Genomic DNA, 288,358 nt, shown 5'->3' with positions numbered 1-288,358 from the left:
TTAATGATAAACTTACAGAACTGAAGTTCCAGCGTAGTACAGGAGGTAAGAAGGAAAAAGGGGCCGAGCCGCCTCCCCGCGTGCCCATTTATTGGCAGGCATTCACCCGAGGCAAACCCCGCCCCCTAAAGGGGCTGTCTTAACCCTACATGTGTGTTTATCAAACAAGCAAGAAGAGGGATGGAAAACATAGCTGTCAAATTTAAAGATCTTTGGTGCAAGTTTGGATTTGGTAATTGAATCAATTAAAGAACTGGAAGCACAGGTCTAACTTAACCCAAAGTATCTTCACTATGGTAATTCTTGCATTACAAAAGAGTCTCAAGGGAAATAGAAATGCTTTTATTTTGGAGATTTAAAAATAGACTGCATTTGTAAGAGAAAAGAAAGAATATGTCCATACAAAGACATGGGCATGGATGCTCAAAGAAGCTTTACTTGTAATTGTCCCAAACTTGCAAGAGTCTCCATGACTACCAATGACTAAGCAAACCAAAAATTGAAGTATATCTATATATTAGAATACTATTCATTAAGAAAAAGGAAATGGGCTCTTACTGCATGCTATCAGGATCAGGTGGATAGATCAATAACCATGCTGAGTACAAAAAAAAAATGGCAAGATTTAAAATGATTTACATGTTCTGGTTCTATTTATTTGAAAAGCCTAAAAAGTGGTTAGCACTGTCAAGTCAAAGGAGAATTACAAAGGAACATCATAAAACTTGGGAATTGATGCAATTTGTTCATTGTGCATCTATGATGATGAATTCATGGCATATATTGATGCGGGCAAACATGGTAGACTGTACAATTTAAGTGTATAGTTTATTTTATGCCAATCACACTTCAGTAAATTTGTTTGAAAATCAAATGAACAAACATTTTTTTAAAAAAGAGATTATGGAATATTATAGAGGGTAAGGATGTATGACATTGTCCCAACAACCAAAAGGACAGAGTAACATCTTTCCCGAAGATCTACCTCATTAATTCTCTTAGTTAAGAGCTTCTCTTTCAGTAGGCCCCTCTTCCTATGTCCTCAGCCTATTTAGTAAGCCACCACCTGAAGCAAAGAATGAAAAAAAAAATCCTCACAATGCCACCACACAGAGACCATAACACATTCCATTTGAAAGTGTTTCCTTCCAGGGCTTGGCTCCCAGGATTTCACTCTCTGTCCTTGAACTAGTTTTAAGATTAGATTCATATCATTTGAATCCTTTCTTGTTGACATTTTCATCTTTGAACTTTCAAAGCACACAAAGGTTGCCAGCGTGTTACACACTTTCTTAGTTATCCATTGATTATAGTTTTCTGCTTAAATTAAAAAGGAAAACATTCTAGGTGAGGTCCTAATCTTCATTATGCCCATTTCCACTTTTCCCAGAAGTAAACTAACTACAGGAATTGAGCAGCTATTCTGGGTTATACTATGTATATGCTCTGGGTTTTAAAAGTCCCATAACTTCTGTCATGGGCAATGCATGCTGCAGCTTGCCTTTTCCATTCATATGTCTTTGAGATTTGCTCATGCTAATACATATAAATACATTTTGTTTCACAAGGTTGCCTTGAATAAGTTTATCGGTCCTGGTTCACCTAAAATTCTACCATGGTTGTGTTGGTAGCTTTCCCTACCTAGAAGGCGCTTCCTTCACAGAACTTTCAAACAGGCTGGCCCTGTTTCTTTCCCTCAGGTCACTTCACTCTCCTGTCCTGTCTTCCTGGCCCCTTCCCTTCCCACCTTCTTCTCTCTGTCTGTTCTCATAGCACTTACTTTTCTCTGTGTCCATATGTTTATCAATTTCCAAGACATTTTGGGCAGAGGCTTTTTCTTCTATGATGACTTCTCTACATCTTCCTGTGACCTTGAACCCTCAGTCCGGTCTCTGAAATTTCTCTACATATTACCATTTCAAACAAAACCCCAAACACTGTTCTCTAAGTTTGGTTACCAGAACACATGCTTCAGTTTTCAGTATTGAAAAGTATTTAGTGAAACCATAGAAACCATGGTTAGTTTCAAGACTTTCTATATGACTTATATAAGACATACATAAGTGGCTGTTCAAATTTCTAAATAGCTTCTAAAGTCTTAGGAATTTGAAAAAAATTCTAAACCTAAACATGGTTGTAGCTATTTTTAAACTTTATAGAGATAGCACTTGAATATCATAAAGATAACTGGGATGTTTAGATAAAGCCAGAAGGCCCAGGACAAAGGGTCCTAATTCATGTCTAATTGAAGTACTGCAGATAACGTATATGGCAGAATATTAATTTCTCTGAGAACACAGCAGATAAATACCATTTCTCAAAAAAAAACTTGTACTATTATTTCTATTTTATGTACAAAACAAAAATACTTGGAAGAGTTAATCAGTGTAGAACTAAAAACAAGTTCTAAGCTTATGCAACCTTAGCCATGGCACAGTATTGGAAGTCAAATACAGTATAAATTAGAAAATAATAGTCAACCCTGTCTCTAAAAAACAAAAAAAGAGAAAAGAGAATAATAGCTACCCTTCAACTCACCACCCAGATATCATATTTATATTTAAACTTATTTTCTACCATAGCAACATAGGATTATGTTCTAATACCTTTTGTTTGTCTTTTCCTTAATCTCTTTTCTATCCTGTAACCTGCCTTTGAGGACTGAGAATTCCTTAGTCTTTATGAAACAACTCTTCAACCCTTCACACTCCTGAAACTATATGGACCCCAGTTCTAATTCCTCCATGAGAATGAACTAGCTAGAGCATCTCTCTTAATAATGCCATGCTCTAAACTGCATGTTTAAATGAGAAAAGCATAATACATACATGGAAACCTGGGAAGTGTGAATAACAATAGAAAAATGATAATCTCAGCTTTTACTCAACTACTCTTTAACTTAAAATTTCTTAAATAATGATAATATAATGAACATGCTGACTAACAATTTTATGAACTCTTCCCTAGCAGAGCCCTCAGTACATGTCTTCTAACAACGAGGACTCTGTGGCAGAAATGCAGTTCTGTGGATGATTTTCATATAATGGAATAAAGCATTGGTAACACATAGCAAAGACACCACCGCAGTGAAATGCCTACTGAAAATACAGACTGACCTGCACGTTGCAGAATGTCATTGCCCTGATGCATTAGACTGTCTCCAAGTCCTAAGATTATCCATGCCACACCGACCTCAGCTTCATAACTGTAACTTGATCCAAACTGATGATGGGGCAAGAACAGATTTACAAAGCCATTCAGCAAGGCAACAAAGCACTGGAATCATGATGAGCTAAGAAAGGGTGGTGATGAAGTTATGCCACACATATGGCTGATGCGTTCCCCTCCTCTCCTTAAGTGAGACTGTATAGCGGAGGTTTCACCTGTGTTTAAAAGTATTCTTTGTACTGGGGATATTTTTAAAAGGCAAATCTTATTTTGCAGATATGATATTCTGTCTTACATATGTCATAATATCCCTAAATATGCCCATATTAAAATGAAAATATCCATATATTTACTCTTCGATTCAAGGATTGTGAAATGCCAAAATGTGCATGTTTGTGTGCACGTGTGTGTGTGTGAGTGTGTGTGTGTGTGTGTGTGTGTGTGTGTGTGTGTGTTGGAGGATTGTGTTCATGAAAGCCAGAACAGGTTTTGGATCCTCTGGGACTGAAGTTATAGGCAGTTGTGAGCCCCCAGTATGGGTGGTAGGAAACAAATTCTAGTCCTTTGAAAGATCATAATTGCTATGCCACCTCCCCATCCCTCAAATGTAACCTTTCCTGAACAAACTCATCAGCAACAATTAGTACACAGCACATCTAATCATCAGTCAGTCGCGTGGTTTTTGGTTGAAATAGGCACTCCCATTTCTTCTCACACCAGAGCCGCCTAATAGGGAAGAGGTTTTGATTTCTCCGGGAGACAGTTTTATTTAATGAGGAAAGTGGAAGAGATTAGTTTGGAAACTTTTATATCCTATTTTTAAAACTCCCTCTACTCAGGACAACTGTTTATGATTATCATGACAATTTGGATTTAATTATTTCTCGATCTTACAAAGTAACGTCTTTAGAGACTGTTTAATGTGTGGAACTGTCAGCTTATTACAGTATTTTCATTGAAATGCTTTTATAATTCTTTAACATCTGATTCTCATCGTCATTCTGAATACCACTATTTTGACAAATAAATATAAATCTGTTTGATATTATCTTTCTCCTATACCTATTTTTGAAATTGGTAACAAGCATATAAATATCCTTTGCTTTTAGAATCTAATTTCCATGGTAAGCAAAGCCATAATGAGCTAGTTAACATAATCTGTAAAATGGCATATCCTAGGGGTTGCAACCCCACGAGTGACAAGTGCCTCTACGGGAGTGAGATGTTTGGTGCGAAGCTAACTTTCCTGTCACTAGCAATTCCCTCTTGCTTAACCTTCTAATTGACGTGCTATTTCTATTCCATTAGGAGAGAATTCACTCTCATCCTGACTAAACAAATTTGATTTGGCTTTTGGAAAATGTCCTTTGCAGGATCCAACACCAGCACTCCATTATTGTAATGAAAAAGCAATGCAACCAAGATTTTATAATTACTGAAATAAATGCCTCTTATTTACCGCAAAGGTTGCCCAACTCCTCATTTATCCCCAATTTGCTTTAGACGCAAAGTGTTGCTGCTTAATCTAGAACATATTTGATGCCATTTCTCGGCGTTCACTTACGTGAACATTCAATGCCCTGAATTTCAAGAGAATTCTGTTTCAGGCACAGCAACATTCTTCTGGGCCACTTATGGACCAGTGGCAGTTTTTGATTAAAGTAATCTAACTTTGTTATATAATTATATTCTGTAAACTTTAAGAAGAAATGGTCAAAGCTTCACCTCTGTCAACTACTCCCATAGTGTTCACCTGAGTCCTATTGTAGCACTAAGGAGAGCTTGTCCTGCTGGAGTCAAATTCGGGAATCTAGTAGGTTCCTGAATCTAGCGGAATCCACAAGATTCTCCCTCAACACTGAAGACCAATGCTTTCTTTTTGAAGTAGATCATTCCAATGGGAAATGGGAAACAGTGGAGTGAGAGACTCTGACCAAAGATAAGCATCTTTGTACTTGTTTACAGAGAACTCACACAGAGAGATTTACTTAAGGGGAAAAGGCTGGCAGTACAGCCTTTGGAAATGGCAACTATTAATGATTTCTATGCCAGACTCCTGTTTACAAAAGCAGAAAACACTCTTGGGTAAGTGTCGAGTTAAAGATTGTTCGGCTGAAGTCCCAGGGCAGGGTGAAGTTTCCCCATGATACTTGTCTTGTTTGCTCCCCATGTGTGACTTCTGCAGATGTGTCCTGTGAATCTAGGTCTCTCCTTATCTGATTATGCCCACTGGCAAATATTAAATGAGTTGCATTTTATGCATAGTAACCGGAGACAATGTCAATATCATGTTAAAGAAATTCTTTGTTACTAAGCAGGTTTAAAGTGTACACTGGTTACCCAGTTGGTGGCTTTCTTTACTACTGACCTATATCCAGATGCTCTCTAGATAGCAAAACACAATCTCTTTCCCTACTCAATTTATCCTTGCCAATTAAGCCAAACAAAATGTCAGGGATCCCAAGAAAGAATTGTTGATCGCAGTGTTTTTTACCCTGACAACTGACAAATGTACTAGATCCATAGTTTTTTCAAGAACACGCTATTCTTTTTATAGCTTGTATCCAGTATAGGAAACACTGAGCCACAACAGTGTTGTCCAGCTTCTAGTTCCCCCTTGGTACTCTGTGGAATAAGATTACTTTATGGTAACTAGATGCTTCTTCCTGGAACATGCCCTTGGGAGGTTAAGATTGCATGCCAGGCATTGGTGTTCAGAACAAGCAGAATCCAAGTGTCAGCTACTCCAGAGAGGCACCCTGACAAATGACTCGGTGCCTGAGAGTTAGCAGGAGAGCCAGTGATCTTGACCTTCCTTGACAGAGGTGACTGGGGAGGTTTCTGGGGAAGCTCTGCTTCAAGGTTCTTTATCCAACAGGGACGGAATTTAAAACTGAAGGACTTGGTTAACGCTATTTGCATGGGATAATTACATTTATCGGAATTTGTTATCTTAATATCTGTATCCTTGGGACATCAGATGCTACCTACTACCTAGAAGGAATAGGATCAATATTAAATGAATCTTTCCAAAATCTGATTTCTCAGTAAAAACAGACTCTTCCTTATCTGCATAAGCAAAAAATCTATTACTTGAAGATTGAGCAAAGTTACCCCCTTAGAGCTTTCATCTAATCAAAGTATTTGGAAACAATTTTTACTGCACAATTTAAGAAAACATGAACAATACTTTTTTAAGGAAAAGACCAAAGTGTCACAACTTAAATGGCATTCAGTGATGAGGGTCTAAGGAAAAGCCAACAGCACCTGCTCTCAGCTGCCAATCTCTTACAGTTCATTTTCTCATCTAAAGGTGAAGACAACAGTTTAGAATGTAATATGAAAATATGTAAGGCCTCCTAGCCAATCAATATCTCCATCACCCTATAGCCATCCATCGCCAACTCTGATCAAGTCAATATAAATACAGAAAATGTTTTATGTTAGATATCTAAAATGATTCTTGCTTCCAAAAGAAAAATGTACAAGTTTGATTCTAATTCTCTCTTTTTTTGAGAATTTAATATTTCTAGTTGTTGAACCAATTATTACATAATCTGTTTTTTTATTCTGAGTTTCATAAAAAGAATACATCAGTGTGTTGCTTGAACACCAACTCCCATAAAAAGTGCATTCTCCTGACGTACAGCTAGATGTGAACATCTTATATCAGTATTCATAAACAGTTGGTGTTTTCCCATTATACAACTGTCAGGTTTTTTTTTTACTGAAATTAATGAAATGCCTAAATCATAAAACGGATTTCGAAGCTTTCAGTCGTGTTGTATACTCTGAAACTTTGAGAATGCTTGTTCATGTATGTATCACAGCATGAGTTAAATTTCTTTGAAAATGTTGAATGCTCGTGTGTATTGTTTGGCAGATTGTTGCTAGGTTTCTAATTGTATGGTAATAGGGTAACAGAGATTCTGCTCTTTCCTAGAGTCAGAGTTGAATTAGCTTTGAATATTCTTTTAATTTTTCTACAGTTAATTTCTCCTAGCGTTTCTCATATGGTGTTTTTGCATTATTTTGACCTTTTTAACTGAAAACACAGATTTGAATGCAGTTATTAATATTACTCTTTCTTCTCAAGCAATGAATCTTCCTTTCTAAACTTCCTATCACATTTTGATAAGTATATTTTCTTACCATTATGCTATTATCTTGGGTCGTTTGTATATTTCATTTAATTTTTTTACTATTCATCATCCTTGTATTTAAAGACATGAATATTTACCTAATCATAAAACTCAAAGCATTTGACCCGTATTCAGTGACTCTAAGACGTATTTTCATTAACATGCTTCTCTGGGTATTGGATAATTGAGATTATTTATTGAGATATTTTATTGGCCTGAGATATTAAGATAAAGTTTTCTATTCTTTATTCGCTTCTTTCATTAGCACCAGCCCCACTTTTTCTAGTTTTTTGTTTCATTGCATGTACTAGTTACATGTTCACGAATTTCTCAGATTTTTTTCTCTATTTGGGTTCATAGTTGGTTCTCATTATTATCACCGAGTCCCATGAAATAGTAATTTTGAGTCCATGTATTTGTCTCTGCATATGCTCCAGTGGGCTGTTCCAGATTCTGAAACGCTGACTAAAATCTCCCTCTGCAAGTCTTTTTCTGCTATTCTTATGCTTCGTACAGAAGAAACTACATGGTATCGTGTCACACAGGGAGCACTGGTGTTATACTGCTCATAAATACTCTGACTTGTACATTTAAAGGTTTAAATATCTCTGTAGTTGTTTCAGAGCATGGATTCAATTTTCCAGTTCATACACTAAGTGCAATCTCTGCTCTCTTATTTGCACTGGCCTGGTGTGTGTTTATACACTTTTTTTTTTATCTCTTGTCTTCGTGACTCATTTGTTTTAGGTGCGGCTCTGTGTACAGCGGCTCTATGTGATTCAGTCTAAGAAACTTTTCTTTCTTTTTCTTTCTTTTTTGTACTAGGGCCTGAACTCAAGTTCAGGTTTGTTAAACGTAAATTCTAGCACTGAATGACAACTCCAGCTCCAGACTTCTTTTGTCTTCAATAAGTGAGTTAAACCCTCTATTAACAGGATAATATTTTTCGTTATAGGGACCTCCAAATAAGAAATAAAATATACTTGAGGTTTTAAGAGCTTTTTGGTCCTTCATGAATTCATTCATCAGCTCTGCATTTACATTGCAGTTATATAAAATGAGAACTAATTCATTCAAACTTATTCAGACTAACTTATTAGCACACTTTTACTAACGGCACATGGATTACCAAAGGTCTACTGTAACAATGCTTCCAGAAAAGCACGTGACTGCAAGCAGAAGCAGAAATTTACCATGTTAACATCTCTTAGGGAAAACACATTCCTCAGATTTTCTTCTAAAGTCTGTGGAAAGCCTCTTGTTTTCTCTGCCTGGTAGCACTGCCTCAAACAGCTCAGGTATTTAAATAATTACCAATGGCCTAGGATAAAAGTCCCTGGAGACAGGATTTCTTTACTGAGGAAACTTTGAGTTGAGTTGAGTCAACTAAAGTAAGCTCTAGGGGCATGCCTCTGGCCAGTCAGCAATAGGTCTCCTGGGCAGAGCCGTGTGGATTTTGCCTTGCTCTGCCCTCTTCCCGCAGCAGTTACATTGCTATTCTTTCCGTTCCTCTCCTGTGCTTTCCAGGTGCCTAGTTTTTAAAACTACCATGGAACTAGGAAGAGGAGGGTTGGAAGAGTGAACATCAAAATTTCATAAAAACACTGGGATCTTATCGAAGTTCAATTCTTGTTCATAAACACATCTCAGAGCACTGAAGGTATCTGACTAATTTTGAGAATGAGTTCCAATTTCTTTATGACAGTGAAGAGTAGGATTCTTCCCTGCCAGAAGGGGTCATTCACTCTTCTTGGATGTCACTACTGACTGGATTTGCTGAGCTCTGCTTCTCATTCTGCCTTGTCTGTTGGATTATCCCATAAACCAAGGGCAGATCCTGATTTTAACTTGCTATATTCACTCCAAAGGCTCTCCTTGCTTTTATAACTTAAAATACACAAGGAAATAAAAGGAATTTTGAAATTATGTTCAAGGGCTCTGAAAACACTATTCATAAGTACACAGACAGCTTTAACCTGAAATCTAATGAGTTTGTGGAATAATTTATACTCCACCCTCCATTAAGTTAGCCCATGGTTGAAGGAAAGGCGGGGTCTGTAGAGGCAAAAGGATTCAGGTATCTCATGTGATAGTCTTTTCTATACGCACCCACAATGGTCATATTTAAACACCACATGTACAGTTCTCTACAATGCAAACCTTCCGCAGAGTGTAGGATTGCCACATTCTATTGTTCTATTTTTGTTTTTCATAAGAACATCTAAAATAGTCTTTCTTAATAACACAGATATGCAGTAATGACTGTATTTATCCTGGGAAAGGCACTGTTCTATTTCATCTAAATTTTAAGAAGGTTTCCCTTAGACAGTGAAAGCAATGGTAATCAAGCCTCACATGAGCTGTCCTAACTAATTAACCTGTGAACCCTGATAAAGCTGTTTCCTGGTAGATAACGTTAGAATTTAATTTAATCGTTGGGTACCCAGTTGATGTCCACTGAAGGGCTGGTTCGTGGTGAGAAGGAATTCAAAGACTTTGGGTGACCGGAAGGTGATATATTCTATATTCAGCAAAAAATGAAATTGTCTATTTTCTCTCTTCTATCCTAGTGTATCAACATCGATCGACTAACCTGAAAAATCGCTCTCTGTTCAATTATTTAAGTCAAAGAAGTCCCAAACATCTATATTGATTATGCCTATGCTTTTACTTCTGTTGTTAACTAGAGAGGGCAAACTTTGGAAGTCAAAATGCAAACATTGGAAGGCAAAATGTAAATGCAAAATGATGAGGAGGAATTTGTTTGTTGATTGATTTCCAGATAAAATAAGAAGTCATTAGCTTCTATCAATACACATACTTGAAAGACAAGCAAGAATAGGCACATTCCTGGCTAGTAAATTTTTTTCTTTGACTTTTTTGCTCGTACAATAAATTTATAAGACCAGATTGATTGTGGAAATCATAGTAAATGCCTTTGCTGTAGTTTTAAATGGTCAAGATAGTCTCTTAATTTGTACTATTTTCATCACATCTATTCCGATCCATCACGTCAAATCAACATTAAACAAAACTTAATTGTGCACACATGTCTTTGTGCTGAAACCTTAGCCTGTCCTTAGGTTGACTCTCCTATCTTGAATAATTCCTGATTTGTCTGCTTACCAGACTGTATCAGTTTTCTACATAGACATGAACGGGAGACACCCACGATCTAATCTACAAGCTCAATCTCCTCTTATCATACACTTTATTCAAAGACATTTTATTTTGATAAAAATCTTCGATTCCCCTTCCATGGAACTAGTATGCGACTCATCACAAATCCCATCCTTAAACAGTAAGAAGAGTCCATTTCCTCTTTGGAAATTTGATCCTATTCCTTGGGTCCTCATGCTTTATAGACCACAGAGAAACAGTTAGTGGTCATCGGTGGAATCTAATGGGCACGTTGTTTGTGTTACTCATGATGTAATAGATGTGACAAATAACTCCCACAGAGCATTTTGTTATTTAAAAACTTAAGGAATTTGAAAACATTATTACAAATATTTAGGACCATTTTACTAGTTCATAGCATAAACAATAGGAACGTTCAAAAACATTACATTTGCCCCTAAGCCAATTTTATATCAGTAGATTGGCAATAACAGAAATAAAATATATATTTGTAAGAGAAATAACATGTATATCTAAAAATCTGTATTTGTGACTACAATTATATCCCTGAAATCTTACATGTCCTATTTAATATTTTTCACATTGAAAAAATCTCAGATGCATTTTTTTTCTTGGAGATATAAGAGTTCAGTTAAATATGCTCATTCTTTCAGAAACAAAGCCTGACTCGTCCAGCCATGAAAGCCGGGTTCTTCTTTGGCTCCCCATATCTACAAGTGAATTAAATCACTGTATTGAGAGATAAGTCACCAAAATGTTTATAATTATGCATGCATCTATTAGAGCACACTCGAGATTCTAAGTCAGAATTGGGGCCACAATAATCGGTCTACAATTCCAGAAAATTAGCCATATATTTTCTGTTTTCCTCATGACTCAAAATTAATGAACAGAAAAGAAAACTTGATATCCTGGTCAAGAAAAGATTTGCATCCCAGCATATCTGCATTGGCTCAGAGTCAGTTGTTGCTTCCATTCCTGTGAGATAACACGCTGTCTCTGAGCACATTTCTGAGATAAAAAGAACTTTTCTTATTTTCTTTTAATTATAAAAATCATTGAGATAAGGTGTGACAATTTGATGAATACACGTGGTGTGTGTTGATCAAATCAATCATCGGGTAAGATTTGCGACTCCCTTAAACAGTTTCTTTTAACTGCAATAATGTGATAATTATACACACAAGGTACAGTATAATATTTCAATACGTGTGTGTGTGTGTATTTGAATCAGATTAATGTCTTCATTACCTTGTTATCTCAAAGTTGAAGCCTTTAGGTGCTTCTTCTATTTGTGATTATATACACCATTGTGCTGTAGTACAACAGGGGTCTGGTTTCTATCTAATTGTGCTTTGGTAACTGATAGCCAACCTTCCTCTTCATCCAGGCTTTGGTGATCACTACAACCAATTCTCAGATATAGAAAATAAATGAACTGAGGAGCTATTTCCTCCTGATTGAATCATAACTTTCTAGAGAGAGGACTCCTCAGAAGAATCAAGAACCTACTGAAACTTGTCAGCTTCGCAAAGTTCTGTAACTTACAGTTCTCACCAGGTCCCTCTCCTATCTCATGCGAGCAGTGGAAAGAGAGGAGAATTCCATGGATCTGCCAGGAAGCTGGGTAGGGATGAAGCTTTCATCACTCATCGATTACTCTTTCCGGAGTGGGCTTCTTGGTGATATAGCTGCTTTGGGGTCATCCAAGGTTCTGTAAGTAACCCCAAACCCTGCCATGATCTTTGAAGCATACAACTCCATAAGTGCTCGTTATATGCCTTCCTTTCTCCCAGCCTCCCTTTCCATCAGCTGTCCCACTCAGAAATCAGGTAATTGTCATGTTCTCCTCCTGGTATACCAATGCAAAGGTTCGGTTACATCATTACGGATGAGTCAGCTTGTCCTTGTTATGCCTTACAAAACAAAAAAGAAACTTCTGTGCAGACTCTGTGGTGATTCAAAGAGATCCTGGGCTTGAGATTCAGAGGCTCATTCACCTTCTAGATCCAAATTTGCTCTTCTGAAAAATGGTTTCAGCAGCCTGCTGGTGTCTGTGATTGACAAGCTCCTCAAATGCAGGGTCTAATCACTTGGCTTTCGTACTGATGCAGCTAGAATGAAATGTAAGATTTCCCCTGTGTCTCTAGCAAAGATGGATAAAGAGAAAGAACATCACACAGCACTCAATGTGAACTCGTGTGGGTTTGGCAATCCACACACAAGATGCATTTTACATGACTTTCCCTACAAAGAAACTACTAGGGAAATGTCTTCTCTTCTCTTGGGGAATTGTGATCATCTCAGTCCTGTTCTGCATACTGCTTGAGTATAGCATTATCTAGCACATCCAGGATCAATGTCACTTGGTAATCTTCTAAGTTATCCAAGACATGTACTTCCAGTAGCCAAACCATACCTCTCAACTCATGCTAAATCTCTCAACTCAGAGGGTCACACATCAATGATGCAATATTTCCCACTTCTTAATTCAACAGCATTGATATTATAAATGATAACAAACACTGTGATACTCCCCGTCATGCATCAATGCTTGACCAATGTCAGAGAAACGCTCTCCACCTGCAAAGGCATAACCCAGCTTACAGAGCATGTAAGCTGGGTTATGTCTTTGCTCTGGTGTCCTACTGGGTTTGCCTAATGGAAGAGCCTACCAGAGCAAAAGAGGAACATTCAAGAATGTTTATTCTCCATGATCCTATGAACTGAGCTGCATATTAATGGAGATTGAATTCCTAGTCAGAGCTGCAGCCTCTCTGGTATTACTAGAAAAAAATTATCATCAATATTATTATTAATGTGAGGAATAATTACTACTCTATATCAGCAATTCCTGGGTGCTTCACTATCAGGATAGCACCCACAATCCTGATTATTTTTTCTCCATACTCCTCACAAATACCACTTTTGTATATCTTTATTTTTCCAATAAGGCATTGTCTAGTATACTGCCCTTGAGAAAGAGTCTCATAGAAAGCCATATATAGATGTAAATGATATTTTATATCCAATGTTGAAATTATATACACAAAATCATAATGAATCTATAAAAATATAGTGTGTGCATGTGTGCTTACATATTCATTTGAATGTGTTGAAGTACACTTGTGTGTGAAAATGCTTATGTATGTGTCTTCAGATGCATGAGTGGACCTGAAAACAGCCTTGGGTACCATAAACCATCTCCCCAGCCTATCAGTAGATAGTCCTAGTGATGGAGTCAAAAGCCATTTTCATTTTAACCCTGAATTACAAAATCTCCAATCTTTTCAGATTAATGTTATGTTGTGTAGGTTGTATGACTGGTATATCTGACCCATGGGGTTGTTTTATAGGCTCTTTGCTTGTAGATCTGACCTTGAAAGGTAGAAGTTATGCATGATGGTGGATGGGTATAATTCTTCTTTTTATAGGAAAGAGAAAAAGGAACGTGGAAAGAAAAATAAAGACAGGAAAAGCTAGATTTTAAAGCATATTCCCTACTCTATCGAAGATTTCAGCTTCATTCTGCTAAGGCCTGTGCTAATTTTATGGCTTTTAGCTGCACATGACACATCGCCTAGTAATCATAGGTTATGCATATGGACATTAAGTTGTACATACTCCACATGCAGAAGTTTATAGCCATTCGGAGACTCCCCGATGGTATCAGTTAATAATCATTTATGTCCAATTCCACTTTGACTCTTTCAGCTTTGCACCACAGAAGCATCCTGGCATTTATGGTCTAGAAATAATGCCTAATAGATAAGAAAATAACCTAAGCAGCTCTCTTCTCACTCTTGTTTTATTTATTTACTTTTATTAGGGAGGTAGACCTTTTCTAAAAAGCTTCCACTAAACAACTCCACAAATTTCATTCAAAAAGCTAAGCACATTCCCTTGCTAGTCAGCTTTACAGTACCAATAGACACCAACTCAGGGAGAGAAGTTTTATTTTTGGCTCACAGTTTCACAGACTTCAGCATGAGCCTGGCTGGCTCCATTGTTTTGAATCTTTGTAGAGAGAACATCACGGTGGTGGAACACATAATAAAGGAGGCTGATCACCTCAGACACAATTAGAGAAAGATCAAAGGGCTGGGACAAAGTTTATTCTTTAGAAATACATCCTAAGTGGCATGCTACCTCCCAGAATCCACTCTCGTGTAGCTCATTCAGCTATAGACGCCTCAATGGTTTGGTCCATTGATAAGATTTGCTACCTTATGATTCAATCACCTTTCATTGGCCTGGAGACCACGCCTTTAACACAAGAGCCTGTGTACTATTCCAGATCCCAGTGACAAATTCCTCCTAATCTGGTGTTTGGTAAATGAGTAGAAAAGGATGTTCATGTTTTTTTGGGCTTGTCTTACCTTTCTGTCTATCTTCTCAGTGAGATAACTTCAACTGAGCTCGGGGTGACCTGGAATAAATGTTATGTTTCTCAACTCCATTTGTAATAAATTTTGATCCCATCACTGTTTAGGTTCTAGCCAATGGCTTCTACCACACAAACAAATGGTGCATTCTGGAAACCTCTCTGAATATCTAATGAGGATGCTCCTCTATCTTTCTTTATATCTTTTCCCTTGCCTGTTGGCTTGAAGGAAAACTAGATAACCACATCTTGACCTAATACTAATTGCCACAGATGGCTTTAAGAATGAGAACTTTTAGATCTAGTTATGTGGCAGAAAGGACTTGGATTCCTGAGAACTCTGTAAACCAAGACCTGTGGTACTCCAAACTCTCAACTTTTGGATGTAGTTACAAAAAGAAATAACATTCCACTACATTCAAGTTACTATTACTTTGATTCTATCTTATTTGAAAACAAATATAACATTACCAACTTAAATTGTTGATGATTTATTTTCCTGCTCAAGGGTTGCATCCCTTATAAGCATGCTTATAAGCATGTTTATAGCTGACAATACTTCAATAGAAAAAAATATCACCTCATCAAATTAGGACAGATATCTGTCAGTGATGCTACCAGTGGTGTTTGATAAAAGCAGACAACAATTATGTTGCAGGAAAGATGGAGTGCTGTAATGTTACCCAGGCAGGTCTGTAAGAACAGAAGCCAGGAAGAACAAACAGAGCCAAGAATAGCCTAGGACAAAGTCAACAGAAAGAGAAAGATGGGAATAGGCATGAGCTACTGAATGAATGGCTGTGGGATTAGAGATAAGTTAAAGAGGAGAGTAAGACTAAAATTACAAGAAAGGCAGGTTTAAAATACTGCCTACTTATTAAAGATTTCTGCCTCCTCCCCGCCACCGCCTCGCATTTCCCTCTCCCTCCCCCGATCAAGTCCCCCTCCCTTGTCAGCCCAAAGAGCAATCAGGGTTCCCTGCTCTGTGGGAAGTCCAAGGACCACCCACCTCCATCCAGGTCTAGTAAGGTGAGCATCCAAACTGCCTAGGCTTCCACAAAGCCAGTATGTGCAGTAGGATCAAAAACCCATTGCCATTGTTCTTGAGTTCTCAGTAGTCCTCATTGTCTGCTATGTTCAGCGAGTCCGGTTTTATCCCATGATTTTTCAGACCCAGGCCAGCTGGCCTTGGTGAGTTCCCAATAGAACATCCCCATTGTCTCAGTGTGTGGGTGCACCCCTCGCGGTCCTGAGTTCCTTGCTCGTGCTCTCTCTCTATCTGCTCCTGATTTGGATCTTGAGATTTCAGTCTGGTGCTCCAATGTGGGTCTGTCTCTGTCTCCTTTCACTGCCTGATGAAGGTTAATATTTAGGAGGATGCCTATATGTTTTTCTTTGGGTTCACCTTCTTATTTAGCTTCTTTAGGATCACAAATTATAGGCTCAATGTCCTTTATTTATGGTTAGAAACCAAATATGAGTGAGTACATCCCATGTTCCTCTTTTTGGGTAAGTACCATATACCAAAGCTAAACCAAGACCAGGTGAACGATCTAAATAGACCTGTTAGTGGCAAAGAATTAGAAACTGTTATCAAAAATCTCCCTTCCAAAAAAAACCCCAGGACCAGATGGTTTCAATGCAGAATTCTACCAGAACTTCGAAGAAGAACTAATACCTATACTCCTAAATGTATTTTTGTATTATTTTAATTATTAAGCCTAATCTATTGCAAGACAATCAATTTTCAGTGCTTCTCTTTACCACAAATGATAGTTTAATGAAATAGAAATAAATTTCTTATCCCACAAAATTCTGAAGACTAATTCTGCTTCATTAAATTCTCAAAAACCAGGCTCCTTCAAGCATGCTGTTCTATTATCCTTAAGATACAGATACAGCCCTTTCTTCTTTGTGTAGTAGACCATCTGCAGCTTAGCCAGCACATCTGCATTCCAGACAGCAAGATGATGGGATATGAAAAACCAGGGAGGAAATAGTTCATGTCTTTCCTATTTAACCTGATCACGTGACCAGCTTTCCATACAAAGGAAGCAGACGAAAGTGAGTGTTTTTCAGCCAAACTATTGTGAACTGGACTGGTATAAAAGAAAGAATGAATTAATGATAGTGGAAATGGCAATCTCTGTCACAATTATAATTCAGCTTCTTATTGATTAAGGATTTCATATATTCATATAATGTGTATTGACCAAGTCCAGTCCCCATTTGTTCCCCTTCAATACCTTCCCTACCCTGACTATCATTCCCCCCAAATTTCATGTGTTCAATGTTTTTAAAACTATGGATTCCACTTAATGCTGCCAATATGAACATCACACACGTAGGACCATATTCTGGAGCATGGTTATCCTATCAAGAACAGCATCACTGACTAGGGGTAGGCTTCTTGAATTTCTTTCTGCTCCTTGCTGGAATGCTTTCTTAATTGATGTGACACAAGTCTTATCCAGGCTGTCTCAATTACTGTTCATTTATATTTGCAACTGCTTTGATATATCCAGGAGACACAGCTTTACTGTAATCATCCACTGTTTCTGACTCTCAACAATCTTCCTACCCCCTCGTTCCTATGATCTCTGAGCCTTTGAAAGAAATGCTGTGTCATAAATGTCCACTTTAGAGCTGAGTACTATGCAATCATTTATTATCTACATATTGGTCTGCTGTGGGTCTCTGTGTTCACTGCCATCTACTTAAAAAAAGAAAAACCCTTAACAAATTATTATAGATGAGAAGCAAACACTTAGGATGGCTGTCCTTTGATAACATAGGTTGTTTATGTCAAAGCCCAGAATTGGAATGCCTTTCATCTCGATCCAAGTTCAGCACTGGCTTTACTATACCACCACTTCCACCATTTGGATCAGAAAATGATTTGTCTTTTACATTACATTTTTCCTTCAGATATGACATATTTCCAAGATGACTCACTTTAAGAAAACACATGAACAAGCTTATCTAATAATACTGTCCTTGTATTAGCCATTATTCTAATCTCCAATTGTCTTCTTTGAATTGTAAGGTAAAATCTAAATAGCAATGTCTAATGTCTAAATGAAACCTACATTTCCACCATTTTCGGGTCTGGTAATTATTAATATACATGCTTATTTTATTTATACTCAATGCTTACATCTTTTACCTGGAGTGCAGCTGAAAATTAAGGTAATTGTCTGGAACTATCTGTCAGGTTTGTCTCCTGCATCCTATCCTTGGAACAAGACCATCTGCCATCACAATTTTCCTTGATTCTCAATTACCTCTGTTTCTCATTCTCACTGCTGATCAACTTCTAGGCAAACTCGCTTGCATCGCTGCATTGGTCTTCCGAGATCTTCTAATCTAGATGCGCCACGCTGTCAGAATCCTCACTGTAAATGCTAGTTCCAAAGTTCAGATCTATCAAGACCTGGTCCTTCAAATACCCTCGAAATCACCTGAAGATGATTTCTATTCTCGCAGTAGTGTCCCTGCTGCAGTCCCCTCTCTCTGCTGCCTTGAATTCATAGGATTTTCCCACGCTTTTGGGGTATTCAGGCCTGAACTCTGCCTAATGGGTTCATGTGCTGCTGCCACTGTCCTAGCCAGAGTCCTCCGCCGGAGTTCCAGACATCTGAAACCCACTCCTGGTACCCCATCAATCTTCCCATCTCATAACTGAAGGAAGATTGCCTGCCACATGACGGCAATTTCTTCCTGAAACGCTTCTTATCTAGCTCTCGGAAATAAATAATGTGCCATGCACAATTTCTATTGTTCGGGATTTTAATTTGTCAACTAACAAGTACTCACATCTGAATGCAAGCCTTTCTCAGTGAATCGAAGGGATTGTTTGGGGAGAGAAGGGTCAAATGCGGCCCTTCTTAAATGACTCCTGTTAGCGTAGCAGTGTAAACCGATACTTTCATATCACCGCTCGTATGGAGACAGGCATAAATACATCACAATGGTTGGCATGGGCTGTCCTTGAGATGGAAAGTAACAGAACACGTCTAAGTCAGAAAGGAACTGCAATGCGCGGGAGGTGTTCCACTGAAAATATAAAATACTACACCACAGACTGAGTGCTTTATGAACAGCAGCAGTTAAGAGAATGTTTCCCCCACAGACATACATTAGTGGGCTAACGACAGCACATTTGACAGCTTAAACCTTATAAATGATATCATCCTACTTGCCTCCCTAAAAAGAAAACACTCACCAAGTTATAGATTGGACAATGACATCTAGTGAGCAGAATAAAAACAAGTGATATGGTCATTTATTATTTTTTTATTAAACCTATTGATGTGAAATTTATTTTCTTTTGACGAGGTCACTGAAAATACTTCAACGGAAAATGATTGGAAAGTGGCTGGTGAGCGCCTTTCTCTCAGCGCTTTATCTAAGTTATGTTATGGGAAAACATCAAGATAGGGTTTGAGGGACTTTTAAAGGATGGATCCCTCAAAAATTGACTCTCCGAGCCAAGTATATCATCCAGGTGACCCAGAAACCACCTACGCCCTTAACTATTGCATGGGTTTGTTGGAGTCTCATATTTTTCTCATTACAACCAGTGATTGCATCTCCCTCTTTATATCTCCATGCTGTTCTCAAAATTATTGGGTTTCTATACTGAATGGAAAGATGTTGGATCATAGTTTCTTCTCAACAGTTCAAATGCTATATGATGTCCTTGTTTGGTCTGCCAAACCCTTAGTCCTCATCTTTTATTTGATTTTTGAAAAGGGTGGGCATGGATTCCAGGACTATGCCCCAAGTATGATCTTGAAGCAATTATTAACCCATCTGGATGACCTGAACACTAGAAGAACATGTGGAACAACACACACAGTTTACAGAATTCTAGGGATTAGGCGCAGGACTGTGGGCAGGCTCGACAAACATGCTACCAGTTGAGGTACATCCCCAGCTCAGCTGTCCTCTTAAGTTACACAGAATATATAAGGAGCTAGACTTTCAAAACTATGTTCCCAATTAATTACATCTACAGTTTCACCTTAATTCCATATTAATGTGAAGATGTTTAACATAGCCTCATGTTTTATAACAAAGAGAAAAATGTAAATGCTTTAAGTGGAAAATAATTACCGGGGAGTTCCTTTGCTTCTATGGCCTGCCTGCACCAAGCAGGGTAGGCGCTTTGTTTGCCAGCTGCCCCATCAGCACGGAGGCCTGATCTCTAGGCGCCAGAAGACCCAGCGTTGGGGTGAGTTTCTGGCCCCGCCTGGTGCCAGCCTGGGACAAGGAGCTCAGAGGTTTCTTGGCCCCCTATCCTTCTTGGGCTCTTTGCAGGGCCTCTCCTCCCGGAATACTGCCTCTTTCTTCCTAGGCCACCCAGCTTCCATCCAGAACCCTCCACACTTCGGCCCCACCGCCCTCTTTCGGCACATAACATCACCCAGCCCAGCCTGTCTGGGCATTGGGTCCAAATCCTCGGGGCACCCAAGCGGGTGGGAGTTCCTTTGCTTCTATGGCCTGCCTGAACCAAGCAGGGTAGGCGCGTTGTTTGCGAGCTGCCCCAAAAGCACTGAGGCCTGATCTCTCCGCGCCAGGAGAGCCAGCGTTGGGGAGAGCCAGCATTGGGGCGCCAGGAGAGCCAGCATTGGGGAGAGCGAACATTGGGGAGAGCCAGCTTTAGGTAAGCAAGGAGTGTAGTAATATGGGCGGCGGCCTGCCCGGCTAGCTTTACCCGAAATAATTACACAGACAATGTATTCTTTTAAACACTGCTTTGGCCCATTCCTATCTAGCCTCTTCTAGGCTAATTCTCGCACCTGGACTAGCCCATTTCTTATCATCTGTATAGCACCGGTCTTACCGGGAAGATTCTAGCCTAAGTCCATCCTGGGTCAGAGCTTCATAGCGTGCTTCTTCCCTGGAGCAGGTAGCATGGCATCTCTCTCTGAGGTGTCTGCTCCCGAGCGGAGAGCTGTTGAGTCTGACCTCACTTCCTCTTCCTCCCAGCATTCTGTTCTGTTTACTCCACCTACCTATGTCCTAACCAATAGAAAAGGGCCAAGGCAGTTCATTTATTAGCCAATGACCTTCCTCCATCAAAGGAGACCTGATCCAGTAAAAGAAGATCCTTAAGGGAACATTTGGAAGAAGAGATGGGCAGACGGCAAGGCAAGAATTCGCCCAACAAGCTGAAAAGCAACATGAACCCACCAGAATCCAGCGACCTCACAACGGGAGGACATGAACACCTTAATCAGGAAGAAGTAGAAAAGATTGACTTCATGAAAGTGATTGACGCCCTTAAACAGCATGTAAAAAACGCCCTTATAGAAATGGATGAGAAATATAACAGAAAGTTTGAAGAATTGAATAAATCCGTGAATGATACCCTAGAAAACCAAGGAAAAACAATCAAACAGATAATGGAAATAGTTCAAGACTTGAAAACTGAAATGGAGGCAAAGAAGAAAACACAAACAGAGGGCCGGCTGGACATGGAAAATTTAAGTAAACAAACAGGGTCTACAGAAATAAGCATAACCAACAGAATACAAGAGTTAGAAGAAAGAATCTCAGATTCTGAAGATACCATAGAGAAAATAAACACACTGATCAAAGAAAACAGCAAGTCCAACAAACTCTCATTACAAAACATTCAGGAAATATGGGACACAATAAAAAGACCAAACATAAGAATAATAGGAGTAGAAGAAGGAGAAGAAGTGCAGCTCAATGGTCCAGAAAATATATTTAATAAAATTATAGAAGAAAACTTTCCCAACCTAAAGAAAGATATACCTATGAAGGTTCAAGAAGCATACAGAACACCGAATAGGCTGGATCAAAAAAAACCCATCCTTTCACCATATAATTATCAAAACACAAAGCATACAGAATAAGGAAAGAATATTAAGAGCGGCAAAGGAAAAAGGTCAAATTACTTATAAAGGTAAACCTATCAGACTTACACCTGACTTCTCCATGGAAACCATGAAAGCCAGAAGGTCCTAGATAGATGTACTGCAAAAACTGAGAGACCATGGATGCAAGCCCAGATTACTATACCCAGCCAAGCTTTCATTCACTATAAATGGAGAAAATAAAATTTTCCAGGATAAAAACAAATTTAAACAATACACAGCCACAAATCCAGCTTTACAGAAAGTAATAGAAGGAAAATCACTAACCAAGGAGTCCAACAATGACCACAATAACTCAGACATCTAGAGACCCTTCACCAACACAAATCAAAGAAGGGAAACACACAAACTCTACAACTAAAAAAGTGACCGGAGTTAACAACCACTGGTCATTAATATCACTTAATGTCAATGGACTCAACTCACCTATAAAAAGGCACAGGCTAAGAGATTGGATAAAAAAACAGGATCCAACATTCTGCTGTTTACAAGAAACACACGTCAACCACAAAGACAGGCACCTACTCAGAGTACAAGGCTGGGAAAAGGCTTATCAAGCAAATGGACCTAAGAAACAAGCAGGTGTGGCCATACTAATTTCTAACAAAGTTGACTTCAAACTTAAATCAATCAGAAGAGATGGAGAGGGGCATTTTATACTCATAACAGGAACAGTTCATCAGGATGAAGTCTCAATCCTGAACATCTATGCCCCTAATATAAAAGCACCCACGTACATAAAAGAAACATTGCTAAAACTCAAGGCAGCCATCAAACTGCACACACTAATAGTAGGAGACTTCAACACTCCTCTCTCACCAATGGACAGGTCAATCAGACAGAAACCTAACAGAGAAATAAGAGAATTAATGGAGTTAATGAATCAAATGGACTTAACAGACATCTATAGAACATTCCACCCAAATAGGAAAGAATATACCTTCTTCTCTGAAGCTCATGGAACTTTCTCAAAAATCGACCACATAATCAGTAACAAAGCAAACATCCACAGTTACAAAAAAATATTAGTAACCACCTGTGTCTTATCAGATCACCATGGATTAAAGTTAGAATTCAACAACAATGCTACCCCCAGAAAGCCTACAAATTCATGGAAACTGAACAGTCAACTACTGAACCATACCTGGATTAAGGAAGAAATAAAGAAAGAAATTAAAGTCTTCCTGGAATTTAATAAAAATAAAGAAACAACATACTCAAACTTATGGGACACTATGAAAGCAGTCCTAAGAGGAAAGTTCATAGCACTAAGTGCCCACTTAAAGGAATCAGAGAAAGCCCACATTGGAGACTTAACAGCCCACCTGAAAGCTCTAGAAAAAAAAGAAGCAGACACACCTAGGAGGAGTAGAAGACTGGAAATAATCAAACTGAGGGCTGAAATCAACAAAATAGAAACACAGAAAACAATACAAAGAATCAATGAAACAAAAAGTTGGTTCCTGGAGAAAATCAACAAGATTGACAAACCCCTATCCAAACTAATCAAACGGCAAAGAGCAAATTTGCAAATTAATAAGATCAGAAATGAAAAGGGGGACATAACCACAGACACAGAGGAAATTCAGAGAATCATTAGATCTTACTACAAAAGCCTGTATGCCACAAAACTGGAAAATGTAAAGGAAATGGACACTTTTTTAGATAAATACCATATACCAAAGTTAAACCAGGACCAGGTGAACAATTTAAATAGACCTGTTAGTCGCGAAGAATTAGAAGAGGTTATCAAAAAACTCCCTACTAAAAAAAAAAAAAGCCCAGGACCAGATGGTTTCAATGCGGAATTCTACCAGAACTTCCAAGAAGACCTAATACCTATACTCCTTAATGTATTTCACAATATAGAAACAGAAGAGGCATTGCCAAATTCCTTTTATGAAGCTACAGTTACTCTGATACCAAAACCACACAAAGACTCAACCAAGAAAGAGAATTATAGACCAATCTCACTCATGAACATCGATGCAAAAATCCTCAACAAAATACTGGCAAACCGAATCCAAGAACACATTAGAAAAATTATCCATTATGATCAAGTAGGCTTCATCCCAGGGATGCAGGGCTGGTTCAACATACGAAAATCTATCAATGTAATCCATCATATAAATAAACTGAAAAAAAACCATATGATCATTTCATTAGAGGCTGAAATAGCATTTGACAAAATTCAACATCCCTTTATGATAAAAGTATTGGAGAGATTAGGGATACAAGGGTCATACCTAAATATAATAAAAGCTATATACAGCAACCTGACAGCTAACATCAAATTAAATGGAGAGAAACTCAAAGCCATCCCACTAAACTCAGGAACACGACAAGGATGTTCACTCTCACCATACCTCTTCAATATAGTGCTTGAAGTTCTAGCAATAGCAATAAGACAACATAAGGGGATCAAGGGGATTCGAATTGAAAAGGAAGAAGTGAAACTTTTGTTATTTGTAGATGATATGATAGTGTACATAAGAGACCCCCAAAACTACACCAAAGAACTTTTACAGCTGATAAACACTTTTAGTAATGTGGCAGGATACAAGATCAATTCCAAAAAATCAGTTGCCCTCTTATACACAAAGGATATGGAAGCAGAGAGGGAAATCAGAGAAGCTTCACCTTTCACGATAGCCACAAACAGCATAAAATATCTTGGGGTAACTCTAACCAAGGAAGTGAAAGATCTATTTGACAAGAACTTTAAGGCATTGAAGAAAGAAATTGAGGAGTATACCAGAAAATGGAAGGACCTCCCTTGCTCCTGGATTGGGAGGATCAACATAGTAAAAATGGCAATTCTACCAAAGGCAATTTATAGATTCAATGCAATCCCCATCAAGGTCCCATCAAAATTCTTCACAGATCTTGAGAGGACAATAATCAACTTTATATGGATAAACAAAAAAACCCAGGATAGCCAAAACAATCCTATACAATAAAGGATTGTCTGGAGGCATTACCATCCCTGACTTCAAACTCTATTACAGAGCTACAGTGATGAAAACAGTGTGGTACTGGCATAAAAACAGAGATGTCGACCAATGGAATCGTATAGAAGACTCGAATTTTAACCCACAAACCTATGAACACCTCATTTTTTGATAAAGGAGCCAAAAGTATACAATGGAAGATAGAAAGCATCTTCAACAAATGGTGCTGCCATAACTGGATGTCAACCTGTAGAAGAATGAAAATAGACCCATATCTATCACCGTGCACAAAACTCAAGTCCAGATGGAATAAAGACCTCACTATCAGTCAGAACACATTGAACCTAATAGAAGAGAAAGTGGGAAGTACCCTACAACAGATGGGCACAGGAGATCGCTTCCTATGTGTAACCCCAACAGCACAGACATTAACGGCAACACTGAATAAATGCCACCTACTGAAACTGAGAAGCTTCTGTAAAGCGAAGGACACTGTCACCAAGACAAAAAGGCAACCTACTGACTGGGAGAAGATCTTCACCAACCCCGCAACAGACAAAGGTCTGATTTCAAAATATATAGAGAACTCAAGAAACTAGACTTTAAAATGCTTATTAACCCAATTATAAAATGGGGCACTGAATGAACAGAGAATTCTCAGCAGAGGAAGTTCAAATGGCCAAAAGACACTTAAGGTCATGCTCAACCTCCTTAGCGATCAGGGAAATGCAAATCAAGACAACTTTGAGATATCATTTTACACCTGTCAGAATGGCTAAAATCAAAAACTCCAATGATAGCCTTTGCTGGAGAGGCTGTGGAGGAAGGGGTACCCTCATCCATTGCTGGTGGGAATGCAATCTTGTGCAACCACATTGGAAATCAGTGTTTCAGTTTCTCAGGAAATTCAGGATCAACCTACCCCTGGACCCAGCAATACCACTCCTGGGAATATACCCAAGAGATGCCCTATCATATGACAAGAGCATTTGTTCAACCATGTTCATAGCAGTATTATTTGTAATAGCCAGAACCTGGAAACAACCTAGATGCCCCTCAACGGAAGAATGGATGAAGAAAGTGTGGAATATCTACACATTAGAGTACTACGCTGCGGTAAAAAACAATGACTTCTCAAATTTTGCATACAAATGGATGGAAATAGAAAACACTATTCTGAGTGAGGTAACCCAGACCCAAAAAGATGAATATGGGATGTACTCACTCATAATTGGTTTCTAGCCATAAATAAGGGTCACGGAGTCTACAATTGGTGATCCTAAAGAAGCTAAGTAAGAAGGTGAACCAAAGGAAAAACATATAGTTATCCTCTTGGCTATGGGAAGTAGACAAAATTGCCGGGGAGAAAATTGGGATCTTGGGGGTGGGGTGGGATGGGGGTAAGGGGAGATGGGGAGAGAAAAGGGAGAAGGGGAGGATGGGGGAACTAGGGGAAAAAGGAGGATTGGGATAAAGGAAGGTTGGATAGGGGAGCACAGAAGCACAATTCTTAGTTAAGGGAGCCACCTTAGGGTTGGGAAGAGACTTGAACCTAGAGTGGCTCCCAGGAGCCCAAGGCGATGTCCCCAGTTAGTTCCTTGGGCAGCTGAGGATAGGGAACCTGAAATGACCCTATCCTAGAGCAATACTGACGAATATCTTGCATATCATCATAGAACCTTCATCTGGTGATGTATGGAGATAGAGACAGAGACCCACACTGGAACACTGGACTGAGCTCCCAAGGTCCCAATGAGGAGCAGAAGGAGGGAGAACATGAGCAAAGAAGTCGGGACCACGAGGAGTGCACCCACCCACTGAGACAGTGGAGATGATCTACTGCGAGCTCACCAAGGCCAGCTGGACTGGGACTGAAAAAGCATGGGTTAAAACTGGACTCTCTGAACATGGTGAACAATGAGGACTGATGAGAAGCCAAGGACAATGGCATGGGGTTTTGATCCTACGCAATGTGCTGGCTTTGTGGGAGCCTAGCCAGTTTGGATGTTTACCTTCCTAGATATGGACGGAGGGGGGAGGACCTTGGACTTACCACAGGGCAGGGAACCCTGACTGCTCTTTCGACTGGAGAGGGAGGGGGAGAGGAATGGGAGGAGGGGGAGAAGGGTGGGAGGAGGGGGAGGGAAATGGGAGGCTTGGAGGAGGTGGAAACTTGTTTTTTTTCTTCCTTTTCTCAAGAAAGAAAGAAAGAAAGAAAGAAAGAAAGAAAGAAAGAAAGAAAGAAAGAAAGAAAGAAAGAAAGAAAGAAAATAATTACCTATTATTAGGCTTTATGTCCAGATGTAATTCGTAGTATTAGGGAAAATATACTAGAAACTTCTGTAGCAAATTATAAAGCAGTTTTAAACTAACTGTCTTTGGTGTTACTCATCAACCATTTTGGATACTCAAAATAAGGTTTTGTGCTAATGTGACTAATTCCCTCCAGTGAGGCAATGAGGAAACCGTACACCTTTCCAGCTGAGTATTTAATTATTGGTTAAAAAGACCACCTAAGCCCTCTGCCTTTACAATGCGCGTTCTAAGAACAGAGATAAGTGGCCCCTCGGTTAACCCAGATTTCTAGGTAACTGAGATGTATTTTGCCTCTACTGACTCAAGATGACCTTATAATGTAATAATACCCAAGGACATTTGGTTGACACAAAATTGGTTTTGTAAGATTAAAAAAGGAGACAAACACGAATTTAGGTGGGCAGGGAATGGGGAGTGAATTGAGGGAAAACTGAGAGAGGGAAAATATTCAAATAATAGCAATAATAATTTTATATATTTAAACTGGAAAGTTATAATATATTATTTAACGATAATATAATTTCTCATGATTAAAATAAATGTTTAAGTTACTTACGTTTTTACTGATTCTTTTGTTTTGGGCCTCTGAACACTTACTTATATATGATACTCTTCTTGTGCGGTCCACTCTAGGAAAAATAAATAACAAATAAAAATATAGAGAGATACAAAGAGACAATTGAGCCAGATAGTCAGGAAAAAATATTAGTATAAGAGACAGCACAGAAATAAGTATAATTTAAATTTCCTTTTTTGGTTACCATTCCATCTAGTATTTTTAATTATGAAAGAGAAACTGGATATAAAAAAATAAAATTGTATATACAAATGTAGAAAGAAAGCAAATAATTACTCCTTAACCATGACTTTATCTGTCAATTATATTAGCATTTTAATGTTTTTGCCAGTTGTTATTCAGCATGCACATACACATTCAAATTTAATAATGTGCTTTACAAATTAAAAGTTTTAAGTAATATTAAGAAATACATTTAAGCAACCAACCAAGTTGACAGAATTGTAGCTGTATCTCAGCATACATATAAAGTGAAAGCCACTGACAATTACATTAAACTTTAAACTCATGCATCTGAAAGTAAAATGGCAAAACACACCTGTCTCACCCAAATTTGACACACGTTCACAAGGAGCGCAACTAATGCAGCAAGACGAAATGGATGTCTTTTGTTTTTGAAACTCTTTGAGATTTTATATTTTGCCAGGCTCAGAATACATTTTCAATGAATGCACATGAGTGGGGTTTTGTAATAAAGTTTACAAAAGAAAATTCACATGAAAAAAAATATGAGGAGACTTGTATTAAAATAAAAAGGCTAATTTGTAATAAAGACTGAAAGTTCTTTAAGCGTTCAAAGAAAGGAAATGTCCCTGAGAGAACAATCTCTATAGAAGTGACCTTTGCCTTGCTTCTATAACTTCTGAGGATTCCCTTATCTCTGCATAGAATCATTTGTGAGTCAGTGTTGACATACACTGACATTATTAGATTAAATACGCATACCCTATTAGATTAAAAGCAGAAAGAACACAGGCAGAACAGGTATAAAGGGCCTAAATTGGCAGTGGTGTTAGCCCAGAAACAGAGACATCATGGTCAAAACCTAAAGTTCTGGAAACACTGCCAAGCTTAGATTATTTCAGGCTGGCACTGAGACTCAGGATGTGTGCATTTTTGGACAGCTCATGTCAGCACAGGGCAGAAACATGTTTGGAGTGATCTTGAGTTATACGCTCCAGGTTAAAACATAAGTGCCATGTGTGAATGTCCAGAGTTGGTAGAGAAACTGGTGGGTGCCACGGAAACTGTCCATGCTATGTGTTACAACAAACATCTTGTTTTTTAGAGTAAGGCCTGATTTCTAGCAAAGACCTTGGAAAAAAACAAGAAATAAGACAGAAACCAGACAATATGGATAGGGCCACTATCACTTGGAACTCTGGTGTGATTACTTCTACAGAAAGACTAAAACAACATCTCCTACCCCCTTGTAAGTCTCAATAAAATAAACAAAGTAGAATTTCTCCAAAGTTCAGTTTTAATAAGCAAGTAGTTTATTGGGTTTGTTTGCAGAGTATGGATGAGATCTTGCCTACATGAACAGCAAAAGCAACCCCAAAGTAGCTGTACTAGAAAGTCAACCTTGGTATGGATAATCGGTTCCCCATAGCTTCATATATAGAATCCTATCAGTTAGCCTTCCTGAGAAAGTATACTATATGCAAGTATTCCCACTGACTCTGGTGAGGCCATGTGTAATTACAATAGAATTGCATAGAACTCAGGTGCGGGTTCAGTGATCCTTTCCCAACCCCTACTACTCAAAAGGAACTTGAGTAGTACACAGGCCTGATGGCCTCCTGAAAGCATGCATAGCTGACCTGATGAAGATGGAAGCTGCTGCTTAAAGAACCACATTCAATAATAAACTCAAAGTAAAGAATACAGGCCTCAAGGAGCTTGCACCAATTGTATTAGTATAGAAAGGTTTGGTCAACAGAAGTACCTCTAGAATCTACCTGATAGTAAATTTAGGATTTCTAAATACAGTCTCATCTTGGATACAAACTAGGGAGGGGATGAACTGAAGCATGACTAATAAAAATTCAGAGACAGAATTTGGGGTTCAACTTGATGACCGGAAAAGCAAAGCAGCCAGCCACTGGCTCTTACCTTGACCTCAGTCTGAAATGGTGATTCTGTCTTCAGGAATATGAGAATGAGACTGAGCCTGAGAGCTGTCTCCTCCCGTTTTATAATCCTCTCTAGTTCTAGGATTAAAGGCTTGCACCACTGGGATTAAAGGAATGCACCACCTGGTTTCTATGGCAAACTAGTGTGACCACTGGGATTAAAGTGTGTGTTACCAACACTTCATCTATAAGGCTGACCAGTGGGACTGTTTACTCTCTAATCTTAGGCAAGCTTTATTTATTAAAATACAAATGAAATAGCACTACACTGAACACATCATTGGCAGGTTTTCTTACCTACTGAGTATAGAAGTGAGAAGCTGCCCTTGCCCGATTTTCCAAAAGTGTCCATCTTAACCATCTTATCTAAAGGCCTTTAACATTCTAAATAAACAGAAGGATTATTTGAAGGCTTCATTAATCAGGAGACAGTGGTAATATACATTTCTTGTATGTTTCCAACTCTGAGTTCTTGCCTTGATCCTACAACATTTCTAGTCTTTCCATAAATAGAGAAATAACACACAGGAAAGATAAAATGTAACAACAGTGGCTTGGGTATAGGCAGAAGATGCAAATTGTTAGAGATATAAGGGTACAAAGCATGGGAAGCATTTGAGATACTGATCAAATTGCTCAATAGTCTGCTAACCAAATACCAATGTCTGTATAACCACAACAACAGAAATTTAGGTTTTCAATTATGTAAACTAGAACTATAATAGCACTGTTTTGGTTGGATTGGTTACTTCAAATAAATCTCAATCAATCAATCAGTCTCTCTCTCTCTCTCATTCTCTCTCTGTGTGTGCACCTGCACATGGTTTGAAAATCATCATTTTTCCCCCAAGTTTTCTAGTATTTTCAAATTTTTCCTGTTCCTGAAAGAATATCAGTCATAATCTGATGTGGGATTCTGCTTTGTATGCTATGAATATATTTTATTACCATTGGTTAATAAATAATCTGTTTCAGCCTATAGCAGGAAAGAATAAAACTAGACAGGAAAACCAAATAAAGATATATAAAGTAGGCAGAGTCAGAGAGACTCCACAAAGCAACCAAAGGAGACAACGCCAGATCCTTACAAGTAATCCAGAGCCTCATGCTGATACACAGATTACTAGAAATGGGTTAATTTGAGATAAGAGTTAGTTAATAAGAAACCTGAATAATAGGCCAAGCAATGTTGTAATTAATATAGCTTCTGTGTGATTATTTGGGTCTGGGTGGCTGGGTACGAATGAGAAGTCTCTGCCTACAATAATCACCTACAATCTTATATTTTCTTAAGGTCTAATTTAAAGGGTGTGTTTCCAAATATGGTTACTATGATGTCAAATTTTATGCCAAGTTGACACAGACTAGAGTCATCTGAGAGGAGGAAATCCCAACTGAGAAAATGACACCATAAGACTGGGGGTCAGACAAGTCTCTAGAAAGCATTTTCTTAACTAGTGATTGACAGGGCAGAATTCAGCTCTCCCTGGACTGGTGGTCCTAAGTCCTCTAAGAAAACAGGCTGAGGAAGCCACGGGGACCAAGCCAATAAGCAGCACCCTTCCGTGGCCCTGAAACAGCTCCTGTCTCCAGGTTCCTCTTGAGTTCCTGTCCTGTCTTCCTTCAGTGATGGACTATGGATGAGAAAGCATAAGCCAAGGAAATCCTTTCCTCTCCAATTCACTTTTTGTCATGGTGTTTCATAACAGCAATAGTAACCCAAAGTAAGGTATAGCATATTATTATTTCAAGAAATAAATGTGGGGAGACAAAAATCATTCCCAAACAGAAGACTATAATGCAGCTTTAAAACACTACACAATAAAATGGCAATCAAAAGCTATTAAAAGGAGACACATGATTAAAGTGGTGTTCCACTAGGAAAAAAAAAGTTTACATCTTCAACAAATGATGCTGGAAAAACTGAATGTCTTTGTGTAGAAGTATGCAAACAGATCCATATTTATCACCTTGCACAAAATTCAAGTCCAACTGAATCAAAGACCTCAACAGGAAACCTGGTACACTGAACCTGATAGAAGAGAAATTGGAGAATAGGCTTAAAAGTAGTAGCACAGGAGACAACTTTCTGCACAGAACACTAATAGTACAAGCACTAATATCAACAATAAAACAATAAAATGGGACCTCATGAAAATGGAAGCTTCTGTAATGCAAAGGACACCATCAATTGGACAAAGTGGCAGCCTACATACTGGTAAGAGATTTTTATCAACTCAACACCTAGTAGAGGACTAATATCCAAAACATAAAGAACTCAACAAACTAGATTATCAAAACAAAATCCAATTAAACAATAGGATACATATCTAAACAGAATTCTCAGTAGAGGATTTGCCATTGGCTGAGAAACATTAAAAGCAGTGTTCCATATCCTTAGCCATGAGGGAAAAGCCAATAAAAACAACCTTGAGATTCCATTTTATTCCTGTCATAACGGCTAAAAAAAAAATTAACACAAGTGACAACTCATACTACCTAGGATGTGGATGGAGCAAGGGAAATACGTCCCCTTTGCAGGTGGGAGTGCAACCTTATACAGTCACTATGGCCCTTCAAATCAACTAAGCAGTTGCATATGAGCTCACAGAGACTAAAGCAGTAAGTTCAGGGCTTCCATGAGTAGGCATCAGGTCCTCTGCATATGTATTATAGCTTTTAGCTATCTTTATGGGACTCCTGACTATGAGAACTAGTGAGTCCCTGGCTCTTGTGCCTGTTCTTGGAATTCTTTTCCTCTGGTTGGGTTTCTTTGTCTGACTTCAATATGAAAGTTTGTGCTTCCTTGTTTTATATTTTATTTTGTCATTTATTTTCTTTGATGAGAGACAGAAAGGGAGTGGATCTGAATAGGAGGGGAGGTGGGGAGGGTTTGGGAGTGATGAAGGGAGGGAAAACTATAATCAGGATACATTGTATGAGAAAATAATCTAATTTCAATTTTTTAAAAAATGAGCTGCACACATTCCACTCTGTGGAAATGACCTCTTTGTGGGAAATGCTACTCAGAGAATGTAAACTAAATTCTTGCCTCCCTGTTGCTATGGAGCTGTCTATTACTTCTAGGCAATCCTGGAGGAAATATAATCTCTGCTTTCCTCTTCTCCCCCTTCCCAAAGACTACCCTGGGTACACAAGCATGTGTGTTTTTGCGTGTGTGTGTGCATGTCATACATATAAATTAATGAAATTCATATATATATGTTTTCAAAAAGAAAGTGTTCTTCAGGAAGAGTTAGCTTGGCAGAAGTTTATAGGAAAAAAAATGGACCTGAGAAAAAATTAGGAATAAAGACCAATGATTAAATTGGTACTCAAAGAGAATCATGGAGTCACGGTGATGTTCTGCCAGAGATGCAGTTTTGTGATGGGAATCCCGATCACTGTTTTTAAGCTTAAAGCAAAAACAATTCACATAACACGTTTCTACAAATGAAGTGAAGTGTATTCTGGTGATTGGTCTAACAGAAGATGGAAAATACATTAAAGTCACAAAATATATTCTAAAAGTTGAATTAAATGTTGCATGATAATCATTGTAAGTGCTGAGTGTAGTGATTTCTGCCCGTTCATAATGCATTCACATACAGAGCGACAGCTGCATGTTCTGTACAAAAGTAGAAGTCTTGATCTTTCCCGAGAGGAGCCTGGTACTCTTTATGTTCCCTAAAACACAGTTTAATTTTTCTCAAACAATTTAAGCTTTATTTTTGTATCTCTGCCAAAAATAGCTCCATGAGTAACCATTTATATACTCTCAGTACACAGAAGAGACAAGACGCTCTTTTTCCAGAGTCAAGTATGGCTTGTTCTGAAGAGGGGGAGTTCAGTACTCTAGAAATGCTCATGCACACCCAAAGCTTCCGCTAAGCGCCTTCCATCAGCCTCATTTCCGTTAACTTCAAAGAGAGTCCCAAAGAGATATGGTGGGGAAATAAACTGGCAGATGGACCGACACATCCTCAAAACACGGTGTGCTAAAAACACGAACCTTTCATGAAGCTAAGTGCCAACAAATGATACTTTAGCGTTTTCAAAGGGCTTCCCAGTGGTCTAATTAAACCTTATGAGGTCAATCAGTATTATTAGCCTGGTGATGTAGATAAGGAAATGGAAACACAGGAAGGTCAAGTGATGTGCCCAGGCATTCAGCCTTCAGTAGCATCCGACACATTCGTGTTTGAACTCCAAGGGCCTGCCAACCAAAGAATGCCTCAGCCATTCATCCTGTCCCCCTCACTGCGATTTATCAGCCTCTGTGATGGACATTCTTTATAGCTATTGTGGGTGTTATTCAGCATCTGAAGGTGAGGGTACTTCTTACACAGCCAAAAGAGCAGCAGAAATTCCTTATCAAATAGCTGCACATCAAGGCTGGATTAGAGCAGAAATGATTCTGCTGAATGTGAAAATCTCTTAACAGAGGACTTTGTAAGGAATTACCACACTGCTCATTTGTGAGTTTCACCCCCTGATATATCCTAATGGTAAATAAGAGGAGATAGATTTTCCATCTCCGTGAAAGCCAGTGTATATCCTTACAGTTCCTATGAACTGCCATACATTTCTTAAACTGCATCACTGCTAAAGGCCATTTAGGATCTCATTAAGTCAAGCTGTCACATTAAAATGACATAACCCAAAGCTGGATCCTTAGACTAAATTGTTCAATTGACTGTTTAGTATTAGTTTAAATGCCATCTTCTTAACAGAGAAGTAGATATAATGGAGCATAATTTACCAGCTAATGTCTTTACTGCAAGTTCATGCAAAATCCACCATCAGTGGGTACAGTCAGTACACACCGCCCTTTTTATCTCTAGCATAAATTTTTAAAGACAACATTTAAGATTGGTGAGTGAATTTTATGTTTTTTAAATAGAATTCCTTTCTAGTTCATGAAAAAACAACCACCGTGAGTGGGTACAGTTAGTACACACTGCCCTTTTAATCTCTGGCATAAGTTTTTAAAGACAGCATTTAAGATTAGGGATTGAATTTTATGTTTTTAAAATAGAATTCTTTTCTAGTTCATGAAAAAACACCACCCTCAGTGGGCATAGTCAGTACACACTCCCCCTTTAATCTCTGGCATAAGTTTCTTAAAACAACTCTTAAAATTAGGGATTGGATTTTGTTTTCAAATAGAATTTCTTTCTCCCATTCCTGCTTCAATCAGAAGCTGTATTTCCATGTTGGTTTGTCCTCATATTGCAGAGTAAATTATAACAAGCCTTTTAGAGTCTATTAAAGGTGATTCCTTTTCATGTTTTATGTTTAGTAAACATTAAGAAAATAAATTTATCTCTCATCATTGAACTTTCGTGATCTTTTTATTTGTTTTGTTTTACTTGAGGCAGATTCTCACCATGTAGCACAAGCTAAATTCAAACTCAGAATATTCTTATTTCAGGCACTAGAATTCTGAGGTTATAAGCTTGTATTACTATGTCCAACAAAAGAGTACTTACCTAATATGCATGTTTTTTGTATTAGCTTTCTTTAACAGTGTGAGACTGAAACATGAACAGACATTAAAATTAGAGCTCTCCATATTTTCCCTCCTTGTTGTGTATCAGAATTCCTCTGATATGGGTTTTGAAAAAAAATATGCAACAGTGGTGAGTATCACATCATTATGCCTGGAATCAGCTTTCCTAAGTAAATTAAATTATTCCAGTTCTGTCAACTTTTCTTCTTGTACCTTGGGGCCCATCTCTTTTGGAGTCTTTTCATGTTACCATTAAAATAGGCAAAGGAGGACAGAGTAGTGGTGAAATCCTGGAGTTCACTCATTGTATGCTTCAACTCCAATGCACCTGCTACATGGCTGGATAATCTAGGGCAAACCGCTTAACCTCTCAGGGCTTCAGATGCATCACATGTAAAATCTGGGCAACGGGTATGTATAGTCCACAGTTCATTTGTAGGAATGAAGTTTTCTATAGACCTTCGTGCCATCCCTATCAATTATCTTCAATGAAGCAAGTGTTCAACTGAAGTTAGATGTGGCTGGCGGAATGCAGTGCAGCAAGCAGAGTGGCCAATACATCCTTAATGATTTCTTTATAAATACCTATTTCAACAGCATTTTTAAAAATATATAATATACGTATGGACTAGGCAGTCTATGTAAAATTCTAGTTTGTATACTAGATGAGATAATAAAAAAGAAAATTGTTTCTATTTCAGGCATTAACATTCTTGGGGAAAAGAGAAGGTAGTTATACTAAAGGGACTGGGAAAACTATGACATCATTGTAGAAATGACCATATTGATTTTTATGAAGTGAAATGATCTGTAATATAACAAGGTAAAAAAAAATGATGAGTGGTATCTTCAGGGGAGAGTGGACATGATAATGGTAAATTAGAATTTTATGAGTGTATATTCTTTGAGAGAGAAACCTTGGCTCATTTTGCTATGTTCATATGATTGTTTGAGATAATCACAGTCTTGGTGCCACTTGAGAGTTGTGCTTTATGCCTACACAACTCTTTTGCTTAGAATTCACGCTCTGGTATGGAAGAGCTAAAGACATCATCTTGGGGATTCAGCATTGTATAGACCCCAACCTCTTCCTCAGAGCAACTATGTTTGAGTTCCCTATGCCCATGTAGGTAGGACAGCTCAGCTCTCGCTGAAGGGTCTACTACTGTGACAGAATGTCGTCCTTGTTTAAGATCTTCCAGATTTGACTCTCTAGACTTCCCTAGAGAGCACAAGACACCTGATGCCAGCGAGTCAAGTATTTAAATATTTAAACCAGCACATTTTGCTTTCATTATCTGAAATTGAACCATAAGATAACCTGCAAGATACATATGTGAAGAAAGTTGAATTGACGCAAAAGGTTTAAGCCACTGGCATAGATTATACCATTTTTGTTTTCTCTACAGTATTCTGACAAAAAGATTGTACTTTTCTCCACTGAAGTTAGGCCCAATTTCTGATTTGCCTTAGCCAATGAATACATGGAAGTACAGTATGTCTTTTCCTACAGAGCTATTTAATTTTTGAATATCTTCTGTCTCCCTCCCTTCCTTTGATCAGGTAACCACAGATGTCTCTGCTAAGGTGGCCATGATTACTGCATTGAGCTGACCAAAATCTGCAGAGAATTTTAATGAAGAAGTGAATCATTTGAGCCACCAAAATCTGGGTTCTTCATTACTGCAGCATAACTTGTGCTAACCTGACTAAAATAAGCATTAGGGTCTGTAGAAGAGTTATGCAGTCATATTTTTGCACAAAAATTGTAATTATTTCTTATACTAATAATTGAAGTTCTCATGCAATCTGAACTGATTCTATAATAATCTATAAGGAAATACTTAAATTGCATGAGTTTTACTTCAAGTTATTTTTAGTGTGTTTTAATTTACAGTAGGACTAGGAGCTTTTGATCTCTTCTTTGGTGTGAAATAGGGTGAAATTAACCACAAGTGTGTTTTGTAGCACTATAGTACTACTTCCTTCAAAAATACACTTCTTTCCAATTTTACTAATGCTCAAAATATTAGGTAGGAAATATGAATCTATGCTTAAAATTAATAGTCATCAGGCCAGGAAAATGGCTCAGCCTTAAAGGCATTTGCCACCAACCCTGACAATGGAAGTTCAATTCCTCATTCCCAAATAATGGAAGGAAAATACTGACTGCTACAAGTTATTCCTGGAAACATTCTCTCGCTCTCTTTCTCTCTCTCTCTTTCTCTCTCCCCCCCTCTCTCCCTCTCTCTCTCTTTCTTTCTGTGTGTGTGTGTGTGTGTGTGTGTGTGTGTGTGAGAGAGAGAGAGAGAGAGAGAGAGAGAGAGAGAGAGAGAGAGAGAGAACAGCACAAAAGCACAGGACAATTTCTTTAGTGTTTAAAAGGAAAACTTCAGGGTATAAAAGTTGTAAAGCTCCACAGCTTCCCAGAGGAGAATGGAGAAAAAGAGAAGAAAAAAGAAACAAAACAAAACATGCCACTTGAGTTAAGCCCTCATGGAGGTCAGTCACATTGCCCTAAGCAGTCAAATGATGGAAGTGAAAGCTTTGGAGAAAAAGTACAGAAACCCGGATTGTAGGGGAAACATGTCTGAACTCGTTATGGGAGGAAAGCGAAAGCTGTGCTTTTCTGAGCAGTTCAGAAAAACAGGCAGAACTGCAAAGCTGTGAGGCTAAACCTGATAAGCTACAAAGCTAGAAGGCCAGAATTCTGGAAAGGCAAAAGGCACACATTAAAGGGATAATTATTTCACATTCTCTTTAGCATACTTAAGGTGAATCTACCTTCCTAAGGGGTGGTTCTGCCTTCCTAAGTGGTGGTCCCTCCACCAAGTCATGGACATGCCCAATTGAATTAACTGTTTGGGGAAAAGACAATGTCATGCCTCCACCTATGGAAAGAGTCCATTCTTTCCCAAGAGGGAAACCTACAATCATATAGGATATAGGCTGAAATTGGAGAACAGATATAAGCCATTTTCATCATGAAAATTTAGAGATTCAGTCCCAAAGCTATTTTCTCTGGAGAGAATATGAATATGAACATCTAGACTTGAGTTCTAGGTCTACCATCATGCATAGCCTCCAGGGAACACTTAAAGAAGAATAGTGTTCAAATAAAGTGGCTTCTGAGACTACTTAGAACTAAGCTAGTAAAAATCAAATTATGCATGTCCTTGAGAATTAGTTAGTATTGATTCTTTGTAAGGGTATATAGAATAAGAAGTCTAAAGTTAAATTCATATTTATTTAGAAAGAAAGCCTTGGTCAATTTATATATGTGTAGTAGTCACAGAGGAACAAATATGAACACCAATGCCTCTCTTTTGTTATACTATAATCTTTCCTTTTACTTGTGAAGTAAGGTTGCTCTGGGTTTGAACTTCTAACCACTTCTATTCAATGGGACAGGGGCATAAATGGAAATGTGCTCTTTTAGGTACCTAAATTTCTAGTTGTGACCATTTCAATGAAAACTTTTGATGTTTCAAGCCTTTCACTAGCGTATCCCATTTGAAGTTATATTGGTAAGTTAGGAGAATATCTGAACCCTCCCTCCTAGATGAGATTGTCTATTGTCGATTTTTCTGAATCTGTTCAGATGCTGTTATGCATTACGCCCTTACAGCTGTAACAAATGAATGCTGGCGGTAGACACCACAGATGGAATGCCTAGCATGGCTTTCGGATTTCTTCCGGTGCAATGGTCGATGGCGATCTCAGGTGGGATTGCAGTTGCCTGATGGTAGCAGTGTCTGGGGGCATCTCAGAGGTAAATTAGAAGGCATCTCAGCTACTAAACTGATTGCAGTTGTGAGAGTTACATTAAATAATAGTTCTTTCCTTAACTATACTTCTGCTTTATGTGTTTTAGATTCCCTGGATCAATCAGAGTCCAAAAACATAACATGAAAATTTTCAGAAGTAAACAGTAAGTATTAAATAGCTTGTATTATAGTATATTTCTATAATATATTAGAATATTTTCTTTTCTGTGCACACATGTGTGTGTTTGCATGGGCACATGCATTATGCATGTGTGTAAGTCAACACATCTTGCAGAAGCGAGTTCTCTCTTTCCATCATGCAGTGTTCATTTGGGCATTGAACTTATTTTGTGGGGCTCAACAATAAAATAAGAACTCTTACACACAGAACCATCTTACTGGCACTAATTTTTCTTTTTCATTAATTTTGTTATTACTTATTGATATCTTGCTATATCTAACATAGAAATTGAAACATGCCATAGGTATATATGTATGAGAAAAAACAATACTTATAGAATTCTTTGTCATCTGTATTTTCAGGTATTGAAGATATATCTTCCTGTGAGTGGACAGATCCTTAGGATCTAGCTCCTGCACATAGGGGTAATACTGTAACTAAATGGCTATCATAGTCAATGAGACCACAACAATGGGGACAAGCCTAGCCCTTTAACCATGGCTGCATCAAATCAGTACTGGTCTCAGATTCAACCAAGCCTGGACATTTTCATTCTTGACAGTTTTCTTTCCAGTCTTACCTCCTGCTGGTAAAGATGTTGCATTTGCTAATGGGACAGGAGTGCCACACAGGATAGAGGTCCTGCTGGTATATTTACTCTCCTGGTATGTCAGATGCAGCTAGCTGTACCTACCAGGGTGCTGGGCTCAGGAGTCATCTTTAAAGAAACACAGGATAATCTCATGAAAACTGGCTTGGCTCCCACCTCTCCTGCTGCTACCCAACTTCATAATTCACGGCAATGGAATGCTGCTCGCTAACACTTTTCTCACATAAAATACCCATTGGATTTCAGCTCTTCTGTACCAGAGACTCTGGAAATTTGAGGGGAAATATATTGCTCAGGCTGGATCATTCTGTTTATGTTCCACTGGGGCTCAGTCCTTCAGCAAATATTCATTGCTGTCTCCAATATATTTAGAAAACCAAAGCTGCCAGACAATATCCTCTGTTTTTAAAAAGAGACTCCCAGCCCGAGGAACTGTAGCATAAAACAATAACTCTCTTATATGCATAATCTTAAATCTCATCCAGAAAAGCATTTTAAAAATTATATGCTAAGAAAGATAAGGCTTTATCCCCTAATTTCAGAAACAATTGTATGTCAGGCTGCCAGATAAATATTTACAACACATTCAAATTTAGCTGAACTTATATGACTTCCATCAGTGAAACTGTTTCCAGACCCAAAGGTCACCAAAGCTGTTATCAGGACTCCTGAGAAGGCAGCCACAATCACAGTCGTGTCGGAAGCCAAACGCCACACACTCTAGGCTTCCTAGAGTTCTCCATAGCTGATAGGAAGATAATCTCCTCCTTTCTGTCCAAGGAAAACACCCTGTCACATCTCCTCCTCTTCAATGACCAAATCTCTTCTTTGTCCAGATGAAGGAACTAGCCAACTCCCTGAAGGTTCCATGCCTTACTGCCGTGGAATGCGCTTTGCAAACTGTTTAGGCTGGAACTTCAAGGGTATGAACTGGTGTGATCATTGGGAGAGGGAGCGAAAAAATCTCACAGTAGCAGGCTCCCAGCCAAATGTGGAGGGTAAAGTTATCTGCCTAAAAAATGTTAGAAGGGCCACAGAGGTGCCCAGAGTGGGAAGCTGCCAATTAAAGGAGTGTGAATGAGACTTATGGGACTGGCCAGGGTGACAGGGCCACAGTCATCATCTGGCAGGAGACAATTTACAGATAGGTGTCTGACAGGGTAGCCAGGGTTCTTCGGAGCTTACGGATGGTTCTTGGAACTGTGTTCTATGTTGCAGACTGTTTTGTTCCGATTAGAAGTGCCTCCAGCTGACTTCAACAGCTAAAGCAATTATAATGAGCACTTCATTTCCTTAAGAAATGGGCACTGAAAAGGTTTAGTTAGTAGTCAAGGGAATAGGTAATTGAAAGAGGAAAAATTTTTAAGTACCATATTTTCGAGGTTTTCATCTGCTTCTTTGAAAGAAAGACTTGAAAGAGCTGAAAATAAATTACAAAATAAGAATCATGAGCAAGGCTATGCCTCCCTAATAATAATGCTTCTAAGTTTATGAGCATTTTACTAGATGAGCCCAAGGGCTGTACAGTAATATAGAATCTAGCTGTATCATCTTATTAGGACTAGGTTTCTTTTTAAATATGTGAGCAACATATTGCAATAAATAGGGGTGAAATTCACGTATATTTCCTTGTGTGTGATATTCAAATGTTCGCAAACATTTTCAGGTATGACAGCTGATCTTCAAACTGCCCAAGGAATGAGATAAAACTGTATCAAAATAGGCTATTTCAGCTTTCTGGGCAGAGGTGTATTTTGATGTAACATTGATAAGAATTACATAGTTACAGAAAACACACAAGCCATAAATTGTACATCAAAGGGGTTCATAAAACAAAATTTTGGAATTAGATAAATTAATATTAAGTTCACCTTTTATTATTCTTGATGGCAAAATAGTACCTTTTGGTAAAATTAAGAGCTAGGAGCTTAGAGTTCATTATATGAGAGTTTCAATATGTTCTAAGAACCTTCCATGAATTAACTCATATAAATCTAAGGCAACCTGATGTGGTGGGTATTTGTATTAGTGTAATTTGAAAGATGTGAGGAAGTGAGATAATTTGGGGGGTGAAGATACAACTCAGTTATTGTAGAGCATTTCTCTAATATGTATAAGGCTCTCGCTTTGATACTCAGCTTATGAATGAATGAATGATGAAATAATTGACTCCAGTTTAGAACTTAAAGCAAGATTCAACTGATATAACTTAGTTCCAAAGTAAAGACATCTCAAGCTAAAAGGCTGTCATGTAAGTATTGTGGTGAGTCATACACACACATAAATGTTTGAATTCTCTTTGATTGGAGTATAGCAGAAGGGTAAAATACAAATCAGAGAAATAGAGGTTTACTTTTGAAACTCCCTCTCCTTCATATTATGTGTGGGGATGAAACTCAGAAACAAAGTCAACTTTATTTCAAAGAATATTTCCATCATCGGAAAATATGTATTCTATAATTCTGACTCATTATGTTTAAGTGTTTCACTTTTAAAATGTAATAGGCATTGGCTAAAACAAAACAATTATTACAATGACACTTTGGTGTGGTAAGTTAAGCATCTGTTGTCAGTTCTCAGGAAGATAATTGATAGGTCTACTATTATCTCCAGAGCATTCTCCACCAAAAGACGAGATTGGAGGATCTTACTTCTGGGTGGCCCAGCACTCCACAGTGGTGTTAACAAAATGATAGCAGCTTCTTTTCTAAAACAGAAAGATAAACCATGTTGTTGAATCGCGGGATGTATTTTTAACACATGGAGGGAGTATCTGCAAGCTCCTCCTAGCATCAAGGCAATGGATTCATTGTACCAAGACCCAGGCTTCCGGACACCTGTCTAGTACAGCTACTCAAACACAATTTCCACTACTCTGTGTGCTCTCTTCACCCTTCCCTTGGCATCCACACTCACACTTAGCAACATACAGACATGGCTGCTGTTCTCAGCTCTCAGTGATAGCTGTTGCTCTGAGTAGAACCCACACCTGAGATCCTATACTCACAAGTAAAAGATTTTAGTTGAATCCAAGCAGTAAGCTGAAGAAGACAATTCCTGCTGGAAATGAATTTCAACACTCCATGTGCTGTCCTCCATTGTCCTCCTAGCTTAAGCAGCTTAACCCATTTTGAGCATTCCAAGTTTCCCCTGGTTCCTCCATCACTATTTTAACATTTGGAAATTAATGCCATTTCTTCTTTTTCTTGACAGTTCAGAAAAACTTCCATTCAACACATGCATGCCTTTCCCATGGGCCATTAGAAGACCACTCTAGGTTTCTCCCTATTGTGCCTTTTATAGACTGATGCCAACAAATGACTCTGAACTGCAAAAGGGATTTGAAAAAGCAAAACACAAATCACCCAAGAAGCAGAGTCGACTGCTGAGCTATCCCTCTGGCTCCTAGGCTACTCCAAATGTCAGGGCACATCAGGAATGCAAAGTTCCAGGATGGAGTACTCATTCTGATTCTGTACTTAGGAAAACTGGCTGCCATGAGGCAGGGAGAGCTGCATAAGATCTGCTTTGGCAGAAGCTCTCTCTCTCTAACCCCAGTTGGGAGGAGGGGTATTTGAAGAGCTGTGGGAATCTGGCTTTCTCTCCTGCTTCAGAAGGAAAGTGAAGTAAATAACCAACAATGACTAGCCTTGGCTTTGAATATCTAGTGTTTATTAAATGCACTTGGGCTTTCAGCAAATTAAGAGAGTGATGACCCACAGGGCCATACAAACTATGTATGGTGCTAAAATACTTGAGAAGGAAGTTTGATTTTTGTACTAAGGTTTATGTGTTATGGTTGAGAGTGTGTGTAAACATGGAGATAGTAGAGACCATATTTCTGACATAAAAATTATCATTGTTATAAAACTGATCTCAACAAAAGGCAATTGATTAATAGATTTCTCTTTTGTAGACAGCAAGCAGAACATGACCTACTAAAGTTTTGTCTGACCCATGTGATTTCCAGAACTGTCTTCCCCTGCACTGGGAACCTCCCTTCCCCAGCCAGGACAGAACTCTGTTGATTAACAACATGTATCGCAAGAGATCCCAGTTAAACTACATGTGACAGTAAAAGGAGAAAATTCCTATCCATGGGAGCAACTTTGGTAATCAAGATCTATTGGTGGAAACAGACCACTGTGCGGGCTCCAGCTGGCTAAATAGCATCACAGATGGACCAGATAGGAAGAGTTTCATAATAGCTCTTCAGAATTCTCAGAATCAAGTTAGATAGTATATGAGCGAATAGCTATTGCAAAGCACCCAGATCGCTTATCTAAATCTTCAACACTGCTGGCATTATTGTTTGTTTCTTTCACCCTTCCTGCTACCTTTAGTCATAAAATCCATACATAAGAATTTGTTTTCAACAGTTAGTCTGATTCCAGAGCGTTCTTCTTGTCAACATCTAACAAATGTTACAGTAAGCAGAGGAATATAAAGCACTCATGAAATTTCCATCCTCCGCCATAAGCTACAAGAGGTTACAACTCTATCTGGTCAGTTCCTCCTTTTCCCTCTGTGGCGTCACACAAATGGCCCATGGAGTAAATGCCTGATACAGCCTTTACCTTCTCTGTTCTCTCAGGTGGATGAATAGAGATGATTGTCCAATCAATATCTACTGTTGGGTTGGGTTTCAACACTACTTAGGATTACTATCCTATTTGTATTCTTTAGTACGAATTGAAGATCTCCATTTAAAATATAAAGTGAGCAGTATAAACGTCTGCCTCATTGGTCTAGTAAATAACTTGGTATTTTGGTTTTTGATGGTTCCAGCTGGTTCATTTGAGTTTTATTCCCTTCTATTTCATGATCAACAGAAAACAAATGTATTGTACCTACTACATAAGAAACTATCATATTTCTTTTCAAGAAGATCACTATTGTTTTGTATTTCCACAAAACAAAACAAACTCATGGGAATTTACATTCTGTACTTCTTATTTGCATTTGATGTTGACAGTTTTAACATTGCGCATTATGATTGGCATGCTTTTGCATCAAGTGGTAGATAAATTGTAGATTTAAATTGTTTTTCCTCAATGATTAATTATACTTAATATTATATATATAGTTTCAAGATTAAAATTCATATATATATATATATATATATATGAACTGCTTAGTATATACACTTACATATTGCTTAAGATACCCTTTAAAGAAGTGTTTCAGTCATGTCTAATGTTTTCAAAATTAAAGACTAAATTTTAATGTCTTCAAACAAACAATAACATCAAACCCCAGATAGCCATGATCAAAAAGTTCTAGACTACCTACATGAATGGTATAATAGAATCTGAGGTGCTTTGTTGATCAGTGGAAAATCTATGGAAAATTCTGAGTTCCAGATGACCATCTTGCAAATAATGCCTGTAAAAAAATAAAATGAAAGCTATATTTCCTTGCTAATTCATTTTTTTCAATCTTCAAACTACTAGGTTCATTACTTGATGTGGGATTCCCCTCTGCATGCTGTGAATACCATTGGTGAATAAAGAAACTGCCTTGGCCTACTGATAGGGCAGAACTTAAGTAGGCAGGGAAAACTAAACTGAATGTTGGGAGAAGGAAGGCAGAGAGAGAGAAGCCATGTAGCCCTGCTGAAGACAAATGCCAAAACTTTAGCTGATAAGCCACAGCTACATGGTGATACACAGATTAATGAAAATGGGTTAAATTAATATGTAAGAGTTAGCCAATAAGAAGCTAGAGCTAATAGGCCAAACAGTTTCTTAATCAATACAGTTTCTGTATGATTATTTCAGGAGTTGGGCAGCCGGGAAATGAACAAGCAGTTTTCCCCCTCAAAAAGTCTCAAGGAGAAGACAAGTTCATTTGCTCAGATGTTAAGGATTGCCAGTCCTTGGCACACTGGAGCATGCATGCAATCTTGCACTGAGAGTCTGAAACAGAAGGATCAGGAGTTTTAAGTTTACTCCTGACTCTATAACAAAATTAAGGCCAACCTTGGCTACAAGATATGATACCTTAAACAAAACAAAATCCAATAAAAGAAATGGCTTAGATAATACAGTTTCTTAGTTCTAAGGATTTTAAAGCTTTATTCAATACTCAGTGATACCATCCAAGATGCTGGGAACCAGTTCATAAACCAAAGAAACCAAAAAAGTACCACCCATTGAGAAATTTCCATCAAATAAATTCCTTTAAGTGCTAAAGACATTTATTTAATATGAAATTTTTAAGTGTTACTTACCTGTTTTCTGTGTTCTAAATTTAATTTTGTTATTCATCTTAGATTGTGGCTAGTTGACAAAGTCAAAGGTGAGCGACCCTGGACTCCATAACATCCTGCTCTGACATGCCTAGCTCCTTTCCATTTCATGTATTTTCACAATAGATTTTGGAGAGAGGGAGAGGCCCAAGAACCCCTCTTTGCATCCAGAATTGTTATCTTCATCTTATCCTGACCACACAAGGTCTTCTCTCAGGCCATCACTTCAAAATTCACCACAGGAAAATGTATCAAAAAGAAGTACCTCCACAGCCTTGGAGATAACAAAAATATGCTTCTCCTAAAACATAAGATTTGCTTTGAAAGAACAAAAATAACCATCTCACTTTGTAAATAGATAAAAATTTCTATTTTACCTTATAATGAACAAGCATGTATGTGCATGTGTTTGTGTGTGCTGTTACATCTAGCATGTACTGTTCAGTGAGCTGTGCACCCCAGTCATACTCCATCTCTTTCTCTAAGCATTCATTCTCTGTGAAAGGCAGAAACAAAAAAAAATGCCCAAGGTACTTCTCACTTGCCGTAATAATAAAAAGGGGAAATATTTTTTTAGCTAAATATAAAATGACATGATTCCTGGTGGCTTTATCAAACAACCTTGGTGTCATTTGTCCCTGGTGTTCCCTGTCTCCTTTTGTGTTGACTTTTTTCTCCTCTCCCCATTTGTAGTCCCCTCCTCATTATTCCGTTTCTCGCTTCATGTCATTTATATTCTGTTTTTCCCCTTCTCGAGCCCTTCACCCACCAATGGTCCCTTTATTCTGTCCTGGTTTCTATGGTTACTCCATGTTGTATATTCACATCTGAGAATTTGGAGCTAGGAACTGTGGATAGGAGAGAACATGCAGTGTTTGTCTTTTTGTCTGGGTTACCTTACTCACTATATCTTTTCTTGGTCCATCCATTTACCCACATATTTCATTATTTCATTTTTCTTTCCCACTGGATAGTATTCCATGTGTGTATCTACCACATTCTTATAATCTACCTGTCTGCTAAAGGACACTTCGGTTGTTTTCATTTCCTGGCTATTGTGAATAGGGGGCAGTGAACAATGCTGACTAAGTAACTGTGAGGTAGGAGAGCATGTTCTTTGGGCATATGCCAAGAAATGGTATAGCTGGATCATACGGTAGATTTATCTTACTTTTTGAGGATTCAACATAGTGATTTCCAGAGTTAGCTGCACCAATCACATCCCCACCAACAGTGGGTTAAGGAGGATTTCATTTTCTCCAGCATTTGTTTTCAGTTGTTTTGTTGATATTAGCTATTCTGACTAGGGTGAGATGAAATGTCTAAGTTCTTTTAATTTGCATTTTCTTAATTGCTAAGGATGATGATTGCTATTCAAATTACTTCTTAGTTATTGCTATGTCTTCTACAAAAATAGCTCTGTTTAGATTCAGTCATTTGTTTCCTTTATTCTGCTGCTTTAATTCTTTGTATATTCTGAATATTAATACTCTGTCAGATGTATGACTGAGAAAGACTATAACTCTGTGAAGTTTTTCTTCACTCAATGGAATGTTTCCTTAGCTGTGCAGAAACTTCTAAGTTTTATGTGATCCCAGTGGTCAATATTTGATAAAACCTCAAGGAATCATATTATTTTATATTAACCTAAAAGTATACACAGTACATACAAGTGTGGTGTGTGTGTGTGTGTGTGTGTGTGTGTGTGTGTGTGTGTGTGTGTGTGTGTAAAAGTAATAATCCAAGAAAAGGAAACTATCAACTTGAGAGTAGAGGGTAGCATGAAATGACTTTTAAGGAGAGTAGCTAACAGCGGCTTAAAAGCAAAATAAGAGGGGCAAAGTAATATAATCTATTTCAATTAAAGAAACAAAAGAACTGCTATTGGTAACAGAATGAGAAATTACTAAGGGGAAAATTCTATCACTACAATTTTAAGTTATAAGCAGTTAGAGCATGGGTCATTTTCAAAATATAATTATTTATGATATTCCTTTTAACAGGTATTATTGGTGTTTTTTCTTTTATAAATACCCTTCAATTTAGCTCCATGTACCTTTATTATATGTTCATAAGAGATCTTTGAGACACAGATCGCAGAGACATTTCATTCATCGTTGACATACAATGTCTACAAGTAAACAATTCCTAAAACCCAATAGCAAATCGACTTTGTTGTGATTTTATCAATCTTCTATTTGGAAATCTTCTAAGAGGGTCTAAATAAAGTAGGCATATTGATTTCTGAAGTCCCTGTGTTTATTTACCTCCCTAGGGGACTTTGATTCAAAACATCGGCAAGCATCATTTCATTTAATTGTATATTCCATCACGTGATCATCGTGATGATCCCTGCTCCTTTCTATTTTTTGTCTGGGAGGTTGAAAAGTCGCAAAGCTTTTCTTGGTCTATTTGCTATTTTTTTTAATGGTGCATTATTGTATCAGATAAAATCAAAACCACAAATATTTTTAACAATTCAATTTCTAACAGTAAAGCATGTAATAGAATTTTGATAATGGTCTGAAGTTACTCTCTTCCTTCCAAAACAACTACACATAAATGCTAAATCAGAGAACAAGATGTGTATTTGTTTTTACATATGCAAACCAATATGCAAATTATCTCAGAGCAAGCAGGTATTTAATATGATACACAGTGGTTGACCTTAGATTTTAATCAAACTTGTAAGCACCAATAAATCCTCTAAAGACATTATTTTAAATTTAAACATAAATTACTGTTAATAAAGAGTAATCCTATCGTGTAGATGTCAATGATGTTTCCTTTCAAACAAGACTGCCTGAGAACCACAGTGTATCTACACACTGGGGTCTGCCTTTCCTCTTCAAGGAAAATGTGATTCCTTATTCTTGTTGTAGTATTTTTAATGCTACATTTTTATTATGCAGTCAAAGGGCATTCCTTGGAGGGATATTCTGCAAAACGTTTGTTATTGTTTACAAAAAATGTTTTATGCCTTGCTCTTTGGCTGTTTCTGCATTCTGAACCTAAGTGAATTTATGAAAATGTTACTTGTTCAACTCTTTTGTATTCCTTTAATGAAAAATTCTTTCCTATCTATGTTCGTCAATGTTTATCTGAACTCATATCCCATTATGTAAAAGAGAAAAGTACTTGGCTTATTCTCAAAGAATTGTTTGACACTTAAAGGATTAGAGAAAATTTGATTTATGATCTGTAATATGAACCCCTAGTATGGACAGGAATAATATTCTGAGATCTAAAATCAACTACCAACAGAAGGATTCAGTTGATTTGCTTTGGTGATGTGAAATTCCATCTCATCAGAAATAACCTGAAACCATTCTCTTTAATGTGGTTTAGAGGCTATGACATCAATATTTAAAAGGTAAATATTATGCGATATCTTCTGACAAATATATATCAAATGCTTATTATGTCCTATTTCCTTGATGTTTAAATTATTAACTTCATGCTTGCTTATGTAAAGAAAAAGGTAGGGTTTCTAGCACAAAGAAATTACCAAAGATTCAAAGGTTTAAACGTGTAGCATTCGTTTGAAAGACAAAAAGAAGGAATGGTATACATTGAATATTTTTTAAATAAATGTAAAAATAATACTAATGCCAAAAACATGCCAATAGCAAACATTGTATACCTCCTTAACTGATGTGTTTATAATGATAGTATAATGATACTTGGGAACCTTTCCAGTGGTAAATTATAAAATACTGAGGCTAGGAGGCACGTAAACGGTGCTATTATTCTTCTCTTAAGAGTAAGCTCTTTTATCCTAACTAAATCATACTTGAGCACGCAATGGGGTTTATAATGTGATCCTTTGCCCTATACAATATGCTAATATGCTGCTATTAAAAAGAGAGCTAAGGGATGTTGGGGAAGTGACTTAGTCAGTAAGTACTTGACCCACAAGTATGGGGGTCTGAGTTTGGATACCTGGGACTCACATTTTTAAAAACATAATGTGATAGCTAGTAATTCCAAAACTGGGAAGGTCAAAACAGGCAGATTCCTGGGGCTTGATGTTCAGCTAGCCTAGCCTAAAGTGTAAGCTGTAGCTTCGCTGAGAGACCCTGTCTCAAAAACAAGGTAGCGAGAGATCTAGAAGGAGATCTGATGTTAGCCTCTGGTCTCCACATGTGAAACACACACACACACACACACACACACACACACACACACACGCACATGAGAGATAGACAAAGAGCATACTAAAGGAAAGTCAAGCCAAAAATAAATTACATAACAGTAATTATAAAATTTGTTTATTATGTAACACTTAATCTTCATAACCTATGTCTCCTGGCTTTCCAGAATGACACTTATTTATTACATTTTATTTTGCTTCCAATAGGGAAGGGCACACATTTGCCCCATGGGTGGTATGTGAAAGTCAGAGAGCAATGTGTAGAAGTCAGTTGTCCTCTTTCACCATGCTTGCTCAGGGATAAAAGCTTAGCCTTGGACGCAGGCACCTGTATCCACCAGGCCATCTTACTGACTCCTGGGGGAACTTTTGAGTAAAAACTAGAGAGGTTCCTTCTTCTTCTTGTAGATCAGGCTGTCCTCAAAATCAAAAAGATCCACTGCCTCTGCCTCCCAAGTGCTGAGACTAAAGGCGTGCACCACCAGTCTGCCTATCTATGACTCTTTTCTCTGCTCTTAGGACCCTTTTCCTCTTACCTGACTGCCTTGTTCAGTCTTGATATGAGGGGATGTACACAGTCTTTTGTTTTGTTTTGTTTTGGGTTTTTTTTGTTTGTTTTTCGAGACAGGGTTTCTCTGTGGCTTTGGAACCTGTCCTGGAACAGGCTGGTCTCGAACTCACAGAGATCCCTGCCTCTGCCTCCCGAGTGCTGGGATTAAAGGCGTGCACCACCATCGCCCGGCTGTACACAGTCTTATTGCATCTTGTTATGCTGTGTTTCATTGACGTCCCTGGGAGGCCTGCTCTTTCTGAAGAGAAATGGAGGAGCAGTGGATCTGGTACAGGGGGACTGGAAAGAATGGGGGGAGGGGAAACTGCAGTTGGGGTTATATGAGAGAAGAATAATTTTTTTTAAAAAATAGAGTACTCTGGGCTAGAGAGATGGCTCAGAGGTTAACAGAACTGGCAACTCTTCCAGATTAATGGAGATGAGTTAGTCTGGAATATAAATGCTAGCTAAAATACGCTAAAGCTATTGGCTAAACAGTATTACAAATAATATAGTGTCTGTATTTATTTCAGGGCTGGGTGGCCAGGAAAAAAACAAGCAGGCTCTGCCTACAGGAGGCTGAAGCAAGGGTATCAGCAGGTCAAAGAGGAAATTACAGAATACTGAGAGCAGGAAAAATAGTCTTACTCAGGGAAGACCACACCAACTGGCTTTCCAATTGGTCAGCCCTGAAAACATACATGAGTACACTTATAAAGACTGAGTGGGTTATATTTAAGAATCTATATATACCTTCATATGTATATGCATGCAGCAACAGTTAATGAATAAAAATCATGAATCTGAAGAAGACAACCAGAAAGGGTATAACATGATTTGCATGGAGGAAAAAGAGGGGAAATTATGTAACTATATTGCAATCTCAAAAATAAAAGAAATCACAACAATAAGTATTACCAGTTCAAAACTAGCCTACATTATGCAAGAAGATTCTGACTCAAAGCAACAACAACTAAATCCCTCCAGCAGTCCATAGAATATTGCATGTTTATAACAGCTTACTGAACATTCACTTCTGAAGAGTATTTTGTTCTTGTTTCGTGATTTACAATAATATGGTTCTAGAAAACCATTAGCCCTTCATTCAGTAAATGACGTGACTACCTATGTCTACCTACTTTATAGCTGGCATTGTCGTAGGTAGAAGAAGATAAGCATGGCTCCTTGAATTCTTGCAGACTGCCTTGGGACAAATGTATTAGGAGCTATCTGGACTAATATATCTTAGCTGCATTTACCATGCTGGCAGGAAACTGCCTCCTCAATGCCATCTTTAATCCAATTTAAATGTACAATAAACAACCATTTCAAGATAAAACTACTTTTGCAGCTTAAGAAGAGTGTGTCAGTGATTCTATTTGGGAAAGCTTTATTATCTTGTAGCTTTTGTTATAAGAAATTGTGAATGTCAGTGTTAGACAATAAAAGCCTCTGAGTGTTCTTGGCTCAGTTTTGTCTCTTGTCCCATGTTCGTTCTAACCACCAGGACCTTAGAACGTGGCTACACCTGAAGAGAGGGTATTAAAAAGATGGTTAGGTTAAAATTGAGTCCCTTAGGGTGGGCCTTACTTCAGCCTATTTCATCTTTCCTATAAGAAAAGGAAATGTAGACACACAGCAAGACCCCAGGCTCACCCATGCACAGAACAGTACCATGAAAAGTCATCTCTAAATGTGTATTGTCTACAAGCTAAGAAAGGAAGTCCCATGAAATCAACCCATATTGGCACCTTGTTGAGCTTCTAGCCTCGAGAACTTTGAGAAAATAATTTTCTGTTGTTCAAACCACCCAAATCTGTGGTGTTACTATAGCAGTCTAAACTACGGCACTACCTAGCAATGGGAAGTCAAGCCTTGTAAGACAGAAAACAACTGGATATCCTGGCATCATGCACTTAACGAGGACATCCCACATGTGACTTGTTGGGATGATGGAAACAATCTGTGCACTTAGCCATCCGTTCACTTGTATTCTGTTGAATACAAGGGGGCTACAGCACATTGTCCTATGCCTATGGTCTGTGTTTAAACAATGGGACCTTGTAAAAAAGTAAAAACATCATTTTTGTTAGATGCCATTATCCCAATAAAGGGGTGACATTTAATGTATCAGTTCCTCAATGTATCAATCCCTCTCCTAGTGGTTCTTCATCTCTCTGCTTCATAAAGGGTTATTCGGCTAACTTCCCTTCAGTCATCTCAGTGAACCGTGGTAATTTCTGGCACATGTGAGAAACAAAGCAAGCTTTCCTGAATTAATGAAATTAAGTCAGTCAGATTTAGGCTGGCTGGGTATGAAATTCAAAGTAGAACAAGGATTGGCTGACCATAGCTCTTGCTTGTGTGGATCAGATTTGGCATAAGATTCAGCCCATGATGCAATGTCAGTTGTCAACGTGATACCGCTTCATATTCCATGGCTTATTTTTTAAATGATATGTATTTTAAAGAAAAATAAATCTTAACTTAATGTGAAAATAACTACTTATAAGAAAAACAGAATAAAATATAAGTTGAGTATTCATCAAGAACTGGCTTACAATTCCAGACAATAATTCTTAGACTTCATTGTTTCCATTTAGATGGAACGGAAAATGAGAGAGGGACTAGCAAAAAAAAAAAAAAAGTGCTTTCACTGTTCTATGGAAACTTTAAAAAATATGCACATATATTAATTTAGGAATTGACACTTTGTGTTCTTTCAAGTGTAAAATCGCCCTTGAATTTTGTTATGATGAAAGAAGCAAAGTAACAAAATCTATTTGACTTAGCTGTTGTATGAAACAAGTTAGTGAACAACGTTGAAATCTACAGGCCAACAGTGACAAATACAACCTGCTAGTTTGAAGCATCAATTCCACGAGGCCGCCACCCTTTCAAGGACTGAAGATTTTTGTCAATGTATACTCTTATCTCAAAAATCAAAAACAATAAATCCCAAGTCTTCTACAGGAAGATTTTGACACAGGTATTATATAGGATCAATGGCTCAGCCAGGACATTTGTATCGGAAACCTCAGGGTGCAGCTAATTGAGGTTGAAATTCAATGCAAAGGGCTATGTTTCTAACTGGGTCAGAAAGCTGCTCATTCACATTTGTGCCATTTTCTGTTAAGGTGAAATCTCCAAAGAAATTTGTCCTTTCAGTTTTCTAGGGTTTCTTTAAATACAACAACAGACCATTCAAAGTTCTAATTTTAGGGCCTAATTAAAATAACTAATGTGGTTTTGTAAGTAAATACATTAAGGTCTTTCCTGTTGCTATTGCTTCATTAATTTATTAATTAATTAATTCTTTCATTCACTCAAAGAGATCATTGTCTGCCAGGTGCAGTAGTTCACAGAAGGTCCAACCCAGCTCAGAGACATGTCCCCTACCCACATGGTGTTTCTGTATAAAGCGAAAGATAAATAGTAAGTAAATAAAAATAAATGTAAACTAGAAAGAAATTGGATTGCACCTGTGTGCCAGGGCTCTGTGTAAAGAACATACAAACATTCTTTCATCCCATCCTCAGATTGGTAGCATGAGTTCATTACTAATTTTAGCCTTCTTTTACTCGCACTAAAAGCTAAGGAAGAAAAATGTCGAGTCTGAAGATCATGCAACCTCTTAGTGACAGAGCTAGGATTTGAACCCAAACATCTGGCTCCAGCACTTGTATCTCATATTGCAAGTACCATTCAAACCTATCATTGTAGACTGTGATTCATGCTCTAGAGATATGTAAACACAAAGTTAAATGTAACAGAATGTGAAGAAGACCATCTCAGGAAATCTGATTTTTTATATTTGAATTCTATTTATTTGTGTGTATGTGGTAGGGGTGGTGATCTAAAGACAGCTTGAAGGAGACGTTTCTCTCCTTCCACCATCTTGGTCTGGGTGAATGGTCTGAGACAGTCAGGCTTCGTTGGCCGGACGGAAGCACCTTTTCATGCTTAGACATACTGAGTTTTAAGCAAGGACTTGAAGGACAAACTAAAGATAGGGAAAATGTAGGTAGGGCACTTCTAACAGAATGAGAGCACGTCTCCAGTTTATAGCATTAGAAAACAAAGCAGATGGCTTGAACATTTTACTAAAACTTTACAGAGTCAAAACCTATTTTCTATTTTATATTTCATTTGACACACGATTTCAAATTTAAAAAGAAATAGGAAACACAAAAGAATTTGAAAATAATTGGAAAATGCTGAAAAGCTCAAGAAAATTGAAAAATTGTTTTACATGATGCCAAGATTGCTGATACAAAAAGAAAAAGGCTGGTGGCAAAGTGATTATTTTTTAATGTATTTCCACCCCAAAAGGTACAACGTTTTCTCCCAGCAAACTGTATGTTTCCAATTCTGTCCTTGCAGGGAAGAAAGGCTGTCAGACAGATGGATCAGTGTGCTCAAAAATAAAAACATTGTGGTGTGTTCTCAGAATTGCAAAGAGCTTGGATTTGGCACAGGTATATGGGAAGGTATGGGAAGGAGATTTTCTGCAAGGAAGATAAAGTGGGCTCGTGTTGTAATTTGCATATGGTTTGGTTTAAATGTTCTCCTAAACATCCAAGTATTGGAAGCCTCTTGGTCCCCAGGACAGTAACACCGGGAGATCATAGAACACTGAAGAGATGGAGCCTACTGAGACATGCATGGGTCATTGGAGGACTGCCTAGCAAGATAGTGAGTGGGTGTGATTGTGTAAAAGCAGTGAGCCTGGACGGCTCTGCATCTCTCTCTGCTTCTATTTCTTCAGTATCGTTTTTCAGAAAAGATTACGGCTGTGGCTTACTTCAAACTAAATTCTTTTGTCTAAAGTATCAACTTTAAGACCCAAATGAAAGAAGCCAGAGGGGGCTGGAGAGACGGCTCAGCGAGTAGCATGTTCTGTATCTCAGCGAGTAGCATGTTCTGTATCTCAGTTTGTTCTTCTGTTCCTGTGATAAAATATGGATTAAACCGATCCGTGAAAGAGAAAGGGCTCAGCAGACTTTTTCATCCTAGGTCCCAGTCCATCAATGAGAGAAGTCAAGGCGGGGACTTAAAGCAAGAACCTGGAGGTAGGAACTGAAGCAGAAGCTGTGGAGGAACTGCTTACTGGCTTTCTCTCAGAGTTTGCTAAGCTTGCATTCTTATGCAACGCAGGACCATCTGCCATAAGTGGTACCACCCATGGCAGGATGGTCCCTACCACGTCTATCACTCTTCAAGAAAATGCCTCGAAATTATGCCAACAACTCAACCTGGTGGAGGCATTTTTTTTTCAGTTGAGGTTCTCTCTTCCCAGATAATCCTAGTTTGTGATTAGTTGAGAAAAAAAAAAAAACTGAACTGCACACCCTGTAAGTCTGGTGCCCTTAATTTGACCTACAGAACACACATAAATGTGGAATGAGAAAGACAATTACACAAAGTTTTCCTCTGATCTCTACGTAAGTGACATGCCTTTGTCCCTCCCCACATCATAGATGCACGCGCGCACATGCACACACACTTACACTCACACACACACTCACACTCACATCATTAATTTTTTTCTTAAAGTTAGAATGGGAGGTGAAATAAATATACAGTATGCACCAGACACTGTGACAAGCATCAGATGCCTCTCATTTTACTCTCAAGAAATACCTGCTTATATTCCTAGATTCATAATGTTGAGAGGCATAGTATGCTATTCTTTGCACAAAATGGAGGAGTGGGAGAATTCAGCGTTCTCCACCAAATGTATCTGATCAAACTCCTGCTCTATCTCCTTCCTACACCACTCTTGTGCCCTTCACACCCTTTCCAAGGCAAATCAAGGAGTAAGTAAACATTAATTAGAAAAAAATTAAGACTTATTCATAGGTCTGGATTGCTTCTTTCAATGACCTTTTATTTTTATTTATTTATTTGCTAAATTTCTCTTCCAATCATTTGTTTTGAAGTATGGCTAGCACATGATACTTATACTATAAAAAGACATAAAATAGCAGATTTCAATAATCCTTAGGTGGTTCTATACAAAGCAAATGTTCCATTATACTTTCCAGATGCTGGTGTGAGCATGATTAATTAAAAGCAGCGCCTACAAGTCATTTTGGTACATTTCCTCTTACAGTTAAAACTACATTAGAGAAAAGGGAGAACGAAGGAAAGCTAGGACTACTTGGCTGCACAGAGAATTGCCAGAAACAATTAACTTCCAGTATGTTATGCCCGGAACAGACGAAACTAAACAGGCAACTCTAACCAATGTAAGAGCTATTTCCTTGGTGTTCTGTGACAGCAACAAAGAATTATAAAACACCCTCAAGATCCAGCTATACCACTCATAGGCAGATACCCAAAGGATGCTCAATGATACCACAGGGACACTTGCCCAGCTATGTTCACAGCAGCTTTTTCCATAAGATCCAGAAATTGAAAACCACCTAGATGTTCTTCAACCAAAGAGGGGATAAAGAAAAATGTAGTACATTTACACAATGGAGTATCACTCAGCTGTTAAAAAATGGCGACATCACGAAATTTGAAGGCAAATGGATGGAACTACAAAAATATCATCATAAGTGAGGTGACCCAGACCGATAAATACAATATGTACTCAGTTATAAGTGGATGTTAGCTGTAAAGTAAAGGATAACCGTGCCACAATCCGCAGATCCAGAGAGGGTAGGTAACAAGGTCGGGGTGCATAGATCTCTCTGGAGAGGGGAAATAGAAAAGATCTCTTGGATGGACTGGGGGTAGGTGGGCTCAGAACTTGTGGGATCAGGTTGGGGTGGATGGATGGAGAGAATTGAAAGAGATGTCTGGAAAGGGAGGGTATTTCAGGATCAGGTAAAATTACCTGATGCAAGGGAAACTTCCATGAATCTACAAGAATGACCCTAGCTAAGACTTCTAGTAATGGTGGACACATAGCCTGAACTGGCCATTTCCTATGATCAGTTTTGTGACTACCCCAATTGTCATCAGAGAGCCTTCATCCAGTACTGATAGTAACAGATGCAGAGACTCACAACCAAAGAGGCCCAGCACAGTGAATCCTCTTGAAGAGGGGGAGGAAGAATTGTAAGAGCCAGGGAGGTCAAGGTTATCATAAAAAAAAAATCCCCACAGAAGTGACTAACCTGGGCTTATAGGAATTCACAGAATCTAAAACAATCAGGGACTCTGCATGTGACTGATCAAAAGCCCTCTACATTTATGTGACAGTTATATAGCTTGGTATATTTGAGAGACTCCTGACAGTGGGAACAGGGGCTGTCCCTAATGCTATGTTTGGCCTGGGAGCCTAGTCCTTATACTGGATTGCCTCACCCAGCCTTAATACAAAGAGAGGTGCTTAGTCTTACTGCAACTTGATAGGCCATGCTCTGTTGATACCCACAGGAGCCTGCCCTTTTCTGAATAGAAACAGAAAATTGAGGAGGGAGTGTTGAGGAAATAGGAGGAGAAGAAGGAGGGAAAACTTCAGGTAGGATATAAAATAAATAAGTAATTTTTTTCAAAAGACCAAAAAAATAAGAATTATGAATCACCAACTTCTCTGCCTTGCATATGAAATGATCCCCCAAAAAATCATATGTTGAAAGCATGGTACCCAATGCAACATTCAGAAGAGTTTGGGGAAAGTAACTGCATAATTTGACTTAATTAATGAAGGAGCCATGAGTGGACTGTTAAGAAGAAATAGAAACAGAAAAAGGGAAAGCCAGACTGGAAGAAGTGAGCTGCTAGGGAGTTGAAGGACCTTTCTTACCCTTGTCCCCTCCCTCTTTCTGTCCTCCTCTGCTTCCCTGCTGCCCTCTGGCAACAACTGCCTGTCCCTTTGACCATGATGCTCTTTCTCACCACAAGGCCAAAAATGATAGAGCTACATGACCATGACTATTAGCTTGGAAACTGTGAGCCAAAATTGTCCCTTCCTTCTCTTAAGTTACTTAGGTCAGGCATCTTGCCATAGTGACAATACCCTGACTGATACATAAGCTTTGTTCACGCTTCTGCACCATGGAGGGCCTTGGATATTTATTAGTCCAGAAATCCAAAGATACTAATAATGCTTTAAGAATTCAGTAACCTGACAATACTCAGGTCAAATGGTTTTTATGCAATTTGTTAGAGAAGATAAGTTTCTCATTCAAATAATACATTTTTTCTCTTCATTTTATCTATTCTATATATTGCATATTCTTTTGTTGTGCACTGTCTGTGATGTGATATATAAAGTCCTTTTTAATATTATAACAGTATTGATGGAGTCTCTCATTGGACCAGGATCTCATTGATCCCATCTACTTCAGCTAGCCAGGACACTCCAGGACCTTGTATCTCTGCTTCTACCAAACTAGGATGACAGCCAGTTTCAACTTCTACCCTGAATTTTCTTTATTGACTTTAAATCAGTGTTCTTGTAATGTATTTTGATGACATTCTTTCCCCACCCTCGCAAATACAGAAAAAGTCATACAAAAACCCTTGGGGTCTGTTTTGTGTTGGGCAACTACTCCTGAGCTTGGGCCCTTCCCTGGAATGTGGTTGTATATGTCTACAGTGCTTCCCATCTTCCCCTTTCCTCTGGATCCAGTCCCTTTCTGTCTCTCATTATAAAATAACAGACTTCTAAGAGATGGCAACCAAACATGACAAAATAAAATATAATAAAATGAAACAGACACCTTCGGATTGAAGTTGTACAGCATAACCCAACAGGAGGAAAAGAGTCCTAAGAGCAGGAACGAGAGTCAGAGACCCACCCATTCTCACAGTCAAGAGTCCCATAAAAACACTATGCTAACAGCTATAATATATATACAGAGGACCTAGTACAGGCCCATATAGGCCCTGTGCTTGCTGTTTCAGTCCATGAGCTCATGTGTACCTTACCTAGTTGATTGACAGGGCCTTGTTTTCTGGTGTTTTCCATCCCCTCTGGCTCTTAGTCTTTCTGCCTCCTCTTTCTCAGGATTTCCTGAGGTTTGAGGGAATGAATTGGGTAGAGGCCCTCATTTCCACACTGTGTGTGTTTGTGTGTGTGTGTGTGTGTGTGTGTGTGTGTGTGTGTGTGTAATGTCTGGCTTTGAGTCTCTGCATCCATTCCTGTCTGCTGCCAGGAACTGGCATGCCTTCTCTTATGACATTCTTTTAGTGTGTATACCTTAGGGTTCAGTCTATACCATAAAGCACTACATAAGCACTGACTATTGTTGCTATAAAATTGTCTAATCATAAAAAAAACTCCCTCTAGTTGTGTGTGGTACATTTCTGTAATCCTAGAGTTTTGAGACAGAGACAGAAGGATCTGAGTTTGAGGCCATGCTAGTCCACATAGTACTTTTGAGTCAAACCTGGGCTACATAGCTAGAACCTGTTTTTACACACAAGGCAAAACATCTACTGGAGATGCTCCATGGCAATCTGACTGACATTTGTAGCAAGATCAATAGATTATAAGTGGTGAGTTGTGTTTTAGAGTTAGCATAATAAGCACAGAGGATTTGCTTTAATCTCTTTTTAAGCTAAATCCTTCCAGCTAACCAATTAGCAACCATCACCACCAGATTTTCCCTGCCCTTGTTTACTTGGCCTTGTTTAAGGTCTCTCTCTCTTCCTCTACTTCTCCTAAAAGGCAAACTTCAGGGTAAATCAAAGCTGTCTCATCCAAGCATGGCAGGGCTCTATGACAAGTGCCTAAATCACTTTAGACAATGAGGAAATATTTAGCCAAGGCTATGGAATTAATTATCTGCGTAAAAAAAACAGTAGCATATAGCACTGTTAGCACCATTTATCCCTGAGAAAACATGAAGATATTTGCAAAGCAGACTGAATTTCTGCCTAGAAAGCAGCATATGTAAACAAAAAATGTACTTGTATGATTGGCAACATATAAAACCTATATTTATACACCAAACTTAAATGTTCCCTGGGTTTCTAGAGGGTGACAAACACTTTGACACCATTTGTTGTTATTGGGCCATGGGAGCTCTTCCAGGTGGACCAAATGCCTTAGGTTTGCTATAAAGAGCAAAGCTCAAGTTGGGTGAGCCTGTAAGAGACCATGGTCTGAACCCACTCTAGTACAGTATTTTTCCATCACCTCTAATTTTTCACCCTGGAAGACTCATCAGTACTTTTTTTTTTCCATGTCTATACAAGGAACATGCCTTGGCTATGGAGAATGTTTATTCTTATGAAGAAAGATTTACCTGGTGGAGTAAAACCTGGTGTTTAGGAGGTAATGGTATAGATAAGAGTGGCTTTGTTCTTATGGGCAGCAGGATCTTTTGCTTAATGTCCATGATTCAGTCACCTCAGTCATCAAACAAGGATAATAAGCAGTACACCCTAAGCATCGGTAATAATAGACAAGACTTTTATGTGGCTTAATAGCAGACATTACTATTCCATTTCTTTGACAGATTTTAAAAGATGCAACCAAGCCTTCCTTGTCTCAAGTCAGAAATCAAACTGAGAATTCTTACATCCCTGGATAGAAAAATGGTTTAAAATTTAGAAATAAAATCTACCCAGTGATAGAGTAAGATTTGGCATTCTTCATAGGTCTAAGACAGAGGAGAGCTCAAGGGAAAATGGTTATGAGTGTTTCATAAAGATTTTCAGCATTTTAAACTTTCTTTCTTGTTATGTAAATTTTCATAGCTGTGGAGACAGACCTACCAACACTGAAGACAAAATATTGGAACAAACTTACCCTTTCTCTAGTATTTATGGGTACCTTACATCACAGCCATTCTGAGAGATATTCCACTTACCCTGAAATTTCCTCACTCAAAATTGCAGTTCAATAGTTTTAATATATTCTCAAAATTCTAAACCAATGCCACAATCTTATATTTGCCCCATCCCCTTACCCCTAAACCAAGCTCCCGTACGCACTTCTCTGCAGCTTCTCCAGCACCAGTCAACTCTTGATTTACTTTGTGCATCCACTGCTTCTGTTTGTTCAAATTCCGAGACAATGTCTCATTATGTATTGTCATTTGAATTCACTATGGATCCAGATTGGTCTCAATGTCTGATCCTCCTGCTTCAGTCTCTGAGTACAGTAATCACCAAGGATTAGTACACATGGCTCTATGAGATTTTTTTAAATGACAGACCTGAGGGCTAAATCAATGGATAGATAGATCAACCTTATATAGAGTATGTAGTGTCTTACAATTGAATGAACAGAAATTAAGATGTTAAGAGCTATTTCAGAAATAGACATTACCAATATGTGTTGATTCTACAGTTAAGCAATACGTTTCCATGTGGATGTGAGCTACATCATTGACTATTACACAGGGAAGCTGAGATAAAGGGGAGTAAGATGCAGGTTGTTCACAAGGTAGCTGAGAAAAGAATCTGCAAGTAGTTAAGATGAGATCAGGTGTGTTAGTGGAGGTCTGACTGTAGACAATGCAGGTAAATAGGAAGTCTGAAAAAAATGTCAGGTAAGAAGCCCAAATGGTTAGGTCTACTCTACAAAAGAAAGGTCTCTGGCAATTGAGGCAGATGAGACAGGAAAAGAAGGATGGGCAAGGCTTTTAAGTTTCAACTCCAAACAAAAACTCTCAAAACATGGGCTAATCAAATGTATGTATACAACACATAGCATAATACAACATTTAGAATTATGTATAGTTCAGAAATCAGTATGTGAAATTTATTTTCCACTTTGGTACTGAGAACTGAGCAGAGAGCTTGGCTCGTACTAGCAAAAGCATTAGGATGCTAGGTCGTATAACCAGCTCTAAAACATCTTTTTCAAAACAAGAGCCATGTGAGCCATGTGTGAACAGCTTGTTTGTTTTGTGTTTCTCATTATTAACTGTCAGATTTTGTTATAAGTATCGTGTTGCTATTTCTGAATCAAGAAAAACAAATATGGGAAAAGCACAGTGTTAAAAAAAAACTCTTTCTGCTACCACCAGAAGAAGACTTTTAGAGACTGCAAAGTTCTTGCAATCTTAACCCAAGCATCAATCCTTCTCATCCGCTAGAAGTTTTCCAGAGGCTCCTTTCAATATGATGGCTCTTTCGTGTCATGCTTCTGGACCAAATGAAAAGAAAAAGACACGGAATCCATTGATGGATGCTGTACAGAGAGCTACTCTGGAAGGCATTAATATACAGCTCTGACCTCTCCTCAGATGGATGGGTAGATTAGCAAATGAGTCTCCCTGCTGCTCCACCCAAGGGAAGGAAGAGAGCGGCCGGCCCAGTTGCTTCACCAAAGGCACCATAAGATACCACATATTGGACCTTGGGCAGCGGATAACCGTTATCAAGGCTGAATGCCCAGCAGAACCACTTGAAAGGCTTGTTAAAACCCAGTGCTGGGCTTTATCTGAAGAGAGCCATAGGGGTTTGCATTTCCCATAAGTCTGCAGGGGTCACACTCCTGGTACTGCCCGCCTGCAGGGGCCACACTCTTCGAGAACCAAAGACGCAGACAGGGGTTGAGAGCATCACATTATATAGGCCTAGAGCACGTCTGCCCCATCTCCACAGTGGCACTGGTTGCACTCTGTCCTCTTTGCTCATCAAGGACAGGCACGGGGCTGGGGCAGAGGCCATGGGATGCTTGCTGGACTGAATATTAATGCTGTGTTGTTTGATTTCCATGCCAACCAGTATGAAAAAAAATACAAAAAAACTTGAAAATATCATTTTGAACTATCACGGATTTTTTTTCAAGATGTTAAGATATTGTCTGTTTTTTATTGTTTCCACCATTTCTTTACCTTTGTGTCTCTTATGTTTAAATGTTTACAACTATAAAGATAGGATCTATCTTTCTCTCTCTCTCTCTCTCTCTCTCTCTCTCTCTCTCTCTCTCTCTCTCTCTCCCTCTCTTTTTAATTTATTTATTTATTAAAGATTTCTGTCTCTTCCCCGCCACCGCCTCCCATTTCCCTCCCCCTCCCCCAACTAAGTCCCCCCCCCAGCCCGAAAAACAATCAGGGTTCCCTGTCCTGTGGGAAGTCCAAGGAACCCCCACCTCCATCCAGGTCTAGTAAGAGAGAGAGCACGAGCAAGGAACTCAGGACCGCAAGGGGTGCACCCACACACTGAGACAATGGGGATGTTCTATCGGGAATTCACCAAGGCCAGCTGGCCTGGGTCTGGAAAAGCCTGGGATAAAACCGGACTCTCTGAACATAGCGGACAATGAGGACTACTGAGAACTCAAGAACAATGGCAATGGGTTTCTGATCCTACTGCACGCACTGGCTTTGTGGGAGCCTAGGCAGTTTGGATGCTCAACTTATCACGGATTTTTAAAAAATGAATTCCACCAAATCTTCCTCTGCTCTTGACTCTGATACACAGATGATTCACTGCGTGCTGGGGGCAAAGGGACAGGGGCGAGAATTAAAAACGACTTGAGGTCATGGTGCTGCCAATATGCCTATTTATGTACAATTTTTCTCTGAAAGTACCAGAAATTTCCCCCCAAAGGGCATTTGTGTTCTTTTGTGTCTCAAGAGGGATTTAATAGTTGAGTAACTGGGAAATGAGAACCAAGAGTTTGGCTTTTCTGAGGTAATTCTAAATACGAGCAGGGTTACTTATTTTTTCTTTATTGGACATCTATTTGTGCTCTCGAAGATTTGGCCCTCATTCAATACTTCTAGGCTATAGCTTGACTTTTCAAATACACAGAAAGAATGACAATCTTTTGTTTTTCTGAGAGTGTTTAAAAAAAAAAACAAGTCAGGCTAAGTTAAATTTAAGACGAGTCTGCTAATAACAACAGCAAAACAAGTTTCAGATCCTCAACAACTGAAAGGAAATAAGCACGTCGTAAGGAAAAGATTGGTGCAATAGGAACATGAATCCAGAACTCAGAAATTGTGGCCTAATGGATGTGCATGGCTTCATAGTTAGAGATGCATCCTGCAAAAGCCGGGAGTCGCTGAAATGTCAGAGCTGCTCTGTGGCTGCCCTCTACTGGCCAAATTGCAAAGTGCCGCTCAGAGCAAAGGCCATGCTGAACTTAGAGGAAAACATTCCCAGCATGATAAATATGTACTTTTCAGAGCTTGTACAAGTTTTGTGTGACCCTTACCGCCTGTACTTCTGTATAATACAAATAATTTATTTGCATTTAAACATATTTCTCACACCATCTTGAGTCTGAAGTCTGTAATCATTGTTGTCTAAGGGGGTTTCCAATGACGATTACAGAAGTGTTGCCCTTGGGGTACGACCACACACAAGCAACTCAGTGTATAGTAAAATATGATTCCCTAGTGTCAGGCTGTGGAAGAACTGAAGGGATGAAACTTGTAGCTGCCTGCGACGCCTTTAATCATTTTCAACTTCAGTTTGTTTACATGAATAGCAACCAAACACAGACATATGGAGCTGTTTGTTTTTTTTTAATTATTGGAAACTAATAATCTGGTTTGTAACGTTTAGAAGAGTATTGGTCAGATGAGAGAGATAGAGAGATGGCTCAGTGGGTGTGCTTGCTGCCTATGAACGCATGAGAGCCTGGGCTCAAATCTGTAGCAACTGCATCAAAGTCAGCCATATCTGTAAATCCCTAGAACACCAGCATGGCAGAGAGGGTAGAGGAGACAGGAAGATTCTGGGAGCTTCCTGGTCCACCGACCTAGCTGAAAAACAAGTTTCAGGTTTCCTGAGACACTCCATCTCAAGGGAGTAAAGTAAAAGCAATAAAGGAAGACATCCAATGACATCCTCTTCTGGTTTCCAAATGTTCATTTATTGGCACAAGCATCTAAATATCCATGTGCATCCATGAGACACACACACAAATATACACATGAAGCTCAAATACTTCCATAAAACCTAAATTAATGGATTAATAAAATAAAACAGAAACTTGAGGGCTTCTAAAGAGGTTAACTACACCCAAGAAAACACAAGGAATAATTATAGACCAGCAAAGTCAGAAGAAGGAAAGTAGGGCTGGAGAGATGGTCCAGAGGTTAAGAGCACTGACAGCTCTCCCAGAGGCCCCAAGTTCAATGCCCAGCAAACATATGGTGGCTCACAACCAACTGTAATGAGATCTTGTGCCTTCTTCTGGCATGCAGGTATACATACAGGTAGAACACTATATTATATAGCTATAATACATAAAGGGTGCTACACACGTTTAATCCCAGCACTCAGGAGGCAGAGGCATGTAGATCTCTGTGAGTTCAAGGCCAGCCTGGTCTACAGAGCAAGTTCTGGGACAGGCTCCCATGCTAAAAAAGGAAAGTATACACACACACACACACACACACACACACACACATCCCACCACCACCACCACAACAACAAAATAACAGGAATCAACAATAATTGACCATTGATATCTCTAACCATCAACAGTCTTAATTCTCCAATAAAAAAGATATAGACTAACAGAATGAATGTGAGAACAGGGTTCATTCTTCTGATGAATTCAAGAAACACACTTTGTTATCAAGGATACACATTACCTCAAGGTAAAGAACTGGAAAATTGCCCAAGTAAATGGCCCCAAGAAGCAAGATGATGTAGCCATTTTAATATTTGGCCAAATAAAGTTCAAATCAAAACAAATAAGAAGAGATACAGAAGGACACTACATACTCATCAAAGCAAAACTCCACAAAAGGACATTTCAGTCCTTAACATTAATGCCCTAAACATGAGGCTCCCCAGTTTTGTTAAAGAAACATACTATTGCTTAAATTATGTATTGACCACCACACACTGATTATGGGAGATGTCAATATTCCATTCTCACTAATAGACAGGTCATCCTCACAAAAATTAAAGAAAAAAGTGCTAGAGCTAACTGGAGTAATAAACCAAATAGACCTATAGATAGTCACAGAATATTTCACCAAACACAAAAGAATATACCTTCTTTTCTGTACCTCATGGAACTTTCCGGAAAATTGAACAATACTTAGACACAGTTCTGTATCACATTTGACTACCACAGGAAAAGAAAAACTGTATTTTAACAAGAGAAGGTTTATAAACTTGTGGAAACTGAATTCCACTGAATGGAAAATGGGTCAAGACAGAAATAAATAAAGAAATCAAAGACTTTCTAGGATTCAATAAAAATGAATGCACAGCACACACAAACTTATGGAATAAAATCAAGTCATGGTACTAAGTGCCTAAATAAAAAATGGAGACATCTCATACTAGCAATTTAACTGCACACATGGAAGCTCTAGAAGAAGAAGAAAATAGATTCAAAAGGAGCACATGGTAAGAAGTACTTAAACTCAGAGCTTATCAGTAAGAAATAACAACAATATCAAAAGCAATAAATACAAAGAATCAATGAAATAAAAAGCTGGCTCTTTGAGAAAATCAATAAGATTGGCAAACTCTTACTAAAATTAACTAAAAGGAAGAGTGAGAATATCCAAATTAACACAATTAGAAATGAAAAGGGGGGGGGGCATAACAACAGGCATATAGGGAGTCCAGATAATCACAAGGACATACTTTAAAAACCTTTATTCCACCAAATGGGTATATCTGAAAGAAGTAAATAATTTTGACATTTTCCTTTATAAGAGTTGCCATGGTCATGGTGTCTCTTCACAGTAATAAAAACCCTAAGGTTTGATTTATTTATGATGAAATTAGAGGGCCATGATGAGCCAGCCTACCCTTCACTGGCACTGGGATAGCTGGTCTCTCCCTCGATGGACACTGCAGCCAGAGAGCGAATCCCAAACCTCTTGGCCGAGCTGCTAACCCTCTCAGGAGAGATGGCTCCCGCCCCTTGCCATAAGTAAGGGAGAACTGACCTTGACAGCACAGGCAAAGCAGAGTTGGCTCTGCCCCTCGCCTGAGGCAAGGGTGTACTGTGTGATGCAGCATGGCTCCCAATGACACCAGGAAAAATGAAGAGATGTTGGAGGCAGGAAAGAGGGAGGAGCTAAGAGTTTTGGGTTTCGTTTGTTTGTTTGCTTGCTTGCTTGGTTTGGTTTGATTTTTTTAGATTTTATTTAGGGCAGTGCTACAAGGGTGGGGGAGAATATGGGGGGTCTGAGAGGTGAGCAGAATTAGGGTGCATGCTGTGAATTTCCTAAAGATTCAGTAAGGAAATTATGTTTTTAAAAATAAGAAAACAGACAGAAGTTGGTACCAGATACTGGTGTATTACAGCGAGAGACCAGAACGTGTATCTTGTTTCTGAAATGTGAAATTGGGACTCTGGGTTAGAAAATCAGTTGTATACTTTAAGTGAGGTTTAAAGGACCATGCTATAGGAGCATAGAAGAGAGTGGTGCTTAGGATCATTTAAACACTGGGGACTTATATGAAAGGGTTTCAGAGGAGAAGACTATTAATATGTGGCCTAGAGATTGTTCTTATGATATTTTGTCAAATAGTGTGACTGTTTTCCATACTTGTCAAAAAAATCTACCTGATAATGTAGGATGTCCTTCTGTATATGTGTTGCTTTGATTGGCTGATGAATAAAGCTTTTCAGCCAATGGCTTAGCAGAGTATAGCCAAGCAAAAAATCTGAAAAGAGATATATAGAAAGTAGGTAGAGTCAGGGAAACGCCATGTAGCTGCCAAAGGAGAGAGATGGCTGGATTCGTACCAGTCAGTCACAACCTTGTGGTGATACACAGATTAATATAAATAGGTTAATTTAAGATATAAGAGCTAGGTAGGAATATGCCTAAGATATTGACCAAAGAGTATTGTAATTAATATTACTTCTGTGTGATTATTTGGGTCTGGGCAGCCAGGAAATGAATGTGCAGTCGCTGCTTACAAACTGAAGCTGAACTGAACAGTTTAGGTCAGGATTAATGTGTTGGCAGAGAAAATCTCAAAAGAATCTGTGTGTAAATTTGAGGCCAGACTGGTCTACAGATTGGGTTTCAGGACATTCAAGTTTAGGCAATGAAGGAAACCATCAAGAACAGAAATCTGGTGAAGTTGTAATTAAACAAGGGGGCCATGTTCCAGCCCCAATAAGTAAGAGAATTTAGCAGTTTCAGCTACATGGTTGTGATTTTAGAGTCAAGGATAGAAGAAAAGAGCTATGGAATCTGCCTCAGCAGCTAAAGAAAGCGATCGAGGTAAGACATGTGTCAAGGGTATCCATTGGAGTTATAGAGAGACCATTGTATAAAGCTGTAAAGTCAAAGCCTAGATTGACTTGGATACCCCAACATGTTGCAGAGGCCAGAGACATGGGATACTGGCCAAAGAGAGAGATGATAACAGGGAACCATCCCAAGAGAAAGAAGTACGTTGTAGTCAACAAAGCTGAAAGGAGCTGACAAGCTGAAAAGCACTTTGAAAAAAGACATGGAGATGCAAAGTTTGGAGTTTGTCCAGCTGCTGTACAGTCTTGTTTTGCTCCAGCATTTCCTCACTGTGCTCTCTTTCCTCCCTTTAGGAATGGTGGTGTATATCCTGTGTCATTATATGTTGGAACTATATGATCTGCCTTTTTATTTTGATTTTATAGGGGAGTACAGTTAAAAGAGCATATGAATCTCAGAAGAGACTTTTAAAGAAGTCTGAGGCTGTTACAGACTATGGGGACTTTTGAAGTTTAACTAAATGAATTTTGCATTATGGTTAAAATCAAATGGAAGCCAGGGCATGGAATGTGATTGTTTGAATAAAAATGCCCTCCATAGGTGCATAGGGAGTGGCACTATTAGGGATATTGCTTATTGCCATAGGTGTGGCCAAATTGAAAGAAGTATGGCCCTGAAGTGTGGTTTTTGAGGTTTCAGATGCTCAAGTCAGATTCAGTATGGCTCACTGTCTCTTCCTGCTATCTGGTGTCCATTGTAGAACTTTAAGATTTCTCTCCAGTGCCATGCCTTCCGATATGCTCTCATGTATCCTACCATCATCATCATCATCACCATCATCATCATAATAATAATAGAATAAACCTTCTAAAAATTGTAATACAGCCCTAATTAAATGTTTTCCATTATAAGAATTACCATGGTTATGTTGTCTCTTCACAGCAATAAAACCCTAACTAAGACAGAGACACAAGGGATATAACTCAATATAATAAAGTCAATTTACAGCAGGTCCATAGCCAACATCAACTTAAATGGGAAAAACAAAACAATTCAAATAAAACCAGAAAAAAAGATGATGTTGTTTTATCTTTACATCCCTATTCAATATAGTGCTTGAACTCTTACCTAGAGCAATAAAACAGTTAAAGAAACTGCTGTGAAGAGACATCATTTCCATGACAACTCTTCATAAAGAAAAATATTAAACTGAGGTGGTAGTTTAGAATTCCAGAGGTTTAGTCCATTATCATCGAGGCGGTGATTTTGTTGACTCAGGATATGGTAGCATGGTGGCAGATATGGTGCTGTAGAATTCGTCATCTTGATCCAAAGGCAACATTGATGTGGGATTCCCCTCCATATGCTGTAAATATCATTGGTTAATAAAGGAACTGCTTTTGGTCTGTAGCAGAGCTATAGGGGAACAGAGTTAGGTGAGGAAAACTAAAGGGAATGCTGGGAGAAAGGGGAAAAAGTCAGAGAGAAACCATGGAGCCTCCACCAGAGACAGACATGCTAAAACTTTGTTGGTAGGCTATGACCTCATGGTGATGCACAGACTAATGAAGATGGGTTAAATTAAGATGTAAGAGTTAGTCAGAAATATGCTTAAGTTATTGGTCAAACAGTATTGCAGATAATATGGTTTCTGTGTGATTATTTGTGAGTCTAAGCTGCCAGGCATCCAGGAAACAAATAGTTCTCTCCTCCAACACAACATTATTTGAACTCTCTCACTGGGCATGACTTGAGCATATAAATGTAGATGAAAGTTTCCTAACCTGCCTAGTCCCACAGTGATTCAGTCTCAAATAAACACATAGAGGCTTATATTAATTATAAACTCTTTGGTCTATTGCTCAGGTTATACTAACTAGCTCTTACAACTTAAATTAACCCATAATTCTTATCTATGTTTAGCCACATTGCTTGGTAACTTTTCTTTGTAAGGCATTCTCATCTTGCTTCCTCTGCATCTAGCTGGTGGCTGTGTCTCTTCCTCTCCTCTTCCCATAACTCTCCGTAGTCTTGTAACCCTGCTTATACTTCCTGCCTGAGTACTGGCCAAACTAAATTTCATTAAACCAATACAAGTGACAAATATGTACAGTGTACAATAGCATAATCTCACAGCATATATAAGACCTCAAATCCCTCTCTCAAAGTGACAAACTTTCTCCAATAAGACCCTACCTACTCCAACAAGACATCTCCTAATGGTGCCACTTCCTTTGAGGGTCATTTTCTTTCAAACCACCACATTCCACTCCCTAAGACCCCAGAGTTTATAGCCATATCATAATGCAAATTTTCATTCAGTCCAACTTCAAAAGTCCCAAAGTCTCAAACTTGTTTAAAAGTATCTTCTGAGATTCATATAATATCTTAACTGTACTCTCTTGTAAAATCAAAATCAAAAGCAGATCACATACTTCCAATATATAATGGCACAGGTTCCAAAAGGGAACATAGTGAGAAAATACTAGACCAATGCAAGACCAAAAACCCTATGGGTATGCTCTTCAGATTTCCAACTCCTTTCAGCTTGTTGAATGCAACATACTTCTTTCTCTTGGGGTGACTCCACTTCCTGTTAATAGCTTTTCTTTGGCAATGTTCCATAGCTCTGGAATCTCCAACATCTTGGGGTCTCCAAGGCAGCCCAGGCTTCTTCTTCACAGTTTCACACAATGGCCTCTCTAGAACTACGTATGGAGACACCCTGACCCATGCCTTACATCACTGGCTTTCCTTAATCACAGAGGCAAATTCCACAGTCCCTCCTTTTATTCTTAACTTTAAAGCTAGAACCTTGTCGATGAGGCTGCCAAGTTCTGTTTCTTGCTGTGACTGGAACATGGCTCCCTTGTTGAATTAAATCTTCACCAACTTCGTGTTTTCAATGATTTCCTTCAATGTCTAAGGTTGGCTATTCTGAAATCTCTTCTGTAGACCAGTCTAGCCTCAAACTCAGAGATCCACCACCTTCTGCCTTCGGAGTAATGGAAGTAAATGCATGCACCAACACAGCTGACTCTTTTTCTTTAATTCCCTTTCACAAGTTGTAATCTTAGCTGGGTGAAATCTTTCCCTGAGATCACCACTCCTTTATTCCATTTCTTAATCTGTTTACTTCCTTAAATACAAGACTTAGTTCCATTTCATTTTTAGTGCTCCTTTTCTTCTTAAATTTTATCCTACTTTTTGTAATTTACCCTACTATATTTACTCCTTTTAATTATAAATCCTCATTAAAATTACCACTAATAATCACACAACAGATTCTATAGAAGGCTGTTTTGAGATTTCCTCTGCCAATGGAATTAATTTCAAACTCTTCATTTTAACGGCAGGCAGGCTCTTCAGCCAAAGGCAAAGGGCAGCCACATTCTTCACCAAAATATCACAAGAATGATTTATAGGCACTGTACTAAATATCTTCTTCTCTGAAATATCTTGATCTAGCCCTGCACAGTTCAAATCACTCTTAGCACCACTGTCTTCCATGCTCCTTAAGGGTATGCCTCATTAAGCAGAGCTTAATCTAAATCTTCCTAACCCAATTCTCAAAGTCCAAATTCCATAAAACCACAGCATGGTCAGGCCCATCACAGCAATACTCCCATTCCTGACACCAAGTCCCGTCATCTAGGGTTCCTATTGCTGTCTATAGACACTGTGACCATGGCAACTTTTGCAAAGTTAATTTTATAAAATTTAATTGAAGTGTTTGCTTATGGTTTAGTCCACTATCATTGATCTGGGAAGCACAGTGGCTCAGAGCATGGCAGCCTGCAGGCAGACATGGAGCTATAAAATTTAATATCTTGATCCAAGGCCAACAGGTATTTAACTGTCTAACTGGGTATGACTTGTGCATGCATATATGGACCTAAAAATCCACCTCTAGGACACACTTCCTCCAACAAGACCACACATCCTAATAGTGCCACTTTCTTTGAGGACCATTTTTCTTTCAAACCACCATAGTTAATATCCAACATATATAAAGAATTCAAGAAGCTAGATATCAAGAAAATAAACCACCTAGCCCATAATGGCATACAGATCTAAACAGAAAATTCTCAACAGCGAAATCTCATATGACTGGGAAACACTTGAAGAAACATTGAACAACCTTAGTAATCAGAGAAATGCAAATCAAAACTACTTGGAGATTTTATCCTACATCTGTTTGAATGGTTGAGATCAACAAAACAGGTGATAGCTTCTACTGTCAAGGATGTAGAGAAAGAGGAATACCCACATTGCTAGTGAGAGTGTAAACTTGCACACCCACTGTGGAAATCAATGTGGCAGATCCTCAGAAAGTTGGGAACCCATCTACTTCATGATCCAGCTCGGTCACTCTTAGGCTTATACCAAAGGCATGCTTCATCCTGCCACAAAACACTTACTAAAGTATGATTGTTTCTGATCTATTAATAATAGCCAGAAATTGGAAACAACCTAGATGTCCTTTAACATAGGAATGAATAAAGAAAATGTGAAACATGTATACAATGGAGTATTACTCAGCCATTAAAAAATGGCATCATGAAATAAGCAGGGAAATGAATAGAACTAGAAAAAAAACATCTTGAGTGGTGTATCTGCAGTATTCCCATCTACTTCAGGAGGAAGCTTTTCTAACGATTGCTGAACAAGGCACTGATCTATGAGTATAGAAGAATATTATTAGGAATCATTTTATCACTATATCTCTTTATCTTTTTTGACTCAGAAATACAAATATGTGTTTTCTTATATGCAGATATTAGCTGTCAAATTAATGATAATGAAGCTATAATCTCTAGACCCACGAGGGTGAGAATAGAGAGAACAGATAGATTTTGTTAGGAAAGGGAATAGACTAGATGAATACTGCTGGATGGGTGACTGGAACAGGAGGGTCAAGTTAAGAATGGAAGAGGAGAGGGGGTTGTGTGAGGGATATCAGGGAGAGACAGCTAAAATTAAGGACCATTTGAGGGGTAATATGGGGACCTAACACAGTAGAAACTAAAATATATACATACACACATACATATATACATATATATGTATATATATATATATGAAGGATACCAAAATGGAATTGCTAAATAATGGAGGAGACAGAGTCTTATCATCAAAAGAAAGGTCCAGTATCAGTGTTGGGTTACGTCTAACTGAATTGTTGAGAAAGCCGTCTTATGGGAATCCCCAAACAGCCCAGGCTGTGGGCTAGACTACAGGTTGGTCTCCACAACTGTCGCAAAGTCACATCACTGAAGACAATATCTGCACAACGCATTGAAAATGGAGAAGGTGAGACAGGCATACATAGAACTTTCACTATCGTATTCTGGTCTTTGATATTCTGCAAGGAACAAAACCTGAAAGTCTCCATAAATCGATGGAAAATGGACTCAGACTCAGCTCTATTTAGATTCAGAGAAAACAAGAGTTATTTTATCCTGAGGGTTCAGGTTATAGTCTTTCACACAGGACAAAGTTTATGGGATGGTCCCTTCAGTTGTCTGGCTTCTGTAAATGCCTTGACATCTACTGAACACATAAGTCTTTGGTCTCTGCCTGTACTCACCCAGCTCTTCATGGGGAGCACTGTAACAGCACACTGTTCCCAGGACCTATGTGGCTTCTCTCTTCAGTCCTGGGGTATCAATCATCTCTACACTTCCTAAGCTCTTCTCACTCCCGTTGCTGGCATCCCTGCTGTGATGTTCTGAAGAAGTTCAAACTTTCATTCTAGCCAACGATGAAGAAACATCTTCAAACGACTCCTGCTAGAAGGCTTGGCAAAGATCTTCAAGGCAGATGAGCACCAAGGAAGGGAAGCCAATGCAAAAGATAAATAAAACTCTGTTTCAATTCTTGTTCCCTCTCCCACAGTAATAAATTTGGGACTTAGATAGCTTTATCAACAAATACTCTGCCACTATATCAAAATCAGGGAGAATAGAGAGAAATGAGCATGTGGGGGTGGAGACTTTGAAAGAAACATTTTGAAACTCTGATCCTCTAAAAGGATCCTCTCTTCAACTCTCATGGAACAATATGCACAGTGCAGTGAAATATAGTGAGTCCTCCACTCTTAGCCTCACTACAGTAGGAATCCCTGGGTACCATCATTGTACAGATCATTTATTTCTGCTGCCACCTGTGGGTACATGGTGTTTTCTACTGCACTGAGAAAGAGAGACAGGGGAGTGGAAGCGGGGTGTGTGTGTGTGTGTGCGCGCGCGCACGCGAGAGAGAGAGAGAGAGAGAGAGAGAGAGAGAGAGAGAGAAAGAAAGATTTGTGTGAGAGAGTATTCATGCTTTATTTCATTGCGCTGAGCACTGAGCATGAGGTTTGATGCCTCCTTCAGCATCAAAATATTGGTAATGCTTCAAATATAAATTAAATTTTAAAACACTGAGTGGGGAGTGTATAAAAAGATCAAGTGGATACAATAAACAGCCAAAGGCAGTATATTACACTAGAATAATATTTCCAGTGTGGGGTTTTAGAAATATCTGTAACTACAATTCTTTATATTTCCATATATAGGGCATTCTATGTGCCTCTACTTGTGGCTGTAGTTTCAAAAGACACAGGAAATACAGAGTCCACTTGAACTACTAAGCACATGTTCTCCTTCAGTTCTCTTCCCTGTCTTCTTGTTTATCTAAACAAATATGAATAGTGATATACAGTATAAAATACTATTTGCCAACAAGAAACAAGTTAATACATTATTAAAGCTAAAAATTACAATGACAACTGTCATACAGTAACTCTAATGTACAAAACATTAACATGATGTCAATTGGTGTTTATTCTGGAATTTATATGCTGAGAAATTTTCGTCAAAAATCAAAATAAATGAAACAGAGAATCATATTCAGAAATATGTCACATATGTTCTTGACCATATATAGAGCTCAAGCTTAGACTATAAGAAGACTTTTTAGGGTCTCAAAAAGATCTTGAAGTTAGTAAGGGTTAAAATATTTATTACTACACTGGCATTATGGAAGACCAACCTCCCTTGAGTATTGTCAGCCACCCTTGAGAACCTTTGGCTCGATACAAGGAATGAACTTCAACTGACAGCATTGCAGCTGTTACTGAATGTTTAGCTATGTGTTTGAAGAACACAAATTGAGAGATTCCCAAGGTCATGAGACAGATACAAATGGAAGGTGTGTGATAAATTCATTCAGTGCTGCTATCTGAGTCGCATGCATGTGTCTAGAGAATGCAGTCAAGGTTCTACATATTAGCCACACTTTTATTTACAATAGACTGCAGTCTGAACTAGCTTATATGAAACAGGAATGGGAAGCATTTCATACAGTCACAGCAACACAGAGAGACTTAGGATCTGGTGAGACACCTCGAAACAGCTAAAATAAAGCAATGAGGACTTATATCGCTCATCAAATCTGTTCACAATTCATATTGGCTAGAATCTCCCTTCACAAGGAACCATGCATCCTCTCAATAGCTCTCTGACTTCCCATGCCCACCATAAGCCTCACTTACAATTTCCAGGGAAAAGTTGATTGACTTGAGACAAGGAGCTACTTTAGGATCAAAGAACTGAGGCCGGAGTAATGAGAAGTGATCATGGATGGCAAGAACTCTGAATCCTACCTTCCTCAGGTATATAGCAAATTTATCATATATTAAGCAGTGAACTAATAATAAATAGTTAAGAACTGCATTATGGGAATTAAAGAGACATTGTTAGTAAAAGTGTTACCAACATTCTCTCTCATATAAATGAGTAAATTTGCTACAGACATACAATGGAATATTATCGAACCTGGAAAAGAAACAAAAATTCTTCGACTGTGATTACACTTATGTCTCTAGGGAACACTCAGGTGAAATGGGCAATCATAGGCTGAAGATTGTATGCATGTGCTTATATAAGGTTTTTTTGTTGTTGTTGTTGTTTTTTGTTTTTTCGAGACAGGGTTTCTCTGTGGCTTTGGAGCCTGTCCTGGAACTAGCTCTGTAGACCAGGCTGGTCTCGAACTCACAGAGATCCGCCTGCCTCTGCCTCCCGAGTGCTGGGATTAAAGGCATGCGCCACCACCGCCCGGCTTATATAAGGTTTTTAAAACAGCCACATATCCAACAGAGTCTAGAATAGTAGCCATCAAGAAGCTCAGGGAAAGGGTATTTGTTGACCAATAGGGATAAGATATTACACCAGGTAGAGGAAAGGCAGAGATTTATTAGACACACCTGATCCCAAGGATGAAACTCCTTCAGTTCAGATCCAGAGCCTGAGGCCATTAAGGGCAGGAGTTCAGTTAATAAATACAAAGAAACCAGAACAGTAGACTAAATGGGAAAAGAGTAAGACATCAGAACCTTCCCATTTGGGAGTGTTAGGGGGGAATAGGCCCATATAGTAAGACTAAGACAAAAGGACACATTTAGCTCAGTGATTATTCCCTTGAGAAATGAATATTACATTCTCAAATTGTAGTGTAGTGTCTGGTACCCAGAAGTCCTTTTTCCAAGGTCAGGCTTTTGGTTAAGGACCTCCATTCCCTCGGGGCTTGAGGAGAGTTCCTGCTTGCTAAAGCAGTCTTTCTCCTTCTCTCTGGCAAGAGGAACTTGTGGCCCTTCCAGTAACAGAGGACAGATGCCTATTGTCAAAGTCAATTCTAGGTTCCTCACGTGCCCCCTTTCCCACTTAATCCTATGTGCAATTCTAGAATATAAAAGGTGTATTTTTTTTTCAATAAATGCTCCTGGTATCCATCCTGATTCACCCTCAGATCATGCTTGTTCAGCTCCCCTCCATCACTTCCTCCTGCCCTGCCCCCACCGACTCCACACACCCGCTTTGGGACCTGAACCCTCACAGAAGCAGGTCTTCAGCACATTGACACAGAACTAATAGTCAACAGCATTGACTAACAACTCTCAACACTGCCTAAGAGTCAGCCAGAACTCCTACCTGAAGGAAGACTATTCTTTCAATAGGGAACAGGACAACTCTCTTGTGTGCATAGACAGCATTTCAGCATCATTTTGAGGGCCACTTTGAACAATAAAATCACCACAAAAAAGAAGTATGTAAAAATTTTAAAATACAACTTTAATGTGCTTAGACAGATTCAGTGCACACCGTGACAGGTGAAATGGAGGAGACTATCATCTTTTTTTGATGAGCTAAGAACCTTCTCAGCAAGTGACTCAATTTTTTTGATATTCAAAAATTGTTTTAAAAAATTATAAAGTTTAAAACCAGATGTGATTACAGTACAAATTCTTCGTATTTTTGTCAATGAACTGAGAATGTGACAAAAGTCAGTTTGCAAGTGGCACATTGGTTATCCAATCATGACAGCTTTTTACTGAATTAAATCATTTTTGCAGAAACTGAGAAAAAGAAGTTGATCTTTAAAAGCTGTGAGCTTTGAGTTAAAACAGTGGTGACTCGTTTTGTTTTTAACACTGTACACAACCCCACAAGATAGGGGAAGCACTGTATTAATTTGAGATGCCAAATAAATTTCACATAGCAGGCCAATTGCCAACCATGAAAATTCACAAAGAATGATGTTCAGTTGGAACCTCCAGCTTGCTCCTACATAATCCAGAAAGACCCATTCCTGTCTCTTTCTCTCTCCAAACCCCTCCTGCTCAGAGAGTCTCCAAACAAAGAAAATGTGTCAAGAGTCCACCCACTTCTGCATTCCTGGTAGCTATTGTAACTTCCTCCACAGCTGCTGCCAGTAGCCCAAATCTATGCCTAAAGTTCAGCTGTTGACTACACTTGGGCACAAACCCAGCTTATGGTGGGATATCATCACCCCTTACCTACAACCTATAAAATCTCCCTTCTTTAGTTCAGAGGTGTGGCTTCTCCAACCTCAACTGGAGAACTTGTGAGAGTTGCTTTGGTCAAATAAACGTGTTGTTATACTTTTTCAGTTTGGCTTGACCTGGTTTACTGCATCTGTGGAGAAAACTACTATGGGGTGAGATGCAGAAAACACATGAAATGACAGCTAACTATATTTAACGTGAGAGTCTCTGACCCTGACCTCACAGTTTTGGTCTCTTTTTGTGTTGGCTGTATCTTGTCTCTCTATCTGTGACCCTGTACCCCATCAGTTCTTCCTTCTTCACTCTCTGTTCCATGGTAAGGTCAAATAATCTGAAGTAGAAATTTTTACCTGAAATGTGAATGTCCAAGAAATTTCATGGGCAAAGAAAAAAGTTCTAATCTTAATATACTAATTACCCACATTAAAATGTTTAGGTGGAAGTTCCACCTCAGTCCCCTTCTCTCTCTCTCCAAACTCTGCCCACTCTGAGAAAGCCTACCAAGTGTTGATCCCATTACCTGAGAGGCTCAATAACAACTCTACCGGGTATTTAAGACCCAGTCTATAGATCTGCCACGTGATTTCGCTCGTGCCTCCCCTGAAAGTCACGTGGGAGTTGCTTTGCTCTTTTTATTAAACCTGTTCTTATTAATTCAGCTGGACTTGGCTTATGGTATTCATGGAGAAATCCAAAACCGGGGATCAAAAATACTTATCAGAAGGCATTGAACTCTGATGAAGACTATTAAATTAAAAGTGTTTTCCACAGATATAGTAAGAAAGTACTACAAAATGGCCATAGAGATTAACTACCACAACCAGACAAAATCTATCAGGCAAATAATGACTATGGCTGTGGTGGTCTGAATAAGCATGGCCCCCTTATATTGAATGCTTAGTCACCAGGGAGTGGCACTATTTGAAAGGGTTAAAAGAATTATGACTGTGGCCTTGTTGGAGGAAGTATATCATTGGGGGTAGACTTTGAGGTTCCAAAAACACAAGCCAGGTCCATTGTTTCCCTTTCTGCCTGTGCATCAGGATGTAGTTCTCAAACACTTCTCCAGCACTGTGTCTGCCAGACCTCTTTCCTTGTACTACTCCTGTGATTTTAATGGCATAAACCTCTGAAACTGTAAGCCAGACCCCGACTAAAGCTTTCTCTTAAAAGAGTCATCATGGTGGATATGGGATTCCACTCTGTATGCTGTGAATATGTTTTATTACCATTGATTGACAAAGAAGCTGCTTTGACCTATGGTAGAATAGAACTAGGTGGGAAAACTTAAACTGAATTTAGGAAAGAGAATACAGGGAGAAGGCAGAGTCGGGCAGATGCCATGTAGCTTATTGATAGGAACCTTACCGATAGGTTACAGTCTCATGGTGATACATAGATTAACAGAAATGGGTTTGTTTAAGATGTAAAAGTTAGCTATATGCCTGAGCCATAATCCAAACTTTTAATTTATAAACTTTCTGTATGCTTATTTGTAACTGGACAGCTGCAAGGCCAGAAAGGACAGAAGTCTCTGATTACAAAGGGTGCCCATCGTGGGGCATGGATACATATAAGATGTAAGAAAGCAGTTTTTACAAAAGTGTGTTGAGGGATGTCAGCGGGTGGAAATTTAGAAAAAGCATCTATGGAGGTATGGAAGAAGAAGAAGCACTGGACAGAAAGAAGAGTGAACCATTCTTCAACAACAGGACAAACCTTCAGCAATTTAACATGGAACCTGGAGTGTTTCTCACTAGAGTGCCCATATGAGACAGAAATAGTCAGGCCTACCATTCCATGACTGGCCTACCCTTCAATCCCAGGCCTAGCCTACCATGACAGGTCTACCTTTTCATCCCAGGTCTATGCTTCCATGCCAAGCCTACTCTTCCCTCCCAGGTTACCCTTGCATCCAAGGCCTACCCTTCCATCCTTTAGTCACCATAGCAAGATGTATGTTGTCCCAAAAGCACCAAGTGTAGAAAGACCAGCTCTCTGAGACTGAAATTGTCCCTGAACATGCTGACAGAGCTAAACACGATCCAGGTATTGGGTCATGAATCCTATGTCCTCATCTCTATTATGGGGAATTAACTGGAGACAGCTGTGAAAAGTCTTTTCTGTAGAAGCAGATGTTTTATGGAAGCACATGTCCTTCCTCTTCCCTTCCCATGACCCAATTTATTCTTCTCTTCTAAAATAATGGCCATGCCCAAGGTAGGAAATACTGATCTCATCTTCCCTCAAAATTTGCCGAGATATGCACTACTGACATGTTACTATAGAAGGGGATATCAAGGCTAAGAAGGACATCCTGGTAAGGGTCATTTATTTTCCATAATTTCCTTTCCCAAATGGGGAAAGGCAAGTTCTTCATGAATGAAATAATGACCTGGAATACTATGCCTTCTATTTGGTTGAAAGATTGCTACATGCTTGGTGAAAGTTCTGCACCATAGAAAAGTAAGAGATCCTGCATGTGGTCCTTGGCACAATGTGGAGAAAACCCTAGCACAACCCATTACACTATGAAATTTTATAGACTCTCATTGGCCCCTACAAGGAGCCAAAAATTATGCCCACGTGAGTAATTGAGGAACTGACTGCATCCTTCTGTGAAGCTATTTTCCAGGAATACAGAGACTACTATGATCCTGACTACTGCAAGAGAAACAAGGAGGGAAGGTGAGTCATCCTATGTTCATGCTATAAATTTTAAGTGATGGATTTAAAATGAGCAGAAAGTAAATGATTGTTCACATTGCATTATGTACCAAGAGAAAATTCACACGTGTATCCTACCAATAATGCAAAATAAAGACATCCACAGGCGTCACCCTCAAGCCATTACTCACAGGATAAACAGGCTAATGCAAAATGATAAAATCAGCCTTCAGAAACAGTCCAGGAGAATTGCTCAGGCGAGCAGGCAACAGTATTTTAAGAGTCATGACATGGATAAATAACAGTATTTTCTAACTTTATGACACAACAGAAGAGACAAAAATAGCTGAGAGAGAGAGAACAGAAGAGAACACAGCCACTATCAGGCAGCTCAGTGGTACTAAGCAGCAAACACACAGATCTAATTCAATGTGTACCAATCTAAATTGTCAGTGATAAAACTGTGTATCTTAGATGGTTATGTCAATTTTATAGAAAATTTTAAATTAAATTAGTTACTAAAGAGGCAGCAAGTAGGCTATTTGTGCACTGTGAAGCTGTATTGCTGAAGCCATCAGTTGAAAGACAGCAGTGCAAAGCTATGGGACTCACCACAGTGTTCTGGGATGAGCTAAGATTTTTTTAAAAAATGGTTTTCTTCCACAAAGCCAGGCAGTTTGGATGCTCACCTTACTAGACCTGGATGGAGGTGGAACCCTGATAGCTCTATGGGCTGACAAGGGAGGGGAACTTGATTGGGGGAGGGGGAGGGAAATGGGAGGAGGTGTCGGGAAGAGACAGAAATCTTTAATAAATAAATAAACGGAAAAAAAGAAAAACAAAAAAAATGGTTTTCTTCCCCTTTGAGCTACCAATAAATGCATGAGTGAGTGAAATCCTCAGCAGTGCCAACCAACCCAGACTCTACCCAGAAGCAGAGCCATCTGGAGCCAAAGTGTGACATTATAGAAAAGAATAGTTGACAGAAAAAATCTGAGATACTGTTGATTTTTCCTATGGGGTGAGCACAAACTTGGCAGAGTGAAACAGTGTATTCTTTTCACAAGTGGCTTAGATAGGGTTCCGATTGCTGTGAGGAAACACGATGACCAAAAGCAACTTGCTGAGCAAGGGTTTATTTGGCTTATATCCTAAATCACAGTCCATTGGAGAAACTGAGAAACTCAAAAGGGATAGGAAGCTGAAGGCAGGAGCTGATGCAGAGGCCATGGAGGACCCCTCCTTACTAGCTTTCCATGGTTTGCTCAGCTTGCTTATTATAGAAGCCAGGACCACTAGACCAAGGATAGAACCGCCCAAAATGGGTTGGGCCTTCCCACATCTATTAGTAATCAAGCAAATACCATACAGGCCTGCCTACTTCAGTTGACATTCCTTCCTCTCAGATGACTCTAGTTTGTGGGAAGTTGACATCAAACTAGCCAGCAAAGCAAACAAATGAAATTTCTCCAGTCTGTCTTTCTACCTGGTGGCAAAACAATGAGTAAGAAACACCTTTGTGTATTTTTCCTTTCTTCTCCTTCTCTGGGTTGGTTCAAAGGGCTACAGCGTCAAGTGTGAGAGGTCATCTGCCACCAGCTCTCCCCTTGCTGTCACCCTGAAGCAGACTGCTTCCCTAACAGATCCCTTTCTTACAGGGTCCTTTCTGGTCCTCCAGATTCTCCATCTTTCTCTTGACAAGCACTAAGTGTCCTTCAAAACCCTTTTGTTTCTGACCAGACAAACCAGAGAACCATTCCAAACAAAACATTACTTGGACCCTTGGATGTTACAGAATAGCTCCTGAAGTTCGAATGTACATTAATGACATAGGCATCCTCTCTTAGGCTGCATGCACCCACAAAAGTTCATTTTCTAATAAATCTCGACCCTAGAACTTGTCTCATTATTGGGATTTATGTATATCTAGGCATCTACTCTCTGTGTGTTGGGCCAAAATTATTTCAGGGCCTATACCTTGAGGTCTGTAGGACAGAGAAAAGCCTGGCTCAAGATTGAGGGAACCAAGTGAGGATGAGACAACAAAATCTAGATAGATGTCCCTCCAGCAAGAGGGAGGGCTGGGCTGTCTCTCATTGGCTGGAGGTACCTTCACATCACACAATGCCACGTAACTTATATAAGCTGATACTCACAGTAATAAACTGAGTTCCTGCTTTTGAGTTGACTCCCTATCACGTCAGCATGGTTGGGCTGCAGAATGGGTAGACAGTGCACTCATCTTTCCCTGGAGTATAAGGAGGCTAAGGAAGCCTGGCATCTCTGGTCTCATTTCTAACTGGCTTTTCTTTGTTTTGAAGCCTGGAATAAGATAACTATTTTTATATTCTGCTATAGCCTTCCAAAGTCTTTATTATCACAAACTTGGCCTTTTGAAACTAAACAATTGGGATTGAAATAATAACACCTCAGTACAGTTCTGAACTGAAGCACAAGAATGGAAATAGTATCCTGATAAAAACAAAAATAAAGAAAATGATCTGCTTTCCACTCATCCAGCAAGTGGTTCTGGCATTTAAGGGATGGAAAAAACATAAACAAGAATAGCTACATGAAAGTTCATTATATTTTTCCTCCCGTGATTTTTATCTATATTTTCATTATTTGAGCTGAGAAGAATGTCATTTGGCATCAAAATAATAGCTCACAATGCAAAGACATGCAGGAATGAAGTTGTGGAAAGCTATTAAAGGAAATTAAACCAAAAAGAAGCTTAATCATATTTGTAAGTTTTAAAGAGATTCCTCTGGCTCTTGCATAAAGGAGAGTACCTTAGGCAGAAAGCCTGGAGTTAGCGCTCAAGTGTGAGTGATCAATTACATCCAGAGGCGGGAAAGTGGGAGGGCTGGGCAGAGAAGATAATGGAAAGCAAACCACTTATTTTCTTGATGGGTTGCTGTGAGAAGGACAGGGCTGTTTTCCTGTCAGCTGATCAGGAGCCAGCAACAGAACCAAAATTAGGAATCAAGACACTCAGCTGGGCCATGGCGTTGCTATGAAATTCTTACAGCTAAGTCCATTTAGATCACACACACACACATAAAATGATGATACACACATAACATAATGTGAAGTATTTTAAATAACAAAGGAATTATGAATTTAGCATTTGACCACAAGTAATATGACACTGACAAACAATTCAAAATAAAATGTATGAAAGCCGTCACTTCTGCTTTTGGTTTTTGAAAATCCCTTGAGTCGACAGGTAGTTATCTTAAATAAAAACCACTACTTTTCCTTTACATCAATAAATTCAAGAGCAGGTATGTTCAGATGGAGACTATAGGACAAATATAAGCTTAAACACTTTGTGAGAAACCAACCCAAATGTGGTTGGTAGAAGCTGACTTACATCCTGAGGAAGCATATGAATTTGCTTTTATAACTTGTCTAATACAAACAGTTAGGAAGGAACAAAATGGGTGCTGACATTTGAATGGCCTCAGGGCTGTTTATTTCAGCTTAGTAGGACAGAAAGCATTCATGGAGATACCATTCGTGCGTCTCCCTGCAAAGAAAGAAAGGTGGGCACTAAGACAATCCCAAGCATTAATACGTATGACAGAATAGTGAACACTGACTTTTTACTCTTTGGCTTGTTTGAGTCTATCTAAATTTTTGTTTCCGGTTTGGAACTTACAATCACAGGGCCAGAGAGATAGCTCAGGGGTGAAAAACACTTCTGCTCCAGCAGAGAACCCACGTTCAGTTTCCAGCACTTACATGGCAGCTTACAGTCTTCAGGAACTCCAGTTCTAAGAGATCCAATGCTTTCTTCTGGTGTTTATGGGCACCAGACATGCACACAGCATACATACATACATACATACATACATACATACATACATACATACATACATTGCCTACATATAAATATACATAAATAAAACAATAGAAAATCCTTTTAAAACCACCACATTTCCTTGGGATAACCTTAAGTATCAGATCTCAAAGTTGGTCCGGTTTGAGGACAAGCGTCCTATGTCCCACTCGTTTTATGCAAGATTTATTCTGCATTTATTTCCTTTTGTCTTTCTTTAATGAAAATACTTTTTTGTAAAAACACATAATATACTCACTCCTCTAAGTATATATGAATTGCCTTCCCTTTTGCTATTATAAACACCTGACAAGAACTCATTGAGGGAGAAAGGCTTGACTTCTCTCTGAAGGTTTTAGAGTGCACAGTTCATCACGGCAGTCAGAGAATAAAACAGGGAGGTGGGAATCACACTGCATCTACCATCAGCAAGCAGAGAACGATGAAAGCGGATACTCCATCCCCTTTTCTCTTCACTCGAGCCAGGAGCCCCACCTCTAAGAGCTGGTCCATTTGGAATGGACCTAATCAAGATTAATCTCAGTCGCCCAATCTAAAAATCCCTCATAGACAGCCCAGGCATTTGTCTCCAAAGTCTGTCAAGTTGACAATATGATCACATTGTGATGGTTATCTTACAAAGTACAAAGCATTTTCCAGCCCCTTCAAGCAATGAAAATCATTTTGTTGCACTCCAACGTGCATGCACTGATATCAATTTCCAGCATTTCTGTGAAACTCTGACCCCTATCCACATGGCCTCTATTTCTCCCATTTGGGGAGTTCCTGCGGGGATGTGGAATGCCCCCACTGGGAGAGCATATCCACAACATTTCTCAGCAAAACATGGCCAGGAACCAAGGAAACAAACATATTTTTTTTTAAAAAAAAGCTCAGCTGAAGCGCTTTCAGACCCAACACCAGATAGCTAGACTCCTTTAAAGCCTGCTAAGCTTTTAGAGAATCCCAGCTTTACCTGTCCCTGGACTTGCATGTTTAAAACATGATTTATAGCCACCCCAAGAACAACAAAGTAAATTGTACAGCAGTTAGCATTGGTCCTCAGAGAGGACCGGAACAATCTCCTGACTTTAGGGATTGGAAGGACAGAAAAGCCTGGAGAAGAGGAATCCAATGGGAAGTTAGTACCACCCAGCGACCAGAAAGAGCTCAGCACCTAATTAAAGCTGCCAAAAGGGAAGGAACAGCTTTCTTGGAATCAGGTGTCATCAGTCTGTGGGGTGTCGTCACAAGCAAAGGCTGTGGAAATTGATAACTTGGTCTTTTAGAAAATCTTCACCCTAAAATTTAGTAACCAGAGGATGAGAACCTGCTACTTGCTCAGTCCATGAGGCTGGATGCCTCAACACATGGAGTCATCCCACAGCGACTGTGTCGCACTGGCGACGGCATGAATGCGTTCCATCCGTGAGGCTGGCTCCCTCAGCAGTGCCAGTCTGGCAGAGAAACCTAGATTATTGCAGAGCCGCTGGCCATCGGTCAATGGTGGAGGCCTGGAAACGTTTGTTCTGGTGTCAGTGCAGAAATTAGCTACAGCAGCAACATGGTAAAATCAGTTAGCAGCAGGAGGAAGCCAGGCAGGCACCATCAAGGGAACAAAGGGCGAATAATTTCCCTTCTTCCATCCCTCTTTTGTCTGGCTTGCTACCAGAAAATGCCACCTACCCTCAGAGTGGGTCTCCCACACTGATTAAGGCAACCAGGTAAGACCCCCTTCTTGGGTGATTCCAATTTGTGCATTCACAATTCCTATTAACATCACCCTAAGAAAAATAGCTACCACGTGTTTCCTCTCACAGGTGGGACCTCATGTTTGTACCTAGACTACAAAACATTGGAAAACAAAAGAGGGCTAGTCAGAAAAGGAGGGTGAGGAAAGAGAAAGTAGGGGTGTGATGTAGACAGGCTTAAAGTAAGTATACATTATACTTGAACGAAAATGTCGATTTAAAATAATTCAAACCTCACCTTGTCCAGTGGGCTAACCATTCTGGTACGGTTCAGCTGGAGGCCTTGTTCTCAGCACCTCTCTTGTGACTGCAGTAGAGTTCTCGGAACGGACTTTGGGCGCCCCCGGGATTTGATTTTCTCGTTCACTTGAGCAGTTGCTGCCCAGCTTCAGATCTACATTAGCTGTAAGACTGAGGCCTCAGTTTTGCACCATGCCTCATGAACATCATCACAGTGCGGCCTGCAGCAAAACGTCTGACTCTCTTAATAATGAGGGTAAAAGGGGAGGGGAGAGAAAGGGAGGGAAGCAGAGGGAAACATATAGCTCAATTAAATAGATAGATAGATAGATAGATAGATAGATAGATAGATAGATAGATAGATAGATAGATAGATAGATAGATAAATAAATATGAGAGTGAGGTGGAGACAGGGGGACCAGGGGTGAAGAAGTGGGGGAGCATGATGGAAACCTGCCTTTTTATAACCCAATCTTAGGAAAAATGCTCCATCACTTTCTCATTATTCTGTTTCTTAGCAAGTGTGGGACCAGCCCACCTATAAGACCAGCTCACCTACAAGAGGAAGAGGTGGCAAAGATATTAATGATGGTGAGAGGTGTTCACTGTGAATATCCCAAAGGCTGCCACCCACACATGTTTGTAGTGGGGTGAGTACTTTTAAGCCACCATACTGCTTGAATTCACACCTTACCTTTATCATTTCCCGGGTGTGAGAGCTTTGAGGGAGTATCAAAGCTTGCGGTTCCCAGTTCCCTCCTCTACAAAACACGGTTGGTAATAGGGATGGCCCGTCTTCTGGAGATGCTAACTGAGATTATGTGAATAACCAGCACTAAAATATAGAGCTGTACTTTGCACACTACAAGTATTCATATAGCATTAGTCGCTATTATTTTAATAATTATATCAAACTGGACGTGTCCCCCTTCGGCTCAGCGCATACACTCAAAAGGGCAGCGCCACTTTTTTCCATTGTGAAAATAACGTGACACCGGGAGATGGTTATAAAAGAATTCAAAGCCACAGTCCTTCTAGGCGAAGCTGAAGAGCATCACCTCTGTTGGCACTGGGCAGTCTCAACCTTAATTTTGAATAACTGAAGTTTCAGCCGAGGAAGCAGTGTTTCATTACTGCTCCCCTCCCTTGACCTCGTATCCTGATGTCACAATAGCGTACTGCCCCAGTACCAACCTTCACTGTGCAGTGTGGAATGAAACAAACTACACTGGCTGACGGTGCTCTGGCTTTAGCTCATAGATGTCAAGTTTTATTTACCCCTCCCTCTCGGTAGATGGCACCAACACTATACACACAAACCTGCCACAGATAAAAAGACTCACATAGACTTAGAGACTCAGACACAATTCTTAGACATAATAGTTATCACTCAAAACCACCTAAAATTCCATAGTAATGATTATCAATAATAAACACCCTCAATTAATGATATTTTTTGGAAAAGAGTTCTTTAAATCTCCATCTTGGCAAACTGTATTACTTCAGAAAGAAAGAATCCCACCACTTCAGGAACTCACTTTGCTTGGTCATTTGAGCTCAGGGACACCATATATACAAGTCCTGATAACTAATTAAATTCTTTATTACAATCACCTACTGTCCTCACCTCTGGTAGGGCAGTTATATTCCCTCAAACCAAGTTGGTCTATAAGACCCACTCTACCTTTTGTCTGGGCATCCTTTTCTGAGAACAGCCCCTAACTTTCTGCTCAAAGGAGGATTTCAAGTTTCTGTATGAAAGAGATGGTTATTGGTAATGAGGGATGGGCTAACCATTTTTTTTATTTTTACTGTTATAATGAAGCTATAAATTCTAGTTTAGGTTCAACTAGTATGCCTTCTAGCAAAGAGACATATTAAAGTGCAAAAGATTAACCCGAGAAACACAATATACCACAACACCTCCTTAACATTGAGTATCATTGGGAAACAGCAAGATGCTCAAAGCCTGGAATCTGTAGAAGATTATAGGTGCCCCACTCCCGGGCAGACACATGCGATGAAGCTCCGACCTAGAATCTTCCCGGTAAGACCCGTGCTCACAGATTATTAGAGATGGGTTGATCGGTATATCAGAATTAGCCAGTAAGGGCTAAAGCTAAAGGGCCAAGCAGTGTTTAAATGAATACAGTTTGTGTGTTGTTATTTCGGGGCAAAAGCTAGCCGAGCAGGCGGCTGGGGTGTTGGGGACGCAGCCCCGCTGCCCATATTACTACAAATGGTGCCCACGTGGACAACCGAATCCACAGAAAGTCTGAAAAAGCTTGAGAAAGAGTAAAGCATGTTTTCTGGATAGCAACAATTTCTTGGTTCTGCTCTGCTTGCTAGAGGCAAGCAAGTACTCTCATCTAAGAGAAGCTTCCTGACTCAGCTTTAGCTGCAAAACCCTGCAGCTCATTAAGAGGTCCTGCCATGAAACACTTAAATGGTGTTGACGTAAAGCTGAACGCATGCTTTTCGGTTTTCAGCCGTAGCAGGAAAAAAGCTGTGCCGTTTAAAAATGCCTTGGCTTTCTGGGCCATCCTGCCAGGGCAAACTCTGACTGTTTGAGGCAGGAGGGCTGACTAGAGAGAGAGGACTTGTGTGTTGTCTGTGGACATAATGCTGCAACTTACTTGCTGGCAGGGACCTTGAAATGCCATAGAGTTGTGGCAGTAAACATGGCTACAGCCAGTACCTCAGCCATGAGGCTGGAAAGCTAAGGAATGGACTGGACCTAGCTGGCAAAGCCATGGCTTTAATCCTACTGATATTGCTTGCTAAATTAAGGACTCATGTGGTCAGAAAAAGAGAGATATACAGTAAAGAGAGATTCAAAGACAAAGAAAATTTCTAAATGGTTTACTGTGTGTTAAAAATATATGCAAGCTAAAAGTTGTAGTTCTTAAAGTAAAAAAAAAGGAAGAGAGTTGTTGTGTGTGGTAGTACACACCTTTAATCCCAACACTTGGGAGGCAGAGGGAGATAGACCTCTGTGACTTCAAGGTGTGGTAGCACATGCCTTTAATCCCAGTACCTAAAAGGCAGAGACAACAGATCTCTGTGAGTTCAAGGTGTAGTAGCAAACGCCTTTAATCCCAATGCCTGGGAGGCAGAGACAGGCGGATCTCTGAGAGTTCAAAGACAGCCTGGTCTACAGAGTTATTCTAGGTCAAAGATACAGAGAACCTGTCTCAAAAAGCAAAAAGTTAAAAGTAAAAATAAATGAAATAGAGGTTAAAACAAAGCTGTACAAAGATGGAAAATAGACAGAGAATTTTGATACTGTATGCTATTATGCTCTCTTTGAATTGTTTAAATGCTGAGGAAGGAGCAACAGATGCTAAAAGATATTTATTTATAAGTGCTGCTGAACTAATCCAACATAGATATTTTGATGCCTTGACTTTGAAATTTGGATTTAAGGATATAATACTTTGGAAAAGAGATTCTTCTTTTGTTTTCACAGAGGATCAGACCTTGTGGATTGCATTTATCCTGATATGGTATGATAGACCATGCCCTCCTGAAGGGTTGGTGTGAACACCTTCAGAAAATTGCTTCGCTCAACTGCCAACTGAGATGAAACTAGCACACAGGTTATACCATGAAAGACCTAATTAACGACGCCCCCATTCAGCAGGAAGCAGTTTGGAGAGAAAAAACTGTGCCCATGTTCCCAAAATATGTTTATAAATGTTCTTTTACATTTAAAGGGCGATATGATATAGGTATGAATAATTCGCATTAGTATAGATTTTGCTTTATTGATAGAGATTTACGGTCAATTTTGTTATATATACAAGTTTGTATATGTATTTCTGATATTGATTAAGGTATTGTGATTGTGTAGTTCATTATTAAAATGTAATGTATAATTAAGAAATAGGTTAATGGATAACCATCAGTAATGGTCAAGCTTGTAGTCATGTTAGTTAGATTTTCTATATATATCGAGATATATTTCAGTTAGGCATTCTTCATATCTTTCAAAGACTGCAGAATATGGCATTTAATGTTTTAATAACTTAGAACTTTTCATGACAATGAGACACTCTGCTCCTGGCAGCACCAATCTACTTCAAGAAGAAGATGGGCATCAAAGAGGATCTTTATGGCGTTTGATAGCCATTTGGGCAAGAAACTGCTCTTGCCTGGACTGATGCATAAACTGGACACAAAGAACCCACAGAGAGAGGACTACTGAACTTGCCTAAGGTGAGATGATCTTTCGGGGTTCCTGATTCATGAAAGAGTCTGCGAGACATTCTGCAGGACACAACAGATAGTGACTGAACTGACTTTGAATTTTCCTGCTTTATGGAAATGTCTGCTGGATACCATGGGCCTGAAGGCTGAAGATGGATGCCCCAACGGTACAGAGGAACTTTGGGTGACTGTCCAGGCAGCGAGATGTCTCTGTCATTTCTAGAGTTTTAAAAGTTGCTTTTTTCTTGTTTGCTTAGGTAGTATTGTATCTTTCTGGAGTCTTTGATGGAGTTAAGAATAGTTAGTTATAGTTTTCCTTAGTTATGATAAAGATTATTATAACTTTTACTTGATAACTGTTTTGTTATATGTAATTTTGCTATGTTAAAGTTAAAGCCTTCCTTTTTTTTTTTTTTGTTTAAACCGAAAAAGGGGAAATGATGGAGGAAGGTCATTGGCTAATAAAGGAACTACCTTGGCCCATTTTATTGGTTAGAACATAGGTAGGTGGAGTAAACAGAACGCTGGGAGGAAGAGGAAGTGAGCTCAGAGACTCGACAGCTCTCCTCTCGGGAGCAGATGCCTCAGAGAGACACCATGCTCCCAGCTCCCGGGAAGATGCACGCAATGAAGCAAGCCGCCAGGTTAGACATGCTGAATCTTTCTCACTAAGACCGGTGCTCACAGGTTATTAGAGATGGGTTGATCGGGATATCAGAATTAGCCAGTAAGGGCTAGAGCTAAAGGGCCAAGCAGTGCTTAAAAGAATACAGTGTTCGTGTAATTATTTCGGGCATAAGCTAGCCGAGCAGGTGGCTGGGGTGTTGGGGACACAGCCCTGCCGCTCTTATTACTACATATAGGAAATTAGAGGAATAGGGGATCAATAAACCCCTAATCAAGTAGCAATGTTCAAAGAAGCAAATGATAGACTTAGCTTCAGAGGGAGAGATTCTTCACCATGAATGAGTATCAGGAGGCCTCTTGGTTGTTTGGTTACAACTTTTTTTGGAGTTTTATCAAAGGAGTTGAAAGGTTTTTTCAGTAGCCCTTCAAGGCTGGGACCTCCAGAGTGGGCTCTGAAGCTGGGCCAGTCCTGCAACCCATGTTCGTTCTGGTCTCAGATGAATTTCTAGCTACCTTCCCACTCCTGTTCATATTGCACTAGCCTCAAGCTATGTGATTGAGCAGGATCTTCCTACTATGTGGACCGATTCTCTGCTTATCAAAAGGATATTAAGGGTCAGACAAGTTCTTACAAATCAGGCTGTCCAACGTCTTTTGCCAGTTACAAAAACCTTAAGCATCTCTTATAAGACATTCATTAATTGTAGGAATTCCATGGTTTTTGTCTTTCCAACATTCTTTCTCTTGTCTTGGGTTTACTGCCCCCCTCATTTCATTCCAAGGAACTCTATCGCCTGCAATATCATTTTACATTCTTCCAGTGAGGCTGACTCCAACTGACCTAAGTGGTAGATGTGACTTTTCATTGGTCACAGAGGCCGTCATTGAGAAGCATCTCATCTCTAAGCCACGGAGATAGTCTCGGGGTGTTGGAGTGGCTCATGCCAAATGAAACAGAGCTAATCCTGTGAATATTTCTGGAATTTTTGCAAAATAAAATCTCTCTTTTCTCTGGGGTTGCTAATCAGACAGGATACAATCCTGGAACTTCTGGAAGCCACATTGCTTCCTTTTGGAGACAGCAAGACTGAGAATGAGGCCAGCTCAGACAAACAGGCTGTGGTTGGAGCAGATATTGTTCCTGTGGACAGTGTGTGATTACCTGGACTTAGCCATGCAGAGACAACTCAGTGAAATAAACCAGAATATTCCCCCTGGGACCTAAGGCAATTTATAATGGATTTAGATCCTATAAAACTAAATCCATCAATTTGACTTCCCCAACTTCAATGGCAGAAGGTTGTTAGCTCTCGCTTTAATAGTCTAGAGAGTGAAACCTGCTTTCCAATGGATTGTGAATCTTGGCTTTGATGCCCAGTTCTGTCTTGTGTGGAGTGAAACCTGCACCATGTAATCTTTGTATTCCCAGTGCTTCACTCAATTGTAGCCAAGTTCCCTTGATAGCTGGAGAACAAGTAAAAGCCTGTAATTTTATATATTAAAGTAACACAAAACAAAAATTATAAAGGAAAAAGATGGGATGGGGAGAGGGACACAATAGTATATATAATATGAAGCTCTTCTTTCTTCATGCTTCTCAGACTCCTAACAACAAACCCTGGTTCTCTGATTCTATTGTTTTCAAGTGCCTCATAGAAACAAGGCATGAGGGAAACTCAGTCACTTCAGATACTGACCTAGAAATCATACTGTGAGAGCCTTGTCATCATTACACATCTATTGGTCTTTGTAATACTTAAATCTGTAGTCTCACTAAGGCTACCAGGCCATCCTATTCATTCTTTGGGTGAATGTTACTTGTACAAAATACTGTTCAATAGTGACATCTCATTTATGCAAATGTTATACTTCCATCATGTTCACCCTCCCTATGGCCTTGCTTAGCTACTCCTCCACTTTATTTTCCCTGAAATTGCCCCTTCTATTTTTGTCATCTCTACCTTTACCTAGGATTCACATATGAGAACAAAATATGTGATGCTTGTCTTTGTGTGTTTGGCTTTTCCACTTCGCCTAATGATCTCCTGTTCTATCAATTCCCCTGAATACAAGATGAACTCACTCTTCTTTGCACACGAATAACATTAGATTGAGTGTACAGGGTTGTGTGCAGTACACATTCTTTGTGACAGTCACTAGGCTGATTCTGAAATCTGGATGTTTTCAGTAACACTATTCTAAACATGGGAAAGGAGGTGTCATATGTTGTATGCTGTTTTGAGTCCTTTGAGTATGGATCAGGAAATGACATATCTGGATCATATAGTTTTCTATTTTCAGTTTTTGTGGGACTTCAGTGACAATGCCCATAGTGGCTGAGCTACTTTATAATCCCATCAACAGTGTAGAGGCTTCCTATATCCCCAACATCCTCACCCACATTTGCTGTTGTTTTAATGTATTGATGATGGTCATTCTGGCTGTGGGGAGATAGAATTTTATTTGCATTTTTGATGGTAAAATCTGTGAAACTTTTCTTTCACTATTGGACATTCTAAGATGTTCATTTGCTCATTTATCAATTAATTGGTTTACTTGTTCTTTTGTATTTGTTAAAACTTGTTTTGTGTTCTAACAAATACCTATTTTGGAGAACATTCTAGGAGATTATGGAGAGACTATATATTAAGTAGTTGCTGATTACCTACTACTGGAATTAAAAGTGGAAATCATGGCCACCTGGATCTGTTTCTGCATTGATCTTGTATAGTCCAGGGTGGCCTTGAACTCACAGAGATCCATTTTCCTCTGTCTCCCAAATCCTGGGATTAAAGATGTGTGTCACCATTGCCTGGCCTCTAATGGCTTAGTTCTACCTTCTGATATTCAGGCAAACTTTATTTATTAAAGCATAAATAAAATACCACTGTATATCTTTTGTCTTTGTTTGACAGATAAAGAAACTGGAACTTAAAGAAGTTAGATAGCTCAAACAAGGCAGCACAGCCACCAACGACCAGGACAAGAGTGCAGAGCCTGCTCTTAGCCACTCAGCTGAGAAAAATTCCTGTGCATCCAACATTTCCTCTCAATGCGGTTTCAAAACACCTTGTGTTCTTTATAGATTTTCCGTAAGCCACCCCATACAAAGGTTTCCCCATCCACTTGCTTGACTGTTGGTACATGCCGAATATTAAAAGTGGGTGTTCATTTACATCACAAACAATGAACATCTTCAGAGCATCTTATTTACATTGTAAGCTAACTTAATAATTAGTGTGGTCATGTCTCATGCTGAACCGCAGACGATTTTTAGTGATAAGATAATACCAAACAAAAAAATGCAGATGAAAAGGGATGCTAGGACAATATGGGGAAACACACTGCACCCATTGACATAATGAAAGTTAGATTGCTCGTAGAAGACGATAATAAAATAAACCAACCAGAATGACTAGACGGGAGAATGACGGCTAGATTTCAATTCATAAAAACTTGAAGTGGAATGAAATACCAAGAAAAGTGATTATTTTCTTAATGTTGAGAAAACTGTTGGTTGAAAATGTGTCATTTTTGTCTGGTTTTTTATTAGCTGAAGTTTGCCCAGCCTTGTCGTGACCTGAAATTTCAGCTACAAAATTCAACCACCAAATACCCACTGTGAAGGAAGTCAGCATATAACAAAAATAAATAGAATCCCTGCAAAATTTAATGCTTCAGGTTTGTGACCAAGTAGGGAGGAAAAAAAATTTCTCATTTTAGGTTTGCTTTATAGCGTGATCGACCACTAGATGGCAAAAGACGACGCAGAATATAGCAGCAGAGGCCAGTAAAGGGAAGCCGTGGAAAAAGAAAGGGATGAAGCTATTGAGGAGATCAAACCGCTCTGCAAGCATCAACAGAGAACCCGATGAAGCCACCCCGCTTTAAAACGTTCATTGCATTGATTCACCAACTTTGTGTGTTTGTAGGGGTGGAGACGAGCAAAGGGGCTACGTTGCCAGAGAACACCTTATGGGAGGCCTTTCCTACCATCTTGGGAATCGAACTTATATTGCCAGGCTTGGTGGCATGTGCCTTTACTTGCTGGGCTGTCTTGCCAGCCCAGTGTAGTTTTTCTTAATGTTTGCATAATATTTCTAAATATGTTATTGACAGTCTTTAATTCTTGTTTAGAAGTAGTATGACTACTATGACCACCTGATTGCAAGACTTAGGTTCTAAGTCCCAGCTCTGACAACTTCTCTTCCTTTGTCTATCTCCTTTTTAAAAGATTATTTAATTTTGTTTATTCAGTTTATGCATATAGGCGTTTTATTTGCATGCATGCTTATGTATTATCTGTATGTCCGGGACCCACATTGGGCAAAATGTTGGAGCCCCTGGAACTGGAGTTGCAGATTTTGTATTGAGAATTAAACCCATGACCTCTGAAAGAGCAGACAATGCTCCTAACTGCTGAGCCTTCTCCTCCACCCCCCATCAATCTCTTTCTAGGAGTTCAATTCTAGCACATTGTTTGACAGCATCTCAACACGAGCCACTAGTTTTCTTCTGTCCTGTTTATTATTATCCCCGTTTGCATCCATTGTTCATCTTGGTCTCCTCTCAAGACCCTTCACCGCTTCATCCTTGGGTATCCACGATGCGTATTTGCTTTTACTGAGTCCTTCTGCAGTCCCCCTTTGTGGACCGAGTGCCCCCCTCCTGACCGCGGACCTTAATGACCCATCTGATAAAGTCCCCTGTTTCAGGTCTAACCAAAGCCAAGTGAGGCTCAAGATATGAGAGCAGTGTTTCTTCTTAAAATAAAATGGGTGTGATGGATTATTTTACATGGTCAATTTTGACTGGAACAAAGGGTATCAGTGTAAGCCATCAACCGTGACTCATGGGAGAGTCTAGGGGGGTGGGTATAACCAAGAGACAATATATTTGAATCCACAGACTGAGGGATGATTCGCTGTCACAAATGGAGATTGTATATTAGCCAATACAATGATGAATAAAAAGCCTAGCTTGCTCTCTCTCTCTTTCTGTCTCTCTCCTGAGACACCTTCTGTTTTTCCTTCAGACATGCTCAGGCCACCAGCCTTGGGCCTTAAGTTTCCTGGATGACTTCCTTGGTTCTCAAGTCTTTGAACTGGAGATGTGTCCTGCCCCTCAGTGCCCTGGCTGGCTGGCTTTGCAGACAGCATATGGGAGTGGGAGGACAATGTGTCAGTGACCATCACTGCTTGATGTCTCTCCCTGAATGATCCCTTTTCTCTCTTCCCCTTCCACCTTCCCACCTTTTCCTTTGCGCCTCTGCCTCTTTCTATCCCTTCCCTTCCACCTCCTTCTCTCATTCCCTATGGAATGCTGAGTTGTACAACAGGCTACATAAATGATGTTACAGGAAGGCCAGAGAAGCAGGGCTGCAATAAAAACCCGTTAAGCCGCTTACTCAAAGTTTCTCATCAATAGTTGCTAAAAATAGAACCAGAGACTCCTGACACCTGACTTGGCACTCTGCTTAGTCAAGAGCATCTTTCTTTGATCATGAAATAAAAGAACAGAGTAGCAATTTGGGGAGAAACGCCTGCCAAGTAGACTTAATCTTTCCCAAGTGCTATCAGTAAAACCAGAAAAGAAGAAAAAAACTTTCTTGCTAGATTCCCTGGCATTCTGAACTTAGTGACTTCTGGAAGATTCTATGCCCCCAAATGCAATTAGCTTAATCACAACAATGATTAATATAAAACCACCAGCCATAACACAATATTATTAGCAAAGGCATTAACAAAGCACAGGCAAGACGAAGGTTCCTTCGTTCCTTCACAAAGTGACTTTCGTGAGGGGTTCCAAAGAAATGTGTGACTGACATGTGCTGTTTCATCAGAAGATGTCACATGATGCTATGATGCTCTCATGACATATTCTCTAACCAAGGGCATTAAACTTATCTCATGTTCACTTTGCCTGGTCCATAGTGGACAAGCAATATTACAGAAGGAGGGGATGAGGAAGATACCAGAGGAGGAGAGAGAAAAAGAACAGGAAGGGGAGGGATGAGAGACAGGAATCTCTATTAAAGGTATATACAAATGCTTTTATAACATGTTTATTCTTCTCTTATTTTTATTCAGTTAACACAAATAGGAGTCAGGATGCTCCTCAGTTTGGCTATCTCTTCTCCACGCTGAACAATTCTAGTCTCTAAAACTTCCCCTCACAATGTCCATTGTTTGGGGCTAGAGAGGTGGATCAGTGGTTTCCATCACTGGTTGCTCTACCAGAGGCCCCGGGTTTGAATCTTAGGCTCTCACGGTGGCTCATAGTCATCTGTAACTCTGATGCCCACTTTTGGCCTCCGTGAGTGCATACATAATGTACAGATACACATAAAACACGCATACACATAAAGCTAAATCAAAACAAGTGTTTGTTGTTTACAATCTTCTTGCTCTTATAGGTGCCAAATGTGATTCCTCCTGAGGGGTTGTGAGCATCTCATGTTCAGCCCACTGCCCCACTATTCTTCACAGTGCCTTCCTCTTTTAAACATCGTTACAAGATATACCAACATTCTTTTTTATTTTAAAGCATATTCTGAAGTGTAGGGCATGAAAGGCATTTAGGGATTTTTACATATAAATCAATTTTACCACGGATTTGATTTCTTAAATGATAAAGTATTCATTACTCAGTCAAACATTTTACCTCTCGGACCCTACTGCACAGGTAACTGCCTACACTAAGTAAAATAGAAAAGCAGATAAGATAGACAAGCATAGTTCTTATTTATTTACATTTCCCAAAGTTGAACTTTAATGAAACAACTATTTTTACCCTAAATACACAAAATATTTTTTAAAAATCTGCTTTATGGCATACAATCTCAGAGAACCAGCTGGCAAATACTATTTGGAACAGATGGGTAAGCTCGCTAGTTTAAGTCACGTGAGGTTCCGTGAGCTGCGTACCTTCCACGGAGTCCCTGGCAGGGTGGGCCGTCAGCAGCCAGGCTCAGGGCCTTTCCCAGCTCCGCAGAATCGGACCAAAGTGAGGTCCGCGAGGCAGGCGTCTGCCTGGTAATTTCCACTCCAGCTGCCAGGGTTTCAGGAGCTCTTCACAGCACCACTGGCCTTTTAGCTAGTAGATCAGACTTTATTATTTTTCCTTTGGGTAAGAGTACAAAGACTTTTGAGGAGCGATGGCTAAACTGTGAAAAGCCCCATCTCCATCCAAAAAATCCAACCTCATGGACCTGTTTTTGCAGCCCAGTTTCTGTGGAGAGCAAACTCGTGTTCTGAGGAAACTGTCTCACGCTTTCATCTTCCAGGGATTAACTGTATTTTTGGATGCTGGTGTAATATAAATCATAAAGCCTCCTTGTAATTCACTTACTTAGCCAAGTATAGTGCTTGTACTTTACGGAACAACAGGTTAGATTTCTTCCGTGCAGCATGATGCCTTCGATGGAAGGCATTGTCTTTGAACTTGGCCTGCTGATGAACTTGCCAGGTAGCCGAAAGAAGTAAGGTCACAGTGAATGGCAACAACCACAGAGCCCTGAGCACCCGAGTCTAGGAGGTAGGAATCTCAAGATAGGAGGCCGTAGTCTTAGGTCTCATGCTTTCAATTCCTGCTGGTTTGATTTCTGCAACTTTGAAGATGGCGCCTTGCAAACACACGACAGCTCGACTTTTCATGAACATAGCCACGTAGCGATTGACGATGTTCACAATTAACCTACCAGCAGCCTCTGAGATAAACCTCCCATTCCATTTCGCCTTTGTTTTGTTACAGTCTCATGTCTTTTTTCTCATAAAATGAATACACATTGAAAGTCCTTGGTGGTGACTTATAAGATGGTCCTCTGAAACATTTTTAAAAATTTTTTCATAGAGAGGCATAACATACCAAGAACTTTCAGATCCATTTGAAATCATGTGTAACTACTCAAAATGTAGAAGACGGTGTAGTTTTTAAATTTTAAGCTCACCATCTTGAACCTATTGGATTATCAGAACAGTGTCTGCCTCTGTTTGCCCAACGTTGGCCACCTTTGTACCTGTAGCTCCAGAAATCCACAAGCAGCCACACTGGAGAATAAACTGCATGCCCTTTCTTTCCACTTATGACTCCTATCCACAAGTGAACCAGATAAAAACGCGAGGATCTGGCTTGATAATGTGGTAAGTTCTATGTCTAAGACTCAGTATAAGGTGTGTATCAGTTAGCATCCTTTTATTTAAAAGCCACATGGCTTCTCAAAGGATACGGTGGGTGTGCTTCTGATAGACAGTTGATAGAGAAGATGGAAGAAGACAAGCTATGTAGGTCTAAAACCAGTAATTCACAAAAAGGCTGGGTGACAGAAACTATAACATATGGCCCTGAAAAAACCACAAGCGGTAGCTTTTTATTAAATCCCAAAGTTAACTAGTGTTTTATGGGGGAGGGACTGACTATCTTCCAAAATATTTGAAGTCACTGCAGAATACCAGTCTCCAAAGAAGGACTCTGTGATGATGGCTCTGACAACTGCCACCAATTACAGGTGAGGGTCAGAAAGAAAAAAAATGGACAAATAAAGACAGCCCTCAGCCTCCGATGCAGGAAGAGGCCTTTGAGTTCTTGACAGGATAATGATACCGCACAGGCTAATCTCCCTTGGGAATCATAACCAGATGTGTTTCGGAGTGTTGGCACTCAACCCCTTCTGAGATATGATTGATATGTTTACTTAAAATGTCAAAGAAGATAATGAAGTGGGTTAACTTCTAGCCCCCTCCACCTCGGATCTCCCTCCTCCCCAGTTTGCACAATTGCTATTCTTATTTGGGGCCATCTGACTTCTCCACGAGAGGACCTCAAGAATTGAATATAGTGCTACCTTCAAAAGTGGCAACTTCTGCCCAAACTCTTTCACAGAGAAGAAACTGTTTTTTATACGATTCTTTTGGTCATAAGTACTCAGACGCTGGGGTGGCTTGTGGCCCCTGGTGCATTTGCTAAGTGGAACCCCTCCTATCCTGACCCTTGGTGTTTCCTCCAGTCAGAGCAAAGCACAGTGACCCTAGGAGAGTTTGCCTTCTCTAAGGAATCACTCTGTCTTTCACATTGAAGAAGTATTTATAAACGTGATGGTTTAAGTGAAGCTATGCTTGAATTTTGCTTAGTTCTAGAACAGCAAGAAAGTTATTGTCATACAGGCAGTGGCTGGCCTCGCTTATGTCTTCACGTGACAAATGTCTGGTATACATTTGCTTTCCTGAGATTTTCCACACTTTTATTAAAACTAAATTCGGAGTCCCAAGATTTTAGTTGTGTGCTTCAGATTTCTAGACTTGCATTTAGCCATGGTTATGCTAAACCAAATCACTGTTTCCCAGGGCCTGGTGTACCTTTCATTCTGTATATCTCTGTCACTTTTCTCCAGCCCCATCACTGATACCATTCTCACAAGTGGATGAGCTGGACCAAGGGAACACCAAGCAGACCCAAGGTTGATCTCTTCAAAATTTAAGCATCTAAGACTACCCTGGAAGAGGAAACAACCACAGATTGTCCTCTGAATATATTTACTGTGCATGTTTCTCATGGGAGAGTAAAATAAGGGTCTGGGGTTCAGGCATCCAAGATTAACTGAACTGACCAAATAGATAGGAGAGGCAGAGCAGAATAGCAGCTTAGAGCCTCAGCCTCCCATCGTCCTACAGACACAGCAAGTCGAAAAGGCAATAAACCAAACTGCTGATCCAGAAACTAAAGAAAGCGTGTGAGAAACTGCACTAACTGCTTTGAAGTAACAAAATGAAAAGCCATATTGAAGATGGCCAGAAGGAGAGAGTACCTGACTGCCAGGGTTACCTGTCCCCTGACTCCCAGAGGCCCCGTGTGAAGCAAAGCCCTGCTTACAGGACAGAAAGAATTATTCCACATAAAGGATAATAGCTCAAATTCTATTTTACAAAACAAGGATAGTAGAATAGACAGCAAGGCTTTGCCCTTTAGGGCACAAATCGGGAAACCTTTGTTTTAAAACTCATTGACAGACACACTGAAGTCTGACCAGTAGAACCTGAAAGTCTTGTATACATTTGAGAACTAATATAGGACACCTCTGACTAGCCCTAGCAGGAGTCAGATCCATGGCCACTGGTAGGTAGACTTCAGTTTCATCTGACACTGAATTATTTCCAGGCTTAAAACAGGCCTTAGCAAGGTCCCTGCAGGGGACCTCCACTATTCGCGTAGTGAATTAGCACTGTGTGTTATGGGACTTTGCCCAGCTTTGGGTTTCTACCACGGTAGGAGCGGCAATATGTAGTTCTCTTCTCCCCATCAAGACTTGGGTTTTCTAGCTTAATCTCCACCTCGATGGCCAAGAAACCTTCTCTACCACCCACCTCGTAAACTTGGGTATCATAGTTTCTACCAGACTACTCCTAGCTCAAGTTCTGTAATTGTCCAACAGGAAGAAAAGACTTGTACCACAGTGGGATGGACTTCTGTGTCAGCCTGCACCATGGTCATCTGTGACAGGTAGTGTATGATCCCTATGCATTCCTAAAATATGGTCCCTGCCACCATGAGATTCAGGTACAACCCCACTAAGTTAAAGTCAAATGGTCAATGTACTGTTTCCATGGATGCTACCTCATGCTCCATCAACCTGCTCAGTGTAAGACCTTATTCTCCTACAGTAGAACAGAGTGGTAAGTGTAATATTTTACTCTGGCATTTAATAAGGGTTTGGTGAAAGGAAGTGTTGAGAAGAGCCTAGTGGTACCCCTTGCTAGATCTGCCAGTGGCCACCATCCCTGGAAGAGTTCCAGAATCAAAGGACACAAGGCTCTAGAATATCAGATTTTCATCACAGCCAACATCATCTGTAACTAGTTTCGGTATCTTTAGGGATACCAAGGCATTTACTTTAGCACTAGGCACTCCATGGCCACAAAGGGCTAAGCCCTGTCCAAGTGTGGTTCTAGTCTTGTACAGCCATGGGTTCAGGGTGTGAAGCAGTTTGGCAGTGTAGTGGTCCCAAGGATGATGTGTGAACCCAGGAGTATTCTATCCATTGTGATTCTGCTCAGGCATGGGAAGAGTTCTGCAGTATCTGGTCAGAGTCCAGTGACTGTGGATGAGGCACCTAGAAGCCCACCTTGAACTGGGGTTCTAGACACCCTACTGGTTCTTTCTGAACAGCACACTGATGGTGTACTTGAAATAAATGTGGGCTTCGGTTGCCTCCTAGTACGGAATCAGTGACCATACTGCAAGCCACTCCTGGCAACTCTGGACCTAAGCTCCATCTAATGCTGTGCCAGGCAGCACTGAAACTGTGGAATACACAACTTACACGATTTGGAAAAATAAACACAAATGAAGCCAGACCAGGAATATTAGAAATAGTGCCTACCATATCAGAGCCTGATAGGGTTGCATGGGACAAGAAACAAGAGTTTTTTAGAAAGCCTCACCTCACTTAATAAGGGCTGAAAAACTGACCTGAGAGCAATAAATGTGGGCAATGATAATAAATAGTAATAAATAATAAATAAAAGACTGACCAGATAGAACACCTTCAAACCACTATCTTAAGGAAATTCAACAAGCTTGAGGTAAACACGGAACAATGCCTCGATGCTCTAATAACAATTATCAGAAAGACTTAAAGCAATTAAGATGCAGAAAAAATATTTTAACTAAAGAATGCACTTGGAGCCGGGTGGTGATGGCACACACCTTTAATCCCAGCATGCAGAAGGAAGGCAGAGGCAGGTGAATCTCTGTGAATTTGAGGCCAGCCTGGTCTATAAGAGATAGTTCCAGGACAGGCTCCAAAGCTATCTAGAAACCCAATCTAAAAAACAAAACAAAACAAAAAGAATAAACTCAGCGAATTAAAAAAATGTGATGGAAGTCACTAAACACAAGATTAATCAAACATGAGAAAAATAATGATCACAAACACAATGTACAATTGGGGGAAAAGAAGAAAATGAGAAACTAGATTAGAAGAAACTGTCAGGTACTTTGGGGACATTGTCTAAATAGCACATATTTGGAAGTTCAAAAGTCTTGATAATATAAAAGGTGTAGAAATCTTATTCAAAAATAGTCATAACAGGAAACTTCCCCAACTCTAGGAGAGGGGGCAAATAACCAGGTATGAAAAGGTCAAAGGTTAACAAATTAAACCCAGTTAAGAATAACACAAGATACTTTATAACAAGGTTCTTAAAAGTAAAAGATAAATAAAAGATCGTCTAGGCAGCTAAGAAAAGGAAATAATTCAATTTTTGGCAATTTTCCTGGCAGTAGACATTTTAGGAGGAATCTTGGAGGCCAAAGGAGACTGACAGAGATCTTCACAGTGCTAAAGGACAGAAGAAAACTAGCAGATGAATGTGAAGTGCCTGCCCAATCCAGTCTTTAAAATTAAAAGATGGCTGTAGAGAGATAAACTAAGGGACCCAATTCAGTTCCTAGGATCTAAATTGGGTGGCTTATAACAACCAGTAACTCCAATTTCTGGGACTCCAACACTCTTTTCTGGGCTCAGTTGACACCTGTATTCACACACATGCACACACACACACATACACACACACACACACACACACACACACACACACACACACATACACACACAAGAAGGAAAAAAAAGAATTAAAAAAAAAGTAAGTAAAAAAATTTTAAAAATCAGTATAAGAAAGATAAAGACATTTCCAGACAAAACAAAGTGTGTGTGTGTGTGTGTGTGTGTGTGTGTGTGTGTGTGTGTTTGTGCACATTCACGTGTGTGTGAGTCCTCTACTATAAAGATTACATGGATGCTCTTCACACTGAAAGGGATGCTAATAACTAAAGGGACAGAGTGAGGTCTGAAACTCACTGCTGAGTTACAAAACTCAGTGAGTTAGCTCACTGAATTAAACAAGATACACCAGACCTTCATAAAAAACCTAAAACACAAAATTGCAGTAACAACAACATTGCCATATGAAGAGATGGGCTGCCTGGACAGGATAATGGAGCATGAACAATCCAACATGGGAATGGGGATGCAAGGCAGGTGCAGCTTGCTTATTAGTGTGCTTTCTGACACCATCTTGTTTTTGTCCTGTCTTTCTGATTATGTTATGTTGCTACTATTCTAAATAAAAGATGTTTATGAAAGCTTATGGTAACCTCAAGACTCTAAGATAAACTTGCCAAAGAAATAACAGGTAAAGAATTAAAACTATTGAGCCCAGGGAAATGTTTTCTGATACTGAAATGGGCAAACAAAAATCTGGACAAAACACCAAAAGCACAGGAAATAGGTTAGCATCTTTCTCGGTAAGACCGGTGCTACAGTTTATTAGAGATGGGTTGATTGGGATATCAGAATTAGCCAGTAAGGGCTAAAGCTAATGGGCCAAGCAGTGTTTAAATGAATACAGTTTGTGTGTTGTTATTTCGGGGCATAAGCTAGCAGGCGGCTGGGGTTGGGGACGCAGCCCCGCCGCTGCTCCTATTACTACACAAACCTAAAAATACTCCAGTAGATTTCATTTTCTCACAGAAAACAAAACAACCAACAAAATGGGAGAAGCTAGTTTCAAGTAACACATCCGTTGGTATGAATATATAAGGAATTCATAAACTCAATAGCAAAACCCAAATAACCCAAGAAATAAATGAAAGTACATCCAAATAGATGTTTCTCAAAAGATACATAAACACGGACAGTGAATAAATGGGTACATAAAAAACATTCCATAGTTCTAACCACCAGGGAAATATAAATACAAACCACAGGGAGATACTGCCTCCATCAAAAATGAGTATTATCAAAAGGCTAACAATAACCACTGCTGGGGAGGATCTAGAGGTAACAAAAAACTTGCACACTGTTGGAAGGAATGTAAATTAATGCAGTCCTTTGGAAAAGAGCATGAAGATTCCTCACAAAACTAAAAATAAATCTACTACATGATCCAGCAATCCCATTACTGGGTTTATGCAGCAAAGAAGCAAAATCAATATGTTACATGAACTCAGATATTCATTGCAGTGCCATTCACAATAGCTACAAATAAAAACATGGTAAGTGCTTATGGACTGAGGATTGAGGAAAGAAATAAAACGGCACACAATGGAAAAGGTATTGAGTTACAGAGTTAACAAAATCTTGTCATTTGTGGCAATGTAAATAGACCTGAAGCCCATCACAGTAAATGAAATAAGCCACATTCAGGAAGTCAAGAACCATGATATCTCACACAACATGATATAATGAAGCTGATTTTACAGGAGTTGAGAAGAGAGCAGTGGCTACCAGGGGGTAGGAAGAGGAAAAGGATGAGGGGAATGTGGACCAACAGCTAATGTTATAGTTAGGAAGGACTAAGAAGTCTGTGCTGCTTTGTAGGATGGTCAATGTAGTGAACATGAACTGTGTGAGTGTTTTGTTTTTACATACCACACTTTACTCATTAAGTCAATATATTTGATTTGACTATAAAATATGGAGCATTGTGATGTCAAAGAATTGTGATACAACAGTGTAATGTCACAATGGAGAGCTAAGATGTCAATGGAACATGATGATGTCAAAAGTCATTTTGAGGTGTTGGATACAGCAACTCAGCATTTTGATGGCATAACAAAGTATTTTGATGTCATGATGGGTGCATTATGTTGTCACAATCCAGTGTGAAGATGTCACAAGGCAGCACTATGATTTCATAATTCAATAGTGACAAAATTTACCTCAAACTACAAATAGAGTCCATCCCAGCTACGTTCCACAAAAATCATGTTTTTTTTTCTTGGTCTTAGTTTTGTTAGTTCATTTGGCATGAATAAAATATTCTTGTTTGCTATGGTTTTATTTCAATTTCAATCCTATACTCTGACTCTTCAAAAAATTATTTTGCTTTTAAAAGCTGGAACAAAGAATTTTTGGTGTTTTTTTTCTTTTTTACCATAAAGCAAGAGTAAATATCAGTAGATAATATGCTTATCTTAATTTAAACCTTAGTCATGTATGAAAGCATGTGTGGAAACTGTGCATGAGATCCCATTTCTATGTACCCTTGATAGTCTATTCAAGCCCCTCAGAGAAAGAACACCAAGCTGTCTCGTTGGGAAGCAGCTAAACCATGTAAGAATGTAAACACATCTCTTATTTCAAGTAACTATTTCATCTGGAAACAAATTGTCTCTAGCTCTAATTTGTAAGGGGAATTAAAGTGCGATGATGAGATTAAACTGGTGTTATTAGGTGGATGTTGGTATTGTATTAAAAATGATTATCCTGGCTAATAACAGCACTTGAACATGTCACAGGCAACTCCAAATTTAATCCATTCCATTCTTGTGCACTTATTCCAACCCCAATCTGTTTCTCCTACAGTGTTCTTTATTTTAATCAGTGACATCACCATCCAAACAGGCACTCAACCAAGAAACTTTGTAGTCAACATCAACCTCTCTTAATTAGGCAAGCACGGTGAGAAGATACATGGTCCTTATTTACGAACACAGCGTAAGTCATTATTGACTAAATGTTTAAGTGATTTCTTCTTGATTACCCATCTGCATGTTCTTGGACAAGACAGAAGTTTTACCTTTCAGGACTCATTTCTTCATTAATAAACTCAGAGACCCACACATAATAGACAAAAGGTTCTCTAATATATAGCTGACGATCTATTAGATGTCAAGACTTCGAATGTAGTTTTGCATGGGTTGGTTCCCCATTCCATATGCTTCCAGGTTTTCTGCTTTTGATTCTTTGTTAGCATGTATTATTCTCATGTATACACTCACTCCCAGCTTGCTCTGAAAGCCTAGAAATACCGTGTGCTATCCTGCCAGCTTACTTTTAGTTAAAATCAAGTCGTCTCCTTTCATGCAACTTAATCATACATTTTGTCAAAGAATTCTTGAATTTGAGAGAAGTTATATGAGACAAGTGCTACTAACTTGTTTTTAGATATGTCATTCGGCCCAGGCTTCCTAAGCCTCAATGCTGGGAGACACTCTTGTACACACTAAACAAGTCTGCTTCCACAGGCATAAAGCTACTGCCCAAATGCCAACCAGGTGGTGCTCCTGGATCCCTTGTGTATTATTATAAACTCATTATTTAGGAATTGCAATAACAAAGACATTGACCCCTGAAGTGTCCAGGAAAGTGGCCGACTTCCATCTTGTGTCTTGCAGTCTCTCCGGGCTCTGCCTTGTGAGTGCAATCATGTTTACATAAAGATTAGATCTTGTGACAAGTGTCTGGGTTTTGATTTAGGGCTGACTAGAACTCACTCCACAATGAACCACTGGATCACAGTGAGTGTGTTCTTTTAATTTACTTCCATAAACAGGCAAAAATTGAAATCAGCTGTCAGCAAAGACCAAATTAAAGAGCGGAGCGTCTGAGCCACCATTGAATCAAGATCAGCTTTTAGGCTGGAGTGGTGGGAGGTTGGATTTCTAAATTTCGGAAGAAACGGCATTGTTGGTACAATGTGAAGATTTCACTTTAACTGCGGTTTAGATATACTGCAATGTGTTTTCTTTTCAAAAATTAAATTTAACTTGAAACTAATATCATTCTAAAAAAATACTTCCCTTGCTTATATGCTGTACATGATCTCAAAGTATAATGCAATAAATATGCAATCCGTCACCATCCCTAATATGATTATGGTGGATACAGCGCTGTTTGCTCAGCTTGCAGTCTGCGACACTCCTTGGTATGGCTCAGAATAAACTGCTAATGCTTTTCTTAATGATTTTAATGATTACTCTAATTCTGTCCTGGAGGGCTTTCCTTTTGCTTTTTTGTCCCACCGTGACCTTGAAGCTGAGCAAGGCTGCTGTGACTGTACTTTGCAATAGCGATTTTAAGAAGAAAGTAAGCCAAGGTTCAGGTTGGAATTTCTGATAATTCAATAAATAGTGCACAAATTCATCATGTCTATTAAGGTAAGTGCAGACATCTGTGGTTATGTGTAATGCTGAACAATTAGGTTATCATAGGCAGGACCGTAATGAATGTAATTAGGAGGCAATATGGCATGGCAGGAAAAGCAACCCGAGTTGTGGAGTCTGATCAGGATCTGAATTGAGACATGCACATGAGTATGTAACCTAATGTCATTGAATTTCAACAATGCCATTTGTAAAATAAGTCCATTTGTGTTTCATATGGTTGTTTAAAAAGTATAATTTGATAATGCACATTATTATATGCATAGCATGAAGCTGTGCATATTAAAAGTGCTCAATTAAATAATGCTCTATCAATTTTATCAGTTAAATTCAGCAACAGATTGTTGACTTTACTATGTGTCCAGTTCCATGGACTACCTTACACAGTATGGCATCATGTTCATGTCTTTAAAACCTAGTTGCTAGTTTTAATTTGGCATCTACAGTCCCTGGGGAAAAAATTGTTAAAAGTAGAAAAATTTCTGAGTAGGGACTAAGAAAAATGAACTGTATGAGGGGGTGAGAGAAGCTGAGCCCAGTGTGGATTATAAAAGAGCAAAACACTGCCTGAATGATGGGAGAATTCAAACTGTCTCTGCAGACTGTCTCTGTTGCACCATTAAAGTTCAACCTAAGTGCCACCTCTCTTTAAAGAATATTCTGGATCTTCCTGAGGACTATCCAAATCCAACTTTCATTCCTTTTAGAGCTGTCTCACCTGGTGTAAAGTTATAATGCTTTTAGCATGTATATAAATTTTACAAATCTACTTAATTTTAATTTTGAAGTTTAATCAACTGGACGCAGCAAAACAAAACTAAAGATATTTCACTGCCATGCTTTAGCCTATGTCTGAAGAAGAGAGAACTTAAATATTTAAAGTTTGTCTTGGAAATTCAGTCTTATTGATGAGACTCTGCCAATGAGAGAAGATAGAGAAGAAAGGGAAAGCACACTGGGATGCCCTGCCATGTGTGACACAAATTGTGTTATGGAGACTGACACTTCTTGCTACAAATAGCACCGTGTTGATGAACACACAGACAATCAATACTCCTAAAGTTGCACACCTAGATTACAATGGAACTTGGCTGGCACCCTGTATGAATTTACGGTCCAAATTCTCTGCCACACTATCAATGGTTAATGAGTGGCAATGGAGTTCCTAAGAGGAGAAAGCCCAACGAATTTTTTTTGAGCTGTGAACACCACCTACATTTCCTTTACACTGACATTTGGATATTCCCAGAATATAATGTGGTATTTTAAAATAAAAATCTTGATTTCCATCCTGTTCAGTAAAAACAACAAGTCATGCCAAACTAAATAAAGTCCTGTTGCCCACAATGGACTCACCAAAAGCAAGCCAAAGTCAGACAGCAGTGGATGCATTTGCACATCCAAGGCAATTAAAAAATGTAATTTCTATGAAATGATACAAACCATAGACTGTCTTCTCATTAATAAAATGGCTCAAGACTGAACTGTGAGGCAGATTCAATGTGAACTCAAGTGATCCTGAATTCATCCAAAATGCCGATACCTGAACACACAGCAGCCAACAGGTACCTACTACTGTAGAATGCAGACACGTAGAAAAATGCTGTGTGCTCAGCTTTGTTCAGAACAAAATTTCTCTTTTAGATGCTTAAAAATGATGTAGATCAGATATTTAAAAGGGCCTAAAAGAAGAAGTTAGCCTTGGTGTCTAGAACAGAAATGTGGCTTTGTACCTATAATGAAATCTCGTCTTGGTTTATCTCATCTGTCTTAGTGTTTTACTACTGTGAAGAGTCACCATGACCACCATGGCAAGTTTTACAAAAGACATTAACATCGTGGTGGGAAGCACAGCAGCATGCAGGCAGAAGTGCTGGAGAAGGAACTGAGAGTTCTACACCATGATTTACAAGCAGCAGGAAGTGAACTCTCACACTGGGTGTGGCTTGAGCCTAGGCAACCTCAAAGTCTGCCTCCACAATGGCATACTTCCTCCAACAAAACCATACCTATACTCCAACAAGTCCTGACCTCCTAATAGTGCCATGCCCTATGAGCCAAGCAGTCAAATACATGTCTATGGGAGTCATATCTATTCAAACCGCCACAATAAATAACATCAATTTGGCTACAAGTTAAAAGAAAATCCTGCCCAAACATGGCTATACATCATGATTTCCAGGCTATATAGCAAGACATTCCCCCCTCCTACACAGACACAGACACACACACATACATAAACACACACAGAAATAACATGGATAAGGAAATCTTCTGGGACCTAAGCCATTGCTGCTCTCTCCTGATATAGGTACTCTGTCCTTGGTGTCTGGAAGAATAAACCTATCCCTACCTTGAAGCAGCATGAAAGTGAAAAGGCAACTCACCTGAACTTGACCACACCCCTCACTATGCTCTGTGATCTGAATGACCACTCCCTTCTTCCCTGCTTCTCATCAGAAGCACAAGGCTCGCTCTTTGACTCATTGTGGCGGGCATTGGGTTTCTCAGTGGTAGGCTGAGACGCAGATCAGCTCAGGAGTACAGGCCCTTGCCTCAGCTCGTCTCCAGGCAGATGACAGCTGACATCTATTATCTTCTGTAATTTTCTGAATTTAGAATCCAAAACATATTGGTGAATTGGACTATCCAGATCTTAAAACATCAAGTAGCTCATAGTGTGAAAGTGTTGGTTCCCAGGACTTGTGTTCATGTAGAATGTTATATTAAGCCTTGAAGCAGTAATTTGGAGGATAGTCATGTATTCTAATCTAAACTGTGTTTAGATTAGATAAAACATGTGTAATTCCTAATCTCTTAAGTATGTAGTACATCTATGTAGGAAAAATCAAGAAACAAATTAAACAAGCCAACAACAACAAACCCACCCCGCTTTGCTTTTCACTTTACACTTTTTCCCTTTCCTTGACCTGTGCCCTGAGCTACCTTTGAACCCTAGAGGTGATTACAAAGTTGGTAGGGGATAATCAGATGGCACAGTGGTATTCCAGACTCAGAGTCTTAGCTTTCTCCTCTCCTGGGCCAAGACTGCTTCTACATTCAGGTAACTTTCAATAATTGCAAACTTCTGAGTGTCAGTGAATGATATGTTCATCTATGAGACTAGGAAACACTTCCTCCTCAAATTCTGGGCTGTGGCATCTGTTCCTCACTACAGCTGTGACATCATTTGTTCCCTGGCTAATTAATTCTATGTTATTTTTTCTTGTTCTATGACATAACAATGCACTTTGGAAATCAGTCTCTAAACATGCTGATATTGATGAAAAAAACTAATTTGGGAGCAAGAAGTTAAGGTCTGTTTTCTGTCTTCTTTTTTCTTTTTGACTTTTCTTTTTCTCTCTTTTTTCTTTGTGTGTGTGTGTGTGTGTGTGTGTGTGTGTGTGTGTGTGTGCACGTGAAAGAAGACACAGGTGAATGCTTCTATCTTCTACAATATCTCTGAACCTTAATCTTTAAGGCTGTGTGGCTCCCTGAAGCTGGAGCTCACTGATCAGGTAGACTGGCTGGCCAGCAAGCTCCAGGGATTTATGTCCCTCTGCCTTTCCAATGCAGTGGTTCCCAGCACTTACCCTCATGTGCAGCTTTTACACAGTTCCTGGATGTCCAGACTGAAGTCTTCATGCTCACCTAGTAAGAACTTTACTGCCTTGGCTGTCTCCACCCCTTTTGTACTACTTCTTTTTTTTTTGTACTACTTCTAAAAATCTTATAAAACACACTTCTTTCTGGGGTGCTAAACAAAATCACCTGAAGTCAGGTGCCAAAGAATTCCCAGCTATCATGAGAGGCTGCAGCTGACAGGCAGATTTCAGGCAGATAACAAGAGGAACCATATAGAGCAGAAGTTACCATAAGTTTCTTGAGTTGCTAATGACAGGGAACACTTGGTAAAGCCATTGACCAAGCTAAGGTATTTCCTAAGTTAACAGTAGGAGATCAAAATCATGGCAGATTTGAAGTTGTTGCTCTGCCTAGACTAAAAGACACCAAGGCAGAGAAATTGGGTTCTAGACAGGAAGTCCTGCCATCAGAGCTATCACACAAGCTCACGGAAGTACTCACAGAAAGGCTGAATGATACAACTTAGTAGTTCAGAAAGCAAATCAAACAAAACTAACAAACATGCCATTGCGAGTCATGCCTCGTTGTCCTATCAGTCAGACTCAGGGACTTTTCAATCCCTCCTTGCAGGAAGGAAGAATGGGTTTCACTGCTTGAAGAGAGTCTGCAGATCAAGTGGACCAGATTGTGAAGGAGTTAATGAATACGATATATCCCCTAGAGTAGGGGATGTCTGGGTCATTTAACATAAACCACAAATTGTGCATAAGACATCTTGTGATATTTGACATATTTAAAAGTCTATAAGATAAAACTTACTCATTTGTTTATCAGACATCAGAAACTAGAATACAATGTAAGTTCCGAAGCTCTCAAGTTGTGGAGCAAACCAGACAGAGCACAGCCAATTGAGGAAACAAAAGCACAGAAATATCATCTGGGACCTTCCTTGAAAACCAAAAGGAGGCAATATTCTTGTGGATCCCTGTATGCCTCATCCACAGTATGTAATACTGGTTGCAACTCTTCCTTTATGTCTAGATTAGAGAACACACCCATTTTTTTTAAAAGTCACATTTAATTTTTTTCTTGGAAATCCTAACATTTTCCAAGAGAACAACTTCCCCATTGCCAAAATCTCTTCTTGGCCTGGGGTTTCTCCTCTGAGTCTGAGCCCTATTGTTTTTTACTTCCCATGCAATGTTACTGACTTCTTAGACAGCCTGGAAAAGAAGTGCAGGGTTTTCCTCTTCCAGAACATAACTCTCGCAGCAGACTGATGGCTGGACAGAGTGGAGAGGGGGCAAGAGGTAGGTATGCCTTTACTATCTTCCCTCAGAAACCAATGGGAAGTCCTGCCTGCAGGGGAAACAATTGCTCTGTTCGCACAGTTACGCTCTGGACTCACCGAGTGAAGCTCACATTGTTGGTAAATTTGCTTTGGCAATACAAATTGCTGGTTGATAAACACAGAAGATAGTTTTGGTCAAACGGAGCAAGCCACTTTTTTGAGGTATTTGTAAATTGAAGACCCAGGAACTCAAAATGCCTTCAATCTAACCCATTTTTGAGATCTGAAATAAAAACTGAATTCATTTAGCACAAACTCATAGTCCTGACAGGCAATCTGCATTCCTGTTCAATATGTGGTTAAATGTATTTAGGTTTCTCATTCCTAAGGCGTAGTTGGTCTAAACACCACTCTTCTCTTAGCGCTCAGGACTTTCCCCTGCTGTATTTTCCAAAGCAGTAAATCTTCAGTACCTTGGAGTTTTCTCCCAGCTCATCTGCATAGGTCACTAGATTTGATAAACAGACACTGAAATCCTACCCTACTTAACGAAATGCTTCTTTATCCCCTTTTGAGATTATGAAGAAAATATTTTTTCTTTGTCTTTGTTTTTCACTTCATGTTTATGTGTGTATGATGTACATTTTTGTATGTGTTTGCATGTGTATGTGTGGGGTCTTTCTCCACCACTCTTCAACCTCATTCTTTGAGTTAGGGTCTCCGCCAATCCAAGAATTCAATGATATACCTCATCTCAGTATCTAGCTTGCTCAGAGTATCTTGTGTTTCTACTTCATGGGGCTTCAACTACAGGTGATCCCCCAGTGTTCAGATGGGTTCTCTGGATCTGAAAGCAGGTCCTTTTACCTTCAGGGCAAGACCCCTAACCATTGAACCGTCTCTGAACAGTCATTTATTATAGCAAACCAATTATTTAAAAAATTTCAGTGAAAAAATATTAATTGCTTTGTGTACATTTTTACTCACAATAAAGATCAAGAAGAAAAAGACACCTCTGACAGAGAGAGAGAGAGAGAGAGAGAGAGAGAGAGAGAGAGAGAGAGAGAAGATAAGCACAAAACTCAAAATTTATACCCATGAATCCAGGTATCCATGAGCGAGAATTACTGGATCCATTTTATAACGCTTTGGCTCAGAAAATAGCTAACAAGGACACACATAACTTTCAATTTATTTCTTCATTTGGCCTGGGAGAGGTCATAACAGAAGCCCAGGCAGTTACCTGTGTCAATTATAGGGTTCTGCTGCTTGCTAGACCATACCACTGAAGAACTTCTCTGAAATACTAGCTAGGAACCAAGAAAAGGGCATTAGCAATGTCTATTTCCATGCCGAGAAGCATAGAGTCAAGACTCCTGATCCTAAAATTCCAGCTGGATTCCATGTCCATCCTTACATGCTAAATACTTTTATATCTTTTGTCCTCTTCCAATGTTTTTGATGATGTAAATGCATCTCACTCCACATAAGAAGAATCCTGGACTTCTCTTAGGACTGGAGAAGGAGGGGGAGGGAAAGTGGGGGGAGTGGGGGAGAAATGGGAGGAGGTAGAAATTTTTAATGAATAAATAAATTTTAAAAAAAAGAACAATCCTGGAAATGTGTATGCAAAACTAAGCTAAAATATGTGATTCTGCAAGGGAGACTACTTGCCTTTCATGATTCAAAGAAAGAAAGAAAACATGCTGTATTTAATTTTTCTTATTAAGAATTACCATTATGAAAATAAATATGCTCTTTACATCATTAAACATACTAAATTAAATAAGTATATTGAATATTAAATTAAATAAACTGAAACAAATTGGAAAAGGAGAAATTTGACAGTTCTTATCTTGCATCTTTTGGAGAGAAGCAAAGTGCTAGGGGAAAAGGCCTTGGGAGAAACTGACTGGTGTTTGGGTTCTGCCCCCACCCCAGGGTCTTAAGAATTTCTCTTTCTACTACCAATAACATGAAAAAATAGATTTTTTAAAAAATGATTCAACACACATGGTTAAAAATCTCGAGGTTTTCTTTTTTTTTTATTAGCTTTTATTGAGCTCTACATTTTTCTCTGCTCCCCTCCCTGCCTCAAGTTTTAAGATACAGATGGCCAGGTTATGTTTAAAATAAATTCTCTTTCAATGACATCAGCAGAGAAGGCATTAAGACTTCTCACAGGCTGCTCTCCAAGCTAAACCTCCCCCTTTCATTTTGTTTAAATTCTGTTTTGTCAATATCTAAAAAACTCAAATTCTGAGTCATTTTAATACATGTGTATATATGTGGGTTCATGTGTTTGCTGATTCACATTCACGGGTGTATGTGCTCATGGGCTCGTGCATTTGGAGACCAGAGAACAGACTCGTGTTGATCAAATATGGGGCATAGAGTTTGAATACCCAGAAAATATTGAAAAAGAAAGCTTGGTGTGATGGCATGTGCCTATAGCACCAGTACTGGGAAGTGGAAATTTGTTGAGCTAGAGACTTTGCCTTAAAAATCTAAAGAAAAGAAAAATAAAGGAAGACACTGTTGTAGGCATCTGGTATTAAAATATGTATACAAGTATAACACACACATTTTTAAAAAGGTAGAATAGATATAAAATTTCCAAACTATTACCACGTTTATAATGTTTATCTTCTCATCATTTTGGGGAAAAAAAGATGCTTTAGGAATTATTTCAATTTACAAAGGAGAAACTAAGGCCCAGACTGTTCAGGTACTTTCTAAAGTCATACAACACAGTTTCTCTCACACAGGTCTGTCCATTAGAATCGCTACATCAAAGAGTTCAGGCACTGTTCCTGCCTAGACACCGTACTGCCTATTAAACCAAAGTTCCTGAGACTGGGATGTGAGTTGAAAGATTTTGGAAGTTTTTTAGTTTGTTCATTGCCAAAGCTACCCATATGAGTATAGTGTGTAGGGCTTAGTTTTGCGTTTCTTATAGAACTCATTACTTGTAAGGCAAGTCTCTCATCTCCTAACCAGTTACCCAGAATGCCCATCCCAGTTATGGTACACGGCATACTGCAGGTGAAAGATGGGTCTTTGGAGAACTTAAACAAATCTTGTGAACATCTAATTTAACATAGAGGGAGGTCTATAGTAACCAGATGACTAATGAGCCTGGTCCCTAACCTTGTTTACCTACTGTCTACATGAGTGTGTGCAGAGCCTCCAGGGACTCGTCGATAAACCTTAGTAGAGCCTGGAGGATGGTGGCAGGGTGCACTCTGCATAACCTTCTAGTCCACACTTGGAATTTAAGATCCCCCCCCTCAAATTGTGCAATATCTTATTGCATCCTTCTTTCCAGGATTGTAATCAGAACTGTGGCCATTTGGGTGTATTATTTTTCTCATTTGGTTTCCCTTGGAAGAGAATGGAAACTCTGAGCCTTGGCCACTCCTCCATCTTGTTCTGATTTGTGCACTTAGTGGGCCAGTGTAATTTGTGTGCTCCCTTTAATATCAAGAGAATTAAGCTGCATTATGTGGGAAGTGTACAATGAAGATTTATAGACCTCAAAAGAAAAATAAAAATTAAATTAAATGTTGAATTTTTCTTCCAGGTACAGTGGTGCATTTGATGTGCATGCCAATGTTTGGTTTGCAGGGGAAATGTGTGTAAGCTCTCCAGGTTCCCTTTGTTTGGTTCCTAGATCCTATTTGTATAAAATGTACTTTGTATAAAACTTTGAGAGAAAAGCTCACAGACACAAATGGACTAGAGTGAATCTGTTCCCACCATAAGCAAAATTGCTCGTGCAATCTGCTAGAACAAAAAAAAAAAAGTGAGAAATAATGTGGAGGAAAATCTCTCTGAAAAACGCTGCTTTATTCTTCCATTTAATGTGGTCACCTCAAATTTCTCAGACAGTATCCTTTTAAATATCATTTAAAATATCATGTTTCTGTGATAAAAAATAACCTGACAAGAAACAATAAAAAAGTGGGTTTGTTTGTCTTACAATAGTGATGTCAAGGCAGGCACTTAAAGTATCATAAATGCATAGATTTTCACTTTCACTCAGCTAGTCCCTCTTGCTTCCAAGGGAATGATACCATTGCAGTGGTCTGAGTCAACTAACAAGACAATTACCCAAAGACTTGCCCACAATCTGATCTATGCTGTCCCTCAATTGAGACTTCTTTCCTGTCTTTTGTAGGTTGTGTCATCAGCAGATAAAACTAATCTGCACATTCAGTTAATGCTTGCTGAATCAAATTTTAGAAATAAATAAACCAATGGACCAATAGCAATTTTGAATTGAAGGTTTCGCAGATCAAGCAGTTTGTTTCAAGATGTAGAAGGCTCATGTCAATCACTATGATTCTGTTTCTGGGGTTCTTAACAGTTGCAATGGGAATTTCATTCTACCTGTGGTTTGTGGAGTCACAAGGGTCTAGAAAATTAAATTCCCCTCTATGATATAATCAAATCACCTAGAACTCCTATTGTCCTTTGTTTTTCCCTGATTACTATTAAAAATGAGTGTCAAAATCATTCCACAAACTACACTGAAAATATAGCATGATAGTATGTTATTTATGAAATTAACACTGGGAACTTTAATTAATATCACACTCGGGACCTCACAAAATTTTTTGCACTTTGATCTTCTTTATTTTGACATGAACATTGTACCTACTTTGTTAAATGAAAGTCTTACTTTATCCAAAATCTACAAAGTTTATGACTTTAATGAAATTACATAAATTATTTATGGCTTAGTCTCCTCAATTGTTATATGAGAATAGTGAGAGAATTGTTCGTTTTACTCTCATTTGAGCATACAAAAGTTATCATAAGAAAGGTTTAAAAAATATAAAAAATGTTTAAAAAATTGAAGCATATTGACAATGGTATAGCACCTATTAGAGGTTAATAAATATTTGCTATTTTAATAGTGCTGAGTTGATGGGTCTATCTTTCCCTCTTCCTCTGCCTCTCTATATCTGTCTCAGACACAAACACACACACACACACACACACACACACACACACACACACAAAGTACTTCTGAAATAACATAAACAGCAATTTTGACAGATGGTCACTTTCTTGTAAATATTACAACACTAGTTCATTTTGCATCAAGGATATGCTTAACATGGAATTTTCAAATTCCAATGTACTTGAGGATTTTTGCAGAGTGATCTTTTAGATACCTCATCATTGCACACACATATTCTTCAGTACCTTATAGGCTAGGCTTTGTCTAACTGTAGTTTACTAACCACCTACATTAAAATTCTCAGGGATTCTTAAAGATGTCGACACTTGCACCTGCCCAATCCTGCTGAATGAAAGTCTGAGAATATGAAGCCAGAAAATATGCATTTCAAACAGATTCACTAAGCAATATCTACCTGTGATGAAATTTGAAAACATTTACAACAGATTGAACATATTAATTTTTATCCTAATACTTAGCTATCATTTAATCACAAAGACACAGTATTAACATACTCAAAGAAATCAAATAATGGTGATAAGTCATTATTGAGTATCTCTGTGTGATAAGTACTATACCTGGAATATTTCAAGACGCATGAACCCTAATTTGTGTCCAAAAGGTGACTATGTTCTAGTAAACTTCTGTATATAATTGTGCCTCAGAAACTATTTTCATGAAACATTCTTCAAAGCTGTCATGTTACTGAGATTAAAACTATGAATGCCATGGGACAAATCTAATTGCTAGATTGTGTAGGCATTGAATTCTAGAATAAATCAATAGGCAGAGGAGGAAGAAGTAGTCCTCAGTTAAAGCAGCAAAATTGTATAAGTTTTGCAAACAGATCACATAATATTATGTCGATAAACTATAAAGCAAAAAAGGAAATTCCTCTAATATAGTGGTGTCATACAAATCACACACGCAATGGACCATTGTTCAGCCCTACCGGAAGCCAAGGACACAGATCTAGAGGAAACCGTGAGTATCTGAGTGGCTGTACTTGGCTTTCCCTGCAGGTGAGGGAGTTTCTGGGTGTGAGTTGTGATGCTTACTTGCCTGGTATTATTATTCAGAGATTGCTATAATATCTCATATTAAAATCCCACCTGTAACATCGCAGTGTGTGAAGGGAACTCAACCCTAAAAGAAACACCTCTTTGGACTCTTAAAATTTATGGTATGTACCTCAAAAATCTTGGAGTTGATCCCGGAGTCCACATGTGCCTCAGTTCTGATGCCAAATTATGGCGTTTTCTCTCAGAGTTCAACCATGTCCTTGGCATCAGAGGCCAAGAAGACAATGCAAAGGAAGACAGTATGGTTAGCATGACTACAAAGCAACAGAGAAGCAATCATTTTCCATGCTCTGTTACTTGAGGCAAACATAAGTTTAAACTAAGTTTTAATAAAGGATTTGTAACCTGAAGGGAGATATATTTGGGGAGAGGGGAGCACAGAAGTTTTTGGGGCAATGAGCGGGAGACAGATATTATTAAGATGTTTTCTATTAATCTAAGTTTTTAAAATTCAAAATTAAATAATCTGACTAAAAAAATCTAACATTTGTTGAAGTTTTGATCACAGCAAAGAATCTCATCTATTCTTTTTCCTGTATCTCATTAAAAAGGAAGAATCTTCTATTAAAAAGTAGTTTTTGTATGTGATCACTGTAGCTACTGAGGGTCAAATGACTGAACAAAAAAAATCATTTGACATTAAGCTGTCTTCAACTCTTGAAAGGCTTCTTTACATTTGACGTAGAAAATTAGGAGGCACATTTGCATTTTCCAGCCCTAATGGAAGAACCAGCTCCTTATGGAAGAGCACACAGATGAAGAGATGCCAACAAAATAGCTGGGTTTCAAAAGCCATGGACTGTGTTCAGTACAAATAGCATTTGCGGTTTCCAACATGAGTCTCTGTGGCTGGGGTAAGTGAAGAGGAACTCAAGCTGAGCCTGTGTGCTGTTCTGATGAGCAGGCCATGTACAGCCTGTTCAGAACTACTCCAGACTTCCAGGTAGGAGACTGCCATGCTTGCACGGTACCACCAAATATCAGACCCCCCATTCCGTACTCATCAGGTCATCGGTTTCTTCAACTTGGAATGTGGTCCCGTTTATCCTAGGGCAGCCTTAATTCATGCAAAGTCTAATGTATTTGACACTATAACAGTTAGGCAGACTAGTCACTAACTTGAATTATTATTTGCTCTTGAGGTATGAGATCACTGAAAAGGTTTTCATGAAAAAAAATAATAATAAGACCTAAGGGAAGAAAGCAAGGCGGGAGGAAAAACCAGAAAAGAGGGAAGGAGGAGAGAAAGAGAAGAATGAAAAATGAGACCGTCTGTAGGACAGAAAGATTAAACATCAGTGGTGTCATAAAGGTCTGTGCTTGGTGACCCGAGACCTCTGTTAAAGGCAGACTGGTATCAACCTGGTTAGACTAGACAACATTCAACTAGTCCACATCTTTTGGCTACCTGTGTAGTCTGGTTCCGCTCTGGAGCTCTCCTTTCTCCCAGTTCCCTCCAACTAGGCAACACAGAGGAAGGAGGTCGGAGATCGGAGATAGAGAGCTCAAGCACTCAAAACAGAGTATTCGTGAGGACCGCGGGTCGTGAGGCCCTCAGCCCTACATAAATCAAAAAAGAAAAACACAAGAGGAAAGTATTTATTGCTCTGCTATTACTCAAAACAGCATTGTTTGGCACTTGTTCTCAAAAAAGCTTAATGTCAAAACTTCAGTTTCACGAAACAACAGGTTTGGTCAAGGCCAAAATGTTTTGGGACTTTTTTTTTCCCTCCCAGTATTTCCACTGTTGGTGTTAGCCAAAACCCAGGCTTCATACCCAGATGAAAATAAACATAAATCATCATCCCTCAGAAGCAGCCAGGACTTAGTGTGAAGACTGAATGTGTGACAGCTTAGATTGGTTTGCGTTTTATCTGTGTTAGAGCCTTGACTTTCACATGTAGACAGTTGTCACCATGCCGGTGGAGTGACATTCCTCTCTAAACAAGAGCTACCCAAAAATCCCATCTACTCCATCCAATGGGAGGCAAGCTCCAGTGATTCACGACATATTCTTGTTGGATTTTTTTTCCAGTTATAACTGGTAAGGGGTCCAGTCATGAACTGAAATTTCTTTAGAGACTGTAACATAACTAAATCTTGGGAATTTAACTCCAGAAAAGTCACTTAGTACAAACAAAAACAAAACAAAACTCAGCGCCCTTTGTGAGTGGCACTTCAAGACCACATGGCTAGCCAGTAATTACCTGCTGTTCCCCCTTATTTCTTTATCTATCTATTTATTTATTTATTTACATACTGACCTCTTTTTTTCTAACATGGACAGGATGAAGCACATAAAAGCACTTATTAAAGGACAGGATTTTGCCTTCAAGCCAGTCCCGTTTCTGCCCCCACAGGATGTACATGGTTTAACCAGACCCTGTGTTGATTGCCCTCTGTGGGAAGTAGTGGTCAACTCTAATTAACTAATTTACTTTCAACAAGTGTTTAATTAGGGCCTTTGCCCATATGTCGTGCTCTTTTGAAGATTCTGCCCAAAGTAAGAACTTTATTCAAAGACATCATCTGATTCTCTGGAGTAAGCAGACTTCGAGTGTATAGGAAAATCTACTTCCTTTGACAAATATTAAATAGAGCAACTAAATGTTTAAGTTAGAAAAGGCATGGGGCTATCCACGATAAGGGTAAATATAATGCTGCTTGGTCATGGAACTGGAGGTGAACCCTGGAAAATCAAGAAAATTATGCAAGACAGATGAGGTCAGTGTCACCAGTGTTAGACAAAGAATAATCCTCTGTATTCCTCAGCTATCAACTATGTGCCAGATACTCTCTCTGCTGTCTCCCCCAATGCTTGCAAGAATTGTGGGATGTAGATACTGCCCATTTTGCAGAGAAGGGAGCCAAGGCAAAACCTTAAAACAATGACCCAAGTCATGGCTGGCAGGTGTGAATTTGGGTGACAAGTCTCAAAGGTCATCTCAAAGCGAATCTCAGGTAAGTGTCTTAAAGTAGTGATCCCCAAGTTCAGTAAGCAACACATGAGTGTGAACCTGTTCACTCATCATAATCCAGCTCTGTGGGCCATGGAGATCTGTGAGAATATGTTCTTCTAAGAGGCTCAGCCTTCATTTGAAGGAGGAAGGACTCCAGCAGCAATTAGAACATTCCCAGGTATACTGAGACTTGAGGGAGTGGGGGCAGAAGTGACTGTGAAGTCCCTCCCTAGGTCACATGTCCATGTTTTCACATCCAACAGAGAGTGTTGAATGAACTAGGGCCTCCAGAAGCTCTCCCTAAGTAACAGAGTCAGCCTCTAATTCTATTGTGGGCTAGGAAAGAGGCAAAGGCCATGAGACACACTAAAAAAAAAATTCCTTAGGTGGGGGAAATCTAGTTTATCTGAGGGAGAAAATCACTTTCATAGCTCGGGCAATGTACTCCCCAAAGAAGGTTCTGGGAACACTAGCCAAGACTGTGACCAGACTGCATTGGAGGAAAATGCTCACAAAATGTGGAAACCAAGTCAATTGGTCACAGCTTGAAGAGTCAAATTTTATTTCAATGACCACGTGTCTTCTGCAGGGAACTGAAGGTCCGTTGCTGTGTCTAAAACTACTGATTAGGCCTACTGTGACAAATACATGTACTGGGTCCAGATCCTTGGTCTCCTACAAAACAGGTTTTCTTTCCTGCATAACAAAGTTTTAATTTTAATAAAGTCCATTTTTTTCATGGGTCATTCTATAGATGTTGTAGTAATAAAACCATTATTAAACAAACTTGATTAAGGGTTGTCTGAAGAGCTTATTAATTTATCTGTCTTCCTTCATAGGTTACTGAGTTTTTGAGTTGATTCAGAGGGACAAGAGGGACACAGAAAAGTGTTCTTTAGCCATACTACATATGATATTTGTAAAATGTATTCTTCTCTCATGTATTACATCCCAACCACAGTTTCCCTTTCCTCTACTTCTCCCAACACCCACCTCACCTCTCCCTCAGATCCACTTTCCCGCCATTTCCCTTCAGAAAAGAGTGGCCCTCATCCTTTGAGTAATACTATGCTAGCTCACGTGAGACAGCCTGGAGTTTGGCAAAAGTTACAAATAATCCTTAATTGTGTGATCTAGATGCATACAAATCAAAAGTATAATCAAGGATAATGGCAGCCCATCTTTACTTGGTATATACTCAATGGTACATGTGTAGTAAACATATATATATATAGAGAGATTCATATATATATGAATACACACACACATGTATTCAAGCTTTATAATACCCATGAAGATTTTTTTTGTTTTTCCAAATATATAAACCTACTCTTTTAAAATTTATAAGCCTTACTGAGTTTGGCTTTTGTTTTTTCACAGCCAGAAATACTTAAGCTGATTTGATTCTATGCCAGACATAGAGATTTAAACTGGCTTCCCCCAAAAAAGCCTCAGTGACTCATGGTAGGGAGAAAGCATCTGACAAAAAGAAAAAGAAAAAAGAAAAAAAACTTTAATAAGATGCTGTGGAAAAAGAAGGAAGGAATGTCAGGGCTCTGAGAATAGAAAACTTTAACCATTGATGGAATAGATGGAGCATGAACAGGCGAAGGACAGGCTTGTGCAATGACTTACACACGAGGAAGAGTACCAGATGACGACAAGAAGCTCTGCTGTCTACCAGACTAAGCACAGAGAACTGTGTCTGCTCAGGACATGAAGGACCTCTGTCTCTGCTGGTGAGGGCAGGCAGAAGGTTTATAGAACTTTGCTGTCTTGACTAAGCTGGATTGAAATCTCAATTTGGTTTTGTAGTCTCTGCGTAATTTTGCATACATTTCTGACTATCTCCAAGTCTCTGTTTCCTCTCCTGGGAAGAAAAGTTCACTATATCTGGTTTTCCTATATTGTGAAGTTGAAATATAATTAGTACTCTATTCTTGTCATGTTATTCTGTGATGGTGATACTATTACACAAATACAAAGAGAGATATTCCCATGATACTGAACATCCAGTCAGGAGCATGAAGCAGCCACAAAGCTGGCTGAACATAAGGGAAGTGTAGGACACAGTGGGTAACATAATATTTTCAAGTATGTTGAATTAATTCAACTTATTAGTGATTTTAAAAATCATATAAACTGGAAATCAAGGTTTATGTGAAGATCACAGCATCTGTGATGGTGTGGAGAACCTAATCAAGGAGGAGGCAGAAAACCAGCTGAGAGCTTGTTACTGTCAGAATCAGAGACTGGGGAAGGTAGGAAGGAACAGAGGAAGAAGAGAAAACAGATTTAAGAGACATTTTGAAGTAGAATTACTTGGATCTCATGCTTGAATTAAGACTTTGATGATGTTCAGTTATCTAGGTTAGGGCTACTGATGTTATTCCCCAGCAATGGCCTACGGGAGTTAAGTCAAATCATCACTGTCCTGTTCTCACTTCCTTGCTGGATCTACTCTGTGCTTTGCTCAAATCAGTTTTTATCTTCTCTAACTCATCAATACGCAACCTTCAGTTGAAAAGTTTCATAATCTATGGTGTCTACAGTTAGTCCTTTTTATTTCTCAATCTTTTTTCTCTTCGATGTGCAGCTCTTTAGCAAGCAATAACCAGAATATAAGAGAACTTATTAAAAATAAAAATTCTGTGTGTCTATTAGAGCTCTAAAAAAAATCAGAAACCCTGAGCCTGGATCCAGTAGTCTGTGTTTAAACAAGCCAACCAAGTGATTCTAATACATTCTGGATTCTAATACGGTAAGCTGCAGGACACCAGTGTTTCATAATATTCTGGCTTTCTCACTAGTAAGCAACTCCTGTTACATTCTACCAAACCCAGGGAGAAGACTCACGGCTTCTGGGGGCCTGATGGTGGGGCACCCCCAACCAGAGATACACACACCATTACAGGTAAAGTCATCATGGAAGATTCGCAGGCAGTTTGGACTGCTCCGTGACTGAGCGTGTATGATCTGGATCTTCTTCCAAAGGTAAATGAGAGTGTTCAGAATAACCACGAATTGCTCCCTATGAGGCTACCTCAAGACCAGTCTAGAAACAATGCCCTGAAATGCAGCTAGGAGAAAAATTGGAGGGCATTGGAATATGTGAGGAAGTAATCAAAAGGAAAATTGTCTGGGACATTCCACTGCTCTTAGGGACAAGGCCACTCTAACTCCAAGAGGCAAATATAATAGCTCATCATGCCAGGTCAGTGGGTAAAATTTCAAGGGTCAACAAGCCATGGTCTTAAAGGCTCCAATTACAAACTAGATCACTAGACAGATGCCCAATTGTCTGCTGGACTCTGCAACAAAACTTTATGCTCCTAGGAAGGAGGGGGTGGGGCAAGTCTTTGGCTCTCAGGGAAAGAGGATTAATCCTACCCTGACCCCTGGGTCTCAGCTTCCAACTATCCATTAAATGTCTGGCTCAGTCACATCCCTGGGTGGGCTGCATAATTTCAGAATAGCTCCGAAATCCCTTCCTGTCTGTGATCCAAATAAAACCCTTTGTGCAGAACATTTTTCTTATTCTCTCGTCCAATAGCTCTTCTGTTGAAATATTGTTAGACATATTCATCTTAAACTGTTCAGAACTACAGTTCCCGATTCTTTCTCTAATGGTGAAAAACCTAAATATCCGAGCTGCTTCTCATCAGCACTGCCTGCTTTCTCACAGTTCATCTTCCTGACCCTCTGAGCTAATTACTGGTAGCCTGGCTCACAGATAGACATCACCGTACCAAAGCTAGACAAGTAGGACTACTCTGAGGTCAAATGGGAGACTTTTCATCTCCCCTAACTCCTAATAATAGGAATTTAGTGCAAATCACCAGAAAAAGAACCACATTCTCAATTCTGACCCCAGCCTTTAGGACACCCACATTCTGATCCAGGACAACCGCCATAACTGCCACATCACTGTCACTGAGTGTAGCATGTGAGCACCAGGATCCTAGAATCTCCTGGCCTATATAATCGTGTCTTTCCTTATCTGAAAAATAAGGATAACTATGAAGACTAAATGAAAAAAAAAAGGAGGACATTGAAAGCCAATGTCACGTCTAGTCATCTTGCACATAGAGCATCAACAGATGATGAAAATATACCACTATGGCCACTTCTCTGTTCTGCCCCAGAATTCTCTTCATCTTCCAATTGAAGAACTTATGTCCATGGACTATACTCTGACATGACATTTCTGGTTTACGACAACCTTGTGTTTCACCCAAGAGCTCCTTCCCATACAAAATTCAGCTGCTAGGATCTTCATCAATGCTTCTAAAGCCACAATGTGTAGTGCCATACGTCATGGCATGGTATCTATAGACTGTAAACTCATCTGATTCCTACCACTGTCAGGGTCTTAGGAGCCACTCTTCTCAACGTCAAGCAAAAATTTATGAACCCCTGAAATAGATCCCTAAGAGTCATACAATCCATAAAAAGCACCTACAAGGTTTGTATGCTAATGCTAATATCAGTGGTTTATATTAAGTGAACACCTCTTTGCAGTACTATGCTGGGAAACTGAAATTACACAACCGAATAGATTAAGGTATTTGCTAAAGCAAAACAAAACTGTAATGGGAGCTATTGATATATGGAGCTAAGTTTTGTGAAGGTTAAAAAGCAGTAGTAAAACACCAGCATGGTTTATTGAAAGTATGTTATTTCAGAAATTATGTCAGACACATAGATTGTATATAAAGTATACAACCTTTCTCATTTATTTGTAATAATAAATCATTTTAGGTACTTGAATAGATATAGAAGACCCCAAAAAGTAACTTGTACATTGCTCCAACATAATAAGATACTAAGCAACAGAGGTAGGATTGGAGTCCAGATGTACTAGCCTGTCTCATCCTGTCCCATCCTGTGATGAGCCAATGTTCTAGCTTGCTTTCTATTGCTGTGATAAATACCAGGAACCAAAGCAAGCTGAAGAGGCAAGGTTATGCTCCATCAGCAAAGGAGTCAGAACAAAACACCAAAACAGGAAGCTGGAGGTAGCAGAGGAACACTGTTTAGTGCTCAGTTAGCTTTCTGACACTGCGCAGTACCACCTGCCTGTGGCAGAACCACCCACAGTGGGCTAGGTCCTCCTCCATCAATTAGTAATCAAGAAAATTCCCACAGACAAACCCACAGGCCAAACTGATGGAGCATTTTCTCAACTGAGGTTATTTTTTTGTCTAGGCATGTCAAGTAAACAACCAAGAACGGACACCATAGCCATCATCAGTATTCCATGAACATCCATGTGGGACTAAATGAACTTCCTTGTCAAGAACATATTTAAATAATTATTTGGTACTTAGCAAAATCATCTCTCTCTCTCTCTCTCTCTCTCTCTCTCTCTCTCTCTCTCTCTCTCTGCTGTTATGAAAAAAGGAAATGAATGGAACAGATGATGGTTCTCCATTAAAGATTATCAAGTAAAAATGCCAGAACAAAGACAAAGTATATTACTAGTTACTAGTCTTGCCTGCTGGTCCTTTAGAGCATAAAAGATAGGGAAATTAGAAATGTAAGATATTTAAACTTTGCTTTCAAGGTGATGGAGAATCATTGTCAGAGTTAGAATTGATTATGCTGTCTACACTTTGAGGAGTGGTCTGCATCTGTGCGCAACTGGAAGCAGGCAAATATTTCTGAACCATCTCCTTAAATGCACAGGTGTCCTCTATATTTCTCTTTTTACCTAAGGCAGCTAGCTATAGTTTTGTGTTCTATGTCTTATGTTCTGATTTTTTTATTCGACAAATATTTACAAAGAGCTAGTAGGAAGGGAAATATATAAATAATAGCCTTATGCTAACACCCTCATTAACACAGATGCAAAAATTCTTTCCAACATATTAGAGACTCGAATTGGACAAATTATTAAACAATAGTATGCCATGGCCATGTTATGAACTTGCCTTACTTTAAATGCAACAGAAATATGTCGGTCCAAGTCTTTTGTCATCTAATTTATCATCTACATTATAATAAGAGGAGAAAGTCATGTGATAATCCTAATAGACAGAGAAACACACTTTGGCTGAATTCCATGTCCATCTAGAAAAAAATTACTAGCAAACTGGAAAAAAAAGAAAATGTTCTCTTGGACATATAAGGGCATCTCTGAGAATCCTATTGCAGAGAGAAAGATTAAACATTTTCCTCACTTGAGTTTTCTCAAATCAACTTACCTGAAGACTCATCTATGAATTAAAAGTAGAGGACTCCCATATATCTATAGGCACCATTTAAGTATAAAATTATATATACTGTCTGGCCCATTTGAGAGATTCTCATAGCTAATTATCTTCCATCAATACTCTTTTTTGCTCTGGTGTCTTCTCTTAGACATGGAAATGTTAGATCTGGCCATGACAAATAGGTATGATTGCAGGGGATTCTATAGCCCTTCAGGGATTTCTATCTGAAAAAGTAAGTAAGCTTAGCTTCTTTGATGTCGTCAACAACATGTAGACATCACTATCTCATTCCCTGGTTTCTCTCTCTCTTACACCTCTGCCGCTATTCCAGATGAATTTTTCATCCCTTCTCACATAATAGTTTTCTATCATTCCTTAAGCATATTGCCATTCTCAACTGTGCTCCTCTAATCTTCAACACATTATAATAAACCTTTGAGAAAAGATGAGAAGAAATCATTTTTCATGTAATATAAAGTTTAAAAGGCCAGGATCCCAACAACACACACACACACACACACACACACACACACACACACACCCTAGTGATACCATTCAGTTATGTTGTTATGTATGTATGATTAGAGATGACCATGTGGGGTTGTATAATTTATCAGGAGGGGTCATTCCTGAGGAAAACAGATTCTCAGTCTCTTAGCAGCCATTTATTGCCTATAGCTTTTCATCTAGGGGTGGGGCTTTATGAGGTTCCTCCCATCTACGTTAGACCATTACTGGCATTGTCATTAAGAAGGTTTTGCTTATACGGCCATATTGTTGCTATTTCATTGGTGTAGCTTCCCTGCCATGCACAGATAACACTATCTAGCAGCAGGTGGCCTGGTCTAATATACTTGGGTTTTCATTTATTTTTATAGCTGCTGAGATATGATAGATATAGCATCCCACTTAATCTTACACCTAGTTTATAAATTATTATAGATATTTTCAGTGGAAACATGGGTACCACAAGATGCTAGAGAAATTTACTATTGCTGGCATAAGTGAACAAGCCATAAAAGTATAAACATGAACACAAATTCATGACCCATGAATGCTACTCTTCTAAATACTGCCCTCTATTACACAACATAAATGGAATTAAAATGATACATGATTGTTTATCTACCTTCTCTCCCATGGTGTGAGGTAATTCTAAATAGTAGAAACTTCTCATGAAGACAGTTAAACTAAGACCATTCCTGAATGAAGAGTGAGAATCTCAGTGTTGAGTCTTCTTACCTATGAAACCTGAAAGTGAGTTTGTCCTAAGTTGAGACTTTTCATCAGAGACGAAAGCCCTGGATTTCCCAGTTCACTGATACACAAAAGTCAACTTGCTGCTGGGATGGCAGTACAAATGAATAATAAGCATGATCCTGGTGTGTGCAGAAAGCTCAAAAAGGAGAATTGAATTCTCGGGATCTGGGGCTTGCATGTCAGGGCCTCTTTAGTCTCCACTTAATCAACAATGATCTTATCCCATCTCCATAATTTCCGTAATGATAAAATTCTTCCAGAAAAATTATAGAACTATCATTGGTCCACTGAAAACCCTTGTATTTGCAATCTGGCTGTTGCAGTCTTTTTGTTATCTTTTTCTGGTTGCTAAGTAGCCTGCACCAAGGCCACTACACCAAACCTTCAGTTTCATCAAATTTCCCCATGCAGAACAAATTGAGAAGGGATCCATGTAATATATTACTTCATTTATCTTCCTCAAAGTATCTGTCTCAATACTGTATCATTAGAAAAATTAGCTAGAAACTTCAGAATATTTACTTTAGAAAATAAAAAGAAAAATGGGGTATACAATAGACAATTAAAATGATGTAAGTAACTTTGGTTTATATAGCTAAAAGATTCATGTAACTGTTCGGCCATCTGGCTCACACATGGAAGAAAGCAAACTAACTGAGTTGGCTGAGAATATAAGAAGGACCATCTGGCCCTTAACAAACACTGCCTGAGTGCCTACTCTGTGCCAGGAACTGAAACCAAGGGTGAGGAGAATAGCTTGGTGGAACTCAGCACAAGCGAGTGGTTTTTTTTTCTCTTTCTCCCTCTCTCTCTCTCAAGTTTGAACTTTGAGACAATGGACTAGGCTAGCCTATCACAAAAGCTTATAAATACTTCATATGCTAACCATATACTTAATGGCCACATTAGATATTACAAAATTGCTTTATTTTTTTCTATTGTGGAAGAGGCGAAAATAGCCTAGTTAAACTTCTATTTCTATGGAATGACAATCTGTCTTTCTGCCAGTATTGACTTTCCACTCAGCACTCTTCCCCAGCCCTCTGAAACTCTGCTGTCCCGGTTCACCTTTTTGCTAAGATGTGCAGAATTCTTGAGATCTGAGGACACTGCTAAACCAGTCATGCTTAGCAGTACCCAGGACATTTCCATTCGGAGGCCCTGCCTTCTACCCAAGAACAAAGTATTTAGTAAAACATACCCTGACTGGAAAACCACATACTCTTCCTTACTAAAGTCTACATATCTATCAATAGCCTTCTTTTATTCTTTTAGCACTTTTGACACAGACTCATGCAGTTACCACCAATGTAGTTCTGTCTCTCAGAAATTATGTAGGACCAGTTCTGAAATCACGCCGGCTCAACATTACATTTTAAAATCTGTACCAACACATCCACACATGCTGTATGCCTTAGAAGATATAGGCAAGGAGTAGATACAGTATTCCCAATCTCGGCTATCTTTCCCATTTTTCCAAGTTAGCACATATGTTCTTTTTAAAGATTTTCTTGATGCCAGTTCTATTCTCTAAGAAGATATAAATAAATTTTGATCATTTTCATCTCCAGCTACTGCTAACAAAACCACACTATTTCTCTCCATGTCAGGTAACATAAAACATTCAGCAGACAGTTCTACAGTGAAAATCTACAGGTCCATCTCTGAGAAGTGAAGGTCATTTACAATCAGAAACCCTCTAGACAGAATATCCTAGGTCTTGTTGTGTAGACACACTGTGAGGGGAAGTTGCTTGTTCTCTGGTGCAATCGTGCTCTTGGAAGATTCCTCTGGAAGCTCTGTTTCCTCCATGACTTTGTCTGTTACGTAATTGTTCCCTTTGGGACAGAGAACATGGCAGGTGCTTCATAACAGTCCTTTCCCTACAATGGTAAAGGGAGCACACAGTTCACAAAGCTTTAAGCTCCCAAAAGTCTGAGACATAGTATCCAAATAAGTATTTAACTCTTAACTAGTAGGAAAGAGTATTGCAGTCAGTAATCTGTCAATTATGAACACCTTGATCGCCTCATGACGACGCTGCAAAAAGAATGACCCAAAAAGCCATGGACTAAACGAAAATAGTGATGGTGATTTGCCTCATTCAGTAATGACACCCGCCATCTACAAAAAGCTCTTACAACCTACCAGTAAGAACAAAATACAAAATTGTAATGGGAAAAATAGTTAAACATTTTACCAAAAAAGATATATTGATAACAAATAAGCACATAAACAAATTCTAATAAAAAGTAAGGTATTATGCTACATACCACAAATCTGCCAGAAGGGGGAGCTTGTCTCCCCTTGTCATGTGTTAGTGAGAGTGTCAACATGTATGCACGTGTGTATTGTTGCTAACAACAGCAGGCCTAAGAAGTAAATGATACAAATGCCCATGAACTGTAAAAACTAAACAAATGGTTTTGTGTATGTGTGTGTATTTACATGTTTATAGACATATGGTTACACATACACACCCGTATACACACACACACACACACATATATATATATATGTGTGTGTGTGTGTATATACATATATACATATACACACACTCAGGGGTACAAAGGAATAAATTAGTTATACATCTAAGAATACAATTAGGTCTCAAAATAAATCTGATTGAACAAAAGCCAAAAATAAAAAGTATATAGTGCACACTGATGTTTACATAAGCATCTGTAAATATAAACTTACTTATAATGTGTGTGTGAGGGGAGAGGGTGTAGGGTGAGTGTGCAGGTGAATGCCTGCCCAAGACCCAAAAGCAAACAAAAGAGGATTAGAAGGATCTCGGGAGGTGTTTGACTATTGCACATGACGGATGTTTAATGTCTTAATTGCTGTGACTAGCTTGTGGGCCTTTATATGTCAAAGCCTACCCTGTTTTACAAAATGCCTTTATTTGCTGATTATAACTAAATACAATTGTTTTCCTTTAAGGAAGAGAGAGAGAGAGAGAGAGAGAGAGAGAGAGAGAGAGAGAGAGAGAGAGAGAGAGAGAACAACTTACATTTAAAAACTAATATCTGGCTAAAAGTTTCTAAGAAATGAAATACTGAATCCATTAATCCTTCAGTTAACATGCATTTATTTGGGACTTTCTATCTTCTAAATATTATTACATTAACAGGGCAGGCAGAATTACCACAACTCAGACATTGAATCTCAGGGCCTAGAGACACAGCTCAGAGATTAAGAACACTTGCTGTTCTTCCAAAGGACCCTAGTTTGGTTCTAGTATCTGCCTCAGGTGGCTCACAAAGCCCCTGTAACTCTAGCTCTAGTGGATCTGACACCCTTTTATAGACTCTGGGCATTTGCACATATATACACACACACACATGTGCATGTACACACACATTTAAATTTATATTAAAATTGAAAATAGATCTTTAAAATCTGTGGACACTGGGGAAGACATGCTCCACAGAGTCAGAAGGCCTATCTGTCATTGCCAGGAGGAGTAAGGCAGGGGAAGGAGACAGAGAACATGGGTCAGGGTTATTATTTTGATTCAGACATTCAAAGAAACGTTCACAGGCAACAGAGTGGAAACCCCTTCATTACACTAATGACTTCATGCACAAAGATTTATAATTTCAATTTTTAAAAGATTTTTGGATCATAGAAATAATATTCTGGTTGGTAATGCTAATTCTTTGACCCTTTTTATATGAATAATATGCCCTGTCTTGAGGGGAAAAATGGGCTTGATGGTGATAGGGGTGAGCGATGTGAGTTAAAAAATGTGTATATAAATTAAAGGCCTGTGAGATTTCTAAAAGCCAAACACCAATTAGAAAACCAGTTTCAAATTAGAATCATCTCTCATAATTACTACTTTAAAGGAAACTATCTTGCCTCCATAATAGAGCATGCAGCCCCCTTTCAATTTGGAGCCGAACGTAAGCGTTCTGTTTATTTAACTTTTCTCATCTGTGCTGACTTTTACATGTTGATGTCAATGCAGTCCAAACAAACAGCAAGGCTGTCTCTATACTGTCTTATTTGCCTATCTCGGCTGTTGCCTATTCATTCACCAACCCTGCACATTCAAAATACGTGCTGTGTGCTGAGTGCTAACTGAATGCAGAATGAGGCTCTCAGTGAACCGGGCCTTAATCCTGAATACCTTATTGTCAGCTAGCACTATACAACCATGTAAACAAATTTCAGAAAAATTAAAAGCTGCAAGGGGCATTAACTTCAAAGTAAAGATGAAGGGAAGTGGATTGCCATGCTTTCTCTTATCGGGTGCATACCTTCCTTTTTAACTCTTTTGTTCTTCTTGGAAGGGTCCTTAGGCCTTTGGGGTTAATTACACTCAGCCAAAACCTTGTTATATCCTGTGTTTTAGAAATATATTGTAGAGTATTTCAGATATAAAAAGTTTAAATAATTTGTAAAAGTCTTACAGAGATGAAATAAATCAAAATATAAAGGAATCTGTCATGTACCCAACTCTTACCTTCCTTCCTGCTATATCCCACCAAAGAAGAAACGGCCATACAGAACTTGACATCTTTCCATCCCAACTTCTCTTTCTAATTTTCATTACATACACAGACATTATGCTTGTTTACCCTGTTGCTTGTGTGTTTTAAAACTCTGTAAGCATCGTATTTGAGAGCTCTGAAATACCAGATTGGTAGGTATAAAGCAAGTGAGGTTTTTCCCATTCCTCTTTTCTACATGTGAACATTCCATAATTTATTTCTGCTTTGGGTGATAGATTTTTAATGAGGCTGTTTCAGCAGTGTTACTATAAGCTTTACTATGTAGGGTGTCATGAACACATGAGGGGGAATTCCTCAGGAGTATATTGGGAAGTGGAATTGCTGGATCATCAAATATGCAAACTTTACATTTTATGAACATTACCAAATGATCATAGGAATGTAAATTGTCACCAGCAGTATATAAATTCTTATATTTTCTAATTCTTGACATAGTTATATGCTATGTTTTCATAAGAAAGACTACAGAACAGCACTCCAATACGGTTTGACTTTACATTTTCTTATTGTCACTGGCATCAAGCATCTTTGCATGTTCAGTGCTCATTGAAATCTCAACTTCTATTTTCTTTGTGCCTTCTATCAGAATAGCTTACCTTATTACCCTCACTTTTAAATCTGTTAGAGTGTATTGAGTGTTTATTATTATACAATTCATTGTATGCATTGGTATGAGTACATACACATGCATGCCAGTACTTGAAAAGGTCAGAGGATGTTGAGTTCCCTGAAACTGGAGTTACAGGTGGTATGAGCTGCCTAACATAGGTGCAGGCAATGCAACTCTAGTCTTCTAGAAGAGCAGCAATGTTTTTAAGCCCTGAGCCAGGTTTTGATGAACGTTTTACTAGAACATACTTGAAACTTTAAAATCTTAAAAACAATAATTCTCCTTGCTGCCTTTAGCTTCAACTACACAACTTTTCTCTTGATAAAAAATATCCCCTCAAGTTTGAAAGCTGAAAGCTATATAATAGTTCTTCTTTCTCCTCTTCCTCTTCCTCCTCCTCCATCTCTTCTTCTTCTTTTTGTTCTTCTTTTTGTTCTTCTTGTTCTTCTTGTTCTTGTTCTTCTTCTTCCTCCTCCTCCTCCTCCTCCTCCTCTTCTTTCTCTTCTTCATCTTACTTTCTCCTTCCCCTTCTCTTCCTCCTCCCCTCCTTCTCCTCCTTCTTCTTTCTTATGCTGGCTATTCACAGGAGACATTAAAATCTAGAATGTTAAGATATTTTTTAAAGTGCTAAAGAGATGAGAACCAATCTAGAGGTTCTGAGTGGAGACACAATGATAACTAATGCCTGCAGATCAGAAATACAACTGAAACTAGGAAGTGTTTTCCAGGAGGGTGCAAGCTAGCGTGGCTTCTGAGTATGGCTGTCCTGGAAGCCATTGCCTTGGGATGTGAATTCCTCAGGAGTATATTTGGTAATAGGATGGTTGGTGAGCAAATGCATAAAATTTCCATTTTATAAATGAATGTTACAATACAGACCTACAAATGTAGGGTAATGTATCAGGCACTGTTTAAAAAGAAGGGAAGTCATCACTTGCTCAGCAAGTATTCACCATGAGGTCTGGTCAGCCATGAGTGAGGCTGGCCCGAGCTCTAAAGATCTCTGACACAGTTAACATGCTGTATTTATTCAGCATCATTTGCCTCTGTGTGTTCATTAATTTCTTTTTGCTACATAGGAAGTATCTTTTTTGCTCACCGACTTTTCTAATACTCCCAATAGGCTGTCAAACTGTCCTGCGTATGAGGAACCTGGGGTTCAGAGTGGGACAAATTATAATTATCTATGCAGCAACTCCTCCAGATATTGAAACTTCTCTTTCTAGTAAGAACTCTCTGAGTTTACCACAGAGATTATGAAACACCAGAGCACCAGTTTTAAGTAATTTATATTTCTTTTGTGGAAGAAAAAGGAGAAGGAGGAGGAGGAGGAAGAGGGGGAGGAAGAAAAGAAGAAGAAGGAAGGGAAAGAGGAAGAGGAAGAAAAAAGCTAGTTCTGGAAACCCAACCTTTCCTATTTGGGTCAAAATGAACAACCCTTGGGGGCTTCTTTCTGAGTCCCTAAAATATTCCCAGCTCTTCCATCTCTTCTTATGATTGGCAATCAGAGGCCATGGGGAAGAGAGGAGGATGTGGGCTGCACTGACCTGGCAATATTGGACTCTACGTTGCCCCGAAGATGCTTCTCGGATGAACGACTTACTTCTTTTGTACAGATATTAGTCATTTATTTTAAAGGGTGATATGTTCCCCTTAAAACGCTTTGTGCTTTCAGCAGAATGAGCCAGTGCCAGTTTTTTTTTTTAACTCCAGTCAAGGGTTTTACTTACCCTTAAAGCTCTCATGGACACTAATCCACAGAAGCTGTTTGCTCCTTTGAAGTCTCCACTCCAGACATACAGGGTTGTAGCCACGAGCTGTAAGTCACAGTTGGCTTTAGACATATGTTTCTATCAGATCTAGAACTAACTTTCAAAATAATAATTGATGTGCAGTGGTTACTCTGCACTTTTCTCATGTCCTTATTCGTGAATTTGAGATGAGGGGATGATCTCCACAAATGGTCTAATAAAGAAGCACCATGCCAGCCAGACCCACTATGAAGAGCAGAGAAAATGAAGCTATGAACACATTACCCCAAGTTCCCATGACTGTGTTCAGCCCTCTTGCCTCACGATGCACTCATATTTCTCTTAAATGGGGTCATGGATCATTAATCTTCTGGCCTTGAAATCTCTTATTATTAAAAGTGTTACTTAGCAACTTTTAGACATTGAAGTTACTCCAAATAAGAAAAGCCACCAGGCCTGTTGGTCTGTTCACTCTTATTGAAAAAATAAAAAGAAAGTATATAAAAAAAAAACGATTGATGTCGTGTCCTGGAATAAGTTTCATTTGCTTTCTTAGAATTATATTGTCTTGACTGGGTTAGAACACACAAAAAAAGAGTGTAGTATGAGTTTCTTTGGCTCCCACAGTTAGAGAACAAAATCACAAACATTTGGTGTTGAACGCTATGTGGGCTCCATAATTCTTCATGTATAAAAATGACTGCCCTCTCCAAACGTTGGATTCTGTTTTAGAAACAACATGTTCTATGTGATTCAACATAAGTATTTTTTTATTTGCTTGTTGTGGTTTTCTTTTTTCTTTTCTTTTTCTTTTTTTCTTCTCTTTCCTTTTTTCCCAGGTGTGATTCTTGGGCTGTCACGTTTTGCTAACAGCAGTCAGGTCTCTCTTGGTTTCTCCATGCTGTTGCTAAAGCCACACAGACTGTCCAGATGGAAGCACAAGTCCCTTGTGTTCCTGGGACAGCATAAAACCCTGTTCGCCTAAGGCACTCACCATCCAGGTCTGATTTAAAATTACTCTTCTATCTAGGGCTGACTTAATGGGAATGGGGCCATGGGATGGCACAGTTTTCATGACTGATACTGGTTTTAATGCCACACTGGGGTTTTCTTAAAATTCCTAATTTTTAAATACGTCTTTCTCTGCAATTTTTGTTTATCAGAGGCTATGTAACACGAGTTATGTAACAGATCTCATATACAAGTCTTTGATCTTTTCTGGAAAATGGCCATTTGAGAGTTAAAGAGTCGGCTCCCTAGTTAAGAGTGTGCGTGTGCACAGCCCATGCAGAGGAGCTGAGTTCTGTTCCCCGCACACACTCGGAGTGGCTCGCAAGCACCTGTAACTCCAGTGCTACAGGATCTGACACCCACTTCTGGCTACCAAGGACACCTACATTCATAAGCACATACATACAAGCATAAACATATGCATAATCAAGATTTTTTAAAGCTTTAAAGAATTAAGAGAAGGGGCAAAAAAGGAAGAAAGAAAAAAGGAGAAAGGCATGGAGAATGGGAGGGAGGAAGGAATCATTTGAGGGCAGAACCTAAACTTCTAGCTCCAGTTCTGTGCATGGATTGATAGCATTGGAATCAGTTTAAGCATGCAATAAATGATTTGTTTTAAAATAATAAGTCTCTGTATCATGTTAACAATACAAATGAATTCTATGATAAATTTTAAACAGTTGTGCATTATAACTATAAAATCATATTTAAATTAGCATAACTCTAATTTATTTCTATAAGTGTAGAGGTAAAAATTGAACGCAAGACCTTTTTAAAGACAGACAAGGGCTTTACCCTTGAGATGCATCCACAGTCTGTGGTTCTGTTCTTGTTAATGCACAATTATGTTTAAATGCAGAAATATTCCAGAAATGTTAAAGGGCAGTTGTTCTTTTGGGAGAAGAGATTATGAAACATCTTTTGCTCTTTTTTATGTAAAACAGCCTGGTGTGGGAGGTCCTTCTGTCTACGTGTTGCTTTTATTGGTTAATAAATAATGAAACTGTTTTGGCCTATAGCAAGGCAGAAGTTAACTAGGCAGGGAAAATTAAACTGAATGCTGGGAGAAAGAAGGCAGAGTCAGTGAGAAGCCATGTAGCCCCGCCACAGAACAGATGCCGGAACTTTACCCGGTAAGCCATAGCCACTTGGCAATGCCCAGATTGATAGAAATGGTTAAATTAAGAAGTAAGAGTTAGTCAATAAGAAGCTATGGCTAATGGACCAAGCAGTGATTTAATTAATACAGTTTCTGTGTGATTATTTTGGAAGTTTGGGTGTCCAGGAAACAAGCAGCCAAGCAGCCTTCCTACAACAATAACCCAATATTTTTGCATATTAGCTTCATATAATTATACATTATGCTTAGGGTGCAGTGTGTTATTTTGACAGTTCCCACGTACCATGCATGACTAAATCAAAATAACTGGCACTCACAACCTTAACCAGTTGCTCTTCCATTTATTAATATTTAAGAACTTTCCCGATCCTGCTTTGCAGTTATTTTGAAACTCACATTGAACTCTTGATGTGGTGACTGCACTGAACTATGTGACTCTAGAGCTTACTGTGCTCCCATCCCCTCGTCTAGCTCCTCATACCCACCTTCGTTCTCTCCCTTGTTAGTTTCCACACATAAGTAAGCTGCAGTACTTGTCCCTTGGTGCCTGCTGTATTTTACTTAACACAATGACTGCTACATCCATATGTGTTGTCTGTCACATATGACTGGATTTTGCTTTTTTTTAATGTTTGATTAGTATTTCGCTGTGTAAATGCAAACATTTTTCTTTGCCCTTTCTTCAGGCAATGAACAATTAGGATGTGCATGTCTTGGCTGGTGTGAATAATCCTGCAATAACATGGGAGTATTAACATAAAATAGTATTAAAATGTCAGTTTGTATAACATAACTTTATTAAAGATATGAGCTTAAATTTTATCTCTATAAAAGATCATATTTAAGACCATGAAAGATTTTCGGTTATATTTGAAATCTCTAAGAGGAATTATGAACATCTTTGATGTTATGATGTTAAACATGGCACCTATTTCTTTCTGCCAGTCTGAGAAACGATATTACTTAGGGACCAGTGTAATGGGGAAAGACCATCTAGTCAGTCTAGAGTTTCACATGCAACCATCTTTAAGTAGAGGAAGGTCGTACATCCTCGCCGTAGGGACGACATTAGAATGGTAGTTTTTAATGAAGACTGGCCTTGTCAGAAATGCTAGTACAATCTTTCTGCATGTTATTGAAGTATAGTTACATAGCTGTAATTTTGCCACTTTGTGCTCCAAGAGCCCCATGTGTCTCTCCAGCCCTATTGGGTAAATCAATGTCAAGTTTCCTGAGAGCTTGAGCAAGGTATTATATCCTGTGTCCCCTCCCAATGCTCAGTACAAGACCTGAAGCATCATCCAAAGGCAACACATTTAGAAAATAATAAAGAATGTTTGAAATCCAGTCATCACCCTTAAAGCCAGTCACATGGCTTGATACTGCATGTTACTTCATGCTATTATCAATGCATTCAAGGTGATTAAACAGAACCACATTTTCATGTCAAAAGATAGAAAAAGATAATAGAAACATTCCCTTCCATTTAGTTTTGAAACTCATAAGAAATGAGAGTGATGATATGAATCCTAGGAAGAAAACTAGACCTAGACTTATGGGTCTGTCCACAGAGTAGTATGGGATAGGCCCCAGTGAGAAATCCCGGTACTCTGGGAAAAACTCAAAGTACATCCAAGATCAGCTGAAGCAGATTTGAATTTGGACACTTCAATTTCCAAGGAAGAACATGGATGGTTTCTCTAGACTTAGCACAGGTATGAGACACGGTGTTGATAAGAGAGCCTCTCTTATCCTGCTTTTGCCTGAGTCCCATTTTCCTGTTACTCTATTGAGGGAGTTCGGTATACCAGATTCTGGAATGACTCATAAATTGTACCCAGTCTTCAGCTCTACCCATTTTTACGTACTTTTACATTAAATCATCCCAGACTTTTACAGAATCATAGGGTGAGTTTGTGGTAACGTATCCCCAAATCATTCTAAGATATGTTTGGATTGACTTTCAGCAGAGGTTTTATTTGTCTCTGAATGCAGATCAAAGGAATAGTCATCCCTGGGAAAGTTCAAACTCGAATACCTCCTCACATCCCAAGAACACATTCAGTCAGGAGGATATTATGCAATTTAGTGCATTTTGATAAAATATTGTTTGGGTAAATTATTAACAAAATGCTTTAAGACGAATCACTTAGCACAGAACTCAATCCGCATTATGGAGCAAAAGAAAATTCATCTGACCTGAGGAAATATATTTAATAATGGATGCCAATTTTTAGATGGTGGTCTTTTGAATGTTCTAAACATCCATAATTAGGGTGTAGCAAATTTAATGACAAAGAACTGCACACAAGCTCCTAATTATAGTGGTGTGCCACTGATCCGAAGGAGCTAACGAAAGGGTAACGAACATACCATCCATTTTGTCTGTTGCTCTTCCCCAAGCTCACAAAAGTTCAAACCTATAAGATGAAACACATTCAGCTACCCTGTTTTCAAAGTTCAACAGCCTGTGTTTTTGAAATACGCTAATTTAAATTTAAAGACACATACTTAATGTCTCCTCTTTGTAGCTTTTCAACAACATAGACACAGGGAGTCACCATCTGTTTTGAGCCTGGGTCATTACCAATTCATCCTCCTGCCCTGTATTATCAGATCAAGACGGTGGACACAAATTTGGCCACCTGGGCGCTGGCATTATTAACGTGCACCCCGGCACATGCTCATAAAGGGGGTTTACTTGGAGCTGAAGCCTGGTGCTCCCTTTTTCCATTTGCCCAGTGCTCACGATTGCTCAGTACAAATCTACTAATGTAGAACACAAAGAACTTCTAGGGGTATCTGCCAACAAGTCCAAGAGAAAATCATTTATGTTGTCAGAGACAGGCATAGGTGGGCAGCACTAAAGAAGCAGAGAGTCAGAAAGAGATAAGATCAAGGCTGAAAACACACACAAGAGCCGTGTCTTCCCCATGGGTGTGGGGATGATGGATCTTAATGCTACCATACATCACTGTGTGCGACTTGTGAATGAAGATGGGCAAGTGTAACGCATCTCCACGTGGTAATAAAACCTACGGCAGTCCCTCTCAAGTCACTCAGCTCATCACAATATTAGGGGTCACTTAAAACAGATGTTTTACTTTGGTTAAACTTTGACCATGTGTCAGTTTGTACACCACACAGAATTTATCATTTGATAAATTGTTACAAAGGCAATTAACACGATGCCCCTGGCTCCCCTTCCTGCTCTTTTTAACATGGGGCAAAGTCATAGTAGGATAATTATAATCACGTACGTGAATATAATTCATAGTGTAACAATCTCATCTTTTAAACAAATGTAACCTGGATATGTGTATAACCTTAATACCAGCACCTGGGAGGCCGAGGCAAGCAGATCTTTGTAAATTCAAGGCCAACCTGATCTACAAAGCAAGTTCCAGGATATCTATGGCTACATTGAGAAACCTTGTCTCAAATAACAACAAAAAAAATGCAATAGTGTTCCTGTCACTCATAAAATTTTCTTCTTGGGCTGGCAAAATGGCTCAGTGGGTAAAAGTGCTTGCCACCCAGCCTGATGATCTGAATTTGATTCCTGAGATCCACATGTTTGACGGAGACAACTGACTGCTATAAGTTGTCCTATGACCTCCACAAGCATTCCATAACACACACACACACACACACACACACACACACACACAACTAAATGTAATTTTAAAAAGCTTTCTTCTCAAGATTGTAGGCTGCAAGGAAATACTGAACCATTACCAAACAAACAAGTAATCCTGTTAAGTTAATCAAAACATTCGCAGGATAGCTACTACACACTAGATGCATGGGGTCTCATTTCAAGGGGCTACAGCTCAGTTGTTGGAATAAACAAAATAATTGCTTAATTGTTGAAGAAAAGCTGAAATATTTTATTTAAAAATATTGCTTCCACTTATATTTGCTGCAGCAGTTTAGAGGAAGGTATTAGTAAGTCAGGGCTGCATACTCCCTTAAAGGGGTCATAGCTCTCTGGATCCCTGTGAAAGTCCATAGGTTGATTTCTTAGATTGTCATGAAAGAAGATTCAAGACTAGAAGGATTTGAGAACAAGAATATAGTTCTCACCATTCTGATGTCCATGATGAAGGTGTTGACTCAAGGTAAGGAGCAATGTAGGGCCATGAAAGTTCAATAAAGCAAATATTGACATTTTATTTGTGTTATCTTGGACAACTATTTGAGCCAATTCTCTTCCATACAGTAACTTAAAAAGACTTATTTTACCCCATGGACCTGTGTTTGTGCCCAAGGAGCAAATACCATGCAGAAGGTGCACCAGCTCGCTATTCCATACTAGCTCTCATGTGGATGCATACAATTCGCCTGAAACCCCATGGGTTAAAATCAGACAAAAGGACCATCTACCTGCAACAGGGTTGGGGAATAGTCATTGATAAGAGAAGAGGGAACCAGTTCTCCTAGGTTTTACCACAGATGCTATCCAGATATCACATACAAGAGAGAATATAGCCAGGAGAGGCATGTGTGATGGGGAAACAATAACACATATTTATTTAATTTAAAATTGAGACGCAAGTAATTAAAGCTTTCATTTGTTCTATTTTACATAGAAACCCATGGAAAAAAGAAGTACTTTTACCATGATCATGCTTTTAGTTAAACACTATGATTGCGTGCATATGCACTACCTAATTCTGTTCAGACATGTATGCGCTCACATCAGAGAGCTGCTACCAAAGTAACTCAATAATTACAAGTTTGAGAAATCCTCATTGCTGAAAATTACAAACTCAAGGACCTATAATTCACAGAATGCTTGTTTTGTAGCTCACTTGATAAATTTTATTGATTTTGAAAGCAATAAAAGAAAAACCTTTGTAGAGCCATTGAGATAATTATTTCATCATAAATGTGGATGAAATTGGTAGATGATATGGTAACCTGAAATTAGGTATCATTATCACATTTATGTGAAGAGTAGTTTCCAAGTGTTTTAAGCATTGACATACTTTATGTTTTCTCTATTATCAGAACCATTTTCAAGGGATTGTAAGCTATTGGTAAATTTCACTCTTGGAGTATATAGTTCCGAAATAAAATTGAGAAGACACAAACCTTCAATTATTACATTATTACATTTTTCTAATGATCCTTATTTCTCCAAATATTTTTACTATAAATCACGAGAGAACGTAGCCACATAAAGCCTTGAACTCCACCTTGTTATAAAGATAGGTCTTCTATAGCTGGGGCAGGCCTCAAACATCTAAGGCTAGCCTTGAAATCTTGGCCAATCTCAGTCTCCTAAGCTTGTGAATGCTAGGATTATATAGATGTGGGTTACAATGCCCGGTATGATTCTTCTTGATCATGCTTAGTAACTGTTCCTGGTGTTCCTCTCAGGATACCTTTTCTTGTTTATTTTCATCCCACCCTCTGGTTGAGATTGAAGGTTTAAATACCTTGAAGCCATTGTTCTCCTATCTGTATTCTTTCATAGACACGAAGGTCTATAATTCAAAGAACAAGCTACATCCCAGTATGTTCCCAAATTATATTCTGGCCTTGACCTTGCCCTCATGTCTATATTTATAACCAGCTGCCTACTTACTGTGTCCACTTAGCTACCTAATACCATTTCAAGTTCAGAAAATGAAAAGTAAGACTCATTTATTGCCAGTTCTGTCCCATAAATATTGTTATTTGGAACAAGAGGCCTAAACATCTTGTCTCCATGCCTTCCCTCTAAAAATCTACCTTTCACACAGAAGATTTGGAAAAACGTGTACAGAAATCCGAGCACACTTCTCTTTTGCTTAAGCAGTACAAAAATCCAGTGATTCTCCCCAGACTTCATGAGTCTTCTCTATTCCTGTCTTTTTGTTTGTTCCACCTTCCTCCTACGATACTTTTATCCTTTCTTTCTTCTTCACTCCGACCATCTTCATCTTGTTCGTTCCTCAGGACCATTATACTGGTGCCTTCCATTACTTATGCTGTTCTTTTGAAAAGTCCTGTTCATCATTTAGGTCTCATGCCAAAACACACCTATAATGATTTCTCCTCGATATCCCTGCCATTAACACATATCTCCACCGCAAAGGGACTCATAATGTTATCAAACTTCAGTCTGGAAATTATCACATGGTACTAGTAAGTCACCCAGAAAACAAAGGCACTGCAAACATTGTCCACAGGATTTTACTCTTAAAAGACAAACAGTCCATACACATTTTTAGTCGTGTTAAGACAGAAATGGAGGCCAAATGTTCATAATGAAAATATACTACCATTACGGGAGGCCGGCTTAAGAAGTTCTATACCTGAGACAAGACAGAGTGGAGCAATAGCACCAAGCCACTATTATGCCTAGGGTGAAGAGGATTTGAGGAAAAGGTGGAATTTCCAAAGTCTAGATATCAAGCCCCCCATCACCCCAAAGCTTAAACCTATAGCTGAGAATATAACTGTAGACAGAAGAGCCCCTCAAATCCTCTTCACCCTAAGCATAATTGTGGCTTGGTGCTATTGCTCCACTCTGTCTTGTCTTGGTAACTCATTGGAGTGTGTAATTAATATTTCCTTGATATTAGAGTCCATATGAAATATCGAGTTTGGTTTGAAATAGTAATAAATTCAGTTTTAGATTTATATATGTTTTGACAAGGAAACTCAGAAATAAGTGGGTATAAATAAATGCCCATAAGAATAAAACTTAATCAATGTCTAGGAGTGACTCAATAGATTGAAGCTGTCTGATACTTTCATAAATGTTTATTCAACTATTTATTTGCAGTATTGGAGATGGGAACTAGAATACTATGGATGCTGGCAAAATTCTCTACCAATGAACAAATTAGGTTCTATTTTGTTAAAAGAATCTTAGTCAATGGGAGAAATAATGGGTAATAACTGGTATAATGCTTAATAATCTACTATAGTGATAACACTATATATCATCAGCTTCTTAACTCAGTGTGGATAAGGATGTCTTGGTTTCCTTACGACATTAGCTCCGAGAGGCTCTTGCAGACACCTGAACCCAAAGATGCTCATTCTGCAAGTTGTGTTATATTTACACATAATTTACTATGTGTACAAACTGTCCATACACTAAAAATATCAAAAATACCTAATATGCATAAGTGTTATCTTTAAATGTTGCTAAATATATTAAGTTTAGGAAATGATAAAAAGTAAACATGTTCAGTATGGATATAATGTAATGTTTTTTCAAATATTTGTGATACACAGTTGAGTTTACTATATAATGCATTATATTGCAGATATAGAGGGCTGTAGTATCTCTATTTTTAAAACAATCTTATTTTACATAACAATCCCAGTTCCCTCTCCCTCTTTTCATTCCACTCAGCCCACCTACTTCCCAACCCACCCCCCATCCAGTCCTCAGAGAAGGTGAGGCCTCCCATGGGGAGTCAACAAAGTGTGTCACATCATTAGAGGCAGGCCCAACTAAGGCCCTCCCTACTGTATGTAGGTGGAGCAAGGTATTCCTCTGTGGGGAGTGGGCTCCAAAGAGCCAGATCATGCTGGGGATAAACACTGGTTTCACTCTAATAGCACCACAATCTGCCCAAGCTACAGAACTCTCACCCACTTTCAGAGGGCCTAGTTTAGTCATATGTTGCTTCCCAAGCTGTCAGTCTGGAGTCAGTGAGCTACCTCTAGCGCAAGTCAGTTGTTTTCTGTGGATCATGGACTTGGCCCCTTTGATCACAATATCATTCCTCCCTATGACTGGACTCCAGGAATTCGGTCCAGTGCTTAGCTGTGGATCTCTGCATCTGCTTCCATCAGTTACTGGATGAAGGTTCTATGATGACAATTAAGGCAGTCATCAATCTGACTACAGGGGAAGGGCAGTTTAGGGACCCTCTCCACTATTTCTTAGATTTTTAGCTGGAGTCATCCTTGTGGTTTCCTGGGAGTTTCCCTAGTGCCTGGCTTTTTCCTAATACCACAATGGCTCCCTCTTTCAAGGAATCTCTTTCCTTGCTCTCCCTCTTGGTGTCCTTTACCAACTCGACCTGTCCAATACCTATTGACATCGGCTACTAGAAAAATCTATCCTGAGTGAGGTAACCCAGACACAGAAAGATACTACACAGTATGTACTCACACATAAGTGGATATCGGATATAAAACAAAGGATAACCAGCCTACAATCCACAACCTCGGAGAAGACAGGAAACAGGAAGAACCCTAAGAGAGACACACATGGATCCCCCCAGGAAGGGGAAGTAGATGACATCTCCTTTAGTAAATTGGTAGTATGGGGGGAGAGTGGGAGGGTGGGAGAGGAGTGGAGAAGGGAGAAAGGGACCAGGGTGTAGTGCATCTCTTAATGCATTCTGTTAATCACCTAGTACATCTCTTAATGCCCTCCTAGATAAGAACCCAGGGAGAGCTAATAATTTCTCTCTGGGTACTTAGGCTAGATTGGGACATAGGCAGTCTAGGTCTGAAAATCCCATTTTCTACTACTTTGCAATAATTTTTAGTGAAATGAGTATCCTAAACACTGTTATCAATATATTTGCTCATGTGTTTATGGGTCACAAGCAGGCAGTAGTGTTGGTGAAGCATTGCACCTCTCTGTAATTGTACTATTAAAGCAAAAATAAATAGTCCAAAAGCAACTTTTGAGTTTTTAATGCACAAAAACAACAGCCCAGAAACATAACAAGCATTGACTTATTAACAATGAAGTATGATATTAAGGAGACCCCTCCCCACTTAGTAAATAGGAATATAGTGGGAATAGACATGAAGGGATGGGAACACTTTAGGATTAAGTGCAAGCCCTAAGGTTGAATACAACATTCATATATGGCTTATCTTGCATCAATATTTTCATAATGAAGCTTATGATATCTATACATATCAGAAAGATGTTTCTGACTCAACAAAATGCTGAAGAGGTAGTTTTACCAAGGCAAGGTGAGGAAAAGGCTTTACCTTGCTTTGGCTGTTTCCTCAAAACTCTACAACTTCGTTTGTTCTAAGTTTCTCCTGAATCAGCCAAGAAGATAATGCACTTAGAGCCTGCCAATTCATAAAACAAAGGACTGATTGACCCAAGGGGGACAAGGGATGTTTTTAACATCACCATTGTGTGAGTTGGCTGGGTAGCCTCCGTCATGTTCTTCCTTCTAGTGTAAGGCATCCTGGCTCCATGGAGAAACGAGCAATGTGACTTTCAGTTGTGGGAAGCCCGCTATCTTCTCCTTCACTTTCTGGGTGGTTTCATGATAGCAGCTTCCCCAGTGACTCCAGTGACCCAAAAATTTTCCCAGCTGACCTATCATTGATTGTCATGAATTACTTTAAGTCTGAAAAAAAATGAAACTGGGAATTGTGTAATAAATACAAGTAACTGCACAGAAGTCTTCTTGTTTTCAGCTGTGTTTCATAAGTCCACTTTCTGGACTCAGAACGAGTTGGGCTTCTGATAGCAAGATGCTACATGCTGCTTACTCGTGTGTGTGTGTGTGTGTGCACGCATGTGTGTGTGCACGTGTGATACAAACTGGGGAAGTTCTATATGTGTTGATATTCTTACGTCAGTCATTTGACTCTATGTACAAACTAGCTTATCCTAAACTTACAATTAGAAACAAGCCCACCCCACCCCCATCAAAAAATAATACAAACAGAAGAAACCAAATGGCAACAAAACCTTTGTCAATTTTCAAAACTAGAACAGTTCGAACAGTCATGTACCAGACCATGGTTAGGAACCATTAGAAACAAAGTGACATCTTGTTCATCAGGTATGACCAGTTACACACAAAAAGCATAAATATACAGGATGGAGCTTTGCAGATAGCTCAGCAGAATGTGTACATGTCAGCGCGAGGCTGAAATCTAGCAGGAATTTCCACAGAATGCCCCTAGCTAAAAGCAGTCTCATCGCAAGATCATTTTCAAGTCACCAATGATGGGAACTTTGGGCGGTGACACTTCGCCTTATTTCCACTCCCACTTGTCTTTGAGGATGCTCAATGCGAGAAACAAAAGTCACGAGAAACAGCGCTTGCCCGCTTCTGCATTTTCTCACAGGAACGTAGGCACAGGTGCATTCTCTGGTGGTGATCTATAGCTGCATGCCTCCTGCAGGTTCACCGTGCCTGGGGCCGATTCTTAGGACACATCACAGGAGTGTACATGCAACAGCTCCCACTGATGAGGTCAAGAAGCTCCTGCTATTACAAGGCTCCAGATTCAAATCAAAGCAAAAATAACCCAGAGACCATGCTTGGGCACTTCCCTTCGCAATGTTACTAAAAACGGATACTGGTCAGAGCAGCGGGAACGCTCTCCACCAGTGTGGATTGGAGAGTAGCTTTGTGCACTTTTGCAATATAAACAACAGCAACAACAAAATCCCCCTCAAAATTCCCCAGCTATTGCCTGTATTTTATTGGTTAGCTCTGTCTGTTGCTAGAAAGACGCTGTGCTGCTCTTGGGCTCTTTCGGTCAACTTCCTCCTTTTCTTCTTGTTTCTCTTCTCCTTGGCCTTTGGTGTTCTCTTCCCTAGGATGGGATAAAGAAAGAGGGGAAATGGAGGATGTCAGACAAGTTCCTTTCTCAAAGAAGGAGAATACAAAACATTAAGAATTTTGTCCAAAGCCCATCTGGAAAACATCACCCACGGAAAAGGCGGCCTCAAAGGGAAACCTGTTCACATTAATTTTGATGAAATCATAATAATTTCCTAAATTGGATACGCTGTCAAGGACAGAGACAGATCTTCCTGCTACAGGGAACTGGCATATTTAAATAGAGGCCGGATCAGTCTTACAAATATCCTTGTGCAACAAAAATTTTGCTTTTATTCTCCTGCTTTTAACAATGCTAACTTTAGTAGCCACCTTTGCCTCTTTCAACTGCTCCACATGTCTGTCAGTGAGAAGAAAATAAGCTTCTCTCTATGGTAAATATTCCAGAAGTCTCAAACTCCCTTCTTCAGGAGGGTGGGTCTTGTTTTTGACACTGTCCCCACCAGATTCTCTACAGACCAATGAATGAAACAACTATTTGTATTGATTATTTTCATTTTCTATTTAAAAAAAAAACTCTTGAGGAATCATTCATTATATGTTTCATCACTTCTTATCCAATTTGCCTAGACAAGTCATTTTCGTTAACACTGAGAAGAAGGCTTGCTTGTTCCAACAAGTGTTTTACTATCAGAAAACCACACCAAGTTCTTTCTGTTTCTCTCCTTAGCCACTAGGAAGCATGAACCACAAACTGAATACTTGAGATTTTTCTCCATCAGAGGCTATTGGATACAATTTCTCCTCTGCCATCTTTTATATCTTCCATCTTCTGGCTGTGATTTGTATTTTACACTTTAGAAGGTCTCAACATTTCTTTACATACATATATACACAAGATTACGAAAAATAGAAGGTCTCAACATTTCTTTACATACATGTATACACAAGATTACGAAAGAAAGAAACTGGAAGCACTTGGGTTTGGTTCACTGTTTTCATATAGAAAAGTGACACACTTAGAAAAAAGGGGGAACTTCATAAATGTTACATTTTACTGGAAGTCATCACAGAAGGACTGCTCTAGAAAAAAATCCAATTACCAAGTATCTGCTACCTGCCGTACTTCTAGTTTCATACAAAACTCATGTTCTACTTCTGTAGGCTTAAGCAATCAGATACCAAAGCAATCTGTATTGATGGAACATTTAGCTAAGCATCCACCCAATGATCTTCAATTTTCCTATACATATGAAATTCAGTGCCCCAATCCTTTTCATTACAACCCCAAAATGGAAAAGGTGGCTAACTTAAAAATAAACTAGATGGAGCTGGAGAGATGGCTGAGTGGTTAGGAGAACTTGCTGCTCTTGCAGAGGAACTGAGTTCAGTTCCCATGGTGGCTCACAATGACCTCCACATGTGGTAAACACACAGTACACACGCATCCATGCAGAATAAAACATTTATACACATGAAATAAATTTTAAAAAAAGCAAGAGATAAAGGAGATACATGTCTTAGGAAACCAAAGAGAACACTTAAATTTCCTAAATTAAGGAAAGTATTTCCCGTTCCTTCAGATTTCTGATCAAATGGTCACTGTTCAGGTTGAGGAAGGGAAGTGGTTTTACTTCAATAGCCCAGCAAAGTGACAGAAACACCATCAACATTCAACAAATGATGCCTGGGTTAAAATAAAAATCAAGGAAGAAGATAAACTTATTTTAATAGACACTACATTAAAATAATGAGAACATGATCATGCCCCCATATTAAATTATAAAGGTCCTTGAAGTTAACTTCTGGTTCTCATTAAAATTTGGCATTAATGTTATAATGGCATTTTGCCATCTTTAAACATAGTTAATCCTACCCAATGAAACCCTAGTCCAAGACACCATTAATCCAAGCAGCTGTGAAGTTATAACTACGTAGGTCCATTATCTCCAATGAAGACAGGGCTGATGAGTACAAAGAACTTAAGAGAAAACGGCACATTTAAAGAGAAGTGTCAATTACAAAGTTTTACAAAAATTTCTCAGTTCTACATGGTCCCTAAATAAACAAATATCTGAAGCTCAAAACAATCATTGCTGAGTGTATTTTAAAAATTCATTTAGTTTACTGTTCCTTTATATAAATCTTGGCATTGCTCTTAAGAGTCAATTGAAATTAAGCAAATGAGGGACTTGATTGGGGGAGGGGGAGGGAAATGGGAGGCGGTGGCAGAGAAGAGACAGAAATCTTAAATAAATAAATATAAAGAATTGACAGCAAAAAAAAGAAAAAAAAAGAAATTAAGCGAATGGAGAAGAAAACTACCATTCCTTGCTTAAACTTGTTCTTCTATGCATGTTCCTAGAGAAGCTAAGTAAGAAGGTGAACCCAAAGACAAACACATGGGCATCCTCATGAATATTAACCTTCATCAGGCGATGAAAGGAAACAGAGACAGAGGAGCACGGGACAGAAATCTCAAGGTCCAAATCAGGAGCAGAAGGAGACGGAGCACGAGCAAGGAACTCAGGACCGCGAGGGGCGCACCCACACACTGAGACAATGGGGATGTTCTATCGGGGACTCACCAAGGCCAGCTGGCCTGGGTCTGAAAAAGCATGGGATAAATCCGGACTAGCTTAACATAGAGGACAATGAGGAATTCTGAGAACTCAAGAACAATCGCAGTGGGTTTTTGATCCTACTGCACGTACTGGCTTTGGGGGAGCCTAGGCAGTTTGGATGCTCACCTTAGGAGGCCTGGATAGAGCTGGGCGGTCCTTGGGCTTCCCACAGGTCAGGGAACCCTGATTGCTCTTCGAGCAGATGAGGGAGGGTGACTTGATCGGGGGAGGGGGAGGGAAATGGGAGGCGGTTGCGGGGAGGAGGCAGAAATCCTTAATAAATAAATAAATTTAAAAAAAAAAACTTGTTCTTCTAGACTGAAAATGTTAAAGACAGCCTCTGGCCCTCACAATTTCAAAATCTTTATGTAGAGAAGGTCCTATAAAATAAACTAGATGAGGCTGGAGAGAGGGCTTGGTGCTCAAGACAACTTCCTGTTCTTACATAGGACCTGAGTTCAGTTCCCATGGTGGCTCACAATTATCCATGACCAGAGTTCCAAAAGATGTGAGCCTGAGCTATGGATGTTTGTGAGCCATGCATAGGTACACTTTGAAGACAGCTAATTTTGTATCTGTCATCTAATAACTATTCTTATAAAAACATTAGTATCAGATGGTCTTGGCTTTGTAATGCAGCGGTTACCGACATTTGCATGAAACTCTTGGTACCATAGGATTACTCAGTGATGCTTCTGAGAACTATGAAATATTTTTTCAACCTGTATGGTTATTTCTTTGATGATAAGTTCCAACTGATAATGATTAGGGGACATGGTGATAAACCTAATTATTTTCATATGAAGACTAATGAAGACTGGTGAACATAAACTCTTTGCCATTGTTTGGTAAGATTGGTTGACTGGTTTTGTTTCAGGCCAGTACCATTTCTGATATTAAATATATTGCAAATACCAAAAGAATTAAGATAGTAAGCCAAAATCTGACCACAAACAGGACTAAATTAACTGAAAATATTTTGTGGTCCACAGTAGATGGTTCTGACTTTATGCTCAACTTGAAATAATGGAAATATATTAAATGAGAAATTATAGAAATGATTCTACACACATTTTCTTCCAAATTAAAATTTTCAGACATTAATGAATTAGGTTCAAACTAGGAAACATCTAATCCTGTTCTTATCTATTTGCTCATTTTTATTGGACGTAAATGTGCTAATTTTTGTTCCCACTTAATTTTTCTATATCTAGATATATTCATGTATCCATATGGCTTGATATAAAAGTTGGAGAATGACTTCTGTATTTTGTATCATTGTACATTCTCAACATATTTATGCAGATATAAAGGCATGAATAATACTTGTTACCCTAAAAGAAATCCAACAGATTTAACTTTCTTCCTCCTTATAATAAGGGAAGACACAGATTCTTTACTACACAAGAACAGAAAAGAAGGTTGGGGTTTATGAGTTTGGCAACCTCCAACATATGCAACTCTAACTGACAAATTCTGCACATCATTAACTTGGCTTCTTTGAGAACACAGTGGCCTTGACCCATTGCTACAGCATGAATCTGTTCAGGGTAAGATAGCATACTCTGCAGAACAGGTCTACTGAGAAAAGACTATGGGTGCACGATGATGCCTTGCCTGTATGTTACAGTCTTGAAGGAAACTGATGTGCTGTAATGGAGAAAAGCTACATCAAAGAAGAAAGAATCTGGGTATTGTAATTGATGTGTATGATAAAACACTACATTGTGAGTCCTCATTTCTATATCTACAGTCATTGTTCATCAGAGAGTTATGAAATGCCACATGAGAAACCATGCTAAGATGCTGCTAAGATGAACGGAAAACAAATTATTAAAATGACCAAAACTAGAAAGGTATTATCAAAACCACACGCTAAGCAACATAATCTTTACACACATTTGAAAATGGTCCAAAAAGATATGCTATCCATTCTTCTACAGTGGAAGGGGAGAAAATGCTTATGGAAATATTCTTAACTATTAGCTGTGGATTACAGCTATTACATTCACAACAAAGTACGTGATTCTGAAGCAAAATAAGAGGAAGAGTCTCAAATAACAAGATCTAAAAACAATGAATCTACTGGTTTCACTATTTCATTCTTTCACAAACTCTCAATCCCAACCATTTTCTTTTCATTCAACTTCAGAAAGAATCTCTGCATCACTGCAGCAATGGTTCTTATGCTTCCTTCAGTAAGGCACAGAGGCTGCCTAGGGTCTCCAAACTGACTACTGGCTGTCCAAAGAAAGACTGTCTAAGAGTAAATAAGATAGAGGTAAACTAAAGGGGAAAAATAACAGCTGTAATTATAAAATAGAAAACCTTCTCTGTGTCTGCATATACATATGTGTATGTGTGTGTAACATTTTATATATATATATATATATATATATATATATATATATTAAACATATATGACATATGTGTCCATACATATACATAGGAATGGGAAAAACCTGCATTATAACCAGTGTAACTAAGTGTATAATCAAGTAGTTATTGTTATAGCTACAACCATGCAAAAATAATCACTTATAAACAAAATGCAAATTTTGAGGTTTGTGTTATTCAAGGACTTTGTGAATTCATAAAATCTTTCAAGCAACTAACACTAAAGGATGTAAAATCAATTAGACGATCATCCTACTGAACCTTGCCACACCTCAGAAGGTGTCTGGAGGCAGGACAGTAAGACATCTGAGAAGCCTGGTCTGCAGACAATGAATGGCAAGTTGGTGATTTCTATTTCTCATATGGGCAAGCTGAGTTTATAGAAGAATGATGAGGAAGAGAAATTTATTTTTTTAAGAGTGATGAACGATTTTGTGGAACAACGCCAATTGGTACTTTAAATATTTTAAAGTTCATATAAAAATATACAAAAGGCTTAAATATAGTTCATAAAGAAAATTAAAATGGCTTAAAATATATTTAACAATTAAAATTGCCAAATAAAAATAGGTGCTGATGCAGGATCCTTTTAAGTAAAAATCCTTAAATCTGTTAATAATGTGGAGAGACAAACATCGGATGCATAACAGAAATATAACTCAAATACAGCCCTTCTACAAAGTCATCTGGCAATATTCATAACTTCTGACTCTCAACTAGGAATCAATTGGGAAAATAGTCTAACCGTGGGCAAAGCTTTATGCATGGAGGTGACAAACAGTAAATTACCTCAATGTGCTAGTATGAATTTTCATGACCTCTTCTTTTTATGACCATTGAAGCAATAAACATCCTTGTATTAAAACCAATGCATTTAAAAATTTAAGACTACATCAATTAAACCCATTTCTAAGAGTACTACTATTGCATGTCCCCAAAATGTATCATTAATGGGCCTAAGAAAAATTCCTTAACATAAAATACTCTTATTATGAACATAAGTAAATTCATTCATCAAGTGATCACACATAATTGGATATAAGATATAAATGCTCATGAATAAGTAACTGACTTGAATGCCTTAGATATTAAAATGGCTATTAATTAATAAGGTCCAGCTTTTTCATTGTTTCATCTAGAAAGATATGCAAGTTGGCAAATATAATGAGCAATCTTGGACCTACCACAGTCTGTCTTAAGAGCTCATAGTTACTAGTTTAAATGGGAAGTGAAGATTGTCTTTATTGTATGCATAATGTTCTAACATATTTTCAACTTCTAAAATGACTAAATCAAGTTAATTAACATGTCACCTCACATACTTATCCATAGTGAAAAAACTTAGAGTCCCTCTCTTTGAAATTTTCCTGTATATATACTCTTATTTATATGAACTTGGGGGTCAGAGGGAGAGAAGATAAAGGGTGATATCAATGGTAACATTCACTTGATTTGTTCAAGATTATTAAAGCCGCCCATTTAGGATTTATTGGAGATCTTAGATTTCAAAGGGTAGACTGAAAAAGCTTCCAGTGACTTCACTTCTACAGAAGAACGTATGCTTTCAACTTCTGTGCATAAAACAATAACAAAGAAAAGGCAACCATTACTTGAAAGAAAGCGAAGGGTGTCACAGGCTGAGTTATAAGGAAGACTGGAGAGAGGAAAGAAGGGGAAGTGATGCAGTCATATCCTAATTACAGAGCACCCAGAGGACAAGATTAGAAAAGAAGATAGATGCCCACAGCATATCATAGTTAAAGCACTAAGTGTACAAAACAAGATGGGTACAGATAGCTGCAAAAGAAAAAAAAAATTCAGTCACATATAAAGGGAAACCTTTCAGAATAACAACTGGTTTCTCAGTGGAAACTTTAGAAGCTAGAAGAGCCTAGAACAATGCATTCCAAGTTCTAAAAGACCGTGAGGGCCAACCTAAACTAATACCCAGCAAAACTATCTGCCATAATTGAAGGAGAAAGAAAAACTTTCCATGATAACAATCTTAAAAAAACATATTCAACAGATCAAAACAAAATAAAATACAGGAAGACTGCAGAGGGGAACAAGAATAGCCAAGATACTGTGGAAGTAAAAGAAAAGTTATAATTCCTAAACCACAGAGTACCACTGATAGCACAAACAACACCAAATATCAACAATGGAATGACTGCAATCGACAAACACATTTCAATAATAACTATAAATATTAATGGCCTGAATTCTCCAATCATAAACACAGGCTGGCTAAACAGGTCAAGAAACAAAATCCCTACGTCTGTTGTCTACAAGGAATGCAACTTAGATTTAAAAACAGGCACCACATTAAAATACAAGAGTGTACAATAGGAAGCACATCAATCTAATGGGACAAGGAAGCAAGCTGGTTTCACCATCCTTAACGTAGAAAAGATAAATTTCAAACTAAAACTAATAGGAACAGATAAAGGAAAACATGCCATTCTAGTCAAGGGAACAGTTAACCATGATGGAACTGCTATCCTAAATATATATGTACCAAATTCTAGTGCACGCAATTTCATAAAAATATTCTTCCGGAATTAAAGACAAAACTTAACATATGCCCATTAATAGCAAGCGCTTTCCATACTATGCTTTCTTTAACACAGAACATATAAACAAAAGTAAACAAAGTGAACATCAGAACAAATGATATCAAAGATAACATGGTCTTAACAGATATCTCTAGAATATTCAGCCCAATCAACTAAGAACATACATTCTATTCATAAAACATGGAAGCTTTTCTAAAATATATCACAAATTCAGAAGGATGAAAATAACTCAGGTTATCCTATCTGACCATAATTAAAGAAAACTTAAATAGCAAATGAAGATTGCCTTTATTGTATGCATATGATGTCCTAACATATTTTCAAACAGTAAACAAATTGCTAGTAAATACTCACTCATGCAGATTAAACACTCGGTACTAAATGATGAATGGGTTAAAAAATTTAGAAAAGAAACTCTGGAACTAAACAAAACACAACAAATCCATGGGGTTGTATTAAAACACTCCAAGAGAAATGTATAGTTCTTAGTGACTACATTAAATGTCAGGGACAACACAAATAAACGATTTAATGAAGCAACTTAAAAACTTGGACAAAGAAGAACAAATCAAATCCAAATCCAGTTATCAGCAAGAAATAATAAAAATCAGAGCAGAAAAACAATTAAATAGAAACAAAGAAAAATACAAAAAAAAATCAACAAATCTGAGCTGGTTCTTTGAGAAGATGAACAAGCTTAATGAATTCTTGGTCCAAGTAACTAAAAGAAAGAGAGGACTCAAATGAACAGATTCATAGATGATCAGGGAAACATCACAACAAACCCAAAGAAATTCAGAATGTTATAAGAGAATACTTTAAAAGCCTGAACTCGGTTAAGCTGGAAAACTTATAAGAAGTGGATAAATTTCTAGATTCAGTCAAACCACCAAATCTAAACCAAGAAAAGAAGAACATCCTAAACAAATCTATAATAAATGAGACCAAATTGCAATAAAAATCTCTCCTATGAATTAAATACAAGGTCACATTAACTCACAGCAGAATTCTGTCAGACTTTCAAGAGGTCAGACAGGCCATCCTTCTTAAACTTTCAAAAATAGAAAGGAGCACTTCCAACACCCTTTTAAGAAGCCTGTATCACTAATGCCAAAGTCAGGCAAAGATACAACACAAAAGAAAGCTACAGACCAATTTCACTGATGAATACAGATACAAAAATGCTCAATAAAATACTTATAACTAAAATACAGATATAAACCAAAAAGTTATCCAGCATAATCAAGTTGGCTGCATCCTTGAAATTGAAATAGTTTTGCATACATGAGGCAATAAATATAATAAGCTACATACATGAAGTTAAAGAAGGAAGAAACAAGATCATAGCCATTGATGAAGAAAAAGCCCTTGACAAAATTCAACATGCCTTCATGATAAAAAGCTCCAGAAAATACAGAACTGGGGGAACATTCCACGACATAATAAAGGCTATATCTAAGGAACCCACAGCCAGTATCACCCAGAATGGTGAAAATCTAGAAGCAATCTCATCGGGGTCAGAATGAGAAAGGGCTGTCCACTATGTCTACTTCTTTTCGACACTGTGCTTGATGTGCTAGCTGGAGCAATAAGGCAAGAGAAGAAAATTGAAGGGAACCAAATAGGAAAAGAATAAATCAAACTATCCCTTTTTGTAGATGACATTATACAGCAGCAATCCCAGAAATTCTACTAGAAAACTTCTTCTAAACACTATAAAAAAATTCACAAATATAGCAGGATCTGGAATCAACTTACACCTATGAATAGCATAAACCAATCATACAGAGAAAGAAATCATAGATTCATGATAGTCTCAAAGAATATAATATATGGGAATAAACCTAATCAAAGAGGTGAAGGAACTTTACAAGGAAAAATTTAGAACTCTGAAGAAAGAAAGAGAAAAACACTAGTTTCTGGTGACTAGACCATGGAAAGATATCCTGTGCTCGTGGGTTGATCAAATTAGTATTGCGAAATTGAACATTTTATTAAATGATTTCTACAGATTCAATGCAATCCCAATTTAAAAAAAAATTCATTCTTCACCAAAATGGATAACCATTCTACAATTCAAGACAAAGTATAGAGTTCTAGTCATGAAAACAACATGGTACAGGCACAAAAACAGACATGTAGATTGTGTAGACTGCTGGAATCTGCAGGTTAATAGATGGAATTAAAAAACATAACATTGACGGAAGTAATCCAGACTCAGAAAGACAAATGTTTCATTCTCTCTCCCATCCGAGGCTCTTAGCTCTACATATTCAGATATCAGTACATATACTAGAGTAACTGCAGAAACAAGGACATCAAAAGTGACCACTGCAAGGGTAGGGGAGACCAATCAGGCTAGAGATGATCTGATCTGGGAAATCAGGAAGGGGGAGGGTACTAAGTTAGAGAGACAAATACTAGAAAAAGGAGGGAGAGAGGGAAAAGTAAGAACGTCTGGAAAAACCAAAACAAACCACAATATAATCTATCTAAAAATATTTATAACACATGTAAGTTGGTGTATAAAGACATACATGGTTTAAATGAATTTTCTCCCATCTGGGATGGCTGGGCTTCCTCCAAGAGTCAAGATCATCCAAATTCTGACACAAGGCATGAGAAACCCTCTTTTGAATTGTGGGTCATAGTTATCCAAGAGGTTCCCAAAACATTCCAGGCTGTTGCTGGTCACTTTGGTTGCTCCATGAGAGGTAAAACGTAAGTCTCTATTTCTGAAGACATCAGGCACTTCGGAGATGTGGCTCAGAGACTACTGTGTTATAGCTGATCTAAAGTCTCCTCTCTGAGGACTAGCTTTCCTGGTATCAGGAGACACCATGAAGCTTCCAAACGAGAAGCAAGCAACAGTCCCACCCAGCTATGGCACCTATGAAGCACAACAATGAGTAGTATGACCAGACACTAAGGGTGCATGGAGAAATAGTCTCCCACAGGGGAAGAACACAGCTGGTTATATAATACCAAAGGGTCAACCCTAAAAGCACACATACAAGTAGCATCATACGGACTAAGTAAGTAATAGGTGTGTGTGCATGTGTGTGTGCGCGTGTGTGCACGTGCATGCATGTGCAACAACAATGAAAGAGAGATACAAATTTGAAAGAGAACAAGGAGAGGTATATGGGTCAGGCTTGCGGAGGGAGGAAATGACATAATTACACTATGATCTCAAAATTTAAAAAAATGAATAAAAGTGGGGGCTAAATGGCTACAACTCATTGTATGTGTACCTGAAAGTGACCGAGAGTAAAAATAGAAAAACTCTGGTTTTAAATAGAAAGCAGTACTAACAAAATCTGCATACAAGCTGCATGCAACTTTCCAGTAGCTTCTCTTCTCACGTCACAAGTGGGAGAGCATGGCAATCGCCCACATCAATCATGATGGATGCAACAGACTTCTCTAACCACACGAACATGAAAATTATTCAGGATTCCAGAATCTAGAAAACTTACAACCTTTGCCAGCTTAGAAGAATGAACTCACTAAGCCCTGGGATCTGAAGGTGAGATGAGTTGCTGGGTGCATAGGTGTCACTATCTCCATGCCAGCTTTTACTGTGATAAAGACAACATTAAAGTGGCCTCTTGGCCCTTATATCAGACAGGTGATCCATTACCTGTCTCTCTTGGTTTAAAGATCTTGTTTGACATTCAAATGGTAGAGATAGAAACATATAGATCCCAAATGCACTCACTTTTATGTGAATTACGCTACTTACGGCTAACGTTTCCTGCACGTGGTATTTCCAGCGTTTCTGGGTTTATGGCTACAAACATGTCCTTTGGCTATACAATATGGCTTTTGTAGGACCAATAAGATAGTTCCAAGCTGTAACATTTCCTAATGCAATGCGGTCAACAGCAACGTGACAGAAATTGGCTCCGTTATCTGTAATACTGACCACTCCAGGTAACTAAATTCTCAGATATACATCACGAAGATCAGAGAAAACGTTCAAAGAAACGATTCTCTTTATTTAACAGTATGGAAGAATGAGCAAGAGAAATGGCTAAAAAGTGTTTTCCATAAATACTTTATGTTCATTGTAAAGGGCAAAGTTCTTGGGTGAGGAATATATACTTCCACCACAAGGGGGCAGTAGTTTGCTTTTATTCTAAGACTATTAGAGAAGCATTTGTGTGTTTTTCTGTTTTATTATTGTTGTTCAGGAACGCTTTACAGTTCCTACTTCTTAAATACATTTTAACCTGACCTTAAGGCTCCATCTTTCCCAAGACAGTAACAAGACCGAAATGCAGCACACGCAAAAATATAATTACTGTTCTGTCAAAAAAGATGTCTGTGAATTAGAGAAAAGAACTATTAATGATGATCCTAATATCCATCCATTTAGGAGGGAAATAGTGCTGATGCCAGACCGGAGTTGATATTTTATGGGAAAGTGAATACACATTACAGTAAAGAATCTTTTATCTCTAGTTTACAAGGACTCAAAACTAAACATGATCAGCAGCTTCTATTTCACATGGTAAACAGAGGATTAACATTCGGAATAAAATCTGGCCGTTGATGGGGTGACACAGGACTCTGACCTACTTGGCCTCCATCCTCCCAGCCACAGTTAGTTAGCTGCAAGGATGCAAGTCAAGAGGCAACAAGTGACATTTCAGACATGTTCCTCAGGTTCAGCTCTGCAGGGTACATTAGACGGTGAACAAAGTGAGGCACCAAATGTCTGGATAACCTAGCCATCTTCCTCCAACTAACTGGCAGCAGGACCAGGCTGCAAACATGGGCTTTAGTCTCTCTCTATATATACCTAGACTTACGGCCTTGGAAAGTCACTCTACACAGATGCCCTTGTTGTCATTTTTTAATACAGACAAAAGACGACACTATTCCTCTCGGTGATTTTTATGAGAAATGCCCCTGCCAGATCACAACCATGGAAAGCCTTTACTAGTCAGCTGTTCGTTCCTTCGGTCCTTCTGTGAATTTGCTGGAGGTCACTTTGCACTGTTTGTTTTCTTTACCATTTATCAAAATTGAGTCCACGAAATTACCCCAGTACAGTTTTGAGGCTGTAGGTTGTAAGATTACCACGCCCTTTAAGTGGCTTCTGAATATCCTTATTTAGTTGAACACTGGGGAAAAGGTCAGTACTTAAACCATACTGCCCAAAACACTGCGCAGCAACACGCTCTCCATTTACTCAAAATGATTTGCAGGAAATGATCGGTCTCATTTAGCAGTTTTATATCAAGTCTGAAAAGATTATCAGAATTTGCCAAGAAAATGATATTAGTTTGGGAGTTGGGGTGTCATCAGAAATTAATTTCGGGTTCCTTTCTAGCTAGTTTATAATAAAACTTCCCTTCTAAAAGAATTCTCTTAAAAACTACTGGACTTGCTGGACAGTGGTGGCTCATACCTCAAATTGGGTCGGTTTTATTTTCTTTTCATACCCTTTTTCTTCTAACCTAGTACTTAATTAAGCCTATACCAAAATCTTTTTTTTTAATTTTTGAGATTAGAAAATAATTACAAATTTTCTCCGTCCCTTTTCCCCTTGCAAACCTCCCCCATACAGTCCTCCCTGCTCTCCTTCCAAATCAATGGCCTCTTCTCTTTAATAACACACCGAACTCTGCTTCACAGAAACAGCCTCATCCTGAAATTCCCAAGTTTTCTTTTCCATCCAAGTCACAAATCCCTACTTGGCTTTAGTTAAAGTCCCTAAACTCTACAGAAGTTCCTCAGCCTGTCAAGGGTGGCAGTGTAGAGTTGTGTCACTATACCCACAAACTGACAGGAGGATGAAGGATGAACGCAAGGCCAACCTGGACTTCAGAGTGACACTTTGTCCCAAAACAAAACTAAAAATTATAGCTGTCCTATAGCTATTGCTGTGATTAAATAAATTAATGATTCAACAGGGTGTCGTTCTGCTGTGATAAAGCAAAGAGGAAGCACAACCAGAGGACATCTGTGGGGGTTTATAAATTTTCAATTTGGGTCTCATCCAGCAAGACTAGGGGGCAGAGTCAGAGGTTGTCGGTGGACTTCCACTCAGGCACAATTTTAGCAACCAAACAGACAGAATATTTGCTGTTGTTTTCCACTCAGCCCTTACAGCACTTAGCAGTTAGAGCATTCTCCTAGGTTCTGCCAATAGGTTTTGACTTATAGTGTTATCCATTGCATCAGTGTAAGTACTGTAGGAAGAAATCGAGAGGAGTGTTGGCCAAAGCAAATCCATTCAAATACCACTCCAGTCAGAAGCTAGGGGTCATTAATGCTCAGCTCATCAGATTTCCATTACAAAGAGAACATGCAGCTAACATTTCCATGGCTGAGAACAATTCAAAAGTCCAATACCAAATGACAAAGTCTAAGGATTCTACCTGAACATCTATGGGACAGGACCTCAAGGCTCATCTCTTCCATCTATCTGCATTCAAATGCATCTCCATCCACTTACCACAGAAAGACTAAAGACTCAAGAGAATACTTAAGTATTCTTAATAACTTTAAGTACCAAGGAGATGTTGACTCTTTGAACCCCAAACCTCCATTTATGGCTACTCAAGTATGAGTTCTGAACATGAGAAAAAGAATTGGTCACTAGGTTCCAAACAATCTACATGTTCTTTAAATCATATTAGATCGCCTTTAGCCTTGCTGAAAGCATACAGTATAATCAACAGATATACTGCTTAGCTGACTAAGTTTGCCAAAATAGTTAGCTTATATAAACCTCAGCTGTGCTCATTCATCTTTTGAAATGTCATATTTATTTTAGACACTCAAAATTTATTCTAGCCAAAGTCTCCCAAACGACACGGCAAATCTTCCTGCAACACTGTTTTTCCAGCCTAATTTTTGGGTTTGTTTATGAAGGTGCTCAGAAAATGAGAGGAACAGAACTGGAATCAATGGCATTTTGGATTGTTATATGTGAAACATTTACAAGTGAGGCCTTCGAGTGGATGGTTTCCCCCATCATCTTGGTACAGAATGAAGGTTAAGAACTTGGTATCAGAGACTAAGTCTGGGTTTAAGTTCCCATTCTAAGTTGACTCAAGCCTTACAGCTGGTATCTGCTTCAAGCCACAGCTGTGCCTCTCTAATGTGGGAGACACAACAGGGACAAGAGGGACCTGGGAGTTAAGGTGGCTGTTTGGACTAAGTGAAAGCTGAGCTTCATTCATGGTACCCATGAGCACCGAATATGCATTAGTAGTAATGGTGGCTGTCACTGATAATAAAAGCAATAAAGAATGTCAAAAGAGGTCCAAAGAGCCAGAACAGATCTTAACTTTTCTTAGAGCACCCACGTTAAATAATCTAAATCAGAGCCAAACCATTGACCATGTGCCCTGACACCATGAAGTCCAACAACATGCTCCAAATCAGTCATACCATAGATTTTTGGTTGTCACACTGATATCAGAAAGGCCTCTTACTACTGCAGCTGATTGGTATCCATGGGTACGGGTAAGATTTACTATATATCCTATGTGCCTCTGATTTGCCAAAGCAACTTTTCAATGTTTGGAGAGGTTAAGTAATGCTACAGAAGGACTCAGGTCCAACCAAGTGAGGATCACACACCCAAAGGAAAACAAATGTGTAGAGGAGATAAATTCACTTTATGATGGATGTTTACCAAAAAGAAATTACATCCACAGTTCTCTCAGTTGGAGACCAACGGCAAGCTACATGCCCCCTGTTCAGCAGCTGAATGCTTGCCAGACCCTGCGGCTTGGCTCCCTTGCAAGCCTTAAATACACGCACTCCCAGAGCAGCACCCAAGAAAGCCGACCATGTGCGAGCTGCTCCGGGCTGAAAGCGAGGGAGAGCGGAGAAGCTTTTCAATAACGACAAGCTTGAAGAGATTACACAGATAAATAGTTTCAGCGTCTGCTGAAGTACAGGAATTCAATTAAGTCTTCCAAATCACTGAGGGATCCTTTAGCCCACATCAGTCCCCCCTCCTTTCCTCCTGTCACCTCTCCTTGTACTGTACTTTCAAACTATCTGTGGAGCAAGAATAATGAGAATTTTATAACACATATAAAGTTCAAAAGCTGCTTTTCCTAGTTTTTTTCTGCCTCTCCCAAAATCAGTGTCTCACTATACAAGGGGGTGGAAAACGACTGTCCATATTTTTAATTCTGAATCTTTAACGTTCCATGGTATAATGTATAGAAATGTTGCTGGGTAGAATTAATCAGGCTCAGTCAGTCAGGTAGATACAGAAAGACTGAGGTCATTCACCCATCTGCCATCTTCCTGGTGTTGCTAATTACTTTTTATGTGGGCTGACCTGATCAACAACATTTTTAGTTAACACAAACACTATGGAAAGCATTGCACTTGAATGACCGACCCACCAAGGATCCATTCTGATCTTCCACAGAGGAATTCTTTTACAGAGGAATTCTTTTACAAATGGAAAGACTAAGGATTGGTTGACATTACTGAACTCTACAAACCATCAGTCAACTCAGCAAATAGCTAGCAATATGAGCATTTCCTGTTGTTACAATTGCCTAGAGAGTGAAGAGCAAAGTAGGACTCGGTCTGGGCAATCATGTTTGCAGGAGAAATGAATGTTAAGGGAGAGGAATCAAAATATCCCAGACTCTACGACCAAATCTCTATTACTCTAACTGCAGTGAAAAGGCTGTCTCAACTACTAAGTAACTCAAACATTACAACTCTACTCTTCATCTAAGCAAATAAGCATCCTTCCTTGTGCCAAAATTCTACGAGGGTTTCTTGTGGTATGAAGATGCATTCTGAACCACAAAGTTGAAAAATAAATGCCCCTGCAGTAAAATTACACAGCCTTGGTTGTATAATGACTTCAAAACTATGTTGTTTCGTCCCTAAATAAGTCATCTAACTCATGGTGGGCCCTCAATAAAGTCTTATTAAATAGACAGTTATGATCTAACACTGAAGAAATGGGCTTATTTGCAAGAGCGTCCCTGCCCTCCCCCACACATCTCAAGACCAGACCCAGGCACTGAGGTTGGCCCCATTATCAGATACTTAACTTGACCACTATGCGTCATTATTCACCCCGTGACTGTATGATATGGTTCAAATCCTCACTTAACTAATTGACATGCCAAACTACCAAGTAAGATTTTATAATCCAATTTGTTTCTCATCATTTGGGCAGCTGTTTTAACCAAACTCTGCTAATTTGTTTCAGAACATACATAAAATCCAACATTTCTCCACTACACAGGCTGGAAAATTACTAGTATTTTGCCAGCATAAAAAATTAGTTTACTCTCATAAAATCTTGTAACATAAAATTAAGATAACTACAAGACAAAATTTAAGATTTAAACTATTGAATTTATTAATCTTGTACTAAATATTATACAAGCAACATACAAGAGTTACTTTGTTTGAACTACCCCCTTTGAATTAATGCTATGTCCTTCATAGTAAAAAGAAGATTGATATAAAGTATGTCTTTATTATTTGCATATACTCCAAATCACAGATTTTCAGTCTTTCTGGCTCCAAGACAGCCTACATCCAGCAATGCCCTTGGTAATTTGAGGTCTGCAATGTCCATGCAACACAAGCCTCTTTTATTTCCTTTCCATGCCATCAAAGGACATGAATGTTAACATTCCACATGGCTTTCTGTTTGAATGCTTGATGCTTGCTTACAAAAATAACTGAATCATATATTTGCAACATGTTGCTGAAACCAATATAATATTATAAAATAATATAATACTATAGAATATAATACTATAAAAATAAGAGAGAAAAGCTAAAACATTGTATAAAATTGGCAGAGGAATCTGGTTAGGAATCAACAATGACAAACATGAAATAAGCAACTGAAATATGCTTCAGAAACTTCACACCCCTTCATGACACAGAACAAGACAAATTCTAGGAACTACTATTGAGTAAAATGGCATTTACCCCATTTTCTTTTTATCAGGCCAGCAGAGAAATCTTTACATAGCTAGATATTATGTCTGAAGTCCAACTCTATCATTCCTAGGTACTGAAGAGAGACAATAGCATATACAAACATAAGCTATTCTTTTATGTATATGTGGCAGGAAGGTGGTGTTTGGAAGAAGGGGAATTTGGACTGGGAAATGAATCAACCACATAAAGCCTAAGCAACAACATTCAGTCACCACATTGGTGTACCTCACTGGCAAAATGATAAAAAGTTGGATGAACATTAAAATAAAGTAACCACACAAAAAGACTATAACATGTTTTTTTTTTCAAAAAAGGCTATTATTTTTGAAGCAGCAACCACAGGGCCTACATGAGTCTGCACCAGGTCCTCGTGTGTATATACTAGAGCTATTAGTTTAGTATTCTTATGCAACTCCTGATTTTGAGAATCAGCGGGTCTCAGGCACTTGTGCCTGCTCTTGGGACTCTTTTCCTCCTTTTGGGTTGATATTTCCAACTTTGATACAGTTTTTGCCTCATCTTCTCATTTTATTTTTGTCATGTATGGTTGTTATCTCTTAAAAGCCTGTTTGTTTTTCTAATGAGAGACAGAAAGGGGGTAGATCCAGAGAAAAGAGAAGGTGGAGAGGAACTTGGGGGATGAGTGGGAGGGAAATCTATAATCAATATAAAGTGTATAAAAAATAATTTATTTTCAACAAAAGGAATTGCAAATCATTTAAAACACTGAGGCCTGAAAAAGCATTTTCAGGCCTCAGTGTTTTAATATTGAATAGTGAATGTTGGTAGGTGCACAGCAGCTTGTTTCAAAGTCAAGACACCTAAATAAAATGAAAAATTATTCCCTTGCACAATAAACATGTATGCTTACAGGACTTGTCTCAAAAGAGCAAAGGAAAGATCTTAAAAAAGAAACTATAGTGAGCAAAGAGAATCAGGACCAGGACTCGATGGCGAGATAGCAGGTACCTGATGTCAGAGGACAGAATCAACTGTAGTCAGTGACCATGTGCATATGGGAAACCAAGACAAAACCACAGAAGAGTTCACCTTCAATTCTAGACAGTGGCTAAAGAACACAAGGAGATGATCTTTGCCAAAATGTGTGACTTGTCTATTTTATGGGAAAACTGGAGGATGTTTTATATATTTTGAGTTTGGAGTTTGTGTGGGATGACTAGGTAAGAGTGTGAAGGTCAGGAATAGGGCATGAAGGTACTGAGCAGAACAGCAAGAGAAAGGGATGTAAATACAACAGAGAAGACCACTGAAGCTGACTAGGTTGCCTCTGAAGAAGAGGAGCTGAGGAGAGATTCAAGAGCTCCCAAGAGTATGTTTGGAACTCACGATAGAGAATTTACTGAACAAGACCTGGGTTTCAACGCCACCATCCCAAAAGAGAGAACAAAATAGGTAGTCATCTCTTGCACAAAATTACGAGTGGTTGCAGTCTTATAGACTTTATAAGATGCATTGAAGGGGGAAAGGTGATTGAACTGAATTCAGTTACCTACTATAACGGGAAGATGGTATCATCTTTTGGGAAGAAAAAGTCAAGGCTAAAATAACAAGCCTATGAAGCAAAAGACCTGCGCTAGATAGCAGGACCCGTGAGCTGACCTAAGAAATAAACTGAGATTATGAGCACACTTGTCCACCTAGTTTCTGATTTCTTCAGCCTTCAACAGGATGAGTAGTGTGAGCCTTGGGAGTACCAGGAAAGGCTAAGGCTCAGAACAACACAGTAATTAGTGCAATCCTCTTTAATCATGCACATGGCTCAAAGCACATTGACTCCTGAAAGCAATGACCTATCTTCCTAGGCCCTCCCATCATACTACCAGAAAAAGGAAAATCTATGATGTGTTTTCCATGAGCAAGGCCCAGTGGAGTCTTCCTGGCACATCACACAATTCTTCAATCTGATGGTAAGTTTTTATCAATAATGGCACTCTCATGATGAAAGAAAAAAAATAAAGGCAGTATTTTTCCAGTATTAAAACATAGTTCCTATACACACTGGGCCTGCTACACAAGTAACTATAAGATCATATAAAATATTCAAATTTGATAAAGAAAATGGCCAGAAAAATCACATATATGCCATATAAAATATACATGGACATATATTATCCATTCCTTTCATTTTTAATGACCATAAAATGCTGTTCTTAAATTTATTACCCACTTAATATATATGTACACATATACATGTATATGTGTGTAAGATAAAATATATATGCCTGTCCATTTATGTGAAAGTGTTTTAAGTATAGCCATATTAACAACCCTTTAAAAATGACAAAATCCATGAACTCATTTCTGAGAGAACATGCATGCCAAGTTTCACCTCTGAGAAATATTTCAAAATTCATTTTCAGAAAGAAGCTGACATGCCCTTAATTCTATTTGCCTTAGCTGGCGCCAGTCAAGACTTAGTAGAAAGCTTAGGAGACAAGAAGAGAAGCTAAAACTATCACTGTACAATACAACAAGTTATAAATCCAGCATTTCTGTGCAACTTTGGACTCATTTCAATTCATCTGAAAATTAAAGACCTTGTCTTTGGACTTGGCCATTTATTTATAAGTATTGAACTATGAAAATTTCAAAACACTGCCAATGTACAAGTGTTGGCCCCTCATTTTAACATGTAAAAATTCTATTTTTTCCTCTTTTCTAAACTTTTCAAAGAATGTTCTTTGTCAAAGATAGCCTCAGATTACATAGTTTTCTAGAAAAAAATGAAAGATTCCTCTTGCTAATAAACAGATGCATATAGCCAAAAAAGATAAAATGTATTTTTAAAAATACATGTTACGATTGTGTTTTAAAATATAAAGCAGTTCTCAGAAGGTGTGGTAAGGCTGGTACTTACACTTGGCAGGTCAATGACAAACACACGTGGAAATATGGGAATTTTGGCAAAAAATTATCTCTTCCTTTGGTACAGTAATTCTACTTGGTGCAGTAATTGAAAGTATGTGATGTTTAAGTTAATCATGAAAATACTGTCTTATAAAATTATTGTCTTATAAAATATATAGTTGCTATCTGAAGATAAACCTCGGACAAAAACGTTTGCATCAAATTTTTAAGTTGCCAAGAATATAAAAAGTGTACTCTTATGTGTATTCTGTATATTATGGATATTCAACATTTGAGAGATATGATAATTCCCTGCCACAACTATCTAACCCTCAAGATTGAACAGTAGGCATGCCAAATCTTCCATCAAAAATCAAATTCCTACCACCAAAACCAACTACTATCAATACCCTTCTAAGTGACAGTTTTTATTATTTTTGTCTAAATTATGCTGTTGACAGAAGAGAGAGAGAGAGAATGAATATAAAGTTGGGTGGACCGGGAGGTTGGGGGGATCCGTGCAGCCTTGGAGAAAGGGAAAGAATATGATCAAAATATGTCGTACTAAAAAAAAAACTTTAAACTAATAAAAGAAATAAAAATAGTGTTACTATATTATTAAGTCGTTTATTACATATTTTCTATCTTGGTATTTTATCGAGAAACCTTGACAAAAGGAAACAATTTACCCAAAGTACAGAAAACTCTTGAGTGCATAAACGTAACATTAGGACATGGTTAAAAAATAAGATCCTAGCTTCTTATATACAAACTGTTTTCACATATCTATGAAAGAACTAGGCTTGTATATATTATCTTTAGTATATATTTTACCCAGTGCTCAGATGTATATAGAGAAAATATTTGGAAAGATTTTTAAAATTATGGACTATCATTCATCTTTAAGCTAATAATTTTAAAACTTGTTTCAGAAAATATGTTAATAATCTCAATGCTGTCTATCATAAATAAGGATCAAAACTGATGTGATCTAAATATTTGGCTTAGAATTTTTCAATCTTATGGTATCCCACTAGCCCCTGCATCTGTAAAAGACCTTAATCCTCCTGGGAAGATTGTCCAGATTTTAGGAAACCATTTTCAGGTCTCCAAATGCCATGACTGGAGGACGCTGACAGAGCTAGTGGAAACAGAAACAAAAGACGCAACAGTTGGAGGCTGCTGGATCAACCCCACTCGTAGGAATGTAAGACTGAGGTTTGCATAGTTAACAAGAGCCATGGGAATTGGGACAGTACTACAACTTTCTACAATGTAAAGAACCCTGTGTTTGTGTAACACCCACCACTGAAGGAGATGCCACACCCACATCTAAGCAGTCATAAATATCCCCACAAATGTAGTCACTACATTCATTAAACCTCATAAGACTGTAAGGTAGATGCCATTATTTGCTCCCACTTCACAGAAAAGAAAGACTATCGGTGATGCATCCTGAACCAGAATTAATGGGTATTAGATCTAAGGAGACTACATCAAGATCTGTTCTCTTTTGCCACTTGCTCTTTTGCTTCCAGTTACTTAAGAGCAAAAACATAGGAAGAAACACAACAAGCCAACAGTGGAATCTTGAGAAGATGTGAGGGCAGGCATCTGCGGGAGATGCTAGATCAAGGAACGTACTTCTAAGGAGAGATACTCAAATACCCTGAGTATCAAAATCCCTGAATATCAAATTGTTAGTTCTACATTTTCACTTTTATAAAGTGAGTTTCTGCAAGATTGCTGCTATGAGGTTCTTCATTGAATGGATTCAATCCAGGTTATAAGGGAAAACCCCGCCTCATAATCTTCAGCAGACCAGCTAAGAAAATGTAAACTTTGCTCATGCAATGCATACAGAGGGAATATGAACAGACTGAATAAAGATGCTTCTTTATCTGTTAAAAATCCTCATCTTGTCTGTAAGAGCTCTCTCAAAGCAAAACTTGCTTGACTAAACATTCTTGTTCTCAGAGTTCAGCTTTTCAGTTAGAATGGATAATAAAATCAGACTTTTTTTAGCCACAATAACAACTAATAAGTGTGTGTGCGTAACAAAATAACTAAAGAAAAATAGGTCATGAATTTGAGAGGGAGTGAGCAGACATAGAAAAGGCTGAAGGTAGGGAAATTATGTAAATACAGTATATATACATGAAAATTTTCAAATGAGTTTTACAAAAATTATAATTTTTGTTTTTTGTTTTCTTTTTTGAGAAAGGGTTTCTCTGTAGCTTTGGAGCCTGTCCTGGGATTTGCTCTGTAGAATAGGTTGTGAGTTCGAACTCAGAGATCGGCCTGCCTCTGCCTCCCGAGTGCTGGGATTAAAAGCATGTGCCACCACCACCCAGATGAAAATTAGTTTTTTGAAGTTGTGGTTAATATATGATATTAAAAGAAATATTTGAAGAATTTAAACAAAAGTATATTACATACATTGTTTAACACTGCACAATAAAACCCATTATTGTATATACTTATTGCGTACTAATAAAATTAACAAGTCATCCAAAAATTAAATACTAAATGGTAAGTTTATAATTTCCTATATTTTATATATCCAAAGACACTGACTTCATTTACAGTAGTCATGATGTCCGTGAATAAAAATATTCAGAAGAATTTAAAATTAATTCAGAAATGCTCGAGTAATTACTACCTCTAAACATTCTCACTACCTACCCATTTCATAGACCATTGCAGACACGTCTCATGAAAATGCATTTATCTTTTAAACCTCTCATTGATGATTCCTGCAGAATTATTTAGCATATTTAAATGAAAGGTTTTCTTTTAAAAATATACATCGTCTCAGTCCTCAACATTATCATCACAAAGGGTCATTTATTAAAACTATAATATGCCACCCACTCAGTGAAAATAAATAAATACAGTAAAATAAACTATACTTCCCCAGCCCCTCAATGAACTGGATTAAAAATTATGTGTCTCACCTGAGGTATCTATACGAATGTGGAAAGTATCTGGTTCAGTCAAAAAAAGACCTTCCCATCATCACCCTCAAGCATATAACCTCTTAGACAGAAGTGCCCAGGGACCAAAGTAAAATAAAGATCTGACTAGGCAAGGGAGGAAGGAATTTAAACATAGCAAATGCTCATGTCAGCACATGTTGGTGCCAAGTGTACTCTGCATGCTAAAAGAGTCAGAAGTGTGGATGAACTGAGGCAGAATGTCCTAGAATCAAAATGGAAATCTTCTAGACTTCTCCCGGAGAACAGAAACCAATGTGGGGCCATGGCCACAGCCACAGCACATTCCTATGGTGGTGCCACAGCACAGCCTACGGTGGTGCAGCAGCTGCAGAGTTGAGATTTTTCTGCTGTGTTTCTAATAAATGTCAACTGCCCAAACAAAGCCTTAAGTCAGCACAAAAGACGTTTTGAAAATATTTCCAAGAACAAAGTCAGATATCAAAAAGTCAAAGAATATCTATAATACGAGAAAAGAAATTGTGGAGAAAGAAAACAGGTTTGCGAACAGCAACAACAAAAAAGGTAATACTTCTTGCTTGTTATTAACCCAGGTCAAGCCCTAAACAAACATTCCTTCCTCCCAGTTATTCTTGAGTCACATGGACACTGGCAGGAACTGTTATCACTGCATTTTCTGCAGAACGTTTCGGAAACTTGAAACCACCCCTGCTTTCCCTGTGTGAATGCAGTCTTTAACAACTATGAAGTGTTTGCCTCTCAAACTGAATGCATCTGATGGTCTTGGTGGTGTGATCCATCACCCACTGTTTAGCAGAAAGAAAAGGGGGTGAGAGGGGTGGAAAGGTGACCAAACAAAAAGACACAGTGATGGAAGAAGTTGCTATGTGACGGTGATACAGGACATGGTCATAAGGCTGCCTCTCGTGCTCTGGCCTCTTGGTCTTGCAGCTCAGTCACCCAAACCATAGGACATTCGCAAGGCTATACTGCTGACAGTGGTGACACTTGAAAATGTGACCAGGTGGGTCTTTTCTGCATTACCGACCCCCACAAAGCATCCTGCCAATCATCCCAAGGATACAAGGTGAATAGTATAAAGTTAATTATCTGGAAATATGCTTTACACATTCTATCTACATTAAAAAGAAGAAAAACATTTTCTAGACTCAATCACAGAGTGCAGGGTGTGCCAGGACAATAAATCTTTAGTATTCGAAGGGTTACTTAAAAGTTGGAATGCCGATTTTAGGTAAGTTTCATAATTGCTTAGTATCCTCGTTAATTATACCTACTATTGGGGTCCTCTCAGCAAATCGCAACTCAGGTCCCGTGAGTCAACACAGCAGAGGCCGTCTTCCTGAAGGTTCCACATTTTGCTGTTACATGCTCTCTAGTACACACTTCTCTGGTACACGCTCTCTGATACATGCTCTGGCTCTGCTGTCGTTATATCCTCTTCAATCTTCCACAGCAAAAATGGAAAGAGAATTCTGCCTTTTGCCACTAAACTGATGAGTAAAGGAACTTTGTTTGGGGTGAATTTCTTCTCACATTAGCCTGTTTCCTCTTGTACAGAGTACCAAGAGATAGTTCTGAAGTCTTTATAGGTGATCACTGCTCCTTAGCATACAAAGAGGTAGGTTTTCCTTAGAAGGAACTTGAAAAATAAACTACCCAGTTTTCTAACTTAGACTACATTAAGTATATGTGTTTTATAACAGACACTAGCTAAAAATGCAAATTATTTCTGCAAAGTTCTAATCCTGTTATTAATCCATTGAGATTTGACTTTTTACCCTTCATCTTTCCCCTGGCTGTACTCCTACGTTTTCACTGCATGTTTTTAAGAAAGAGAAACAGTAGTAAAGCTACCCTTAGATTCTAGTTTCAGAGTCTCGAGAAATGACCCATAGGGGTGGATAGGAGCAGTTTCCTAAGAGTCAGATGGCCTATTTCTCTCAGGAAATGTAGAGCTCCCAGGATGCTTTGCACACAGCTTTTTGAGCCAAAGCTACTTAGCCTCCACCTCAACAAGCTTCTGTCTGAAGTGGAATTTTTGACAAGTCACACAAATTCAGGGTATGTCAAAGAAGTCTTGGAAATCTGAAGTGCCCTTCCCAGCATGAGTCTGGGAGAACATTCATTTAACACAAAAAGCTAGCTGAAACATCTGCTCAAGGGATAAATATGGAAAAGCCAAATACACTGGCATGCTTCAGCCACAGATACGTGCACCAGCCACAGATACGTGCACCAGGCACAGATACGTGCACCAGCCACAGATCTCTCTTGATAAGAGTTTGGAAAGGGTTAATGGATCTCTTTTACAGATCTTGGGAAGCAGCTGGTGCCCCATGTTTTTCTTAGATGGCCATGTTCCTTGCTGTTGGTGTTTGCTTCTTGCTTTCATTACAATTAGAGAGGCTTTGATACCTTTTCAAATCTTGAGTCACCTTATCAGCAGAGCTTGTGGTTTGTACAACTCTTATTAGCAAAAACATCAAGTATCTTACTAGAAAAAGCACATATTTTCCTCATTTCCTCCTAGGCTGTGGATCAGGAGACACTTACAACAGAGCCACGGCAATTATTTCCAGATTCTAGGCTAACCGTTTGAGACGCACTTGGGAGTCTTATGTAGGCTACAGCCTGAGTCTGAACTCAAGGCTCAGCACCGAGATGTCAGCTATCACTCTCTGATCTCCTTTGCTTTTTTCTTTTTTAAAATATGTCAAATTTCCCTCTATGGAAGTCCCAAAATAGAGGTCTCAGGTTCTTTTTTTGTTGCCTTTTTCATCTAGTAGCTCACTCTAAACCAACCAGAGAACATCTAGCAATACACAAAGTTCAACAGCGTCTCTGAACCTTGTTCCAGGTTATGACTACAATGACAACTGACTAACAAACACATGTAAAAATCTTAACAAGTGGACTCTGAAATTACGTATGTGAGGATGATTTATGTGCACCATCCCGTGCTTAACAATTGTTGATTCTTTTTCAGTCTTGCGTGCTGAGAGCGTCCCATATTGTCTTTACTTTGATAACCTTCAACAGATACTCCATTAACCACAAGTAAAATCTACTAGGGAGCATGTGGAACATGAAATGAGATTCACATCCCTCTGATGAATAATCATTCTCTTGGGTATCACCAGCATTCAGACCATAAACACAACAAATGGGAAGTTAGCATTTTCCAGTCATTTTCTGCTCATATAGAAGTCTACTGAGTTTGACAGTTAGCAGAACTCAGCAATGGTGTAATTTTGAAGTAATACTAGACCGAACAGTCTATAAACACTGTAATAAAAGTAGCAAATTCTTTACAGTGATTAATAAATCACGTAACAGCTACTGAAAAACCTACCAAAGAAATATATGGAAAGGGAAAGGCAATTGAACAAGGTTGTACAGAGGCACATGGTTTTGACAAAAGACAACATACATCACGTTCTCCCAGGGCCAAAGAACTATCTTCAACTATCTGATATGCATTTTCTGCCTTTAATTCAACTGCCAGTACCTGCAAGATTCTACATAGGGGATGCTATATGCCAGGTTGTTAGGGGAAGATGTTAAAATTCTGTAATAATTTCATGAAATAAATTCAAATAAGAAAACCTCACTCTAACCTCTACATGTTGAGAGAAGAACCTAGTCTTCCGGAGACCATCCAAAGGGTCCAGGCTGAGGACTGTTATTCCAAAACCAGAACCTCTCCTCTAATTCCAGATTCCAACTGCAAGCAAAAACTTTTCCAGTTCAAATTAAGTTTAGAAACCTTGAGGACAGTAGAAACTTGCTAACTGAATAGGTCAACATCTTTTTTTTTTTTGCCTGTGTGAACATTTTTGAAAACCCTATTTGCAGGGCCATAATCGGACAGCCAAATAGCCATAAGTCATAACATTCATCTCAGAAATAAAATGGTGCTTTCACATAAATGTCAATAAGCTTAACTTCTCACAGCATAAGCATCCGAAATGAAAGACTGAATTTTAAGATGCTTTAGCTTTTTTTGTAGTACTGCCATCTAAACCAAAATAGTTTTTATGCTAATTTTTTCATGGTGATAAAATAAAAAACTTTTATTTAACATAATAATATTCTGCCCCTCTTAAGAAAGTTGAAAACAATACAGGACCCCAAAGTTATTTTTTGGTCAAAGGGAATTATGTTACATCCTTTTAGAGAGAGAGGAATGTGGGGCTAATAATTTGTTTTGATTTTGTTATTGTTAGAAGAAACAAGTGCTGAACATTTTGAAAAAGTTTGAATGCACATACAAGCTGTTTCTGAAACTAAAGCATAAAATGAACTAAAATTGTGGCTTTTTAGGTTTAGCTACCTTTGTTTCTGCCCGGACGTCTATTTCCAGTAGCAGATGAACACACTAATCTCCTGAATATGGAAAATGCCAGCATTAAAGCCAAATAAAATTGAGTTTAAGATAATTATACTAGATTTCATCAAAGCATCTTGGCACTCAGCAAAATTCAATCCCGGCTAGCTGCTGAGATTTCATCAGGCTGTTGAACAAGCAGAGAAATAAACAAGAGGGGAGAGAGGACAAGAACAACGTGATAACTGTCAAACAAAATGCTGAGCACAACATGGCACAGTTCCCTAAATGCAACGCTGGGGCCACTCATTCTCTCTCACACATAATCTCGTCTAAGCACAAATGTGCAAGGACAATAAATTATGATACGTTTCAAATGTTCACGTCCTCTGTATGGATTCCTTACATTACACTGACTCTGGAACTGTTTGTTAATAAATACCGAAGTTGCGTAAGATAGCACCAACTTCAACACTGTGTGAATAAAAAGAATCTTCTTTAAATGGCAGTGCTTGAGAGGTCACTACCCTTGTTTGAACTCCTTCAAGCAAATTCTTAATAAATGTAAGCGATTCTAGAAGGAATGGTTCGAATTAGGGTACTACCATTGTTCTAGTTTTCGAACAAGATATGGGCACATGCTATCCACCTGGTGGAAAGATTTCTCGCAGTGGCTCTTGGAATACACAGCTCTTATGTTTCGGATAAAGCAGAGGCAAAATTATAACAGCAACATAGAACGCCCTGCTTCAAACGGGGCTACAGAAGCTGGCCAAATAGCTCTTAATTCAAAGCACATTTGATGACTGTATTAAGACAATCTGTGCACACAGAGTTGACAATTATACCAAACGGAGGAAGAGCCGAAATGCAGCAGACGCTTGACATTTGAGATAGAAATTACTTTAAATTACTCAAGATAGCAATACCTCACTCAACATGTAAAATCCATGTATAGATGCAAGACAGATGCATGCAGCTCCTTTATATAGAATGTGACATCAGCTAAAAAGAAGAAGAGGGGGAAGGGAATAGGAACCTTTATGAGCTACAGCTGACCTAAGTTGGTATTAAATTGCTTTTACCATTTATTGCATAAGATGTATATTTCAAGGAAGATATAGAAGGAGTTGGTATTGGGAGAAATAGATCCTTCAGACCAACCAGTCTGTTGTCTGTTTCCTAAGGCCACAATGATAAAGATATAGATTTTTAATTCAAGTATCAACTTTTTGCTACTGTCTTAATCTAGATATTCTAATAACTAAATTAAGAGTGTCTCAAAACTGAACAGAAAAAAAAAACATTAAGACCTGTGAGAAATGTATCTTAAAAAGACAGGTAAATTTGAAAATAAAATATTCTTAGAGGCAGTGCAAGTTGACTTTGAGCTTCGTCTGAGGCCTGCTGTGTGATTTTCTGCCCTCCATGTTCATCTCTTCCTGTTGTTGTTATAACACCGGCTGACAAAAGAAAAAATAGTCAAGAAAGGAGGGGTTTGTTCTGGTCACAGTCCCAGCATATAGTTCACCATGGCAAAGAAATCAAAATGCCGGGAGCTCTCAAAGCAATTGGTCACGTCACAATCAGGAGGCAAGGAGGAGTGAGCAGAAGCTTCTGACTCCCTTTCTCTGTTACTATAGTTCAGAATCCCAGACAGGGAATAATGCTAGCCACAGAGAGTGCGGCCTTCCTTACATACAACCAAGATCTTTCCCTACAGATACTTCCAAAGCCTGCCTCTTAGGTTCTGTAACACTGACACCACTAACCATCACTATACTATTCAGCTATATGATTTGTATATTCCAATAAAAGACTGTAAATTTCAAGAGGTTTTTTAATTACTGGTTCACTTTAAAAGTGAGTAAGAAACACGTTAGTGAGGCTAGTCCAGGCTAACTTTCATACCACTGTTCTAAGATGAAGACTGTGAAAGCAAAAGTTTTGTCCCTGTAGAGAGATGAACACTGGAGGGGCATCACCTATGGGCATGTCCCAGAGATCACTGCGCACCAAATGATGAGAGGTTTTGAACTGAAAGAGTGCTAGGCTTGATGTCTATGCAAAAATCAAGCTTTGTCTTGAACCATTTACTTTTCCAAGTAGCAGCGATGCACCCTAAGGTGTCTCTGGGCTCCTCAGCTTTATAATAGAAAGACTACAAATGAACCTACCTGAAAGCACTGGTCGGAAGTCATGCTCTCTGCCCTCTGTTATCCCCTGAAACAAAGTCCACGTATGCAGAACCTCCGGAATATAAAAGAGGGAAAGGAAAGACCAAAAGCCTGTGTCCTGTCTATTTGGCTTTGCCCCAATCCTCAGGGAAAATCCCACACACCATGGTAAACTGCAGAGAACCTAATTTGACCAGCCTTGAATGAATGCAGGTCTCTAGAGATTCTTGTCTTCTCCAAGTCTCCCTCTTTTCTCAAGGTTTAATCAGTACTACATAATGAACAGAAAGGTAGACTCCCCAATGCTAAAGTGTCTTTGAATATAGACAAAGAAGTACTGTGTGTTTACTGAATCTGTTATCAATTGTGCATACATTTCTTACATCATGTTCATTACATGGCATTCAGGGCAATGCACTAACTTTAAACTATATGTCACACCTCTGCTTTAATGTCTTGTTAGGTGGATATCACACATACTCAGGCTTGAGTTCATTAGTGTATCATCTTCCCTGTGATCATCGCCTAGCCAACTTCAAATCTGCCAAGCAACATTCTATCTGTGAGACTCAATTTGATAACCATTTCCTGCTGGTATTCTGATTGCCTCCCCACTTCGTCCCTTCTTATTATATGCCATTCACGCAAACGCCTGCCTTTTCACTCTCTTGAAACATGGATTTGTTCAGACAGATCATCCACATTGATGTCTGCTAATCCACACCCGTGTCCCATTTTTCACATTCGCTCTTCAGTTCTGTTCCTTGTCGCTGGTGCAGTCCTCTCAGGACTCCTGGTCTGCACATCTTCGCAACCACCAGCCCATGCTACTCACCCCACCACTTCTGTCCCTTTCAGTAGATAAGGCTTCCTCAAGCTGATGTCCTATTAAGGATGGTCAGTGGCTGCCTCCACCGATTCCTAAACTTAGTGTTTTATTCATCGCCCATCCCTGGCAGCGTGAAGTGAAATCAATTCAGTTTTGGCTACGCTGACACATTAGCTAGCAGGAATATAAAGATAGCCCCCAGCCCAGTTATATAAAGACTTCGAGTACAGATAACAGTAAGGAAAAGGAGTGTCCAATGGAGAAGCAATACTAGATCGGTAGACAGGGAGCTGGGCAAAGTAGCTCTGTGATAAAGCACTAGGTAAGCAAGTAAAAGACCCTGGAATTTATGCTAGCATTCCATTTTTATATTCACTTTATATTAAACAAGAAAAGAATAGTATTATTTAATCTTCATGACAACCCTATGTCACAGGTCCATGTTATCCTCATCACATAGATGTTGACACTGAAGAAACATTGCAGAGTAGCTGGCTTTCAGGTGTTGAGCCAAGATTTAAGTCATGATATGTCAGTACGAGGATTGTATTAAGTCTTGATATATCAGTATGAGGACTGTATTAAGGGGGACAACTGAGAGGTTTGTTAAAAGGATGACCAACCCCAGGGGAAAGGGGGTGTAGATTATGTAACAATCAGAGTAAACTGGGCACACTGGGAAAGATGCATAAGAATGAGTTAACCTGTAAGACTGTAGCTCCGAAAGAAGTCGGTTCACATCAGAGGAAGCTATGTAATGGGCTAAAAGCAAAACAGTGAGAGCCAAGAGTAGGCTAGCTCATAGGTCTTGCAAAATAACAGAACCTGAATAAATTGTGGCAAAGAACTCACCTGTTTACATCCTTGCTCACTTACTACTAAATCATGCTGTGGCTTGCTAGCCCCATTTTACACATGACTGAGCTTTGGAAAATTAAGAAACTTGATGTCTTTCAACTAAGAGGTGAACAAGGACAGTGTATAGCAAGTTTAAAACTCAACTCCCTTCCTGTACTGCGCTTTCCACAATACTTATGTCTGCCATGGCTGAAGGCATCAATTAGAAGGTAATGAGGTATCAAAGACATGCAGGTGTGTCCTGCGAAGCAGGAGGAGCACAGCTGAGGAGCCCTGAGCAGAGTGGGCTGTTAAAGGAGAAGAAGAAGGGAAGACCAAATAAGATCGACATTTCCTCCTGCCCCATGGCACAAACGTAACAAATTAGTTACTCCACCCTTTCCTCCTGAACCCAGCATTTCACTTGGGACTCCTTCAAAACCCCCAGTCCAGTTACTAACATGTCAGATAAGATCATTTTAGAACATACAGTTGAAATTGGGCCTCGTGGGAACAGTTTTATCCTTGACTTAAATAATATTTATGCGTTTTAAGAAAATACACTGGAAGGAAAAATACATTAGGATGTTAATATGACAAAGTTAAAAAAAATAAAAGACTTAGCCATTCAAGAATCTGGGTAAATGGCAAATGGAAGGGTAAGAAATAGATATGGTTCACTTGGGGTAAAGCAAACTGTGCCTAGACTAAAACAGAAAGAGGGGAAGAGAGGAGCAGGAAACATTGCAGAAATAACCAGGGAACGGCCTGGCTTAGGAAGTTGGCAAACAGAGATAGCGGGGACATAGTAGACTAGAGGCCAAGACAAAATCCTACACTCATCAGAAAAGCAAGCAAACAGAAAAATTCGTAAACATCAGGACTCTGAAGTATTTGCTGGTAATTCGTCCATTAAAATCTGCCTCTGCTCAACACTGGGCCCCAAATCCAGGATGGACAGTTTATCCTCTCACTGACACCTTCCCAACACAACATTCAGCCACTTAGCTTTCAGCGGCTTTCTGCTAAACATGCCCGCACTATCAAACGTCTCCCGGACTTTCCACTCCGGACAAAAGAAAGTCCAAAGTCGCCCTTGCCACAGCCACGGTTTCCAGTCAGCAGCTTACACTTTCCGCCATGTAGGGTTTGACCTTCTAACACTGAGCTTCTGCCATCTTCATTTGGAAAAAAAATGCCCGACACAATATCAGAGAATCGCAAAAGATGCTGTCCAGTTCATTTTGTATTGGCCATGCTGGGTGTATAGAACTTATTTTTAATAATAGGGGTTTGTATACCCAGTGAGGCTTCCTTTGACAAAATTAGTTTTTCACTTGCAAGTGGTTATCAGCTGGAGTTAGTTTCTGGGTTAGGGGTGGGGACATGTGTTCACTTTTCAGATCTAGCACCCCATTTGCTGGAAGCCCGTGCAATCCCTCTGGATGCTGCCACAGTCCCAGAGTTTATACCTATATCCATCCTCCTGTGTTTAGGGCGCTTTGTTTCCTTCCCCTCTGACTCTTAGAATCATTCTGCCTCCTGTACCACTAAATTCTCAGGGGAGGGATCAGATGGATCAGATAGAGCCATCCCGTTTAGACTGAGTGTTCCAAGGTCTCTCACTCCCTGCTCATGATCTAGCTGTGTGTGTCTGTATTTGTTCTCATGGGCTACAGAAGGAAGTGTCTCTGATGGTGGCTGAACCGTGTGCTGCTCTCAGTGCAGAAAAAGGCCATTAGGAGTCATCCTCAGGCTCGCTTCCCTTGGCAGAACAGTACTACTTGGTTTTTCCCTAGGTCCCTGGCCTAACTAGTCAGGTTCTTAGACATCCAAGCAGTGTCAGGGATGGGTTCCCTCTCTTGGAGTAGACCTGAAATCCAATCAGATTTGCTTGTCTTGCAGTTAGGTCATTGTTGTGAATAAAAGGATTCGTAGCTGGGTTAACATTTATACTTCTCCCTTGGCAGCAATAAGACTATACCTTCCAGTACCACGGATACTAGTCAACTGTGATGAAGATTCCAGATAGGTAACAAGTTGACTTCTCTGTGTTCGGTGAGTTGTGCAGGTGTTGTCTTCAGTGATAGGACCTTACTGCAAGTTTGTGGAGAGCAGCCAATTACCTTGGCAATAGCCTGAGGTTTTGAGGGGTTCCCATGGATTCCCTTTTGGCCACAACTTGATTAGATGTAATCCATTCCTATTACTAGAAGCTTTATTTGGTGGTAAATGCCTCCCTCATAATTTGATGATTTCATTTAGATCAACTTCAAATGTGTATATTATTTTAGAAAGTTTCTGCTGAGATATACACACACACACACAAAGTAAATAAACAAATCTTAATACAAGACTTTATACATTCTTGCTCTTTAGAAGATTTTCCTTGGCTCCTAATAGCTAATAACATCTCCCCACCACACACACAAAAGTATCTATCAGAGCCTACACTAACAGTCAGTTGACCTTCATGATCTGGCTTTTTTGCCATTGTGTGATGTACATTTCTTTCTGCACTGACTTGATTATCAGTTTGACTTCTAAAGCTCCCTTTGCTCCATCTGTTCCTTTCTTCAGAACATGGAGGACTGAATAGCTAGAGCTATAGGAGAAGCATGGACTTCTTAAAACAGCAGCTCTCACGCATCAGCTAAGTTTAACAGAGAAACGGGAAGGTCTGCACAACACATTTTAATAAAGTGAGTTCATCTCAGGAAACATTTACTCAATTTCCACTTGGTTTTCTCATAACTAATAATTTTGATACAGATTAAAATCATCCAAAAACAGCCTTGGAAAAGAACCAAAAATCACAAAGGCCCCTGAAAATATTAGTGTAGGGAGGTCCCTTGGGAGATCTTCCCTACCATCTAGTAACTATTTCCTGACAGATCTCAAGGGTAGTTGCCCAAACCCAGGAAAATAGAGCTATACCATATATAGATATTTAAGATGCCAAACCTCCCCTCCACATCCAATATTCACTAAAAACATTTTGGATGATACCAGAAAAACAAAGCTGATGATAAAGTAACTCCCAGATTTCCGTGTCCACCTCTCCCAAGACTTTGTGCAGGGGAGTCAGATCAGCATCACAGTTTCCACTTTCATGGTGGGGCAAGGATGAAGCTGCCTTCTGGGTACTTAGATGTGAACTAGACAGTCTTCAGGACACCATCTACCACAGGATCCCCGCTCTGAATGGGCATCCCATCTGAGAAGTCTATTTCATCTGACTGTAACCTCCTTAGCTTTCCTCTCTCTATGTAACTAGACTATGTTGTGAGAATTATCAGTTTCCCCAACTCTAGTCTATCATCAAAGTCCTTCTCCCCCAACATAAATTCAGATTGTGAGCAGATATGTATGTATGTGTATGCACCAGTACATTTTTTTATTTATAAATAAATGTACACCATAACTTTTCTTTGAAAAGCTACTAATATTATAGTTTATAACCCTTATTATAAACTCTGGTGGAAGTCAAAATTTTACTCAACTATTTTTATGAATATTTGGACACATTTCTTTTTCATCCATCCTGAGCTCTTTCTTGTTCTGCCTCCAGTTTCTTGGTCCTCTTGTTCTTACATTTTGGGGTTCTGTTTCATCATGCTGCTATGTATCACCTTACACTGTCACTAAATACTATGGACATCTGGCAAGGAAATATAAGGGTTCTGTGTTAATTCCTAAATGTCCCTTTATTAGGTAAGTTTACATAGGTTTTATTCCTGGTCTCGGAAAGTCCTTAAGTAGAAGAAACAATGCTAGACCTATGGAGATTACGTCTAAGTATCACAGAGAGGCTGTTTTGTGCAGTTAAACCGCTTGCTTCCATAGCTGCAGGTTAATAGAGAAAATGTTTGCCAGGCCTCTTCTCAACAAAATCATCCTGTCACCTTAGCCACTTCTCCATAACGACGACATGAGTCACACTGGGATTACAGTAAAACTGACAACAAAACCTTGTCTTGTTGCCCCTGGTCCTGGACAAAAAGCACAAGTCCAGCCGGAGGCCAGCCCAGTAGCTGGAGAGATGGCACAGCACACCGACTTAATCCTACTCTTCCTCCACACCATGGGAAGATCACAGGCATCGGAGGTGGAGAGAAGGGGATTTCTAAGAATCATGGGGGGATTTTTATGTCGTGCCTTGCAGAGGGTACGGCAGTGTTTCCTATAAAGGGACACTCTACCTCTGGCACCATTTGTGCCCATGAAGACTGGTTGTTATTTTGGATAGTCATAAAATGCTTTGCATCTCCCACATTAAGGTCAAACTAGCTGACTACTGAGCAAAATTCATAAAAGAAGGGCACTCTGGAATTTTCCTATTTGCTTTGTTACATGGCAGACATCAGGACTTCGGTGGCATATATAGTTAAGAAATTCTTTTTACAAGTACCCATAAAAGAGACGAGGACATGGTGCCCCGGAGTATAATTGAATCAGTCTGGTAGAGCTTCCAGATGGGAACCTCAGAGAAGGGCACAAAGGTGTAGCTTCTTTCGCTTGTTCATTCATTCACTCTCCCCTCTGGGCAAGGAAGAACGGCATCACGACAAACTCGCAATGAAACTAGGAAAACATTCTCTTACTTCCCTCCCTTGTTACATCTATGTGCCTGGCTCTCCTGAGATTTCTGTGCCCACGCCCAAAGCTTCTTTTAGTTTAATACCTATAGACTTTATAATCTCCATCCACAGCAAAGGAACCTGCTGTGCTACTTCAGACGTCCTCAGATTTGACACTCTGCTATGTGAGAGTCAGTGAACCTGAAAATAGCAAGATTGTTTGAGAACAGCAACAAGAAAAGGTGTGCTACTGCTGGACGCAGTGGCACAAACCTGGGATCCCTACACTTGGAAGGTAGAATGTCAAAAGACCCTGGTTTTCCTAAGACATTGTCTCAAACACACACACACCAATGGAAATTCTACTATGACTAACAGCTGGAGTCAATGTTTATCTTCTGTTCATTTTCTAAGAACAAGAAAAAATAAACTTTAAAGGATATGATAAGAGAAGGGCCCAGAAAAGGGCATTTCTCAACACACCATTAAGCCCCCTGAAATAGGAATTTTAGAAATGCTACTGCCAGAAATTTTTGGAAGCAGGTGTCCAGTTGTAAAAACATCAGCTTTATATGATAAGGATAAAATTAAAATTTACAGAGTTGTAGCTCTGGGTAACTATTCACGCTTACATTCAGTATTTACACCATCTATGTATCCAGAGTCCCTAGGAGCAGTGCAACTGAAAATGACCACTAACACAAATCACTGATTGCTCAACGAAATATAACAAAGTATTGAGTAGAACACGGAGAAAGACAAAAGAATCCTCAGAGAAAAACTTCATTAATGACATTTTTTAGACAGTGTGTAAGTCACACAAGAGAAGTGTTTCTCCTTATCCTCTCTTCCAATGATCCTTGAGGCTGGCACGTAGAAAGTAGACCACATCAATTGCAACACAAACGCAAACAAAATGTAGAGAAATAAAGAACATATGTCTAAAATGTATTTTCTTGACCCTGTCCTACTGAAAATGTGCTTGTTTCCTGTTCTTGGTTTAACCCATCACAATCGGTGGCCATCTTTAGTTCTATTACCTAATGCTTAGTCCACGTGATGCTGTAAGTTTATGTACAGAAAAGATATAAGTCACGTCTTATTACTTGTTATCCTTTAAAAGTAGATGTTTACAAGATTGAAGTTCTAAGCTGCTAAGTGACATTTGCTTATGTTTCCTCCCAAGTTAAGAACCAATTTTGATTGGGTCACAATTAGGGAATCTTAAGATGAATGAATTATTTCCAAATTGTATATAGTATATAGTAGCAGATATAGTATATAGTAGCAGATTTCATATTTATATTTAACTTGCTTGCATATTCCTAAGGAAAACTGTGCACCGCTCCAAGAATTACCCTGTAATGAGCTAACAGTAGCTGAGGCAGTCACAGCATCAAATGCAGAAAGCCACTGAGCATCTGTCTGAGCATCACCTAAGAGGCTGATTACTGAAATGTCTTAGAAACAACGATGATGTTAGGCATAGGGCGATCATATGAAGGGCAACGAATGCTAAATGTGGCTTAACACATCAAGGGGCATCATCCAGAAAGTTGGCCCTGAAGGTCTAAACATTAAAGGGACTCTCCTGAAGCCATATACACCCCACAAACTGAACACCACCACCAAAACTAAAGGAGAGGAGGGCCTTCATAGGAGAAGTGTCAAAGCACAGTTAGTGGTCAGTGCTTCAGGACATATGAAATGTGACCTCTGGGGTTCACCTCACCAGTTCTTCTACAGAGGAAGGTATCAAGAAGGAATGGAGGTAGCATGTTGTATTTTCAAGTATTAGTAAGGAAACAGAATGATACTTCTGTATGTAGGAGCAGAGAAAGCTGAAAGTTGGGTGCATCACTATGCAAGACAGTCATGGCTTCACCTTTAATCTTCACTACAGGAACTAGGAGAAGACACAAGAAACTCAGGTTTCCCAGGAATCAAGATCTTGGTCTACTCTTCACTCTACCACTAGTAACATTTTAAGGACTAATCAGAGCCTCGCTGTCACTCACTGGGACTTCCTCCTTCCCCCAAATTTTGTGGGAGAATCAAGAATATTAAAATAGTCGTTGAGTCAACTACTACAACAAATGTGTCTTTGATATTCACATGCTCACCTTTACTCAGATTGGTTGCGGAATATTTGTTTAACTATGTAAAGATGTGTTGCTGCTTTATCTTGCCTGCCTACACAAACCTGACCATTCTAATCAAAACCTGTATGGACAATAGTAAGGGAGAAAGTATAGGCAGGACTTCTAGGCAGGGAGAATAAGTAGGGGGAAGAATTTAGACTCCAGGAAAGAAAGAAAATTAGATTCCAGGACCCAGCCAGGCATGGAGGAGGCGGGAAAGTAGGACATACAGAGTGAAAGAAAGGTGTAAAGCCCCATGGCAAAATATAGATAAAGAGAAACATGTTAAATTAAGTTTCCTGTGATCCCCCATTTTCCCTCTGTTTCTCATTTACCCTTGTTTTTTGGTAGCTATGCCTTAGGTAACACCTACATTTAAAACAAATCCTATTTAGTCTCTGAAGGTTGACAACACAAAGTCCATTTTTGAAGCAGAAGAGCAAAAATCAAGAGAAGACTGAGCACATGCTACCACCAAAATGGGAAGAGTCTATGGTCAGTCTGTGCTCTTGGACCCCGGCTCTTTTTCTTGTCTTCTCACCACAAGACCATACCTGTTCCTCTCAGCAATTAATCCTCCTGTCACTGGGGTTTAGAAGAAAACTAAACATTAGAAATTTCCAACATTGGTACCTTCAGTTTATAAATGAGGAAATAAAGGCCAAAAGGGGTTAAGCAACTTCGCCAGAGGTCACAAAAGTTATGAGTTGACAGGATGTAGACACCCAGATCACAGACCACACCTCTAAGGGCACATCCAAAAGTCCAAGAAATCTTACGTGCTTAATCAATAAGGAAAGAAAAGAAAACTGACCAAAACGAAAAGTTTGGAAATGAAGAATGGGGACTTTAGTACAAATACATCTACTGAAGTTGCTATGGAACTTCCTTATTTTTTCTCCTCACAAAACAAATTGCGTGTGATGGGTAAAGAAAGAAATAGGTGAGGTCATTATACCACGATGCTTTGGTTGTTACTTTTACTTTTATAGTTTTTCATTTTCTCCTACTTAATAGCTTTCAGTGTAACATCTTAGGCACTTAGCCATTCCACGATGCTGACCTCTAGCTCGGGCCTTTCCTTAATCAAAAGCAGCTGATTTTAATGCATCTGAGCTCCAGTGTGAAGGAGGCTAAGACTGCATTTGAGTGCAATCAGGTTAAGATTGGCTCCAACGGGAGAAAAAATCCATACATATGTTGAAAAGATCTGAAAAAAAAAATGCCTGTATTCCCAACCTGATTACGACTTACATTTTTGCATGGTTTGTCAAAGCAGATCACTGAAATCAAATCAAGATGGAAAAGGGGATAAAGTGGTTTTCTTCTTCATTCTTCCGTAATCAGCGTGACCCACTGAAGAAGGGGACTTTCCCTTCTCTCACCTGAGGCAAGGTGGGACTCACCACTGGAGGTTATGCCAATTTTTAAGAACCAATGCCCAAATTCCAAAATTAGTTTCTTAGTTCTTATATCCTATATTTGTAACTAGAAGTCATTTTATTACAGAACCATTATGTCTACTAATTTCTTTAAATCAAACAAAACAAGTTTCAGCATATCTTCGAAACTCTGTTTTATGTAAACCCAAGCGTGTTTACTATTTCACTATATTTAGACAAAAAAATTAGTAAACTGAAAATGAAATAGCTACAGGGATTAGAGCAATGCTTAATGGATAAAATATGGCTAAAACCTAAATACAGTTTAAACTGGAATCTATATCTGATCTATTAGGAGACGAAAACTAGCATCTCAGGCTGATGTGGTGTGGTGTGTGTGTGTGGTGCGTGATTTAAATAATCAGTAGAATCAGGTATATTCCATGACGGTGGCAACTGTCAGTAGCAGGAAGAACAGAAATGCGATAAATATTATGACTAACAACCTATCTACTCTCAAGAAAACTCTCAGTCAGGACTGAGGTCAGGACAAAATGAAAGGCTAGAAAGGGCTAGAGGAGTGTGTGGGCTCTTCCAACACATAAGCATGTTTGTTACAAGAATATTTTCAGTCTAATTTTTGCTATTAATGTAAGCCACAATTGCAGGACCATGATGCTTAAAAAGGGAACGGGGGGGGGGGGCAGGAATGGACCAGTTATATAAACAATATACAACAAAGGACGTCTTTCTTTTCGATACCTGAATACATCGGGTTTGCTTTTAGGCAAAAGGTTGCAGGTTAAATGCTCTCAGCTATCCAAGAAGTGGCTTATTAGTTTTGTAAGAAAATATTTTCTTATATTTTGACTGAAAAATACCCACTTTAACTGAACAAAACCATCCTTGTTAGTGCAAAGCAGACCCCAAAAAAAAAACTTTGTTTCAAAGGCCCAATAAGGAAAAGCACGACTAATTCAAGAGGAAAAGCTGCCTCCTCCGCGGGAGCTTCTGAATCTGGATCTAATCGTTCTCAGAGGCTGGCTGGAGTCTTGCAGTCTTCAGAGTGTCGTCGGCCTCCACGGATCATAGACCTTCTCTACACAGCAGCACAGAGTGGATAGAAACCCATTTTAGCAGCTACATGTCCTCTTTCTGGGCTAGAGTTAGAAGCCAAGAAGCTACACACTAACAGAGGGTGAGGGGAAAGAGGCCAACCGAGGTTTGGGCTATTTTAGGAGGCACTTTTCCAAACACAACTTTCTTTCAGCTTTGGTTTTCTATTTGTACACTTTTGAAAAAAAAATCTCTCAGTTTCATCTGTGGCAACATGGCTTTGGCTAGTGATACAATAAATGTCAACAAGTGATTACTGCTTCAGGAAGCACACTAGCATTGTGAAAATTCCCTCTCAAGAAGCTGGTGAGATGATTCGATCAGTTATATGCTTGCTACCCCAGCCTGTAGACCTAAGTTCATACATCCAGTATCCTCAGTCAGATAGGTCAATACTCCAGCCCTGGGAAGGGTGCACAGAGACAGAGGGCCATAAGGCCTTGCTGGCCAGCCAGCCTAACTAAAATAGTGAGTTTGAGGTCATTAAGGGACCATGTCTTAAAAAGGTTGGAAGTAATAAGGGAGATGGCAAATGTTGCTGTCTAGCCTGCACACACAGACACACACATGTGCACATAAACACATATGTACACAACACCCACATACACACAAGAACTGCATTTTGACCTCCTGATTCTGTGTTGTCCAACACCTTGCTAAGGACTCCTAATTTCTAAATGAGCCTAATCCAGCTATTATAGAATAATGACTACAAATCAGCATAATTATTACAAAGAGTTAAACACACGCAAACCAGTAGCTGTTTTCTACAAATTAGTATCCAAACAAAGAGAAGGGGCTGATTGTGGTAACAGTGAGACAGGGTTCTTTCCTCCCAGTGTTTGGGTAAGTTTATTTTAAGCTGTCATCTGCAACTAGTAATGATGCAGATGATTTTACAGATTCCATAGACCTCTCTACGCTAAAGCTTCTCAACGAAAGCTGGCCCCTTCCTTCTGCAAAGACCCGATTTCATAAGACCCACTTTTATGGTACAGTTGAAAAAAGACACACACACACACAAATAAAACCACACACTTTCAGAATTCTCATTTGAGAAAGCATGTTCATATTCTTTCAAGTTTGTTTTTTTTTTAATTTGTGGATTTTTCGAGACAGTGTTTCTCCGTAGCTTTTTTGGTTCCTGTCCTGGAACTAGCTCTTGTAGACCAGGCTGGCCTCGAACTCACAGAGATCCGCCTGCCTTTGCCTCCCAGTGCTGGGATTAAAGGCATGCGCCACCACCGCCCGGCTCAAGTTTTTTTTAAAGAATAGTATGAAAGCAAATTAAATGTCCACTCTACATAGAGCACAGCTTAAGCATTTGTTTCTGAAATAGAATCTGATCTCTCCATTGTCGGTATCAGAATTCCATCACGGATAGATAAATAACATTTATGGCAAGAAGGGGGAGAGGGAGGGGAAAACTTGAGAAAGCACACAGCACATGAGAGCGCTTAGTTAGACCCACCTCCTGGACAGTGCCTCATGGCCATCTTGCATCGCCTGGATTCAGCAATGGTTGGACATGGTATTGTGTCTTTTGCTGGCTTCTTAACAATCTGTCGTGTTCTGGTTTCCAGACCCCATTTAAATCCACACGTGCGGTTGTTTCTGCTACATGTTCCCCACTCACTCCAATGACCAACTTCACATCCTTCTGATGAAGATTTTAAAAACACAAACATAGACAGCAGTTGGGTATCCACTGTTAAATGTGATATAAAACGTATACAACACTTGTTTATCTATTACCTCTAGCGTAAGTCTCAAAAACCAGCTTGTGTAGCCTAGAGGAGCTGAACTCATCTGTCTAGAACTATAGTTGCTTAAGTCAGAGAGTACTGACAGCTAAGGCAAACAAATGCCACATAAGCAATGAAGGAGCCGTTGCTTTCCATCTGTCACGTTTCTGAAGGGATACTGCTGGCCAGTCAGAAATGCTAAGCTCTGTCATCTCTAAAAGATGGTCTCAAAACAGGCAAAACCCAGAGAGAAGGTGCTGTTTTCATGCCACGGTGGAAGTCACCATCTACCAGGCTAATTTCATATTCCCTGCCACATACCTAAATCCGTAACTGTGTTTGCATTATTTCACAAGTACTGGGGGTCAGAAAGGAGTTCAGTATGTGAGTGTTAGTGTGAGTGTGTGTGTGTTTTCTGATTCTGCCTATCCTATCTACTCTTGTATTACTTACCCTCTGTATCCATGACGTATAATACACGCTTGAAAATTAACAGACAACTGCGGCAAACAATGATATCTATTTTTTATAGTCATGAAAAACTTTTGATGCCCATTTTGTAAGATGACTGAGCAGTGGTGGAGGCAGGAAGAGGACAGTACCACTGTGCAGAATTAAACCTCCTATCAGCTTTATACTGAAAAGCTCCTCACATGATACATGAGGACCCCATCCTGGAGTCCACACAGGGCACACAGTGTTTTCAATCTTAGTAGGCATCGGAGCCAAGTCCATTCAAAACTGTTATATAGGGTTATATATGCACAGGATTCTATCATGAAATATTCTGTACATTTCCATTTACAATTTGTAATAGGTGTGATTCTTGCTTCAAAAGCTAAAACCGCATTCGTATGTTTTTAGCAGCTTTTTCATTTTTTCAATTGGGTGATAAATTTATGTACTAACTCACACATTAAGAGTATTGCAAATTAACACATTTCTTTCCAAAACGTATGTCTAAGTTTTCAAATATATATAACTTCAAAATGGTTCAACAATATTTCTAAAGAAGTAATTGTCAAGTGCCATTTTGAAACCACTCCATTTAAGGGAATGGGGGTATAACTGGTGAGTCTTAGCTCCACTGGATGTCAAGTCAGATGTATAGCGCATCTAGTAAAATCTGAGGGAGACGAGCATGAAATCACAGCTCAGATCAAATCTACAGATTTGTAAGTGTAGCCACTTTACCTGCTGATCAATAGTGCACCCGTGGGAAAAAATCCACAGGATTTTATAAACACCACAGTATAAAGCTCACATGAAGTTTCCAAAATGGTGATTATTTTTTCACAATATGTATGTTAAGGTATTCTACAGATCTAAAATTCAGTTAACACCAAAGCAATTTTAATAAACTTTGTAATTTGCAGCCAATCATCAAGAAAATATATTTGAACATTCTCTCACTTTTCTGTTTTCATGCAGATGGCTAAGCTAGAATCTCCATAGTTCGTTTATTTGCATGGCGAAGGCAATAGCATGGATGGCATAATAATGCTTGGAAGTTTTGTTTTTCTCCTAAATAAAATATTTGAATAGGTATGGCCCCCAGAGACACAGACTTGGTGTTTGAATGCTAGGACCATAGGGATCCACAATAACAGGAGGTGTGGCCTTGTTGAGTAAGTGTGGCCTGGCTGGAGGAAGTGCCTCACTGTAGGGCAGGCTTTGAGGTGTAAACAATGTGCTCAATCTATGCCCAGCACACAGTTTCCTTCTGCTGCCTATGGATCAAAATGCGGAACTTTCAGCTCCTTTTCCAGCACCATATCTGCCTGTACACTGCCATGTCCCACCACAGTGATAATAGAATAAACCTATGAAACTGGAAGTCACCACAATTAAATGTTTTCCTTTGTAAGAGTTGACATGGTCTCCTCACAACAATAGAAACCCAAACTAAGGCAAATACCAATAATTTAATATGATAATAATAAATGGGTGTATTTGTGATGATAAAGTTTATCACTCCGTAAGAAGGCTAACTCAGCAAATTCATAACTACCAAGTTTTGGAACAAAGATACCATCATCACAGTGCCTAAACTCTTTAGAATCAGCAAAAGAAACTAAAACCTTTTGGTTCTAATGAGCAATAAAACTCATTTATTTTTAGGCTATCTCCAACATGAATATGTGCACAAACAGGCATGAAAAATTTCAACTGGAGAGTTGAATTAAGACCTACTCACCTACACATTCCATGGTCTCATCTAATGGTGCAAAACCATCTGGACATTCATCAAAGCAGCGGCCTCTGTGCAAATAAAAGCCTACTTTGCACTTGGTACAAAAGTCTTTGCTAAAGCAAGAGTCACAGTTTTCTATTCTGCATCCTACAATTTTAAAGAGAAAAAAAAGTTAAAGTTGTGCATTTTACAAAACAAATTATATAAACTCACTGGTTACCTTAGTCAAAGTATTAATGGTTAGAAAAGTCCAAAGCTTTTATATTCTTATGTGAGAGCATTCTAATTCACTCCCTAATTCTTCCAACAGCATGCCACATTAATAAGTAAGAATGCCAACAAAGGCCCTGAGGCAGCGGGGGACTCCAGAAATGTTTGGAAGTCCAAATGGGATTAAAGCAGATGATTGTAAAGAATATCCTCTGACTACAAATTAGATCGCTCCAAGACTGAAGTCTGTGCTGCCTTTCAAAGTTCCACAACGGGAAACAGAGTGGGAACTCTACTCAGCATCTTCTGTTTTCAGATAGTCAGTGACTTAAGAATTCAAATTTCAAAGAATTTTTAAATGCCTGGTGCATCACCCAAAGCACTGCTCAATGCCCATGGTCTTTTTTTATAGAGACAAGGGTAGGGGAAAGGAAGGATTAGGTCACTTTGTGGAAACCTCATGGCAGGAAGACCTTTGTATGCATTTCCATTTACTCTTCCCAGTTGGGTGAAACCCTTAATTTGTAAATGAGGACCCTGGGATCTAAGAGACAGAAAGTCATACAGGGAGGAGTGGCTGCTTTGGTTCGGACTGGGCTTCTTCTTAAACACAGATTATGATAAAGATGTACAATAACGTACATAAATCTACTGACACATGAGGTCTGCAGATAGAAGCAACGGACAATCCGAAACATTTTCCAACCAAAAGACACAATGTTCCAACAGAAGTTTAAAGAAAGCAATTAATAGGCTTGAATTCTAGAGCAGCTTCTCTGGGCCGGACATCAGTGGCAGGCACAGGCAGAAATGAGTGTGCTTCCTGGAGGGGCCATCAAAGGAGCTGGCAGGTTGGTTCACTGAAAGGCCAGGGTTTCAACAGGCTGTAGTTAATGGTTAGTCGTAGCAGATCTACTGGTGATCATCAGTACCCAGAGAGTGATATGTAAACGCAGTAGCATCACATCCATCCTTCCACAAGTTCCCAGTACTATATTCAGTGTCATAAGGATTCTGGAAAGACATAAGTCATGTATTTCCCACAAACTAAAACGTAAATAGAATAGAAAATATAACTGAAATTTAAAAAAAAAACCCTTTGTGCTTAAAAGTTTAAACATTGAGAAAATGATTCCAGAAATTAGCAAAAGGCAAAAACAGTCATCTAAAATACATTATATAATGTTAATCTCTAGGCCATAAGAAAAAAAATGGCAGGTCCCTGCCTTTCCATTTTGACTCTGCAAGGGTCTTTTGTGCATGGAGTGACCACCATGGAACACCTAACTGAATACTACCAAATACAGAGCCAGAACACCAAACGGGCCCACCAGTAAATTACAACATTGCTTCTTTGCTGGAGGAAGAAAATCATGGGCACAGAAGTATAGTTTGTCATCCCATAAAAGGTTCATTTGTAGTCTTAAGTGCTGTAACCTGCATTTTAATAAACGGAGGCCTACAGCTGGATAGAAGCTCTCAATCACGGTCAGACTACATGACCAGTATGTCCACAAATTGTGGGTTTTCTTGCTTCATTTTTCGAAGAGGCAAGCAGCCTTCTCTGTTACAGAATTATTTTCCAAGACAAGATAAGCATTCCAAAGGATGAAACAGAAGAGGGTAAAGGGAACAACAATAAAAAAGAAACTATATTGTTTTAAAAAGTGAGGACTCCACAGTTCATCAATCAGCCATTACCTACAAGGTCTGATTTGGCTTTTGAATATGTTCTGCACAGTTAAGTCGTTTGGCCAAAACGTTATAGCAACCAGCATTTGGAATTAATTTTACAAGATTTTTTTGCTGATCTTTATTGTTACTTAGAGTTCCGTTCCTCATTCCGTTCCTCACTTCTGAGACCAGTTCTCGAGTGCAGAATTTCTCAAATGTCTATCATTCTCCGTAGAGTCCCCCAGGACTATTTCAGGCATAAATCCTGCTGGAGAAAAGCTTAATTATGCACTCTCAAATTTGATACATTTGATACATTGATAGCAGAATACTATAACCATTAAAAAGCACACTGGGAATTATAAGCAACGGCTTAGAGCAAGTGCTAAGGCCTATTGTGAAAGGAAAAAGAAAAGGGCAGGCTACAAGTTATATGGAACATGATACAACAAAGACATATAAAGAACGGTGTGCATACGTATGTGTGTATAAAGTGCATAGAGAAGTTAATTTGAGGGAGAGCAGAACTGTGAAACGCCAAAAGTGTTGTGTGTTCCAAAATCATATGAAACTTTTATAATTGCAACTTAGTTATATGATGAAAATAAAAAGATTATTTATGATATATGCAACTGAATAAACTACCGAAGTTTTTTTTAAGCCTCTTTATTAACACTATAAAATAATTCTTTGGATTTCAACAGGGAAAAACAAATAATGCTGCAGATCACGTCTCAAACCTTTCCAGATTTGGAAGCACAACCTAGACCCTTAATATTGCTGAAGCTGCTTTAGCCTTCAAACTAAATCCATGTTTGTTTAACCATTTCTTGTCAGGTTCTTTGTTTCCTAGTGTTCTGTGAGCAACTTTCTCTTCCATTCTAAGAAAAAAAACACCCTAAAATAATATCTATGCACTAAAGCATCCTTTAAAAGGTTTGTTTGGGGCTAAGCGCACACACCAAGAGCTCTGCTGGTCTTCCTTGATTCTATGGATTCCCAGTTTGCATCACGGACTCATCTTAGAACTCTAAACTCTGACCTAAATAGCAATGTGTGAGCCACGTTCCCAGAAATTACCCCTTGATGTGCCTCGGAACCTCGAACCCTTTCTCATTAGCCTCAGATCCCCCAATCCTATTGGACCATGACTCAGAGAGGTAATGCTTCCAAGGGGAAGGGTAATCTCTTGGGGTGGTGGTGGGGGTTCTCATAGTCCTGTACTGAGCCAGGAACGGCTTTCCCCAGAACCACCTAAGCCATAGCTTGTTACCCTCAATTTATTGGGATTCATTTCAGTCTCGTTAACTTGTCTTTTCACACACAAAAGTCATTCTAAATAAAATTTAAAACATTTTTTAAAAAAAGCTTTTAGAGACATACAGAAATTTTCTTTCTCCCCTAAAGTCATATTAGGCTCATTCCATAGAAAGGATCACTGTCTTAATTATTTCTCATGTGTGTTTCTAGAAGTCTCATTGTAAAACATTAAATTTAATGGGTTAAACACCATTTAAATGCCAATGGGAACATACAATAGCCGGTTTTACCTTTGAAAACTTTATACTGTGTAATAGGTATATCACAATTTACTAAGCAGGGGCCTTTGGCATGAAAGTTTGTGTTTTAAGTTTTTGTTCAGAATGTAAGAACCTACTTTAGCCAACTTACATGCTTCTTAATTACAGTGCCTTCCCAAAAATGTAATCCACCAAGTGAGGCTGCCAATGTCGGTTTAAGTAAAATTACTGTCCAAGTGAATCTGTGGCCAAGCGCAGCCTGACAGGGCTGTCATTTGGCCACAAGGGCTTATCCTAGCCAAGAAGCAGAAAAGCATGCTGGGCAACCCCCTTCTCCTGTCTTCCCAACACCACCCCATACAGGGTCTAAAGTAACATTTTTCAAATTATACTGTAGTCGACTTCATTCCAGGCATTCCCCAAGAACCTAGTATGTGCTGAGTGTGCTGCCAGACCCTAAGAACATGGTTCGTTAACACCCATCCCTCAGTCCCAGGGATGCCAATGCCAAAGTGATGGGCCACAGCCACGCGGCACTAACACAGTATCGAGAGATAATAAAATACACAGTAGAAATGCCTTCTGGCTGCATTGCAAGCAGAGACCAAGCGCCCATTGCTGTTCTCCCATTAAATTTTTATTTGTTTCAATTTATGAAATCTCCTTGTCTGGCACAGAGCTGGACATGAGTGGAATTTTAGCACATGCCAAGTAAACAAATCTCAAATGCCATTGACAAACTCAATTTATTATCTGCATACTAAGTATGAGATTGCTAGCATGTACACTATACGCATCTCAGATATGAAAAGCATGAGAAACAAAACAAAATAAACTATCCTCACCAGCCATAGAGAACTGTAAATCACGCAGGAATACCTAGTAAATATCTGAAAACAATTAGAATAGAGAAAGGAAAGACCCAAGTGAAGCAGGTAAAACATCCTGTGGATGTTGGCCTGTTTTAGTTAAATTTACTTTTAAAAGACAGAGGAAACTAGAACCCTGACAAGGCAAGGTTGTGGAAGCACTGGAGAAAACGCACATAGCTGGTGATTGGCCCAGGGAAGAGTAGGCTGAATAGGGCACAGGTGAGAGATGGGGATGCTTCCTTCTATCTATGAGGGTTTTAAATACTTAAATAGCAATTGACATTATTAAGAAACTAATAATGGGTTGCATTAAAGATTAGGGACTTGATGTGCCTTAGAGACTGGTTCTGTTAGATACCCAAGCACAAGAGCAAACTGACCATAATAGTGCCTGGACAAATAGAAACCCATAGGTTCTTGGAGACCTGATGGATGAGTAACCTCGGGATCTTCTGCCTGCTTTAAAGAAAGGCACTTTGGCAAGCAACTGAGTAGTAACATGACTATCTAATACTAGAAGGGCTATAGTGTGTGTGTGTGTGTGTGTGTGTGTGTGCGCGCGCGCGTGTGCGTGTGTATCTGTGTCTCTGGGTCTGTATGTGGAGAGTTTCAGAAAGTTAACCTCACTGAAGGACAAGTTTAAAAGAAAGCATTTAGAACCCTAGTAGTAAAATTGATGCCCTGTAGTAAAATTGATGACTATCTTAAATATCACAATAGAACCTACATCCAGCAACTAATGGAAACAGAGGCAGAGACCTGTAGCCGAGCAATGGGCTGAACTCCCAAAGTCTAGTTGAAGAGTGAGGAGAGTAAGAATATAAGCAAAGAGGTTAAGACTATGATGGAACACCCACTGAAACAGCTTACTTGAGCTAATAGGAGCTCACCAACTCCAGATGGACAGAAAAGAAACCAACATAGGTCCAAACTAGTCCCTCTGAATACCGGTGACAGTTGTACAGCTGGGGCAGACTACAGAGCCACTGGCAATAGCACCAGGATTTATTCCTACTGCTTGGACTCACTTCTTGGGAACCTATTCTCTTTGTATGGATACCTTGTTTAGCCTAGATATAATAGGAAGGGCCTTAGATCTTCCCCAAAGCAATGAAATGGGCTTACCCTCTCTGAGGAGTGGGGTGGAGGGAATGGAAGGAGGGGAGGGAGTGGGAACTGGGATTGGTATGTAAAGTAAAAAAAAAGATAAGTTTGATTTTTAAAAATAAATAAAAATTTAAAGATAATATATTTCTAATATTGCTAGTACAAAAATCTCACAGTATGGATTGATGAAAACTACAATTCAAAAGCTAAAAATCACAATATTTTGCAATAGAGTCTAGCTACACACAGCTCATCAGGGGTGTGAGATCATTTCAGATTAAAGAAAATAAAGGGCAGCCCTCGACTTTTCATACTTACAGCTGAATGACTTGCAGGGTAGTATAGAAAACCAGCATTACTAAGTTAATGGACAATCCTGCTGAAGTCTGGGAGAAACCCAGTTGAAATGGTTCAAGTCAAAACTGCTTCTACCAGGGAGCATACTTAGCACAGATGCCACCCAAGTATCCCGAGTACAGAACAGGGTACAAGGGCTCAGAGGCAGAACTGAGTATGATGAGAAAGCAGAGGCTATTACAGCAGTGCTATGGTCAGCTGACCTGAGGACAGTTATTTCATCACTCTTACGGAACAGTGGACAACTTAGTAAGACTATGATTCTCTTTATCTTCGTGACCCAAAATAAGAGTAATTTCAGCCTTCATTTCATAGGTCTGTCAGGATTGTTCAGAAGCTTCACACGGTACCTTCCTGTGTAGCCAAGGTTGATCTTGCACTTGACCTTATCCAGCCTCAGCCTCTTGATGTAGAGTTACAGGCATGCACCCCCATATGCTAGGCATACTTTATTTTGATGCCTAGAAATACAAATGCTATCAAAATAATTGTCTTCACAGGCTCATTTTAAAGTTAAGTCTTCCGAATTTACAGTGCATAAGCACCAAATTCAAATTTGTGAATTATATGGGTAGTACCTTCTCTGAATCTTAAACGGTATATCTTTTCTACATGCAAAAGAAGGAAAACAAAATAAACACTGGCTATGACCAAAAGCTTAGTAGACAAATACAGACATGGGCTCTGTCTCTCACAGTTCAAGTGCTGCATATTTCAAATTGTCCTGCAAACAAATGAGATGAAGAAGAGCCTATCTTTTGGGAAATGCAAGGCTTTGTTTTAAAGGGATTTGTATTTCCATTTAAGGAAGATAGGAGAGACAACCACCTCAAAGTAAAATTGACAGGAAGACAATTTTAAATTATAAAACAAATTCATATTTCATATCAGATTTCCAATTCTTGCCAGCAGCAGGTTCCTCATCTTTGTTACTCCTTGTGCTTTTCCTATTTTGGTAACTTGTCAACCCTATCATATTAAGGTGAAACCTTAACAGTATAATAAACTTCAGACATGAGTCCCCACTGAAATTTGCCAAGTCTTGGAAAAGGCAATTTTCTCTGCCCAGATGAAAAGAAACGCTATATACATCTTACTCTCCACTCAACCTCCACCCAAGGCAAACAAGAAGAATCTCTCAATACCTTCACACTCCAAACAGGCTTAGGGCAGAGGTACAGGCTTGAGAGTAAATATCTTAGAATATATATATAGACCTTAAGGTCTCTGTCAACTACTCAACTCCATTAGAACACAAAGAAGCCACGACTCAAACATCAAAAAGCATAGCTGTTTTCCAATAAAGCTTCACTCAGACACATAATCACAAGTGAAAGTTATGTCCCATGCATCATCTTCATGTTTCTTTTTTTCTCTGGCACTTAAAGCTCTAAAAGTTTTCCCTTAACCAAGGCCCTGACACACACGATGGCAGGCCAGAATGTGACCTTGGTTGAATTTTACTGAGTTCTGACTTTAGCGAACAGTTTCACTTATAAACATCAAGTAGAAGCATCTTAACTTAGGGACGCAGAATGAGTCTGAAATCCACCATCAACTCTACACGTAGTGAAAACACACAGAGATTTGGTGATCTCCACACGAGAAAATGACTTTGATCAGCCATCAACAGGGATATACTGTCTTGCTGTAGTAAGTGTCTCATCCCCTGCTTGCTATGTCACTGGCATGTGAATGAAAGGGCTGGTTGATAAAAGAGGGAGAGAATCTAAAAACAAAATGTTTAGAGTGAAAGCAATATAAATTTACTTCTAGTTCTACTATTTTTAACTAGCTATCTGTCATCTGTTATCTTTAACTCTGTGTAACCATCCAGTTCAACGACAGAAGGAAATAGAAACTCTAACCACACCATACAGTAGAAGCCAATCTTCAGGTTGGTCAGTAGATGCTTCCAAAGGTCTGCTTTCACTGTCCATGACAATGCTCTGACAACATTTCTAAGCACTTTAGCAGCAAGGGAGAAGTTCCACAAGTGCTTTAGAAAACTATACCATGTCCGGTCAATGCCTTACTTTTTAGAGAAGCATACAATCCAAGGAAGCATGAGCCTTTTGAAATGAGTAATGTTGGGGCCACAGAGATCGCTCTTCATGTTGACCCAAGTTTAGTTCCCAGCAGTCCCACTGCAGGTGAAAATTGCAAAATACTGGAGGGAAATTACTAATTAGAACTTTGATGATGCCAGACTTGGTGAAAAATGCCTATAAAACAAACAATCTGAAGGTTAAAGCAAGAGAACTGCAAGAATTGAGACAAGTTTGTGTAAGGGGGGGTTGCTCGCTCATTTCCTGAATGCTCAGTCCTGAATAATCACACCGACACTATTTTGATTCCAAGACTGTTTGGCCAATGATTTGTGCATAATTCTAGCTATCTATTTTAAATTAACCCATTTCTATTAATCTGTGTATCACTCAAGGCTGTGTCTTACCAGTAAAGTTCTGTTCTGGCATTTTTCTCCTTCTGCAGCTACATGGTGTCTCCTTGACTCCACTTACTTCTCTCGACATCTCTGTTTGGATTTCCTGCCTGGCTTTGCTCTGCTAAGCCACTGGCTAGAACAGCTTCATTAATTAACCAATGGTAATAAAACATTCACAGCACACAGAGGGGAATCGCACATCAAGTTTGGGCTATGTGGGGAGATGCTGTCTCAAAACAAATGACAAATAATTACAACAAACCTTAATATATCCTATCAAATTATTGATGGCTTAGCCGTACTGCTTCCCGTCACAATCAGAAAAGTATAACTGGTAGGAAAACCAGTTTTGATCTTTCAAAACCATGCATTTTTATATAACTTAACTGCTTTAAACAGTTATTAAATAATTATAATTTGAAACAGCAAAGAGAAAGAATTCTAGTTTTATTTTTGTGGCTGTGATAAATGTTCTAACAAAAGAAACTAAGATTATTGAAAGATTTCTTGGGCTTACAATTCAAGGTTACAGTCTATCCTTACGGGGAATATTAAAGTGGGAATTCAAGTAGAAAACCCACATCATATCCACACTCAAGAACTGAGAGAAATGAATGCACTTCTGTTGTCTGCTAGACTGCTTCTCTCACTTAGCTTTCTTCTGTCCAATACAGGGAATAGTTCTGCCCACGATGGGCAGGGTCTTCCTAATTACCAACTGAGACAAGGCCTCCACAGACTTGCCCACAGGTGAGCCTGATATAAAAAATTCCTCAACTGTTACTCTCTTCCTAGGTAACTCTAGGTCAAGATAAGTTGATAAGTAACAGAACACAAAGAGCATTAGTTTTTTTACTTCAACAACATGACAGATGAGTGAGGGGATTAAATACTCACACTGAGATAAACAGATAATGTATATTAATGTATTGCATAATACGCTGTATGTACAAGGTTTGTGCCAACTTAAAGCATTTCAATTTTTAAAGATTTATTTTTATTTGTGTGTATGTGTGTGTGTGTGAGTGTGTGTGAGTGTGTGTGTGTATGTGTGTGTGTGTATGTGTGTGTGTGTGTGTATGAGTGTGTGTGTGTGAGTGTGTGTGTGTATGAGTGTGTGTGTGTGCTCATGCACACATGCCACATGTGCATGGGTACATGTGAAGGTATTTTAAATCCTTTACTAGCTCAACTTCATATCTAAAGTCAAGCTTAGACTCTTGATTTACAAGCTTACAAGCTTGACTTAGATCTTATTAAACTTACCTATCTGTCTCTAGGCCTATGTTCATGCGTGTCACTTATCTCCCCAACCTGCAATCAATAAAGAAACCAGAGCAGGACGCTCTGTGTTTTCAGTGTCTAACATGACACTGGGAGCTGACACAATGATGTACTGTGATAGATGTGTCTGCTGAAGGACCAGAACATTTGAGATTCAATTTCTACCCTTTCAGAATATATACTCAAACAGGATCCTCTCTGTGTATCTTAATGCAAGCATATGCTTTTGTTACAAATAGTTCACTTTAGATTATCAAATATTTCCAACTTAGACATCAGTTTATTGTATAATACAGTAAAGAGCTCATGCCCCACTCTTTATTCATGCATATTCCTTAACTATTAACCATGCAGATATGACGGCTACAAAGAAAAAGTGAACAGAACACTAAAGCAACTGGACTTAAGAACAGTAAGTTACAATGAGAAGAATAACTTTAAGAGGAACTACCAAAAGATTTTATTCTTTTACTGTGACGGTTTTATAGATAGGCTCAGGAAGAGCACGGGCCAACTCTCATTCCAGAGTGTGTTATGTAAACGGTTCTAGCTTACAAAGCTAGTTACTGGCAGAACACACTGGAGAACCCAAGATTCCTTCTAGTACAATCTTCTTTCAAATGTGATTTGCCACAAATTGATTTTGACCATTAGAAAATAAGACTGACATGAACTACTTAATGCAATTTGAAACTGGCTGTTTATTCCTGAAAACCATATAAGTTTTTCTAATACTTTTATTTATAATTGTGCACAGTTATTTTGTCTGTACTTTATTGTTCATTTTTTGGTGTTTTGAGACAGGGTTTCACTGTATAACAGCGCTAACTGTCTGGAACTTGCTCTGTAAACCATGCAGGCCTTCAACTCACAGATATCCTCCTGCCTCTGCCTCCCAAGTTCTGGGACTTAAAGTGTGCACCACACTGCCCAGCTCATGTTCATTTTCTAAGGAACAACACAATGAAAAAATATTCCACTATGAGTCAATGTTCTCGAACAGGATGAGTATCTTGCTGACTACTGGAATAGTTTGGGAGCCATGGATTTCTTTATAAACCAAAAGATCTATACATGTTTGCAGGAGAAGGAGAGAAACAGAATCAGAAGGTTTAAATGGAAAAGAACTAGGAGAGACAGAGGAAGACAGGGATAATGTAGATCAAACTCTTCCAGACCCATCCATGAATACATCAATCATCTATCTCTATCATTTATCTGTCTGTCTGTCTGTCTATCCATCCATCCATCTATCCATCCATCTATCTATCCATTTGTCTATCTATCCATCTGTCTATCTATCCATCTATCTACCTACCTATCTACCAATCTAATCTCTACCTTTTAATTAAATATAGCTTTTCCTTCCTTGAACAGGCTATGCATGTCTTTGAATACAATACAACACACACACATTTGATGGAGGAAGGTCATTGGTTAAATAAAAAGAAACTGCTTGGTCCTCATTGGTTAGAAGATAGGTGGGAGGAGTAAATAGAACAGAACGCTGGGAGGAAGAGGAAGTGAGCTCAGACTTGACAGCTCTCCTCTCGGGAGCAGACGCCTCAGCAGAGACACCATGCCCTGCTCCTGGGCAGATGCACACGATGAAACAAGCCGCCAGGTCAGACATGCTGAGTCTTTCCCGGTAAGACCGGTGCACACAGATTATTAGAGACGGGTTGATTGGGATATCAGAATTAGCCAGTAACGGCTAGAGCTAAAGGGCCAAGCAGTGATTAAAAGAATACAGTGTCCGTGTAATTATTTCGGGGCATAAGCTAGCTGAGCAGGCGGCCGGGGTGCTGGGAACTCAGCCCCGCCGCCCCTATTACTACACACATTCATTGAGGGGAGAAATTTACCAGTGAAAGTATTTTTATTTTCACAAAACACTATATCTAAGACTATTTTGAAATGTGTTGTTATTACTTGTTAACTCTCATAATGCAAAAAGAATGGCTAATGTTTACATTACTCAGTCTATAAAATGAATACCTGAGGTATATTGTAAACTACTTCCTATTAAGTGATCAAGAGAAGAAATAACATTATTAGCAGTGACTCTACTAATTCAATGAAAGGCATAAAAGATATTGAAAGGGAGTTTTCACCTGATAACATAAAAGCACCATGGAAGACACAATTTATCACCTTTCTATATCACACATTTAACAGCTGCTTAGATTGCATCAATTTTTCATGTCAGGTGAGGTGGCTCACACCTGGAAGACCTGCATGGGTGGCAGGCATAAGTAAGGATAGGAGGACCTACCATGATGTCAACAGTGAATCCAGGTTATACAGTGAGTTCCAGGCTCGCCTGGGCTACAAGGAAAACCTATCTAAGGCTAGCCTGTCATTAGGTAGTCTCATTCAATCTACTCAGAATAGCTTCTCATCATTATACAGTAAAACTGTACCTAACCACTTATATTTTTTATGGATGGATAATAGTTTCTTAATATCTTTATTTTATTTTCTATTCATAATACTCATTCCTAAAAACAGAAAACACCTACAGTCTTCATATATACCATCCCTTTTCACTACACCTAGCTTCCAAACTTTGGAAAGGGAATGATAACCAGTTTAGGTAACTTCATTCAGAAAATGGAAATACACAATCAGCTTTGCACTATTTAAACAATTGAGGGGGGAAAAATGTATGTATCAGAGAGGTTGGCACAGAACACAAACTAAACAATAGAGTTTATGTGCCATACAGTCACTTGATTATCTGTGCTTTAACTAAACGAGACGACATCTGTGTATTGGTTACAAATCAGGATAGTGGTTAGAATGAGAAAAGAGAGAATACTGAATAAGAGTGACTGAGTCCGGAAACATTCTTTTTAATCCCATGGTTACATGTACCACTTCTCTTTGTGGCATTTGAATCTGATATTTCACTTAATTTAAAAAAAAACTTTTTAAAATAGGAGAAAGAAGGAAGTTTACATTTTCTGTCAACTATACTAAGTGTGAGCATTCACACTAATAATAAATGTCTAGCTTCATGTGAAGTAAAAGCATATTAAAACAAAAAATCACTTTATACATTTTTCATTAATTCCTAGGTATTTACAAGGCAAAAATGTCTGCTGTTAGTTGAGATATGAGCCGACACCTGTACTATATACCTATCCAAATTTCCACAAGATTGGGATAATATTTTCCTGAAGATTTCAAGATGTGCATTGTAGTGAAATCAGACAAATATGTAAAAGTATGTATGAAAATGGAATAAAGAAACCTTTTTAAATGAACATCGCTCAGTGAGTTGCCAGGAGGTAATAGCTAAATGTGTGTGCCAATCCCAGAGAAGTATGTACAACTATGTTAAACGGCATGAAAAAGTCTGTAACTTAAGTTAAAATAAGCCACAAGTGTGACACTTTCTTAAGGAGGGGAAGACACCACTGTGCAGAGAAAGGCATGCTCAAAGACAGAAGCCCAAGTGTTAGCTTTTGGGATCTTTGGGAAATTTTTTACTTTTGGTTTTTCAGATGCATTGCACTAAAATTCATTTCTAAGCTTCCTAAACGAGGAATACATAACAACGTAAACCTGGCGCTTCTGTGCAAATCAATTTGCTAACAAATGAGAAAGAGAAACTCTGACAGGAACATCATGTAACATAATATCCAGGACAATAGAAGCTTAAATTACCTCACTTCAGTAAGCTACTCAAGTGATTTTCATGAGCGTGTATGAATTTTACAAATCTCACACTGTACATCCCAAGGAGCCAATGTCAGCCAACCTAGGGAGCAAAGTGTTCATTTGGAAGATAGTCACTTCACGCTTGCACCATTACTCTTCACAAAACATCACGATGAAGAGGCAAATTTCATTTAGAGAATTTTCCAAGCTACTGTTTAAAATTTATACTCGTCTATGATCAATCAATAATCTCAGTGAGAAGTGGCTGTAATCGCAAATTCTGTCTCTAACGAATTTTGTAATTTTATCCCATTCTCTAGATGCTGGCTAAAAACTAACGCAATAAACACAGAGACTGAAAATGAGAAAACAGCATAGAAGAACCATAACGACCTGATGCCATCTAGAGCAGCGTGAATGTTTGCCTGCTTCCCCTTTGCTTTGCAGAGTTTCCCTAATAAGTACTTCCCGCTTGTACCATATAAGTAATGATTGCCTATAGGTCAGTAGTCTCCAGCATTGATTACATTCACTTACAATACGTAAAACCATAGCAAGCCCATTCTCACATGTAGATTCTCCTTCCCAAACCTGATATGTGATCATTGCTCTCCACTTCCTAGAGCACGCCTGTGCACGCCTTCATCTGGAGTAGAGGGAAGCTGCTCACCCAGCAGGAATTTTTACCGAGACAACTGTGTTTACACCAGTTTGTGGAAGAACACTGTGAATTACGGTGCACACCCTCAAACAGTTATTAACAGCACCCCTTCTCACTCAGTAATTTCCCAGGTTGGGTAGGAAGTTGTAGAGCCAGACTGTCGCCCACACACAGTTCACAATGTGATAGCTCTAGAATTTAGAATACATGCTCCAAACGATCCTCTTCCAGCTTCATCACCTTGCACACACACTGAAAAGTGTGCACAAGCATAAAAATAAGTGTGCACAGGAGACCCAGATACTCAAATCCCACCAGAAGTTGCCTGAGGCAATCAGGACAGAAAACTGCTTCCAGGTGGATCCATTATCCTATGGATCATCAAATCACACACCTTTGAGATTTAAGATGTACTTAAAAATTCGATCAAACTATTAAAACGTGTTGTGAGTTATGTCCTTCTAACAGTCCAAACAATTTCATGAAACAAATGTATAGCCAATCTTCGTCTCAAACTACATATTTCTATCTTAGCAACTGGTACAAACTATTCATCCAGTTACTTGACTTTAAAAATGCCTAAAAAACACTAAACAGCTCCATTGCATCTTTATCAGCAATGGTGCTTTAAATAAGTTTATAATTTTATATATGCATATTTATATGTGTGTGTATATTTAGTTGGAGATCAAACAAAAGCAGGAATTACAAATCCAAAATAAAAGAAGAAACTATAAAATTAAGGTTAAATTAAAGATTATTTCCCAGGCATATTAAAATCTTTTGTGATTGGTTGGTTATTTTGTTTCCAAGTAATCATTTCTCCTTACGAAGTTCTATCTAGCAAGCATTTTTTTAGACTAATGTAATGAAAAATGGTTAACCTAAATCACTGGAGGAATGTGTGTGACTGTATGATATATGCCTACATAAAATATAAAGTAAAAGTTCTCTTGCGCTACCCTATTCATTATTGGAAGCTTTAGTTTAGACTAATCTACAGACCGTTACAAATATTTTCTCTAAAATACTTAGCACAATATCTAAATTGCACATCCAGTAAAACAGGATGGAGAAAAGTCAAATACTCACTTGCACATCTGTTCATATCTGGAGCTCGATGCCCATAGTACCCTGACGGGCAGGAATGCAGGCACTCTCCATACTGGCGCATCCCTTCTCTTCGAAGGAAGAAGAACAGTTTCTGTTGGCATCGGCTGCACCCATTGTCCTTTGAACAAGACAAACAACCCTTGCAAATGGGATTTGATACGTAACTAGCTGTAAGAGAGAAAGAAACAAAAATATTTAAGTATGAATGTCCCATCGCGAAAGAAAGATGTCTTGTGTTATAGACACAAGAGGTGAATCTGCTACTGTCAGCTTTCTAAGCCAAAATCACTTCTAACCATTTTCTAAATACTCATCTTTACACCTCCAGATGTATAGAACTCTCACCCTCAAAGAAACTTCTTTTTGAAACAGGTGAAGACTGTGAAAGAGATCCACACCTGGCCAAAACCTGGAGACTAAGTGACTGTTGAGTGAGAAAAAGTGGCCCATCTACAAAGCAAGACCTATACTCAACGCTCAGGGAACATCATGAAATGGAGGAAAGAAATATTCTAAGAGACAAGAGGCCAAGGATACCTGCTGATAGATCATGGCCCCTACATATGACAGGGAAAATTCGTCAATGAACTCTCAACAATATGACTGACTGAATAAAGCCAGCATCATGACACCAGTTGACATACCAGGGCAGACAGAGAAAATTCCACATGGCCCCACCCCTAGATGAGGATCCAAGCTGTTAGTGGCCTCTGATCAGCCGCCTCCGGGGGGAAATAATCCCATATAAGATTGTCTAATTCCAAGAAGTCAGCCCTAGACATACATACATACATATACACAAACATATATATACATACATACATATATATATATATATATATGTGAACAAAACTAAATGGATGTTGTGGTAATATATATTTAATATATTAATATATATACATGTGGGTGCATATATGTATGTGAATATACATTAATAATAATTAAAGAAAAGACTGTGAGCATGAGAAGATGGACACCAGACGTGTTAGAATATAGAAAGGGAGAGCAAGAGTTATATAGATGCAGTGGTCATGAGAAATTCTCAAAAACAAAACTATTAAAAAAGAAGTCTCTGATTTACTCACATAGAAATATAAGCAAATATCCTCACCCTGGAGAAGGAAACACTTTATTTTTTTTTTTTTTTTGATTTTTGAGACAGGGTTTCTCTGTAGTTTTGGAGCCTGTCCTAGAACTAGCTCTTATTGACCAGGCTGGCCTCAAACTCAGAGATCTGCCTGACTCTGTTTCCCAAATGCTAGGATTAAACGCATACACCACCACTGCACAGCCCCTTATATTTTAAGAGTATAAGAAAAAAAACCAATATTTTCATTTTTAGAACTTAAAAACCAAAATTTGAATTTAATATTAACACAAGACCAGAAAAGAATTCAAAACTAAATCTCCTAAGGTTCTTCATTACCAATTAGAAATACCAATAAATTTAGCCTGGCAGTGGTGGTGCATGCTTTAATACCAATATCAGGAAGCAGAAGTAGTAGGTGGATTTCTGTGAGTTCAAGGCCAGCCTGGTCCACAAGAGCTAGTTCCAGGACAGACAGGCTCCAAAACTACAGAGGACCTTATCTCAAAAAAACTAAAATAAAAGAAATAAAAAGAAAAGAAAGGATGACTAATACATTCAATCTTAAATTAAAATGCACTTGCTATAACTTTAAGGTATTTACCAAAACTCTATAAGGCACAGAATTGCTAAACCAACAAATAAACAAAATAGATGCATATCTTATTAGCAGGAAGAAAGAAACGGACATATTGTGGGATGTTCACATTATGAATGTAACTCAACAACAAAAAACTTAAGAGACTTGTAGAAAAGGCAGGCAGGAGGGAGACAGAAACAACTGGGGGGGGGAGACAATTAGAAGGTGTTATATACAAGTACAACACTGTCAAAAACATGTTAAATAAAAGTTAAATGAAGACAGGATTTTAGAACACAAAAATTGTCAAAACACAGCCACAACAGGAACAAAATTAATACACTGTATGTTGATGAAGAATCAAGACACATAGGAAAGAAGGAATGTCCTGGAAATGCATAAAAATGCTGTGCAGGCTAGAAATAAGAACACCTTGGGTCTCTGAAGGTGGAGAGCTGAGCTAGGAGGAGTTCTATTTCCTGAGTTAGTTTCTATGTAACAAATATCACAATGTGGTTTAGGTGACAGGAACTCATTCTACGTGGTGAAGATGAGGGCCCTGATGTTAAACACAGCATGCTTCTTCTGAATTCCTGGGACAAGCCTTTCTTCCTTCTCCTTGTTGCTGGTGGCCCCAGGCATTTCCTGGATGAGTAACTCCACCTATGACTTGGTCTTCTCCTGACTGGTTCCTCCAACACCTTCATAACTTTTTTCTGTCTCCTATAAATATCTCATGCATTTATAATCTCATAGGATAGGCTTGTTTTTTATATCCCTCACATCTGCCATGACCTTCTTTTCAACTGAGGTCACTTTCTAAAGCCCTAGGTAGACATGAATTTAGCAGGGAATAGTAGCCCACTATAAGGTAATATTAATACTCTCCATCTTCAGGGATTTATTACACAGCTCTATATTTACAAAGTTAATATGACCATGCAAGTGTAGCATATATTTTTGCACCCTTATAATTAATGTGTATGACTCATATGTAAACTGTAAGACAAGTTAGAAGGCTATACAATAACTTTATAATGCAATGACTTAGGGTTACATCTCCTTTAAGATTCTAGGAATTAGATCCTCACCTGTAAGTTATTTTCACTTTACTTTCCTGTCTATTTTTTCCTTTTATTGAATTTATGATGTCTTTTAATAAAGAAGTTCCATATAGCTTCTTTAACATTCCCAGTTACATTTGGAAAAGGATTTATTCTAATATTGTTCTTGGTGTCCTGAGCAAGTATGAGTTTTGGCAATCTTAGATCCAGTTGAACATTACTGTGTAATTAAGGAAAAACTCATGGGTAATAGAGTCCAGATAGCTGGGCGAACAGGAACAGAGATGGAATGTAGAAGCTGCAGTGGAGAAGAAAAACTGGCTGGGAAAAAAGCCAGCTGTCTCATTTTGAGACTTGCCCAAGAATGGGATCCATCTAAAGCACAGCACCCTGTGGAATGGCATTTAAAAGTTCTTGTGTGCACAACTAGGAGACTAAGGCAAAACCAGGAGCTGCTGGCAGATGCTGCTGCATCCAGAGCCCAGAACAAGGTCCTCTACAACCAGTGGGAGGAGTGTGCTGCCTACCTTCTACTGTTGGAATTAATTACAGTTTGAAAAAGGTTATTCACATCTCAGAGCTGGCTTTGAAGTGAGCGGAGAATTTGAAAGGTTTGTACTCATGAAAGAATGTTTAAGGAGCTTGTCTATCCCACACTGATCACAACTCAAGAGAAGCTGGACTTGGAGTTCATAGGTCAAACCAAGAGCACATTATCATCACAAATCATACTCCATAGTTAAGAAGGAAAGAGGAAAGGGAATTGCAGAACCAAGGGAATCAACACAAATTAAAGGCTTTTGTTTTGGTTTGGATTTGTATTTCGGAAGACTACTTTCATCTTGACCACAAGGATTTCAGAGTCAACAAATTCTGCCCCTGCATTTGTTTTTTGAAAGGTATTCTTAAAACTGTTAAAAAACACATTGCTTTAGTTACTTGAACTTTGACAGACTTAAACAATAAAAATGAATTAGGGAATCCTTACCATAGTCTGTATCTTCACTATCTTTATGACCTGACCCAGAAGGAATTCTCTTAAAGCAGAAGTGATAGGCCACACCCAAACATAAGTGCTCTGTTAACAGTTCCTCCAGTCCTGAACTTCTAACACAGCTCAGTCACAAAGGACAAGAACAAAAGTGTGTCCTGCAAGTTGAAGCTTCCTGCCCTGATCCTCAAATAGATCTTTAGTTTAATTGCCCTTCATTCCATATCAGTTATATCCACAGACTTCTGTCTGTGCATTGGAAATCAACACTTAGGAACAGTTCAACCAGAATATATCCACCCAGTCTATATAGTAACTATCCTAACTTTGTATCCAAGCACGGGCAAAACAGACACTTGGACGTGACTATTTTATCAAGGTCATAAGTCAAATGGCTTTGCCTATTGCTGTGAGATTTAATTCAAGTGTGCAGGTGGATAAACAGTTCTTAATTCCCAGCTTTGATGACCATGTTTATTTGTTTTTTTTCTGTAAGCTTCAACTCCTCCAACCTCGAAGCCTGCTGAGATCCAGAGCCTCATACTTCCAACCAAAACATGTTTCCAAATCTAGACCCACCCAAGACTGGAAAGATAAAACTCATTGCATGAAACATGGAGAAGACTCAAAAAGGCAATGGTGGTTCTGCATGAGGTCAAACACATACCCTTGGTATGTCTTAACCAAGGAGCAATACAACATTCCGAGTACTTTATCATGGGAAAAGGCAATATAGTTAGAACTTGTTCATAATTCTGTCTATCCAATTGTATTCTTTGGAAATTGCAAAATAAGTCTGGCCTTTTTATTAATCTTGATCATTATTAAATATATCCAGTTATCCATATTTTCATTTCATATGTAGTTGTTGAGTAGCCATCTGTTTCCAATATATTCCTGACAGTTTTTTAAAAGATCTCTGCTATTTCTGGAGTTAGTCCCTGGCCAACAAGACGAGGTCAAAATTCCTTCTAGGTAAAGGCATCCATTCTTGACAAAGGGACAGATGTCTACTCTGAAAATGAGGGAACTCAACAATGGGCTGTTGGCACTTTAACCACACTTCTTATTTGCTGATAAAACAATATTATTAGTTATGCAAACTTTTAAACTAAACAGTCAGTATGACTTTATTAATGAAGCTAATCATAAAATTGGTATTGTGCACACCCAGCCACAAGTCCAAGGTGTATATTAAAAATAAATAAAATGTGTGGCACCAACAATTTTCTGGAAATCCAATACAACTTAACTTGTAGCCATGAGCATGAAAACAGTGCTGTGAAAATCCACACACAAAGCAGCTCCACGAAGAACCCAAAGCCATGAGCCACGTAAGATTTGATTCAAATTCATAACTCCTATCTGGATACTTTGCTATTTTATGTGAAACTAAATATTTACCAAAAAAACACCATAAAACATGGAATGCAATTATGGATATAAAAATAACCTTTAATACTGGATGTTTACATCAGAATCACATAAGCTTATGTTTTAAATAGTTTAAATTTAGAATGTATTAAAATTTAGATAGACACTACTAGATGTCATCCAGTATAGTTTTAGAAGATAAAATAAACATAAATTTAATACAGAAAAAAATGGATAAACAAGGGAAAATCTTGTGCGAAAACTTCCAAGACTGTTAAACTTTTAAAGCACAGGTTCTCACCCTTACTCAGGCTGCAACACTTTAGTACAGTTCCTCATGTTATGCTGACCCCCAAACATAACATTACTTTTGTTGCTACTTCATAATTGTAATTTCGCTACTATTATGAATCATAATGTAAATAAGTATCTGATACAAAGGTTATCTGGCATGCAAACTCTGTGGAAAGGGTCATTTAACCACGGGATCTCAACCCAACAGATTGAGAACCACTGATCTCGAGGTAAACGATATTTTCTGTCCATTTCTCACCACGAGATTCTTCAACAGTAGTTTTTAAAATAAGGCTTAGACCAGATGGGGTCCCTGTGCTGAATGGGAAAGTGGACACAATCTACTATCTCTAGCTGATAACCACTAACGAAGGAAAAGCTAATTTTCTTCAACAGAGTCTCCCTGGGGCATACAACCCACTCTTAAGGCAGGCCCCATGGACAGCAGGACATGGTCAACACAAAATGAACTCGGTGGTATTTTTGGAGGTGTTTTGCTTTGTTTGTTTTATTCATAATACTTTAAGCTTTTTAAATTTTTTAATTTATTTTACTTTTAGCCTTAGAAGTCTTTTGCTTATATATTATGGTTTCTGATTTTTATGGGATTCCTATGTGTGCAATTGTGTGTCTGTTCATCCGTATGTATTTCTTGTGCCTTTCTTTGGCTCTTTTTGTTGGTTTGCTTGTTTGTTTTGTCCTATTCTAGTTTGTTTGTTTTTGCTTTTATCTTACTTTATTTAATTATTTAGATGTCTGCTTGCTTTCTAATGAGGGAGAAAAAGAAAGGGTGTGTATTTGGGAAGGATGGGGAGGTGGAGAAGATCTGGGAGGAGCTGAGGAAGGGGAAACATATAATCAGAATAAATTGTATAAAATTTCATTTTCAATAGGATATATAAAGGAAAACTAAAACAAAGAGTTAAAGTAACACAAAGCTGTGACTTCACACACAAGTACTAGAAATTGGTGTCCATTGATTAGCTAGAAATGCTATTGTTTGATAAATCTATTGTAGCTACCTAAAATATGTCAGTTACTAATTAAAGCTTGGGTTGTGCTTATCTCTAGAAGTACTCACTCAGAAAATAGTGTTTATACAATGAACAGCCCCCCAAAATATGGAATTTTTTTTACAGAAATGAATGTTTTCTTTTTTATTTTGCTTGTTTTGATTTTAGCTTCTTGAGATCAGCTCACTGTATAGCCCAGGCTAGACACCTGAGTCCACCCCACTAAGTGCTAAGAACAGGTATCAATATTCTTAACTACAGCAGAGCTAAAGGTCTTAAATTATATCATTTTTCTTCTAACAAACTATATGTCACTGTAGAAAAATTCAACACTAGAAGTTAGATTTTAAATTATGAAGGGGTTGAAGAGTTACAAATCTATTTAAGCACATGAAGTGCTAATATCTTCCAAAACATAAATCACTCCAATTATAAACCCCTAATCACCCTCAGCAGCAGCACTGTTCCAGCCACAAGCATCATAAATTGTCACTGCAGGGGAGCATGGATAACCGTGATTCACTACACCCACAGGATGGCTCATCACGTAAGATTTTTTAATACAGTTCAGGGAAACAGAAGGTCTTCAGGAAGCATGCATGCTTTACTACAAGTCAGTTAAGATGTCACCAAGAAGTTCAAAATACTCAGGAAGTGCAGATCTAGGAAAGACAACAGGAAAAATTGAGATTCCTTCTTACATGGCTCTGTTTAAGTGTGTAACAGGCCTGTCCAGAACGTGATAGACTCGGTATTTTTTCTTCTAAGTTACAAGTAACATACTTTATTAACATTCAGGAAAAGCTGCAAGACTAGAAGAGATGGGAAGACGATGCCAACAGTTGTCAGAGCAACAATTCATTGCACCTCAAGGAAAAGCAACACCCCTTCAATGTATTTCCCAAAAACCAGAAGCAAAGGAGAGAAGCCTACATTGTGTCGGGGGCGCCAGAAATGAGAACAAGCATCCGGAAACCATGTGGTCTGCAACACAAAACACTTTAAGTACTGTATCTGTACCAATCAGATTCAGATCCTCAAGAACAGACACTTCAGAGAAGCTAAAATCAGTGCTTTGGTGTGACAGATTTATGTACTGATCAACTAAGCACCATTTAGTCACACTGCAGCTTCCCCAGAATAATGAGTACAATTCGTATGTACATATTCAACTGAAGTAAATTGTGTTTAGAAATCCAAGTGCCCATAAACAGAAGAATGGGTAAATAAAACATGGTATAAGTACAGAATAAAGAAAAATAAAATTGTGCCATTTGTTTTTAAATGTATGCAGCTGGAGGTCATATTAAGCAAAATAGACTAGATGAAAAAAGATTAATATGAATATTTCATATTTTCTCTCATTTGTGTATCCTGCGATTCTTCTGTAGATATGGAAAGGCATTGTGTGTGCATGCACATACTTATTCACAATGGATAGCTTTAATTGTCAACTCAACACAACCTAGAATCGTCTGGAAAGACATTCAATGGGGCATTGTCTGCACTGGGTGGCACTGTGGCCATGTCCACTTACGATTGCCTTTTTTTTTTGAGACAGGGTTTTTCTGTATTTCTGGAGCCTGTCCTGGAACTAGCTCTTGTAGACCAGTCTGGCCTCGAACTCACAAAGATATGCCTGCCTCTGCCTCCCAAATGCTGGGATTAAAGGCTTGCACCACCACCACCCAGCGAGGACTGCCCTATTTAAGTGAACTGAATCAAGACCCAGTTCACCGTGGGCAGCCCCATTTCCTAGAGAGGCGAAGCTGAGCTCTAAAGAGGTGCAAAATTTAAGCTGAACACATCAAGCAAGCAGGTGAATATGGTTTCATTATTTTCTGCTCTTGGCTGTCTATGTGATGTGACCAAGTAGCTGAATTTCCCACCCTAACTTCCCCGCAATGATAGAATCGTAAACTGAAATAAATCCTTTTCACTTTTCTCTCCTAAAGTGCTTTCTGTTGGGATATTTTATCATAGCAATAGAAATGAAATTGGGAGGGAATGGAAGGAAGTGCCTATGATAGGAATGCATGATATACTTGAAAGGAAATGTCTGTATGAAACCCAACACTGTATACAATGAATACAAGCTAATTTAAAAAAAAAAAGTAAAAAAATACTTCAGAAAAAAATTTCTAAAAGTTGATATCAAAATTCAAGTTAAAAGACAAGACATCAGAGAGGGACAATCACCCACAGAGTACAATAAAACCTCTCAATTCAATATTTACAGTACCCATTAATGTTTAAGCACTTTCTGTAACCAATGCTTAATTTAGGAGTCCAAGCCTAAATTATTCTTCTTTGCCACCTGATACAACTACAGATCCCTACAGTGGATGTTAATTCTAACACAACAGAAAATGTGCCATGAAGGATGACAACACACTTACCCCAAACTACACTATTAAGACATGCAGACGGGCACACACACACACACACGGAAAGAAAAAAGAAAAACAAACCACCAACAGTGTAGACTCTTCAGGTGTGGATACCCTTAGTATTAATTATTGATTAAATAAAGAAACTGGGCTGGTACTGCTGGTCTTTACAAAGAAAAAGTGTGGAAACTGGTTCTTTTCAAAACAAAGGAAGAATCCTATCATATGCTCTATAAAATAAGCCACCTGCTAGAATCCACAAGAAAAAAAATAGTTTATTTCATGAAACTGTTCTAATGCCAAAGGAAAATCGTAAAGTTAGAATGCGTGTGACCCTCTAAGCCATGGTTAGAAACTGCTGTGCTGTGCGAATTACTCACGCTTAAACTTGGCTGATGCTTTAGCAACACACTTAACAAGACCCATGACAAAATATAGACACAATGTTGTGCTCATGGGAACCTCAACACGAGTAGATCTAAATATATACATTGATGAAGATTGTGAAACCACCACTTTCATATGGTCCCATGTTTATACAAGGAAATAATCCAATTATGTAAATAGACAAAAGTACTCATAAACCAAAAGTTGTGTTCCATAAAATATTTAAATGCTTCTTACACCAACACTATGTGAAAGCAGTTTTTGCAGTCTCCATGAGTACTGCAACATATGTGTCAATGTCTGGCCCATAATAATTGCCATATAATATGCAAAAGCTTCCCTTTTTCCTTGGCCAGAATTAAATTTAATTTAAAAGGGAGGAAAAGAGGGTATCACAGAGTCTATTCAACAACTCTATACACACCACCTACTTTCTAGAAAACACAATACTTGTTAACTCCTGCCCACACCTTCTTAACTTTTAGACCAATAAATGGAAAACAAACTAAATGGCTATCTGATGTCAAAAATAAAACCCACAAAAAGAAACAAACTCTGGATGCCCTGTGATATAGAGGTGGGAAACTTCCACTGGGTTTTTAAAGTAAGAATGAACACAGCCTTGTTAGCTCTGTTGTAAAGTTTTGAGCTTTAACGAAAACCACTAACAACATTTACATTTGGCAAAGATTATTCTGCAGGAGTTGTGGCTTTCACTTTCAATACTCTCGTGTTTTCCTGTGCGTCTCTAGCATGCGGTCATTGCTGGCAATAATCACCTGCGAAAGCAAGCACCAGGTGGATTCGCTACTAAATCTTCAGACATAAAAAGATTTCGTTTCCAATTTTTTTCAACAACTGGCCTACATTTGCTCTTTAGGAAAGCATTTTAATGAAAGCATTAATGAAATTAAAGCATTTGCTTGGTAGATATGCTTACTTCACAGTAATTCATACCGGGAACCCAAAATGAAATCTAACTATTCTAAGATGATTCTGTAAATTCAGACCAAGGAAAAGAAGAAAGGCAACACAAAGGGCAAAAGTAAAGAATTGTCACTGGAGAATATGGTACATGACAGGCCACATGGTCTTGCAATTTTGAAGACAATACTTATCATTCTGAATCTCTATGCACAGGAGTGAATAAACAAAGACTAAGAAACTTTCCTAAGGTCATAGAGCTCGAATCTAGCCCTCACCTTTTACTTCAAAAGCCATGGGTTCTGTTTCCCCACTAAGTAAAACGTATACAGCATTTAGAAAGAAAATGCATTAAGCATCGTGAAAATCATTACAACAACTTCCAGCAACACTTCCAAATAAAACTGCTGGTACATCAAAGAGCATGATAAGGGAAACTGAGTTACAGGTTTCTTCTGGCAGAAGTTAAAGAGAAACCTCCAAAACTATAAATGGAAAAGTCTTTAACTGTTTGGTTAGATAGCAAAAGGCCAGAACTTTTTAAGCAGGGAGCTCTACTTGACAAGTTCAAAGAAAACAAAAATCACCCTCAAACCATGCAATTTCCTGCAAATGGGCAATTCTCTTCACTGTCTTTGAAGACAGAGCCCATCCTGGCTACAGGGCCTTTGAAGTCACACAGAAAGCATACCTATGTAATTAGAAAACATCAGAACCCATTCAAATGGCCCAAACTGGAATCGAGGATGCACCAATGAGTGAGTGTGGACAGAACAGGTAACTTGCTCTGTGACCTGACTTGCCTCTACTCTCTCCAAGCTTGGAATCCAAAAGTAACCCAAATATACATTAATAGAAAACTGCTAATAGTATTTGATTACTCTCAAAAAGTATTCCTATACATAATCTACGTAGACACAGATAATAATACAAATATACAAGGCAACACAAATGTATAGTAAACACATATACAACCCCCTAGCCAAACTAATCAAATGGCAGAGAGAGAACACGCAAATTAACAAGATCAGAGATGAAAAGGGGGGCATAACCACAGACACAGAGGGAAATCAGAGAATCATTAGATCTTACTACAAAAGACTATATGCCACAAAATTGGAAAATGTGAAAGAAATGGACACTTTTTTAGATAAGTACCATATACCAAAATTAAATCAAGACTGGGTGAACAGTTTAAATAGACCTGTAAGTCGCGAGGAATTAAAAGCTATCGTCAGAAATCTCCCTACCAAAAAAAGCTCTGGACCAGATGGTTTCAATGCAGAATTCTACCAGAACTTCCAATAGGAGCTAATACCTATACTTCTTAACGTGTTTCACAAAATAGAAGCAGAAGAGTCATTGCCAAACTCCTTTTATGAAGCTACAGTCACCCTGATACCCAAACCACACAAAGACTTAAACAAGAAAGAGAATTACAGACCAATCTCACTCATGAACATCGATGCAAAAATTCTCAAAATACTGGCAAACCGAATTCAAGAACACATCCAAAAACTTATATACATTATGATCAAGTAGGCTTCATCCCAGGGATGCAGGGCTGGTTCAACATACGAAAATCTATTAATGTTATCCATCATATAAATAAACTGAAGGAAAAAAACCATATGATCATTTCATTAGATGCTAAAAAAGCATTTGACAAAATTCAACAAAATTCAACCCTTTATGATAAAGAGGTCTTGGAGTGATTAGGGATCCAAGGGTCATACCTAAATATAATAAAAGCAGTATACAGCAAGCCGACAGCTAACATTAAATTAAATGGAGAGAAACTCAAAGCCATGCCACTAAAATCAGGAACAAGGCAAGGCTGTCCACTCTCTCCATACCTCTTCAATATAGTGCTTGAAGTTCTAGCAATAGCGATAAGACAACATAAGGAGATCAAGGTTTGACCAGCTTAGCTACCCCCCAAACCCACAGCCTGACCTCAGGTTGGCCCTCCTTAACATCTATCTACCCCACCTAGGATCTGCTGGAGTTCAGGAAGGGTCTGGTCTTGTGGAAAAATAACCACAGGAACTTCATGACTCGGGGCAGACACGGGATATAATGGAGGAGTTTCAGCGAGGATCCAGGGATGATGGTGTGTGTACCAGAAACCAGAGACCTTGAACCAGACCAGTGACTTGTAGCAATGAACATTTGCTAGTAAAGCTGATTGGACAAAAGGGTGGACTAAGGGACTCATGGTTCCTTATGCTCCCAGGGCAAAAGAAGTATTGGAGAGGTGGGAAAGATAAAGAAGTGAAGAGCTCTTTTGAGTTTTGTTTTGTTTTGTTCTTGTTTTTGTTTGCTTGCTTGCTTTGTTTTGTTTTTAATTTTCTTTTGGGGGAGTGCTGCAGGGCTGAGGGAAAGATATAGGGGGCTGGGAGGTGAGCAGAATTAGGGTGCTTGATGTGAAATTCCTAAAGAATCAATAAAAAAATTCTATTTTAAAAAGTATAACCTCAAGAGTCTATGAACTATATTTGTAAAGCTTGAGAAGGCAAGTTTGCATTTACAGCAAAAGTTTCAAAGTTAGAGTAGGAATTATAATATTTACAAAATAAGAAACAACATAAGGGAAGAAAATAACAATATTCTAGAGAATGAAGTTCTCTGATAAACTCAAACATTTAAATCAACAGACGCAAAAGGAGAGAGAAAATTAACAGAATAATCCTAAAAAAATGTAGGCCAAGGGAAAGTTCCCCAAAGCTTATGAGAAATTTTATGGTAAATTTATCAAAAATAAAAACTTAAACCCACCTATTAGGATGTAAGGGGCTACTGGAAAAAGAAGAAATATTGTAGTTTATCAATTTCCTAAAAATAAAAAGCTTCAAAGTGCAATGGAAATGGAAAATCAGATACCTGACCACAGTATGGATATATATAGTCTTACACATCTACAATACTATTGTTTGACTTTAGGCAGGTAACATAGATAAAATGCTAATGTCCTGTCTGTTTTCACATATCCTATTATCTATAAAATGTTGAATGTCCCACTATTCAAAAACTATAGGGCATGCATTGCTTCGACTTGTTTATTTTTTTTAATTTAAAATAATTCTTACCCTCTTCATTGCCTTGCTTTGACATTTTTACAGTCCAGGTCAATGGTCTTATGGAATGCCTTAAAAGCTGGTACTGATAGAGATTACAGAGGTCACTACTTTGTAGTCAGTAACCAAAATAACTTACTGTTGTAATGTGATGGATGGAAATATGTGTCTGTGTGTATGTGTGTGTAGCTGCACGTCTGTGTCTGTTGTGTCTGTGTGTGTGTATCTGCACGTCTGTGTCTGTTGTGTGTATGTGTGCCTGTGACTGTATGTGTGTGTGACTGCATATGTGTGCATGAATAAAGTTATCTAAGAGATTATCTAATAATCCAAATGATGCAAGCTGCCTTCACAATGCAGTGATTTGACCAAATCAACCTTAACTAAGTAATCAAACTTAGCATCACCAAAACACGGGACAGACAGTATTGTACAGCACAGCCAATCCTCAATATGATGTGACTAAGTGTCCACATCTGCACAGAAGTCTGGGCAACAGACACTCACAAATATTTTGTCATCACTGTCTCCAACTACACTGTAGAGATGCAGGATTTGGAATTGCGGAAACCTTTTTCCTTACTCTTGATTCTCTTTCATTCTCATTCCTGGTGCCCTGCCAACAACAGAGTCCCCAATGGAGTGTACCAAATGGGGAAAGAAAAGGGCACTAAGCACAGACTAAAAGGAGTTTGGTTTTTTTGTCCAGTATAAGACAAAATCTTTATACTGATCCACACAGGCAGTGTGTCTGCACACACACGCATGCGTGCACCCATGGCATAGAAATAAGTGGAATTCGCTGCTTTCTGGGGAAATCCGTGCATTAACATGGAATTATTGAGCTGCCACAAAGCCTAATTTTTGTTTTACTTACACCATACAGAAATAGGTTCGAATAGAAATTCTCAATTTCTTGCTTATATTCAAATGGCATACCCACATTCCTGCTTAAGTCAGAGCGGAGTAGCAGTGACCTTGTATATAAAGTCATCTATTTTGAACAGAATCCATCTCTCTCTGATATGCTTGTGTCCAGCCTCCCTCACAAAACTAAACAGCTGTCTGGGCTCTGAGGAGCACCCTCCATATGTGGACAAGACACCACAGTTCATGCTGTCATCAATAACCTTTCCCCGACATTCAACTCAGTCACTCACAAGAATGTTTGAGTCATCTTATAAACCACTGCAAATGTCCTCAGTGTGAATTGTTAATCCACAACATACTGCTTTTTAACTGGAACTTCGTAGAACTGGCATGAAAAGAACAGATGTTATTGTACAAATAATACTGATAAAAAGCAAATTAGATTCACATATGAAACTATTATAAACACATGTAAATATTTCTTAATTTCATAGCAATGTCAAACAAATGACTATGTACAACATTTGCAACTTTTTAATTCTATTTTCATAAAAAAAATGTTATTTGATACACTATATGACAAAGTCATAAATATGAAAGAAAGGTAAATCCGCAGAAAGAAAAGCAACAAACTACAAATATTCCATCAACAAATAACAATTTTTATATAAAGAATATTTGAAAGCCTTCTAGCAAAACTACCTTCTAGAAAAGTTTAAAACCCATATAAATAAGCTGTTGAAAAGGTACACTGCTGTAGGAACTCCTTCAGCCAATAGCCTTTAAGACACGAACCCACTTGGGTGTGGTCTCTTGTACTATAAAAGCAGATGTAAAGTTTGAGCAGTCTCTCTCAGCTGCTGGATTCAGTTCGTATTCCCCACTTGTGCAGAGGACTGCTGATCAGTGAATCTACCCCTAAATAAAGAACCCTGTATTATACTCCATTCTGAGCTAGCGTGGGACTACTTTATCGCATTCATCTACAGTACACGTGGAGATTTATTGAAACTGATGAGTCCCAAAAGATGAATCCAAATAGAGAGCTATCTGTGACCTACATTGAGGTTTAGAATATTGATTATTTAAAAAAATATATTGGTTTGGACAATGAGGTTAGAGAATCACAAGTTCTAGGCCAGAGTGGGTAATATAAAACAACACTGTATTTTTTTGTAGTTTTTTTAATTTTTACTGATTTCTATTGAGCTCTACAATTTTCTCTGCTCCCCTCCCTGACTCTTCCCTCCCCCCTTCAACCTTCCCCTTAAAAAACTGTCTTGTTTTTTTAAGTAAACATTTACTCTTTCTGTCTCCATTATTCACCTTTAACCATGGGTGGGAGTGGAGAGTGGAAAAGGGAATATGGGGAGAAATAACTAATACTACAGGTCTTATAAACAAGTCAGATCAAAACCTACCTCTTAGAAGCTTCCTAAAATAGATGCATATAAATATGTAAAACATTACTTTTAATGTAATTACCCTACAATGATCAGACAATTCCCAAAAATCTGCCTGGTGAGTTAGGCCTACTGGTGCAATAGTGGTTAAAATGGTATGGAAGTAACCACCCACTTTATTATTAAATGTAAGGCCCACTTCACAAGATAGACCTGCAATGTTAATGGGGCCAAGAGCCTGTGGACAGATAGGTGATAAGCATTGGGAGAGTACTTAATACTATTATTCTGATAAAGGAATATAGAATAAAAAAAATCACTGCTAATGACTTCTTGCTATACCTCAGATCAGTTTATCTCTCAACCTTCATCAGAGAAGTATCTGCTCACAGGAGGTATCAACTGACAGACAATCAACTGGCCCATGTGAAGAGATTCAAGAGACTGGGGAGGGCTCAGTGCTAAATGGGACAGTCATCATATGCCTCCCCATAAAGCTCTGGATCTTCATGGAAAAGGCGTTGGAAAAAAATTGCAAGAGCCAGAGACGGTGAATATCTTTAAGACAACACTGTTTTCCAAACACAACGAGAAAATAGCATATACAAATGCATAGCACTTGCAACAAGATGCACAAAGCCTGCACAAGATCAAGCCAGACAAAAATCCCAGCATGGGGGAGCAGGTGGGTGTTGATGGGCATAAAATCCATACAACAAGCTGAGGAGCTACTGGCTGATGGTTTCTGGGAAAGGAAGAGTCAGTTGTCTTTAATTGTGGTACCAATTGCATGCTGACCACAGAGAAGGCCCTACTGCCAAGAGTAGTTCAAAACAAAACAAAACTCAAGTTGGGAGCATAGGTGAGAGTGGAGAGTAAAATCCGGAAGTAGTGGGGGTGAATATGCTTACAAGAAGACTATATGACATTCCCAAAGAATTAATAAAAATATTTTAAAATATAAAAGTGTATTTAAGAAAAGGGTATTTCAAATATCTATCCTGGTAATATAAACTGGCATAAATCTTCTATAATATAACTAGGCAATATTGAACTTTCTGCCTAACCCAATAATATCACTTCTAAGAATCCAGGTGGAAAAAATTAATTGAGTAAATACACAAATAAAGTCAGCTTAGATTATGGAATTCTCTTAAGTAGTCAGGGTAGGTAACAATATAATATGCATCAATAAACTATCATATATCTAATAACTATTGATATTGACTAAAAATATCCATGGATTGAGTATACATAGAAGTGTGAACATGTGTGCAGAAGGCTCTTCATGTAACAGATTCAGAGAACAAATTATAAAGTAGTGTAGCATTCCTATTTCTCTTTATTTAAAAAAGTACATACATCATGGGTGATATGATACTTTGGGGTATTAACTGAGAGGGTATTTTTTTTCTTTTACTCCATTTTGGCCCTTAGTCATCTACACTCAAATACACGAGTAGAATTCACTGGCTCGGAAAAGACTGCTCAAAGAAAGTAATACAGAGGCTCAAATTTTGAGTTCCCAAACAGAATTTTAAAATCTTGGAAGAGGCATAACTCTGTTCTGTCCTTTAATTTTACTGAATTGTAAGACACTTGCCTTTGAATATTTAAACCAGAAACTCAAGACTCAGAACAATAAATGTGCTCATAGGTAAACAGAGAAAGCTATCTATCCGAACAAATTACCTACTTTGGAAAGATAAGGATGTTGGGGAAAAGAGTTGGGAAGACAGATTTAATAAGTCCTTCTGAGGGGGCACAGGTTCTCACCTTATGGAAATGATACAAAAGTAACCTATCTACTGATGATAACTTTGAGAACCAGAAATTAAGGCACATAGTACTAACACCCACCAGGAGTGTTCCTTCTCCTAAGACTGAAACAGACAACTGGGGAAAGGACAGAGGGGGACCCCAGGGCAGAGCGGACTTGAGGTGGCTTCCTTAGCCTGAAGCAGTATAGAAGAACATCCAAAATGTGTCTTTGATGAACTGAGAGGGCAAAGGCAAGAGACAACCACAGGGCCAGGACAAAAGTGCAGAGTCAGCACAGGAAACAGAGTCTCCAGTGACATGTGTCATGCCGTGCAATTACATGCACTAGGTAAGAAAGAAGACAGATGATGAGCAAAAACAGCCCTCGGCAGGAGAGGGTAGCATCCCAGGACACTGGCCCTCTATGGCCTTCCCTCCCCAAACATGATGAAATGCCTGGTGTAAAATTGGGAGGGGAGGGGAAGAGCAAGGCACACCCAGGAATGAAATAAGAACATATTTAGCTGACACAATTTACTAGAATTAATTTTCTACTAAGAATGAAGCCTTTGGGATGGAAACCAAATTTAAGTATAGAATAACAACAACAACAACAATAATAATAAAACAACAGCACCACTGAGCAATGGCATTTCATAGAAAAGTTCTGCCTTTTACATACATGTGTGGAAATACTTTGTAGTAGTGTCAAGCATGTTACTGGAAGGCCATGAAACAAACTGTTTGTTGTTGTTGCTTTTATGGTAACATTATGGTTAACAAAACCAGTTATCTTGTTCAAAAAAACAGTTATTGTTCTGCCAAAATATTTTCAAGAAGTGAATGAATAATTATATTTCAAGAATAATTTTAATAACAAAATACACAGATCATTTCTCTCCATTTCTAAATCCCAGATTTAAGATGTCCAGCATTTCAAATACAGGACTAATTGAAAAGAAAACGGGAAAAAGAAGTCTCACATGGACCTATGATTTCCCTGAAAGAACAAAGCAGGGCACATGCAGTGGGATCCATGTGGAGTGACTGCACACGGCAGGGAAATATTGTGAAGGAAGTGGTACTGTCTCTTTAAAGACATAAAATCCTAATTCTCTTAAAATATACAGCAACCCAAAGACCTTAATAACCTTAATTACAATTCTCTGCAAGTAGAACCTTCATAAGCCTTAAATCCCTTTGCTCATTTTTACTGCCAGCAATTAGACAAAGTACACAGAGCTGAACCCTGTGTGTTTGAGTTTAACAGTATCAAGAAACATTTGTGACATTTAGGGGCCTTCATTTCCTCGGTTTTTTTCAATGCAATGAAAATACTTACAGAGGGAAAGAGATGGGCAAGGGTGAGAAAGAATGAGACTTAGAATAAGTAGAAATGAACTTAAAACTAATTCAATATCCAAATAAACAATATTTAGATCTTGTTCATATAGTTTGTTTCAATATTCCCCCAGCCTTCAGGCAACATGTTAAGTAGGAAATCTGAAGTCAAGACTGAGTGTATGAACTGTGGTGCTAAATTAGCAAGGGATACTTTAAAGCCCAGCTACTCAAAGTGTGGTCCTCGGCCCTGTAGCATCAGCCAAAAGCTCCACCTTGGACCTTATCTTCTTCCATCCACTGAAGAGGATTCCTAACTGGATTCCAACACGCTGCTTTAACATATACATACTAAAGTTTAAATTTATTCCCCACCTATATTCCAAAAGAAAAAGAACAGGCAAAACAATCCATGGTGCTTGAGAAGCCTAAAATTACCTTTGTGATTCTCTATATATAAAACATATATGTGTATGTGAATGATATTATATATAATAAAAACAAGTCATAATAATGGAAGAAGAGATTTTCTACATCATAATCTGAAAACAGAAACTGAAAATTGAGTTATGTGCAAGAGAAATTCAATGTTCTGTTCCTGGAAATAATTAGTAGATCCTACTCAACCTCCAACACGAAAAACACTCTAATGACTTAATTATTACTGTAGTCAAGTATAGTCTGTGTAATAAATAAATCTTCCTCTCAAAAAGTAGAGAAATGAGCTTTGAGGGTATCCTAACTTAAGGAGAATTAACAAAGACTAGGAAATAGAAAAGTTATGCTTCTCAATTGTTTTGTTTGTTTTTTTTTAAAAAAAATTCATCAAAACTTACAACTCTCATTTTGGGATTTACCCGAAATGTCTATATCTGGCCCAGATCTGCATTGGATCAGCCTTCACAAGCTTTTCTACCCTGGGTTCTGATGATGTCTTGGAGGCACGTGCTGTGGGGGAACAGGGCTGTTCTTTGCTGTCAACCTCAAAGGTTAAGAGAATGCCCCTTGTAACACCCCACTGTGAGTCTACGCAGGGTTAAATCATTGACGCTATTTGCATTTTCACACCTGCTTCCTCTTGAGTAACCAGTTCTGTGAGTTTATGACCTATTGGGGAAGGTGACTGCTCTTTTAGCCTAAGCCTGACTATGTCTTGGAATATGGCACCGTGCACATCACCTACAACACCAAACTGTCAAGAAGCAATGATCACATCGCCCCCCAGCACCCCAGTCTCTACTCTTGCCCCTCTTTTTACGTGGGCAAATGCCTCCTATCCTGACCATTTTTAAATCTTTCTCTGTCTTCCTGACTTCTGTTATTATCCTTCTGGAACATTATCAGTCCACTATATATATTTTATTTGTTCAAGGTAATAGGATATTCTGTATTAAATTTTAAAAATCATTTTCAGAGTTCAGGGCCTCATAATCCCGAGAGTCAGTAATCTGACATCAATACCTGTAACTTCAACATACTGGAAACCTAACTAATCTTGCAGCTGGCTTTGCCGCTTTCTGTTTCACTGGTTTAGGTTTACTTTCACACATATTCCTGTTCACCATTGGTAACACAAAAGGGTCTGGCTCTGCACACTTGAGGAAGGTCCAACAATTTCCCCCACTAGGCTAGATGTCTTCTTAGCAGAGTTTATTGGTACCTCTAGCCAATAAAGCAACCTGTACAAACTCTAATTTAAGACTAATTAATCCTTTTAAATATCCCCAAATTCCTCCATATTTCCTCTGAATAAAGTTATACAACCTACCAATCCTGACACAATTTGTGAGGCAGAATTGAAGCAGCATAATGCAGCCTGCAAATCCATAGTGGCAATTTTATTTTAAATATAAAATTCTATCACTTTTGTGATATAAATTAATTGGTTTAATTGGACACATGTTTATAACATCTAGGAATGACTAGGCTTATGACACAAATCTATATAACTATTCTCCATAGCAATTCTTATAGCATTTTACCAGTGTGTGTTAATTTTACATAATAACTATTTCAAGAACATCATGTATGCTGACCACATTCATCCTTTCCTTTTCTTTCCCATCCTCTCCATTGAGTCTCACCTCATCTTTCTCCATTCTTCTTTTCCTACCCTTCTTTTTGCTATCATGTGTGTGCGTTTGCGCGCATGTGTGTGCATGTGTGTGTGTGCACGTGCACACAGCACGCACACACGCACGTACTCATGCACTTACAAAGCTGGAAAGAATTCTGGAAGCTATAAATGAGATGAAAATATGCAATATTTATTATATTTACTAGATTAGTTTATTCTTTATTAAAAATTCTCAGCATGTGTTCTATACATATAAAAATGACAATATTCTTGATAAATATAATAAGGACTATCTTGACAATTGTTGCTAATATTTGATTCCATGTGGAATTGTCTTAAGAAGCTGAACCATGGCAAAGATTTTTCTCCCTAAACAAACATTCATCAAACTCCTCTGAGTCCTCCTCTTCCATAGGCCTCAAACGTGGTCCCTTGCTAGGCGGGATTAATGCTTAAACTGACAAAGAGCTGAGAGAGAATATTCTCTCTGGCTGTCTGATGGAATTGCCCATTCCCTCTCTGGACATCTGATTGCCTTGACAAAGTCAGCAAGGCTGTTCGGTCTGTTTAGAATCTCCCCTTCTCATGTCTCCTCTGGGCAATTGTCTGTATGCTGCCATCCCTGCCTGCCAACCCTGACACTCATTGGTAAAATATCCCTGCTTTTACTTCTTGTACCCAGAAGTTAGCTCAGCTACCCCAAAGACTCTTCGTTCCCACTGTAAAAATTGGGGGGAAGGGGATCTGCTTTTGAAACTACACTATCCAGGCTTAATACTCTCTAAAGAAAAACAAGATGCCAATTATCAGCAACTCTGATAATTTCTGAAGATAAAGCAAGAATTCAATTGCAGAGGAAGAATTATACATTTCAAGAGAATAACCAGCTCTAAACTTATACACTATATTTAAACTTTTACAGAAGTGCTAAAGAGGAAAATGGGAAAGGTTGGGATTTAGTTCTTTGATAAAGCACTTGCCTACAAACACAAGGTTCTAGGTACAATTACCAGCACTGAGCAAAAAGAGGGGGTACACTGGGAATGAGAATTGGCAAACAATATAAGTAGGAGGCCTCATCCTGAAGTCCATCCTTAGAGGAGATCCGGTAAATAGCAACAGCACCCAAAATAGTCAACTATGTCTTAGAATAAAGGTGCTTTGTAATGTATGTGGTCTCAACTCATATATCTTTTCTCAATGAGCTACTGCTGGGTACATCCTATGGGAGTAGAGCTAAGAGGATCTAGAGAACAGGATATCCACCACAAGTAAGAAGTTGGAGGGAATCTTCAACATGCTACTTCAGAGGAATCCCAAGATGACTATGAAGTAAGATTTAAGGCAGTAGAGCCGATTGCAGATCAAAGCCTTTGAATAAGAATTCTTTTCCTCAAAAGGATAAAATGGTTAGAACAGATTCAGACAAACTGAAGAGTTTTCAGTTTCATTGGGGATACAGTTAGAGAGAAAATACCATTCCAGAGAAAATGAGTCATAAAATTAAAAATGTAAGAAATACACTCAAGGGGATGGGACGGAATGTAGCTCAATTGGTACAGTGTTTGCCTAAAAGGCAAAAGGCCCTGGAGTTCATCCCAGCAGCACATAATTGAACACAGTGGTGCGGGCCTCTGATCTCAGCATTCAGGATAACCAGAAGCTCAAAGTCACCTTCAGCTACATAGTTAGTTCAAGACCATGTTGTGATACAGAGACTCTGGAATGGAAGAGACAGATGAATGGATGGAGAGAGGAAGACACAGATCAATTCATTGTAAGGTGAGCCATTGGGAAAGAGTGGGTCTCATTACCTAGAAAATTAATTCAAGTGCTTTTCACGCTTTTTTAAATAAAAAATTGGACTGACAGGGAAGAATGCCTATATTAATGATTCATGTCATTTGCAATAAATCCTTTCACACTGTGGTATTTCCCAAACCTCTGTTAGGTCAACAGGGAGACCTCAAACAGTCAACCAGTTTAACCAGAACCACATCGAAGAAAACTGGGCCACACAGAAGTACTTTCCTACATATGATGCAACACAATACATGTATGACTTCAAATGCCCCAGTCCTTCCACTATTAGTTAAAACTGTCATCTTTCTAGACTTAGCAAAATATAAAGACATCGTTCAAGCCTGAGGAATTTCATATTTAGTTGGAATTAAATCTCTTTGTTCTTCTTTGCCAAATGTCTGTGTTTAATAGTGTAGAAAGGAGGTATGGATATGACTGAAAACCCAGACTAAGCATTAAAACTAAATGCATATATCACCAAGTGCTAAGATTTCATCTGTAAAATACCCCAGATCTGAAAGTGCCAATATTCTAAATTTCATGTCTTCATCTTCTAGTAATTTTGGCTCTTACATTGAATGATTCATATATTAAAATGGATTCCATGCTTGTTCAAGAATTCTATCTGTTACTGCATGAGTGTCTACAGTAGTTCTAAAACTCAGCTTATATGCAGCAAATATAGATTCCTCTATAAAATATTTACAAACAGAGAAATAAACTTGATAGATTTATTTTTTATTTCTGGTCTGTGAATCTCACAATTTTTGATATATTCAGGGGTGCAAAATGAATTCAATTCCAAACTCAGTATTTTATCCAACACTGATTATTTTTTAAATATTTACGTGTGTGTGTGTGTGTGTGTGTGTGTGTGTGTGTGTGTGTGTGTGTGTGCTTGCGTGTATGGGTGTGTCTGGGGGTTTTGCTGCATGTATATCTGTATACTTGTGTCCTCAGAGGCCAGAAGAGGGTGTCAGATTCCTGAAATTAGCGTAATGAACAGTTGTTACCTGTCATGTGGATGCTGAGGATCAAACTCAGGTCCTCTGGAAGAACAACCTGCAATATGATCCTTTCCATAGCAAAAGGAGTACGATTCATTTATCCCCTTCCTAGTTATATCTTTAGCTCATCTTTCACAAAGCTGACCCATACTCCATGACAGGCTCTCAGTTTTGTGGGCTTTGCAGAGACATCCAGCCAAAGGCAACTGTCAGTCACATGTTCACATACTGCTTTCCAGAGACATTCAGTTAAAGGCAACTGTCAGTCACATGTTCACATACTGCTTTCCAGAGACATTCAGTTAAAGGCAACTGTCAGTCACATGTTCACACACTGCTTTTAAACTTCCCTTTAATTCTTTCTATTTTCTTGGCTGTTTGCATTATTTGTTTTTCATTTTATACATTCTTTTATTCATTTCTCTCTCAACCAAGTTTATTGTTTTGTTCTTGTTTTGCTATCATGTATGAGAGCAATAAACAGTCTGAGGAAGTATCAACGGTCTTGCTGACTGACCATATAGTAAGGCCATTATACACACATCTCCTAAAAATACAGTAATCCTTTATTGGTACATGATGTTATTCACAACATGTTCTTGTGAAGGCTGTTGGAGACTCTTAATAATAAGACCAGCACCATAAATTACTACTTGCCTACACATCTAGGACCACAAATCTAAGCAAAATTGAAGACTGAAACTCTGCTTCTCCAGGTTCTGGGTAGTTAGGCATCATTTGTTGTTTAGAGCTCAAAGCAGAAATGTGATTGGTACCAGTTTAGTTTCTTGGTTGTGATGAGAAACCAGCAGCCTCACTAGAAGTCCTGTCTGGGGGGCTTATGCTTACATCTCACTCATCAAAACCCATCTTTCCATGGCAGATGACAGAGACAATGTCAATGCTCACCCATCTGCATTATGCACGCTTTCTCTCACTCACACTTTGCATTTCCTCTGTTGCCTTTGTTTCAACTGGCACAAAATATCAGTACATGCTTACGGAGTACAGAAAAATAGCTTGATGCGTATGCAACCAGCAATGCTAAAATTATGATCATTAGAATTCTCTTTCCTTTAAGCATTTATTATTTCTACCTATTTATAAATTTTATTCTTTAAGGTATTTTAAAATATATTGTGAATGACATTATAGCTACAATTCTAGGCTACTGAATACCAGCACTAATTCCTCCTACCTAGCTGTATTTTAGTTACCAAATTCAGCCTCTCTCCATCCTCTCTCTCATTACACTTCCCCTCTCCCAAAAAGACTGATTCGTGTTCGCATTTCTACAAATGACATGTGATATTTATCTCTCCGTGTTTATTTATTTTATTTTGTCCTCCTACTCCATCCATCTTGCCACAAGAGGCAAGAAATTTTGTTCATTTTATAATTGAATAGCATCCTATACAATATACTCACAGACCACAAACCAATACACACGCCACAAAACACACACAAAGAAGAGTTAATGGGCACTATGACTGACTACATATTATGGGTTCTGAGAATAATTGTAAAATTGTAGTGGGAGTGCAGATGTTTCTTTGGCATGATGACTTCTCTAGTATGTACATACATAAGATGGAATTACTGCAAAACTAATTAAACAAGTGGATAAGAACATTCGAATTTGAAAAAGAGAAAGTCAAATACTTACATAATCATAAAAAGGAAAACGTAAAAGCTAGACATTTCTCACCCCGGAATACATCAGCCTTCATAACTTCATGCTCCAAAACCTCCTATCTTTCTAACCACAAAAATATCAAAAGGGTTTATTTAGAAATAAAATCCCTTGATATTACTCTAAAATCCATTAAGGTTTCTATCACCTCCAAACAATGTGGAGTAGCATCCTGACTTAGGTCTGTATATAAAGCATAAAATACAAACTGAGTTCCTGCTTCTTCTTTTCATCCAATATAAAAACACATCCAACCCTTATGTCCTTATTTTTAGTTATGATTCAAATTCATATTTAATATAGTCTTCACTTTACTAATTTGCCCTCTAACAGACATTTTGGTTATTTTCTCTATCCTGGGATGGCCAAATGGTGAACTAAAACAAATATACAATTACCTCACTCAAGAGAGGAGAGGAATATAAAGAACATTAAATTCCCCATAAGAATAGTTCTCCAACACTCTCACTTTTAAAGATAAGACCTATATAAATCTAGAACCACCCCCCAGAGATATTTCTATTATATTTCTCACAATCTGGTGAAACAATATAACTGTGCTATGTATCTTCCCAGGAGAGAGTAGGCTTCCCATGGGAACGTCATTGCCTATGCACCCCGACACACCCAGAGAACAACTCAGAGCATCAACTATTGACATCAGCTATTATTGCACAATGATATTACCAAAATAAAGGGAGTTTTAACTAAGGTTGTTTTGGATTTTTTTTGATTTATTGGAAATAGATTATTTTCTCATACAATGTATCTTAATTAGAGTTTCCCCTCCCTCCACTTCTCCCCGTCTCTCCCCCCACCACATACCCTTTCAACTTGGCTCCTTAGAAACGAAAATAAGACTCTGTATCACCAGGAACATACAGTATAACACCATATATCTGCAAGGCGTGCCAAATTTAGTAGAACATCTAGTGGAAAAGGCTCTCTCATGATTACTTAATCCCTAAGTTAACTTAATCACAACCATTTTATCATAAAATATATGGATCACCTCTTCAAAACAATAATCAACTACATCTCATATCAAATGGGTCATTAACTTATTGAAGCAATTTAACTCAGCAGGTTGTATAAATAAACAATGTCTTCCGAGTAAAGATTCCCTATCTTCAGCTACCCCACACCTCAGTTTCTTGCTGGATATCACTTCCTTAGGTATAGCACACAGATTCCCTAAGTAAAAGAAAACAGAAATACAATGTAATTCTTACATGTGAAAAACCCATTTCTTTTCCATCTACGGTGTCTTTAAATTAAAACCACTTTTCCATAGTCCCCCTTACATAACACAGGTAAAAACTGTCTTGTTCTTGAGAGCCTGGAGAACATGGGTGTTGGAGGGGTGTGATAATTCCCCACAGTATTAAAAGGGAGCAGAGATGTTCACCCCTTAAAGCAGTGGTTCTCAATCCTCCTAAGACTGCAAGTCTTTAATGTAATTCTTCAGGTCATGATAGCCCCCAAACATAAAATTATTTCATTGCTACCTCATAACTTTAATTTTGCTATTGTTATGAATCATAATGTAAATATCTGCTATGAGACCCCAATGTGGTCCGGACCCACAGGTGGAGAACCACTGGCTTAAAGAATAAGGATTTAGTCTTCTCTTTCGTTGGCCTTAAGACTCTCATGATCAATGGTCAATATTGCTAACAGCAATAAAGATGGCCTCACCCACCTTCATTATCTCACAGAACTCTGCCTGGCAGGTACAATACCCACCCTAGTTCTCTAAGCCTTGACAGCCCATTAAAGGAAGTCTCATCGCATTCTTAATACAGAGGCAGAATGGACCTCATAAAGTTCCCTATTCTTCTTGAGATGTGGGGGAGAGGAGTGAAGAAAAGAACCAGAAGAAACCAGACTGAGAAAATGAAAAGGTGCCGTGTTGAAACACGTTTCCAAGAATGCAAGACGTAGTTCTTTGCTTTCTATCCATAGCACCAAAATCTAAAATGTTTTTCACGTCCTCAGCTCTGCAGATTTCCTTTGGGGAGAAACAACACTCTAGTCTATAACCAATCCTATATGAGTTTATGTGGAATGACATGTTGGGTAGCTGATAAATACAGGAAAAAAACAGAAATTGGCTATCTTAGGTGCTCTTAACATATACAGCTATTCCCAGAATTGTGTGTGTTAAAAGAGCACCTTATGTGATCAATGATGAGCATGCAAATTTCTTTGACTAGAGTAATCATCCGTACTGGATGTCTCAAATACATACAATAAAAAAATAAGTATAAATTAGAATGTATTAAGGGAAAAGCAATAAAAGCATAGGAAATGTGTTTTGGCCTTTCTCTCTCTTTGTTATACAGGTATATTTGTATATTACAGATATATCCAAAATGGGAATGGGAGGAAAGGAAAAGAGAAAAGGACAGTGAAAAAAAAGATTGATTCTTTACTTAACAATCAGTTTAAAATTAACTTCCTTAATTCATTCAGATTCATACATACTCATTCATTTACTCTTTACAATCAGTAAAGATGACCCCTCAGTAAAGATGAGACAATAAAATTATATTCCTTTAGTCAAATGCTCTGAATTCAGAGATAAGAAAGCATGAAGGGTTTTCACCATCCTGGAGGCACACACCACACTGCCCCCACAGCCCATCTGAAAGCAAAGCTCCAAAACCACCAGCTTCTGGTTAAAGTAAATCAGACCAGAAACAACGGGGTCTTTGTGGCAGAAACTTGAGTTCAAGTGCACGAGGATCAGATAAAATGCAACACATGGCGTCTGAACTCCAATGATAGGCTTTGATTTCTAGATTAAAAGTTAAGCAACCAGCAGCATTTGAACGCTTAAGAGAAAAGGATATACAACAAAATAAAGACTGGCTTCCTCATAGGTGGACAACCAAACCGAAAATGGAAATGCTGGAGGTGTTACAGAGTGGCCCTGTGACATCTTTATATTAAAGTGGCAATAGTTGTGCTGTATTCAATAGGACATTTTGTTATGATTATAGGTAACAGATATTGATAACCATGTTTAAAAAATGTGTCTCAAAAACTACTGATAACAAAAACAGCTATTAATCCGGCAAGACACACGGTCAGGCTCGTGGTCTTTAAGGCCCCTCTCCTGTTCAAGCGGAGGAAGTGGTAGACGGAACGAGTTATGCAGCGTGTGTCTCAATTACCGCTATAAAACCAGTTACCCAAATTCTTTTAGAACCTCTTGTTAGGAGCTACTCAGATTACCTAAGATAATAAAAAGCCAGGAAGCATAAGGGTTCTTTTGACCACACATTAAACATGAATTAAATTACTGAAATTTCACGGTGTACAGTCCCAATATAGTATGTTTCTATGTTTAAAAGTAGAAGTTAACAATTTTATATACTGAGGGTAGTTTTAAAGGAATGCAAACACTTTTAACGAAAGTAACTCAGATCCAAAATGTAACTCTTTACCAAAGATAGTTTTAAAAAGCTGGATTATGTAAAGGAAGTAAAAATATTAACCATAAAATATACTTGCAGAAGATGATTTTTTGCAGCAAAATTTTACACAACCTTTGACTTCAAAATACTGGAGCAGTATAAATACCCACCCATATACAGGAGAGTTGTTGAATACATTCTGGCACATCCATGTGGTAGAGTATAATACACTCACTCATCATTAAAAAATGAGTAAGATTCCTGTACTTGGGAGGCAGAAGCAGGCAGGTCTCTGGAGTTTAAGGATAGCCTGGTCTACATAGGGAGTTCCAGACAGCAAGAACTACATAGTGAGACCCTGTCTCAGAAAAAAAAAAAGAAAATTAGTAGGACTCCTAAACTGATCTAGGCTTATATTCCGGATATACTGATAAGCCAAAAAAAAGTTTAATGCTAAAGAATATCATATACTGCTATCTTTTGATTCCAAAACAAAAGGTAAATTAAAAAATATACATATGGGCTCCTTTGTGAAAAAAGTCCCATGATATACAAAACAGTAAAGAAAGGAGAATGCAACGAGTGTAGAAGTGGTGGGCTTCTGGAAATATGAACATCTCTTTCCATGCTGTTCCACCTTTCCCAACTATGTTACTATCTGCCATACTGAAATCAAGAAAAATCACAAGGATTGGGACAAGGGAACCTAAAATGGATAAAACAGAAGACGACTTATGTGGATTTATATATAGGTAGGCACACAGACACATGCCTGCTTCTGGGCTCAAAAAAAAGCCCGGAAGCAATGAACTTACCCAGCATACAAATTTTGTTTCCTAAGTTACTCTTCTCAACCGAATGACTCTTCTGAAGGAATGCTGACTGTATGGCTGGGTCAGGGAAAGTACCAAATCTGCTGAAGACATCTGGTTCCAGAGAGCAGTGCAATGTTCCCAGAATGCTAAGAACGTGCCATAAAGACCAGAGAGGCTCATGTCCAATCAGAGACGATTTGAGCAACAAGATAAATGGTAGCAGATTATAACTATCCATAGCAGAAAATAACAAAACATGATTCAATCGTGCCTAAGAAAACAGATGAATAAATAAATCAGGGAGAAGGGAAAGTTCTTCCTTACTATAAAATCCCATTCAGGGAAGACAAAGTAAATGAGGAACTTGAAGGATTGCTGGAAATTGCCATGGTCATAGTTTCTCACTCTAGCTAAAAGCATTTAATGAATGTGTGATAAGAAAGAAAATTTCAGGCTAGCAAGATACCTCGGCAGATAAAGCACATGCCAAGAAAATCAGGATGACCTGAGCCTGAGCCCTAGGATCTACATGGAGCAAAGACAGGAGCCAGCTCCAGCAACTTGTCCTCTGACTTTCCACCCGTGTGCCACTGCGTGCATATGCCCTCAAACACGCGCGCACACGCGCGTACACACACACGATTTAGAATGTAAAACAATTAATATATTTTTCTTTTTTGATATTATAAAATAGTCCCATTTCTCCTTTTCCTTTCCCCCCTCTAATCTCTACCATAAAACCCCCTTTAAAAAGACAGGATTTTATAGAGTGCCCGAGTGTCAAAGGCCTTATTATAAAGTAATACCAAGGGAAACTGGTGACTGTACAACTGAGACATTTCAACGCAGTGCTGAGACTACTTGCCACCATAACGGGATCAAGGTGGCACCAGGTGCTGCCTGATACAACACACTGAGGGAAAACATTCCTGTCATATCCCAGACAGAGATAAAAGGCTTCAATCTAATTATGAGAGAAGCCCAAATGGAAGACTTTATACAGACCAGCATTCCACTAGCATCGGTATTTATGGATTTGGGACAGTCTTAGTTAGGAGACCATTACTATGATAAAATGCCATGACCAAAGCGACTTGGGGAGGCAAGGGTTTATTTGGCTTACATTCCCATAACACTGTTCATCATGAGAGGAGGTCAAGACAGAAACTCAAGTAGAGCAGGAACCCGGAGACAGGAGTTGATGTGAGTTCATGGAAGGGTGCTGCTTCCTGTCTTGCCTACAGCTCAATCTTATGGAGACATTTTCTCAAGAGTTCCCTCCTTTCAGATCATTTCAGCTTGTATTAAGTTGACATAAATCTTTCCAGCACAGGGAGGCAGCAATAGGAGGATCAAATGGGAAGGGGAGTAAAGAGGGAGCAGAGGTGAGGAACACGGGGAAGGAAAGTTAAACTTAGGGTCGTTTAATAGATCAATGGAAGCATAACACAATAGAAGCTTCCTAAAAATATAAACATGTTAGAAGGCAACCTAAATAAAATTGCTAAATAATGGGGAATTCAGAGCTCCAACTGGACATCTCCTCACCAAAAAAAGCTCACAGTGATGGGAATGTATTACATCTATTGAAGTTATTGACAACAGGAACCTCAAATTTGCCAAGTCTGCTGATTGCTTTCCACAAACTGAGAGTAAGGCCCTATCGCTGAAGAAAGCACTTATACAGTTCATGAAACATGGAAAAGTCGAGCTAATGCCTACATAGAGCCTTCACAACTATAGACCACTCCTGCTCACGGAACTAAAGGTACCACGCATGCTACCAAAGGGGAAACACCAGCCTTGTAATGCATCCTTCATACCCGTCAAAACCGTCTTAGGTCATTCCCAGGTCCGCTGACAGATTTGGTCTTTCCCCTTCATTTCAATCTAGACTAGTGGTTGCACTGTGGAGAGAATGGTATATACTAAAGAGTTTCATGTATGCCAACTTTGACAAACCATTTTGTATATTGCTCAATAAATGGAGTTCTAAAATCCTCACCTGACATGGAAGAGACCATCAATTTCCCAGTCCTTTGTCAAGGATTGATTTGCCACAATCTTAAAAATTTCAGTGACTCAGAGAGTCACAGGTAAATCAGCTGTCCCTCAGGAGAAATTCCTGTTCACACAGTGTCCTTGCCAGCCTCTCCACCCTACTAGCCTCTCCCAAGAAGGGAAAGAGTTCTTGGGGTAGAGTCATAGCAGTGATCTGTATGTTGTGGACCAATTGCCTCCAGCATCATTTCTCCTTTGGAACAAGTCTGTCATTTTGAAATTGTTACAAAAGTCAGCCACCAAATGGAACCTTGTAGCTTCCCATACCACCTGTGCCTGGGTAGACCAGACTGTCTGAATCCAGTTTAAATTAGGAAACTTATTTTTCTAGTTTTCAAAAGGTACTTCTATTATCAGCTTTCGCCAGTAGCAAAGATATTTAGGCATCCTCTGAAAATCTAGAACAGTTAAAAACAAATGCTATATATTGGCATAAAGTAAACTGTAGAATCCTACTATATCATCATAGCATATTCACACACATGCACACACATACACACGTGTGTGCATTCAAATACAGATAAATATAGCTATGAATATATATATGAGTAGATAATAGATATAAAAGACAATATATAGATGATATGTGCATAGATAGGTGATTGATAGATGATTTGATAGATGGAAGATAGATAGATGATAGATAAATAGATGATAAAGAGACACATACATACATACATATATAGAAATACAGATAATACATAGATGATAAATTATTTAAATCATTACATCTTAGAGTCAGTTCAAATCCTGCTTCTGATGCTTAAAGTTATGTGATTTGGGGAAAGTTTCTTAATATCAGAGCTCATCTTATCTTTTTCTTTCCCACTGTTCAAAAAGGATATCCTACACAACAGGGGTCAGCAAACTATAACTCAGCAGCCCAATGTGGCCCGTCAGAAGTTTTTTTTTATGTTTTTAGGATAGAACTACGTTTATTCCTTTACATACAATCCACTATTACATTCGGATTCTGAGAAGAGCACTGAAGAATCACTATAGAAATATGACCCATGAGGCCTAAAACATTTATTTTCTTGACCCCTATTATAAGGATTGTTGTAAGAGTGGACACAATGCTACAGACCAGTGGCACCTAACATTTAGGTGACTATTATCAAATATCATGATAATATTCAAAGTAGTATTTTTAAAAGAAAAATTGTCTGAAAACATGTACATATCAAGTAATATTATATGGCCTGAGCAAGTTGGATATATATACTTAGAACACACACATCACAAGTGAAAGAAAAAAGTCATGAATTTGAAAAGGGAGGAAAGTAAGTATAATTTTCAAAAATTTTAAAAGCCATTTAAATAATAAATGAATTTTTCTATGGTCATATAAAATTCTACACTCAAATACTACACACATTAAAATATTAAGAAAAAGTAGCCCATAAAAACCATTTCCTTGTTCCGCAAATCCTAAGGTTGAGGAGACTCACAGACCCTACACTATGAAGCTTTTCACCAACGGTGCTGATCTCATCAGTTAAAGCTGTGGCTCCAGCGCCTGCCTGAGTACCATCTTGCATTGACTTTTCTTCTGTCAAGCAAATCAGTCCATTTTACTTTTAAACCCGGCTTCAGTTAAGTTCTTAGGGCCCAAGCAGAATGAAGCCAAGTTCTTGGCCAAAATATCGCAGGAATGGCTTATCTAACCACCCTATCAATCTCCCTTCCAATACTGTCTAGAAAAATGGTCTTTATAAAGGAAAGATCTTACATCCCTATTGGATCACCATTGTAAGGTGCAGGAATCTCAGGAAGCTGGAAGAGTAAACAGTCGGAGCCATTTCTTGTGGCATAACTAAATGGCCCCATTATGCCACCAACTAAAATTAAATTTTAATTTTATTTCTGATAATTAAAACTACATCTCACACATACTTTGAAAGGTCTGCAGATTTTTAATTCATATTTCAAAAAAAAGGCTAAACCTTCATGATTTCAAAATCTTTCGGTGTAAGAAGATGTGCATATTGACAGCTGGACATGAAGAGTAAGTGACAGAAACTCTAAATATCTTCCTGTCTTGAAAATTCAAGATCAAACATGAATGAAAATGTGAAAATAAGATTTAGTGGGAATGTGGAAGGTTAGAGGTTTAGTTGGAATTGTTTCTTTTGTTTCTTCCTGTAAATGGCAGAGAGGGGAAACATGGCCTTGCATCAGGAAAGACATCAGCTTGCTCAACTCAGCTGCAGCCTTTTAGAGGCAACAAATAGTTTCCTCCATCTCTAGCACAAGCAGTGAAAGAAGAAAAGCAATAGACTAGAATAAGGTGGACGCCTCATCCCGACTGCAGTGTGTGACCCAGAGACTGTGGCAAGGAATGGTAACCTACAGCTTATACGGGTGAGAATTTTAATCCAGGAACCTTGAGTGGACCACAGGCATCAGGTCAAAGGCAAGTACTGGCTGGATTTTGCCTCTGAAACCTAAATGTTGAAGTCTCTTGCTGAATTCAAAGATTAAAGTTTATTCTAACAGCAACAAAGATAGCAGAGGAAAACAAGGAAGTGACAGGGTTTACCAGTTTTTAGCCTTACTCAACATATTCACATAAATTTAAAAACATTTATAGTCCCTGTATTGCACACCCTCTAAGATTCAACCATTGAGTTTCTTCCTTGAAAATGATAAACTTGTTGAGAGCAGACACACTTCAGTGTTATCATTGTCCCTGATGACAGTTTCTGGCTTTTTGAGGACAATGCAGTATATATAAACAGTCTTGATTCACTGTTTTAAAGGTGGTTTTTACATTTGTGTGTGTGTGTGTTTTCTTGACTTCATGATTGAGATATGGAAATAAAAAGTGACTTCTTTCTACAAATCTTCCTGGCTGTTTTTGGAAAAATAAACATTTCTTATTAAGTACTACAGCACAAATTGCTGATGTCTACCTTCTTTTGTCTCAAGGATATAGTATGTCCCCAAATTACAGTGTTGGATCTTAGCTTCTCTAGCATCTCTTGTCAGCTATGACCTTTGTGGGAGGGCTGTATTGCTTATAGAACTCTGTCTGGTTCTAGTGTCCCCACCACAGCACCCATCCTCCATATCCTTCATTAGACAGGATATGGAGGATGTCACATCTGACTGGGTATCTTTTCATATATTCACAAGAAGAATATTCAAGATGCCACAATGCCATCAATTAATGTTAAATTAAGCTTCTCTGGAGTCCATTTTCCTCTTTAAGAAAAAGAGAATCCTGGGTCTGGTGAGACAGCTCAGCAGATAAAACTGCTTGTAATGTAAGCCTGATAACTCCGAACCCCAGGACCCATATAAAGACAGCCCACACACTGCCTAGTGTCTATAATCTCAGCAGCATTCCTGTGCAGTGGGCAATGGAAACAGAAGACTAGGCTGGAAGCGTCGCTATGCCCCACAGCCACAAAAACAGGAAGACAAAGTAGGGAGAGAAAATCAATTCTGGAAAATTGTCCTCTGACCTACAGACACACACACACACACAGAGACAGACACATACACACACACACCTACAAACACAAAATAAATCTTTAAAAAAAATGTATCCTTATAGGTCTTTGTGACTACTGGTAAACTACTAAAACTACTAATCACTACTGCTATTAAAAGTAGCTCATAGAGTAGGGACATAGCTAAATCCATAGCGTATGTGGCTATAACAACCAAGTCCCTGGGTTCCATTCCCAGCACTGCCTAAAACCTGGTGTGGTGGCAAACACCTGCAGTCCCAGAACTTAAGAGTCAGAGGCAAGTCCGGTTTTATCCCAGGCTTTTTCAGACCCAGGCCAGCTGGCCTTGGTGAGTTCCCGATAGAACATCCCTATTGTCTTAGTGTGTGGGTGCACCCCTCGTGGCCCTGAGTTCCTTGCTCGTGCTCTCTCTCCTTCTGCTCCTGATTTGGACCTTGAGATTTCTGTCCGGTGCTCCGATGTGGGTCTCTGTCTCTGTCTCCTTTCATCGCCTGATGAAAGTTAATATTCAGGAGGATGCCTATATGTTTTGGACTCGCTGAACATAGCGGACGATGAGGACTACTGAGAACTTAAGAACCATGGCAATGGGTTTTTGATCCTACTGCATGTACTGGCTTTGTGGGAGCCTAGGCAGTTTGGATGCCCACCTTACTAGACCTGGATGGAGGTGGGTGGTTCTTGGACTTCCCACAGGGCAGGGAACCCTGATGGCTCTTTGGGCTGATGAGGGAGGGGGACTTGATTGGGGGAGGGAGAGGGAAATGGGAGGCGGTGGCGGGCAAGAGACAGAAATCTTTAATGAATAAATAAATAAATAGTCAGAGGCGACGAGATGAGAAGTTCAAGGTCAACCATTGGTTCCAGGAGCTCAAGGTCAGCCTCAGCTGCAGAAGACCTTGTCAAGCACAGGAGGAGGCTGCTATAGGTAGAGGCACTCACCTATATACTATACTTCACAGATCTTGGCCATTATTTTAGGAAGAAAAGGATACAAACAACAAAGAAAAGAAGTCAGCAGTCTGTGCTGCAGTGCTGTGTTGGGAATATGTGAAGACCTGGGCACGAGTCCATCGCTTTCTGCAAGGCAGCAGCCAGCGTGCGTTCTTTATGCCATTCCATCATATCTGGAAAGCTAAAAATGACAAGCCACTGGCAACACCTTTTGCTGAGTCACTGTGTTCTTTGTGTGCGTTTTCTAAGAGCAATCAAACCAGCAATTGGGGCACTAACTTTACCAGATGAAATCACTGCATCTGCGCTGACGTGAGGTACAACGTGGAAAGCAATTCCTCATTAAAACAGAAGCTGTGGTTCACGTTGTTGAAAAACGGCTTCAGATCGCTCGTTCTCAGGGGACAGATCATAGTGCCCGTTAAGGACAGAAAATTGAGAGAAAGCACTGACTCCTTCCACAAAATGCTTAAAATCCCGCGAGGCTGTAAGTTTTGCTTTGTGTTTTCCTCTTTTTTTTTGATTCCCTCCTTACTTCTCCTAACTATATCAAAACTAAAGTGATCTTGAATTGTGTCTCTAAGCCCCCCCCCTTCTAACTCGATGCTGATTTAATTAGACAAAATTTTGTAAAGCATTTTTGAGGAAAGCATTTTTGAGATTATCTGAGGAATTTGAGGATAAAGTATTCAGTGATACTGAGAACCTCCTGCTTTTGGTGAATGTGACAAAGCATTGCTAAATAGGAACATTTTACAAATGAACAAATCATCCCATTAGGATAAAATATATATCAGAAATTTCCTTTAAAGTGCTGAAATGCCTTCCAAGCCATCTTACAGAGTAGGCTACCACCTCTACACACAGTGTTTTGTGGAAATACACAGTCAGTGTTTTAAAAGAAAAATAACTTGTTACTATTAATATATATGGCTTCAAACAATACCAACAAAATATGAAATATATACATTGAAGCAAATCACAGAAGTTGTCTAATTGTGTCTAAACATGTCTTATTGGGTGTACTAGATAAACAATAAAGAAACAAGTAAACCCATAATCAAAAAAAAAGAAATTTGCTTTAAAATATTTATAATGTTTGCTAGGGGAGACATTTTTACACCATTGGTATGGAAGTCACAGCCTTATGAATAAGTTTTTAACTAAGATATCATAAGTCTTTAAAACAATCAGTCACACTCATGCTCACACACGCGCGCACACACACACACAAAATAGATAATTAGCTCAGGAGAGGAGAGGGCTCTGTAGGAATAGTGCGAGGGGGTAGAAGATAGGAGGAGTGAATAGGATAAAAATACATTACATACGCATATAAAAATGTTGTGACATGTGATAGAGCATCTCTTGGGTAAATTCCCAAGAGTGGTATTGCTGGGTCCAGGGGTAGGTTGATCCCGAATTTCCTGATAAACCGAAACACTGACTTCCACAGTGGTTGCACAAGATTGCATTCCCACTAGCAATGGATGAGGGTACCCCTTCCTCCACAGCCTCTCCAGCAAAGGCTATCATTGGAGTTTTTTATTTTAGCCATTCTGACAGGTGTAAGATGATATCTCAAAGTTGTTTTGATTTGCATTTCCCTGATTGCTAAGGAAATTGAGCAGGACCTTAAGTGTCTTTTGGCCATTTGAACTTCTTCTGTTGAGAATTCTCTGTTCAGTTCAGTGCCCCATTTTTTAATTGGGTTAATTAGCATTTTAAAGTCTAGTTTCTTGAGTTCTCTATATATTTTGGAGATCAGACCTTTGTCTGTTGTGGGGTTGGTGAAGATCTTCTCCCAGTCAGTAGGTTGCCTTTGTGTCTTAGTGACAGTGTCCTTTGCTTTACAGAAGCTTCTCAGTTTTAGTAGGTCCCATTTATTCAATGTTGCCCTTCATGTCTGTGCTTCTGGGGTTATACCTAAGAAGCGATCACCTGTGCCCATCTGTTGTAGGGTATTTCCCACTTTCTCTTCTATCAGGTTCAGTGTTTTCGGGCTGATATTGGGCTCTATCACATGTCAAAAGCATTTGTTCAACTATGTTCATAGCAGTATTATTTGTGATAGCCGGTACCTGGAAACAACCTAGATGCCCTTCAATGGAAGAATGGATGAAGAAAGTATGGAATATATACACACTAGAGTATTACGCTGCGGTAAAAAACAATGACTTCTCTAATTTTGCATGCAAATGGATGGAAATAGAAAACACTATCCTGAGTGAGTTATCCCAGACACAAAAAGATGAACATGGGATGTACTCACTCATAATTGGTTTCTAGCCATAAATAGGGGTCACGGAGTCTACAATAGGCGAACCTAAAGAAGCTGAGTAAGAAGGTGAACCCAAGGAAAAACATATAGTTATCCTCTTGGAAAAGGGAAGTAGACAAAATTGCCGGGGAGAAAAGTGGGATGTTGGGGGTGGGGTGGGATGGGGGTAAGGGGAGATGGGGAGAGAAAAGGTAGAAGGGAAGGAGGGGGGACTTGGGGAAACAGGAGGATCGGGATAAAGGAAGGTTGGATAGGGGAGCACAGAACCACAATTCTTAGTTAAGGGACCCACTTTAGGGTGGGCAGGAGAATTGACATTAGAGGGGCTCCCAGGTGCCCAAGCTGAGGTCCCCAGTTAGTTCCTTGGGCAGCTGAGGATAGGGAACCTGAAATGACCCTATCCTAGAGCAATACTGATGAATATCTTGCATATCATCCTAGAACTTTCATCTGGCGACGGATGGAGATAGAGACAGAGACCCACACTGGAGCACTGGACTGAGCTCCCAAGGTCCCAATGAGGAGCAGAAGGAGGGAGAACATGAGCAAAGAAGTCGGGACCACGAGGGGTGCACCCACCCACTGAGACAGTGGAGATGATCTACTGGGAGCTCACCAAGGCCAGCTGGATTGCTACCAAAAAAGCATGGGATAAAACTGGACTCTCTGAACATGGCGAACAATGAGGGCTGATGAGACGCCAAAGACAATGGCACGTGGTTTTGATCCTACGCAATCTGCTGGGTTGGTGGGAGCCTAGCCAGTTTGGATGTTCACCTTCCTAGATATGGACGGAGGGGGGGAGGACCTAGGACTTACCACAGGGCAGGGAACCCTGACTGCTCTTTGGACTGGAGAGGGAGGGGGAGAGGAGTGGGGGGAAGGGGAGAGGGGTGGGAGGAGGGGGAGAAGAGTGGGAGGAGGGGGAGAAGAGTGGGAGGAGGGGGAGGGAAATGGGAGGCTGGGAGGAGGTGGAAATTTGTTTTTTTCTTTCTTTATTGTCCTTTTATCAATAAAAAAAATATTAACCATAAAAAATAAATAAATAAATAAAATGTTGTGAGATTTACTAGTAACTAATATATAAGGAAAAAATGAAAATAACAAATGCTGTTAGGAGAGATAAGAGAAAAGACAGAGGGAGCCTATGCGGAATCATCTGAAATTATTAAACCTTTGTAATGGCCACAGGGGCTAACGCCTTTATTTGTACTTTAATTATCAGCTTCTTAAGTGAAGGAGCTTGATATCTGTTTCCTCTCCTTTACGGGAGACTCAGAATTAGTGACTAAATGGGTACAGTAACAGGATGGAGCCACAGCGGCCATGACAAAACAGGACGTCATCGCTGTGCTCAGATTGCTCAAATCTACCTGAAAATCAAAAGAGCCCCTGAGGCTCACTCACTGGCCAGTGCAATCAGTAAGCTTGAAGCTCAATAGAAACCCTGGCTCAGATAAGACAGAAAGAAACAAGATACATGACATCAACCTCTAGCCTCTGCTTGCACAGGCAAGTACACCACCCGATACACTCCCCGGAACTACCACAAACACACCAGATCTGATGTGGAAAATCTACTGACACTCTCCAGTCTAGTAAGACATGTGCACAGGACACTGGAACACCTAATAACCTCCTAGGGCCAGATTACTTCACAGGAGCTATGTTATACTTTCTTCATGTTTTGACTGAAATTACCGAATTTCCCCCAAGTGTTGTTCTGTTTATTCACTCCTCATAATGTAAAATAAATATTTAAATCAAACTGAAAATTGTCTCCAGTATCACCTGCCTTCTAACTTTTGCTAAGAGGAGAAAAATAGAAAAAAAGAGCTTGGAAAGAGGTCATTGCTTAAGTTTGTGGTGTATGTATGTGTGGTGTGTGTATGTGTGGTGTGTGTATCTGTGTATGTGTGTATGTGTATGTATGTGTATGTGTGTGTATGTATGTGTGGTGTGCGTATGTGTATGTGTGTGTATGTGTGTGTGTGTGTGTGTGTGTGTGTGTGTGTGCGTGTGAACAGATCATTGTTTGTATGGCAGTTGCATTAGAAGTTGCAACCAGAACTTTACAGATTCTGAATACAGCTCAGTGGGAAGTATCTGCCCGGCATGTGTGAAGTCTTGGGTTCAGTCCCCGCCACAGCAAAAATGAAGGTTCTAAACCATGTTTTCCTCAAATGACTGCTTCTTGCTTTGTGCATCCCCTTGCTGGGGTATGTGAGGCGAGATCTGGTACTACTTCCTGCACGCATCAGCTCCCTTTTTTTGTGTCTGTAAACTGTTTAGTCTCAGCTTGGAGTATAAATTAGCATCACATACTCAATTTCCACAATTACAGAAGCATATAGTGACTTCCAATTTCTCTCCAGTTCTCTGCTTTTCTATTCCCCTGATTTGGGCACTTGCTCGAAGCTTGCCCACAAGGTGTCTGTTTCTGTTTAGCTGTACTGGGGTCAGGGTTTCCATATCTCTAAGTCCCCTCTCAGGCCATTCCCTCACAAATCAGATTCTGAAACCATAACATCTATCCATGGCTGCCAAAAGCAAGGTCCGTTATCTTGACTTTTTTAATTACAAAGAAAGACAGAATTATTCTGAGATTCTGTAAAAACTGCCCCTGCAACTATCATGAGGAACATTTTTAAGAAGTCTGCATTCAAATTCTCAGTATTTGTAAATGCACGGAAACTTCCCTTTAATGAACCAAGCAACAATCACAAGTATGTTACCATTTGCACAGATCTCAGCAAACCCAACAGAGCCCACCCCACATCACTGATGTGCACTAACATTTGAGTATGAAAAACATTCTGCTGGGATAGATTTATATTTATTCTTATGGTATGTACCATAAATATCCACACACTTGTCAACGAGAGGCTGTAGGTATGCATCAATAGTTAATTGCAGAAGTTTGAGATTCTCTCAAAGGCCACAGGCTCCTGTTACCTAGGGAGTGTTTTACAAATGCTTTGCTTTATCATAGTAAGTTAACTAAGTTATTACCCACAGTTTTGAATGAGTTAGCTAACTTAGTTGGTTAGCCCATACATGAGACACCTGAATCTGTTAATATTCCCACCTTTCCACTCATCCTCTTCCTTACTACATTGCATGCTTTAAGAGCCCCTGAATCTTAGTTGTATTCAACCATAGCTTTGTGGTAACCTGACCTGTAAGACAGAACCTATAAACTGTAGTAATACTTGACCCATTTACTCAGCAAATTTTCATTGCTGAGTAATGTTAATTTCTAGCATTTAAGAATGTACTACTTGCCATACTTCATTTACTTTACATTTAATATTTGTAAATCCTATGAGATGTTGTTATCATCCCAGCTATACACAGAATAAAAGTGAAGCATAGAAGGGTTTAAGTATCTTGCCTAGAACCACTATCATTAAATAATAAAGCCAGGATTCACACACAGGCAATCTGGCTTCAGTGCTTAGAACAAAGGACTGCTCCAAGGGAACTCAACCTCCATGCCTTAGGGAAGACATTGAGGCCTGGCACGTGTCATGGGTGGCCCTGACTGGAGACCTGGTAGAGAGGCCATTCCATGAAGCTATAACACTGAAGCCTGAACTGCCTTGGAGAACTCAAGATAATAAGAGATGCCAGAGTTGAAAGGTGGTTTGTCATAAAGATTTTTTTCAATATGGAAAACAGAGCCATGAGACTGTGTTCATCTAGCCTCCCCACTGTAATGGTCCTATCTCTGTCACCTCTGATGGACATTATGGGAACTGACAGACTGACATCTACTCAGTCTCCGTCATGTATCTTCTTCCTCTACCATAGGCATCTGACTTTATATCCTCACCACTCATTGCTATGTTAAAACGTTAATCTCTAAGGTTATAGATTTGGGAGGAAAGATCTGGATCATGAAGGGCAGCCAAATTAAATGAGTTAGGCCATTTATACAAAGGGGCCAGTGAACTCATTAACTCGTTGTACCAGGAGAGGATACATTAAGAAAGCAGAGGTTTGCAGCCCATAAGAAAACAGCCCAAAACTCAACTGGACTGTCACCCTGCTTAACCTCAACCTCCACAATATTAAATACAGTTGTTCAGAAGCCGCCTAGACCATAGCAGTGTTATGGCAGCCTGAGCTAAGCCACCTTCCCTCCCTGACAAATAATCAAGGATATAAATAAGAAATCCATGCAAAAGAATGCTAAATACTTGTTGACAAAAGGGATAGGAAAATAGAAGACTAGCTTGAAGCCATTGAAGAGCATACAGCATGGAGTTGCTATCATAAAAGCTCAAAGGAGGACTGGTCATGAAGCCTGTTAGCACAAATCCCTTCAAAATTCTAGACTGATCATTACGCTGACAGTGCTAAAAATATAGTAATAGTTACCAGATGAGAATTACAGACCTGAGGTTACAAGCTCAAAAATGAAATCAAATCAGTGAAGCGACAATAAGAACAGTTTTGCAGCATAAATTATATTCAAGAAGAGACAGACACTCACTTGAGAATAGAAGGATCCCAGGCTCCAGCCAGAATATTGGTAACTGAGAAGATGAACTCAGGAATAAGACCTCTAGACTCACCTACATGGAATCTATGGGTCCAGAGCTTAACCCTGTGAACTCCAAGGAAACTGGGGAAAGGTGAGGCAAGGTCAGCGCCTGGTGATTTGTGATAGAAGGGACAAGGGAGCAGAGACGGATAACAAAGAAGACTCTTAAATAATGACAGAAAATAAGAGTCAAGAGCACATGTGGGGAGGGGCAGCCTTTTCTTGAAAAATCTAGAAGAGAGAGAAAGGGATTCCATAGAAGGAAGATTCCAGAAATGACATTTTATCTGCAGCCCAACCTCACCGTGACTCAGGGTTGACACTCATTAAACACTGAAAGGCAAGATGAGGAGTGGAGCCAGTAAGGAAACTGAACCAATCTGTTTCTCCTATCGCTTTTTTCTGATACCCAGAGGCAGGGAGGAGTCTGTGGAAGGAGAATCTGATTCCAAGGGCTGGCCACTGAGAGGAGTGGAGGACAGGCTGACAGGACACCAGCCATAAGAGGCACAAGGCAGTCGGAAGCAGGCAGAGTGGCAGTATCACAAACCGGGACACTGCTAGTTACATTACAGGACAGCTGGAGGAACCTGTGGTCCCTTCCACCCCTTGCCTATAAGCTCCACCATTGACACCAACTGCACCAGGCTGCTGCTAAGTGTAAAAGCAATAAACACTGGTAGAGAGCGGAGCTGCAACACACTAAGCATAAAGAAATAATAAATCAAAGATGAACAACAGCTATTATTGCCTGAAGGGAAGAGGCATGGAGTGGGGATGGTCCTAGTAGAGACTGATGAAAGTGAAAACAGCCTGGGGCAGTCAGTGAGTGGTGGAGAAGAGACGAGATGAGAGCAATTACATCACAGCAAAGGCCTTGACAAATGGAGCTTTTAAACCTATGAGTGTGGTCAATTTGTAGGGGGAAGTTGTTTTGATTAAAACACTCCCTCTATTTACATGTAACGTTCCTGTTTTGCCACTTAAAAATCTCCATTCTTTTTGGTAAAAGCTTTCAAGAGATAAAAAGCCTGGTGAGAAACAGCAGTGTGCCCAGGCATAGATGCCCACTGCAGGCTCCGCAGCCTTGCCAGCCCAGGGTGGGTGCCTTTCAGTTGCTTGGTCTGTGAGGCACTGCTCAGCAGGGACTATTTGCTGCCTGCCTACTGAGGAACCAAACGAGAATTCATTTCTGAAGATGCCATCTGCAAAGTTTACATCACACTCTTGGTAAGCCACGACAGGAGAATGGTTGTCTTTGCCTAGACTTTTTGCTATTGTATTTTGAGGAAGAAAATTACACATCTTGGAAAAAACCCAGAACACGGTCTTAGCACCTCTGCTGGAGAAGCATGCCAACATTCTCTCATTCCACGTATAATTTGAGAGAAAATTAAAGAGATATCCATGACAACTTGGCTGAACTGTATAACTGTGATAGCCAGGCAAGAAGCAAAAGAATGTGAATGTCCTGCAGCCTGGTGACAGCTACTCCAGTCTGCATGAGGAAGGAAAGATGTCCCTAAGGAACACAATACTCAAGGGGAGTCATTTCTGCAAAACATTGTGCTAATGGCCAGGAATTTTAAAGGATTTATATAGCTTGGGTTACATTTGAATCAACTTTAAAGGAAAGAAGAAAAAAAAATCACCTCAGTTTTCCACTTAAATAAACAAAACAAACAATATGTTTACTAACTTAGAAAGAATAATTAGTTTAAAAATAATGCCTGCTACACAGTGGGTAAGGGCTGAGCTAAGCACTTAAGTAAGGGCTCTCTGTACTGTGAAGGCAAGTCCCACAAGAAACTGATAGGTCCCAAGACATGTCACAACAAAATTCTAATGTGGGCACATGAGGTCATAAAAAGGCACTCTCCCTGCAGTCCAAAGAGAAAGCAAAATATATTTAGGATGTGATGGAACAGGGAAAGAGTCTGATTCTAGAAGACACAATAACACTGGTATTTTGGTTGCATATATTAGGAACGGGTTCAAAATGCAAACAAATATGAATTCCTTTCTCCTTTTATTATATGACATTATATATTTAAGATCAGTGAGATATTTTATTCACTCTATAAATGCCAAGAACTTACAAGTACTACAAATTCAGGGCACCGAGGCAGAGCAGCCTGACTCATGGGTCACTACAATATGAGATTAACTAAATTGTGCTGTTCATTTATTCTAGACATCAAATGACAGTCATCTTGCCTGTATATGTTATCTTGGCATATGGTTCTTAAACACTAATTTTTTTCCTACATTGTCATGTGAGTTGAAGGGGAAACATGAAGTATTTGCTAACTGCAGACTGTATCAAACAGCCACAGAGCCAAGCTCTAGGATGTATGTATGTATGTGTGTGTATGTACGTATGTGTGTGTATATATGGTTGTAATTAAACTGTGTAATACAAAACATAGCTACCTACCTATTCTCTCCCTTTGGCTTTGCCATTCCTATACAAGGAAGCGACGAATACTTGTGTCAGATCAACATAAGTATCAAAACATGAAATATCTCCTAGAGGCCAAGAAACAAAAAGTCCTAGCTCTACTCCAGACAATGCAAATCAAGGCAGTCTCTGCCCAAATAAGGCTCGCCCACACAGGTTTCAGAGTATGGAAACCATTTGTTAACGAGCAGTCATAATTCAGGACTATGGCTCTATGAAAAGAAAACGTTTGTACATTTGCAGAACGGCATCAGAAGATTTCACAAATGCAAAGATAAAATGTGCTATCATTTATCTTGGATTATAATATCTGGAATTTGATTGCCTCGCGAAACATCCAAATCAAGAACAATTATAGATTTTTCTCTCACCACATACACCATGAAACGTTTAAACCAATACTTCTTTGACACCGTTTAGAAGATTGGAAAGGAAGAAAATGGTCTATGTGGTTTCAGACGGAGCACTAGGCTGTGGACACGGATGAGGCAAAGTGGGGAAATCAGAGCAAAGACTCACAGTCAAGACAGTCAGGGAGCAGTTTTTAAGGGAAACATTTGGAAAGGGGCAGACGTGTACTATATGGCCAGATCAGTGTTCCGATTAAAATCGGATTCCATGAGTCAGAAGCATTGTCTGCAGAGCGCCCCATCAGTAACTGTTCCTGCACCCCTAAACCTGACTACAGCACAGATCAGGACTATCACTTAAGTCACACCCAGTATACCAACACAATCCTGCCAAAATACACAGAAAATGTACACGGATTAACTATTCTATGAAATTCCTCTCCCTGCAACAGGGAAGGACAATCCATTGTACATTTCCAGGGGGGAAATGAACTATTCAGGTTGTATGAAATACTTAGCCTTTACCTAGCCATCAAAGGAAATCTTATTTACAAAGATAATAGTTGATCCCAATTATCTAAGAAAAGAGAGTTACAGTTCAAAAGAGTAAAGGGTGGGGCAAAGATGAAGCCAAGGCCACTGTGATTCACAAGCTGACAGGAGCACCGTGAGACCAGAAAGGTTCCTGTGATAGGTGCCATGCTCAGCCTTCACGTGTGTGTGTGGGGGGGGGGGAGGTCCTGCCTCAACTTAATGTGCCAGACTTTGTTGACTCACCATGAGAGTCAACAAACCTACTGGGAGGAGTGGATAGGGGGTGGGCTGGGGGGGAGGCACTGAGGAGGGGGAAGAACTGGGGTTGGAATGTAAAATGAAATTTAAAAAAAGACTTAAAACAGAAAAAAAAAAAAAAGAAGGAGCGGTCAGTAGAGCTGTGAGCACTGCTGTTTCCTTCTCAGCAGTGGCCCCAAAGAAGCATGACAGTAACTGAGCATCACCTTCCTGCTCTTCCATTGTACTTCATGAATCTCATGGACATCATCCAGACTAGAGATGTGACCAGAAACACAATTCAAGACTTTCAATCTTATTAAAAATATTTAATTGACCCTCAAAATTGATCTCACATCAGAATCCAGGTCATGTACATTGCAGGGAAGTCTGGGAAACTTGTGGCTTCTTGTTTTACCAACAAAGGTATAACACCCACACACTGTCTCCCACACCCACGCTCTCCCCATACATTCTCTCATACATGCTCTCCCACACACGCTTTTCCCACGCATGCTCCTCAATTTACCAACAAAGGTATAGCCCCCATACCAGCTCTTCAAACACATTATTTCCACCTAACATTCTTTCCTATCTAAGTTTGACAGCAAAGTAGAAAAGAGGTTTGTACACTGTTGGGCCTCTCAGTGACAACGAGTCCACTCAAGGTTGGGGCAAGTTAAAGGATTAACACAGTAAGATTTTTCATTTTTTAAAGGACTTGTTTCTGTCAGATTCTTCATTTTGCAGAAAACAGAAACAAAAGCCACTATGTGCCTATTATCAAGAAGCACTGTAAACAGTCTTGAAGTTTTATCTGTCTAGTCCTTCTTACCCTAAGCATGCAAGTGCTACTAACGCCCATTTAACAGGCAGGGAAAACTAAGGCCTAGGGAACTGGGCAACTCTTTCCGAATATGCTGCTTCAGCCTCCAGGACTATCGATCCAGTGCCTTGCCTCCCGTGGTATACTTCGTAAAATTTGTGAAGACGAAAATCACAAGGAGCTTTTTTAGCACTGGCAAGGGGAGTGGCGCCAGCCCATCCGTGCCTCCTCACTCTGTGTCGTACAAAGAGGACAAGAACAGGAAAACTCTGACTAGAAATGAGAGAAAGGGAGAAAGCCACAGCAAAATTACAGAAACAAATCTATGCCAGGAAAATAAATGTGTTAAAAATTATGTGTGTGTTTCTTAAAGTTTCAACATTTAAGATATTCGTTTTCATTTACCTGGAATTTTGGCCTCCCAAAACGAAATGCTTTAGTGACAAATAACTTAGGCCTTACTGTCCCCGCTTCCAACACCGACATTTAGGAAGGACAGGCAAAGCTCTTTCCACCCTCCCAGCCCACGCTCCAATTACTTTTCAGCATTTTTTTCTATCGTGCACATAACTCCTTGATCTCTGGGAAGACATGAGAAAACTCCCTGTCTGTCTCCACTACAGTTAATCAATACTGGAAAAGAGTTAGCACCCTCCAAATTACTTCTTCTAAATATTTTTATTACCTGTTGCTTTTTCAAATACTCTTTCCACAGCCCCAGAAGAGCCATCCAGTGGAAATGAGACGCTTTTTAGTTACAAGTCCACAGACGCTGCAATGATTTCCTTCCTAAGACTTTGGACCTGATGGGGTTAATAATAGGGGGTTATAATAAAATTTACCTGAAAAAGAGTTTATGTCAGAGTGAAACACATCCCACTGAAAGATTTCAAAGACAAGTCTACATACCTTAAGTTCACCTACTAAATGCTTAATAATCAGTATAGACAGATGGGGCGAATGTGGCAAGATGCTAATCATTTATTCTAGGCTACATGTATGTGGGTATTTATTTTGTTTTCCAACCTATATTTATGGTTATTTCTAGTTTAACAAAAATGGAGAGTGAAAGGGGTTTCTCCTTTACCATCTGAAGGAGACAAGGGAGCTTTAACACAAACTCCATTTGTAATGAAAAAGCAAGACAATTAATTAAGTTGTAAACAAAAATAACCAAGTCTCTGGGAATAACTACTGTCTCTACCAAGTCATAGATGAACAGTACCTGGCAACCTGTGTGCATCTTCTTGGCACTGAGCAGAGAACCAAGCATGGTTTATGCTAAGACCAGGAAGAACAGTAAGTCCAGAGCAAGAGAGTCCTAGATTCACTAAAACTGGCTTGAACTTTCTGATTTCTTCCTGGGAGTGAAATAACAGTAATTGCAACAGTATCATACCTCCAATACACCAGAAGAGAAGAATCAATTATAAAAAAAATATATTAAAATCAATTCTCTGTTAAGCATGTGCACAAGACTTGTACAAAGCTGTCTGAACCATTAGCAATATCTTCACCATTTTCTCTATTTCTCCTTCCACCACTACCACATTTGATGAAGAAAAAGAAAAACAACTGAAAATTTAAACAGGGGGAAGGAATAAAATCTGAATATTAAAATGGAATTCCATTGCTATAGAATAGTCTAAACAGCATGCCACTGAAGGTCACCAAGTTGAGACCAAGAATGGTAAAGAGAATTGGAAGGAAGAGGGTGAGTTCTAAATTAAGACTATAAATTTGGCATAATTAAAACAGAGATGTGTAGCTCCATCATCAGGAAATGGTGTGGCACAAAGACAATTTTTTTTTTATCCTAGTCGGCTGCTTCTTATTGAGGGCCCATTTAGAGATGTTAAATGATTTAGAGAAAGTATTGAAAATGGTTGCTTTCCAAACACCTTGTCTTAGTTAGGGTTTTTTATTTCTGTGACAAGGTGGCATAACCATGGTGACTCTTCCAAAGGAAACATTTAATTGGGGTTGCTTTTAGTTTCAGAGGTTCAGTCCATTATCATCATGGTGGGACATGGCAGCGTGCATGCAGATGTAGTGCTGGCTACATCTTGCAACAAGAAGTTGTCTGAGACACTGAGCAGTATCCTAAACAGAGGAAACCTCAAAGTCCACCCCAACAGTGACACACTTCCTCTTAATGCCATATACATGCATAACAAAGCCACACCTCCTAAGAATGCCATTCCCCATGAGATTATGGGAGTCGATTACATTCAAACTACCACACATCTCACCAATCAAAATAGAAATGCATGGAGAAAATGAACGAGTAGTTTGAAGACATGGTGGAAGACGTGGTAGAAGATGTAGGGTCACAAAAGCCTTGTTAAAGGTGTGATGTAGGACATGGATGGGACAGTGTGGGGAGGGAGCTGGAGAAATGGCTTAGTGTGTAAATCATATGCCACATGAGCATGAGGATCAAAGTTTAGAGCCTCAGCAGCCACATAAAATCCAAACAGGAACAGGTGTGGTAGCGACATGTACTTTCAGCACATGGAAGCCAGAGACCAAGGCAAAAGGACTAGGTGGACTTGGCAATATTGACATTATTTTGTTAATCATTATTGTGACTCACATTTAAGGCATCTTAAATATCAATTCTATTTCCCTTGAATTTTCCCTTTATTAACTAAGATTTAGACAACATCATGTTAAACAAAAGAAGGACTCCTGCCTCAGTAACTAAAGGCAAGAAGGATACGTCATCATGAGTGCCTCCCGCAAAGGGCTTACTAGGAACGAGCATGGGTGTAGAACATGTTATTTTACAAATCAAAATTCAGGCTATGATTACCACTACTCCGAAGGATGCTGGGAAACACTACCTAGTTATGCAACAGAAAAGGAAAAACGGTGAATGAATGCACAGTGCTGCCTCTTACAGGAATGCTGAGGAAATTACAAAATGATTTAACCAACAGGCAGCAGACTTGACATAATAGAGCTGGAAATAGAGGGAGATAAGCGAGGCTCTCAAGATATAAAGTTCAAAGGGGTTTTCATCACCGGCATGGATGAGCACACACATCCCAGTTTGTGCCTTTTTTCTCGCCCTGAGAAATACAAAATACAAATGCACAAAAACATAAGGAAGAAAAGTTATCTCAACAGTGCACAGGGCACCCATCAGTCTTGACACAAACACAATTTGAGTGCTTACGACCAGAAGAATCAGGATAGAAATAACAAAGGAGAGGTGGGATGCAGATAGGTTTCAGGTCTCATTATCCTGCAGACTGTGCAAGGAGCTCAAAATTTATTTGGGAGATAATGGACATAATCCATTGAAGCACTTGAGTTGGGGAACCAAATACTCTAACTTGTCTTATAGCAAGCACTCTGAATGCCCAGTAAAGAAGAGAGCACAAGATGAGTTGGAAGGTTACAGGGTAGGGAAGAACATAGCCAAAGAGTTACTTCCAGATGGTAGCAGATTTAAGAGGGGAGGAGGGTAATATATCCTAGAGAAGGGTATATGCATTACTGAAAAAACAAGGAAAATGATTTAAGCAATGGAACAACATCTATTCTTACTTGAAGTGAGGTAAAACAGGAGAGCAAGTCTTATCTTCTAATTTAAATGTGTGTTATTTGGAGATGAGGGAGATGCCTTTATTCTCAGTGGAAACAGATTTAAACAAGATGTTCATTAAAAAAAACAAACAAACAACAAAAAGAAATTATCATGGGCCCAAAGAATTACATTCACCATTCTTTCCTAAAGAACCAGTACAATGTTTAAAAAACCACTGGCAGTAAAACCAAGAGCCTCACATCCAGTTTGATGGTAAAGGGCATGGTTAAGCCAAGATGCCTAGAATGAACCTCTACCCCAACCACTGCCAACTCTGTGACCCTGGAAAATACCATTCAGTCACTGGTGCCTTTGATGCTGTATCTGTAAAGTGAGAGGAAATAAAGTCTGTCAAGAGGGTTTCGGATGACTAAATAATCTATAGCCTTAACTATGTTTCAAGGGGCTGAAGAATAAGTCAGCGGTGGAAAACTTGTCTAGCACACCTGAGGCTCTGAGTTGAATCCCCAGCATCACTGACCAAGAGAGAAAACAACAAGAAAGTAGGTTTGGCACACATTAAGTGGTCAATATAAATGTAAACACTGTAATATATCATTGTATCCATTCTGTCAATGGTATATAAGAAAAAAATGTGGAAAACACATAGGATATTTATTCATCATAGCAGCATTTGAAATAAACACTTCAGTGTTTTAAAGTTTTCAGTATTAAAGCTAGAAAGATGACTCAAGGTTTAAGACTGCTTTTGTTCTTCCACAGAACCAGTCCCAGGTTCTAAGCACATCAGGCTCTGTGATCATTCACATGGCCCTGCAACTCCAGCTCTTGGGGAATCTGACACCCTCTTCTGACCTCTGAAGGCACCTGTGCTCACATACAAACACACCCCCACACATATAATAAAATTAAATGAAATGGTACAGCCTGCTACTACAGAGAGAGGACCAAGAGTAGGCTGCTCCAAAACCCCTGAGACACAGACAGTGACAGTACAGAGCAGACCAAAAACAGTTACCAAGACACAGATAGCCACTGCAAGGATTGGACCATTGGACCAAGATGCAAAGACACTGCCAGCATCAACTGAAGGAAGAGATAAGTAGGTGCTAATGCAAGAATTCATCGAACAACTAAAAAGCAACATGGTGACACCAGAAAAGATTGATCATAAACAAGAGGACTTGATCATCCTAACCCAGAAAAAGCAGAAGAAAATGATTTTAAACATAACTTTATGAAGATGGAGACTTTTAAAGAGGAAATGAAAAACTCCCTTAAAGAAATGGAAGACAAAAAATTGGAAGAAATTAATAAATCTCTCAAATAAACCAAAAAGAAAAGCAAGAAAAAACAACAGGTGAAGCAAACAGTTCAAGACTTGAAGTCTGAAATAGAGGCAAATAAAGAAAACACAAACCGAGAAAGTTCTGGATATGGAAAGTCTGGGTAAACAAACGGGAACTACAGAGGCAAGCATAAACAAAAGAATACAAGAGATGGAAGAGAAAACCTCAAGGGTTGAAGATACAAAACATCCAGGAAATCTGGGACGCCATGAAAAGATCAAACCTAAGAATAATGGGAGTAGAAAAAGAAGAAATCCAGCTCAAAGGAACAAAAAATATATTCAACAAAGTCATAGAAAAAAACTTTCCCAACATAAAGAATAGCCCTATGAAGGTAAAATTAAATCTTAAAATATAATTTTCAGCATTAGCAGCTCAACAGAAAATAGATTTTAAAATTTCATGATCAATATTCCATGGTGCAGCCATTCCAAATTGTTAGAATAGTTAAGAACACATGTCTGTGATACGTTTTCTGAATTTTATACTTCTGCCACTGAAGAAAAAAATGGATGAAAAATCTAAAATGCTAATAGTGATCATTGCCTTAGTGGAAGGATTGTGATAGTTTTGTTGTGGTGATGTATCTATTTGCCTCTTAAAAATTAATGAATTTGGGAGTCATACTCATTTTAGAAAGTACATTTTAAAAAGCCAAGTATAAGAAACTTATGATTTGGTCCCAAGACCAAACACCTAAACATGTTGACAAATAGAAGGTTTATTGCCAAACTATTTTTCTGAATCCAGATTATTTTAAAAGGGCGGCATGAGTGGCTCAAGTCTTTAGACTCAGTTAGTAAATGTCCTTCATCTGTTTTACTTGCTTCAAAAATACTGTAGGGGTTAAAGAAAATAATTTATTCTTTCTTTTAATAAATGAATATGTACACATTCCTAATTTAATTTTCTGCTTCACCATATAAACAGTTTCTTCAATTTGTCATACTTTTTCTCTGTAAAAAATACTACACAGCCTAGAATGTAGCTCAGTAATGTGAGCCTCTCCAGAAACCTGAGGCCCTGGGTTCAATTCCCAGCAACATTTTTCAAAGTGTTGTTGCAGTATGTATTATGCTCTACTATGGGCATAAACAAAATGTACTATGAAAGTACATTATGGACGATTAAATGATATCAACAGTATGGTTATTTCTCTGGAAACAGGGTTCTTAGGACCAACATACAGTTAAATTTTCACAGTATGTATTCAAAATTAATAAAAAGGTTTCGTTACTTAATCTTCTCAATAGTTTGAGAAAATCTGGACTTAACTGTTAGATAGGAAAACTATCATAAAATTTATACCAGTGCTGACATGAGTTATTATAATAGTAATAATAATAATACAGTAATAATATAATAGTAGTGAGTTCAGTTTTTAGCCAGATAAAGATTTTTATAATCAGAAAGAACTAGCTGCAAATATAAACTAGAAAAGAACTATTTATTTTTACATTTTGTCTATCAATCACTAAAGACAAAATCACAAACACCTTTCTCTATATGTCTACAAAATAAAGTACCTAGCAGAAAATCGACCATGGAGGAGCTACAGGCACAATTTCTAATTGATAGCTGCCACGTGAGTCAGCTTTAAGGAAACTAACTCCAATCAGATGGCATTATTTATATTCATGCAGGTGATCTCCAAGACGTTCCTTCTCTTCTCTCTGAACCTTCCTCCAGGTGTTTAAGTTGCACCAAACAGGGTTTTTTTTTTGGGGGGGGGGGAAGTATCATCATCATCATTATTCAACGAACCTCAAAGTACACTTGGATGAATGAAGCAGCTTCCTGTTCATTTAGAGGCTTCTCTGAAAGCTGTTAACAGAAAACATCATAAGAAGATGGCTAATAGAATTCAGGTTTGCAGAAGGCTAGCATTTGACCCCTGTGAGCATAACGTCTATTCTGAAATTGTTCTACAGCTACTGTTCCAGGAGATGGAAGCTGCCAGAAGATATGACTTTCCACCTCTGGCGAGCAGTACCCTGACACGCACGAAAGCATTTGATGTTCCTGTTGTGAAGTCAACCTGCTACCTTGATTCACACAGATCAACTCATGCTGTGAAAGCATAGTAGCTAATGGGGAACTAGGGCTTGATTTTGTTTTATTTGGGTTTTGGTTTCGTTAGATTGTCTCTTTTGCTTACTCTTGCTAGGGAATCTCTTTCACAATAAAATATCTATGGCTGAAGGAAACAGTTTTAATAGAATTTCAGTTAATAATGTAGAAAGAATCGTTTAAAGCCACATGATTTTGCAACCTTTAATGAAACGGATGACTAAGACACAGATCATCAATAGAAAAAAAGCATTCAATGAAAGGTTAAGGGGAACCCGACAATGATGGGATCAAGCTGGTACCACAAGACCCCATTTCTTTGACTTTAGTATCACAAGACATGTGTGCTATGCCCTCTGGTGTAAGGCATCATGAAGCTCACAGAAACCCCTGTGATGTATCCTAGCCAGAACAGTAAACCTGCATCTACTCAAGGCTTCTGAAAAAAAATCTTTTAGTTGGCCAAAACTGTGGAAGATAAAGGAAGAAGTTAAATGAATCACATGGAAAAGTGGACAAAAGCCAGAGGGTAAACATTCTATGGAAAACTGACCTTCAATTGGGCGTGCACACACGCACGCAGGCTCACACGAGCGCGCACACACACGCACAAGCGGCAAAGAAATGCTATCTTAGAGTACAGAAACCTTGAAGTGTGACACACATGTGGAGATGTCTCAGGTAAATGGATTAACATGAATAATAATGGTCTAGTTTGCTTTTTGCTTTTGTTATAAACATCATGACCATCAGGGAAGAAAGCGATTTATTTTATCTTACAATTGCCACATTACAATTCGCCACTGAGGGATGTCAGGGCAGAAATCTTCAAGAAGTAACTGTAGGGACCCCCAAGAAGCACTGCCTATTGGCCTGCTCCTTCTGGCTGGCTCAAACAGACACCTGCCCAAGAATGTACTACCGCGGTGAGCTAGGGCCCCTTACATCAATTAGCAATCAAGAAAATGATTCTAGGGCTGGAGAGATGGCTCAGCCATTAAGAGCATTGCCTGTTCTTCCAAAGGCCCTGAGTTCAATTCCCAGCAACCACCTGGTGGCTTACAACCATCTGTAATGAGGTCTGGTGCCCTCTTCTGGCCTTCAGGCATACACACAGACAGAATATTGTATATATAATAAATATATATATTTTTTTTAAAAAAAGAAAATGATTCTCCATATGCCCATAAGTTAATCTAATGGAGATAATTCAACTGATGGTCCCTCTTCTCAGGTTTGTCAAACTGATAATCAAGATTAACTATCAGAATTGATAGGCATTAATATTTAACAAATTACTCAAAAGAATGCTTCAGGAAATTCAACCAAATGAATGAGTGGGTAGTGGGTTTTCTTTACTGTTGATTCATACATGCCGGCAATACAATGAGGACTGAGATAATTGAGGTATTCTATTATATATGGTTAAAAACAGGTATTTAGGTACCTGAATGGCATTACATTCTGGCAAAAATATGTTCACGTCCAGAGGCATACAGCATAAGATAATATGAACCTGGTATTTGCTTTATAGCATTTCAACCAACAAGAATAAAATGGCAGAACATTAAGTATAGAAAATTCTCCACTGTTTAATTTTCACAATAGACATGAAGATTTGCATACTACTCTACCCCTCTTCCTTGCTTTGCACTTAAAGTGTACAAAAACTTTAAGAACAAGACCTATAAACAACACCACCAATGGGCTCACTAATGTCGATGTGGTAAATCTCTAAAGGTCCCATCCTTAGATGAGGAGCCACAAGGAACCTGCTGACTGCTGAGAGAGGGAGAATCAGTCTTCTTCAGATCAAGTCTCCTGATTGCTTACTGAATCATAAGTGGTCTGTCTGCCCCAAACAAATACACATGCAGGCAACATTAGATAAACTCAGTGGGCTGTATTTATATACATGCACACACATACATGCTAATAAGAAGAGGTCAGCAACTGAAGCAAGAATAAAGAGGACACAGAAGTTGCAGGGAGAGAAGGAAGGGTGGAAATGGGGGTAAAATAGAGTAGTCATGTCTAACATTCTCAAAGCAATCAGATATCCGCACAAGAAATCCAGACGTAGCATATAAATAGGAATGGCCCCTGTGTTTCCTAATGTCAATAGCAGATATTGCTCATCGTCACAGGGACCAAATGATGCCTCTAACACCACAGACTATGAGAGCAGGCTATCTGGATACTGCTATAATGTCCCCTAAAAGGTACTCACAGCTCTTAGAGGACAGTGTGCTTCAGGGGTAACAGCTAAACCCATTATTCAGCTACCGAAAAAGGGATAAGCAATGAGAAGGAAAATCAATGTGTGGATTTAGTCTATCAAGGACTGAGTGAGTGAATCTTTAGATTCATGGAGTTAACTAAGACTTCACATGCAGAGAGGAACTAGAGATTGCACACTCCAAACACTAACATGTACAAAATCTCTCTAAAGCATCCCATCTCCAAGGTCACTGTTGCCCAAGTCCATGGACTGCCATTAGGATCACTCTTGCTTCCATCATTGCTACTTCTCCTCAGGGACACTACTTGTCATTATCACCACACAATGATATCTGGTCTATGGGGCTGTTATGAAAATAAAGTAGGGTTTAAGGACTACAGGGTTTGATGCAGTTAGCATGTTATGTGCAATACTGTGTACTCCAAAACTATACCTCATTCCAGAAGCTGTGACTGTGAACTAATTTGGAAACAAGGTTTTCATATTTGCAAATAACAAAAAAGTAAGATGAATGCTAATATGGAATAACTGGTGTTCTTCATCTGTCATTAGTTTGTTGTAAGATATTTTGTCATATCGTAATCTCAGGCTAAGTCAAGCATTAATGAAGTTCAATGTAAAATCACAGACCTATTATCTCAACCCTAGCAAGGCTGAACCAGAAAAATCAGGAATCTGAGGTGGGATGGGGCTATATAGTAAAACTCTTTCTAAAAAAAAAAAAAACAACTAATATCCATTGTCTCCAGCCCCCTATTTCTCCACAATTAGTTCTTTACTCTTGAAAAGTAAAAATGCTGTGTTCTGCAGTTAAGATTTCTGTCAATTCATCCCGTCCTTCCAGTCACTGCTTGGTTTCTACGATCAGTTACCCAACATAGTAAATGTCCTATTCTGCTTCACGTTCTACTTCCTCTACACCATTAGGTAGGGATAAAGATCCTTAGAGAAACAGAAAACGTGAGTTTTTCATTCGATTCTTCTACCTCTCATCTGTTTTCTACCACCCTCTCAATCATCGCCCAGAACTAACACCCAAGAGCCCCCCCTACAAGCCTGATCCTTAAGCATATGTTGACATACAAAGAGCATACACGCACACACAAAGATAATTGTGTAAGAAAGAAAGCTCCTTTACAACATCAAGAAAAAGTGCCAAGAGTTAGCTTTAATTTTCATAAATTACATTTTTGTCTATAGGACACATATAAAAAAATCAAAGACCAAGATTATTCTATTTTATACCACTTAGATATGGGCACCTGGGAGCCCTAATTGAAATTCTCCACCTTTTAATGGGGCCTTGAGCAAACAGCTCTCTGACAGGGCAAGATATTTAAAGACCACCAGCGGAGTGACCATGGAATAGCTGAGAACAAACATAGTTATCTCAAAGGGAGCTATCTTGGAGGGTGCATACAGATGGATCATTTGATCATAGGATATATACTGCACTATATTCAATTTATCCTCATGGAGAGAGAAGGACCGATTGAACATCCCGATGGGGCAAAGCAAAAAAGAGTGGGGGTTAACTGTGCAGGGTATCGCTGACATAGCACAAACCCCTCTACATTAAAAGCTAGCTGGGAACAGCAGGAAGGTGTGTTGATCACATGTGAGGAGAATAATGAAGTAACAAGATTTTTAAACCCTGAGATGCATTTTATTAGACAAGATGGTCAAAGTATTACTTTCTGATAAAGGTAAATTTTATATTTTCAAGAAGATGAGATAACCATGTAACCACTAAAATATGAGGGTATGCGTGCATGTGTGGTGTAAAGATGAAAGAGAAATGTGAATTTGGACTCTTTTGGGTAATTTCAAACTTCATCAACAGCTTAAACTTTTAAGTATGCACTTTAATGGAAAACATCTTCATAATATTTTAAAATTGAAATTTTCCTAAGAGAGTGTAGAAGTTGGTGTTTAATTGCAAGCTAGGACAATTTCTAACTTCAATATCCACATCCCAGGCACTAAAACTGTAAGGTTAGCTTGGACTGCCTTCCTGGAGAGAAGATGAGAAACCAAAGCAAAAAGGACTTGGGACCAATTAAAGCTTTGGGTCCTCAAGTCTTGTGTTCCTCTATCTAATGGCATCACGATAATCGCAGTATCAGCAAAGAAGCAGAGCAGGGCTGCCAAGGCATCAAATAGGTATAAATCCCCTACAGGAACGGAAGAACAAAGCAGGAAAAGAATGCGAAGTGTGCCCTCTATTGGTCTATACATTTTAATTGCTGAGGTGGCTGATTCACAAGCTGTACTTCCATGGCCAACAGGTAAGGGACAAAAGTCATTGTGGTACAAAACTCATTTAATGTGTCTACATAAAAGCTAAGATCTAGCATAAGCGCCCCACTCCAGAATGCAGGCATATTGAATCCTGGCTCTAAGCATTGCATACACTGATAGCCTGATGTATCCAGTCATAATGTAACTGGTGCTCAATACCATTGGCTGAAGATTACAGCAGAGATTTACTTCACTATAACTGTCCCTCTGTATACAGAAATGGCTAGGTAGATATAATCCTTGTTACTGGGATGAAATTAGATCATTTGAGGTTTTTAACAAAATCCCTTCTGTTCAGTATGTTTTATAAGCTCTCTAGATTTATGTAAAATTATCAACTATCTTTTTTTCAGTCCACATATGAGGGTTTTAATGTTGCTTCCTCGGGAAAAAACAACCATCTTTAAGTCTTGCTTTTTGCATACCAGAAGCTGACACAAGCCAGTGGAGCAACCAACACACAAATTAACATCTCTGCAGAGGTAAAAAATAAAAAAAATAAAACATAGAAACTGATAGCACCGTGGGCATTTTATATCCATGGAATAGAACTGGGTCTTTAATGAGGTACTGTTTCTTGTCTCTCTGTAGACAGGTGAAGGAGATGCTTGGAAGAGCTGTGCTCTCTTAAAGAGGGCTTTTCCACTAGGAAGGTGAACTATTCTCTGAAGGAAGTGACTCTGCCACTGACAACACTTAATGTGGCTTCTGGTGTGGCATTATGATAGGTGTAGCCCTAGTAAATAGCTGAAACCCCACAGGAACCTTTTTACAGGACGTAAAACCTTCTAGAAAGAAAACGTGCATCATCTTGAAGCAGCCATTAGACACCATGTTCATGAAGAAAGTTACTCCACTAGGCAATTAATCAACATTTCTTAAACTATGAAAGGGAAGAGTTGAAGCCTGGACCACTTGGACACTTCCAGGAAAGGTCAAGATCTAGGTTGTTCTTCCTGCCCCTCAAAAGATACAAATTTCTTTTAATTTCAGGAAGCATACAAGCTTTTGCCCCTTTCTCAAAGCCCAAATTAACCACCTCTGCTCAATGGAAATTAGCTGGGCAAGAAAACTTCTCTTTGGTAAGTATTCCTTTCTAGCAATATATCATAAAAATGGAGTGGATTCAGGTAAATTATAAATGACAAGTTAAGAAAAGCTACCTCTAATGGGCTCCACTACATGTTAGAGTAAAAAAGTAGAAATATGTTGATAAGTTTATCTATTCTTTATTGGTTATTCTGATTATAATGTATGCATATCCATAAAATACATGCCACCACGAATACATGTATATAGAGAAATGCAAACATGAATATGTATATATACTCATAGTCACATGTTCTGGCTCTAGTATCAGAAATAAGAAGTTGCTACAATTCATATACTGGAATGGTGAAAACATAACAATTAGGCAAATTTTTACTACAACATAAGTATGGTTCCTTAACTTCCACTTATTCAATGTCATTTCTTTATTGACTGGTATTTTTAGCACATATTTCCATAAAGACATACCATACCGTGTGGGGAGATGATGATTAATTCAAAAGCGTTAGAAGGTTTGGTTCTACTCATGTTCTTCTTGACTTACTAGCTTTAAAACTCACATACTATCTTACTAAGCAGCTCATCTTCCTTGTCAGGCAAGCCCCACCTCCACACAGCAACAAAATTCCAGGATTCTGAAAGAAATTACTGAATCCAACTCTACCTGGCCCCTTCACATCTATGGAAGAATCTGACTTCATACACACGAGAACGCCTGCATCTCTCAGAGCTATGATTTCATGAATGTATTGTATCCAAGTCACAAGTATAAAAGTAAAGGTTAAATGTTTCTTGCACTGACTTATCTATATTATTAGTATAAAAGTCCTTTAAACATTATATATCTTTCATTTAATTTCTCCTTGATGATTTATTCATTCACATGAATAAATTACGCAGGGTATACAAGTCCATTATTGCCTCTTTCTCTAAAAGAAGTGATTTTAGAAATGTGGGCATGCGTGTCCCAGAGATTTCCCTACCCTGGCCCCTAATCGAAAGCTACTTAGAAAAGTCTATCATTTAAGTGGTAGGCAGTTGCTGGCGTACTGTGAATTTCTGAGACTTCCAACGCGTGATGGCTGAGAATGCTTAGACAGTTCACAGTAAATAACGAAACTACAACAGGCAGTTAAGCATTCGAACTTCAGTTATGTGCGAAACACTATATTAAAATCTTAAGTCACCAAAATTTCCTAAGACCAGACAATGAAATCTATTTGGTTTCTACTTGTTTAACGGCAGTTTACACAGAGGAAACTCTGCTGGGTACAGCAAGGATTGTCAAGATGGCAATATCATAATGCTGATCAAAAGAAGCTCAAAATAGGATAACACCCACAGCAAAATAAGGAAGAAAATAAGAACCATTTAGGGTTAGCATGAAAAGCTAAGAAATTAAACAGGGATAATGTTACTGGGCCTCAGGAAAGGCAAGCAGGTAATTCCATGAAGGCATCACAGAAGCAAGGGCATTTTAACTGGGTAACCCAACACACCCCCACAATACAAGTGAAGTAGCTTGATGCAATTTAACTATGTGGTGTTTGCGGGGTTGGGAGGAAGCTGGGAGACACTGACTACTGTGTGTGAGAGGTGGGCATTGACTCTGTGGGTAAGATAGAGGCTGAGTGTTTGGGGTTCATGAGCAAAGAATGAGCAGATATGAGGCTGAGGATGGCACACATGCTATCATTCAAAAGGATGGAGGATGGAAGACAGATGTTGTTAGATAAAGAGACTATGAGGTCCAAGAGAGGGAATGTTTGGACATAAAAAATATACCTGTTAAATATAAACACACTCTACAACAGCGGTTCTCATCCCGTGAGTTGTAACCTATCAAAGGTCGAACGACCCTTACACCACAGGGATCTTCTAAGATCATCTGAAAGCATAAATATTTACATTACTTTTTCATAACAGTAGCAAAATTACAGTTATGAAGAACAGTAAAAATAAGTTTATGCTTTGGAGGGCTGGGTCACCAGAACATAAGAAATTGTTCTAAAGCATCGTTTAAATGGTTGTAGCATTAGGAAAGCTGAAACCCACAGCTCTAAAATAAAGGACAGCTTCAACTATATTAAACTAATGAACATTTTAGAAGGCAACAGAAGTAGCAAAACAAGAGCAAGGCTCACAGTCTCAACACACAGAAAGCCCATGAGTGGAAACCAGGAACCTAAGTAAAGGCACATATCCAGGGTGAGCCATGAGAAGGAAATAAGCTGGTGAGCTCGAGTTTACATAAAACATCTATCCAAGTATTACTAGTTGTTGGGAAGTCGGACTGTGATGTAATCTGAGGCTCAAAATGAAAACTTGAGAAGTTGAGGCTGCTTTTGGAAGTAAGAGTTGAAGGAACAGGAACGGAAAGGAAATGGGGAGAGTAAAGGCAAATAATATTGGGTTCTACCAGCTCTGAATAAGAACTGACAAACAGAAATGGAGAGAAAACTGGAGCCAAAACCTATGTTATGGCATCACTAGATAGAGGGAGAAACCCTCCACAAAGGAAAGAAAAGGATATCTCCCGAGGGATGAGGAATGGAAGATCAAAATGATGTCACCAGGAAAGCACAGAGTATGAATGACCATCAAGAAAACTCTTCAGGTCAGGATGGTGAGTACTGGCTGCTCTTCCCGAGGACCAGGGTTCAGTTCCCAGCAACCACACAGCAGCTCACAACTGTATGTAGCTCACTCTCAGGGGATCTGCATCCCTGGTCTCCAGGGACTAGGAACAAACTGTTATATGTAGTGCTCAAGCACACTGTAGACAAAACACCCACACAAATGCATAAACTTCTAAAAGCAACTTTCTCATTCAACTGCTTTGCTGTTTACCTAAAGCTACCATAAATGCAAAGTCCAATCATCTGGAATAGAAAATCCTCTCAGGAAAAGGATGGAGTGGAAGCCAGATTGTAACTACCTGCCGAGGGAAGGAAACCCACAAGATTACCAAGCCGAGCAAGGAAGAGGAGGCAAGGGAAAGACAGGTGACTGGACGGAGATGTGATGAGGGAGGTGTGGGACAAGAGAAGGCAAAGGAATACATGGGACACAAAGACAAGGAGCCACTCTCTGAGAAGCAGTTTGCTAGCAAGGCAGGAAGGGTTGGGAAAGGCCAGTGGGAGGGGTCAAACATGAAAAAAGTGTGATGACATGTTATGTGTGGAGGGGTTATCGACAAAGCTCGTTATTGTGCGCGTTAACTAAAGAATAATCTAAAACAAAATTTGGGGTTCACAGGACTGCAGCCTACCTAAAGAGTCCATGAGAGAGAAAGGTCCCACAGAAGAGAAGAGAGGTGAGACAGGCCTTGGAGGAGATTAATACCCTCATCCATCGCCCCACCACAGTACTGATCTTTACATCTTAAGGGGAAAAATCAAAGGTTAAAAAAAAACATAGGTTAAACATAGGTTTAAAAATTTAGTTCTGAAAAGTACAATCTCCATTATCAAATCTTTTCTATTGTACTCTTTCCACACACATGAAAATATACATACATATATACCTTCATTATGATACATGCATATACATATATTCTCTATGCAGTTTAGTAACATAATTAGCATCTTGTACATTTGCTCCAGCTGAAAATATAATATTGTCTTCCCCCGGTGATTAATCCTTAATTGGTTATTGATAATGAGAGGGTGGGATAATGACCCTAATGACATATTGAAAAGTACCAAAAAACTTCATTATCTTTTCAGCAGAGTGTTGACCAAGTATTACAGTGAAAGATTCATTTGTCATCTGTTTCCTGGACTCGGTGTGGGGGGGGGGGGATGAGTGAATATATCTAGAAATAGGGGCTGGATGTGGAATTTAAAGGCAGTCAGTCGAAATAAAAGAAATAAAAGGATATGAAGCCTGGATTCTCTATGAACTGACCAGTTCCTGAATAAATCAAGAGGTAGTTTTGCATTAAGGAATTAGAAGTGTCATTTCCAACTTGCGACTGCTGCAAATATTGGATGCTACTCACGGTTGGTTTTCAGAGCACATGGAGTAAGCCAGAATTAAATTGAAGGCTAGGAGAACATCACCTATTCTGAATCCCTTCCAAGTGTCAGTGGCAAAGAAGATGCTGGTGTGAGCACAGCAATCTTCTGACCGCCTTGTACTGGTTAAAACACTGGTCAGAAAACAGACACAATCATGCTGGAAGCAAAAGCAGCCAATGGGGAAAAATAAGAGTGAAGAAAAGAAAGAGCCTGTTTGCGTTGCAAGTTAAACATCACATCAACTTTTCTGAACTACGTCGGAGCTTTGGAAAGCAAGCAAGCAAGCACATGAAATGTGTTTTGAAGCTTTTAAATGTAGGTTAATACGCACCATGTGCTAGCTTGTATTTTGAAAGGCTACTAGAAGAAATAAGCCATTATTAAAAAGTACTTATGGAAAACAAATACCTCCAAATCTCTTCATTAAATTATAAATGACAAACTAATTAATTTATCTCTACACAGTTAAAGAGAAAGTGTTTATCTTTTTCTCCAACCTCAGCTGCCAGAAACACAACACTGTGATAAACACTTCGTCTTGTAGAAGAACCCAAATGTAATTTTGTGAACACAAGACATTAAGGATGAAGGAAACTGGAAGCTTCTGAGAGAAGAAGATACAAGCAACAGCACTTGGAGTTGCCCACCAGCAACACCAGTTACAGGTCCCTGAGCCTGGCTGCTTGCAAAAGCTTTGAGATCTTTCCTAGGTTCATCCCCGACTTTGCTATCACCACTTGGATCCGCGGAGTGGAAGTGGTAAAAGTTGCCACCGCCTTCCAAGCTCAAGAAATTCTGAAAAGCCATAATAAAGTTATATTTTACATTTTCAGTCACTTGGCTCCAAATGTGACTTACAATCACCCCATAAAGTAAATAAATAAAAGTAAGGAACCCCGTTTAAGAACAGAAATAAGACCTCAAGGCAGATGCAGACAGCAATGACTAACAGCAGCTAGTGGGGTCTACATACTGCGTGAAGAGGGATGAACGGGCTGACGAGTGTGGACACTTCCCATGCAGACCGAACATGGGCTGTCAATCAGCCTGCCCAAATATCGGCACGTGTATCCCTTCTACATAGATATAGATACTCAGCACTGTGTTTGTGCCCAATTAATAGCATTATTTCAGCTGGGCCCTACTAGAGACCATCAAATGCACTTGTATAAAACAAAGGGAAGAAAATCCAGCGGCAGTCTACAATGGTCTTCATGGGACAAAGTCTTGCCCCCAAGTTGACAAAGTCGATATTTTATTTTCTCAATCCTTTGGATATTTTTGAAATAAAACATAGGGCTAAATGATACATTTGCTCTCCGTTTCAGCCTGGATGCAATTGATTTTAACTGACTAAATGATCTGATCTCTGCCAAGGATTTTATTTCATTAAGAAAATGATATTAAGGAGCATCTGAGATCATGGAGCAGACTAAACATAATGCCAAAGGAGTTCTGAGAATGTGCCACAGTGAAGGTTTGATTATTTGCAGATGGGCTACAGAAAAGAAAAAGAAAGAAAGGAAAAAAGAAAACTCAGGTCCCAGGGGCAAGCCTAACCAACCCTGGTACCATTGCTGCCTGCATCCCAGCACAAAGCCAAGGAAATAACTCATCTTTTATGCCACAACGCCTTTTTCTTTAAAGTAGTAATCACTTTTCCCCCTAGAAGGTAATATTTAACTGCCACTATGCAAAACAAAGGGCCAAGGGGAAATGTTGGTACCACAATGGGCTCTAACATGTCAACTGTCACTCCTGAAACGATCTGGCTGGTAGTCAGGCATTCACGGAAAGAAAAAAAACTAATTTAAATCAATCTCCTTTGGAAAAGGCAATTGTTTGGTATGCACGACAATTGGTGTAGGATCAATCAGTGGGCATGAGATCAATTAAAACCAGCTTAAGTTTGGGAAGAGGGGCAAGTCACACAACTTGAGTTACATCTCTATTCGTTTCAATATTCTCACAATACAGGCCTTAAGCTTCCTTGCGGGGCAGAAAGGCTACTATGACCCTGCACTGTCTAGCCAGCCCTGTAAGTAGTTCCACTTTTAATTAAAAACACAGTGCACCCTTTGTTGGCACAGATAGTGTGGTCACTTAAAAAAAAAACTGTAGTTATTTTAGGCATAAACTTGGGATTCAGGAAGAGACATCTGTTGTGGAAGAGAAGAAAGCCAGAAACATATTTCGATGGACATTTTTAAAACAGCCATCCTGATCGACATGTACTCAAAAGCCTTCAGACTTTCTGAAATGACAAAGTTGATTTGGCACAAATTGCTGTTGCACACTTTCTAATTGGTTTTTTTTATGTCAGAGTTTGGGACTTTAGATAGCAACGGCTACAAGTGATTTTGCTAAAGCAAGCACCGAAAAAGAAAACAGGTTCTAATTCCAATACCCAAGAAGAAAAGTACAGGCAGAGAGCCAAGGAGATGGCCCTATAGGAGAAATAAAAGCATGCAGTATCGCTTCTGGCCGCAGGAGTGCTACAACGCCATTCTCCACCAAGCAACATCTCCGCATTTAAGTTCTCAGACAATGTGCTTAACTCTTTGCCACTCAGGCTCAGGGGCCAGCAATGGGAATCAGAACTCCACTGCTGAATTAGTAAGTCATGCAATAATCAAGAAAGTTCCAAGGAGCTTTAGATACTTCTCTATGTAGAAAAATTGATGGACTCTAGTGTTTCCAATGAAATTCATTACAATTCCAGTTTTTTAACAGCTGGGGTGGCTTCTCCAAACACTTTGGAAGACAGTATAACAAAAACTCTCCAACTCTGCCAAATAATGCCTGGAAATATAATAATGGCACAGAGAAAAGAGTCCACTGGAAGGGGTGAGCTGGAGAACCACTTTCCAAAGGCAGGTATCAACATGAAGCTCTTACAGCTTTGGAGAGGACTTTCTCTCCTAATGCTTCTATATGCAGTAATCTCTGAAAATAAGAAATATTTTACAAGTGTCATAAATGAAGCCGATAAAGGCATGGGCTTGAGTATGTGTGTCCTTTTTAATAAGCCAGAGATACATAGCAACAATTAAAAACACTGGTTCCTGAATCATCATCATCATCATCATCATCATCAGTGACCCACAGCTTTGCTCTGACACAGGCCAAGCTCTTCAGTTGATGAGATCAGCTTAACGCCTACCAAGCTGTCAATAATAGTGATGATAATAATATAAATGTCTTCAAAACTAGCTACAGGGCCAGAGTCCTTAACTCACCAGAAATGGAGACGTTTATAGCCTGGAAAAACAAAACCAAGGTCTCCAAACCATGACAAATTCTAACTGTGCAAAAGACCAAGCTGGTAGTCAGAGGCAACTGACTCTCCTCAGGTGCTAACAAAAGGCTGTTGTACAAAACTCTACGCTGGTACTTCATCGTTATGCCTGTGTGGTTTATGTTTAAGTCCCTCCAGAAGACTGCATTGTGTCTGGCTGCACATGCTCTAAAATGCATTTGCCTTAGCCACCGCCCCCCAGAAGGACTGAAAGACAGAAGTACAGAAATACGAGCACTCTAAAGTCGAATTCTCTGCAATCTTTCTGGAGGCTTCCATCTGCCTTCACCCCTCACAAAAGTGATGGAGAAGTGAGCATTTAGAAAGTCTCAAGTGAATTTCATTGAGGACAAAAACCCTTCTCCAAAATAGCCGCTCTGAGAAAGCAAACAAACTGGGCAACATGGGTCTATTTTTAAAAACATTCCCGCTGCAGGGGAGAACTCCCGGAGAACGCCAGTGCAGGAGTTGCTACTTAATTCATTAAGTTCCCATCTCTTCTCAGGTTCCAGAAAAAGAGAACAGTGTTGCTTTTTTTTCTTAGCAACTCAGGTTCTACCAAGCAACTTGACCATTCCTCCCCAACACCGCCGCCCCCGCCCCAAACACACACCCACGCCAGACCATGTCTAAAGCTATCTTGGGCAGGATTTAGGGCGCACGTGGGTCGGGAAATTAAGGACTCTTGCACTTCGAGAAAGATGATTAAAAAGACAAAAGAAAAACGGATGTCACATAAGAAATGTCACAAAGAAGAGTTCAAGAGAGATGGCACAGACTGTGGACCACAGGATGAATCCCTGAGCGCTTGCGGGAGAAAAGCCCAACTCACCGGGCTCCCTCCCAGCTCTTCTCTCTGAGTCTCACCGCGCCTACTAGGGGCAGAAGAAAGCCTTCTGCGGAGCACTGAGACCCTGAGAGTGGGCAGTTGTAGCCCACACAAGAATTGAGGTCCCCATATTTGGGGTCCTAAAAGCCTAGGTGTGAATGAGCACTCCCGACACTCCCACCTATTTAGGAACCCCACGCACCTTCAGCCGAGAGCGACCCACCTCGTTTATTGCGTCTCCATCGGTTGCCTTGGCACTGGCTGTAATCCATACAGTTCAGAATGATGAGGGCAAAAGAGAAGAGGCGAAAACGCATCTGGACGGTCGGGCTGGGGAGAGACGCCTCTCAAAGTCGAGGAAACGCGGGGCTCCTGCGAGGAGACAGTGCGGGTTGCGCTCCTTAGGGAGGACTATGCCACTGGCCCTGTAGCTGCAATGATCAGTTTGGCTCGCTGAGCATCTCTCCCTCCGCCGTGAACCTGAGAAACGGGGAAAGAGAAGCAGGGTGGGTGGGGGATCGAGAGAACCCAGAGGAGGTACCGGCACCTTCGCGCCTCTTGATTTAAAGAAAGGAGGGCGGGAGGACGCTAACTCACTGGCACGAGCCACGGAGCAGTTTAAGGCAGGGCAGATAGCACAGCTGCAGGCGACTCGGAGAGGAAGGTGATTACAATCAGTGAATTAGTAACCTCTGCTGCGCAGCGGCTTCTGACCCTGGGGAAAGGGCGTTGTGCGGAAGAAAAAGCGTCCTAAGAGCACCGGAGCGCAGGGCTTTAAAGGGGCGCTCTTGAGCCCTTCGCGCCCAGGTTGGGCTATCCCCGCGCCGTGGCACCAGGTGTGGATCGCCTACCGTGCGCGCGTGTCTCAGGCTGCACGGCGTGCCTAGGCGCGGCGCTCCATCCCAGGCTCGGAAAGCGAGCCGGGCTGTTTGGTCAGCACGTGGGCTCGGAAAAAGTTTGCCAACACCCGCCGAGAGCTCTTGGCAGCTATAGGATTCGGCCTGCTGCAGCAGGGTCCGCGGACCCCGAGGGTCCTCAGGGTTGGCGGCGCCTGGCAGGAGCGCGCAGGCGGGCAAGCGCGACCGCAAGCACTGGGATGCTAGGTCTCCGCCCGCGAGAGCGATTCCCGGGCGAGGGGCGCGTCCGCTCTCCTCTCGGCGTCCGGGTCCAGTCGCTGCTTCCAGGGATCTCTCCACCACCACTTCACAGCTGAGGTTTCACCCTGCCCGAGCTGGGGAAGACAGGACACTGCCCGGAGGCCGAAGGGATGTGGCCAGCGCACTTTCCGATGGAGATGCAGACAAGCTAAGGCTCGGGATGCTTCTATAAGTAGGTGGTGCTGTGGTCCAAGGCATCTAAAGCCAGGCTGCCTCAGAGTTCCTGGGTCCTAAAGCCAGAAATGCTCGTTCGGGTTTCCCTGAGGTCCTAAAGAGCACTGACAGTATGCAGAGAGCCTCACGCAGGAAGAAATGCTCACCAGGCTTTCACAGACGGATTGTGCAAGCTGGACAGTACCTAGAGTGAGGGAGAGGCCCTGGCCTTGCTGTTCATGTACAAGGCGTCCTCTCCGAAGCTCTGGGCTCACCTCACCATTAGCGGTTCTACAAGAGAATCTGATGAGAAACTGAAGATGCCTTCTGGACACTGCTTCCTGAGCTCCTGGCTGGGACTGCTGCTTCTGAAAAACAGAGTTTAAACTTCAACCACTTTTTTTTCTTTTTCTTCTTTTTTTTTTTTGACATGAAGACACACCTCTGCCCTTTTTAAAGTTTAATCTCAGTCTGCAGGCGGACTTCCCCAGATCTGAGAGCAAAACTAAATCTCACTTTAGGGAGTGAGATTTAGTGTTTCTCCTCTCCTCCACCTTTCCTTGCAACTTATATTTTCTTGACTTTACTTTTCCCCCAAGAAATTTCACGAAGATGTGTGATACTTTGCAATACCCCAAAAGAAAAGTTTATTTCCCACTGATGCATGTTTTATTCTTAATCCTTACTCCTCTTGCGTCTTCCAAGGTGTGAATTAAACTTTTAGATGCCCTTGGTTTGGAAAAATACCTTCATTAAATGTGCTAGATGATGCCTATTTTATTCTAGTGAAATCATCTGTCCTATATTCATTACTATTGGAAATTGTCTATTTCTCCTTTGAGTGAAAGATAAGAATTTATAATGCTAAATGAAGCAAGATGGCTGCCTCTTTAGACACATTGTAGGCACATTATTACAGTGGCTTTTTAGAGGCTGGTGATTGGTTTTATTTTGGAGACTGGATTGTAGCCCAGGCCAACCTGGAACATATCTTGGTAAAGCTGGCTTTGAACTCCTGATTCTTCTACCTCCGCCACCTAAGAGCTACCATGACAAGTGCATGCCACTAGCCCAAGTTCTACAGTAACATTTTATCCTATTTCAATTCCCTTTTTCATTCCTTCAGTTTCTGCATATACTCTGAAATTTGAGGTGAAGAATCATATAGAAACAATAGGGCTGTTAGTAGCCATATTTGTCAACTATTCCATTATTGCTTTATCCACAACAATTTTACTGACATCACTGTTGCATAGTAACATTCCTATTCTGGGAATTCTGGTGCCCGAGAACACCTAAGTAAACCTGGGTTTGGTGCCATTTCATTGAAGAAAATTAAGCCAGGACACTTGCCCACAGAGTACAAACTTCTGATCAGACATATAACAGAAGCAGTTACTTTGATCCAGCTTACCTAATCTTGGACTCTTTTATTTAAAAATATATATTTATGTATTTACTTTAAGTGTATGGGTGTTTTGCTTGCTTGTATGCAGATGCCTGTCTACCTGATGCCTTCCACGGCCACAAGAGGGTATCACATCCCCAGAGACTGGAGTTGGACAGTTGTTGGCCAACATAAGGATGCCGGGAATCGAAGCCCGGGTCCTCTGGAAGAGCACACAGGTGTTCTTAACTGTTGAGCCCTCTCTCCATTCCTAATCATTGACATTTTATCACAAACCTTGGCAATGACTGGAAACAACTTAGCATTGATAGTTCCCCCTCCAGCTTGACAAATGCCACTCTCTCCTCCCCTCCAACACACTCACGTGCACACACCGAAACTGCTGCACTTGTTAGGGTGAAATTCAAGGGAGGAAAAAATGCTTTCCTTAATAACTCCCTGGATGCCAGCATTGCTCTGACACACACTAAGATTGACGAACTTATCAGCATCCATTGAAATGAGCACAAGGCTGAAATTGTGCAGCGCTCCTATTCCTGGGTTGGTCTAGGCAATCATCCGGATCTCAGTTTCTTTGACAGTGTTTTCAGGAAATTAGATTAAGTTTTCTTTTACCTCTTGTAGCCAAAGTCCATTTTTTTGGAGGAATTTGCTATGGGGCCTTCAGAGTTTGAGAGCAAAGCCATCAGTGAATGGATTCTCCATAGGGGAGAGGCATTGTCATCCTGAATTAAGTCTGTGAATAACTTTCAACTGTATCCCTCCAATGGTTCAGAATTCTACTCCTGGTTGCCCTGTTTTAACCAGAAATATTTTTACAATGGTGAACCTCTGGGTTCAGTGCGCAAGAAAAGTATTTAGCATGTCGAATGTGTTTAATATTAATATTAAAATAGACTCTGGAAGAAGAGAAAGTGGCTGAGTACTTTTTGATGATATCCTGGTCTCTTTCTTCATTGTAAATGATAAAAAAGGATAAAAGGGGGAAGATTAAAGTGTGTCACACATGTGGTATTCAAAATCTCAGGCATCATTTCTAATGTAAACTTACCTATACACATTATTTTCCCTGCCCGCCCCTCCTCGGGGTGTTTATTTCAAGAATCTAAGCTTGTTCCCACTTAGAAATTGCAGCCTTGGTGGATCTGAAACTCTTCTGGATTTTCACCTGATATCGTAGCTTCCTTTCATCCCTAAGATTAGAATGTGCTGTTGTTGGGGCTCATGGCTCACAGTCATTCCATTCTGGAGACTAAATGGAACTCTTCGTCTAGCCAAGCTTATAGGGTGGTTTGGTTAAGGAGCTTTGTAAATACGTACATGCCCAGTGTTTGTTTACAGAGATGCACACCGAGAAGGCTGAGTCCACACCATTTACTGGTGACAGAAAAGCTCTTTTCCTTGGAATCAATTTCTTCCTGAATAACTTTCTGAGTTTTGAGTAGATTTCCAGAGATGAAGATGGTGCTTATCAGTCAAGTGTGTGTATTTGTGGAGGTTATATTCTTATCTTTAAAAGACCTCTCTCTCTCTCTCTCTCTCTCTCTCTCTCTCTCTCTCTCTCTCTCTCTCTCCACCCCCAGCTCGATTTTCAGTTCTTTCAAAAGAGCATTATGTAAAAGCTCTCACTCGTCCCTCCCCCGGGCAGCCTGTTCTCTTTCTTAGAGTTATTTTTGTATAATTCCAAGTTTTGAGTAGATGTCCAATACTTCTAAATACTTCAACCATTTTTCTGTGCTTGACAGTCAATATGTATCTACTCACAAATGTGAAAGTCTGTGTATGTACTCGTGTGCTCTTGCCCGTCTCTCTGTCACCCAGTCCTTCTTTATGGAGCTAGTTGGATACTGTAGTCACAAATGTAGACCACGATGTGTTAAGTGTGTTTTCCAGTATGTTCCTTATCCCTTCAGTGTTCCTTCTTCTTTTTATGCCATCCCACATCCTCTCCATATATTTAGTCAGCTCCCTACGAATACATTGTCATTCTTTTTCTTTTTTTAAAACACCACTTGAGTTGATTTTACATGGTAAATTCCTAAATCTGAGAATGTAGAACCAAACATTTGTGCATGCCTTTGTGTTCTTTCCCCGTCCCGTGTGAGTGTGGATGTGTGTGTTTCCCACAAATTGCCTTCCATAAAGGTTTGATGATATTCCAGTATATGAAAATTCTTTCTCCCTCAAAATCAAACAATTCATTTATTAAATACTAGTAGGCAAAAGAGCTTCAGAGTAAAGTTTTAAACTGTAATTCTTTGCTTTTAAACAATGTTGTCTTCCTCTAGTATGTTTAAATCATTGTATTTCCTTTTCTATGAATGCTCCAAATACAAAATGTGTTCCTTTTCTATTATCTTCATGCTGTGTTTTGATATATTGAACATACTCTGTTACTATGTACCATGTCTTGTGACGTGAACTGTAAATCTGTTTCTTTCCAGTTTTATCAGCTGTCTTTTAACTGTGTTTTGACGTGTATTAGCATACAGAAAACTTGAAATCATATGCTAGAGTGGGATTTGTCAGTCTTACCTTCCTGTAGGTCACAGTTGACAGAACTGTGGCTCGTGGCGGGCTCTTCACATTTTCATTCAGCAGGCGGCAGATGCATAGATTCCACAGTGAACATGAATGCTCATGACCGATCTCAGTCTGCACCACAGAGACCAGGGTAGAATATACTTAGCACTTTCGGAATCTTGAGTGTTCATGTTCACAGAGTTGGTTGAATTTAGCACTGATTCTTGTTTTTATTAGTTCGCTGATTTAGATTCTTTTAATCTCTTATGTTATCAGATGTTCATTTCCTCAGATTAAAGTTTTCCACAGTGTTTTTATTCCTTGTTGATATTTGTTAATGGCACATGTAATACTATAGGCTGGAACAATTTTGGCATTTTATGCCATTGTGTCAAAACTATGTAAAATCTTCCTTTTAAATATGTTAAATGATCATTCTGCTAGCTGCATGTGATAGTACGTGTTCACTTATTATATTTGTTTAGGGAAAATAATGAGGAAAATCTTCACCGAGGTCATAGATCAGTCCTTATCCAGCCCAATTTATTATTTTAAAAAGTCACACCATAGTCACTTATTCAGTGTTTTAAAAAAAAGTGTAAATATTTGATTTTCCAAAAGCTAATCCTGTGTTCTGCCACTTGAGAACTTGCTTCCACGCTGATGTCATAACATATATTTCTTGATTTTTGTCCTCCATCTCATCAGAAAAACAAATCCAGAAGGTCATATTGCTCATTCCAGAGGAAATTCAGATCAAACCAGCTCTATAGAAAAAACTCAAGGTCTGACCTAAAGTTTTAATGTTATTTCCCTTACATAGACTCCTGTGCCCTCAACAGTTTTGAACTAAAATACCATGTAATACTTCAATTTTCTTGTGCGAATGTAGCTTCAGAAGCAAACGCCACTGTGAAAAAGAGAGAGCCATGAAGATTCTCAGTTATTTAAGTTATTTAAGTAGGTTCAGTTTTCACTACTGTGGATGGGGTGTCTCTTTCACTCTGTTTGGACAATAGCCAATCTCTTTGCGGCATGACTGAGATAAACGACAGGTAGCATCCTCCACAGACTTTTCTCAGTCTCGGCATCCAAAACAGACACACCTTTTCCAAACACCCATCTTGTGGTTTATGGCTATAGCAGCTTTTGCTGGTGCTCAAGGGCAGACTTGGGGCTCACCTTCAGCGAGCAAACGGGAGCTGTGACAAGCATTTCCCCTGCCACTCTCATTGCTTGCTCCATTTTGTCTCTGTCTTTATGTTTGTCATGGCTTTCTTACCTTTTAGATGTATTTCAGTTGGTAATGTTAAATATGTTTCTAGAAGCCACTGTATTGGACCAAAATGGGAAAATGTTTTTAAACATAATAGAAATATACATATATACAGTAGTCAGAAGGTGGGAGTCTTTGAGCTCCTGAAGACAACTATTCTGTTCAGGATACAACTGAGGAAATAAGCGTGAGGAAAAACTGGGGATCACCAGGTCCCATTGGCAGAAAGACTCAAGACAAAAACAAACAAACAAATAAACACCCCAACCAGTTTTCATAAGTCCCTCCTCTGGTGAACCACAGGGATATTTGGGGTTATTATTAATCTGAAAATTAATGAGAGTTTAAAATAGAATTTGAGAGTCCCCCAAAGTCTTGTTATTTCCCCTTCCCAGAACATGGTCATCTAAGTAAATGACCCTAGGTCTTCCTGAGGAAGGCCAGGAGAAAGATTTACAGTTCTAGACTTGTCTTCACCCAGTAAGGAACTCTGGGGCTGTGAACTGTGTCAAGCCTGGCTCACTCTCTTGTGGTAAGTCAAGTTTTACTTGGAAGCCACACTGACCGTTTTTCAGTTACAAATCAGGTAAGGGATGAATTGTCCAATTTACCAAATGTTTACTTTATTGGTTAGAAAACTAGGTTAAATGACCATAAATAGTTTGATGCAAACATCAAATATCAATATTTGCTTGTTCCTATTTCTCCGCTAGATCATACAGATGTGTGGATTGTACCTAACTTTCTGTCTAGGTGTTTACACTGAAGGGTATGAGCCACATGTTCTGGTGTATGCCTGTGTTCCCAGGACTCAGAACAACAGTCACACATTTGAGGCCGGGCTGGTCTATATAGTCAGTGTCGTACCAGCCAGGCTAAGTAGCAATACCTTGTCTCAGTGAACCCAAATCAATAAACTTGAGGGTGTGAAGTAGTGAGTGTAGCTCAGCTAAACAAGTTACCCCCAAACAATCAAGGGGTGAGGTGAGCATGATGTGCCCTCTTCTGAAAGAGCTGGTGTGTCTGTGTGTTGACAGGGACTCGTGTGATGTGGAAGCCCAAGTTCGCATTTGTGTTCAGAAATTAAATGTGACTAAGAGATGACAGTCATGTGCCAGACTGTCAAGAGATGAACTGATACAGTCCATACTGTGCCATCTGGATTAAGGTGGAAACAGTTTTCTGCAAATCTCCACCTGCACAATTTGAAAAAGAATTGGATAAAAAAGAGGGATTGAGAGTACCTTGGAGCCCAGGAACAGAAATAGGATCTGTAATGCTCTTGGAAGCTCATTTGCATCATGAGGCAAGAGGGAGAGATGCTGACGTCCACAGATGGAGTAGCTTAAACTTTTTGTCTCTCCATCCAAGTTCTCCTCCTGACTCACCATCTTCCAAAACTACCAGATACCAGAACCATCAGCAGAGACCAGCTGTGAAGACCATAGTTTTCCTTAGCTGTGACCACAAATTCCACTGCTGTCACCACGTGAGGGTGCTTACACTGCCTATTCAGATCTTTGGCTTTCTGGGTCTTCTCCCTTTCCTTCCAGAGCTTCATGTCCTCAGTTCCTGCCGTAGTAGTGTATGATCTAATGCCTATGGTGAGATCCTTATCCACAGCCGCAGTAATGGAGCATGCCATAACTGGTTTTTCCACTACACAGAATGAAAATGTATTCGTTTTCCCTGTCTTTCTGGCAACATCATCTGCTCATCCTTTGAGTATGCTGAGATCAATATTAAGTGGCTTTATTATTTTGACTAACTAACCATGCTATTCACAGCAAAGTCATGTAGCAAACTAGGGCTACCGTTGCTTTCCTAAGCTTTATTTTGTTTCCTCTGGAACTATTATCACCTTTGCAGACCATAAATTCAGTCCAGATGCTCTTCTGAGCAACCGAATTACCATTTGCTATGTTTATTTGGACCCAGTAGGACATTGGTTTCATCTTCTAATTTTTTAAAATAATAGTTAATACAGTATTTTCAAATATTTGTGTCATCAGGCTTTCCCCTAAGTCATCTTCCTCCTTTACCGCCCCCCCCCCCGTGCCCCGTGCTCCCTCCCCACTCTGCCTGATTCCCTGCCATCCCCCATTGTCTCTTCCCTTCTTGGGTTCTACTACCATCTTGCCTTCTTCCCCACCCCCATAAAGTCCCTTTTGAAGACTCCAGAAGCAACTGCTGAGGAGTTGGCTTTGGTATCTTTGTTCTGGGATTGTCCCTTCACCAACCTCACCACTTCCTCTTTCCTGTTTAAACCTTCACCACAGTGTGGGGCATTCCATAAGGACTGAAATTGTTTTAATGTAGGAATAAATGCTTTGATTTTTTTTGTGTGTGTGTGCATAAAAAAATGTCCCTAATCTACCCTCACAACTGGTTGTTTGATTCATTGTAAACGCCAAGACTGAATTCATTTTCATTTGGCCCTTATTCAAGTACTGCCTTTTAACTTCCAGTTATTTCTTTTAGGAGGTCAAAGCATTCTAATTATGATTTTTTTCGTTTTCATTTTCTTTTTTTCTCTTTCTTTCTTTCTTTCTTTTTTTTTTGATTGGGTCAGGCTCCTGTGTTGAGTTCACTCCAGGAAGATTAAAGGTCTACCGTTTCACTAAATAGATATTGGTGTGGTTATTTGTTTCGTTGGATTTTCTGGGGACTAGCTGGCCTTTTAAACCAGCAAATGTATGTCTTTTATACCTAAAAATATTTGAATAATAATGCATTATTTCCCCTTCCTTACTGCTTGGTTTCCAAGCTATTATTCAAATATTGAATTCTAATGTCTGATTTTCCTATATTTGCTTTATTTCTCATCTCTGTCAGTTTCCCAAACTCTTCCCTCAGTTTTATCCTCCAACTCATTTAATGTGTTTCCATTGCTCCGCTCTCTCTTCTATCTCTCTTCTCTCTCTATTTCAAAATCTTACTTTTTCTTTAAAAATATAGTATATTGATTTTTTTCTCTGAAGCATAATTTTTCCTTTGTCTTATCTTCATAATTTATAGGGATTTCCTTGATGTTTGACAATGTCTGGGAAATTGATTGTAATTAAAAGTAAGATTAAAAGTTGATATTTAGAACTTGAAACTTGATTTTCAACTTGAACTTTATTGTACAGCAAAAATTGAACATAAGTAAAGTGATGGAGGCATTATTTAGGGACCAAATATAATTTATTAACTATTTCAAAGGTAAAGTCAGATTTTCTGCAGAACTGTTCATATTTTGCCATCCAGGGGCCTCTGGAGAGACAAGGAGAACAGGGCTGCCCGGTTGCTACCATAATTGATCTTCTCTCTTGCTCTTTCTTACAGGTTTCTTTTGTAAGATAACTGTTTTACTTTATATCCATTGTCATTTCAGGAGAGAATCACATCAGAGCCCTGAAAGCCCACTCAACTGCTACTTTTCTTCATGTCCTTTCCTTTAGTCACTAACAAACCCTTACTGAAACTTTTGTACTGGCATGGTATTGCCAGGGTTATGAGCAAAGGTGACCTATGAAATAGGAAGAAAATAGATTGCAGATAACCACAAAAAATAAGATGTTATTTTTGCTTCCCAAAGTTTTTATTTTATTTTGTACTTTTTATTTTGATCCAATGTCTAAACCTTTAAGCATATTTTTAGGTTATCATAAGCAGGAATTTGTTTGTTATGGCACTTTCCTGCACAGGCGCTGTTGGGTTTTACTGTACACCCTTCTCACCTCTGAGCCTTTGCATTTGTCCCTTTCTCCTGTTTTCTTCTCCAGAGTTCCATCACCCTCTCGTTTCTTATGTTTCCCTTAATCTCCCATCTTCCTGTCCCATAATCCTTCTTCTGGTTTCAAGACCCATGTGCAAACATACGTAAGTGCATGCACCCATTGCCTGTGCACAGACATGTGTAAGTAGTGCACCCATTGCCTGTGCACAGACGTATGTAAGTACATGCACCTATTGCCTGTGCACAGACGTATGTAAGTACATGCACCCATTGCCTGTGCACAGACGTATGTAAGTACATGCACCCATTGCCTGTGCACAGACGTATGTAAGTATATGCACCCATTGCCTGTGCACAGACGTATGTAAGTACATGCACCCATTACCTGTGCACAGACGTATGAAAGTACATGCACCCATTACTTTAAGTCTGAATTACACATATAAAGAGAAAATGTAGAATTTTCCTTTCTGGGTTTGGAGGGTTTCACTTACATTGGTTTCTGGTTGATGTAAACGGCATGACTTCACTGTTCTTCATGACTCCATAAAAATCCCACAGTGTAGCTTCACCTCATTTTCTTTGTGCATTCATCATCTGTTGGTGGTCACCTAGGCAGGTTCCATTTCTTGGTGAATAGTTCTTGCGCTCTGTGACCTGAATTCCTTCTGGTACATACCCACTAGTGTGTGTACAGCTGAGTCATGGAGTAGTTTTTGTTTCAGTTCTTTTGTTATCATTGTTGACTTCCAGTGTCTGCAGCAGTTTACTGACCAATAGTAAACAAACGTTCCTAACACATTTGATGGGATTTGTTGATTGTTTGATGATAGCCATTCTGA

The 288,358-nt window shown here is 39.1% G+C and overlaps 1 protein-coding gene and 1 long non-coding RNA gene across 3 annotated transcripts; both read right to left on the bottom strand.

Annotated features, from left to right (window-relative positions):
• Positions 1–27,566: 27,566 nt before the first annotated feature.
• On the bottom strand, positions 27,567–74,471 carry LOC142844819 (uncharacterized). Its single transcript, XR_012909779.1, has 3 exons — positions 74,392–74,471; positions 45,085–45,177; positions 27,567–27,639 (listed from the first exon to the last, which is right to left on the bottom strand). It is a non-coding gene; the product is annotated as an uncharacterized LOC142844819 (long non-coding RNA).
• Positions 74,472–147,947: 73,476 nt separating this feature from the next.
• Positions 147,948–278,811, bottom strand: Rspo2 (R-spondin 2). 2 transcript variants are annotated; one of them, XM_075961066.1, is made up of 6 exons: positions 277,876–278,811; positions 277,502–277,758; positions 209,436–209,624; positions 194,550–194,693; positions 192,079–192,267; positions 147,948–149,846 (listed from the first exon to the last, which is right to left on the bottom strand). In XM_075961066.1, the coding sequence occupies exons 2-6, from the start codon at positions 277,593–277,595 to the stop codon at positions 149,731–149,733; spliced, it is 732 nt and encodes a 243-aa protein (XP_075817181.1). In that variant the 5' UTR covers positions 277,596–277,758; positions 277,876–278,811; the 3' UTR covers positions 147,948–149,730. The 2 variants fall into 2 exon arrangements, with proteins under 2 accessions (XP_075817181.1, XP_075817180.1); XM_075961065.1 differs by having other exon boundaries at positions 278,130–278,811.
• Positions 278,812–288,358: the final 9,547 nt, after the last annotated feature.

The sequence above is a fragment of the Microtus pennsylvanicus genome, chromosome 2 (assembly GCF_037038515.1).
Source record: "Microtus pennsylvanicus isolate mMicPen1 chromosome 2, mMicPen1.hap1, whole genome shotgun sequence".
NCBI classification, from domain to species: domain Eukaryota; kingdom Metazoa; phylum Chordata; class Mammalia; order Rodentia; family Cricetidae; genus Microtus; species Microtus pennsylvanicus.
Note: the sequence above shows the minus strand (reverse complement) of the source record. Positions and strands in the feature narration are given on the sequence as shown.

Bases quoted from the DNA above. Each gene is read 5' to 3' on its own strand.
- Rspo2 (XM_075961066.1), bottom strand. From the start codon at position 277,595: ATGCGTTTTCGCCTCTTCTCTTTTGCCCTCATCATTCTGAACTGTATG. The intron at 209,625-277,501 runs GTGGGTCGCTCT...TCTCTCTTACAG, and splicing joins ATGGAGACGCAATAAACGAG to CTAGTTACGTATCAAATCCC. The intron at 194,694-209,435 runs GTGAGTATTTGA...TTAAAATTGTAG, and splicing joins AGATATGAACAGATGTGCAA to GATGCAGAATAGAAAACTGT.